The sequence below is a fragment of the Candoia aspera genome, chromosome 10 (assembly GCF_035149785.1).
Source record: "Candoia aspera isolate rCanAsp1 chromosome 10, rCanAsp1.hap2, whole genome shotgun sequence".
NCBI classification, from domain to species: Eukaryota; Metazoa; Chordata; class Lepidosauria; order Squamata; family Boidae; genus Candoia; species Candoia aspera.
This window is the reverse complement of record NC_086162.1, coordinates 1317864-1606221: the sequence shown is the minus strand read 5'-3', so window position 1 is coordinate 1606221 and position 288358 is coordinate 1317864. Positions and strand designations below refer to the sequence as shown.

Below are 288358 nucleotides of genomic sequence, written 5' to 3'. Positions count from 1 at the left end.
TAGAAAAAGAACAAATATTCTTGGTATATTTCGGGGCTTTAATTTGAGGTGAACCACTGCCAACCTTCAATCACAGTTATGCACCTGCATCTTATGGGTTGAGTTCACCTGGAGTTTCTACTCTTAGGATGAGTGCCCTACAAGATGATTTATCAGGGTGAACCGTGGGGAAGGAATGGCTAGTCCAACCTATGGATTGCCACTGGATTTTTTCAGACTCTGCACAGAAAGTCAAATATGCTTTCCAAGATACAGGCCTGGAATGCTGTGTGGATTTGAGAGCAGTAATGAGGCCATACGCAGAGCAGGAGCAATCCAAGAAGAACTTGGAAGCCGTGAGTTCCATCCCAACCCAGGCTGGGAGAGATCTGGTTAGCACTTTTCTGGAAGACTTTCAGAAATGCCCAGGGCTATGTATAGGAGTGAAAAAAAACCAAGAGAAACAGCATGGAAGCAGGTAACAACCAACCACTTTTGTATTCCTGCCAAGTAAATCTACCTAGATGTATGTCCATGACGCTCAGGAGTCCAGCTTGACTCAAAGGTCACTGAAATCCACTTGGCATTTTCAGGCTAATACACCGAAGAATAAATTCCTTCTCTTGTGGGCCTAGAAGATAACCTAATTGGGTGGAGAAGCCTGAATGTCCCCTGCTTGCCAATGTGTGTTTTACATCAGTGATGACCCCCACCTACCCAAGTGGGGCTGTTGCAGTGCTGCTCTTTGCAGCCACTTCAGATCAATTGGCCGAGGAGGGGGGGTTCTGTTAAACATCTGAGGGGTGGAAAGGAAAAATGGTTCCAAACTCCCTCTCCTCCTCCAGGTCCCACTTTCATCTGAATGCACAGCCTGTTCTGTATTGGCTGATGTTAATGTCACCCCTCCTTGTTCTGTCCTCATTTTTAGATTTAAGGATCCCATTGTTTTTTGATAGCTATTCTGCAGAATTATACTGCTAGTTTTAAAAAATGAACCTTTTGCACCTCTCTTTGAGAAAACTTAAGTTTAAAGAATTTAAGATAGGTCTATATTTTATCTACTGACCTGCTGGTCTCTCTGAAAAAAGTGGATCCCTGTGTATTAATACCTGGAAAAATCCTGAAAGCCTAATGCAAAAAATAAACACTAGACATTTATTTCCTGGGAGTGATATTAGTGCCATTCTTATGGTTGTTTAATGGGGAGTCCCCAACATGCCTGCCTTCCCACTGCCTGCCACTAGCAGAAGGTGGCTGCAAAATTAAATAGCAGTCAGGGAATGATCCAATTTTCTACAGAAGAAGAAAGATAACATGGCTGACTCCTAAAGCTCAGAGGTGATTTTGTGGGATTCCTCCTGCTTTTATTTTTTCACAAAGAAAAGGGGAGCTCCGGTTCCACGCTCTTCCTCTTCCCTTTCTGGGCCGTGGATGTGGCTTGGCGAGAGGGCTCCTGAGGCGCTGCACCCTTCCTCATTGAGAGGCCCACTCCGCCAACGGGGCTGCATCAGCTCTCTCGTCTTCCGTGCTGCTGATAAGGATTGGGGGCAGCCACCGGGTTCGGCTTGCTTGCCAGTCCTGCTGTGCACAGAAGATCTCTGCTAATGCTCCCGAGACTCTGCCTGCGGTCTGGATGTGGCAGATTGGAAGCCAGCAAAACTTCCAGCTCCTGGCCTCCTTGGAGAACTAGGGGTCTGCTCTTCCTGGAGCATAGCTAGAGGCAGGCTTCCAGTTCCCATTCCATGTTCCAGAGCTTAGATACAGGAGGGCTATGACCCTCCCGTCCTTCCCAGACACTGGAAGTCCAGGCAAGTGAGGCCAGCAGAAAGGAAGGGGGCAATGATGCTGCGGAAGAGCAGGCTGCTTGGCAAAATTGCAGGCCCCCATGCTGCCTTCTTCCCCCCCATTTGAGCCTTCTCCCCAGCGTCAGCATGGTAGCATTGCCCATAAAGCTGCAACCTTGACACCGATGCGGGAGGAGAATGGAGGAGACGGGGGTGTTTTGGAGTCTGCAGCCAGCAGCAAGCAGAGAAAAGCAGCTGAATAAAAGGTGGTTTTTTTTTCCTTTACAGAGACTGGACAGTCTGGAGGAATAATAAGAGGCACAGCAAAGCAAAGCCATGCACAACATGGGAAGGTGCAAGGGCTTTACATGCTGGCCATTAACAGAGAAGAAAACAGTAGAAGCAATCCCGGAGAGAAAAGTCTGTAAGAGGAAAACATTGCTCTATAGCAGTAATAGTATGTAGTACACAAGTAAGGGTAGTAGCATGTAGCATAGAGAAAATTGTAATTGTATAGTAGGAATGGTAATAGAAATAGAGTGTAGGGTAAGATAATAGCAATAGAAAGCGCTCACACACATATGTTTGTACTTTTGTATCTTGTTTTTTTTTAAATAAAACATCTCCCCAACCCTTATAGGGAGATATAAAAAAAAACTACCTGTCCAGAGCCCAGTGCTTTTGTGGCTCTTTGGGGTCTGGGTCAGTCTAACTGGGTGCAGTTTTAAAAAGAACCTGTGGCAGATGCCGAGCTGGGTTTGGAATATCTGGGGTGCAGAATCCAGGGTGGGGGCGTAGAGCTCCATGTGGTTGGTAAAGCAGCAGCGGCATCGGAAACACCCACCCTTGAGCTTTAAGCAATTTCTCTGGCCAGAGGCCAGTTTTAGGAACGTGTTACCACTTTGCCTGAGGATCGCCAATCTTCCATCTTCCATGCTTAGAGATGGGCACCGTTTGACCTGAAGTGCTTTGCTGACTTGCACTTTATCAGGATGGTCACTGCAGAATTGCATTAGTGGCCAACAACATTAGTCTGTTGCTCAGACTCCCCTTCTCTTCTTCAATACTGGGGGTTACTTTAGATTACTAAGTACTGGGCATTGCTTAGATTCGTTATGCAAAATGCTGTTAATGGCATTCAACGCGCAGTAACCAACCACCATTTCCCGGATGTGTTTTCCCTTGAATCAGGGAAGTGGTCTGCATGCCACGGGCAGGAATCTGTCCATATTGTGAGTCATTTAAACAGCTGCCAGAAGGACATAGATTCGGAGGGCCTGGACTGAGCTGCAGCTGAAGCAGCCTCCATTTGGGAATCAGACCTTACTGCTATGCCAGCTCAGGCATGACTCCTGGACCTCCGGCACAGTGCAACAACCTGCAGTTAGAAGGCTGCCATTGCCATAAGGGTCACTGAATGGGAGGGGCTCCTGCGGGAGCTCTCCAGCAGCTAAGTTCATCCTCCTCCTCCTCCCACTGCTGCCACTGTTGCCACCGTCTAGTCCCTTTTTATGTCCTCTTCCTACCCTCATTTTCCTTTTTCCAGTTTCCTCATTAGAGAATCACTTTTTTTGCTCCCATTCATCTCATCTACATTCTAACAACATAATGAACCAAACCAGAGTCAAGGTAACCATCACGGAGCATGCCAGAACTGGGGCTGCAGCAGAGAACTTGTTCCGACTGAAAATAACTGTACCTTCAGGGTATAAATGATGGGTCAACTACCCTCCCATGGCCAGCTACCTTGTACGAATAACAAAACTTAAAAAAGCATCACCACTCCTGCAGGAAAAGAATTGGCAATGCCAAGCAGCTGAAGATGCCATGGTCCCGGGTGGGGCAAGCAGCGGAAACACTGACCGGAGTGGTGTCCGAGTCACACCTGCTGCCTGAGTGGCCAACAGGGACAGGGGCAGTAATGTCACAAAGTCTTGCTGGAACATTCATGGCACAGTGCCTCACAGGAGACTGGCAGGGCAGAAAAAGGTTGGTGGAGACACTTTCTCAGTTGGGAGCTCTGATATGTACATAGGTTTGACACTGGTTTATACATTTAATATGCTGCATGTTCTTAGTCACAAATTCTCATCAATCAGAGTCTTCCTTGTTTTTAAATTGACCCAGGATTCATCTTGGGAAAAAAGGAGTCCCCCCTCCCTCCCTCAGTCTTTGACTGCCCTAAGAGATGTTCCATCTGCTGCTGATTTTGCTAGCTAGATAAATAACTGTGTAAGTGTTTACTAACGTTTTGGATTCACCTTCATTTCCATATACACTGAATGGTACCACTGACATATTTTCATCATCAGCAGAATGACTCTGTGGTTGATTGGGGAAACACACCTCCTTAAAGCAGAGGAGCACTTAAGCACCAGATGTTTATAGCATCTGAGAAGCCTCTGTTCAACAATGACAACAAAAAGCAATTTCTGGGAAAAACTGAGCTTTGAGGAGAAAAGAAGGAGTAACATGTGGTCCTCAGATGCCCAATCCAAACCTCACGTTGGCCTAAATGTGGGTGTCTCTTCAGCACCTTCCACGCTGAAGGTCAATACCAATCATGCATTTCAATCAGCCTTCCCTTTGCCCTCTCATCAGCCAACAACCAGGGTATTTGTACCGTGTTGCTCAGAGCTGGTACGGTGGACATCAGGCTGGAGGAGCCCTCTGCAGCTGTTTTCCTTTCCAACCAACCTCTTTCTCAGCTGGTTTCCTGATCTTGCTGCTTTAAAATAAAATGTTAATTCTGTGCCTTAATATCCTCCTTTGCTTACTACAACAACAAAAACAATTAATTTATTAAACGTGTATGCTGCCTGCCTCCCAACAACTGTGGGTGGCTCACAACTATCAGAACAAAGGCATTATTTAAAACACCAATAAAAGGGGAAAAAAAGATAAAAGATGGCAAGGGCAACAAACTGAAAGGAATGAAGAAAGGGGTCTCTCTTTCCCTTGCCAGGGCCTGGGCGAAGAGCCAGGTCTGTGCGGCTCTTCTGAACAATGGCAGAGGAGACGCATCTGGACCCTGGGGGGAACCTCGTTCTGCAGGGCAGGCACTGTGAGAGAGAAGGCGCCCTTCTGGGGTCCCAACGGATGGCAGTGTTTAATCGAAGGAACCCAGAGCAGCCAAGCCTGCGGGACTGAATCAGCCAGGCCGATGCTATGGGGAATGGGCAGCTCCTCAAGTAACCAGGCCTTGTGCTGTGTAGGTCATGACCAGCACCTTGAATGGCACCCAGAAGTGAACTGGCAGCCAGTGCAGCTTGCTATCTCGAGTTCTGTTTTGCCAATGTTGCCTTTTAGAAATAATTTCCCTTAGTTAGGAAATGTTATCCAAGCAAGATAATTCACAGTCTTCTTGTCTTTGTGAGTACACTGACACTTCTATTTCATCACACTGGCATCTTTTGGGACCTGTTGGTATACTTCTGCCAACTACAACAACTATTTTTATCATAGCAACCTCCCTGTTTTTCAGAGACCTCAGACCTTCTTGACTTTCTCAACTTCCTTGTTTTAATCACTACTTTTATGGGAAATTCTTTATTCTTAGGCAGTTGGATGGATATCATATCCTCATCAGCACCATCACACACTAATCTACAGCCATGCAGCTGGACGTAGCCTTCCAAGAAAGTGGGCCCAGATCTTTAAACCTTAAAACTAGGTTGGGTTCATTTTAATGGAAAAGACTCTTCGAAGCATTCTAAAAAATGGGGTGGGATGAAAAGTAAAAGGACATTCCAGATTCCACTTCTCAAGTGACACCTTGGACTGATCAGCTGGGATGATTATTCTTTGCACAAGGCCCTTGGGTCCTTCATCAAGCAAGGGAACCCAACTCATCTGGTTCCCTGGTAGTCTGAGGATTAGGGGGAAATGATTTGAAGAAGTTGGATGCAGAGCACAAAGGTGGTTGATCTCCATTGTCCTACCAAGGTGCTTCTGTATTGAAAGGATTTGCTGGTGACGTCACCGTTGCCTGGAGGATGCCCAAGGGGGCTCCTTTCATGTCCCTGTTATTTTCCCACTCAAGTGGTACCTATTCATCTACTTGCATTTGCATGCTTTCGAACTGCTAGGTTAGCAGGAGCTGGGACAAGTTGACGGGAGCTCACTCTCACACGGCTCACGCTCTCGGGTTTCGAACTGCCGAGCTGCCAACCTTAATGGTCCTCTGACTCAGCATCTTGACCACTAAGCCACTGTGGCCCCTATGTCATCATCGAGGGGGGCTTCAGGATGGCTGGAATTAATTGAGATGAACCAGGCTCTGTGCACATGCTCAGCTAGAATCTGCTGGTTTACTTCTCATAGCCTTGAGATCTGGTACCTGTACTTGGTCTAGGAATATCTACATAGACCTCAAACTGTATAGAAATATGAAACAGAATGTAAAGAACAGCTCCTTAACCCTGATGGGTTAAGACAAGCTTGCTAAGCTCTGCATTCTGAGGAAATATCTGCAGGATTGGCCTCTCCCCTTTTGCTGCCAGCAATTAGGAATCGTTAGGCTGCTTATTGTTTCAGTTTTAAAAGGTAAGTTCACTTTAGAATATTGTACAACATTTTAAATAAACAAAATTAATGCAGAAAACACCACTTTATAAAACACACATGAACAAAGAAACTCCAAAATCCACTTTCTGTTGTTTTCTTGTTGTGCCCTTGTGTCATCACTGCTGCATTGGCTGCCAGTAAGCTTCCAGGTACACTTCAAGGTGCTGATTGTTACCTTTAAAGTCCTTCATGGCCCAGGGCCTGGATACCCGAGAGACTGCCTGCCTCCAATAGTTTCTGCCCACCCGGTACGTTCTGGTGGAGTGGGTGTGCCCCAGGTCCCCTCCATTAAATGTGGCCATCTTATGGACCGAGGAAGCGGGCCTTCTCTGTTGTGGCCCCACCCCCTGGACCAGCATCCCCTGGAGATAAAGAAGACACCCTCTTGCTTGGGGTTCCAGAAAGTTCTGAAAACCTGGCTGTGGTCCCAGGCGGGGGTGATATTTGTTATTTGTTTAATGGCCCCAAGTCCAAGATATCTGGATACCTGAGAGGGCGCTTGTCTGCAAGTGTTTCTGTCTGCCTGGTATGTTCCAGCAGAGTGGGTGCACCCCAGGTCCCCTCCATTAAACTTGGCCAACTTATGGACCGAGGAAGGGGGTGCTGGTACCCGCCTGGGTTGATGTGTTGCAGGGGGGCAGCTGTCACATTTGGTTTTAATGGGTGTTTTTAGTCTGGGCTGTCTTGTTTCATTTTATGGGGGGTGGGTATTGTATAATGTTATTAAATATTTTTTAAAAGATGATAAAAACTAATACAAACGAATATAAAGTGAGAAAAACAAAAGAAGAAGAAAGAAATCAAAGAGAAAGCTAAAAGTGTATGCCAAAGATTAGGCACTGCCCACAGTGGAGGAATGGTTGGTGAAGATGATGGAACTTGCTGAGATGGCCCAATTGACTTCTTTGACCAGAAAAAAGTATCTACATTTATTGCTGACGGGAAACCCCTTATGGACCCCTTATGTAAATCAGAGGAAAAAAATGAACTTGTGATTAATGGTTTTGATGATTAGACAGAATAAATTATAGGAAGAAGAGAGTTATGTTGTAACCATAGAGTAAGAGGTAAATTTATGATTATACTTGTTTGCAACTGCTGTGAAGATCAGAAGATACTTCTTTTATCTTTTTTTCCATTTTTTTTTACTTTTTTCCCCTTTGTTTCATTTTATGTTTTTAAATGTTTTAATTAGTGTTAGATTTTGCAAGCCACCCAGTGTCATGTTCCCCGTTGCAAGGCATAAGTGCATCACAACGGGGAACATGCACATCAGGAAAGAGGAAGGGATAACCATTATCCTTTAAACACACACATCATCCCTTAAGCACCCAAACCCATAAATAAATCATCAGGACAATAGAAGCGCACCTCGGACAGGATCTGGAAACCATTAACAGATCGGGGGAACCACCCATTAACCCGGGGGACGCACCGGCACCGGACGAAGGCAAGGAGACAAAGGGGAACGTCGGAGATTGCCCGAATCACCCATCGTCGGACCCATACCAACGCTAATCACCCATTCGGACCTGGCTTGGGGGACAATAGGGGGTGGAGGAGAACAAGGTCCACCACCGGGGTATAAATGGGAGACCCTGATACCGCACCCGCATTCCCATCTTTTTCTCCGTATGCATTCTGCTTCAATAAACCCAGAAATCCTTAAACCCCTTAAGTGAGTCCATGACTTATTCGGAGCAAGGCTACCCTGACATAAAGATGGGAATCGAAAAAAAATTTTTCCACTAGCACCAGTCCAGATCCAATCTGTGAGGGAACCAAGCTAGTGATGGAAGACTTCATCTCACGGCGAGGCGGCTACCCGGCGACCCGCAACAGAACTCCCATCCCCACGAACGGAAGGTGCCTGAGGCCCCGACGGCGCGAGGCCCAGGTGAGCTTGGGATCGAGTTCGGAGGGGGAAGCAACAACAAACGCCACCCGTGAGTTCCATGGCACGTGGGCCACCATCAACGAGATGGGGGGATCCTCACCCGGATCGCCCGGAACCCTGGAGGAACCGCGGGACGTCCCATCATCCACGGCGTCAGGAACCGAAGGAGAGCGGAGGGGCGACCGCACCAAGAAGGGCTCACGAACAGCGGCAAGGCTGAGCGCGGTCGAGGAAAAGTTGGAGGCAATGCAGCAGCTGCTCCAGAGGTTAGCAGAGGCGTACGAATCCCACAGCCGGGGCGTGGAAGGACCAGGCACCAAATGCTCGACACCCCTTACCCCCCCCCCTCGGAGACGCACCAGCTGGAGAGACGGAGGAGAGGTCCAGAGGACGACACAGCGCCAGGCAGAGTCCGCTTCCAGGAACCCGCCAGATGGGCTGCACCCCACCCTCCCACCCCGATGGCGAGATGACTGGAACGAAGCGGGAGCCGGCAAGAGATGGCACCAACACCACCCGACGCATGATGGAGGGAATCCCCACGTCAAGACCACGGAGCCCCGACTGCCCGAAGTACACCTAGACGCCCAGATGTGGCTTGGAGCCCTCCAAAAGCGGCGATCAAGGACTTCAGCGTTAAGTTTGATGGGGACCCCACAAAACTCTCCTTTTTCCTCACCAATGCGAGGAACTATATGGAGGAATGGGGCCCCTACTTCCGAACAGAGAAAGGCAAGGTAAATGCCTTAGCAATCAAATTAAAAGGACGGGCCACGGACTGGTATGTCCAGTTATGCCAAGCAGGCGCCCCGGAACTCGAGGACTGCAATGAATTCCTCTGGGCAGTGGAACTGCACTTCAGGGACCCCCTGGAAAGGGAGAGGGCAAAAAGAGCCCTGAAAACCCTCAAACAAGGACAGTGCTCCATGGCAGATTATGCCATGGAGTTCCAAGCCCTGGCTGGTAAGGTCGAAGTATGGTTCCAGTCCACCCTCATTGAGCGGTTCAAGGAGGGTCTCAACCTGAATGTGCTCAGGTGGGCACTGTGCAGAAATAACCCCGACACTCTGGTGGAGTGGATCCGGCTGGCAGGAGAGGCAGAGGATGCCCAGGACACTTTCCTCCAAGCAAAAAGGGAAGCGTAGCATGCAGAGGCGGCAAGAGGACCCCGCACAGCTGCAGGACCGGTGAAGTCGAGACCCCAACCTTGGAAGGAGGAAAGAGACCGACGGTTCGCCAAGGGTCAGTGCCTCAGGTGCGGGAAGGAGGATCACAAGGTGGTGGCTTGCCTGAAAGCGAAGGCGAGGTACAGCTCAGGGAAGGCACCAACCAAGCCAACCCCAGCACCCAGGAAAATGCCAGTCGTGATGGGTGAAATCGTGGCAAAGGACTTCCCCTACTGCACCGAAGATGAGGAAAGCGACAATGATGAACCGGTGGAAAACGCCAGCCACCTGCCCTAAGGAGTGCCAGAGGACAGGTGGAAGAAAACAAGAGTTGCGACGACTTCGGGGTGAGTGAAAATTGTCCCACCCTATATGTGAAAGTCACCCTAACCCACGGTGGAAAGATGGAAAAAGTTTGGGCACTAATTGACTCTGGCTGCTCGAAGTGCCTTATGCACCTGGACCTGGCAGCCGTGCTAAACCTCCGCTGCTATCCACTTCAGAACCATATTGTTTTTACACAGTTGGATGGATCAGCAGCGGGGGGGGGGGCGGTCACCCAATACACGGACAAAGTTGCGCTGCGGCTCGGCAGCCACAAGGAAAGACTGCCCTTCATCATGGCACCAGTGGGCCAACCCCTAATCATCCTAGGGATCCCGTGGCTAGTGCAACACAACCCACAAATAAACTGGACAACCAGGGAAATCACGTTTTCGGATGGGCGCTATCAAGCACCCACAGGGGATCGGGTTCCCTGCGCTGCAATGGGGAGGGCGGCGACTACCTCGATGCATCTGGAGGCAGCGAACCTGGAGGGTCTGCCAGCCAGATATGCAGTTTGCCGATGTGTTTGGCGAAAAGGAGGCTGACAAACTCCCACCCCATAGAAAAACAGACTGCACCATAGAACTGGTCCCTGGCACACCCCTACCAAAGCCCAAAATCTATGCGATGACCCAGAAGGATCTGGCAGCATTAAGGGAGTTCGTCGATAAAAATTTAGCGCGGGGTTTTATTGAGCCCGCAAACTCACCAGTCAGAGCCCCCGTCCTCTTTCGGGGAAAAAAGGACGGGTCACTGAGGCTCTGTACCGACTACCGCAGTTTGAACGCTGCGTCCATCTCAAATAAATACCCCCTACCCATAATAAAGGACATTCTTGCCCACCTGGCAAAGGGCAAGATATTCTCAAAACTGGACCTGAGGGAAGCCTACTTCCGAATACGAATACGGGAGGGGGACGAATGGAAGATGGCTTTCAACTGCCCGCTGGGGTCTTTTCAATATAAAGTTTTACCATTTGGGTTGGCGGGGGCACCAGGAGTGTTTATGCAGTTAATTAATGAGGTCTTGCATGACCACTTATTTAAGGGGGTGCTTGTCTATCTCGACGATGTTTTAATATATTCAGAGACCGAAAAAGAGCACGAATGCTTAGTAAAGCAAGTGCTCAGGAAACTCCACAAGGCAGAGCTATACGCCAAGCTCTCCAAGTGTGAGTTTCACAAGGACCAAATTGACTACCTGGGCTATAGAATCTCGGCAAGGGGGATCGAGATGGACCCAAGTAAGGTCCAAGCCATACTGGCATGGGAGCGCCCACACACGAGGAGGCAACTCCAAAGTTTCCTCGGTTTCACGAATTTCTACAGGGGTTTTATCCAGGGGCTGGCAGAAATTGTGCTGCCTCTAACTGACCTACTCCGGACAAAGGGCCTGGGAGACACACGTAAATCAAGGAACCCGGGGGCACTCCTGAACTGGACAGCTGATTGTCAAAGGGCTTTCGAACGCCTCAAAAGCCTCTTTACAGCACAGCCAGTACTGCAACACCCCGACCCCACCAGACCCTTCGTCATGCAAGTCGACGCATCCGACTTCTCCATCGGAGCACTCCTGCTTCAGCGGGATTTTGACAATCAGCTGAAGCCCTGCGCGTACCTTTCCCGCAAGTTCTCCGAAATGGAACAGAGATGGCACGTGTGGGAAAAGGAGGCGTTCGCAGTCAAGGCAGCCCTAGAGACATGGAGGCACCTTCTGGAAGGGGCCTCCTGCCCCTTCGAGGTCTGGACAGACCACAAAAACCTAGAGGCTCTCAGCACTCCAAAATGCCTCAGCCCAAAGCAAGTACGCTGGGCGCAATTCTTCAGCTGGTTTAACTTTAAATTAAAGTTCATACCAGGGAGGAAGAACTTCTTAGCAGATGCCCTTTCCCAATGGCCTCAGGATGCCAGCCAGGCATCGGACATTGTGGGTACTGTGTGGACCGACACACAGCTGGGCTGCCCTGCTGTCACGCGCAGCCAAACAAGAACCCAACGCACCCCAGCACAAACACCCACGAACGGAGGGAGACGCAGGTCAATTTCACCGAACTGGCAACAACGGCTCATTCAAGCCCTCAAGACAGTTACATGGTTGCAAACCAACAAACACCATGTATCTGTTACGAACGGTCTAGCCTGGAGACAGAAGAACCTGTACGTGCCAGAGACATTGCGAGCGGAAGTTTTAAACCGCTCCCATGATGACAAGATGGCCGGGCACTTTGGGTTCATCAAAACATTACATTTAATCAGGCGACAATTCTGGTGGCCTACTCTCAGAAAGGACGTTAAAGAATATGTCGCTGCTTGCCCCACATGTGCCATGTGAAAACGAAAGGTGGGGAAGCCCCAAGGACTGCTGCAGCAAGTAGCAAGCCCCTCCCGTCCCTGGGAGGAAATTTCCATGGACTTCATTGTAGACCTACCACCCAGCCAAAGAAAAATGGTCACCTGGGTGGTAAAAGACTATTTTTCCAAGCAGGCACACTTCATACCCTGCGCGTCCATTCCCTCCATGCAACAGCTGTCACGCCTATTCCTTACCCACATCTATAAACTCCACGGCACCCCCTCCCGTTTGGTGACTGATAGGGGCACACAATTTACATCTAGGTTCTGGAAAGAATTTTTAAAACTTATTGGGACCAAGCAGGCACTGTCCACGGCCTGGCACCCCCACACAGATGGCTCTATGGAGATTCTTAACGCCACCCTGGAGCAATTCCTCTGATCCTTCATTAACTATCAACAGGACAATTGGGTGGACCTGCTACCTTTTGCAGAGGTAGCCTACAACAACGCAGTGCACCAGAGCACAGGTCACACCCCATTCAAAGTGGTTTATGGCAGAGACTTCGTGCCAATCCCAGAACTGCCCAACCAGACACCCCGCCCTGTTCCCCAGACGACTGGGCGGCACAACTGGCCACGGTTTGGCCCATCATCCAGCTGGCTCTCGCAGACGTGCAAGCTACATACAAAAAGTTTGCAGACAATCACAGGGCGGCACAACCGAACTACAAAGTGGGAGATAGGGTCTACCTCTTCACTAAGTTCATCAAGTCCCTACAGCCCTCAAAGAAATTGGCACCCAAATTTGGAATGGACCATTCCAAATCATAGAAATTATCAACCCAGTGACCTTCAAGCTAGACCTACCCCACAATTTGCGGCGCATATACCCAGTATTCCACTGTGCCCTACTGAAACCGGCCACCCCTTCAAAATGGCACAATGAAACCCCGCTGCCTCCACCCATCATGATAGATGGGCAACAACATTTTGAAATTAAGGAGGTACTAGACTCCAGGAAACTAAGGGGCACCCTACAGTACCTCGTCAAATGGTGACATTTTCCACACCCAGAGTGGGTCCAAGCGCAAAATGTTTCAGCAAAACATTTCCACGAAGCATACCCGAACAAACCGGCACCTTAGAATTCTCTTAGGGGGGCAGCATGTCATGTTCCCCATTGCAAGGCATAAGTGCATCACAACGGGGAACATGCACATCAGGAAAGAGGAAGGGATAACCATTATCCTTTAAACACACACATCATCCCTTAAGCACCCAAACCCATAAATAAATCATCAGGACAATAGAAGCGCACCTCGGACAGGATCTGGAAACCATTAACAGATTGGGGGAACTCCCACCCATTACCCCAGGGGACGCACTGGCACCAGACAAAGGCAAGGAGACAAGGGGGAACGTCAGAGATTGCCCGAATCACCCATCGTCGGACCCATACCAATGCTAATCACCCATTCGGACCTGGCTTGGGGGACAATAGGGGGTGGAGGAGAACAAGGTCCACCACCGGGGTATAAACGGGAGACCCTGATACCACACCTGCATTCCCGTCTTTTTCTCCATATGCATTCTGCTTCAATAAACCCGGAAATCCTTAAACCCCTTAAGTGAGTCCGTGACTTATTCGGAACAAGGCTACCCTGACACCCAGAGTCTGGCTATATTAAATCTAAATTATAATAATAATTCCATTCAATCATGTCCGATTCTCGGTGGCTGCCTGGACAAGTCCCTGCAGTTTTCTTGGCAGGTTTCTCCGAAGTGGTTTGCCATTGCCTGCTTCCCAGGGCTGAGAGGGAGGGACTGGCCCAAGGTCACCCACCTGGCTTCGTACCCAAGTCAGGACTAGAACTCACAGTCTCCTGGTTTCTAGCCTGGTGACTTCACCACGACACCAAACTTGTTCTCCGTTGTGTAAATAATAATAACAATAACAACAGCAACCCAAGTCAGTAATCTATTCATTTTTAGGGGAAGTGGGTCTTTTTAAAAAAACATGAAATTGTCTTATTTGCTTGGTGACATAACTTGGGTGGGGGGACCAATCGAGGGAGGAGCCTGAGTTGCAAAGATCACTGAGCTGCAGAAGGACCTCTGTCCATGTGGGGATTTGGGAAAATGGCATGTCTGAAGGAGAAGTTGCGCAGCTGCTGATGAGGGAAAAGTCTCCGCTTTTTTCCTTCTCTCCCAAGGCAGCAACTGCATTTTAGGGAAGGAGCGCCTTGGAAGACCAGTGCCCAAATCCCGCCCCTTCACACAATGCACCAGGCCGGGCCAGCGTGGGGCAGCATCATGTGGCTCAGCAGGCCACGGGGGCTTGGCCATAAGGTAAGTTTGTTGGCCATAACGTAAGTTCAGCCCCCGCTATCCCAGTTGTTTGAGACCCTGGACTTTTGACTGGCTCCCAAATGATGCATTTTCAAGAAATGGCCACTCTCTTTCTGAATCAGCAGTGCTCCTTCGGGAAGATGAGTTCAGAGTGTTTTGCACCAAATCTGAAGTGAAAATGAATGCTACATGAGGACGAATCCTCCCTCCCCTCCAGCTACTGCTCATGTTGAGACCTCTTTTTCACCTGCAGCAACCTGCAGCACACTCCAGGACTGGCTTTTGGAGTTGGGATCACTTGTGTCAAGCTGAAGAGAAGTTTTGATGACATTTAGGTAGGTCAAATGGAAGGAGAGGAAGATTTTTACCTAGCGCTTTGAACAGGCAAGGAGGGAGGGATGTGACTCTTGATGCAAAAGCTTATGTCTACTGAAAGCTGTAGAGAAGTTGGGGAACCCTCACTTCACCTCACCTCACCGCACACTTAGAGGCTCATCAGCAATCATACTACATGAATTGTGGAACAACCGAAATGAAAGCTACCCTTTGATTGCTTGTAGCTGAATGCATGAACTGCCTCCACAGGACAGTCTTGCACTTGAAATGGCACAGAGAACTCCTTTCCACTTCCTAAATGCCAGTGGATAGTCCTCTCGTGCAGCGAAGGTATTCTTTATTCCTTTGCAAACAAGAGGCCATCTTCAAGGTGACCTTTAGAGAGGAGAAGGCTGTGATGCTAGTGGTTCTTGTCACAGCCCTTGGCTTTCCACTCTTTCTTCAGAAACAGGAAACCATGTTCATTGCAGTGAGGAATTCTCTAGGTTCAGCCTCTCCCAGGGACCCTCCGGATTGGAGAATCTCAGAATAAGGGTAAATTGTGAAGGGACCTCACTTCTGGTGGATGATCCCAGTAAGTTATTTCCTGTTTTATAGTATCTTTAGAACAATCTCCAGGAAGCAAGGCTCACAAATAATACTCCAGGGCTGAGGTTCAGACCTGAAGTTGTATTGATTCTTACAAAAATTAAACTCTACTGGAACTTTTAAAGGTTTTTTTGTGAGTGGGGTGGGGGTTTAAAGGTTTATTTGGGGATTTTGGATCCTTACTTCATCACTTCATAGTCTATATGTAATTATGCTAATGACAGAATTAACCTGTTTGTATGCTTAGGGCGACAACCGACAGGCAGCTCTGGCGTGCGCTGATCCATGAAGTCGCAAAGAGTCAGAAGTGACTGAACAAATAAACAACAACAAAATGCTTAGGGAAATCAAGTCATGCTTGGTGTTAGATTCTTTATATTCAGATAATTTCTGTTAGGGAGGAGTTAAGTAGAAATTAGATTATTAATTAATTTATTATTATAAATAGGATTGTTATACTCGGCGTACATGCATATTTCATGTGGTTGTACAGGTCTCTGCAGTTTTCTTGGCAAGATTTTCGGAAGCGGTTTACCCTGGCCTCCTCCTCCTCCTCCTTCCCAGGGCCAAGAGAGCATGGCTGGCGCAAGGTCCCTAAGGCGGAACTAGAACTCGTGGCCTTGCAGTTTCTAGCCTGATGCCTTAACCACTGCACCAGACTGGCTCTCCTGGCACAGGTCCTGGTTCCCTGCAAATAACATGCCCCCTTGAAAGAAGAGGGATTTGGCCCCTTTCAGCACTTCAGAAAAACTAGAATTTTGTTCCTTCATCAGTTTTTAAATCTCCTCTGATTACAAAGAAAATGTTTGCAAGCGTACCTGACTCTGCTTCTATTCCTCTAATATTTCTTCTCATCTAAGCTCCCACTGGTGAATTTTCCTTCATTGGTGGCATTTTTTCTGGCACATAAAGAAGTTCTGTTAATATGTTTTCTACTACAGATTAAGGTTACTATGGTAACTAATCATTTTGGCCAGGTGAAGAGGTTGAATTTAATTGTCCCCTTTTCACATGTTAATGGTTGCATTGCCTAAGGGAGGAACTTGCCTGAACTTGTTTTAGTTTCAGTTTCCCTTCTGTGTAGGCTTGCAGAGAGTATGCAGCTGAGAGAAATCTCTCCTCTCAGCAAACAGCCTTTAAATATGTTTGTTTTCTGTAAATAAAATTATTTTTATAGAAATGCCTGGTGTGTGACTTTTCTGATCTCTCCTGGGCCAAATGCTTTCTAGCACTCTGCCAACAAGTTCAGCCCTTTCTCTTGCAGACATTGTGCCCTCTTTTAAGCATTTTTTAAATTAAAAGATGCAAATTGTTTGGAGGTTTCTTTTGTAGAAATGTTTTATTTAAAATTTAAACAATGTTACCGCATACAGCAAAACTGTGCACTTGATATATCACAGTGTCTTAAAAAGGAAAATAATCATTATTGTTTGTTTGTTTGTTTTAAAACTTTAAATGCTTCTTTCTGGAAATTCTATTTACATCTGCCTAGAATGATCTGTAAGTAACACAGTTACTATGAAACCAAAATTCTTACAAAATGTTTACAAAAAACTAAATTTATAGAAATTTCTGCATGTCCACAAAGGAATTTTCCCCTGAATGTCACAGAGACCAGTTCTGTGGCTGCTGTTAAGAAATCAGTCAAGAGCGAGATGGTGAAAGGGCAGTTCATTTGCCATGATCTTCCATTCCCCAAATCACCACAAATAGACTCTCTTTGTGCAGGGATATTTTTCAAGAGCTAAGTAAGTCCTACTAAGGATAACGAATGAGTTTTCATGATTGTGAGTTTGGAGCATGTGCACATTTGGAACTGGACTTGCACAGCAACCTTTGTGGTAGACTGACAGCTCATTGTCCAAAGCCAGACAGGGTCTCAAGAAGCCATTTGGTCTGTCCTCTAGCCAAGATGCTTAAGCTGACAGAGCGGGCTGTATATCTGTTGTGGTGGGTCAGCATTTGCTGGCTGCCAGAAAAGCAGGAGGGCCATCTTGGACTTTCAGGGCACTGCCCTGGCCAGGGTTTCAGCTGTGGAAAAGCACAACTTCTCCGGTGGGGGAACACCAACCTCACCAGCTCCATGGCCTCTCTATGCACATTCAGGGTGCCAAAACTTTGAGTATGATCAGAAGACTGTTCAGACAACCCCCTGCATTTTTCTGTACTTAGTTCTTCTGAGAAGGCTGAAAAAACTTAACTGGTTGTTGATTCAGACTTGCCGGTTTGCCCCCAGCAGGACAGCTGATCTCCCTTAGTGGGCAGGAGACCACCTCTGATGGCCATGGAGGGCTCCAGCCTTTCCTCCACAGTCCAGCCTTTGGAAGCCTCCTCTTCATTGTTACATGCAAACTGAAAAGACTTGCATAAACAGACCTGTTTGGAAAGACAAATGATAGCAGGAAGAAAAAAAACCAGCTTGCTGCAGTGTTTAAAACCGGAAAGAAAAGGAGTCCATTTCACATAAATTTCAGAGACCAGATCAAATGAGTTCTAGATTAATGTGATATGGCCAAAGAAACACAAAACTAAGAGAGAAATTCCTGATATTTGATAGGATTCTGGGATAACTAAAAACAGCCTGTTTCTGATGTACTAAACAATTACTGTTTCTCAGAGTCAGTGAAACAAATTGGTAATTAAAAATGAGTAAATGAGATGAATATGCAAAACTGGCTTTACTTGTCACAACATTCAATGCTGTACAAAAAGGACTCTGTGGGCAGGTTGGATGGAGCTAAGAAGGTCCCTCATCTCCTCTTCCCCGCAGGATGGAGCAGCCCCAATTCCATTCTCTTTTTCAAGATCGCAAGAGGCAGCGGGAGGAGGGCGCCATTTGAAATGGGCTCAAAGGTTTAATCTTCTCCAGGCCAAATACCTTCTCTTTCAGGATGTAATTTAACACCCTGGGAAATATCCCCAAACCCTTCAGGTTACCCTTTTCCTACCCCCACCATCGCTGCTGATATGAGTAACCTGAGATGGGGAGAGGCCTGCCTCAGGTGGAGAGGCTGAGAATGGGGGTGCCAAGAATGGGCTCTGATCACAAAGCAGCTGCTTGGGGCCGAAATGAGATGGAGGGGGTGGATACTGAAGTCCTTCCCTGGGCTGCAGTTGGGCTTAAACTCTCCTCCGGCCTGTTGTTTCCCTGGCAGGGTGAGAATTGCAGAGAAGCCGGGCCCGGCTCAGTCCGCCACCACGGCCATGGGACACGACACGCATTTCTTTCTGGCTGCAGCCTTGCATGCCAGGTCTTTGCCGGAGGGGCAGGGAGAGGGTGAAGAACTCCCCGTACCACTTGGCAAGCTGCTGGACATCCACAGGGAGCGAACCCCACCCTCCCTGGCACTGACAGTCTGACCTAGTCAGGTAAGGAAACGGCTGCAAGGCAAGCCACCAAGCTCAGAGAGCACCTGGGACTCCTCAGAACTCCTGACATGTCCCCAGGCCAAGCTCTGGGCCCCATGGCCCTTGACCAGCAGAGCCCTTTCCCCATTCTGCTTCTGCTGTTAGTGGGCCAGCCGAACCTGCTGTGCGCCCAGGCCTCTTGGGTGACCTCTGTGAAGCGGCTGGATGGCCGGCAGCAGGAGGGGGCCAAGGGCACAGATCTCAAAAGGCACTTTGGAGGACAGCCTTGAAACACCCTCCCCCTCTTGCCACTCCATCCACTGATGCAAGGATTCGGAGCAATGGAGGGAATCCACGCCTTCCCAGGCACACTCTTCTTTAGCTACATTCAACTTGGAAAGGTACCAGTTCCAGAAACGTGAAGCTTAGGCAGAGATGCTGATGCTGCCATTCCAAATAAAGATGGGTCTCCATCTTCAGCTGGCTCTGGCAGCCGCTACACGATCTGCATTCGATCTACCGTAGCTCCCCAGGCAAGGGAACTGTGCAGAACCTACGCCTGGCGATTCCACAGAGGAGCACAGACAAGAGCGGCCCCACCACCGGCTCCTTCCAAATGGCAGGTGGGGGTGGCGGTCTTTGGTCACTGGGAGAGGAATACTCCGCCTGGAAGAAAAAATGCAGTGTGCCGTCTGCGGGGCCTGGTGGAGACCAAGCCCTTGGAATCAGTTCATTCCCTTTGAACGGCGGGCACAACAGGGAGGACCATTCTGGCAACTTATGTGGGAACAAGTGCCTTGGGCACCATGGCACTTTTGATAAACTGTGCCCAGGGTTGCCAAATTAGTGGCATCCACTCACACGTTTCAGCCACATCCTTTTATCCTTGCCATTGCTGCCAGCACGGGGGAATGTCTGAGTGCACATACGGAATGTCCCTAGAACCTGGCAACTCTCAAATGCCCAAGCTGGCCCTGTGCACACCACCCCCACCCCCAGGTCCACAGTATCATTGCTCATATTTGTAGAGGTTGGCAGCCCTGGAAGGGGCATGTTTCTTTCCTGGGAATTCTGCCCAACTGAGTCTGGCGACTGGTTTGGAGCAGAGCCTGGCAAAGAGAACTCCTCTCCAAGGAGGAAGGACCATCTTGCCTGCCATGCTTGCTTCCCGGGGTGCATCTGTCGCCTTCTCATTCCAGCTCCTGACAGCTGATGGGAACCCCGCGCTTGCGGTCCGAAGAAGCGGAGCCTTCCTCAGCACCTCCTCCTCCACCTGGGCAGCAGGCACCGAAGGGCCCCAGGCAGAGGCAGCACTCGGCCCAGCAGGGAGGTAAACGGATGCCACTCTGCCCCTGCCCGCCAAGGCCATTGCTCTGGCCGCGGCCCCTCCCTGGCCCCCTCCCCCACCCACTGCCTCTGCAGCCGCCTTGGACCCAGTTCGGGTGCTGATCCCTGCGGGGCTCCACCGTCTCCTGACCACAGGCCGTTTCGTTTATTGCCATACTTAAACGGAAGTGTTGGGGTGGGGGCTGCTTTGTCTTTTCCTTCGCTTGATATGTAAACATCGAGACTCTCGGAGGCGTCCAGGTGAGGAGCGGGGTTTGGGTGCTGCGCGGCCAGCAGATCCGGGCTCCCGCTGCAACCGAAGAGTAAGAAGCCCCGGCTGCGGGAGTTGTGGCCGCCTGCTGCGGGTCCTCCTCAAAGGCTGGCTGCTTCTCAGGGGCCTTTTCCCAGTGCCCCAGTCCTCGCCCCTCTCCTGGCTAGGGGAAGGCCGGGGCCAACCCCGTGCTACAGATCCGGTTGTCTTTGCTGGGCAGCCGTCGGTCGTTGAAAGTGTGCATGTTGATGACGGCGTCAGTCTTCACCATGATGGGGGGCTGGGATTTGTGCTTCGTGCGCTGCTGGCAGGTGAGTGACAGCCGGATCTCCTCAGCCATGGCGCTGCAGAAGGACCGCTGGAAGCAGAGAGGCCAGAGAAGAGCGCATTAGAGTCAGGGGCCAGCTCGCTTGGGGCGGGCTGGCCCAGGACCCTGAAAGGCCAACTGCAGGGCATCCCCTGAGGGTGCCCTGGAGCCGGAAGGACCAACTGGGACACAGGCGGTCCTTGCTCTTCTCCACGCACCACTGAGGGGCTGAGTGTGATTCCGGCCCTACATTTCAGGAAGGCTATTGATGGGTTGGAAGAGAGACAGAGGAGGGCAGCTAAGGCCAAGTGGGGACTTGCCCGCTGAGGACAGTCTGGTGAAGATGGAGGGGGGCATGTAGGAGGTGGCCTAGGGAAGATGGTCAGAAACTCTCTTCCATTCCATCCCATAGAAACCAGGGTCAGAAATAAAGGGGTAAGTTGCAGCTACCTAGATTTCATTTAAATATAAAGAAAAAATTCATATTGGTCTCATCTGTGCCACAGTGGAACAGTCTATCTACAGAAACTGTGGTTCCTCCATCTCCTTTTTAAGGGACCGGACAGCCATCTCTGATGGATGGATTGCATGGTTTTCCTGCACACTGCGGAGGGCTTGACTAGATGATGCTTGGGTTCCTTTCAGCTACACAATTCTACGATTCTATGATTTTAAGTCCCTAGTTCTTCTGATTGCTTCTAAAAAAATGAAGTAATAATGTGCATAAGGAAAACTTTCATATGTCTAAAGCCAGTTATTTAGAATATTTGTACTCCACACTTCAAATAATTTCCCAAGTTGTCTTTATATGGCTTGATTATAGCACAGAGTTTAGCCAGTATTATTATCCCTGTAATAAAAGGTGTTTTTTAGGCAAAGAGAGACCTGCTTAAGCTCATGTCAGCATCTAAAAGGGATCTCTCTGATGCTCAGAAATACTCAGCAATATCAGAGAGAATCTGCCCGAGACTCCTGGAAGAAGTCCTTCTGCGACCCAGGACACAAGACATTCTTTGTTACATAAACCCAAACTAATTATTGATGCTTTGCCCCACCCCTAAAGTCTTGTGCTTTGTGGGGGGTGTTTTCCAGTAGGAACCAGTGAACTACATCTGTTGTTTTGTGTCAGAGATGAAGCAGAGATTTTCCCGTCTGGAGCATGTTAGTTCCCAATAGTGTACCTAGTGTTGTCCCCAAGCACTTTCCGCTGGCACGGCGTTTGCTCCCGCCCCAAGCAGGATCACCAGTGCAGCTGGTGGCAGAGAGAGCCATTCCCCTGGGAAAGCATTTCTGAGCCCTTTGCTGGGCCCTCCTCCCGGTTCGCTGCTTTGGGTTCCTGGGTCCCCATCAGTAACCGCAGCAGAGACCTCGTTGGGGCAAAGGGAGCAGGGAAGGGGAGGTTCCGAGCTGGGTGCCTGGGCAGCCATCTCCCTGCTTCTCATGGATCCCTTCTGGGACCAAGAAGGACAACCTTCTCTGCGTCAGTGTCAAAAAAAGGACAAGCACCAAACACACTGATTACTACGGAGTTAACGTGTGCTGGCTCTGAGTTAACAGAGTCGTGATGTTCGAGGGACCTCTTCCCTTGGGATGACCCAACAAGGAGGAGAGAGGGAGAAGGGAGCCGGTACCTGTTCACGCTCGGCTGTCTTGCGCAGCTTGTGGCTGAACTCCACAGCAGCTACCAAGACCGAGAGGACGAGGCCGGCAGCCAGGACGATGAAGAGGCCGCCAATGTTCTGAATGCCGAGCGCGCTGGCCTCCCTGCTCTCCTCTTCGGGGCAGCCATTGCTTCGCCACCACTTCTCCTTCAGGGCGTGCAGCTTTGCCTCTTCCTGAAGCTGGAGGATTGCGATGGTGACCTTGTCTCTGTACGGCGAACCTGAAAGTGGGCAAGGCAGAGCAGGGAGTGTTGCGTGATACCAGCGACAAAGCTAAAAGGAAGCTGACCCAAGTGAAACGAGTGGAAGAATTTTCAGTCAGATCAGCTGAGAAGCAATGCACTTTTGCATGCATTCCCACTGGCTGGATTTTCAGCCAGGCATAGCCGTAAGGTTCAGAAACTTGTTGCACTGATATTGTTCACTGCCTCAAAGGAATCTTTGCACATTCCTGGTGCCAGATAAGCCCAGCTTGAGAGAGGCAGAGGTGGTTCTACAGAGTGCAGGGAGCTACTTTTCTTTTTAGTCCAGGGGATGTTTGATTGCTCCAGTAGACATGTGGGATGATCAGGGCTTAACCCGAGGTGGGCCCAAGGCAAGCTTTGATAGCAGCCTGTTTGGTTGAAGCAAGGGTCTACAGAGCCACAGTCCCTGAAGCTTCTCTCCAGGTATTAAGAGACTGAACATTTTCTGTTACACTGAGCTCTCCCTCCAGAAAACACACCTGGACTGCAGTACCACCCACCCACACATGCTTTTAGCCACTGCCCACTTCCCACCTGCACCCTCTTGCTCCCCTCCAGACCCTGCTGCTCTCACCCATGGGAGTGCCAATCCCATAGCCCTTGGAATCAATTAGTCCCCCAATCTGGGTCAGGTTGCAGTTTCGTTGGGTGATGTACTCAATGGTGGTGGATTCCATCAGCAGGGCATAGTCGGAAGTCAGGGCACGCTGGATCCCTTCTTCATTGTTCTTCACAAGAGCTGAGGACTTGCTGCTCATGAAGGCCCACATTTTTTCAAAAGTGGAGATCTTGGATTTCTGAAAGGGCAGACCCATGGAAGACAAAAGAACAAGGAGGGTCTCTTTCTATGCCAAGGCAAGAGGGATAAGGTAGACTTTACCCAAAAAGCATTGTGGGCTGCCTTCTTTCCAGCTCCTGCATTCACCTCCAGTGTCATGCAGGGAGGAGCTTTGGGCACAAAGTGTGCCAGACAGTAACAAGGCTGTCAAGCAAAAACACCCTTCCTCTTTTGGCAGCATCTTCTACATTACACAGAGGAGCCTTGCATGGGCTGGATCCCACCTGCCTCCTCCCACAGGCACATGGCTGTTCTGGGCCTTCACTGTTTCTGGCTATGGGTGGTGTCCCATGAACATTGTGAATGATAAGAGATTGAGGAGGTGGAATCAAAGAACTCATCAAGACCTTTTTGTGACGACAGTTCAGGGCAGGCAAGTGAATACATAACATGATGGCCTGTTCCTTGGACAGACTGGCAACCTGAACCAAGGGAGAGAAGCCCTGAACAGCAGGTAGCCACCATGACCCTTTCCACATGTGAAAAGCTTGCAAGTGCTGGGGGAGAGGTGCCAGGCCACGTGGTTCCTTTTGTTCTCTTAGAGCCCATATGGATGGCCTTCAGATCTTGGGGGTCCCCCCTGGAACCCGCTGGTCACTTAGCCTCCCATCTCCAGCTCTACTGAATTTTTTCAGGGCCCAGAACATGGAGGGCTTTTGAGAAAGAAATCCCACAGGACACAGGGATGCAGTGCTAAGAACTAGAGGGAATGTGCTACCGTGGGGCTGCCATCAAGAATGTTTGGAGAACTCCTCCTCCTCCTCCTCTCTCCTTAGTGGGGGGGGGGGGAAGGAAGGGAAGATGAATGAGCTCCATTGCACAGGGAGCCCATTCTCTTTTTGCTTGGTTCAGTCACCAACCCAGCGGTCAAGAGGTGTGGCTGAGCCTGTACCTTGGATATGTGGATTTGTGGTTGAGGAGCCGGTTTTTACCCCAGCTGCTGTTTCTTATATGGTTGTTGTAGTCAGTTTTTTTTTAAGTATGCTTTTTAAAAATATATATTGTTAGCTGCCCAGAGTCATGAATTTGAGATGGGCCGCCATATAAAATGAAGGAAGGAAGGGAGGAAGGGAGAAGGAAATAATTTTCTCTCTCTCTCCCAGGTCTAGGGTTTGTGAGAATGTCTGCAAACATTGCTTGGAACTATGGTTCTAATAAGAAGCAAATTCTATCTCATAGGAAACAGTGCTTTAATTCTACCATTTTCAACTTAAGCTCTTATTTACAGTATTTGTTTAATTTGTACCCTACCACAATTACACAGACTCTTGGTATTTGTTTCTAGCCCCTAGGCTCCAAAAGGATTGATTTCCCAGCAAATTTTGACCTACAAAAATAAACTTATACCTTCCATGCCAAAGTAGCCATTTGTGTGTGTATATATATGTGTCTGTGTGTGTGTATTTATATGTACATACATACACACAGACAAATGTTTGTATCCTAAAAGCACTATGTTTTCACTCATTGCCATAAAAAACACCAGGGTCCAAGAGAAGGCATTCTCCAGTTAGCCCAGAACTTTGATTATATGTAAACTCACTCTAACCTTACCTTGCATGGGAGAAGATTATATCTATATCTATATCTATATCTATATCTATATCTATATCTATATCTATATCTCTATGTATTAATTGTGAAATGTCCACTGTAATTGTCAGCAATTAGAAGCCCACATCAATACAGTAGGCAGTTAGCAATACCAGCTTCTGAAGTTAATCAGGTATTTGGCATGTATTGATTGAAGTGCCACACAGCATTTTAAAAATAGCCAAACAAAAGATTTATTGAGACACTCCCTCCTTTGTTACAACATGACTGGGTGCCCTAATCCTCCTCTACCCTCAAGCAAGTGAACAGCAGTTTAAATGAGTTGTTCTGTTCAAATTAAGAGTGTCTTGCAATCGCAGCCATTTAAGCTGCCACATTTGGCATCCATTTTCCTTTGGAAACAACTAAAACCCTACGTGCAGCTTGCCATGAAGACCTGTTGCATAGGCAGGACTTGGCTATTTCTGCACCTGCAATTTTTAGCATTTTACAGCATTCCCAGCCATTGCACTGACAATGGAAAGCCCCTGACACCACGTTGGCCAGAGGACTCTAATATATGGTATTCACAGGGAAATGCCCTCTGGAATCTTTCCTCAAGATCTCAATGCCCCCCCCCCCCGCGCCCCCTGCTGTTGTTCAGAAGAGCCATGACGACCTGGCTCTTTGCCCAGACCTTTATCTTTATTTTTTATGTTTTATTGATTTTATTGTAATTTCTTTGTTTGATTTGGTGAGCTGCCCAGAGTTGTTGAAAGGTAGCATACAAGCTTAATAAATAATAATAATAATAATTATTATTATTATTATTATCTAGTGAACCCAATCACACTTGCTTAGCACAGGGCAGGATGATACATTCTGACTAGAGAACCCCAATGAGCCACCGTGCTCCATGTCAGCTGATGCTTCAGATTCAGTAGCTCTTTCCTGCATCTCCTCATCAGACTTTTGCTTCTCAGCTGACTTCCTGGTTGGGCTTCAAGTCCATCCCAAAGCTCCACCTTTCAGCAAAGTCTATTTTCTCAGAGGCCCAGAGCAGTGCAGGTAGCCTGTTTTGTGTTAGCCAAGGCCTTTCCAGGGAACAACCATCTCTCTGTTTCCTCCTTGGGCTGGATGAGTGGAGCACTTCTCTGAGGGCTAATAAGTATCCTCAGGGCTGGTTATCCTTAGAAAGCATGGCTCTGCAACTTGCTCCCTCTGGTAGAATGGCTCTCTTGCAAACTTCCAGAGACACCCCTGAGTTCCCTCTCTTAACGCTGTCCTTGAACTCCAACACCCACAAAGAAGCTGAAGAGCTGGGCTGTACCCACTCTAGTGAGGTCATGGCACCATCACCCCCCACACTCCCAGTGGCCTTTAGAGGCAAATACATTAACTTGAAAAAAAAAGTTTTGAAAACCTGTTATCAGAAATATTAAGGAAAAGCCACAACAACAACCCTGTGAAGTGAGTTAGTCTGAGAGAGAGGGACTGGCCCAAAGTCACCCAGCCGCTTTCACACCTACGGTGGGACTGGAACTCACCACCTCCTGGCTTCTAGCCTGGGGCCTTCAGCACCAGACAGAACTGGCTGTCCTTGAATAACGGGGTGCACCAAGCACATTCCTGGGACAGGTTGGAAGAACTGGTCCAGAGCACCTCCTTTCTATCCTTCTGAATTTTTAAAATTCAAAGTAACTCTTGCTTATACATTCAGATGGGAACAAAGTTCAGCAAAAAGGTCAATCCCATTTACAATTCTGAACAGTCACCAAACACCTGGGCAAAATTTTCTCTCATTTGCTTATCCATAGAGGGAAGACAATTTTGTAGCTTCTAGGAATCCATTATTTTCCTCAAATTAAATGTCTATGTTTGTTCACAAAATATTTAGTTTGAGAACAAAAACTGGATGACCAACTCCAAGTATTTGCTTGGAAAACAGATCTGATATTGCCCTCTGGGCATCTCTAGAAAGAATTAGGTTAATGGTGGCACTGCTCAATTCCAGGCACAACAGCCGCGTCCTCGGAGCCCGGGGAGATGGGTCAGGAGATTGGACTCAAATCCTTGCTGAGCCTTGAGGCTTCCCTTTCCATACCTCACGGTGCTCTTTTGAGGCAAAATGATGAAATAAACATGCCAAACCCATTTCTCCAGGAAGGTGCCTTTAAAAAGTCTGCCTTTCCTAGCTTGCCTTCTGGAGAGAGAGCAGGCCCTTGTTTGCCTTTGCATTTCAAAGTCACCAGGCTCCCCCTCCCATGGAGCACCATCTTCCAATTTAATTGGCAAAGACATTTTGAAACTAGGGATAATCCCTTGCAAGGCACACAGCTCCCCACCCCACCCCTTCCCCAAAGCTCCCAGTTTCCTTTTCACATTTACAACTCAACGCTGCTTTTAAACCTCTCCACTGACTTCTGCCTCTTAAGCAGCAGGGCACTTTGGAAAAGTGCAGCATCTTCCCTTCACAGGCTCACCTGCTCCTGCCCAAATGGTGAAAATGAAGGCAAAGGGCAGCCTGACTGGCATGAGGCCCAGGCAACCAGGGCTCTGCAGGGGGTGCTTCCTTGGAAGGGAGTGTCCAGGCCACAGCCCCGGAAAAGACAACGTGTAATGGTATGTGGGAATGACCTTGGGAGATGGGGGAAGAGACCCTGACTAGGGCATGGTTGGATAAGAGACTGCATAGCCCACAGCTGGGCAGTGGGCAGGGCAAGAGGCTCAGAAGGGACCATCCCTAGTTTTAGGGCTGTAAAGGAGATGGGGAGGGAGAGAAGTACTTTCAGACTTGCACGATTCTCTTAATGTAGCTTTACAATAATGCAGAATTAGCTCATCTGGTTGTGTTTCCTGTCTGGTCTACCTGGGAGGGCTGACACAAAGGCCATCCCTGTCTAGAAAGGCAGCTTGCCTTTCAGCTGAATTGGACACCAATCCAGGGATTCAAGGAGAGTTCATGGGACTCCCCAGGCCCTCCAGCTGCAGGAAACATTACCGGGCACTCTTGCCCTTTAGCGCAGCTCAGGGCCAGGTGCAGAGACTGCCTCCTCGCCGCACCTGCAGAATTTTAGGCTTGAGTAGCCATTGTGTCCTGGCAGCATCTAAGTGATTCCAGGGGGGAACAATCCAAGGGTGGTTGGCTAGCATGGCACCCCACAATGTCCTGAGTAGGGGATTCTCCACGCTGGGGGGCCCTGCACCAGGAACCCACTTTTCAGCAAGGGGCTAACTGGGCTGTAATCAACCTTGCTTAAATTACTTGACTGAGACTCCTGCAGGTCTGTTTGCAGCTGCTCTGGGTTTAAGCACCTGTTCTGCTGCTCCCACATTTCATTTCACCCGGCCCTCGTGAGGCCATCGCAACCCGCACGGCCCAGCCACATGCCCATTAGAGAGCAACCTTAAAAACACAGGAAAGCAGAGAAATCACTGTACAAAATGTTCCTCGCCAGTCAATCATGGCCAGGAAAACTAGACACCATCAAGATAGGCAGGCCCCATTGCTACTTTATGCTCGTTTCACTCTCGGGGAGTCATTATTGGAGATCGTAGATTCAGAGCTTGGAAATGATCCTGGGCTGTGCCAGGGTCTTTTTGGCATTCACAGCTATCAGTTCCCTTGATACCAATTTCCAGCACACCTGGCCCTTCCTTGGGACCTACAGGCAAAGAGGCAGTTGTTTTATCCCAGGCCCAAATGTGCTTTACAGACAAGGACCTGCAGCAGAAGATTTGATTTAGCGACTGAAATCCCACCCTGATGCCCCCTCAGGTGGCAGCCTCCAACCCCCGCTTTTCAGCTAAGAGCAAGCATGCCCAGACCTGGTGCAGTGCTCAGCCACAGGCACTTCTTCCCAAGCTCCCTTGCAGCCCTCACCAGTTGCCAGGCTTCCCTGCCAGCTTCCCAGGGCAAACTGCTCTCAGGGAGCGCTGACGGTGCCCTTGGAAAGCTGAGGGAGGCTTCACAGAGAGGAAGTGACCCCCCTGACACAGGCTCCGCCCCTCCCTTTCTGACTGGCAACTGAGGGAAGGGCCGAGAGGTGAGAGAGGGAGCAGCCACCCCATCCAGAGGTCTGCATGGGCACAGAGGTGCTCTGTGCACTTGGCGGTGATGACTGAGGATGCCTCACACCTGCCCAGAGGCAGGGGAAGCAGTTCGAATCTCACCTTGAAGAAGGTCATGGTGGCTCCATCCTTTACCGCTCCGTATTCTATTTTGGTCTGCTTGGCTAGATCGTCGGCTGAGTCAATGGGGGACTCCATCCTCTCCACTGTCAAGAAGGCCGCTAAGTTGGCCGTGTAGGAAGAGATGATGATGAGGGTGAAGAACCACCAGATGCCCCCAATGATCCGAGTGGACAGAGCTTTGGGCATCAGCTCAGAACCTGGAGAAAAGGAGGGAGAAGGAGAGGGAAGCAGTCACGGGCTGGACAGCCCCCCCCAGCCCACCACTCAGTTCTGAGCCGCCCCCCAATTACACCGTGTTAAGCAGAAACATGGACCAGAATTATGTCCATGAAAATAGCCGTTTTCTCTTGTGCTGCTGGCAGAAATCCCTACCCCACTGCTGCTGACCTTGGGCCCAGCCAGTAATTTATGGGGAGCTTCAAATCAGAGTAATTAACTAAGCAGCTTTTATGTGATTTGAATAGCAAGCCATTTGTGAACTTTTATGTCTCTTTTGTTCAGCCATTTAAAATAAAAAGGCACTCTTTTTATGTGGATTGTTTTTCAAAAGGGCTCACTCTGAGGACATTCTTCAAATATACAGGCTTTAAAAAAAAAAAATTCAAACCCATGGGAAAGAAATTACCAGGGCTGTAAATAGCAGCCAAGGGTAAGAAAATTTAAATTTAAAATTTAAAAAAAAAATGTGTTACAGGACTACTGTGACTTTCTGCAAAGAGAGAAGGACATCCAGGGATGGTTTTGCGTTTTCTTCTCCTGATGCCAGTTGGAACCAGGTTTAAAAGAGGGACCAGTGGAGGAAAACCTGTCCCCAAGAAGACTGAAAATTGGAAGATTAAAAAGTATATGGCCTCCAAAACAATGAAACCAAGCTACTATTCAATGCCAAAAAGTGATAGTAGTTGTGTGGGGAGGAATGGCCAGATAGGAAGTCTGCAGATTTTGGGGACCCTGCTCCTTGATGTTAAGTGGTCTGTGTCATCCAAGGAGCCTCCTTTCTGTGCTGGCCGGCTAGATCCCAGCGAACCCTCTGAGGGCACAGGGCCGGGCACTTCCCAAAGCCTAAAATTCATAGAATCCTAGACACAGGAAGAGCTCTTGAGCCCATTGAGTCCAACCCGCTGCTTGGTGTAGGAATCTAACTGAAAGCATCCCGGATAGAACAGAACAGCCCAGCGAACAGGAGCCTAACACCACTCTGAGTCAACAGCTCCCCTGTCCAGCTATCCTTAACGTTAGGGAGTTTTTCTAAGATCAGAAAATGTGATAGAAGGGGAACTAATCATATACATGGAACTGATACAAATACAACTAATCATATTAATATAATTTTAGGTGAGGAAGGAAGCAAGGAAGCAAGGAAGGAAGGAAGCAAGGAAGCAAGGAAGCAAGGAAGGAAGGTAGGTCATTTGGAGATTAACTGTCTTTCTGTTTTCCGAATTGGACGAGCGCAACCATTTTCTTTGCTCCTGAAAGCTAGGCATGTTCTGACCCTAAGGGCACCCAGATGAATTATAGCATCCAGTCTCCTGCTTTCATTGTTGTCTTAGAAAGACCTTGTAAGCAGATCCCGGCAAACTGGCCACCACCTCCATTTCCAGACTGACTTCTATTCCAGTCTCAGGGCTGTGACATCTGGCTTAACTTCTATTCTCTTCTGGAAAGGGCCCTTGAGGCCATCAAGTCCAACCCCCTGCCTGGCCATTGGGTAACCTCTTGCCTGATGCAGAGTTCTCGGGAACTCAAATGCTTGCATTCTTTCTGTGCCATTTTTCAAGGATCAGGATGGTTTTATATTTCCTTTCTCAGTGACCCTCGGAATAGATCTCTGACTATGTAGGTACAGCATGGCAAGTTAGAGAATTGGATTAATATTCAGAAAGAAAGAAAGGAACGAAATACCAAAAATATTTCTGAAGGGGCAGCTTCCTATGGAGCCCAAAACAGGTTCTGGTCAGTGGAGTTCATGGGACTAGGGCAAGAAGGTCAACAAGAACACGGTCAAAGCCCCACTCTCCTGGCATATGTGTCAATGTCACATGTGTGCACAAAGGGGTGGGGCTTCTCCTATGCTGCCTCAACTGCCACCTTGACTTTTTTACTCTCCTGCCATGGACATGGCTGACTCTGGTTCAAGGCCTCCATGTGTTTCTTGGGTCTTCATTCTTCTTTTGTGAACTAAAATGTACCCAGAGCAAATGCCGAGGAATCCCTGCTAGGCCTTTAAGAAAGTGAACACGGGAGAAATTTATTGCCTGCAGGAATTCTTTTCACCTCTGAACATTTGTGGGTTCTGCTGGTTGAGCTGATGCCCTTCTGAGCTGAGGGAGCCCCCGGGTCCCACTCCTCCCTGGCAGGAAGGCTGGTGAACAGCCCAGAAGCAGGTCCTGGGTGGAGCAGAGCTCCAAGGGAGGAGGGAAGCTCTGTTCCCAGGACCCACTGGGCTGGGTAGATCTGTTGGAGGAGAAAGAGATCTTGTCTCTGCTGCAAAGACCCTCCCCAGTGGAGAAGAGAGAGAAGCCGGTCTTGACAAGCTCTTTGGCGACTGCGCAGAGACACACCTTCCCCCCTTTCAAAAGATGACAGCAACCTCTGGCGCTCTGCCACTGCTCATAACAATGAAGGGGAGAAGACATGATATTACATCTCTTGCTCCAAAGGCCTTTTTTCCCTAACAACAACATTTGTCTTGCACCTGTCAATGAAGAGACACACAGCGTGTGTGTCTAGACACACAACAAACAACAGTGTGTTTGATCAGGGAGGAGAAAGAGGACCCACCTTGCTGCATCAGTGCTCCCATTCCAAACCAGAAACTGTTGAGAAGGGTGAAATTGTTCTCGACAATGTCTGACCCAGGGTTGCAGGGATGAGCATCATACCATTCATAAGGGCTGAACCTGCATGTGGAAACAAGGGAGGCATCACTCCTGCAGAGAACAGACAGGGTGGGCCAGAGACAGATGCAATGGACCCACAAGGGCCAGGAGGTTGGGTACCACTCGGGCAACCTGAAAAGCAGCCCGAGTCAGGTTGGCCTCCCAGCTCAGTTCGAGCCAAGGCAGGATTCAGAAGTCAGCCTTCCCCCAGCTATCACTGGGGGAGCAACCTGTGGTGGTAACCTATGGGTGTTTTGATGAAACATACACAGCCACAATAAGCCCTTTAGGCAATGAGGTGCAGATAGGTTGTGAAAGTAGCCTTTATAGTCTGAGTTGCCTGTACCATTCTTACTTTTTTTTTACAAACTTGCACATTCTGAGGAGAGACACCCCAACCAACTCAGCTAAGTAAGAGGAAGGGGTTTAGTGTATACATGTTTTGATTTGTATAAAAATAAAATGCTTTATCTGAACTTTTTATGTCTTGCATGGCTTTCATGAGCAATGTATAAGTATGTATATATTGCAGAAATGCCCACAAGTACCCAAAATGTTGGATTGCAGACTGCCTTAAGCTGAGTTTCATTCCAACTGATCACAGACACATCCAGGTGATTCTCTTGGCAACAATCCATACGAAAGAGCATGCGATGGGGATTGTTTTAGCAGTGAAAAACAGGATAGAAATTCTACAGACAAACAAGCCGGGAGAGAAGGAAGGTCCGCTTCTCAAGCAGGAGAGCAGGCCAAGCCAGAGGAGAGAGAATGAGGCCGGAGACCCGGTCCAGAGCAGAATGACATGGAGCCGAGGCTGGGGAAAGCTGCAATCTGCACCATGACGCCAATTTGCTCAGCTTGCCTTCTCGCTGGCATCCCCTCCTCTGGTTGGGGGGATTGAGCAACCGCTTGTGGCCCAGGATGCCTCCTCTGTTAAGCAGAGCCACCTCTGCAGCCCGGAAGGGCAGTGGGCTCTTCCTGCATTGGGAGGAGCCCCGGAGAGGGAGGTCAGCTGCGAAAGAGCCACCGGTTGTGGCAAACCTTTCCCTTTTGACTGTTGTATAAATGGATTTGCTGAAAGAGGTGCTGGCAAAGGGTGGAAAGAGGCTTTTGAGGGGACCTCAAACTGCAGGAAATCCTTTCCAGCCAGTCAACTGGAAATTCTAAAATAAAATTTAAATCATTTTACATCTGTAAAAAAAATAGATAAAAAGCCAAGAAACAACTCAGTGGAAGAATGAAATAGGCGAATTCATATATGTCATGAATACAATGATGGGGACACCTCAAGTACCCAAACATTCATTGGAAAACCAACTCAGCCAAGACTGCAACCCCCCCCCCCCAAAAAAAAAATCCTCAGTGGTTTGGCTGGTCCTTTCATTCTCCAGCAGGCTGAAGAAGAGACAGGAAGACTATCAGTTTTAGAATTGGTTCCAGGCAAGAGGCAAGAGCTAGTTGAAGAGGCAAAGGCCTCTGTTCCTGTCCAAACACTACAAAGGACAAACTTCACTTCATATTTCATTCCTAGATTCATAGGAACATAGTCACCCATGAAAACTAGATATCAGGATGTCCAACTGCAAAAGCTTAGAGGAATACTGGGTGGGATCCCATGGACAGAAATTCTCAGGCCCAAGGGGTCCAAGGGAGGGTGAATCTTCTCCAGAATAAGATACTGGAAGTGCAAATGGTTTTTCTTTTCTTTTTTCTTTATTTTTGCTATGTCAGTAGTAAGAGGAAGGAGGGGCAACCTTTTTACCATGTATCAGTTTAAGTCTCCAGGACCAAACAAATTACTTCTAGGAGCTTTGAAGGAGGTTGCAGATGTCACTACCTATTAGAGTACTTTTCTGAGGATTAGAGGAGGGCAAATATTTATCCTATCTTCAAAGAAAGGGGAAAGGAGGACCCAGAAAAGAGGACCCAGATTGGTAAACCTGACATGGTTACCAGGTAAAATTCTGGCTCATTGAGCAGTCAGTTTATAAGTATTTAGAAAGGAATTAATGGTTTGGCAGAAGCCAGGATGGGTTTATCATGCCAATCCATCCTGATTTCCTTTTCGGATAGAGTGACCACAGAAATGAGATGGGCAGAGTGTACCTTGATTTCACCAAAGCATTTGGTGATGCCTTCTGTGAAATTCTAGTAGAGAAGCTTCAGGAAGATCTTGACAAGCTGGCACGTTGGGCAAACCCTGACAAGATGAATTTCACAAGGCAAATTCAAAGCCCTACAAGGCACGAATACTGAATGGGTGGGAGGAGCCATATTGGGCAGCAGGACATACAGAAAAGGATCTAGGTGAATCATAAGCTGAACATGAGTCAACAATGTCAACCCTCACCAAAAAAAGAGAGCAAATGCCATCCACAGCTACATCAATGAAAGTACATAGTCAAGTTCAAGTATTTTCCTATCTATTCTGCATTGATCAACTACATCTAGAATACTGTGTCCAACGCTTGCCATCACATTTTAGGAAGGATATTGTCAAACTGGAGTGTGTCCAGAGAACAACTAAAAGGAGCCTGAGAGGAAAAACAGGAATGGTTGCAGCTGTTTGGTGTGTATATGAAGACCTTTCTTGTAGAAGGTGGGACAGAATGGTTCAGAGGTGTTCCAGAAGCCTTGACAAGAAATAGTAGGTTTAAGTTGCAAGGAATAGACTTTGGTTGATCATCAGAAAAAAAAAATGCCTAACAGTAAAAGCTGTTCAACAATGAAACCACCTGCCCCAGAAGGTGACGGACTCCTTTGCTGAAGGTGTTATAGAGAAGCCTGTCCGTGGTGCTGTAGCAGTGGATTCTAGCACCGGGCAGGTGGTGTCTCAAGGCCCTTCCAGCCCTTCCATTCTATAGCTCTGATTCTATCGTACAAGGGATGGAAGCCCACACAGCTTTCTTGAACTCTTGGGAGGAATGATGATAATCAACATTTATATTATGCCAACTTCCGGCTTCCCAGTGTTTCCTCTCCTGCGAAAGAGACATCTGCTCTTTTATTTTATTCCCTGTGTACCATTGAATTCCTTTCAAAGTTCTTCTAGTGGTGTTTCTGAGCATGTTTTATTATTGTGAGATGAGTGGTCTTGCTTGTGTTCCTTAAGGTTAAACATGCCATAACTATGCATATTCATGCTTCCTGATCTAGGGAAGCACCACAGGAAAAGTGATGATTTCCAAGGAAAACAAAGGAATCTGAGGAGGCCACAGACTGCTGGAGCTGCAGTTAAAGAACATTCACACATTTGGATACACGTTCCTTGCCAAGCTCATCACTAAACAAGTGCAGGAACCCCAAACACAACGCAGGCAAATTTCTCTAAATGTTCCCCTCTTGAATAAGGGTAAAGATGTCACCCCCCCACCATCACCCCCGTACTGGTAAAAGGTAAAATCTCTTTCAAGTCAGGCTTAATTTCTGGATAGTCCATGTAGCTTTCCTGGCAGCAACAGGGAAATGGTTGCTTTTGCTTTCTTTTTAAATCTCCCAGTCTAGTCCTAGGATACCCTGAAGATCCCCAGAACGAACCTCCCACCTCTGCAGGTCTCCCAGCCAAGTATGGGGAAGCAGGACAACTCAGCTTGGCTTCCAAAAGTCACACTAGTAATTCCTCCATGATTCTATATCTTTCTTGTTTGATGAGTCCTGATGGTGCTATTTTGTCCTCATCCAATATAGTATTTTGCTGTGTGTGACAAAAGTCAAATGATTTTCTCCTTCCCTGAGCTTGTCCTTCCAATAATCTTGCCAGGCCTTTCAAGTAATAACACTGGGAATGCTTGGTATGGAAGCATGGCATAGCCATGAAATCAGCAGCTGCAGCAGCAAAGTGGGCTTGCTTTTAAACTTCAGGACTTTTAAAAGTCATGGATCCATTGCTGGGTCAGAGATAAAGACAAACACACATGGCAGATTCCCAGCAGGTGAGTCACATAGGTTTCCTGTGCTTCCCTCCCATGTATTCCCAATGCCAACTTCACTGTCTCTGGTTACAGCTGTGAAATGGTAAAATTGTCTGAGTCTAGAGGGACATATCTACTAAAAGCTCACCACCCCCTCCCATGAACTGTGTTTTTGAAAGAAGACCTTGACTGAGAGGGAGGATGGCCCAGATCTTGCACTTCTTCAATGTATCTCCTTTCATTGTGGGCAAGAAGTATCTCTAAAGCTTTCATCACCTCACACACTTTGCAGTAACCACTCAGCCAATCCAGATGTGCCAGAGCAAACAAGGAGCCAGTCTGTTCCCTGCAGAGCTAATTTTGACAAGCACATTATACAAAATTAGGGTATTAGGCACTAAGCTCAGGTAATCACCTCCAAATGCTGTAATGACCCCAGGGAGCCAGCACAGCATCATCACCCTCCCAGCACTGAGGCTGATGGAGATAATCATCCTGCAATTCCATCCTGAGTCTCTGCTCTTTTCTCCAATCTCCAGCTGGACAGGCTGTTGCTAAACTGACAGGGAGGCAGTCCCCAGCAGGTTTCCCACCTTTCAGTTCCCATTAACCCTCCTGAGGAAGCAGGAGGGGTGGAAGCAATTTCCCCAACTGCTGTCAGCAAGAGAGAGATAATCATACTGAGTATGTTGCACTTCTTTCTTTTCAACAGAAACAGCAGATGCAACCAAGTTGCCCCATCACTAGTTCTGTACGGGCCTGCAAGCACAAAAGTCTGTTTGGATGACCTGCAACCTACAACGGTGTCCATGGCTGCCTCCTGATGCCTCCAGAAGTGTGGAATCTCCTTTCAATGAAAGGGAAGCTTTGTTGGAGGGAATGAGGGCCTCAACCTGGGAGGGAGCTGCTTCTTCTCCCACCTCTATGGGTCAGCATGGCTACCTCCTTGCTTATCAGGGCCATTTCGTTATCTCAAAGGCCTTGTTCTCCCAATCTATGAACTTTCTGACATGAGATTCAGGGCCATTCAGAAAAGTAACATCAAGATCAACCTTGAGACACCTTTGGGATCAAGGGAGAACCAACCAAAGGAATCTAGGATGCAAATCCCTAAAGATACAGGGAGCCTGGCAAAGCTCAAAGGCTTTAAAAACCCAAACTGATTTATTGTTCTTGAGCAAGATGGAGAATACTACCTTCCTTTTCAGGCTTGGAGCCAAGGTTGGGGACTCCAAAAACTAATTGGTTTCCAAGACTGAACTCTAATTACAGTTAGAAATTATTTGTGAAGTCAAACCAAATCAGCCTCTTTGCATTTCAAACCACAAGCAGTTTTACATTAGGGCAGGGCTTCTTCATCAAAACTGGGGGGAGGGGTTGCATGTTTTTGCATGTATGTGCTGGGTAGATTCACGAAACCAGTTTTCTGAGACAGTCCATTTTTTCTTTTTAATTGTGTTTTTCAGTCCTGGTGATGATGGCAAAGATGCTCTGTGACATGCTGTTTTTCATTTCCTAGCAGCTCCTCATGTAATCAGTGCCGAGGCCACACCTTCTGGACTGTCAGCATTGCAATGAGCCTGATCAGAGTGAGGGTGGTGCTACTTGTTGGGAAAGAAGAGAGGAAGGCAGCTGCCAGCCACTGAGTCTTGGGATGCTTTTCAAGCCATGCCTCTTCCCAACAGCTGATATGCCAGCCCACATGTGAAAAGGGTGGAGAATTTATTGGAGTCATTTTGTCTCAGCCCTAGATTAAACAAATATTTCATCACAGAGAGCCAATATGCAGTTTGCATCCAAGTGTGGTCAGAGTGGATGCAAGGGAGAAGGGATCCTGCACCTCCACTATTAGTTGTGTTGAAGGAGTAAGTGCAGAACCTACATCAGTAGAATGCCACTCTTCTGAAAGATGCAACAACCCCACCCCCTTTTGTACTGGGTCTTCCCATAAATGGTTAAGTGTAGGACAAGGAGGTAGGCAAAATTATTCCAATGACAGTCTCTGAGCAAAGCCATCAGTTGCTTAATTGATGAAAGTGATCAAATCCCATAGGCCAAATCCCTATGTTGTCCTCCAGAACATGAACAGTGCCTGAAGAACCAGGTGTTTGCTTACTTAAAGGTTAGGGGGGAGTTTATGAAATGATGAGACGGTTTTGTGGAACTATAGTATGGAATTATTGGCTGGAGAATAGGAGCTAGTGGTGATCCCCTTCTCCTCTCCTCTCCTCACCCTGTAAAATATGACTGAAAATGTCTTCTGGTTAGTGAGAGAAAGGGAGGGGGTCTGCTATGGTAGTGGAGCTGATCCAGGAAGAGGGGTTGAGGGTAAGCTCTCAGCAAGGGCCCAGAGCCAGGTCCCCAAGGCTTGTTTTTGGCAAGTTCCTTACCTGGCAATCACAAAAAGCACACAGCTAACTCCCAGGTAAGCAAGGAGGATGTACATCCAAATGTCAGGAGACAGCGGGTTCAGGAAGGAGAAGACGCTGGGGCTGGTTCCATTGGCCTTTCGGTACAGAATGCTGATTCCCAGAGTCATGAAGGGCTTGGAGAAGTCTATCACTTTCTCCCGGACATGGGTGATGGTGAGGGGAGCAACTGCCAGATCAGCTTTCTGCAGAGCAAATCAGCAAAAGGTACAGGGAGAGAAAGCAGTGGTTAGAAGCAAGCATGGAAGAAAGTGGTGGAGCAAAGGAATATGATCTGGGTTGATCTTAGAGCTGCATCTCCTTTATGTAAAGTTGAGCTCAGCTCCTGATGACTTCACATCCATGAAGTTTTTCTGGCAACAGTACAGCTTTGCCCTTCCTTCTTCAGGGATGTTTTTAAACTTCAGTCTAGCCTATAGCATTGGGATTCTCTGGAAACCTCTTGTCCAAGGACTAACAAGGCTGTGCTTACTTTATCAGCCCATACTAGGCCAGCCAGGCAGTGCCACCTGCTGAGGCACCTCTCCTTTAGGACCACTTAAAAGATCTGCTTTGGTGAACAGTTTCTTAAGGGAACAACAGTCTTTCTTAAAACAGCCACAAAGGAGTTGGGAAGAGACTGCTGTTTGGGGGGGGGGGGTAAAATATTAAATAATATTTGGAACTTTTCTTTATGTTCCTAAGAAGCAAGTGTGCAGATTATCCAATTTAGACTTTATCTGAATCCAGTTTTTTTTAATGGCTGCTGCTTTTCTTTAATGAGAAGGTCCACTTTTTACCTTTATCCACAGCTGCACCATCATTTGTCATTTTAGAAACAGTAGCACTGTTATTCTTGGGTGTGCATGCTTTACTTGCTCCAGCAGCATGGCTAAGCCTGCAGGGTTAAAGTCTGACAGTTCCAACCCTTACCCTCACCAACAACCTCTGGGTCTAAACACCTGGTTCCTGCTGCCACTATCTATCTTCTGGGAGGGCACCTCAACTGATATCCTATCCCTCATTCCAGAGAGAGAGAGAGAGAGAGAGCACTACCCACAGATTTGCCATAAAACAAGCATAAGAATAAAATAAATTCAATAGCACCATCTCCTGCTTTTGTAATTCTGAAACCTGAAATCAGCCCTTGCCTCCTTTAGCAAACAGATCAATCTGATAAGGTATAAATAAAATAAAACTTTATTTTAAAAAAGAAAAAAGTTACAAATCCCTTTTTAACTAAGTAGTCAGATGCAAAACATTCAATAGCAGAGAATATAAAAATATAGATCTGCTAAAAGGATAGAATTTTAAAAGAACCTCCAAAACAAAAATACTTGTTGGTGGAAAATATACACTTCTTGCGTTGCTCCTACTTATAGGCAACTCTAAACAGGTTCCAGACTGCATAAAATACAGTGATTGAGCTTATATAGAGATAATACCAGAGACAGTAAAGCTAAAATAGCAACCTATATTCTAAGTAAAAGATAATCTTATGCATATTTCTAGCTTACTTACTAGAGATAAATAGACCACTGTAGCATGTTTCTTGCTTCGTTCCTTTGGATTTTCTACATTCTAGTACTTACAGCCTTAAACCCGAAGCTCAGAAGAGCTTCTAACCATTTACTTAGTCTCAGTATCCAAATTCTGAAAGCTTTTCAAAAAGATTTTTTTTGGGAGAAAGGGAAAGGTTTGGTGAAAATTTGTTTGTTGCAAATATGCCCAAAGCCACGTGATTCTGCTTGAGGTAGAGAAAATGTATATTCCCTATTTGGTAAACCTCTGACTGTCTGGATTTCTGTGAAAGCAATGGCATTGGATGATAAATTCAAATAGCACAAGAATAAACAATCACAGTAGGCTAGAAATTCAAATCAATCCAATCCAATCCAATAACTTTATTCCAGCCATAAGGCCAGAAACAACAATATAAAACCTAAAAAGTAAGTAAATATAGATATACACATATATCAATTGCCAAATATAGATGTATATATATGCATATACAGATATGTATAGATATAAGATACATAACAAGAAATAAAAATGAAATATAATATAAAATAATACAATAATATAATATAATATAAAAATACAGGGATAAAAGTACAATAATAATAGAATGAAATAACATAAAATACCAGTAAGTAAATAAGTCAGAATCGTGAATTGCAAGTAGAACGAATAGCACATATGGAGGCACAAAACTGGGCAAACTGGGAGGATATCCGTGGGCTCTTATCAGAGGACTGACAAATAAAAGTTCTGCCCCCCCCCGAAATGTCTTCAGGAGGGGGTGGATGAGAGTCATCCCAGAGTCCCTGTAAAGGGAGCAACAGAGAAGCCTGTGGCTCAAAGTTTTGGAATTATCAGTTCCAAAGTTTTGGAATTATCAACTCAGCATTGTTTCATAAGCATAAAAAGGAGTTTTCTCTAGTAAATGCATCTCTATTGTGCTTGTGGGATGTCACATGGGTCACCTGATTTCCACTTTCTTCTTCTTCTTGGGTTTGGGGATTAACAATCTACATTACCTTTGGCATGTTAATGTTTTCTACTACAGATTAAAGTTACTATGGTAACTAATCATTTTGGCCAGGTGCAGAGGTTGAATTCAACTGTCCCCTTTTTGAATGTTAATTTTTGCACCTGGGGGGAAAGAAGACTTGCTTGGACTTGTTTTAGTTTCTGTTTCCTTTCTGTGTAGGCATGTGGCTGCTCTAAGAGCCTGCAAGAATGCAGAAGCCTTTTAAATATGTTTTTGCTTTCTGTAAATAAATTATTTTTATATAAATGCCTGGTGTGTGACTTTTCTGATCTCTCCTGGGCCAAAGGCTTTCCCAGCAATCTGCCACACCTGCAAGCAGGAGGTGCTGCAGAATGCAGCTCTCATCCTTTCATCTTGCTTGCACGCAGACATTTCTATTTCCCTAGAAAGTGTCTACAAAGAACCAGTGAAGAATAAGTGCTTTCTACTATGAAGCTACTTGTATCCAGATCTACTGAATAAATGTAAGCTACCTTTTTTTTCTCTCCATCTAACTACTGTGTGAAGACTGAATTCTTTTCTGAACGAAATTAAGCTTAATGTGCAAGTTTCTTTTTGATTCATGCTTCTACTTTGCAAGATTGTTGTTAGCTGCTTGGAGTTCTTTTTGTTAACTTTTAAAGACTCCATCACAAAGACTCTGTTGAGCTGTCCCCACATAGCAGAGGTGCTGGGGCACTGGAGTATTTTTATAGTGTCCAAAAAGGACTAGGGAGGGCAATGCATCTAGCCTGGCTAAGATAAAGGCCCTATGAAATTTTGGTATTGTAATAGATGATAAATAGGAGGCTGGTAGAAACCCTTTTGAAAGAATCTCCTGAATAGGACTAAAGAGTAGGCTTAGATTAGACTGGGGTCTGTGTCCCACATTTGTTGCTTGAGAGCACATCTGGCATTTTCAAAGCCTAAGGAGCGCAGACTCACCATTGAAAAGCCCAATAAGTGGATTTTATCAGTAGCTTTCTTAAGCCATGTTGATTTAAAATGGTCCTTAAGGACCAAGGGGACCAGAACTATAGGTAAGAAGGTTAATCAAAAGTTGATGAGTCAAAACCAAACTCTAGCCTCCACGGAAACTAAACCCATCCCTAAATGTAAAATGGCATCTTAATACATTTTGGGATGGCAATAATGGCTGTAATAAACTACACAACCTCAAGAATATTGAAATTGGCAAGAATGCAAACTTGAGTAGTGTAGAGAAGCTGAGGGACAGCCTTGGCCAAGAACACCTTAGAGGTTGCAGGGACATGCTGAGCTCCCTCTGAATGAAAAAAATCTCAGAATAGCTGTAGAGTTATGCTGAGCAACACTAGTCAGATAGGAAAGATGTGCATTCCAAGATAAAGAGGTGTGGAACAGTGCTCCGAGGTATGTATAGGTACCCACCTGCTCAGTTGGAGTCCCATTAATTTGCCATTTATGGATTGTATGGTAGTGTTGGGTTGATGCAGATAGTGAAGAGTACGGGGGCTGTACACAGCCATGCCTCACCCCTCTGCATATTGGAACAGCTTCAGAGAGATGGCCCCAGGAGGAACATTTAACTCTCAGAGAGGTGTTGGGGGGGAGAGTGTGGATAAGTAAGAACAACCTTCTGTTGGATTTCTGGGTGGGGCAGTGGCGAGCGATGATGTCTCTGGAGGAGTGGAGGCCCCAGTGCAGCTAAGACCTACAGACCGGCGGTGAGCCTGGCCCGACCTACAGACCAGTGGCCTCTCTGGACAAGGAGAGGAGAGATCACCCACTTATGCTGCAGACAGCTGCTCCTCGTGAGGAGACCACAGGACTGCAGCTGTGGGTCTGAGCACCAGTTGGTGAGGAAAGTCATCAAGCTCTGAACTGCAGAGGAGCCTTTACGGACATTGGGTTTATCCAACCTCACTTCTAAACACTTTTGGATTTATAATTATTTTAAAGTTAAAGGAACTTTTCCAAGCAACAAGTTTGAAAATCTACCTGGTGAGTAAAACTTCATCCCAGCATAGAGGAAAAGCTAACCAACAGCTTAAAGAATGTAAAGAATATAAAATAAATGGCAAAAAACTAAGTAAGAACTTAATTCAAGAAAGTTTTAAACAAAGTAAGGGACCAGGAGGATTTGGAATATTAGGACTTTTGGGAAAATAAATTGTTTAGTCTGTAGGAAAGAGATGATTGGTTGAAATTTGAAAATAAAGAAATTAAGAAATTTGGGACTTTCTGATTGTAGAAATCAGACGCTAGAGGAGACTAATGTTCCAGGCAGGAAAAAGAGAAGGGGGAAAAAAGAGAGAGAGAGATGGAGAGAAATCTGCCTTTTATTTTGGAACCAAAAGAGGAGCAGTGAAATTTATAAAATGAGAGCTAAAGATATGACACTTGAGACATTTCGAAGGATTTTTGAAGAACTGAGAGAGAAGCATATAGTTAGACTGACAGCAATAATTACTGCACCAGCTAATGTATTTTTTAGACGATTCTAAAGAAGAAACAAAAGATGGGAAACAGAACAACATGGAAGAATTTATAGACCAACAGGATGAAGAGGTGAAACAAATTCCAGCTGATGTAGAAACATTGGAAAGTAAATAAATTGTGGAAATCTTGCTAGGGTTGAGTTACAGCTGGTTTCTCCCCATCCAGGTGCTTATAGCCTCCAGGCACTGAGACAGCACCTGAAGAGCATCACTTGCTCCTCGTGGGGTAAAGATGTGCAATTGGGTGTCATCAGCATCCTGACAATACCAAACCACATGCCACCAAATGACATCTCCCAGGAGAGGAGAGAAACCCGAGCCCTGAGGCGCCCCACAATAATGGCCTAGGGCTGAGCCTCTCCTCCCCCTCTGGCACACACTGGTACTGGCCCTGGAAAAGGAGGGGAACCACTGCAAAACAGGGCAACCCCCCCCGCCCCAACCCCCAGAGCTGGTCAGGCAAGGTGCTCTGGTCAATGGCATTGAAAGCCACTGAGAGGTCCAGAAAGCCAGGATGGACACTCCACCCCCGTCCTGAGCCCTCCAAAGGTCATCCGCAAGTGCGACCAATGCTGTCTCGGTACTACAGCCTGGCCTGAACCGAAACGGTCCAGATCATCCGCTTCATCCAGGGCCCTCCGCAGCTGGGAGCCCACAGCCTTCCCTAAACAGGGGAAGTGGGAGAGTGGACAGAAGTTATCCAAACTGTAGGGTCCAAGGGTGTGGGGGCAGACCGCTGCCTCTTTCAAGGCTGGTGGAACCACCCCTCCCACGAAAAAGCATTTACCATTGCTGGGATCCAACATCTGCCACCTCCCAGTAGGCCTTAACCACCAGGAGGGATGTGGGTCCAGACTGCAGGTAGCACAGCTCACAGCAGTAAGGACCCTGACCACTTCCTCAGGATTGACTGGCTCAAACTTCTTCCAGATAACCAAGCTGAGACGTGCCTCAGCCACTTCCACTGGATCTGCCCAATCAGAGTCCAACTCTGAATGAAGTCAAGCAACTTCATCTGATGGATGCCTACCATAGTCCTCACAGCAACCCTGCAAGGGCTCACCTGGCCACCGTTACCCATGAGGGCCCTGGTCACCTGAGAGAGAACCTCTCATCTGGCTATATCCAGGGCAGCACCTCTAAAGGCCACTAGAGACTCTCAAATGAGGACAGCCACACAACCACCCCGCCCCAGAGTTGCAGCTGGCGCCACACTTGAAACCTGGGAGGGCACATTTCTGAGAGAGGAACACCCCCTCTGTGCCCAACCAGGTCTTGGTAATGCAGGCCAAGTCAGCCCTCTCATCCACAGTCAGATTGTGGGTGAGGTGAGCTTTATTACAGGCCAACCTGGCATTGAGCAGCAGCAGCAGCAACTGGACTCCAGGGCCTCCAAGGCTCTGGAGCCAGGCTGTGGGGCTGAGCACAGGGGATTCCGTGTGTTCCAGAGAGGAGGCTCCATGACTGGTAAGGGACATTTCCTGGGTCCTGCAAGATGGATGGATGGATGGATGAGAGATGAGAGACAGGATCTTTCAATTTCAATTTTAATATGGCATTTTTAAATTGATGGGACCTGAAACATGTTCCTCCTGCCAGATCTTGTTCTTCAACATTGGAAAGAGAAATGTTTGGCCTCGGTTACTCAGTAGACAGAAGAACTGATGTTACTTACATCTCATGAACAAGTTGCTTACAGATATAATTATATATGGATAATTATAATGAAATAGGACCATCCTTCACTGAAACTTGTGTATAGTGTGTGTGTGTGTGTGTGTACACACAAGATGCCCTTATATATTTTTCCTTTTCCTTTTCCTTTTCTTTTTTCTTTTTTTTTCTCTTGTTTCTCTGTTTAATAATGTTCTGTTTGACAATAAAAAGGTTAGAAAAATGAGCTGAAAATAACAGAAATTCAGTAGAGACAAAAACAAATTTATACATTTAAGAAACAGAAATCAAATGCAGAGATATAGACTAGGGGTCACCTGACCTGGCAGTAGTCCTAAGGAAAAAGATGTTTGAAGAAGATGTGGCTACAAATTGAACGTCACTAGCAGTGCGATGTGGCAGCAAGGAAGGCAGAGTCCAGTCTCAGGCAAAGAATAATTTCAGAATCAAGGAGAGCCATCATTTCACTCTGTTCTGCATTGCTCAGATCCCCAACTGGAGTCCCGTCAGTTTTGGCATTACATACACTTTAAGGAAAATTCAGAAAAACTGCAACTGGGTCAGGAAAGGGCAGAGTGGATGGTCAAAGGGATGAGAAACTAAGTTAAATGAATTAAAATTCCAGATTCTCTTCTCAAAACTAAGCAAGAGTGAAGGCGGATTACTTAGCGCTTTTCACACATCCCAAAGAATGACACATAGATGAACACCTATTCTCTGTGTCCTAAAGTGCAGGACACAGAATAATGGGTTTAAGTTCCAGGTATGCAGATTCCAACTACAGCAGCTTGTGAGTAGATCCAAGCAACCCACATATTAAAGCATAGATGAGATCTGCTCCTGCATCATCCCGGCTATTTCCGAATAGCAATGTTATATCATGGTTGTGGGAGGTCTGGAATGTTTTTGTTGTGATGCTTATATACTCAAGATGGATATGGCGATTGCCTTTTTTGTTCTCTGTTTTGCATGTTTATTTTAATTGCTGTTTCTTTTCTATCATTTTAAGGGGCTGAGGTCTCCTAAGTATATGGAACTGTTACTTAAATTTTTACAAATGGGAACTGAATTTGCTTTCTTATTGCAGACTCCTCTTTTTTCTGCTTGGATAGTAGAGGTGCATGTAAGCTGTACTTCCAAATGTGTAAAAAGTATCATATGAAGAAAGTTGATTGGTAATCCTCATTGCTAAGTTATAATACTTTAGCATTTCTGAATTTATATGGTCAGAAATCAGTTCATTGTCTCCTGTCCCGTTTTCTGGATTCCTCTTATTTCCTCTCTGCCTTGAACTGAATAGGCAAAGGTGAACTTCAGCTTTCCAGGATGGCTATTGGCCACCTTCCTGGAAACCTTCCCCCAAATAACCTGGTCCCGGGCCATGTAATAACCAGCACTTTGAATTGCATCCAGAAGGAAACTAGTGAACTGCACAGCACCCATCACTGTGCATGCTGCCAGTTGTAACTTCCAGGTGGTCTTCAAGGGCAGCTCCATGTAGAGTGTATTGCAATAGCCCAAACAGGAAGTGAACAAGGCATGAGAGATTGTGAGCAAGGCCTCCCAGTCCAGGAAATGGTGCAATTGGCACACAAGACAAATCTATGCAAAGTGCCCCCCACTCCAGCCACAGCTGCCCCCTGCTCCTTGAGCAGGAGCTGTGAATCTAGGAGGACCCCCAAACTGCACACCAGCTTGGAACAGGGGAGTGCTACCCTGTCCAGAGTCAAAGATAAATCACCGGACCCTGGGGGGGGGCAAAACCCCAAAGCCACTCCGTCTTGCCAGGATTGAGTCAAAGTCTGTTCCTCCCCATCCAGACCCTCACAACCTGCAGGCACTCAGTCAGCACTGCAACAGCATGACCTGCCTGGCTACGGGCAGAGATGTATAACTGGGTATCATCAGTGTACTGATGATATCACACTCCATGCCATGGAGAGGGAAGAGGGAATGGCCTTGAGGGATAGGAGGAAGAACTGCTACCAAGGCAACAGTCAGATAAAAGGGTCCTGTGTCCAGGGCAAGAACTTGCGTAACCTTCTCAGACAAGACCATCCCTTGTTCACACAAAGATAAAGGGTGGGTGGGGGGTGTTCTCAGGTCACAGTTCTACCCCAGGCTAGCCGCTTTTTCTCCTGTTCCGCAAAGTCATTCCTTCTACCCATTACAGAAGATGGCCAAAACACCACCTGGTCTAGCATCTTGCTTCTCAGCTATCTCTGGGAAGCCCACAACCCAAGTTTCTCCCACTGGCATACTTCGTAACCAATATTTAAGGCAGATTGTCCCCAAACCTGGGAGCTCAGGATAAAGCTGCTAGGAGACTACCTTGGCTCCATGAGCTTAGCTAACCATCTCATGACATCATTCAAGATGGTCTGGATCACAAGTAACAGTTATAATGTGATTGGTTTGCCTTTGTCAAACAATGACATGTGAACTAACCATTACAGCTTAGGAACATACATAGACTAGACAATTAAGCTGCTTCCACAGATGGTTGTTTCTTCCCCAAACACCCTGCTCTAGTTGTCTGTCTGGAATCTCCATCACAGAACTTCATTAGATGATGCCCTTTGGGTTCTAGTATACTGAAAGAAAAATTTCCTATAACCTTTTCCCACAACAGATACAACTATAAATACCTCTAACAGTTTTTACAAATGCTATCCTAAAAAGCACCTTAAGGATAGTGGCAGATATTCCAAATCCCATTAACCACCCAGAGTCCCCCTTTTTAAAAATCTCCCCTTTTTATGGGAGATGGGCAGTGATATAAATTTGAACAATGAATGAATGAATGAATGAATGAATGAATGAATCTGAGCATACCTGTCCATGTGGTTTCAAGGAGAATGAAACCGTTTCGCGTGCGTTACTACACTGTAACCACTACAGGGATATCAGGTCTGCTTATCTTCTGCCCCCGGTATGTGGATTTCCAGGAAGGCCAGACAATTTCTATGTGAACCACCTTCTCGAAGATTCGAAACCCTCTATCACGTGGGCAGCAGCCAACTTCTGTGTTGCCGCGATGAGAACAAGGCATAACCGGTCACAGAAATAACCGCTTCAATTTATCACTTTAGGTTAATATATGCTAGCTATCTTGTTTTAGATGATAAGTATTTTTACTTCATATATTGTACTATTATAGATTTACACTTGCATGGGTAATTAACACAACATTATAGTAGCGTATGTTACTTTTATTTGTCATTTTATCTCTGTTATGCTAGTATTTTATCTCATCTATATGATTTTACTTTGGTGTTGTATATATTTTCAAATTCTGCCGGTCTTTTGCTGGCCTGAAAAAGCAGTATTTCATTATTTCTTACGGGTAGTATCCTGGCACTGTGATTATTTTGTTGCCCTAGCAACTAGAAGCTGAAATCAAACTTCCATTAAATTAGACTGTATCTTATCACATTTCAGTTAGCTCTATTAACCACTTTGAATGCACTTTAAGTAGAAAAGAGAGAAAACAAACAAAAGTTACAGGCTTATTTCATTTTATGTATAATAATCACCCAAGTGTGAATGCAGAGTAATTACAGGAAGATACACATTAATATTAAGAAAATTTTCTTAAAACAACAAAGAACCAAGACTCAATATGGTGGGGAGCTCCTCTTTGCCAGATGGGTTTAAATAGAGGCTGGCCAGCCAGGGGCATTGATGTGGGTCTCTGCACAAGAGCACAGGCTTGAAGCCTCTGATACTCCAATCCCACTTGGCAGTAGGCGATGGCCCACAGGATTGTCCTGGCGGTGCCCAGTGAATGCCCATCCAGGAACTTTCAAACTTCAGAGTGATCATCCATAAAGCAGCTGAAAAGGGAGAGGTGCTTTTTAATGGAGAACATGGGGCTTATTGTGGAAAGAACACACCAGAACCCATGTCAGTAAGGTCTTCCTTGGCTCCATAATTGTTGCGTTTGTACAACAGACATTTAACAAATTAAGCATCAAAACCCACAGTTGACAATATTCCCCAAGGGCAGGACCAAGCTATACAGATTTACTTTAGTTAATTCATAAACTAATAGTCTGTGTCACTGGAAAACAAGATAAATAACACACATTTCATTGATTTTACTGAAGAAGACAGGGTGTGATGAAAGGAATAAGCAGCTGTTAGTTCCAGCAAGTTGAAGTTGGTGGTTGGCAAAAGGCGGGCTAATTCCATCAGAATTTCCTTCCAGGGGAAGCACACAGTGAGCGATTCAGCCTTAAAAATAATGCAGGTATCACTGAAATGGTGCCACCACCTGAATTATAGCACCTCCCAAACTGATATGGTAGTGATTTTAAGGTATGATGATACACACAATCACGTCATGTTTCTCTAAGTCTTCTCTTTTTAAAAATTCCAGTCCTATAGACCTGACAGAGAGCCAGTTTCATGTAATGGTTAAGGTACCAGGCTAGAAACCAAGAGACCGTGAATTCTAGTCCTGCCTTATGCATGAAGCCAGCTGGGTGATCCTGGGTCAGTCCCTCTCTCAGCGGTGGAAAGGAGAAGGCAAGGGCAAACCACTTCCAAAATCTTGCAGGGACTTGTCCAGGCAGTCACCAGGAGTCAAGACTGACTTGAAGGCACCAAAAATGAATGAATGAATGAATGAATGAATGAATGAATGAATGAATGACCTATTAGCCCTATGCTCTCTTCAAAGATTTGAATGGAAGGAATACAAATAGCAGGGTAAAACAATGGCTGAGCCTTCCTCCTCAAATGTGCTGAAAAGAAGGATTAATGAGCAAGGATCAAATCCTGCACAACATTTTTCAGTTACCTCACTGAATTTCATTTAGGCTTGAGAGACCTCATAATCCATTGTAGGTATAAACCTGGCAGCATGCAAGAAACTTGGTGAAGTGGAGCAGAATTTCTGTTCTCTTGCCTAGAGGGGTTTCATTTTCAGACACACTTTTAGGCTTTCAGTAACACAAAGGGCTCAGGATTCCGAGGAGAGAAGAATCACAGGTGAAGCATAGAAGTTAGCCTGCAGCTTTGTTATCATCATGGAGAATTTCCCATTCCCAAAGCCCTCCAATATTTGTGTACAAAAGTGTTCTGGTACTAACCACAGCATTAGAGGGGGAAAATAGATGGGGTTAAAGACTGTGAAATTTTACCAGTAAGGACCCTAAGATTCTAATATGAGGCTTCTTTAATGCACATTCCTTCTTGCTAGGAAGGTTGCAAGACAAGGAAGAATAGCAGGGATAAGTAATGATGGTGGTAATCATTCCAATGGTTAGAGATGCATTGATTTACACACTTCATGAGCTTGAGGTGCATTAAAAGTCATATGTTCAAGGGCCTTAAAAGAAGGTTAGCCAAATCCATGCACTGAGTGATTGAGCACTCTGATTGAAAAGAAACCTGCATATTCTTGGTACACCAGTACCAGAAACTGAGGGACACCCGGGAAGAGGTCTGCTGCCCTGGTGCTCTTCTAATGAACTTCTCACATATCATTCCCATGGTTCTGCTTGACTAGTTAAAAGGGAAAGATAACAGCATCCCATATTTATTTAAATAAACTTATGTCCACATCTATGACTCAGATAATAGATAAAGTATGAGGGAGATGGGCGGTGATAAAAATATGATTGATTGATTGATAAATAAATAAATAGAACCTCCCCTATCATTTAAGGTCAGCCCCACCAATGAAAGTGCTTTAGAAGTTCGAGTAACTCCCCTCCTTATTTGAACAGGGCGTACATAGTCTGGTACATGTATGGCCAAAGCTTGGCAGAGCTTTATTTTTCTCTGACCCGGAAACATAATTTTTATCCCTCACTCTAGATCCAGTGCCTTGCCCTCCAGCCCAACTTTCTGCTAGGAGATGGGCAAATGGCTATGCAGTTATTATCCTCAAGCAGAGGCCGATCTTTGTTCCACAGCACAGTATCTGAAATGTGGCTGCTGCAAAAGGGTGGGTGGCTACTCGCACTTCCCTCACCCTGATGCTATTTAAAAAGTCTGCACCTTGTTCAAAGGCCACCCAAGTCATCTGATAGATGTCCGTGATAGTTGGGAAGCTGGTGCTCAGAGGATGCTTCCATCCAATTCCCAGGGTCAATGTTGCAGCCAATCTTGGTCTGGGTGTAGGATCAGGCTTTGACTCAGAATTTTTAGTAGTTTTAGGAGATGCCAGAGGGGCTCCCTGCTCATCCCTAGAGAGGAACACCAAAGCCTCATGGGCCAGGATCACTTCTGTCTTGATCATCTTGCATGTCACTTGAACAGTGTTGATGTCAACAGAAAGGCATTTGTGGCTGAAAGGACTGAAATTTACATTATGCTATAATTTAAAAGAGAACTTTTATAAAATGATGTACTGTTGACTCCAGAAAAAGTATCTAGAATGTATAAAGGGACTTCAAATTTAGGTTGAAAATGTGGAAAACATGAAGGGTCATGCCTGGTAGACTTACAAAAAAGTCCAGAAAATTTTGGTTTCAAATATACACAGTGAGTATTAATTTTAAAGATTAATATTCAATTGAAACCAGAAATTTCCTTGTTAGGACTAATGGATAGACAATTAGAAAAGAGGTGTGGAAGATTGTTTTTATATGCTAACTGCTGCGAGATTATTCTATGCACAAAAATGGAAAGACTCTGAAATATCCACAACAGAGGAATGACTGGTAAAGATGATGGAACTAGCAGAGATGGCAAAATTGACTTGTCTGATTAGAGAATGGACAACTACATTTATTAGTGACTGGAAACCCCTGATGGGCTTTTTGCTGAAAAAAGAAAAAATGTACTTGTGATTTATGGGTTTGATGACAGAAAGGGTGGTCTCTGGAAAGAAGGAAATTATGTGGTAACCTTAGAGAGAGAGGGCAAAATATAAATGTAACTGCTGTTAAGATGTTTGGAAGCCACTTCTTTATAACTTTTCCTTTCCTTTTCTCTATTTCTTTTTTTGCACTTTTTTCACTTACTTATTACTTTTCTTGACTTTCCTTACTTTTTTTCCTTCAAAATTTGTATTGTTCTTATTCTTTTAAATATTTTTGATGTAGATGGAGATGTATAAAGGCATTTCTAACCAGGGTGCCACCAGAGTATCTGTTCCTTCTGCTCAGTGTCAGGTTGGAATCTTTGCAAAGTAATGTAATTCAAAGTTTCCACCCTGCCATGAAAAGAAAGAAAAAAAAGAGGGGGTTGGTGTAGATGGAAGCTACACCATGGTAAAAAGAAAATGGCCAGCATTCTTTCAAAAGCTGTTAAAGATAAGAAGATGGAACTGCCAAGGTTGGTGCTTGCTAGAGACACTTCTCCAGATGCATGAGGGGGGAGACAGGGTGGAATTAGAAGACAGAAAAAAAAAGCTGTGGGGGGCGGAAGCCTTAAGCTGCCACTTTGCGTGCCAAAAGTTAATTGTGACTTTGCATTTGCTTCTAGATGCTGCCTTTCATTTAATAAACTGAAATATATCCTACATGGCTTGTAGTTAGGTTTTATTTAGGAAAGTTCAGAACTAGGAACATTACACTCAGTCTCTTGAAATCAGGAGAAGAAACCCCTCACTTGTCTTTGTCACAAACAAGTTGATCAAGGGAGGTCTCCATCTCTCTGAGATCTCCTGGAAAATCTCTGAAAGTTGGACCATCTTGTTGAGGTAATGCTGGTGATTCAGCCAGTTGGCTGTGGCATTCAGTGATTCCCTCCTGTAGTCTTTTGATAGGGAGGCTAAGGGTCCTCAACATATGCAGGTTGATGTCTTTTCCTCCTGTCCTCTTTTAAAATATCTCGCCTTAAAAACTATGGCCCCTCATAGCTACTTTTTACTACACCTCAGAATAAAGCCGCCAGGGTTGCTGTCTGCAAAGAAAATAACACAGGATACCTTTCGGCCAGTCATTGGTTCTTTGGGGCTCGAAAAACACAGTGGGCAGCAACCCCTCCTACTGAAGACAGCCTTTGTCCTTTCTTTCTCCCTTGAAATTTGGCACATCCCACAAGTTCTTTGCTTTCTTCCTACTTCCCATGATTTTTTACCCCATTGATCCTCCTGTTTACTCTTTGGCTTTCTGGGCTCTCTTCATTCCAGGAGCAAAAGGTCCATGTGTAGATTGGGGAGCAAAGAGGAACCAGAGTGAGGAAGACAATGGATTTTCCCAGCCCTGTTTCTGAATGGGAACAATCCACTTTTCAAATGGACATTTGTGATCCTTTCCAATATGCACTCAGGTGCATGAAGGAAGTTTCTCAATTTTTATCTGAAATAAAAATAATTTCTGAGAACAGATCTCCTTCATGTGATACAGAATGTACATATAACAATTTTTCTTCATTTTCCATGGAAAATACCACTGTGAGGATATGTTCTCCACAAAAGAGAGGTGGGTCATCTCACAGCTGAGGCATGGAAGCTGTGTGCATGAGCCCTAAATGTCCCTTGTCTTGGTCTTTAATCCCTTCAAATAATGTCCTAGAAGTTGGTTTCTTTTTCTTTTTTCTTTGTCCCTTCTCACAAAATCCTTCAAATCTTTAACAGATCTCTTTGGTAAATCCAGCATAGGAAAGTTATCCATGATAGTTTAGTCATAATAACAAAGGACAGTTAGAGAAGACACACAAGACAATCAACAACACTTTTAAAGAAATACAATTGACAAGAAAGAAGAAAACAACAAGCTACTCTTCCTGGATATCCTCATCAGCAGAAGAAACACTGGCAGATTTAAAAAGACTACAAAAACAACCCACACTAAGTGTTTCACTACCAAAGTAACAAGTTGACTGTCCACAAAAGGAACTGTGTGAGAATATTTCATCTGAATAGAACAAAAATACACTGCAGTTACCCAGAACTATAAAAAGGCTACCTATATCACATCTTTCAATGTAATCTCATTAAAAAGTACCTAGCTACTCAACCTATTGCAACACAAATATGACAGCCTATGAAAAGGATAATGCTTCCATATATCAAAAATCTGAGACAATGGACATACTACTACAACCTCTTGGTATCACTGTAGCACACAAACCAACAAAATCTCTCCAGAACATCTTAAGCAAACTCAAAGATCCAGTAACCAAATAGGAAAAAAAAAATGGAGTTATTTACAACATATAGTGTAAGGATTTTAACAGCAACTATATAGGACAGACAGGTAGAAGAAAAAACATATCATAAGACTTCCAGTGAGGACTTGGTGAGTTAGACATCCCTGAAGGAGCAGGGATGGCATTACGGTGGAGATAGGTGGCCAGAGGGTCGATTCTGGCCGGTGAAATCTCTCTGGAGAGAGTTCATGAGATTGCCCACATATACTCTAAACAGCTGCTCCTCATGAGTAGACTGCAGGAACCAAGGTTTTTGAGGTTGGCTGGTGAGCTGAGCGCCTGGGAATCAAGGGATTCCAACTAAGCTCATGGTCATAACGTAGCCTATATGGACATAAAGCTCAGCCGAGCCTCATTTCTTAATCACTTTTGGAATTACCTTTTTATTGCTTTTTAAATATTAAGAACCTTCAGAATGGCAAGTTCTATGGCATTCAGTGGTGGGTTTCCTTCAATCCTTAGTGAAAGAAGTTTTAAGTATGAATTTAAGGACAGAAAAATTCTTTTTGGGGGGAATAAACAGCAAACAGATGATTAGAATGTTGTTTTGGGAAAGTTATAAATGGACTAAGGGTCCAGATGGATTTAAAATAAGATTTTGAAATTAATTATAGGAACCTATGGGAAATGGCTTTTTTAATTCAGAAAAAAAAACATGATAAGATGGGACTTCGAAAGTTGGACACTAGAGGAAACTAGAAGGAGCTAAAGATTACAGTTAAAGGAGAAGAGCACTTAAGTTTGACTTGCTAACACAGAATGGTGCAAAATACTTTTAACACTAGATGTACTGAAGGATATTTGTGGACTCAGAAGTTAATTTTCAGAATATCTGCCATTATAGATAGATTGTGTGTAAATGCTGTTATGGAAGAGGAACAGGTTCTACCAGACAAGACTGAAATTGATTTGAATGTGGATTAAAAAATGACAGAATACAAGAATGATCTAGGAAAAGATGATATATTGGATATTCATTTGTATAACTGGTTGATGTCTCAATAATTAAAAGGGATATACAAATAACAAACCAGAAGAGTGACTTGGATAACTTTCCTATACTGGATTTACCAAAGAGATCTGTTAAAGATTTGAAGGATTTTGTGAGAAGGGACAAAGAAAAAAGAAAAAGAAACCAACTTCTAGGACATTATTTGAAGGGATTAAAGACCAAGATTGTTAAAAATAAAGGGAAGGAATATAAAGTTGGTTTATTTGATCAAGGTTAAAATAGGTATGTTGCTATCTCTGGTAATCCTTGATGGACATTTGCTGACATTTGGACTGAATGATGAGGCTTTAAAGTTTTGTTAATAGATAAGAGATAAGAAATGCAAAGAAGAGATAATTTGTTGTATTTTAAAAGAAGGTGATAAGTTTCTAAAATTGTTTATACTTGTGATGAAGGGGGAAGTTGTTTCTTTATATATCTCTTTTATTTTTCTTTACTATATTATTTTTTCTTTCTTTTCTATTTTTCTTTTTATTCTTTTCTTTTCTGCACTCTATTTTTTTCTTTTTACTCTTTTTTTAGTTTGTAATTAGCTTTTATCTTTTTCACTGTAACATTTAATAAAAATTATTATTAAAAAAAGAGAAGAAAAAGACATCATAAATACCAACTGGCGGTCAGAAGACATTATGAAAATTCCTTAATCTCCCAATAGATAGACAAATTCAGTCTCAATTTCAACTGGGAAATTGTTGACATTTTAGGGTAAGCCAAACCCCAAAATGGAAGTGAATTCCTGGAAACTTGGCATTCAGACAAATCAGCTACATGGGGATAAAACCTATCTCCATGCCATTTCAAAGATATAACGAAGGGTCAAGGAAGGAAGGAAGCAGCCCTGATTCAACACCCAGATAGGCAGGAAAGAGCATCAGAGATACAATCGAGGAAGAAGCAGTACCCTCATCAAGGAACCATCAAGGAAGGAGCCACACCCACACCAAGACTGGCAGGGAAGCCCCTCTATATAAACAGCCAGCAGACTCCTCTGTCCCCTGCACTGATGATGTTACCTCAACTGGTAACGAAATATCTGCAGGAAAACGGCCAAACTCAGAGGACACCAAGAACCCAACAGGGACTGGAATGTCAAGTTAATGCTGTTCCCAGCTTTCTCCCTTGAGGTTGCTTTGATAAGCTGTCTGTACAAGTACTGTTGGTGTAGATGTGGACTCCCTGGGGTGCCTGTGAGAGCTGCTATCACTCTAGGTGCTGAGGCCAACAGGGTGCTCTTAACTGGGACAGCTGCCTTCCATAAGCAAATCCGAGGAACCTCCAGTATGTGGGTCTGTTGGGAATGAATGAGTAAGCTCCAATAGGTTCACTGAAGCTAGGAAGCTGTTTGGTATAAAGGCTTCTGCTGTGGACCTTAAGGCTTCCATCCTGAAGTTTCGGCACCTGATTAACTTGTTCAGTGGTCTGAGGTTCAGGAAGCTCTGTAAATTCAATTTTTCTTCAGCCGCATAAACAGACTAGAAAGCAAACTAGAGAAACCTTATTGGGGAGGAACTTGCTTATCATGCCAATGTCTGTTTGATGTCACTTCCTTCATCCTGTTCTGCTTTTTCTTGTTCTGAAGGTAGGAGATGGTAAGAACTCATTACTTGGTTTACTTAGGACTCTAGTGCATAACCCACTGGAGACGCTCTAGCCTTTTTCTATCTCTTCCTATTTTTGCTATCTGCACAACCTTCAAAGAAGCTTGACTTTGGCCCCTTTCCAGTGATTAAACCAACCAACCAGTGGCCCTCCCTTTGCAATTCCCAGCATCAGTGAACCTTTGTCCTGTATTCCATCAGACTTTGCTTATGGGAGAGGCACCCACTGCATCCTGCATACAAGGACAGCTCCGCCTCCCCACATACTGGTAGAGGGGGAAGAGTATGAAGTCAAGACTGTACTGGATACTCAATGCAAAGGGAACATCTAGAGCACCTGACCCAGCAGAAAGGCTCCCCAGAGTTAGAGACATCATGGGGGGCAGCAACCGATGAGCATGCTCCTCCGTTGGCACACTGGTTTCATGACTAGTGTCCAGAAAACCCCATCCACAGCAACTACCTCCATTGCAAGAGATCAAGGCAACCCAAAATGAGCAAGAGTCTGTCTTCCTTGGGTTGGGGCCACAGAGCTAACCACAGCATAAGTAGCGGGCAGGGAAAATGTCTCTGCTCCACCCACATCAGAGACGCAGAGCTAGATGGGGTGGGGGAGGGAGGCAGGGCTTCCAGAATGGGAGGATAAAAAACAGGCCGCATGGCAGGAAGGGGTGGGGGTGGGGAGGAGAAATCACCCCTCAGGATACAGCTGCATCACAGGACTTCTCAAGAGATCTTGGAGAGCTGCTGGCATAGGAGGGGAGGGGAACAGCCCCTGGGTTCCCCTGGCATTGACTCAGATTTCTCTGGGAGGCAGGACTGAGGCTGATGGGGCTGGTGGTGATGTGGTGGGCAGAAGGAATAACCCTGAGGGAGAGCCACAAAAGACAAAGGCCAGATAAAAGAAATCTGAGTCTGGGGCAGATCTGTATTCCAACTAAGCATCTCAGACAAGACCCTAGTTCTCATGAAGGTGAAGAGAGGGAGGGGGGAAGCACATTCAGACCTGCAAGATTTTGTTACTATAACCTTATAATAAAAGTAGTATTAGCATTTATAACTTTGATTTCCTAGTCTATTCTACCTTGGAGGGCTGACAGATACTTGGGAGGTGTCCAGGTGTCCAGCCCCACAGATTATCAGATGCAAGACCCCGTTTGTTATGTTGGACTCTAGGGATTAGTTAGGATTTTTGCTGCTATACCAGCCTCCCTGTTGCATAGCCACCGACCTGCCTGAGCTCTTTGACTCTATGGCCAGGTGGTGCTGGAGTTCCCCAGAGTTATGGCCCTGGGGGACTTTAACTTGCCTTAGTTGTAGGGTCACACGTAGCTCAGGAGTTCATGGCCACCATGACAGCCGTGAGCCTGTCCCAGGTCATTCACAGCCTGAAGCATAATAGCAGTGATACACCTGATCTGGTTTTTCTGTTGGAGCAGTGGCAAAGTGTTTTGGATTTGGGGGAGATATTGGTTTCTCACCTATAATGGACAGACCACTCCCTGGTAAGCCTGCAGTTCTCCATTGCAGCAAGGCTGGCCCTATTAGACTGGTCCACCCCAGGTGACTAATGGACTCAACTGGGGTTCAAAGAGAGCTTGGGATTGTTCTGGAGGGTCTGCTGCATGGTCCAACTGAAGCCCTGGTGGCTGTATGGGATGAGGGGGTGGCTCAGGATCACACCTGAGTGGCCTCTCCTCACCCATGGATCTGGGAACCCCCTGATTTACAGAGGAGCCTAGGGAGATGAAGCGGGTGAAGAGATGCCTAGAGCACTGTTGGTAGACATTAAGGAGCAAACCTGACCAAACACAGGCTAGAGCTGCTGTTAGAGTCCACCTCGTGGTGGTAAGGGTGGTGAAACATAATTATTTCTCTGCCATTATTGGGTCTGCAGATAGCCATCTGGCAGCCTTGTTTCGGGTGACCTGGGCAGTCCTAGGAGGGAATAGCCCTGAGTTTCACCTACAAGGTCACTTTGAGGAATATGCTAGGCATCTGATGGATAAAATCTCTTGGATATATTGGACTTCAGCCTTGAAGCAGCACCAGTGGAGGCTATGGAGGCTGGGCCTTGCATGGTTATCTGGGAAGAGTTTGATCCTGTTGATTCTGAGGAAGTAGACAGGGTTCTCATAGCTGTCAGTTCAGCCAGCTCTGTGTTAGACCCATGCCCTCCTGGCTGGTTAAAGCCACCCAGAACGGGATGTGTGATTGGGTTCTGCCAGTGGTTAATTCCTCATAATTCCATTGGCTCTTAAGGAGGCAGTGGTGTGCCCCCTCCTCAAAGGGCTATTGCTCAACCCAACTAGTCTGGACAATTTTTGTCCAGTTTCCAGTCCTCCATTTTTAAGGAAGGTTGTAGAAAAAGTGGTTGTGCTGTACCTTCAGAGGACCCTGGAAGAAACAGATTATCTGGATCCTTTTCAGTCAGGATATGGGGCTGACATGGCATTGATCGTGCTCTTGGATGACCACTGGCAGGAATGGGATGAGGGTGGTCCATCCATCCTCGCTCTTCTTGACCTCTCAGTGGCTTTCAATGCCATCAATCATGCTATTCTTCCAAGGTTGCTCTGGGGTCTGGGGATGGATGACACTGTATTGCAGTGATTCTCCTCCTTCCTCCAGGGCTGGTTCCAGTTGGTGTTGGTGGGAGGAGAGGACCAGCCCATGGCCTTTACTTTGTGGGGTGCCACAAGGCTTAGTTCTCTTTCCCCTCCTGTTTAACATCTACAAGAAGCCACTGGGTGAGGTCATCCAATGGTTGGGGGTGAGATATCACCAGTATGCTGATGATATTGAGCTTTATATCTCCACTCCAGACCAATGAGGGATGCCTTGGACATCCTGTCCCAGTGCCTGGAGGCTGTTGGGGCCTGCATGGGGAGGCCAACCCAAGCAAGACCAAGTATCTTTGGGTGTTTGGGCCTTCTGCTGAGGATCTTCCATCTTTGGTTGTGGATGGGGTGGCACTGCCTCAGACAGATCCAGTGCATAATCTGGGGGTCTTTCTGGACCAAAAGAGCAGGTGGCAGCCCTGTCTAGAAGGGCCTTTGCACACCTTTGGGTTCTGCACCAGTTGCGCCCATTCCGGGACCAGGAGGCCTTGCTCATGCTTACTCATGCCCTCTTTTCTGGATTACTACAATGCACTCTACATGGGGCTGCCCTTGAAGAGCATTCGGAAGCTTCAACTGGTGCAGAATGCAGTGGCACGGGCAGTTAATGGTGCCGGTTATTCAGTGCATGTGATGCCACTGCTCCATGAGCTGCATTGGTTACCAGTTTGTTTCTGGGTGCAATTCAAGGTGCTGGTTGTCACCTTTAAAGCCCTACATGGCTTGGGGCTGGGTTATTTGAGGGTCAGCCTCTCCCTGGTTACATCTACCTATTGCATCAGATCTGGCAAGATGGTCCGGGTCCCATTGGTTAAGGAATGTCAGTTGGCAGTGTTTTGTTCAGTTTTAAGGCTTAAGTTTAGGAAACCATATTTTTCCTTTGGGCTAAAGCCATTTCCTTTGATGTGCAAAAACTAGCCTTTTTGGAGACAGTGATGAGAGCAATCAAACAATAGGACTGTATTCTGAAGTCTTGAAAGAAACAAACCCGGGTGGGAAAAGAGGAGATGCAACGTATTTTAATTTTATCTAAGGATATCTGTCTTTTCTCATGTCTAACAAAAACAAGCAAAGCCTTTATTGCACATGAATGATCTGTTGCTTTTTGATATACCTATCATATCAAAATCATTTGTTTCTGTACCTTATATAAAGACTTGACCCCCCCCTTAATAAACGCCTGTTTGCTCTGCCTGAAGTACTTGTGGCTCGTATTGTTGGGGAGCAAAAAAGCCACTTGCCAAAGGTATTGGTGTTTCTCAAATTCAGGGAGTAGGTTCTTTCCAGCTCCATGCCAACTCAGGTGCCCAAGTTTGGGGGCAACAGCGGGGCCCAGAAAGAGAGCCTTTTCTGCTGCAGCCCCTGCCCTCTGGAATATCCTCCCTCTGGAGATCAGGCTGGCCAGTCAGGCTGGCCTTTCATGAGGTCCTGAAGACCCGGCTCTGTGCCTGGGCCTGCAGCCCCAGGTGTGCGAAGGAAACCCTCTCCTGGCTCTTTGGAAGATCGTGGATTTTCTCCACTGCTGTGTATTTCAATTTTTGTAGATATACAGTTTGCTTTTGTTTATTATCCCTGTTTGGTGCCCAGAGTTGTTGTTGAGAAGGGCGGCTATATCAATTGATTAAACAAACAAATCAACCAACCAACCAGCCAACCCTCCAGCTGCTAGTGTGAACACTTGGAGTGCCCACAAGTTAACAGAGTGTGGCTTAACAGGGTTTAACATCGGCTACCAGTTTTCTCCTCCGGGCACAAACCCCACAAGGCTCGGGCTTCTGATGCTGTCTTCTGTTTGCTCACAGCCTGGCACCTCTGCTGGCACCTGCTTCTCTTTTCCTCATTTCTCTCTCAGTTTTCTCTGTTTTGATTCCTCAGCCCCACTGGTGGAAAATCCTCAGTTCTGTCAGGAGGCAGAGCCAAGGCTGAAAGGGAGGCATTTCCTGCCTGGGACAGAAAGCAAGCTAAAGCCCCACCGTCTGCCTCGACGGAGTAGCACGAAGCCTTCCTGCGGATTCTCTTTCTCACCCAGAATACTGGGGCCTCGCTCTCTGCCCCCACGGCCACCCTGGGTCCAGGGTCCTCCGCTCCACACTCCTGAAAGTTCTGACGGCACTCAGATGTCCCGTGTGGCTACGGCAGTGGGAGGGTGGCCAAAGCCCTCGCGGGGAAGGAGAAATCCACTCCTCCGCGGGTGAGTGAGCCCCTCTCCTCGCTCTGGCACTCACGGCCCACTTGAAACCACATTCGGAGGTAATTATGCCATGAATTACATTGTGCTCTTCTGCAGGTTCAGTCTGAGGAGAGCTCTGCCCCAGATCTGCATGAAAAATACTTAACGGGGCGAGAGATTACTGAGTCCTTGGATGCATTTCTGCATGCAATTATCAGAGCAACGAGGAAGGTGTAGAACCTCGGCAGCTCAGGTTCATTATGGAAAGGCTGAAATACACTGTAAACGGTGGAGGCCCTATTAATGCAGAGATGGCTAGAAAAAGGACCTGCCTCCCACAGGTAATCAAGGTTAACAAGGTCTATTTGCTCTGAGGGGACTGTACATGGCCTACTGATTTTTTTCTAAAAATGGCTGGCAGAAACTGACAAAAGGAAGTCCCATCGCAGCGAAGGTGGCCGGATTCTGAGCTGTTGAGGATTCTGGGCTCACATTGACCTTTCCCTGATTACGCGGGGTACAACTCTGAGCAAAGTAATTTACAGCTTCAATTAAAAGGGAGCCCACTTAGCATTGTGGAGGGGGAGGATGGGTAATTAATGCTCAAAGGTTGTTTGGGGGGACTTGACTTTAAAAAAAGATGCTTTCAATAACTGTAAGTGGTGATTACTTCCTAAAAATGGGCTTAAAAGTGGGTTACCTTACATCACCCTCTCAAACCTTTTCTCCTGTTGGAAAATGGCTTCTCAGCTATTGCTTGTACAGGATAAAGGCGCAAGCTGCTCTTCCAAGGAAGGGAGGGGGAGGCAGTGGGTGGAAAGTCGAGTTCCTTCCATGGGGAGGTATTCCTGTGGGGCAGCAGCAGCTGAAGTCTCTGCACCATATGTAGAGCAGTAGAGCGTAGAGTATAACCTAGGACTAGCAGAGATTTGGGTTCCAATCTAACCCCCCAGTCCCACTGGGGGTGGCCATAAAACATACTGACCTTCCAGTGTTTACAAACATGGGAGATGCAGCACCAGAAGTGCCCTTCAGCTACTTGAATTTCATGTCATTATTTCAACATCAATATCACCAAGATTCATTCCATGCCTTCAGGACAGGACCTTCAGAACCCTGGATGCTTCAAATCCTATGGGAGGGTGACTCTGCCCAGCCCTTTTTGGGCTCATTCGCCACCTGTTTGCGTCTCCCACCAGGAGCAGACATCCCAGGAGGCAGAGGCAGACATTTTTCTGGAAGGGCTATATGGGGACAGCTGAGACCCCAGCAATGGAAGCAGAGCTGTTTGTTTGTTTATTTATTATTCAAATTTTGTTACCACCCATCTCCCCCAAAAGAGGGACTCTTGGCAGTTTACAAAAAAATTAATTCAATAACAATAAATGTTAAAATCCCATAAAAATAAAAACAAGTCACAAATATAAATATAATATAAATAAATATAAAATCCAAGTGGCTCTAAGTTTCCAATCCGGTGGGAGGGGCTCTAAGGCGTAAGCCACCCCCAAGAATGGCTACCCACCTTCCTGCCCCGAGTGAGACAGTAGAACCAAGTCTTCAGGGCCTTCCTGAAGGTTGGAAGTGAAGGGGCCTGCCTCACCTCTGGGGGCAAGATGTTCCAAAGGGCAGGGACCACTGCAGAGAAGGCCCGCTTCCTGGCCCCGCCAACTGGAGTTCTTTAGCTGATGGGGTCTGTAACATGCCCTCTCTGCATGATTGGGTGGGGTGGGTCGATGTTATGGGGATGAGACAGTCCCCTAGGTAACCTGGCCCCATGCCATGTAGGGCTATAAAGGTGATAACCAACACCTTGAATTGGACCCCGAAGCAAACTGGTGCCCAGTGCAGCTCACGCAGCAAAGGTGTTATATGTGCCGACCTAGGGGCACCAAAAATGGCCCACGCGGCTGCATTCTGGACCAGCTGAAGCTTCTGGATACTCTTCAAGGGTAGCTCCATGTAGAGTGCATTACAGTAGTCTATATGGGAGATAACCAGGGCATGAGTGACTGTTTGAAGGGCCTCTTGTTCCAGGAAGGTGCATAACTGGCGCACAACACAAAGTTATGCAAAGGCCTTCCTAGCCACAACTGCCACCTTCGAGCAGGAGTCGTGAGTCCAGGAGGACCCCCAAGTTATGCACCGGATCTGTCTGGGGCAGTGCCACCACATCCAAAACTAAAGATGACAAATTCCTGGAAGCTGAGGGACCATTAATCCACAGCCACTCTGTCTTACCAGGGTTCAGCTGAAGCCTGTTGTTCCCCATCCAGAACCCCACAGTCCCCAGGTGCTGGGGAAGGGCAATCACCACATCACTTACCTCATCCAGGATGGAGATGTATAATTAGGTATCATTAGCATACTAATGATACCTCATCCCGTGGTGTTGGATGATCTCACCCAGTGGTTTCATGTAGATGTTAAATAAGAGAGGAGAGAGGACCGAACCCTGTGGCACCCCACAATGGAGGGGTTGAGGGTCAGACCTCTCACTCCCTATCAACATCGATTGGGACCGGCCCCGGAGGAAGGAGGTGAGCCAGCGCAAAACCACACCACCCACCCCCACCTCCCACCCCCACCTCCCTGAGCCACCCCAAAAGGATACCATGGTTGATGGTTTCGAAAGCCACTGAGAGGTCAAGGAGAGCCAAGATGGATGCACTGCCTCCATCCTGCTCCCGCCAGAGATCATCCATAAGTGCGACCAATGCAATTTCTGTCCCATATCCTGGCCTGAAACCCGACTGAAAGGGGTCCAGATAATCCATTTCATCCAGGACCCTCTGGAGTTGCAACGCCACAGCCTTCTCAACCACCTTCCCCAAAAAGAGGAGGTGGGAGACTGGACAAAAATTGCCCGGCATAGTTGGGTCCAACAATGGCTTCTTGAGGAAGGGGTGCACCAGCTCCTCCTTAAAAGCAGCCAGGAACTCCCCCTCTCTTAAGGATGTATTTACCATCTCTTGGATCCAGCCACATGTCACCTCCCGAGCTGCCTTCACCAGCCAGGAGGGGCATGGATCTAAATGACAGGTGGTGGCATTCACAATCCGGAGGATCCTGTCCACTTCCTCAGGTCCAACAGGATCAAACTGCTCCCAGATAACAGGGCAAGAACATTGCTATTGGTTAGAGATGGGGTTGTGGTTACAAGAGCATCACAATGATGACCTGAACAGACTGTGGAGAAACAAGGAAAGGAATCAGAAAAAGAAGGAAAAAGGGGAAAAGACAGTCTGATCTCACTCCGGATCTAGTTTTCTTGTCGGAGCAGTGGCAATGTGATCTGAGGGGAGAACTACATCTCTCCCCTTTGTCATGGTCAGATCATGCCCTGGTGGCCTTGAGATTCTCTTGTGCTGCCCACCTCCACAGGGAGGCAGGACCCATTTGATTGGTCTGCCCCCAGTGACTGATGGACCCAGTGAGGTTTCAGAGGGAGCTGGGGTTATACCCGAGGATCTGCTGCACAGTCCAGCGGAGAGGCCCTGGCTGCTGCCTGGAATAGGGAAGTGGCTGGGGCCTTGGAGAGGATAGCGCCTGTGCGGCCTCTCTTGTCCATTCGAACCCAGCACTCCCCGTGGTTTACGGAGGAGCTGAGGGTTTTGAAGAGGGTTAAGTGCCACTGGAGGAAGACAAAGACCAAATCCAACCGAACACAAGCTAGAGCCGCTATTAAGGCCTACCTTGTGGTGCTAAGGGTGGCAAAATGTCAATATTTCTCTGCTCTTATTGCATCCGCCGAATGCCACCCGGCAGCCCTATTTAAGATTACCCAATCCCTGCTGGGGAGAGGGGATTCAGAACTCCATCTCCAGGACCATGCTGAGGAATTTGCTGGACATCTGCAGGATAAAATTGCTCAGATCCATTCCAACTTGGACTCCAAGGATGAGGCAGAGTCTGGGGAGATACCCAGGGAATGTACTTACCATGTTATCTGGGAACAGTTTGACCCTATTGAACCTGAGGAAGTGGACAGGATCCTTCAGTCTATAAATGCCACCACTTGCCAATTAGATCCATGTCCCTCTTGGCTGGTGAAAGCAGCTCGGGAGGTGATGTGTGGCTGGGTCCAGGCAATGGTGAATTCATCCTTGAGAGAGGGGGCGTTCCCAGCAGCCTTTAAGGAAGCGCTAGTGCACCTCCTCATCAAGAAACCATCCCTGAACCCTATCATTCTGGACAATTTTTGCCCAGTCTCCCACCTCCCCTTTCTAGGGAAGTTGGTAGAGAAAGTGGTGGCATTGCAACTCCAGAGGATCCTGGATGAAACAGATTATCTGGACCCCTTTCAGTCAGGTTTCAGACCCGGTTATGGGATGGAAACGGCATTGGTTGCACTTATGGACGATCTCTGGCAGGAGCAGGATGGAGGCAGTGCATCCATCCTTGCTCTCCTTGACCTCTCAGGGGCTTTCAATACCATCAACCATGGTATCCTTCTGGACCAACTCAGGGAGTTGGGGGCGAGCGGGGTGGTTTTGCGCTGGTTCGCCTTCCTCCAAGATTGGTCTCAGTCGGTGTTAATAGGGAGCGAGAGATCCACCCCACAGCCCCTACTTTGTGGGGTGCCACAGGGTTCAGTTCTCTCTCCACTCCTTTTTAATATTTACATGAAACCACTGGGTGAGATCATCTGTCACCATGGGATGAGGTATCAATATGCAGATAATACTCAATTATATATCTCCATCCCAGGTGAAGTAAGTGATGCCATGACCACCCTCTCTGAGTGTCTAGGGGCTGTGGGGGTCTGGATGGGGAACAACAGGCTTCAGCTGAACCCTGGTAAGACAGAGTGGCTGTGGATTAATGGTCCCTCAGCTTCCAGGAATTTGTCATCTTTAGTTCTGGATGTGGTGGCACTGCCCCAGACAGAACTTGGGGGTCCTCCTGGACTCACGACTCCTGCTCAAAGGTGGCAGTTGTGGCTAGGAAGGCCTTTGCATAACTTTGTGTTGTGCGCCAGTTATGCACCTTCCTGGAACGAGAGGCCCTTCAAACAGTCACTCATGCCCTGGTTATCTCCCATATAGACTACTGTAACGCACTCTACATGGGGCTACCCTTGAAGAGTATCAGGAAGCTACAGCTGGTCCAGAATACAGCTGCGGGGGTAATTTTTTGTTCCCCAAGGGCGGCACATATAACACCTTTACTGCGCGAGCTGCACTGGGTGCCAGTTTGCTTCCAGGTCCAATTCAGGGTGTTGGTTATGACCTTTATAGCCCTACATGGCATGGGGCCAGGCTACCTGAGGGACCATCTCGTCCCTATTGCATCAACCTGTCCCACCCGAGCATGCAGAGAAGACATGATATGGATCCCGTCTGCTAAAGAGTTCCATCTGGTTGGGTCATGGAAGCGTGCCTTCTCTGCAATAGCGCCTGCCCTTTGGAACATTCTCCCCCCGGAATTGAGGCAGGTCCCCTCACTCCTGGACTTCCGTAAAAAAATTAAAAACCTGGCTTTGTCAACATGCCTGGGGTGGGAAACAGAATAGTTCCTCTTGGGGATGGTTAGCTCCATAGAATTGCCCTGTTTTGCTTGGGGGTTCCTGAAGCACTTCCTCAAGCCCAGAGATGCCCCCGAAGTGGCCCCAAGCAAGGTGACAGGGCTACTTTGCTTTGCTCTTTGGCCCAGGGGAGGGGGGAGGGGGGGCTTCACTGCTTCTCAGGGCAGCTTCAGAGAGGCACTTCACTTCACAGAGCATTGGTCCAGCAAAGGCCCCTGGCCTGAGCATGTGGATTGTTTGACTCAGATTTAGTGCATTGTGTGAAAGCAGACAGCATGGACAGTAAATCACTGGTTATGGCTTAACTTGCTCTTGCAGTATGCTCTTGGCCTAGTGCACTGTGCAATCCCTGCCATAGTGTATGAATGAGATGGCAGCAAAATCTCTGCCTTATCAGGCTGGAAAACTGCTATCAATAAGTGCTTCTTCTTTTCCATATTGTCCCCAAATTTCCACAGCCAGGGTTTGCTGGAAAGAAAGATTGTGTAAAGGAGAATTTTTCCCAATCCTGGTTTATATCTGCTGATCGTTGTTACAACTCTTATCTGTTTATGCTTAGATTTAGTGGTTCATTGTCTGCACTGAGCATGGTTTCTCATGGAAAAGCATGGCATTTTAAACAAGTATTTTAACAAGCGTATGCAGAAAGAGAAAAGGGTGAACACTTTGGGAGGGGAGTTCCACTGATGGAAAAGGCTTCTCACTTACATGGTCAATAAGTTCTCTTATCATGCCGTTCCACTGCCCCTTCTCATCTTGGGCGCCATACTTCCCATCCTCCACCAGTCGAATCTCGTAGGAGAAGCCAAGGATCCGGGAGACTTCTGCCAGGAGGTCAATACAGTAGCCTTCAAAGCGCTGGTTCCCAGACAGCACAGTGTCTGACTTGGCAAACATGACAAAGGGTTCTTCCTACATGGCCAGAAAGGAAAGATAACACAGCCACATCCAGAATACAGACACTGAATTCAACCCCCCCCCAACCTGAGCCAGGGAGTCCTTCCTACCAGTCGTATGGCTGGCTAGAATGGCTGCAACAACATTTTCTGGCATCAACTTCCTAGCCAGCTTGAACATTAAGCACCACCATATTCCATCATTAGCATATGTTTAATCGGCTGTGTTTTGCAAATCTGGCTGGTCAGATTCAAGGCAAAGTTAAGCACTCTGAAATGCCACTAAAAGCACACTGGCCTCTTACATTGGATTCTGGCCCTCGTACTCAGCTGAGAACACATGGCAGAAAACTGGGTGGCTAGCGGAGGCCTCTTTTTGTACCAGTCAAGGACTTCCACACACATGCAGACTTCTGCATTGAAGGAGCTTTGAACTATTCTTTTGCCACATTACAGAAAGTCCATGCTCAGGCTCAAAAAGCAACCCATGCTTTGCACTACCCATTAGTTTTAGGAAGTCAGTTTTCAGAACATGCAAAAGTCCTGCAAAAGTTAGTGACCCCTTCTGTCTCCAGAGTAACATAGCTGATCTGCATGGACAGTATCAGAAGCACAGATGAGGAACCTGCACACATGGCACAAAAACAGGTCCCATGTGCCATAAAATTGGCAGAATGGTCAAGCTTGCAGCTCATGTGCTTACATTAGCTTTTCAGTCTGGGGGCATCAGGAGCCACTTGAAAGCCCCCTCGACCTCAGGAGGCTCCAGAGCCATCTGCATTAGCAGCCAACAAAAGAGCCACTGCTCTGGGCAGAAGCTCTGCTTCCCTCAGCGCCATTCCTGGAGGTCTCCAACACAGAGTAATTCCTGAACTCTGCAAGGCACACATTCACAGTCTGTTCCACAGTTTATTACTGGAAATGGCCAGGCATTCAACTTGCAAGCTTTCAAGGCTTGCTAATAAATTTATCAGCAAAGGTGCCCTCAAGTTCAAGATCTTCACAACTCAGGGGTTCTGCTAGGCTTACGCCTTGTGAAAAAGGAGGCTTTTCCAGCAGAAACTGTCAGTGAGAGACTTGAGTAACAGGGCCAAGGAAACCAGGGAAATTGGGGTGAGGGGCTTTTCTCCCCTTGCAGCCTGACCATGACCTTTTTTACCACTTGGCCAATTTGTTTTCCTTCTGACCAGCAAAGGTCCAGGAAGATGCTTCACTCAATGTGTGCTGCAGAAAATATGAGTTTACACAGAGGTTTCTACAAGGGGTAGCATCAAGACCCAATATTTTAAAAGTACGGTGGGAATCCACTGTATGATTATGATTATATGGGTAATCTATAATTTGATTCACAGTCAAAGACTGGTGAAAACTTAGTAATTCAAGTCCTAACCAAGAACCTGAAATTATTAAGGTAGCATCTGAGTATGTAAGCAGCTCCAAGCAGGGTATTTTTTTGTAAAATTACAGTGTTCAGGTCCAATACATTTAAAATGTCCAAATATCGAGGGAGTCCTTTATTTATTTATTATTCAAATTTCTATTACCGCCCATCTCCCTGCAAAGTCCTTTAGGTGTTGCTCCAAGGGCTCCAATCACAATTTGGCATAACAGCGGATTTCTTTCTCCATAAGTGTTCAACTTCAATCTGCCAGTCCCAGTATTTCGTAATTTTTTCGGGTTGCTTTTCTCAATCCTAGCATCACCCTCTACAGCAACATCAATGAACAGACTCTCTCCTTTTCAATGACTGTTATGTCAGGCATGTGATGAACAAGGTGCCTGTCTGTTTGGATGTCCAAGTCCCCTGAGATCTTAGCCCACTCATTTTCCAAAACCTTCTTGACTTGATGGTCCCAGCAGTTCTTGCTACATTCAAATCCAAACCTCTGGCAAAGTTTCCAATGAATAATTTTGGCAACTCAGTCATGATGCTGCTTGGAGTCAGTTTGTAAAATTTTGCTGCAGCCACTGATCAGATAGTCAAGTGTTCCATCCTTTTCACTACAAAGGCGACTGTTGTTACATGATGAATTTTTGCTTTCATGCAATTAGTTGGCAAAGCTTGTTCTTGAGCCTCTAAAATAAAGCCTTCAGTTTCTTTCTTTAACACTCCTGATCTTAACCAGTGCCATGTAGGTTTTTTATTGGCTTTTCCTTCTATATCCTTCAACCTGAGGGACCGTCTCATCCCCATAACATCGACCCGTCCCACCCGGTCAGGCAGGGAGGGCATGCCATGGACCCCATCAGTAAAGGAATTTCATCTAGCGGGGTCCAGGAGGTGAACCTTCTCTGCAGTGGCACCCACCCTTTGGAACATCTTGCCCCCGGAGTTGAGACTGGTCTCCTTGCTCTCGGACTTCCGGAAGAAACTGAAGACCTGGTTCTGCCGCCTTGCTTGGGAGGAGGAGAGCGATAGCTCCACCTGGGGGTGGCTGGCACCATAGCATCTCTTAGTGATTGTGTTCCATCTCCACTTGGATTTTACATTTGTTTTTATGTATATTTTAATGCTAATTTTAGGTGGTTATGTTTTTAGTGTTATTTGATTGTAAACCGCCCAGAGTCCCCCATTGGAGGAGATGGGCGGTGATATAAATTTAATAAATAATAATAAATAATAATAATAAGTATTGGCCATGCATTGGCTTGTTCTTCCAATTAACAAATCAGTTTTCGATAGTTTTTTTCCTATACTCAGCTTTCACCTTCGCTGCTTTCAAAAGCTTTCCTGGAGTGCCTTCCTTCAATAAGGGTTCTTTGCTTTTCTTAATATAGTCATTCAAGCCATGCTTTTCTTCCTCCACAGTTTGTTTCACCTGTAGGAGTCCTCTGCCCCCTTCAGCTCTTGCCAAATACAGCCGATCAATATCGCTTTTTGGGTATAAAGCATGGTATATTGTCATTTGTTTTCTTGTTTTCCGATCCAAGTTATCAAGTTCCATCTGGGTCCAGTCAACTGTTATAATTATTGTATACACAACAGCGTGAAATCACAGCTGCCAGTTCTTTAGCTGGTGCTGGCCTTCGTTTGCATCAAGTTCTTCCCAAGAACCTTGGAGGTTGTAATGTAATGTATCTGTGCGGATTCAGGCAGTGTGGCTTCTTGTAATTGACAGATGGAAATTTTCTCAATGCGCAAATTTTCTAAGTGCTGCCCAAAGTTTTTTGATATGGCACCCAGTGCACCGATATCCGCTGGGACCACCACTGCTGGTTTATGCCATAATCTTTCAACTTTCAACTGCTGGTTTTCAGATCTTGACACTTTGTGACCTTCTCCAATTCTTTGTCTGCTATTCTACTATCCCCTGGTATTGCCACATCAATTATCCACACTTTCTTCTTTTCAGCCACAGTTAAATTTGGTGTGTTATGTGCCAAGACTTGATCAGTTTGTATTCGGAAATCCTGCAATATTTTAACTTGCTCATTTTTTACTACTTCTTCGACTACTGTATATGTTCCCACCAATTTTTCATTACTGGCACATGATCATTTTTATAGGTGTTCCAGTGAATCATTTTGGCAACTGTGTTCTGTTGTTGTTTACAATCAGTTTGTGTGATCTTCTTTCACGAGCTGAATATATGATTTACTGTTTGTTCTGCTTCTTGGCACAATCTGCACTTTGAATCATTTGATGATTTTTTCAATTCTGGCCTTGATTGCGTTAGTTTGAGTAGCTTGCTCTTGAGTGGCCAAAATCAAGCCATTGCCAGATTTTATTTTTATCCATTTTACCCTTGATCTTTTGCAGAAATTGACCATGTAAGGCTTTTCCTTGCCAGCATTCTGTTCATGTTTTTATTACATTATTTCGATATTCACGTTTTGTTTCCTAAACATTCAGTAAGTTCCAATTTTTAACTTGCATCAGTGCTTGTTCTTGACTGTCTTTTACATAATCAGCCGATGCATCTTCTTCTTCAACAGTTTGTTTGACTTGAAGTAAACCTCTGCCTCCAATTTTGCGGGGCAGGTACAATCTATCAATATCACCACGGGGATGTAATGCATAGTGAATAGCCATGAGTTGCCTTGCTTTTCGGTCCCAACTGTCCAGTTCAGCTCGTGTCCAGTTAATAATCCCAGCAGTGCATCGTGTAACGGTTATGGCCCAGGCATTGACGGCTTTGATGGTGTTTCCGCCATTCAATTTTGCCTTTACTGATTTTCTCACTCTTTGGGTGTATTCTTTACTGATCACATTTTTAACTTGTCCATGCTTGATATTATCCAGCTGTAAAATGCCCCGATCCTTGTATGCAGGCTCCTGATGATTTGTCCATTTGGCATTTCAATTCCATTACTGTTCGTGATTTTACCCCAATTTTTTGCTACTCTAACACATTTCTCTAGGCCAAATTCCATTGCTATATCTGTGCTAAAAATTCTTACAGTATTTGTCAATGACTGGATTTCGATTTCTGATTTTCCATAAAGCTTTGGATCATCCATATAAAACAAATGTGAGATTTTATTAGCATTTTTTGCTGTTTGGTAGTCAAGATTTGTTTTTTTCAAAATCACTGAAAGTGGGATCATAGCAATGACAAATAATAAGAGTGATAATGAGTCACCCTGGAAGATGCCTCTCCTAATATTGGCAGGCCCATATTTTTCATTTCCAACCACCAATTCGCTCTTCCACTGCTTCATTATTTTTTTGATAAAGATTCTAATGTTTCTGCTGACACCAGTTGTTTCCAAACATTTGATGATTCAACTATGTGGAAATGAATCAAATACCTTTTTATAGTCAATCCAGACCATGTGTAAATTGGGTTTTTGGATTTTGCAATTCTCCAAAACTATTTTACCAATCAGAAGTTGATCTTTTGTACCTCTGCTTTTCCTTTTATTTCCTTTCTGTTCTACTGGATGTTATTTCCTTCCAAATAATCTTGGGTGTCGTCCACTATTACGCTGGTGAGTAATTTAAACATTGTAGGCAAGCATGTTACTGGCCTATGCTTTCCTGGTGTTGTCCCTTTCACCGGGTCTTTTTGAATCAGTTAAGTTTTGCCAGTTATTAACCAGTCACTGATGTCTCCTTTACGCAATACTTCATTAAGCTGTCTAGCTATAATTGGATGTAAGCTAGTCAGATATTTGAGCCCAAAGCCAGGTAATTGATCATTTCCAGGAGACATCTAGTTTTTAATCCTTTTCATTTGATTTTTAACCATTCCTCCTGTTATTATTAGTTCTTCCATTTGATTTTTTCTAAATTCATCTTCAAATTCTTTTATCCATCCAGCATTTTTATTATAATCTTTTTGAGTTTCTCATAGATCTTTCCAAAACTGTATTGTTTCATTTTTGTTTGGTTTTCCATTTTTAGAATTTCTACTGCCATTTATACTTTGGTAGAATCACCTGTTTCTGATTGGAATAGCCGATTTTGCTTAAATTGGATGATTTGTGCCTCATAGTGTTAAATTTTCCCAGCTATAGATGTTATTTGTTGCTTCATGATTTCCAAAGCTTCTTCAATTTTTCTGGTGCTGAGCCAATATTTTTTTATTATGCTTGTCTTGATCCTTATGTTCTTTAATTTTTGTTCTTTCATGTTCTTTAAATTACTTGCATCTGATCTTAATTTCTTTATCTTGGGATTGGACATGATTTTGCTTTTGGTTTTCTAATTTCAACACCCAGTTCTTCTGTAGCCACCACACTGTACTGCAGGCAAGCTGATTGGCCTGTTCAATAGATGTTATTTTAATCGTTGCAAGTGCCCCATTCATGTCTTTCATTATAGGTGCCAGGCCTTTGGGGGACGCTTCTTTCAGTGCTGGCAGTCTTTGTCTTTCTGCTGGTAATTCTGCATACATCTCTTTTAATTCTTCTTGTCGGAGAGCCAGTTCATAGGTTGTTTCAATGCTGACCTGTACTGTACTGTTGTTATTACTTCTTCTAAGTTATCATTTCTGTAGTTCATTTCTATGTAATAATAATAATAATAATAATAATATAGAACCAGTTATTTATTTATTTATTTATTTATTTGTCATATTTTTATCACTGCCCATCTCCCCCACACAGTTCACTGGGCGGTTCACAGTAAAAACAATTTAAAATTCAATAAAATTATAAATAATACCATAAAATACAATAAAATCCAATTAAGGGCAGATCAAATTCAGCCCATAAAGGGGTAAGGCTGGTCCCTGCAGGTCTAGGGAACTAACCAGCCCCAAGAATGGCTCTTCCTCTCCCCACTCCAAGCATGGTGACAAAACCAGGTCTTCAGCTGTTTTCTGAAGTCCAGAAGAGAGGGGGCTAACCGCACTTCCGGGGGAAAGATATTCCGAAGGGCGGGAGCTGCTGCAGAGAAGGCCCGCCTCCTGGACCAGATGGAATTCTCTTGCAGACGGGGTCCGTAGCATGCCCTCTCTGCACGACAGGGTGGGACGGGTTGATGTAACGGGGATGAGACAGTCCCTTAGGTAACCTGGACCCATGCCATATAGGGCTTTAAAGTTTGGTATAGTGATGAAGGTGCTGGCCTAGAAACCAGGAGGTGGTGAGTTCTAGGCCTCCCTTAAGTATGAAAGCCGGCTGGGTGACTTTGGGTTAGTCCCTCTCTCTCAGCCCAACCCACCTCACAAGGTTGCTGTTTTGGGGAAAAGAGGAGGCAGGAGTACTAACTATGCTATGCTTGAGATGACAGACAGACAGACAGATGATGGATGGATGGAGATATTTAAAAAGGGAGATAAAAATATCATCATCATCATCATCAAGGCAGGGCAGGGCAGGGCAGGGCAAAACATGTAGTAGGCCCTCCTACCCCAGGAAAGGCTTCATTTATTCAGAACTGTCCCCTATTCCTCCCTTCAGCTTTTTCCTTTTTCCTGATGTTAACAGACACCTCCCAAATGCCTTTCCACTCACTATCTCTAGCAAGAATAAAATGCAGGGATGCACATTTTAATTTCTGATAAAATTGAGTCTGTGTTTTAAAAAAAAATACAAGAAGCTGAATCTTCCACAATATACTTGCAAATTTTCAGCTTCGGAGGAGCAGTAGCTATAGACACAGTAAATGATCTAGGACAGTCTGCATCTAATAACGCCTGAGTGAATCCTGACTTCAGCATCTCCTCCAACGAAGGCTTGCGTGATTGTGAGACTGCCTTTGTCCTGGTCTGGTTTATCCACTTTAAAGGACAGGGCAAATGGGAGAGGCTTGCCTTGTGGACAAAATAAGAGGCTGAATGGGAATCTGAGAATGTTTTATTCTTCAAAAGAAAAAAAAAAGAACCTGGAGAGAAGTTCTAGGAAACTCAAAAACGTGCTCACTATTTTCTAAGCTAGAATTGGCCTTAATAAAAGTGTTAACTAGCAATTATTGTGATTAAGGCTTGTAACTGTTTATTAAGTACGGCTGTATCAGAGGGACATTTGTGACTGGATTTTGAGACCGTGATGGCAACAGAGAAAGGGAAGCTGATGGCCACAACCAGTCTCTGCTGCTACTAGAAATGAGAGGCAGAAATGCTTTGTGAGCCACTGGTTGACAATTAAGAGATATTCCAAATGTCAAGTCACAGGTGCACCTAAGCCCAGCCCCGTCCTTTCCTCATTCCAAAGAGGCTTCCCTTTCCCAGACACTCTCATGCTCCCAAAATAGTGGGCACTTCTGAAGGAGATTTTCTTCTTGCAACTGCTCCACATCATAGAAGGTGGAATCAATGTCATCTCCTGTTGGGAAACCTTCTGTGATATCCTGCAATTTCTTCCATCTTTTTTCTTACGTGAAAAAAGGTTGCTAAGGAAGGCATTGCTCCAAATCCTTTGAGCAGGGTCCACGTATAAAACTTCCCCTCCCCTCCTCCTGTACTGGGAGCCAAAGTGATAGGCTTATCATGAACAGAACCAGTGTCCCTAAATTAAATGAAGACTCAGGAGACTCCCAAGGGAAAGCTAAGCAGGCAACAGGTCAATAGGGCATGCACATAAAAAGCAGCTGGACCTTCTATGGCATCATTGCCACCGCCATCTTCCCTTTTGGGGCCATGCCCTGCGGACCCCCTGGCCACACAGGCTTGCTTTTCCAAACTCAGGAGAATCACAATGGTACAAGGACCCTCTCTGAGGCAGTCAAACTCAGGTGCACAACAGGAAAGCACCAAAGAGCAACTTCCAGCCGACCCAACCATCAAAGCCGCAGCTCCCTTTCTGCTCTCCCACAAAGGACTGGGACTCTACTACGGGATGTAAGTGAAGACACTGAGAGGGATCCAGATCTGGAGCTGTGAGGCTACCACTTTCTCAGCCATGTTGCCCTTGAATGCATATTTGGGACAGGCATATAATTACAGAAATCTTCTCAGAAAAGCATTGCAGGCCTATTCCAGGCAATGCAGGGGGGGGGGGGCATAGATAAGAGCCCTTTTTACTGCCCCCGCTGCCACTGAGCAGGACTCCTGGCGGGCCTCAAAAAGGGCCCTACTCCATTCTCCGCCCCGCCCCCCCACTCCACTGCACTTAGCCACCTGAGAAAGAATGTTGATTTTGTTGGAAGTTTTGGCAAATCCAGCATGCCTCATTTTGCATGTGAATTAGCATGTAAATTAAGTTGCCCAAAATGCAACTCAGAGGAAGCTGTTTGTTGCCACTCCCACTTCCCCTTGCTTTCTCTTTCCTCCTTCTCCACCCAGGGGGTGGCAGCGTGGATGCTGCTCTCTTCATCAGGGCCATGTGCTTGGGCCTTGATGAGGGATTCTGCCCCTTTCTTCCACACACCTCTTGGCAGCTGTAGGGCTGAGAGTTTAGGGCAAACTATGTAATTAGTAAGAAAAGAAGAACAAAGGAACTTCATCTTTTTCCACCAAGATGGATGTTACAGAAGCAACAATGAATAAAGTCAGTAAGCTTTTTTTTACTTCTTAACCCAATGTGTCTAAGCGTGTGATTCTTTATGCTTGGGAGGGCTGAATGTGTAAGAGCCATAACCTGTGTTTCTCTGGCATGCTCACTGAAGCTATCTAAGATAATTTTCTTTTTCTGTGCCAGCATCTAAGCTGTGTTAAGCTCTGCTCCATTTCAGTGGTTCTAGCAGGCTGCTGAATTGGCTTCAGATTTAGCTCTGCTAGAGGGAAGGGAGTGCACAGGAGAAAAAGTATTACCTGCCCAGCCCATTAAACTCTTCAGGCACATTCAGGAAACCATCCTGATCCACCCAAATGCTCGGATCAAACCATTTTAACTTGTCTTCTAACCTGCAGAGGTTCAGAGTAGCTGCCAGTCAGAAAGTGACCAGAGAATGGCCTGCCATGGCAGCTGAGTTACTTCTCGGATCACCAGCTCCAGCCAAAACGAGACTCAAACCCTGTGTGTGCCCGGGGGGCGCGGGGCAGTCAGCTACCCACTGAGACGGGTTCATAGTCATCGGGGTGGACAAGAAATCCTGAGCTACTCCTGACTGGGCGACCTCAATAGGGAGACTGAAGTCCCTGGACAAAAATCCATAGCAGGCCAGTGCCAGTTAACTCAGTAAGAGAAATTCTTGTGCAACTGGGCAGAATAGAGGTTGGCAGAATCCCTCCATTGCCCTGGCTAGCCAGAACAGCTCAAGTTCTAAGTCCTTTTTTGAAGAATGTAACTGTCTCATATCTGAAATAAGCAAAGAAGAAACAGTACAGGAAGACAGAAGGATTACATTGAAGTCCCCAATAACCTACCAGGACTGTGGTGACCACCAAAGATCTATTGGTCAGAGAATCTGTCACATTGGGTCCCTGCCTTCGGGAGATTTCAGTGATGTTCAGTCCGTCAGATGGGCTCCAGACTCCAACCTGAGATGGGAACAAAGGCCAAACAAGTAGTCTGATGTAATGATCTGACAGAGGGGAAGTAGAATATGGATTCCTTTTTTATCAAGATGAGGAGAAAGACTGGAGACATTTGTTCCAGTGAAGAGATTCGACTGGTCCTCCCCGGGTGAAATGCACACACACAATTCCATTCACTAACTACAAAATAGAAAGGCTAAGAAGTGCCCAAGCTGAGGACTTATCACCCTCACAATAATTATTTTTATGATTCTCCTTGCTCTGACAAATGATAATGTGTATCAAACCATTATATTATGTTTTTCTTGCCTTTGTTTAGATATTTTCCACCAATGCTGGTGGCTGCAGTTGGAAAACCAAACGCTACAGCTGTGGTCTGGGGCAAATCATGGCAATTTGGAACATGTGTTGACTCACCTGAGGCAGAGCAGATGGCTCTAATCAGACACACACACACAGTTTCAAGCTTCCCTCTAGTCAGCTCTGGTGGTGCCACAGGTGCCTGGGTTCTTCTGTAACTGGAGGTGTATTTTGTTTTGCAAGGGTGGCAATTGACCCAAAGAACCAGGACAGTGGTGGCTTTTGTTCTCTTCCACTACATGCAGTGAAACTCTTTACATGTGTTTGGAACAGGTATATGCAACACGATCTGGCTTTCATTGGGGGCCGAGATGGCCCCTGCATCTCCCTCCCAGAGCTGGTTTCCTCCGGCTCTTCTGCCAGCTGCCTCACGGCCTCCCCCATTTCTGGGCTCATCGAGGAGGGCGAAAAGACGGGATCAGGTGAGATCTGCGGCTGCTGTGCTCAGCGAGGCGAGGCTCCCGTCTCCATCTGCTCAGCCCAGCCCCTGCGCCCCTTCATTGGGGAAGAAGTCCCTGGGCATCCTTGCCCAGCCCTCCCCAGAGCCCAGGGCCTCGCCAGCAACAGCCCTCCTTCCTGCCTGGGTCTCGGGTGAAGCCGTCAGCTCTCTGGGCTTCCCTTCCCTTCCTCCAACCGGAACCAGCAACTGCTCCGCTCACTCGCATGACTTCGCTTTCCAACTTTTCTCTCCAGCCCCTTGCTTGGCTGTTGTTTCTCTCCTCTCTTCCTCCCTCCCAGTTTGGGTCAGGCCAGCAACACATTCCCCAGCGACTGAGGAGGTGGGTGCCCCCAGGGTGCTCATCCAGCACAACTTTATAGCAGGCTGAGCCAAGGGGGCTGCTCTCTCAACATCCCCCACCCCCAGCCCTGGCCAGCGGCCTGGGCAGCTCCTCAGGCCTCATGGCCGTGCAGCTGCCCTTCAGGGCCAGGCCTGAGCCCTCCTCCCCTTTACTCACTCCATTTGCTGACCCACACCACCACCACTGCTGCCATGCCAGGCCACTAACACCCCTACGCTGCAAGTGGATGCAGATGGTGGCACTGCAGCAGCCACACCAAGAAAAGGCATTTTATGAAAACACCAGAGGGGGAGGCTTGCTGGTGTATGGCTCCAGGAAAGGAAGGGAGGGAGGGAGAGAGATGCGGCAGAGGAGAGCAGAGCAGCGGGGCCACTTCGTTCCATTCTTCAGCCAGAGGGGGCTGTGTGTGTCATGAGCCGCCTTAGCTAGACTGCTTTGCGTGAACATCCATTGAAGTGATACACAGACATACCCATTTGTTCAGCACAGAGAGGCTGAGGACACTTTAGATCCACAGGTGTCTTCTGCAAACCATCATGTTGAAAAAATAATGGAACATGGGTTGCAACATCACAACAACCCCCTGCCTTTGGTATTCATATCAACTTTGCATCAAATGCAAATATAGAAGTCATGAGGTTGTGACACACATTTCATCTTTGCTGCCCATCCACCCCTACCCACCCCCACCATGGACACGTAGGCTGGGACTGGGTCAGAAGAGGGAGCTCCTGGGCCGAATCATCTGGGGTCAGGCTGGCGATTTCAGAAAGCTCAGTCCAGCCTTGAAACAATTTGGTCTCTGAAAGGGCAGTTCTGATAAGGGTGGATCTGCAGAAAATGTGGAATATGTGCATAATGACTTTAAGTGATCTTTCCAAAACGTTTAGGAGATACATCACAGATGTCCATAATGGAAAGGTTTATTCTACATTTTCTGAGATGGATGAAAGGATCCCATCTCAGTCAAACCACACAATGTTCAAAGTGTTCTTATTTTTTCTTCTTTGAAACCATATTTTATAAAACTGTACTACCCACCTGTTTATACAGTATTTATTATTTATTTATTTTATTTAATTTGTATAGCCACTCATCTCAGACTAGTGGCTCTGGGCAGTCATGACCCATAAAAAAGAGATGAACAGCAACACACTGTAAGAGTTTAGTGAAAAACCTGGTTGTTTATCTGAGAACTCCTCCTTCCCTCCCCCTCCCCCTCCCCTCCTACCTGGCAATAATCAGCGTGTTTGAAGATTGTGGGTCTGATGGGAACCAAATACCCAGAGCCCCACTCCCCTCTGTGAAGATGACTTCCCCAAGGCCAGCCAGTCTCTGCAGGAGCCTGAAGGGTGATTGGGTCCATGGTTGTTTTGCAAATCCCCTAACACGATGCCTCTAACTGTGGTAGCTCAAGACCACAGATATGGCATTACCAATCTGCAGATTTGCAGAAGGCAAGGAAGTGCACAAGCATCAACAGGGATTTGCTTCCACTTTGGGCCGCCCTTAATTCACATCACACACTGGCAAGGGGATGTCCCAACTCTGCCGAGATTTGACACAGCCGCTGCTACTGAGCCTCTCTTGAGCTGGGAAAGAGCTTTAAATACATGCTCAGGAGGGACAGCGAGCAAGCGAGGGAGTGCCTGCATGGGGCAAGAACCATCTGGAAACAAGGGAAATTAATGAACACCTTTTGCTTCTCAACGCCAGAAGTCTTTTACAAGGCATGTCAGCCTTACCTTACTGCCTCCAGAAACTGACTGCAGTGAAGGACAGTGCAGAAAGGTGACCCCATGATCTCCAGGAGCTCTTGCAAAAAGTCAGCACGTGTGGAAAAAACATCACAAGGGAGGATTTTTTCCTCCGCACTGCAATTCATAGAGGCCCCTTCACACAGTTGCCTACAAGATCCCTGATGGGCACAAGGGTAGTCAACAACTGCAGGCTGGTGTGGCCAAACCAAAACCTCCACACCCCAGAATAACCTAGGCTGGATTACCAGATGGGGGGAGTGAAACAACCAGGGGAGAAAGGCTTTCTCCTTTACATCCACTAGGAAGCATGCACGGATTGGTCTAGATGGATTTCCATCCAATCTAGCGAAGCCATCCACTCTGCGCAGCTGCCTCCGGTTGCAAGGCCCAAGCTGCTTTCAGGAGGCATCAAAGGCCAGTCAGCACTAGGGAGCTAGAGAAGCTGAAAAAATGGGACTTGTCCCAAAGGTTTAAGGAAAGGGGAAGAGCCTGAGCCAAGCTGAGCCCAACCCCTGCTAGGGCAAGGAACCCCTGCAAAAGAGAGCCCAAGGCTGTGGGAGGGGGCCTTTGTTCCTCTGTGGGATCCAGAACTGCCTCCTGTCTTTGAGGCTCCCCGAGCAGGAGGCGCTGGCAGCCCATGAGACCTGTTCTGAGATGTGCAAAGGGCAGAAAAGGTAGAGAAGCCCACTGACCTTTTCTAGCCCATCTTCCTTGAGGCTGATGATGTCTAAGTCAAAGTCAGTTCTCAAGCCGCTGGTTCTGTTGAAGGCAATCCGTCCTGTTAAGCCCTCCCATTGGGCCTGAAAGGACAAAGAGGGGAAGGGATGGTGGGCCAGAAGTGGTGACGAACAAGTGGGATAAAGGAACTGTATACCAGGGGCATAAATCACAGTTTGCTTTAAGAAGTGGGCTGCATCTTTTAATGAATCCCCATTACTCTGTTGCAAAAGGGCAGGCTTTGCTGAATATAATCCGTTGCTGCTGCCCATTCTGCAAAGCTGGAGAAATCCATAAATCCCACTGCCCCTTAGGGAAAAAAAGAAAAGAAAAAGAAATGATCTATGCTCACACCCTTCACGGTGGAGGGGGATGACCTGTTGCTGAGCTCTGAGCCCTGAAGGGGAAAAACCTGTTGGCGCCTTAGGCCAGGCAGCCCAGAGGGAAAGCAGGGAGCCCCTTCTTAGCCACCCCAGGCCTCACTCTCTAGATGCTCCAACATTCGTTCTGGAGACAGACAGATGATCAGTTAAGGACAGGGAATGTCATGGCCTGAGTATGCTCTTCTCCCCTTCTCCCCTGCCCCTCCCTCCATAATGGTATCTTCCAGATCATCCTGGCTGCCCACTCAGCAGACTCCCTTCTTCACCCTGCAGCTGTGTCCCCTTCTGTGCTGCCCTGCACCTGCAATTCCACTGTAGCAGCTGGCTTTCTTCAGGCAGGGGGCGAGGGTGGGGTGGGGTGGAGGGCAGCAGAGTGCTCCAGATCAGGCTTTGTACTGGCTGTGACACTGGAAGTTTAGTGCAACCGGTCCTAGCTCGCTCAGCATAAAAGCTGTTCTGAACCTTTGTTTGGTACCTGCTACTCCAGCCATGAAAAACCAAGCTGGTCACATGCGTCAGCATGTTCCCGGCGCTTGTGTGTGAAAAGGCCTGACGTGAACTTTGTGAAACCTCATGAGAAATCTCTGCTGCAGGGACAGGTTCATCTCCAGTGGCCCAAAGCCAACCTCTCATTTGTGGCCCGAAAGGGGCGCACAGCTCAGGTTGTGAGACACTTGGTCACTGTCACCATAGCAGATGTGGGCCTGAGCCCCACACGGGTTACCCCTCACCTCCTTGGTCACCCACAGTGTCCCTCGCCCCTCCTGTTCACTCAAGGGGATGTTCCAGCCTTCCAATTCAGAAGAACCGGCTTAGTTTTCCTTTCTTTGGCCTCCCAGATCTGGGCTGAAACTCTGGGCCACCACCAGATGGTGGCAAGCAGTGTTCTGCTTCTCCTTTCTGCCTTCTAGTGGTGGCTTTCTATTTTTACAGCCAGGTTCTGACATGATGGTTCCCTCTCCCCTCATCTCCAAGGCCAGGCCAGCAGCAGTTGGCAGAGAAGCTTTTGGGGCCTCAAGGGCTCTGCCTGCTGTTGACTTGCTGGGTGCACAGGAGAGGAGGGGGAGACACAGCAAAGGCAGCAGGTCTTCCCTCGCCAACTCACTCATTCCCCTCCTCCAACCATCTGTGCCATTCTTCTGGTCTGGGTTGGGCTACCATATTTGGGCTGAAAACATGGGGCCACCTTGTGTGTAGCCAGGGTGGCAAAGACAAACAGGAAACTAGCATTTTGCTGCCATCTCATGGTCATCTGGATCATGTTTAGTAGCCGTCAGGTTAGTAGAAAGCAAGGTGGGAGCCGGGCAGCCCGGCAGTTTCTCTGCACCCTGGATCCCAAGGGGACCACCTCTCCTGCCTTCACTTGACTGCAATATTGCCCCGTGACTTTATTCAGTGGAAAGGATATACCCATCCTTATTCTCATTTTTTTAGATAATGTGCCTAAAATAAACCATTTACTCTTCTCAGTACTCTTTTGTTTATAATTGCGCACTAGAATAGTGTTCTTTAGGTTTCTTCTCTCACTACCAGGCTAATCAGAAATTTTCCAAACTTGAGTGGCTAAGATAGTATACATCGGACGGTCATGGAACCCTATGTAAATCATAATTTAGGCCAGGGCTCAGCCACCCCAGGTCTGTGGGGTACATGCACTCTCTGGTACCTCATCTGTGGCCTCTCGGCACCCCAGTACATGCCGCCAAAATTCAGCAGCCAAAGAACTACATTTGGGCAAGGGTGTGTGTGTATGTGTGTCAAAATGAAGGATGAGTCTGCAAGATATTTGCCTCCCTTTCCTGTATGAACTCCTAAACCTTTTTCAGCCTTCTTCTTTCATGGGAGCTGGTGCTTCTGGGAGAGAAAGTCATAGAATCAGATTGTTGGAAGGGACCTCAGAGGTCATCGAGTCTAACTTGCTGCTCGGTGCAGGACCTGCTAAAGCCTTTTGAACCTCCTCTTTTGGAAGACCTTCAGGACAGAGGACATATCACTTCCACTGGTTGTCAGCTCACACCATCAGGAAATTCCTGCTAATATAATTCTAACCTAAAGCTCCTTTCCTGCCCTCTGGGAAGGAACATTGCAAACACCGGTTCTGGTCCTGCCATCGGGGGAGAGAAAGAACCAGTCCACTCCTCATTCCTTCAGCTATTGTATCTCCCTCCAGTCTTCTTTTCTGCAGAGTAGAGATGCCCAGTTTCCTCCTTATGGGATTTGTTTTCCAGACAACTCACCATCTTGGTAGCCCTCCTCTGAACTTGTTGCCGTTTGTCCAATGGCACCTGACCAAGTGGAGTAAAGGGAGACCACCATTTTCCCATCCTTAACCCTAAAGAGCATGAGCATTGACCTCACATCTGCCCCCTAAGGATGGCATCAGAAGTTTTGGAGGGTTTGAGAAACAGACTTCCAGCAGCAGAAAGACTGTCCCGACCATTTAAGTGCTGCCTCCACTGGTAGGGATCCATAGGGTTTCCATCGGAATTAAAGCATCCCTAGCTGGTGCCTCTTTAGCACTGGCTGGAATTTGTCCAATTATAGCAAGTCACTGCCTCATTAGGCAACCAGTCTTACCCACCACCATGCTACCACCTTGCTCAGGGCAGAGGAAGTAATTAGCGGATCAGCTGACTCTCTGGATGCAAACCAAGAGGGAAGACTTAGGAAGTGAAGTGGAAGTAGCAGAACATTAAGGAAAGTGGCTGGACAATTCCAGACTCTTTCATCTGGAGGAAAGCTACAGCCAACTATAGTTAAATGTTTATCATACTTCATAGCTTTTTAGAAGTATGTAGTAGCAAGCTCAGGGTAACAATAAGTAGCATTCCATAGTGGGAGATGCCACTGTGATTGCCCAAAAAGTTTAGTTAACACCTGAAAATCAAGAGGTACATATAGACTGGCCATGACCCTGCTGGCCTTCCGCAAGACTCTGAAATGGTTTTGTGCCCAAGCCTGGGGCCCTGGGTGCATGGCGGGGCCCATCTCTTCTCTGTGTTAATGACTGTTTCATGATGCTCAGCTGTTGTGTTTTTATTTTTTTATACTGTATTTATTTTATCTATTTTATCTATTTCTACAGTAAGCTGCCTAGAGTCACGTATGAGATGGGTGGTTCTATAAATCAATTAAATGAACGAATGAATGAATGAGGAGAAAAGAAGGACAAGGTCACCAAGAAAGGCAGAACTAACTAGGAAAGCTGAAGATGAGCAGTTGATGAAATTGGTGAAGAATTGGTGAAATTGGTTAAGAATAATTGTGTTCAAAATAAAAGGAGAAAAGAAAGGAACAGATCCTAACAGATAATAAAGGAAGGGCAGAAGTACGCTACTCTTGTATTGGTTCAGCCTTCTCTGGGAAAAGGGCATGGGTTGCACTGGGCAGCAGTAAGGATTCCAGCTGGAGCTTGATAGAAACCTATCACAGGTAGTCCTCATTTAGCAACTGCCTCATTTAGTGAACTTTTGCAGTTACAACTTATGAAAAAGTAACTTTATGTCCAATCCCTGCATTTTAAACTAACTGAACAGCACCAAACAGACTCTAATTTGGTCAGGCATAAATAAAGGCAGAAAGGGTGGAGGAGACAAGGCTACGGGCCTGTGCAGCTACCTCGGTCCTGCCGAAGGGAGAACTGGGGGTGGCTGGCTCCTGGGCAGCCATCACAGTTTGTTACCAGACAGAGGGCAAGTGATTGAGGAAGACCAATGCAGGGAAAGTGGCAAATAACCACAAAAGCCCAGTTTGATACCCCTCATTATTTCCAGGATTATTGATCCTTTATTTCCTGCAATGAGGAAAAGCAGGCTGCTGCATTGCCTTTTCCCAGCTGTGCAAACGTCCCCCCTTCCCTCCTGGACGACCTCTGGAGTTCTGCTCTATCAGGCTGGAAGGCTGGCCTGGTGGCGGGAGGGCTCGAGGGAGTGGGCCCTCCGGAACAGGCGCTACTGAGGGATGGAAGCTGGCAAAGAAGAGCTGCAGAGGAAGCTGGCCAGTGACCAAAAGAGGGGCCGCACAACACAGCGGGCCTATGCAGTTCGGGTCGCTCACCCTGCTCTGTGGCACAGCGCGATGGCTTTTACACAGTTTGAAGCTGTGGCGAAGGGCTGGGAATGACCACCATTCCAGAACCTGGAATGGCCACACAAGGAGACTGTTTAAACCAGGTAGTCAGCCTTGTGTGATCAAGGGGGAGCACTGGACCCCTCTACACCCTCAGCGGGGAAAGGGTCTGCCCTCCATCCTGCTCCCCAGGATCCCATTGATTCCACCACGTGACCGAACTCGGTCTTCCTATAATTTCCAAGAGCATTATTTGGTGCCCTGAACTCTGGCATGAGAGAAAATACTTGAGTCCTTCCTAATGCGGCACTCCTCGGGTATATTACTTTAAATCAGGAGAAGCCTGGACAATTAACAGATTTTATCAAAGGGATAAGCTTCCATGAGCTGCAGCTACAACAAATAAAAGTGTATGCCTTTTAATAAAATCTGTCATATGAAAGGGTACTACCAGGCTCCTCCTGACTTTTGGCTACCATGGCCTTTCCCCCTACAGTACATTTTGTTGTTTATTCGTTCAGTCGCTTCCGACTCTTCATGACTTCATGGACCAGCCCACGCCAGAGCTTCCTGTCGGTTGTCAACACCTCCAGCTCCCACAGGGACGAGTCCATCACCTCTAGAATATCATCCATCCACCTTGCCCTTGGTCGGCCCCTCTTCCTTTTGCCCTCCACTCTCCCTAGCATCGGCATCTTCTCCAGGGTGTCCTTTCTTCTCATGTGGCCAAAGTATTTCAGTTTTGCCTTTAATATCATTCTCTCAAGTGAGCAGTCTGGCTTTATTTCCTGGAGGATGGACTGGTTTGATATTCTTGCAGTCCAAGGCACTCTCAGAATTTTCCTCCAACACCACAGTTCCAAAGCATCTATCTTCCTTCTCTCAGCCTTCCTTATGGTCCAGCTCTCACAGCCATATGTTACTACGGGGAACACCATTGCTTTAACTATGCGGACCTTTGTTGTCAGTGTGATGTCTCTAAAAAGGTAAAGGTTTCCCTTGACGTAAAGTCCAGTCGAGTCCGACTCTAGGGGGCGGTGCTCATCTCCATTTCTAAGCCTTGGAGCCGGCGTTGTCCATAGGACACTTCCGGGTCATGTGGCCAGCATGACTCACGGAACGCCGTTACCTTCCCGCCGAAGCGGTACCAATTAATCTACTCACATTTGCATGTTTTCAAACTGCTTGGTGTGCAGGAGCTGGGATTAACAACGGGAGCTCACCCCGCCGCGCGGTTTCGAACCGCCGACCTTCCGATCGACAGCTCAGCGGTTTAACCCGCAGCGCCACCGCGTCCCCTTGTGATGTCTCTGCTCTTAACTATTTTATTGAGATTGGTCATTGCTCTTCTCCCAAGGATTAAGCGTCTTCTGATTTCCTGACTGCAGTCAGCATCTGCAGTAATCTTCACACCTAGAAATACAAAGTATTTCACTGCTTCTACATTTTCTCCCTCTAGTTGCCAGTTATCAATCAAGCTGGTTGCCATAATCTTGGTTTTTTTGAGGTTTAGCTGCAAGCCAGCTTTTGCACTTTCTTCTTTCACCTTCATCATAAGGCTCCTCAGTTCCTCTTCGCTTTCAGCCATCAAAGTGGTATCATCTGCATATCTGAGATTGTTAATATTTCTTCCAGCGATTTTAACCCCAACCTTGGATTCCTCAAGCCCAGCATGTCACATGATGTGTTCTGCGTACAAGTTGAATAGGTAGGGTGAGAGTATACAGCCCTGCCGTACTCCTTTCCCCATCTTAAACCAGTCTGTTGTTCCGTGGTCTGTTCTTACTGTTGCTACTTGGTCGTTATACAGATTCTTCAGGAGGCAGACAAGATGACTTGGTATCCCCATACCACTAAGAACTTGCCACAATTTGTTATGGTCCACACAGTCAAAGGCTTTAGAATAGTCAATAAAACAGAAATAGATGTTTTTCTGAAACTCCCTGGCTTTTTCCATTATCCAGTGGATATTGGCAATTTGGTTCCTAGTTCCTCTGCCTTTTCTAAACCCAGCTTGTACATCTGGCAATTCTCACTCCATGAATTGCTGAAGTCTACCTTGCAGGATCTTGAGCATTACCTTACTGGCATGTGAAATGAGTGCCACTGTTCGATAGTTTGAACATTCTTTAGTGTTTCCCTTTTTTGGTATGGGGATATAAGTTGATTTTTTCCAATCTGATGGCCATTCTTGTGTTTTCCAAATTTGCCGGCATATAGCATGCATTACCTTGACAGCATCATCTGGCAAGATTTCGAACAGTTCAGCTGGGATGCCGTCATTTCCTACTGCCTTGTTATTAGCAATGCTTCTTAAGGCCCCTTCAACCTCACTCTTCAGGATGTCTGGCTCTAGCTCACTGACCACACCGTCAAAGCTATCCCCGATATTGTTATCCTTCCTATACAGGTCTTCTGTATATTCTTGCCACCTCTTCTTGATCTCTTCTTCTTCTGTTAGGTCCTTGCCATCTTTGTTTTTGATATACCCATTTTTGCCTGGAATTTACCTCCGATGTTTCTAATTTTCTGGAAGAGGTCTCTTGTCCTTCCTATTCTATTGTCTTCTTCCACTTCCACGCATTGCTTGTTTAAAAATAATTCCTTTTCTCTTCTGGCTAACCTCTGGAATTTTGCATTGAATTGGGCAGATCTCCCCCTATCACTGTTGCCTTTTGCTTTCCTTCTTTCTTGGGCTACTTCTAGTGTCTCAGCAGACAGCCATTTTGCCTTCTTGGTTTTCTCTTTCTTTGGGATGTATTATGTTGCTGCCTCCTGAACAATGTTGCAATCCTCTGTCCATAGTTCTTCCGGGACCCTATCTACTAAGTCCAGTCCCTTAAATCTATTCTTCACCTCCACTGCATATTCCTTAGGAATATTAGTGAGCTCATATCTAGCTGATCTGTGGGTCTTCCCTAATCTCTTTAGTCTGATCCTAAATTGTGCAATAAGAAGTTCGTGATCTGAACTACAGTCAGCTCCAGGTCTTGTTTTTACCGACTGTATAGTTGTCCGCCACCTTTGGCTGCAAAGGATGTAGTCAATCTGATTTCGGTGTTGTCCATCTGGTGAAGTCCACGTATAAAGCCATCTCTTAGGTTGTTGGAAGAGAGTGTTTGTTATGCAGAGTGAGTTGTCTTGGCAAAATCCTATCAGCCTATGTTCTGCTTCGTTTTGTTCTCCCAGGCCATGCTTACCTGTAATTCCAGGTGTCATTTGACTGCCCACCTTAGCATTCCAGTCTCCTGTGATGAAAATAACATCTCTTTTAGGTGTGTTGTCCAGTAGGTGCTGCAGATCCTCATAGATGCTCTACTTCAGCTTCTTCAGCATCTGTGGTTGGGGCGTATATTTGGATCACTGTGATGTTAGATGGCTTGCCCTGAATTTGAATTGAGATCATTCTATCATTTTTTGGATTGTATCCAAGCACTGCTTTAGCCACTTTACTATTAATTATGAAGGCTACTCCATTTCTTCTGTGGTCCTCTTGTCCACAGTAGTAGATCTGGTGGTCATGTGATGTGAAGTGGCCCATTCCAGTCCATTTCAGTTCACTGATGCCCAAAATGTCTATCTTTAATCTTGACATCTCACCAATAACCACATCCAATTTGCCCTGGCTCACAGATCTTACATTCTGGGTTCCAATGGTGTGTTGATCCTTAGAACATCGGATTCACTGTTCACCACCAGCACTGTCGGCCGCTAGCCCTCCTTTCAGCTTCGAGCTAGCCGTGTCATCACATCTGGGGCTAGTTGAACCCATCCTCTGTTCCTCCCCAGTAGCATTTTGACCATCTTCTGACCTGGGGGTCTCATCTTCCAATGGTATACCGACATATCTCTGGTTGTACTGATCCATTTAGTTTTCACGGCAAGAATACTGGGGTGGGTTGCCATTACCTTCCCCAGGGATCGCATTTAGTCTGACCTCTCTGTCATGACCTTCCCGTCTTGGGTGGCCCTTCATGGTTTAGCTCATGGCATCATTGAGGTGCTCAAGCTCCAGCACCACGACAAGGTAACGATCCTTTGCTGAAGCTACAGTACATACTTCTTATTATTATATTCTCCTCTCTTCTCCTCAGACTAAGCATGTCCAGTTCCCCAGGTTTTTAAGGAGAGTTAGGACTAGGTTCTAGTTGCCCGCTGACTTGCCTTGCCCTTTCATTTTATCTGCCAGATCAATTAAAATACGATGGCCAGAGCTGTGCCTAGACCTCGATGGCGTCTGAAGCATGAGTGTAGATTAACTTGCAGACCTTGCCTGGACTTCAGCTTGATTTACAGGGCTTAGCCTGCCCCATTTAGTTCAGCTCAATGGCTCCTTCTTGTCAAAAGCTTCTCTAAGCCATGGTCAGGTTAAAAAATCCGTTCTGCTCAGGGCCTCTCCCAAAATGGCAGCTGCTGTTGCTGCTTTATGGTCTCTGCTTCCAGCAGCAGATTTTGAAAATTTGCAACTAGCTGAAACATGAGGAAGCAGGAGACCTTGGGATAAAACTGAACCTGGTGGGAAGAGGCTGTCTCGGAGGAACACAGCATAGTTTAAGAGCAGCCAAAGTAGCTGTTGTATCCAAATAGAACTGAGTTTCCAGGGAACAAAGTGAAAAAAGCATTCAGGCCTCATTTCCTTTCTGACTTTTAGTCCAATTTCTGTTCTTTCTCATTGCTAAGTAGATTGTAAGCTGCACCTTGATCAGCCTCTCTCTGAATGTTGCTAATGTTGCTTTCTATTCCATGGTGGAGGCCACAGAGAAGACTCTAATTATCCCTTGCCTCCCATTATTTGGTTCCTTTCAAAACTCCCCCTCCCCCCTGCCCCATGCATGTGCCCACGCACTGGCAGATGACGATTAGATTAGCCCAGGTCAGATTAGCTTTCTTCAAAAGACCATTCAGAAAAGAGACTTAGGAGGTCATTCACTGACTAGTCATCAGAACTGACTGCAGCCAGATCATTCTAAAGGCTTCCCTCTTTCCCATAACCAGATGCCAAGGAAGTCAGTAGGTGTGACCCACATACACCTCCTGCTCCTTGCCAAGTGGTTGTGAGTGGTCTCCTTCCTCTGACCCTGAAGATAACAGATACAACCTTCATTACAAGTAACTGCACAGCAATCTTGCTCCAGGATATGGCTGAATTATTTTTAAAGCTTTCCAAGTGGCTGGACTTCTCTGTGCCCTGAGGTAGCAGCTCCACAGCTTGTGGGCCAAAGTCTTTCCTTCCTTCCTTCTTTCTGATAAGAACCATTTAACTCCACTGGCTGACCAATGATGCAAGCATATTCTCTCTCTCCACATCGTGCATAATCTTACATACCTGTATCACATCATTCTGATTGCCATTGCAACCAGCAGCCACTTAAAGCCTGATCTTCCATGCATTTCATCACCGTTCAAGCCTGAGAAACCACAAGAAAGCCTCAAGAGAGCCCTGGGCTACAGTGATTTGGCAGTAAAGTCATCTGGAGTCTCTACGAAATGGACATGTGTCAAGCAGGGCAATTCCAGAAAAAGAGAATTCACAGGAAAGGAATCCGCCCAAGCCGCCCATTCAAATGAAGCTGTGTCTTAATCCAAGGACAAATGTTTGAACAGACTTTCCCTGTCTTCTGCCTTTATGTGCAGGCCTGCAGGAAGCACTTCAATTTTTCATGCACACAATTGTGAGGTCATTGCATGACCTCCTCGACAACCTAAACAGTACTTGAGCATATCTGCTGCTCTCATGGCAATTACTTCTACTTGAGCCAGCAGGGGCCCTTTGAAGTTATGCATCTGGAGACAGGGTGACAAGTGAACTAGTGGGCTTCCTGTACAGTCAAAATGATTCAGTCTTGCTTGCTTGAGAAATATCAGGAAAAATATCTGGTTGGCTAGCAAAACCAGGCCAGAGAGCACCTCCACCAGAGCGTTCTTTCCATCTAAAAAAATGCCCTGAAGGTACAAAGCATCACAAGCTATGAGTCAATGCCTGGGTCTCTGACAGCCTAGCCCTGGTCCCTCTCTTTGTCACCTGCCTCCTGAGCAATATCTATCAGAATCTCAGGCTCTTCTTACCTCTTTGATAAAATTCATGAAGCGTCCACCAAATCGCCAGGCTTTGTGTCGATGGCACTGGAGGGAGTTGACTGTCATCTGCGGGGCCCGCTGGTAACACACAGAGACTATGTGGACGGCATCATACAGCAGGGCAGCGTCTGTCTAAAATGAAGGGGGGCAGTAATTGCTTTGATCGCATGGAGCCACTCCAAGACCCAAACAACTCCCCTCCCCCACTATTCCCTTGCTTCAGTAGGGCTGCTGAGCCCTCTGTAATGAGCTGCTGCTTCTGCCCTAAAAACCTGGCAAGTTTGCCCATCATTGGATGACTTGCCTTTGCACCCAGGCTGCCAGGAAACCATGAATCCAGGATAATATTAGGGGAAAGGCTCCCTTTAGCTGCAGCTTCTTTGCTTCGGAGTTCTTCCTCCTGGGTTTATTGCCCACTGGAAAAAGGGGGCATCAATTTATTTTACCCATTCAGATGCAATGTGTAGTTCAGCATGAAGATGCAAGCTGTCAAACAGTCTCCTGTTCCAGCAAAAGCAGAGGGTGCTAAACTATTTGGGAGCAGCCTGGTACAGGCCCAAGTGAGCTGCAAACCTTTCCTGATTTTGCACCAGCAGAAAAAGACCAAGGAGTTCAAAGTGACTGTCATACCATCATCACCCCTGCAATCAATCCAGGTTCAGGTCTGGGGGCCGTCTGCAACCTCTCCATAGACCATTTATCAATTATGGCAGATACGTGGGGATTCTCCACATTCAAGATGCGGAAGCCAGTCAGGTTTACTCCAGAGTAGCGATATTGCTCAAGATCTAGTGCATACAAATCCTGTTGGAAAAGAGAGAAAACCCTCAGCTCAGTGCTCTGCCTGCTCTCCTTTTGGCATAATTTAACGGGAAAAGGGGGAGAAACTGTTGCAAAGTAAGGGACGAATGAAAGATTGCAGAGAAATGTCACCCATCTTTCTGAAATTCAGCTTCTTTGGGAATTCACAGATGCTTTGCCTGAGCAAACAACCTTAAAATTTAGGGGAGGGGGGATTCAGCATTGGTTCCAGTTGGGAAGCATTTCTCAGCCAAGAGTCAGTTAATTATGATGATTAATTGAGCATAAAGAGGAAAGATAAAATATCTGAAAGAAAAATCAATGAATGGGAAAATTTACGAAGCCTTGCTGCTATTAATGCTTCCAAGAATCAAAAACTGTATGAAATGCCAAAGCATATAAAAAAGTAGGTCTCCTCTTGTGTGCCCTGAGACACAGAAGTGAACTTCTACACCCTCTGAAATCATCCTCACTCTGTTGGGCACTTTATGTGTGAGTACCTCTCTATGTGCCTCTGTCCCTGTGTGCAGATCTGCTTCCTCCTCGGCCTGCCAAATCCAAGGGGCACGGGCAGACTGACCAGTGATAACTGGATAGCAGAAGAGCTAAATGAACTGCAGATTCTCTTCTGACCATTTCTAGCCTTAAGCCTGGAGTAACTGGCTAAAACTGACCTGGGTTCCTTACACTTCTGTTCCCCTATCAAGCCCATACCTTGTAAGAGCACTGGAGGTCGGGTTGCTCCCCAACCTGTTTCAAAGAATATTCCCACGTGGCTTCTATGCACACAGATTCTGGTGCTGCCACAGAGCCTTGAGAACCAACTCCCCTCACTCATGGCTCTGATTTCCGGAGCCCCCGTGGCTCCCAATCTTCCCCAAAGGAATAGGCAACCCCACCACCAATTTCTCCACTGATCTGGATTAGGACGGAAAGCTGTGGCACCACTTTGTGCTCACTTGCGCACACTCCCTCTCCCTCTCTCCCTCTCTCTCACACACACATTTCTCCATGCACAACCCTCCACAAAGAGTAAAAAAATCTTGGTACTTTTTCTCCTGACCATCTCAGTTTTACAAATATGCTTAGTCCTAAACCGAGTATCTTGAGTTCTTCCTGTACATTTTCAAATGTACATTTTATCTTCAGCTAAACAGGCCAGCATGTATTTAACCAATAAGAAAATTTTTCAAAAACTCATCTTCCATAAAAAGAATAGTACTGTAGTAACCATGAGCTGTGACTGCTAAAAAACTGGAATATGGTGGGTGAATTTTCCAATCCCAGTCAAGGAGGACCTAAAATACCCTCCTTGACTTCTACAACCATCTCCGCCAATGGCAAAGGAACAAGTGTGTCCTTGATGCAATTGATCAAGGAAGAAAGAAGAGGGAAGCATTCTGTCAGAGCAATTCTGGCAGGTGTCCCAGTCCTGCACATTTGGCGCTCAGCACAAGGGATATGTGCAAGACCTGCCTCAGTGTGCTTGTTCAAGTTATCTCCTGGTGCTGCAGTCCTGCAGCAGAATATTCACTCCCAACCTGAAATTCAGACTTCACAAGCCTACTCTAAGGGCCTTTACTCATTTGCACCTACCCATGACACAAACATGCCCTGGCAACTTCTTTTTCTGCCATGTCCCCATGAAGTTGCCTTCATCATATTCCCAGCTCATGAGTGAAACCACATGACGCCGCCTTGAACTATGCTAGTATTAAAGGAGCGTCCCTTATTCTGAGACCACTGAAGAGCAGCATCAAATCGACGGGGATTGGGAGAGGTGAGTGGCAGTGATGGGGAACAGAGATGGATCAAGTTGCAAGCCATTACCATTTCCTGCCAATTCAAGGATGGCTCTAGAGCATTACTATTTGCTGTAAAGAAATGCCCTAAAAAGGGGGAGGACAGGTGAGCAAGGAACAAATGACAGTTGCTCTGCCTGATGAAGAGGGGAAAGAGCTGGACCCAAGGGGAGGAAAGAAGATGCTCTTCCAAGTGGTTTTCTTTGGCTTGGGAACTATAGTGGCTCTGTTTACACAACCCAGTCTGATGAACCTGTTACTGAATTAACTCATTTTTCTGGATCTGCACAGTACATTCTAGCATGAGCTGGCTCAACCTGAACACCACATTAAACCACAAAATAACTAGTCAAATTAAAATTAATCAAACTTAGCATGTTGTGCAAATGTAGCTACTATGTTTAGAACTGGCCTGGTTAAATAAGTTGTATGAATAGAGCAAGAGCGTGGGCATCTGGTGATAGAGGAATATGGACAGAGAAAGCCCAGAAACTCACAGATGCTTGGATGACCAGACTGAATCACTCCACAAAGAACCAGGGGAGGAGAATGCAGTTACCTCCTTCCTGCCAATTGTAAGACAGACGCACCTAAGAAAAAAGCTGATGTTCCAAATTACTGATCAAATATAGCAGTTTGGTCCATCGGGTCACTGTATTGCTCACTAACTATCAGTGTCTCAAGTCCTTGTCTGGCTCAAGTTGTTGAAGTTTGCATCTGCTCACTAAGTCTTTTGCAGAACAGGCATCCAAAACAAGCTGTGAAACAACAGGAGCTGGTTATTGGGTTACTTGTAAACAACTGTGCTGCATAAACCCACAAGCTATTGTTGTAGTACCTACATGTGCTCCATGTTCCATATTATATAGGTGCTATTCCTATGACTTTTGCATGGAACCAGATCCCACTGCACTCTCATCACACCTGACAGCACAGCCTATGACAGTCTCTACACCAATGGCCAATTCCCTCCAGGCAGGGGCCTCCAACCCATGAACACCTCCCATGGGACCCTTCAGGCCCCTCTGCTCCTTTGAGGAATGACTCTTGAAGTATTAGCAATAATTGAAGACCATGTTTCAGTTTGGAAAAGAGCCTGTTGCAAAGGAAAGGATCTCCTCCCAGCAGCTTGTTCTTTCCAAGAAAGCCTGGGGTCCTGCTTTGAAAGAAAGAATTTTCCTTAAGTCCCTCAAGAGTTGGTTGTATCATTGGGCTTCAGGGTCTCAAGGGAATGGTGAGTTACTGAGGTGGCTCCATTGTCTGTAAGATCTGATATTCCCTCCTTGCCTTTTTAATCATACATTATTGTTTTTAATTGTGGTGTTTTTTTTAAATTGCTATTTTTTAGTTTTTATTGTAAGCCACCCAGAGTCATGAGTTGGGCGGCTGTATAAATATGACAAATGAATAAACAAACAAACAAAAATAAAATCAACCCCCCGATTACGATCAGTAATTAAAGTAATTAATAATTACAAGCTACCATTTTCTGAGAGGGCAAGCCCCCCCAGCATGTGACGGCCACGAGGGGATTTGGGGGGTTTAAGATTCACTGTCCCCCTCATTATTTGCATCTTCCTGTTTTATAATTTTTAAAATCTTTTTATTACATTCTTTATTTACATGCAATAATATTCCCACCACTTTTCTCACTTTATGTGATACGATTTAAAACCTTAACACCATTAAATACATTGGTTGATTGAAATGCATGTTCCAAAAGTTCATGTCCTATTTTATGGCCTCATTTATCCTGCCCATCCTTTCTTTCTCTGCCTACCAAAACCTGCTGCTCTCTTCAGTTGTGACTTCAATTCTAGCAGCTCTGAATAAACCCAGGACCACTAATGCAGCCTCCTGGGAATTCCCCAAGGCCTGCATTGGCTTTCTTCTGGAACCCGGAATAACACCGCCGGGCGGGATTCCAGGTGCAAGATGGCAGAGTGGTCATCCAAATCAGGCAACAGTCGTTCCCGCATTAATTTGCCATGCTAGTCATTTGAAATGCAAAATATCAAGATGGCTAGTAAATGGGACAAATGGGGCATCCTTTAAAAAGCTGCATTATTTCAACATAAATTAAGAAACATGGGTTATATCACCACCAATAAGACAGAGGTTCTCAAATTTTGTGGTGCCATGAACCACTACATTTTCAAACAGGACTGCCTTTTCTCATCACCTTGGCATTGCAAAGTCAGGAATCTGCTCTAAAATACAATTTAAATTATATTAAATTGAAACCCTCAAGAAATATGGTGGCTTTGGAATGTAAGACTATTGGAAAAGGTACTCCATATAAGGACCTTCCTTTGAGCTTGAAGACATGTTTTTACAATAAAAGGTTAGAAAATTTGGCCTTTTATTCAGAGAGCAGTAAGGCAAGACAGGAGAGGTATCTTGATATTCCTCTTAACTGTGGGTGGTTAAAGTGTGAGTGCTTGGGGAGATTTCCCCCCCCTAATTTAACTTCCTCTCTTTTTAGTATTGCTGATATGGGGCACGGTTAGATAATATTGCTTCAGTAAGGTTGTTGATTTTTGGTTTTAACTCCTGTACTATATTCTCATTTATTAATTGTATCACAGATTTTTAATGTTTTTCTCCACCATGGAGAGTTGCATGATTGTGATAAAATAAAATAAAAACAATTTTAAGGGCTGTCCTAAGTAAGATACATCAGCTACCATCCAAAATCCACTTCTGCTTAGACCTGGGAGGCTGAAATACAATTCGGTGCCCCAAATCCTATTGAAACAAATAACCATACATGCACACAAAGATCTGGGAGAAACTTTCATTCTTAAATCATAATCAGGCACATCAGGTTTTATTAAAACAGAATCCATAGAAGTTAAGTGCTTCATTAGGTGCTGCATCCCCAGCATTTTCAGTACAATTAGAGCTCAGATATAACCTCGCATTCCTTCTCCCCTGCTCTGTCTGGACAAGCTGGCTCTCTGCAAGCTGCAGAAAGATCCCAGCAAGGCTCTGGCCTTGCCTGAGCACAGGAGCCCGATCACTGCTGGGAGCTTTCTGGGCTTTCTTTCCTGCTCTGTCTGGATCAGTCAGCTGTTCCAGGTGAAGCAGGAAAGATGTGAGGCTTTGGCTTAGCTAAACTGTCTGCGACAAGACTGACCTGGCAAGATCATTCCAAAGATAATGGCTCACTTGATTTGATCCACAGATGTCACCTGCTCCAGTACAGGCATCCAGGGGGTAATTGATGGAACATGCATCATAACATGGAGATGCAAACTCTGCTTCTTTCACATCTGCCTGTGACAGCACAACGCCACAGCTACCAAAGGGCAGAGCTTCCATTGTGACAGCATGACAGACCATCTGGCATATGGGCATCACTATGCGCAGGAATGGACTCGAGAGAAAGGGAGGGAGGGAGGCTCTTGTGCTGCTTTGGGGTCAGTAAAATCAGCAAGAATCAGTCCATCTCTGACTGGCTGAATCCATCTTGCCCAGAGTCTGCCCACATATTTCTCAACTGGCAAAGCTAAGGGATGTCCCACCCAATGTCCCCTTGGTCTTCTCTGGGGATGTGAAATGCTGCAGGGTACAAGCAAGGCTGCAGATGATACTGCCTTCGCAGAGAAAGGGACATTGATTTGCATTTTACTGCAATCTTACACACTTTTTAAACCAATACATCAACCAAAAGTCAATTATAGTTCAATATTTATCTATCTATCTATCTATCTATCTATCTATCTATCTATCTATCTATCTATATCTAATTTATCCCCGCCCATCTCCTCCCATTGGAGGCCTCTGGGCGGTTATATTCACATCTTTTCTGCACGTTATGGTTCAATTCTCCAATGAAAGGAAGTATGCAAAAGTGCATAAATTGGGGCAAAGTGTGCATAAAATGCAAACTGAATTAAGATACCTATGAAAAGGTACAAGTGAACAAAAATTTAGAAAATGCACTGTGTCCTGGAAAGGGGTAAGCGAAAAAGGAGGTATTAGGAAAACAGTACATGGCCATTACCAAGTTAGGAGTCAGCTAGCATACTCTCTCTCGGGTGGAAAGAAAACTGAAGATGGGAAATCTTTTCAGGAGGAATGAAGCAATGGCAACACAGATGCTCCCCATGCCACCCCCACCCCCATTCCCTCTGCTCTTTTTTGGAAATGCAGACCTATGAGGTGAATCTGTTCAAACAGAGTGCCAGTGTGTGGGGGGAGGAAGGCCCTGCAGGAAAGAATCCCTAGTCGGGAGTGAAGCCACTGCATCTTGTCTGCTCCCTGCAGAGGTAGGCTTGGAAAGCATTTCTGGAAGGGGAGTTCCAATCCCACTTTCCTGTTCATTTAGGATTGGTGATGAACCAACTGCATTTATTAAGATAATCCTGGACTCAGCTCTGCCCTGGAGCCAAAGAAACAGAAATGTAACTTATTGCAAGGGACACGCTATTGTTCCCCATGACATCAGAAGGCTTGTGGAAGCCGCTTTTCTGGCCACAAATTTTATTAAAAGGCATAAACTTTCATGAGCTCCCACTCTGTCAGTTGTATGAAGTGGCTTCACTGACCTGGGGTTTAAACCGAGCGAGGGGGAGAAACAGGTTGGCGATGAGGTGATTCTGAGGAAGGGAGCACCACCTCATGAAAGTGTCATGTTCACTGTTCCAATGTTGCTGGTACATCGTAATGTTTTGCATGTCATTTCGCGGATATGTGTTTCATCTGGGAAGGGAGGAGTATTCCATCTCGGGGAGTTGTTATCTGTTGGCTGTTGGTTTGGAATATGTTTGGATTATCTCATGTGTTCAAGGTTACTTTCCCAGGATCAGTAGAAAACAGTTAACAGCACCTGGGGGGGGGGGGGAGTTTGCTACGACTGGGTGAGGGGAGGGATTACGTTTTGAGCCGAGGGCTTTTAGTTTGTATTTGGCGCACTTTTATTCATTCTCAGCTTTCTCTGTATTTGCATACTATTCTCACAATAAATCAGATATCATTAAGTACCTGCTTGTGAGTCTGACTCTGTTAGCATAGGCAATCATTACATAAAGCTGAGAATCTAAAAACTTCTTCCGTTAGCCCCTTTCCAGATTTATTTTGTGAGGGGAAGTGCTAGCGATGAGCAAACCAAATCCACAAACCATGGAAAGCGAGGAGTAGAGCGAGGGGGAACCCGATTCTATGGTGGTAAGAACAGAAAAAGTTCCCCCTAGAGAGACTTCAGAAGTTCGGGAGGGGTCGAGCTTCAGCCTAGGGGATGAGGAGGCTGGAGCCAAGAGAGCCCCTGAACCGACCGGCGAGTCACCAGGCAAGTTGATCACCTGGGATGAGACAAAGGGACCCCTACCCGGGACGTCAAGAACGTCTTGGAAGCAGCGGTACCCGTCCCCAACCATGGTGAGGCAAGAGAAACAGGAGGGATCCCAAACCCCTGATCATATAAAACTGCTGGAGGCTAAAGTGGAGTCCTTAGAATTTATGTTCCGAAAAATGTCCATGGACTGGGGTCCGCGAGAGAGGAGGAGAGAGGAGTCCAGTCATAGGTACTCGACTCCTTCTTTGCCCCCACCTTCCCCAGAGGAAAGGAGTAGGACCCGACACCGAGAGGAAGTAAGAGCACCGAGGGTTAGAATTTCAAGGTCCCCTCCTCGAGAGCGGAGATCCCTGGGGGCTAGGAGGAAGCCCGATCGTCCAGCTGTGACGAAGGGGCCGCCCAGAGCGGGGATAAAGGACTTTACCATTAAGTTTGATGGAGATCCAACCAAGCTGTCGTTCTTCCTTACCTATGCAAGAAGTTATATGGACGACTGGGAACAGTGCTTCCGTTCAGAAAGGGCCAAGATTAATGCCATTGCCACTAAGCTCAAGGGGCAGGCGGCCAATTGGTACGTGCAGTTGTGTCAATCGGAGGCCCCTGAGTTAGAGGAGTTTGAGGAATTCCTGTGGGCATTAAAATTACACTTTGAAGACCCGTTAGCTAAGGAAAGAGCAAAACGGGCATTGAAGGAACTGTGCCAGGGGCCACGATCGGTGGCAGACTATACTCTGGAATTTAAGGCTTTGGCTGGGAAAGTTGAGGATTAGTCCCAATCCACCTTAATAGAACTTTTTAAGGATGGTCTGAATATGGAGGTCCTAAAGTGGTTACTTGGGCGAGATGATCTGGACTCCTTATATGAGTGGATACAGCTGGCAGGGAAGGCTGAGCATGCCCAAGAAACTTTTGCTCACCGAAGGGTGATGAAATATGCTAAGCTCAGCAAGGGTTCCCGCACCGCTGCACCCACTGGAAGGTCTGGGCAATGTGTGTCATGAGTAAGGATGGCGAGCAGGGGGCTCCCATCCAGACTGTTAAGCACATGCGTAGCACTGAGGAATTAGGTAACCATTCAAAGAGACACAGATTGGGACCACCTTAACCTTTGGGGTTTATATGGCTGGGTTTTTCCCACGCTTCTTCAGTTTGTTAGGATTCCTGTTATGTACAAGCAATAAAACATTAGAGACCAGTTCCTTGTCTCAGCGTGTTCCCTGGCAGTTAGGACAATGTGCGTGGGAAGAGGAGAGAGAGCGCCGCTACGCGAAGGGACAATGCCTCCGATGTGGGAAGGAAGGTCACCGAGCAGCGGCATGCCCAAAAGGAAAGACCGAGGAACGTCCAGGAAAGTCGTCGGGGAAATCTCCCTCTTTACCCAGGAAGATGAAGGCGGCTTTGGCTGAGACCGAGGCAGAGGAAGTCCCTTATTTCGGGGACGAGGGGGAGCCTGATCTGGTCCAGCTGGCGGGAAACGCCAGCCCCTGCTTTAAAGGGTGCCACTGGGCAGGTGGTAGAGGAAGGGCGCAACCACATTTTGGTGAGTGGCAACTATCCCACACTGACAGTGAAAGTGAAGCTAGGCTCCCGCACAAGAACTGTTGAAGTGTGGGCTTTGATCAATTCAGGGTGTTCGCGTTGCTTGATGCACCCTGACGTGGTGGCTGCTTTGGAGTTACCCAGTTTTCCACTAAAACGTCCCATGATTTTTACCCAGCTGGATGGTTCTACGGCAGCGGGGAAGCCAGTGACCCATTCCATGGGCATGGTGGCCTTACAAATGGGCAGCCACCGTGAGGGGCTGCTGTTTGTAGTGGCACCTGTGGGGGGTCCTTTAGTCATTCTGGGGATTCCTTGGTTGGTCCAGCAAAACCCATATATAAATTGGGTGCACAGGACTTTGACTTTTGGGGATGGTTTCTATCAAGCCCCTGGGGAGGACGATGTTCCGCAGGCTGCAGTGGGGAGGGCAGCGGCAGCAACCCCGCATTTCGCTGCCACCCCACTGGAGGGCTTGCCGGAGCAATACCAAAGTTTTGCAGATGTGTTTGGTGAGAAGGAGGCGGACCAACTCCCACCTCATTGAAAAACTGACTGCCTTAGAGTTAGTCCCAGATGCACAACTACCCAAGCCAAAAATCTATGCCATGACACAAAAGGAACTGGCGGCGCTGCGGGAGTTTGTGGACAAAAACTTGGCCAGGGGTTTTATTGAACCAGCCAATTTGCCAGTGGGCACCCCCGTTTTATTTCGAGCGAAGAAGGATGAGACATTGAGACTTTGTACAGATTACCACAGATTAAATGCAGTTTCGATATTAAACAAATATCCTTTGCCAATAATAAAAGACATGTTAGCACATCTGGCCAAAGGGAAGATCTTCTCTAAACTGGATTTGAGGGAAGCCTATTTCTGTATCCGTATACGGGAGGGGGATGAGTGGAAGACTGCTTTCAATTGTCCTCTGGGCTCTTTCCAGTACAAGGTTTTGCCATTTGGATTGGCGGGGGCACATGGGGTGTTTATGCAATTGATCAATGAAGTGTTACATGAGCATTTGTTCAAAGGGGTACTGGTTTATTTGGATGATGTTTTGATTTATACTGAAACGGTGGAGGAACATGAGCGCTTGGTGAAGCAAGTACTTAGCAAACTGAGAAAGACTGAGCTTTATGCTAAACTGTCTAAGTGTGAATTTCATAAGACTCAGCTTGACTATTTGGGGTACAGGATTTCAGACAAAGGTATTGAAATGGACCCTGCAAAGATTCAAGCTATTCTGGAGTGGGAGCGCCCGCATACTCGCAGGCAGCTCCAGAGTTTTCTTGGCTTTTCCAACTATTATTGCCAGTTCATTCAGGGGTTCGCAGAAATTGCATTACCTCTCACTGATTTGTTACATATGAAGGGGCTGGGGGACACACAAAAGGTGAAGAACCCGGGAGCATTGCTCAATTGGACACCTGAATGCCAACTGGCTTTCGACAAACTCAAAAGCCTGTTCACTGCTGAACCTATTCTGCAACACCCTGATCCCACTAGACCCTTTGTGGTTCAAGTGGATGCTTCCGATTTCTCAATTGGAGCACTCTTGCTGCAGGCGGATGCTGCAGGCTGCCTGAAACCCTGTGCGTATTTGTCCTGCAATTTTTCTGAGATGGAGAGGCGATGGCATGTTTGGGAAAAAAAGGCTTTTGCAGTCAAGGCTGCTTTGGACACATGGCGCCACCTCTTAGAGGGGGGCAAATGCCCTTTTGAAGTTTGGACTGACCATAAGAATTTGGAAGCGCTCAGTACACCCTGTAAACTCAGTCCTAAGCAGATCCGCTGGGCTCAATTTTTCAGTCGCTTTGATTTCAAATTGAGGTTCATTCCGGGCAAGAAAAACTTCCTGGCTGATGTGCTTTCCCGCCTGCCCCAGGATTCAGTCCAGGTGCCTGACGTTGTGGGTACACTGTGGACGGAACCCCAGTTGGGATTGCAAGCTGTCACTCGCAGTCAGACTTGGGCGCAGCTGCCCTCAGCTTCAGTTTCACTGGCTGGGAGACGGCCGGCGGTTCCTTCGCAATTGCAACAAAAGTTTCTCTCCAAACTGAAATCTGACACTTGGTTGCAAGTGAATAGAGACAATGTTACCTTTGACAGAGGATTCGCTTGGAAGCAAAACCACCTCTATGTCCCTGACAGTTTGCGAAGGGAGGTTTTGAATAGATCTCACGATGATAAGGTTGCTGGTCATTTTGGCTTTGTGAAGACCTTACACCTGGTATGCCGCCAATTTTGGTGGCCTACATTGAGACGTAATGTCAAAGAATATGTTGTTTCGTGTCCTATCTGTGCCATGTCTAAACGGAAGGTGGGCAAACCACAAGGCTTGCTGCAGCCTGTGGCCAGTCCCTCCCGCCCTTGGGAGGAGATCTCCATGGATTTTATTGTTGAACTGCCTCCTAGTCAGAGAAAGACTGTGATTTGGGTGGTGAAGGACTACTTTTCCAAACAAGCCCATTTCATTCCCTGTGCCTCCATTCCGTCTGCTCAGCAATTAGCCCAGCTATTCCTAGTCCATATCTACAGGATTCAAGGGAGCCCCTCCCGCTTGGTCACAGACTGCGGAACACAGTTTACTTCTCAGTTTTGGCGAGCATTTTTGAAACTTGTGGGCACTAAGCAAGCATTGTCCACTGCATCACATCCGGAGACTGACAGATCTACAGAGGCTCTTAATTCTACTCTTGAACAATTTTTGCAGGCATTTGTCAACTATCAGCAAGACAATTGGGTTGATCTGCCTTTTGCTGAAGTGGCTTACAACAACGCCGTCCATCAGAGCACAGGGCACACCCCTTTCCGTACTGTGTTTGGCAGGGATTTTGTTCCCATTCCTGATTTACCTCAACCCACAACACCGCCCTGTTCTGCTTCTGATTGGGCTGCACACCTGGGTGATTCCTGGCCAGTTATTCAACAAGCATTGGCAGATGCCCAGTCTGCCTACAAACTGCATGCTGATAAGAGATGAGCCCTTCAACCTGCTTTCAAAGTTGGTGATAAGGTCTACCTTTCCACCAAGTTCATTAAGTCTCCTCAGCCCTCGAAAAAATTGGCTCCTAAATTTGTTGGTCCTTTTCCCATTGTGGGAGTTGTGAACCCTGTCACGTTTAAATTGGATTTGCCTCACAATCTTAGACGTTTACATCCTGTTTTTCATTGCAGCTTGCTCAAGCCTGTCAACCACTCCGATCGGTGGCATCTGCAACCTACACCTCCTGTGCCAATTATGATTGATGGACAGCAACATTTTGAGGTGAAGGAGGTCCTTGATTCTCGCAGGCTTCATGGCACCTTGCAGTACCTCATTCGGTGGAAGCATTTCCCCCACCCTGAGTGGGTGGCTACACGCGATGTTCAGTCTCCTGTTTTAGTTAGACGCTTTCATCTCGCTTATCCTATGAAACCTGCTCCTTAGTTTTTTTGGGGGGGGGGCGGTATGTCATGTTCACTGTTCCAATGTTGCTGGTACATCGTAACATTTCGCATGTCATTTCACGGATACGTGTTTCATCTGGGAAGGGCGGAGGATTCCATCTCGGGGTGTTGTTATCTGTTGGCTGCTGGGTTGGAATGTGTTTGGGTTATCTCATGTGTTCAAGGTTACTTTCCCAGGATGGCAGTTCAAACGGTTACCAGCACCTGGGGGGGGGGGGAGTTTGCAACGGCAGGGCGAGGGGAGGGATTACGTTTGAAGCGAGGGTTTTTAGTTTGTATTTGGCGTGCTTTTATTCATTCTCAGCTTTCTCTTTATTTGCATACTATTCTTACAATAAATCAGATATCATTAAGTACCTGCTTGTGAGTCTGACTCTGTTAGGATAGGCAGTCATTACAGAAAGCTTGTGCCATTTAGGGCCAGTAGCATTTTCTTGCCACTGTAAACTGACACAGCTGTCCACCTACACTGTCCCTATAACATGGGTAGATTCAACTTTTGGTAAATACCAACTTCCCCACATCCTTCTCTTTCTAAATAAAATAACATTTCACATTGTTCAGTTAGTCTGTTTCGCTTCTTGATTTCACACCTGCTCCAAACAATTCATTTGAAGCATCTGGATATCCTTTGTCACCTCAGTTGGTGCTGGTTGTTCTAAGCTTTAATGCTGATAATGCTTCAGGCTGCTCTGCGACTTCATTTGTGGACGGAACTGGAAGAAGATGTTGTTGATTACACTGGAGAATCTATTCTGATCCTATTTTGACGTAATTTGACCTGTTGTGGTTTGAAGTCTCCCTTATTCTGAATCTTTTGCTTGCTCTGCCTGATGATAAGAGTGGAGAAAGGGACCCAACTAAGTCACAATGGCAAGAATTACACATGTTCTTTCAGTCTTTTACTCAATACCACAAGTTCTGATGTAGTTTCCATGGATCTACAACAGGAAGACATGATTGTCACTATGTTTCTCTCAACAAAGCTTGCCTGAAGACCTTCCACGGTGCAAAGGCCATCTGATAGTTCTTAAGGAAAAGGTCAGACTCTTCCTCAACATCTCTAGCCTTTCTCCGGACAAACTGCAAATCAGCTTCTGCAAGTCCATTTGATGAACAGTGTTCAGGATTTGATGTCACAGGTGGCAAAAGTTTTAAACTTAACACCTGCAAATTAAGGCTCATTACCTGTTATCTCAACTCCCAGAATGCCCTTTAAAGATTATTAACAATTATAATTACAACAGTAAAAATTAATACAAATGAAAAAAAGAAGAATAAAAAGAAAGAGTAGAAGGTACAGAAAAGGAAGGAAAAAAAGGAAAAATAGAAAGAGAAGTAGAAAAGAAAGAAAAATAAGAATGTAGTAAAGAAAAAGAAAAGAAATATATAAAGAAGTGACTTCCCACGTTCATCACAAGCATAAATAATTTTAGTAACTTATCACATCCTTTAAAGATACAACAAATGATCTCTTCTTCCACATCCCATCTCTTATTAAACAAATCCATAAACCATTGTCATTTCAGTCCTGATGTCAGCAAAAGCCCATTAAGGGTTACCAGAGATAACAACATATCTATTTTAGCCTTGATCAAATAAACCAACTTTATATTCCTTCCTTTTACTTTTAACAATCTTAATTTTTAGTCCCTTCAAATAATGTCCTAGAACTTGATTTCTTTTCATTTTTTCTTTGTCCCTTTTCACAAAATTCTTCAAAGCTTTAACAAACCTCTTTTGTAAATCCAATATAGGAAAATTATTCAGGGCATTCTCTTGGTTTGTTGTTTGTATATCCCTTTTAATTATTAAGACATCAGCTGGTTTCTTTTGTATGTCCAGTGCAGCATCTTTTCCCATATCATTCTTGTAGCCTGTCATTTGTAAAACCACTTTCAACTCAGTCTCTGTCTTGTCAGGTAAAACTTGTTCCTCTCCCATAACATCTTTTAGACATAATGTCTCCATAGAGGCAAATGCCTCTGTTGACACTATTAAAATTAACAGCTTCTGGAGGAAGAAAGGGCAGACTGAAGATGGCTCCAAAAAGTTCAGCCCCAAGTGCTTGAGACAGCTGCTCCTTGTGAGGAGACTGCAAGATAGCAGTTTCCAGTGGGTTTAGAGCTCTAGGAGATAAGGGGGTAGCCATCTTGCTCAAACCACAGTCGGCACTTCTAAAAGGACACTAAGTTCACATACTTCCTTTTCTAATCATTTTTGGAAATTGCTTATTAACTGCTTTTCAGCTCTTAGGAACCTTTGGATTAACAAGTTTCATAGCACCAGGTGAGTTTTCTTCAATCCGTAGTGAAAGAAAGTTTTAACTACAAGTTTAAGAACTTTAAAAATATATATTTTTTTGAATAAACAGCAGAAGGGTGATAAAAACTTTGATTTTAGAAAGTTATAAATGGACTAAGGGTCCAGATCTCGATAAAATAGTTAAGAGCAGAGACCTCACACTGATGACAAAGGCCCGCATAGTTAAAGCAATGGTGTTCCCCGTAGTAACATATGGCTGCGAGAGCTGGACCATAAGGAAGGCTGAGAGAAGGAAGATAGATGCTTTTGAACTGTGGTGTTGGAGGAAAATTCTGAGAGTGCCTTGGACTGCAAGAAGATCAAACCAGTCCATCCTCCAAGAAATAAAGCCAGACTGCTCACTTGAGGGAACGATATTAAAGGCAAAACTGAAATACTTTGGCCACATAATGAGAAGACAGGACAGCCTGGAGAAGATGTTGATGCTAGGGAGAGTGGAAGGCAAAAGGAAGAGGGGCCGACCAAGGGCAAGATGGATGGATGATATTCTAGAGGTGACGGACTCATCCCTGGGGGAGCTGGGGGTGTTGACGACCGACAGGAGGCTCTGGCGTGGGCTGGTCCATGAAGTCACGAAGAGTCAGAGGTGACTAAATGAATAAACAACAAGGGTCCAGATAAATTTGAAATAAGATTGTGGAATTAATTATAAAAAATCCTTCCCAAGGGAAAATGGTTTTGTTTTGATTTTTTTTTTAAATAAGATTTTAAAAATTGGACACTAGAGGGAACTAAAGATTATAATTAAAGGAGACGAACACACAAACTTGACTTACAGTTATAGAATGAAGCAAAATATTAGAACATTGGACATACTGAAGGGTATTTTTGAACAATGTACTCTAGCAATCAGTTTTGATGTGTTTAATAGTTGTTTGCACTAACAAGTCCTCTAGTTGAGCTTCTTTGAATAATAACCAATTATCCTAACACAGCATTTATCATGTTGTGTGAACAAGTCAATGCCTACCTTTTCCTATGGGGCCAAAGGAAACTCCTCTTCTCTGAAGGGTCCCACTGGTAGCTGGGATTATATATCTGATAAACCTCATACCTTGCCATTCACACTTAAATCTTAGAGTCCACGGTAAGTTTGTCTCTGCCACGTCACTTGGACTTCTCAATCCCTATGTTAACTACATGTAGGCAAGCTAAATTGGTAGGCTGTACTGAGTGAAGTATGATCTTGTGGTGAGCTTGAGTAACATGCCCTTCCATTCTGAAAGCTCAGACAAGAGAGACTGAAACATCTACCATCCTGCGCATGCCCTCGAATTACCTGCCTTAAGAACTTCATTTGCTTTAATGGCCTCTGTGATTTGTTGCCATATGTGATTGCTCATTAGATGGTTCTGCCCTATGCCATTTGCATGAATTTCAGGATCACAGTTCACCCCGGTATTCTGGGTATAAATTAGTTCTTTCTGCAGTACAGGATGATGATCAGGGATTTGTGATTGGTTCCACTATCAGCTTTCTTCCATGTAGAGAGAAATGAAAATGTTTGAATCCAAGTAGCAATCCAAATGTCACTTTTTCAATCTGACCACAGATTCATGAAGTGAGGGTCAACACGTGAAAGCATGACCCATCATGTTCCTGGAATAAAATAGCAGTCTTCATATCTTCTTAATCATGCAGAGGTTTTTATTCTCTTTCCTGTGATAGTTCTATATTGACACAATTGATTCTTTGTAACTTTTCAGATATTCCTAGGTCCAGGATAACTCTTCACAAATTTGGTTTTACTAATGCTTTGGTAGCTGGGAGTCGGGCAGTATATAAATTTAGTATCATCATCATCATCATCATCATCATCATCTAGAGTGCCTTTCCATTTCAAAGTGAGTTCACAGCCATCCAGTGGAGCTACTGAGCCTTCACTATATGACTTTGGCGCATGGTTACTGGGTACAGGTCTGGTTTAGGCTTCAGTCTTTTGCATTCACTGTCAGCTATTAAGCTAACTTGCATTGCATACCAGTATCAATCTTATGAGAAATGGGGTTTCATTAATGGGTATTGCTTCACCCCAGCCTTCTTTCTGAGGAGTCCCAGTCCATGTCAATTCTGCCTATGAAGAAATCATCTGCTTCATCTTCATGTTCCTTTTGCAATTGTGTGTATATTTCATGAATTCTTTTTGTAGTTTTGCACATTTTTGCCATGTAATTATATTTACATGCCTAGCCAAATGTTGGATATTGTTTATAGCTATGCATTGGCTGCATTGTGTGCATACACTTTGCCCTGTTTCTACACTTTTTTGCTTGTTGCTGGTTCAAAGCTGTAGGATGGCTAGAGTTTGCTGGCTTCCCTTTTCCATACTTTTTATCACAAGTGATAGTCAATACCAGAGTATTATCATTGCGGTATCCCCTCCTATCTTTCATTTGTGAGCGAACAACTTCTTGTGTTTGCATTAATTAATAGTACTTTCTAGGGACAAGTTCATTTCTCTAAGTGTTCTTATACTCTCTTGATCAAAGATTCAGTCAATATACCAAAGCAACAAGGCTTACATTTTAGATGCAGATCTTTTCAGATTCTTCAGTCCCTTTGTAGATGTAATCTGAAGACAAAGCTTTCATACATTTTTTTCATCACACACCATAGGCCTCAAATTTCTGCCATATGGCTTTAAAAGTATTTCTTCATTCACCCATGAATCTCTAGGCTTATACACATCAAGGACATGTGCTCCAGGTACTGTCAGGAAGAGTGCTCTGAAGAGTGGTTATCCTCTTCTTCATGGCAGCCAATCAGTTCCAGATACAATAGAAATATTTGTTGAAAGTGTCATCATTGGCCTTCCACATTGCCAGTAAGCACCAGTTGTGGTAGTAGGATTGGAGGACCATATTTATTTATTTATTTATTTATTTAGAGGCTGTCAGCAAAGATGGCACTAACCTGTATTGCATGCTCAGCAATGCTCCAATTGGCCTTCTAGTCTTGTGTTTACTTGCTTTTATTTGATTGTGCAGAAATAGTCACATTTTCTTCTTTTCATCAGCTAAGGGAAATGTGTATGCCAAACCTGGTCTCTAGCATGCCTTCCTTGTTGCACAGGAATCCAGGTCCACTTCTGACACTAAGTATTGTTAATACAGGTGGAGGTGAACTGTACCTAAGATCACTGCAGACTCAGCTGTGACCATGGAGAAAGACAGTGCTATACATATTGCAAGGAACTTACAGTTATTCGCCTTATTGTGGGTAGGTTCAACTTTTGGTAAAGATCAATTTCCTGATACTACCTTGTTCTGGAAAGCATGCATGCTTCTAATTCCCCCAGCCAAGACCAACTCAACCACCAATCTTTGTCTACCTGTAATTACTTTTATTCTTATTTGTTGCTCATTTTTGCTGTGCTCTTTGCCTTGCTTGCTAAAGCAGGCCAGCAAGTTAATGGGCAGGCACTCACTATCAGGGGATACCTATCAGGATCTTCCAACAGTGGGGAACTACCACTGACCTAATTAATGTGTGGCAATCAGGACAGCAAATGTTATACCCACATCTGTAATTTGCCAACAGAAGGCCTGGCAACTAGCTTTTGAATATGTCCATCGAGTCCCCAAAGAACAAAGGCCACGTTGTGGTGGGTCCTTTAGCAACCAATCAGATAGGAACCCCACTGGCACCTTTGCAGAAGCCTCCCTCGCAGACATAGCAGACTCAAGACAGTCACACCCTTTTTTGGATCGGGAGCCCTTTCAGACAGTCACTCATGCCCCGGTCAGTTCACAACTTGACTACTGCAACACACTCTCCGTGGGGTTGCCCTTGAAGTCCACCTGGAAGCTTCAACTGGGCCAGAACGCAGCAGTGCAGACAGTGATGGGCATGCTTCATGAGCTGTGCTGGTTGCCAGTTTGCTTCTGGGCGCAATTCAAGGTGCTGGCTATGACCTATTACAGCCAACATGGCACCAGGCCTGGTTGCTTGAGGGACTGCCTGTGTCTTGTGCTTTTAGTCTCGCCAGTTCTATCCCACAGGGTTGGCATGCTCTGGGTCCCTTCAGTTAAGCAGTGTCGTCTAACAAAACCCCAGAAGTGGCCTCTGCCCTCTGGAATGAGGTCCCCCCACCATACCTGGGTGGCTCCCACCCTGATGGTGTTCTGGAAAGCCTTAAAGACCCGATCCTTCTCCTAGACTTTGGGCAGATGAAATATTTGTTGTTGTTTTTTCTCACTGAATTCTCCATCATGCTTATTGTTACATGCTCTGTTTTTATTGCATATTTGTTGTTTTGTTTCTATGCTGTGAGCTGCCCAGAGTCAATTGGAGTCAGGCAGCACCAAAGTCTAAATAAACAAATAAAAAGAGATGGGGGCCCTCTGACCCTTCCCCAGTTTCAGCCCTTCTGTTTTGTAGAAATCTTTCCTCTCTTGAGCCAGATGGATCCCTGCTGTGTTCAGAGTCCCCAAAGGACCTTTTACTAGGACATGAGGCTCATCCCATTAGTGACTGGAGAAGCAACAGATTAAAATATTTATTACTAAATTAATAACCTTTAATATCACCATCTTGGATTTTATATTTTACATTTATATTTATATTAAAGAAATACTGTTTTTATTGTATTTTAATCTGTATTTATTTTTAGTTTTATTGTAAACCGCCCAGAGTCACTCTTTGAGTGAGATGGGCAGTGACAGAATTCAAAGAATGAATGAATGAATGAATGAATGAATGAATGAATAAATAAATAAATAAAATTACATTTATATGTTCGCCCATCTCAGGTACATGACTCTGGGTGGCTAACAATAATAAAAACAATAAACAAAATTATAAATAACATAAATAGCAGCCGAGAAACCAACCTACAGCAACACTAACAATCATCCCAGAAAGGGGTTCACTCACACCATCATGGCCCCAGGCTCAACAGCAAAACTTGGTTTTCAGTGCCTTGCAAAAAGCCAGCAGGGTTGGGCCAAGTCCAATCTCTGGGGGAGGAGGTTCCAGAGAGCTGGCATCATGGCCAAAAAGGCTCTTTCTGGGTCCTGCCAGACGGTTCTCCTTCGTGGATGGGACCCGGAGCGTGCCTCTCCTGCTGGATCTATTGGGTCAGGTAGATACCGCTGGGGAGAGAAGGTCCCATAAGTAACCCAGCCCCAAGCCACGAAGGGCTTTCCAGGTGACTCCCAGCACCTTGAATGGCACCTGGAAGCACACAGAAAGCCAAGGCAGCTCACGGAGCAGAGGTGTCACACATGCCAGATGGCCAGCACCCATAACTGCCCTTGCTGCTGCATTTTGCACCAGCTGAAGCTTCTGAATATTCTTCAAGGGCAGCCCCATGTAGAGTGCATTGCAGCAATCCATTTGGGAGATGAGCAAGGCATGAGTTTCTGTGAGCAGGGCCTCTATCTTGTCTACAATACAGCTTCTGTTTCAGTGAAACGGCACTTGTTGCAATTGTTTATCTGGCCATTTATTTTCATTATTTTTGGCCACACAGAAGAGCCTTCTTCCTTATCTCTGGGCTTTACTTCAGAAACGTGGTCCCAGCTCTCAGCCAGGCCTGATGAACAAGGAGTTATCGGAGAGTTGCAGAGGCTGCTCTGGAAAGATAACAATGGCAGCAGCCGCCAAAATATCATTTCATTGGCAGGGCTGGGCGTGGGAGGAAGGATGCAATTTTAAAAACTAAATGTGCTTTAATATCATGTACAAGTTTTGCTCTGGAGACAAAGTCAGGCCCCAGCATGGCCCAACTGAAGCTACAGAGGCTGGAAGCGGCATGGCTGGATGGCAAGAAAAATCAAGGGAGGCTCTCTCTCTCTCTCTCTCTATCACACACACACACACTCCAGGTCCACTTCCCGGATGGCAAGAAGAGGTGCATTTCCTCAACCGACAGGCCCCTCTGCTGCCTCTGTGACGAACCGCTCTGCATCCCTTCCTGAGCCATTCTCCTTCTTCCCCCAGAACAGAGGAGCCTCCTTCACAGGGTTCTTGTGCAGCAAAGCTCAACAAATGAGAGAGCAACATCAGCTCTTGTTCCGCTACAACAGACATTGCACCAAAGTCTTCTCCGTGGATATTGGGGTCAGACAGGAAAATTCATTCCAGATTTCCTTTTTCCTTATACCATATATACTCACAGATAAGCTGAGAATTGTAGGTTCCAAAATACACCCCCAAAATTAGGTTTGGCTTATCCGCGGATAGGCTTATCTGTGAGTATATACAGTGATTAAGAGTTTACTCTGTTGGCCAGATTAGAACTGAACCCAAGATCCATTTCAGCAATTTTGTTCTTAGAATGCACATACACATTCCCATAAATATGCACAGGTAGTGTCATGTTGCAAGATAGCTGCTTTCTTAAAGATTGTGCAGATGCTGATTTCTTTGTCACTCAAGAACATCTGTGTCTGTCCCTTTCTGACCCTAATTAGGCTGACCACCTGTCTCAGAGGCTGAGGTGTTCAGGCTCCATTTGTGGAGGGCAAGGCTGGTATATGAGTCAAGATACGTTACCAGTGTGGTGAAGATGAAGTGGTAGTATTCTGTCATCATCCCCATCGCCATGGCCTGAGAAAGAGCAGAGAGAAGAAGGTTAAAAGACAACTTGTGAAAATGGGGCGGAAAGAAGAGCCAGCCAAGGCCTGATGGAAAAGGGGCTTTGTGGCATGGTCTAATGGTATGTGGGAATGACCTTGGGAGGCTGGGCGAACAGATGCGGCCTAGAGAATGGTCAGATAAGAGACAACATAGCCCCGGCTGGAGAGCGGGCAGGGCAAGAGGCTCAGGAAGGACCTTCCCTAAGTTCTCAGGATGTAAAGGAGGTGGTGGGAGAATTGGACTTTCAGACTTCCAAGGTTAATGTCAGCCTTCTCAGGTAGACCAGACAGGAATCATGAGCAGATGAGCGAATTCTACTTCATTGTAAGGCTTCATTAAAAGAACCTTGCAAGTCTGAAAGAACCCATAGGAGACCCAGTGGGCAGGAGGGGACTCCCACTCTCAAAAGCAGAATTGTCTGGAAAACAGGGGCTGGGGGGTGGGGTCCGCCTCATCCTTTTTCCACTTTTAGGTCTAAGAGAACTACAAACTGGACCAAACTGGACCAAAATACCAAGTTTTATAGAAAGCACAATAAAATGGGGTGGCTGGAGCCAGATTTGATTTGCCATGTACTATACGGCTAATTAAGGAATAACTGTGTATCCCTTCTTCATTAGAGGGATGACTGTTAACATTACAAGGAAACTCTAATTAGAAGTATTTCCTGGGTCAAAGAAATTGTAGAGGGAATCAATATGTAGCCGAGAATGGGGATGGAAGAGAACACGAGGGAGCTGGAAGGAGCCCCCAAGTCCAGCCAACTCCCGCTCAGGGCAGGAATCCCCTTTAAGCATCCTTGCCTGAGGTCTAGAGACTGGTTTCCCCTTCCACTTCCACATGTCCAATGAAAGGGAGCCCACCTCTCTGGGCAGGCAGTGCCACCGTCAAACTGCTCTTACTGTTAAGAAGCTCCTCTGCAATTCAGCTGGCATCCACCATCCCATCCCTCAGATGCAGCACTCCATATCCGGCAGTCTGGAGTGAGAGGCTGGAGCAGGCTTTAACCTTCTTCTGTTTGACTTCCTTTCCAGCCTTTGAAGAGTGCTATGATGTCCCATCCCCCCATCTGGACACTTTTTCTCAAGGCCAAGCAGTCCCAGCGCCTTCAATTTCTCTTCATAGGGCTTAGTTTCTACTCTCCTAATCATCCTCATTGCCTTTCTCTGTCTCTGTTCTCTAAAACCTTCTTTAACCATGGTGCCCAAATCCTAGATACACATTCTGACAAAGACAGAATAAAGTGGAATGATTATTTCCTCTAATTTGAAAATTATGCTTCTGTTGATGAAATCTAAAATTACATTTGCCTTTTTTGCAGCACCATCACACTGCTGGCTCGTACTCAGTTTGCAATCAACTACTATTTTATAATCTTTTTCACAAGTACCATTACTCTTCACTAGGGGAGCAAAGGAGTATAATTAGACCATGAAAATAGATCAAGTTAAGCCCTTTAATTACCTAAGTGTAATCTTCCATGCATCTTTTTTTTTTATGTTTTTGCTACCATCCACTAACCCAGCTTTCATTCTGCAATGTTTTCCATGCATCTGGGAGTCAAGATGTCCCCTAGATTACTTCTCCCACATGGCTCAGGGAAGCAACTCTGGCCATTCTTTCTTTTTTTAATACGAGGGGAAAGCAGTACATTCCTGCTAAGCTGAAACTTTATAAGGTTAAGGTAATGACACATTTACATTTTGGTATACAACTGTGTCCCTGTACCAATTTTGCCCCAGTGGAGAGAGTGCAATCTAGATTCCTAGGATCAATTCTGTGGGTTCCTTACTGTGTGTGAGGAACGTGGGTTCAGATATCCCAATATTAAGAAATCTCTCTGGAACCAGTCAGGTCTCAGTAAAGTATTTCCTTTGTTGAAAAATGCAGTTCCATCTCCATCTCCATCTCCATCTCCATCTAAAGACTCAAGTGAATGAGATTCCCCAGTCCCCTCCTTTTACTAGCCCCAGTTTCCAGCCTCTGTTTGAAATTGAATATTTACAACAGCTATTGGTTTTACAATGTGATTCCCAGCAACATTCTTCAGTGTCCATTTGTTGATAAGGAGGTAGCCACAACACTCTAGCATTGGTTTGCTGGGTCACTCCGTGATGTCTCTGCTTTTCACACAGCAGTCAACTCTCCCCCTCCCTCCTTTACAACTCTTGACAGAAGAGAAGGCCCAGAAGGGGTTTTATGGCTTCTGGAGCCAAACCTCTCACACTGTGCCTCTAATGTTGCCATAAAATTGGAATTGGATGTCATATGTTGACAACTAGGTGTCATACTGGTGAGACTGAGCCTGAAGTACCACATATGGTTCTGGACATCCCAGTTCCAGAAGGACATTGACAGGATTGAAAGTATTCAGAGGAGGGGAACAAAGATTATTCAGGGACTTGAGGACATGCTTTATGAGGACAGGCTGAAGGACAGGCTGAAGAAAAGAAGACTTAAAGGAGACATGATAGCCAAGCTCAGGTACGTAAAGGGAAGCTGCAAGGGCCAGTCACTCTCTCTCAGCCCAACTCACCTCACAGGGTTGTTGTTGTGGGGAAGTTAGGAGGAGGAAGGAGTATTAAGTATGTTTGCCACCTTGAGTTATTTATAAAAATAATAAAGGTGGGATAAAAAATAACTAACCAACTAACCAACTAAATAAATAAATAAATAAAAATGGTCAAGAACTATTTCTGTAATGTAAAAACCAGGACCAGAAATTACAGATATATATTATAGCTGCCTAGAGTTTGTTTAAATATAAGAAAGAACTGTTTACTTATGAAGATTGAGGGTTCTCCATCTCTGGAAGGTCTATGAAGAGGAGAGGTTATCCAGCTACCTCTCATAGATGGTTTAATTGGCTTTCCTGAACATTGAGGAACATTGAACTGGATGACCCATGTGGTCCCTTCCAACTCTACAATTCTATAAGTTTCCTGATTCCTTTAAACACAGTTTTACACCCTCTGTTGAAAACACCTTCTCTAAAGCCTGACATTTGTTCTAGTTATGACCCTGTCTCAGTCTCTCAGCTGAGGACTTCTTCTCCTGGTTACGACCTTTGTGATCCCTTTCAGTTGGGATTTCCAGCTTGTCATTCCACTGAGGCAGCATCTTCTGAGGGCTGAACGACAGTGTTCTAGTGGCCAAAGCTTGTCACCTCCACTGGTGCTCTTCGATTGATCGGCTGCATCTGACACTCTTGATCTTCAAATGCTTTTGTTCCACTCGCAGTCTCTGGATGTTGCTGGCACAACTGTCTTGCCTTGGTCTGTTTCCTTTAACAACTCAATTTCATGGAGCCCCCAAGGTTCAGTCCTGGGCAGGCTCTCGTTACACCCTTCCTTTAGGTGACGTGATCCCTACCCTCAGTTTCCCAAGTCACGTCTATGCTATTGGTGCAACGGGATTCCACAGGGGCAGAAATCTCATGATGTGTCATCTCAGATGCAACTGGGACCAAGCAGGGGTCTAGTCTTTCCCTCGGACTGCTCTGCCTCTGCCCCCCCCCCCATTCTTCAGTCAGTGTCCAGGGCCACAAGACTGCTGCAGGGTTGGCCGCCAAGAAGTTGGGCATGCAGGTGGATGCGAGATGTCCCCGCAGCTCCTAAGCGGGTCTGCCATCTTCATCCACATAACTTTCTATGTCAGTGGTTCTTAAACTGGGGGGGGGAGGGAGTAATTTGGGCATATCCTGGGGGCAGTGGAGCAATTTATAATTGCTTATTTGTGAGTTGAGGAATTCATTTGGGACTTCCACTGCCAAGATGCTTGCGTAAAATAAAAGTCTGTTGGGGGGGGGGTAATTACATTATTTCATTGAGACCAGAAAAAGAGGTAATTGGGTCAGACAGTTTAAGAACTGCTGTTCTGTGTATTTGCCAGTTCTCAGCCTCCGATGCAGCAAAGCTTCATTCATGCTTGGTTGTTTTGCATCTACATGGCGGCGGCAGCTCAGGGGCAGGCTTCTCTTCTCCTCTTGCCCCATTGACCTGGGTTCAAAATACTGCACCCTGGGTCATTTTGAATATTCCCTTTTTTCTCATGCCATCACAGAGCCCTGCTCCGAGGGCCAGCTGCCAGTCCAAAATCTCAATTTTGGCCTTTGAGGCACTGCAGCACCAACCTCCTCCTCACCGTTCTTCATGGCTGAGTGGGAATGTGGCCTCCAAATCTCTTCTTTCAGCCTTTTGGTGCTGCTGGCTGTTCCTGCTTCTCTGACAGCAAGTTCAAGCTTGAGAATCTTTCAGGACTTAGACCCAGTGTTGGAACTGGCTTCAATTTCTCTTGAAAGGACAGATGACTTTTCAGGCATAAGTTGGACTTAATTTTTTTTGTTTCTGATGAATAGAAGCTGGGGGGACTGCTAATAAAAGACAGACTCGAGGTTCAAAAGAATCTTGATACTTGAATATTGGGCCCTGTCCAACAACATGCAGTCTCAGTTTGCAGCCTCCATTTACAATTGCAAAAAATACAAGATTCTGCAGTTGGAGAGGAAAAAAACAGGGTAAGTGGTAGTTGGTGAAAGGTGATAACTTGGTGATGCTACTTGAGAAGGATCTTGGTGTCCTAGTAGACCACAGATGTGTTGCAGCTGCCAAAAGAGTCAATGCAATCTTAGGCTGCATCACAGAGGTATAAGCCATGGTGTGCTGGAGCCAGCTCGTACTGGCTTGCAAGAGCTGATGGTTAAATTTTCTGGAATTTTGCGAGCTGGTTGAGAGCAAATGTTGAAGGGTTTAGAGACTCAATCCTATAACGAACAGTTAAGAGAACTGGGTATGCTCAGCCTAAAGAAAAGAAAAGGCATCATAGTCGTCTCCCAATACTTGAAGGGATGTCATAGGGAAGAGGGTGAGAATTTATTCTCTGTAGTGGCTGAAGCTAAGACAAGGGCCAGAAGGTAGAAGCTTTACAGAGTGAGATTCAAACTGAAAATAAGGAGGAATTTCCTGACTGTGAGAGCTATTAAGCAGCGGAACAGCCTTGTCTCCTACAGTCACAAGGGTTCCATCACTGAAAGGCTTTCAAGCAAAGGTTGGACAGCCATTTGTCCGGGATGATCAGAGGATTCCTGCCCTGGACAGAAGAGGTTGAACTAGAAGACCTCCAAGGACCCTTCCAACCCTGGGAGGCTCTGATTTTATGAATGGGGGGCTCCTCTGGCTGGGACTTATAGCTTCTGAAGTGGCCATGGGGCTCAGGTTTTACAATGGACACTGCTTAATTTTGATTAATTTCCCAACTTTTAATTAGTTATATATTGCTAACAGGTTTATAGGATCTAGTTTACCTATTCTTTTCATTGTAAAGGGGTCACCTGCTTGGTATTCCACTATTCCTTTAGAGTAATTATGCCCAAGGGGGTCATTTGAGCATATCATGGGGATAATGGAGCAATTTGTAATTGCTTGTTTGTAAGATGAGGATCCAGTTTGGACTGCTGCTGTTGATATGCTTGTGTAAAACAACAGAGTCTGGGATCTTTTTTGTGAGCGTAATGACCTTATTCGAGACTGGGAAAAGGGGTAATTGGGTTGAGCAGTTTAAGAACCACTGCCTTAGAGTTAGAGCTGCCTAGCTGCCTATTTTTATATAGTCTAAATTATTATATCTAATTTATTTATTATATACATTATTATTTATTTAATAAGAATTTATTTAAATTATTTATTATATAAATTATATAAATATATTATTATATCTTATTATTTATTTATTTATTTATTTATTTATTTTCTATCCCGCCTTTATTATTTTTATAAATAACTCAAGGCGGGAAACATACCTATTACTCCTTCCTCCTCCTCTTTTCCCCACAACAACAACCCGGTGAGGTGAGTTGGGCTGAGAGGGAGTGACTAGCCCAAGGTCACCCAGCCGGCTTTCATGCCTAATTTAACAAATATTTCTTTATTTCTGTTCTGCACTTAGTTTTTAAGTGAAATATAAATAATAGTTATGATGCATTCATCCCAATGAATGCATTCATCCCATTCATCACAATCTAATCCACAGGGTGTCTCCTAGCCAAGGACTAAAGCCATGGAGGTATCACCATAAAATCTATGCTGTTTCAAGTAGGGTTAGGTAAAAGTAAAGGTTTTCCCTGACATTAAGTCCAGTTTTGTCCGACTCTAGGGGGCGGTGCTCATCTCCGTTTCAAAGCCTTGGAGCCGGCGTTATCCATAGGACACTTCCGGGTCATGTGGCCGGCATGACTAAATGGAATGCCGTTACCTGCCCGCCGAAGCGGTACCTATTAATCTACTCACATTTGCATGTTTTTGAACTGCTAGGTTGGCAGGAGCTGGGACTAGCAACAGGACTTCACCCCGTCACACAGATTTGAACCACCGACCTTCCGATTGGCAAGCTCAGCAGCTCAGCGGTTTAACCTGCAGTGCCACCGCCTTTTGCAAAATTGGTGGTGTCAAGTCTGGTAGGTTTAAACTTTCTAAGCATGATGTATAGAATCATGTGTGGAGAAAGTGGAAAAGAAAAGACTTCTTATAGTGTCAGCCCAGCAAGGTAGACCAGACTAAGGACCTAACGCTCTGTAGGTCAGGACTACTTTTATTGCAACAGCTTCATTAACAGAATCTTGCAAGTCTGAGTGTGCTTCCCCTCTTAACCCTAACCCTTCATCTCCCTGTGAACTAGGGAAAGGTCTGACTGAGATGTTTACTCATGTAATTTTCTTGGCCCAGGCTCAAGCCCCACTTATCTGACCATTGTCTTGGTAGCAGCTCTTCCTCCTGTCCTTCAAGGCCATTTCACCTGCCCTCTACACACAGTACTAGAATCTAGGCTCAGGGTTGAGCCTGATGGGCAGGAGATTCAGGCTAGGAACAGGAAGTTCTTCTCCATGCAAAAAGTGAAAGCAAGAAACCAGCAACAATGCAAATGGATTCTCCACTGCCCTTCCAATTGTTGAAAGACTTGTTCTTTGACATCAGAAAGATTAAATTACCGTCCCAGTTACTTAATGGATTGTAGACCTGATGTTAACCACAACTAATAAACAAGTTGCTTTCAGATGTAAGCTATGTATGGATGATCAAACTGGTAATGAAATATGGTCATCCTTTATTAATTTTTTTGTGTAAAATTCTATAAATATGTATGAGATGCATATGTGTGTGCATGTGTACACACACACACACACACACTTTTCCTTTCCTTTTGTTGTTTTATTTTATTAAATAAATAAAGGGAAACAGTAATTCTTCATGCAGAACTTAAGAACCTCATGGAACTCACTTTCACTATGACATGGAGGGGGAATAGGTAGCTTGGATAGGTTTAAAGGAATGCAAGCCCATTTCATGCATCATGCTGTTCACAACAAGGCAGGTACTTCTTCTGCCTTTGTGCCCCATTCTCTGGGGTGTTCTATGTGCCCTCCAGGCAAATTCAAAGAGGGCTGCCTCTGAACATCAGCTGATGGGGCACAAAGGCAGAGGAAGCACCTGCCATTGTTGTGAGCTGCCCAATGCTTGGAATCCACCAAGTTCATCTTTGGTTCCCTTGCTGTTCTCAGATCTTGCTCCCAATTTCTCATGTCTCATATCTCATGTCCACCTTAAATTGAAGCTTGCATGGTTAGTAACTTAAAGATCTTACTACAATCACTAACTGGAGCTTCATCACTGAGCAGAGGTTTGAAAACAGGTCCCTCAAGTCCAATTCTCTAAGCGCTATAGAACTGCAACGCCTTATAACACACACACACACAAACACACACACACACCTGCTTGAGGATATGCACAGCCATTGTGTGGGTGCAGTCAAAGATGATCCGGAACTCCCGCCCCCGCTTCATCTCCTTGAGCAGAGGCCGAGAATCTTCTGTGTCGAGGGGCAACTGGCGGATCTTCAAACGGATGTTGTATCTGGATGGAGCCATTATCAACTCCTGAAGCCGGATAAGGCCTTGGGGTAGACAAGGACAAACACAAAACAGGAGGCATGAGTTGTGTTGGAATTCTGACCCACACCACCGCTTCCCAAGCAAAGACACCCAGAAAAGACAAGCGAGTGAGGGGTCTTGAGAGGACAGAGTCCCTTCAGTGGGAGAATTCCTGGTGTGCCATAGACTCCCCAAGGTTGGTGCTAGCACTCTGAATCTTACAGGGCAAAACCTTCCTGGGAATTATCATAAAAAGTCATCTTCCCTATGTCAAATGGATTTGAAAGTTCTGACAAATGCTCATTAGGGGAAATTTATTCCATTGTACAAAAGCACAATCTGCTGTTGCAATTACGCTATTGTGTTAGCCCAAAACAGTTCAGAAAAAAACCCAGCCCAGCCCAAGGCTCTGACAAAGCTCACTGAATCTGTGTGGGTTAGCAGGCTTTGCAATGACAAAGGGTAGCAGCAACAGTAAGTTTAACCTAAGAAAATAAAAGCTGAGCTTGTGAGTGTGATTAAATAGCCTATCATGCCAGATGCAGTCATTTGGAATCTTCTCCAGTGCTGTTGGCTAAGGTATCTCCTTGAGGCAGCAATCGCCTGTCCTCTCTCCTCTGGACCCTCACCTGCTGGAGACCTAAAAGAGGAAGGCCCAGCCTGGCAGTTAAGCCGGCTTGGTAGGACTGGAGAGCTTCATCTGGTGGAGGTCATCCGACTGCTCTGCCTTTCCTCTGAGAAAGACAAATGGCAGGGGGAAGGTACAGCCTTTTCGGATTACAGCCAAGGAGAAACATTACGACCAAGGCCCATTAAAAAAATTAAGAAGTTCCATTTGCCACAGATTTGAAGAGGCCACCTCTGATTTTATTCTTTCTTATGCCAGTAGCACTCATTTTAGAACAATTTGTACCCACTCTGAAGTGACTTAGAGATATTATTTAGTAACATATAATACTATTTTTAATGTATTTATACATAGCTTTATTTCCCACTAGAACCTCAAAAAATGGCGCATTTTAAACAATTTCTTAAAATCTCTACAGAATCATGATTTAAGACAAGCAGTTCTGAACTGCCCCCCTCCCCCCATTCAGTAGAGATGATGCCAAGGGGCTTCTGCCAGGAGGGAATCCTACTGCTCCTACTGAAAAGGCCCTGCTCTGTGAATCCATCACCTGACAGGGCCTGTGATGTGGATGCAAAATTAAAGGTTGCCCCAAGGGAGAGGAGAATTTTTTCAGGGTTCCTGATCCTGTTGAATGATACCAGGAACCAAGGCAACTCATTGTCTTCAGGCTCAAGAGCAGAGATATTCACTCTCTAAACACACACACACACACCCCACCCTGCCAAGCAATGGTCTGAGTTGGAGCCCAAGGGCAGCCCCACAGCAATGGAAACAACACCATCATGGATGTCCCTCCCATGGGATAGGAAGAAGCACAGGGAAGCTGGCTGAAAGAGCCTTTGGCTACAGGACCAAGCAAGTCCATTCTCCTGTCTGTGGGCAACTGTAACATTTGTTCACCCCCATGGTAGCTGCCATCCAGATTTTTTTTTAATTTGTATCCCGCCTTCATTATTTTTATAATAAATATAATTATTTGTAATTATAAAGTTTATAAATATAATTTCCCCTGAGGCTTCTCTCATGCAATGGGGACTTTTTTTGAAAATGGACATATCCCCTGACCCAGCTTACCTGTGCTGTCATCATACACCACAGTCGCTGACCTCCACTTCAGGTGCTGTACAAGGTCCAAGATGGCATGGCTGAGAGAGGCATAATCCGGGTAAAGATTGACATAGAAGGTGTCCTTGTTGTCCAAAGGGTGATGCTTCCACCGCAGCTGTATGTGAGGAACTTCCAGTGCATTGCAAATGGACTGGACTGCATTGGTACATGAGCCCTGAGAAGGCCCAAATATTGCTACAACACCCAGTGCAAGCTGGTCACAGGCTGGAAAGAAAAGGGATCAAGACTGTCAGTCAGACTTACTCTGGAGGGTATCAGGTACAGTTAGAGGGTACTTACAGAAGCTGCAGCACAGCTGACTAACGAGCCCTCCTTAACCAGGCTGAAGAGCCTCCTATGTGCTATTCCACCTCACCAGCAAGTAATTGTAAAGTTCACTTAACTCTTTAGTACTAAGCATGGTGCATTTTTCTGTGCTTCTTTGTGTACACATCAGCTTCTCATTATTGCTTCAAGTTTTCATTTTCCTTCATGGTTTGCATACCACTATTGTGTTTTCACCCAATACCAGTACTGGTCACAGCTTTTCAGTGGTGGGTGTATTGTGCAGCTAGGGCCAATCGCATGATGTACAGGTGCTTAAACAACAGATTGAGCCATCCCTTGATTCTGCTGTTTGTGAAACTGGTGCATCACCATAGCAAACGGCCAGATAGTGGAACCCCAAGGGCAGGGGACAAAAGCAGTCAGCAGGATGCATTTTGGAGCAACTGCTGAGGTTGGCTTGGCTCTTCTCTCTTAATGGCTCCTGGTAAGACCAAAAGGCCCAGCAAAAAAACAAAAACAAAAAACGGTAGGTGTCTCTCATCCCAAACTGCCTGCTTGGCTCTTCTATCTGCCTATCTAATTTCATGGAGGGTTCATCACATGGAAAGTTGGTGATGATATTAGCCTGTATCAAATTAAGCCTTTACATCATTTATTTTTAATGTCATGATGCTTTTATCAGTATAAGACTATTGGGGAAAGAAGTACTCAAAGTCTGTATTACGCCAAGCATTTCACAAATATGACAAAGACAACACAGACACTGGATCTGGCTTTGGGTTCAATTGCTATCAAAATATATGGAATTTCCACTCCATGCTATTAAAGGCAGATAAGAAGACTTGTGTATCTTCAGAGTTATAGCACAGGACTCTATTTGTTATCCCCTCATCTTTCCAGAGATGTGGCACACCGAGTACACACATCCTTTGGCAAAATGACATGTGATACTGAAATGTTTCCAGAATACCATGAGGCTGGAAGAAAAAGATTTCCAAAGGAAGATGATTTGAAGACATCTACAGTAAGAGGACTCTTGGGGCCTTCAGTAGTGGGCTGCAGGTTTAACTAGACCTAGAAGGCAAAATAGGCCTGTGCAGAGTGCACACAATCTGTGTTAATGCTTCATTCTGAGCCATTAAAGCAACCTGATCTGCTTTGCCAATCAAAGAGACACCAAAAAAAACCAACATCATCGTGCATCAAGCAAGGCCAATCTGCTTCAATCCCACTTTGAGTCCAATGGCTTTTGTTTATGCACTGAATGTACAGAAAGCCACTGAAGGGCCAGAGAAGGGGCTGAAGTGAGGCGATAAAGCCATTCCAATCCATCTGTAAGAGTGCCACATCATGCATCTGTTTTCATGAGTGATTTTGATCAACATCTTTAAATCAAATCACTCCACTGAAACTTAATGCATCTCTAATGCAAATGTTAACCTACATGTAGAAGAGAAGCTCTGGCACCTGGATCTTCATACACGTAGAAGCGGAGCTAGGCCCTTTCTTCCCTGCATATATCATCATTTTTATTATTTATTTAAACAATTTATCTGGCTGCCCATCTCAACAATGACCTGAGTGGTATACAAAAAGTTAAAAACCAAACTACAGTCAAACAATGATTCATACAGCCACAGTTCAGGATGAAGAGAAACACTCCCAATTCCTCAAAGCAACAATAAATTGGTCATCCAATAAACTAGCAGAGCCTGTCAATGTCTTGACCCAAATGCCTGTCAGAACAGTCAGCTTTTAAATGCCTTATAAAAGAGGGTAAGAGAGTGGGAGCCATCCAAATCTCATGGAGAATGCTATTCCATAGGTGCTGCATCAAAGAAGGTGTCAGGCTCTCTTTGCACACCTGCCATGAAACAATTGCTACACAAATCAGCCAAGGCAAGAGCAAACACATGTCAGCTTTTGCACTTTGCAGACAGAGAAGATTGTTAATCACATTCCTTCACAAGCCATTGGAGCCAAGGACAGGCTGTTAAGACACCTGGACTCTAATTAAGTCTAAGGAACTGGGAGGGGGGAGATCAGGAGTGAGAACGGGCTTGTTTGGGAGATGGGGACTATGTCAGAGAGAATGATTTAATTTGAATGCTTTGGCACCAAAACATTATTCAGAGTTTTGCAACTGTCCTGTGTAATCAGATTTTAATAAATGAATTCTTTAAGCTTCCTAATGGACTGTCTGGAGAATTTCTCAAGTTAAGATCCTGGTACTGGGGCCATCACAGAAGGCATGGCTCCTGGGTTGAATATTACTTGATAGAAAGGACCCTAAGCATGTCTTCCCTACTAAATCTGGTGGAGACAGGCAGTCCCACAAATAGCCTGGCCTATGCCATGGAGGGCTTTATGGGCGATAACTAGCACCTGGAATTGCTCCCCAAAGCCCACTGGGAGTTAGTGCAGCTCACCGAGCAGCAGTGTTACATGAGTGTATCATGAAATGCCAAAGGGTACCCACCCTGCTGCATTCTGGGCCAGCTGTAACTTCCAAATGCTGCTCAAGGGCAGCCCCATGTAGACTCATTATAATAATCCAAACATCTCAGGTGACTAAGGTATGAGTCAATATGAGTAAGGCCTACCAGTCCAGAAACAGGTGCAACTGGCATACAGGATGAACCTGTGCAAAGTTCCTCCTAGCCATAGTTGTCACCTGATGTCATGAGCACTGATGGTGAGCAGGAGGGGGGCCCTATCCAGGGGGGAAAACACATGCATAGTAGCAAGGATTTGAGCAGTCATTCAAAGAGACACAGAACAGACCTGCCTTGACTTTTGGGGTTTATCTGTATGGGTTTTCCCATGTTTCTTCAGTTTGTTAGGATTTTCTGTCTAATGTAGCAGCAATAAAACACTAGAGATTTATTCCTCGTCTCAGCATGGTTCCTGCTTGTTAGGACACCTGCTCTTTGAACAGTAGTTGTAAGTCCAGGAAGTCCTCCAAATTGCACACCAACTTTGACTGGAAGAATGCTGCCCAACTCAGAATGAGATGAAGAATCTACAGGTCTTGGGGGTGCCTCAAGATCCACAACCATTTGGTTTTGCCGGAGTTGAAACAAAGCCTATTCTCCCTCACCCAACCTCTGGCTAGCCTCCAGACACTGGGAAGGAACCTGGATGGCATCACTAGGTCAGCCCAGGGCAGAATTGTATTAGCATACTGATGATACTTTACCCTGTGCCAACAGATGCTCTCACCCAGAGGCTTCATGTAGACATTAAATAGGAGCAGGGAGAAGAAAGAGCCCTGAGGCATCTCACAAAGCTTGGTCTTGGTCTTGACACCTCCCCCCAACACAAACTAGGACTGGGCCCAGAAAAAGGAGAAGAACCACTGCAACCTCTGCCTCCCACTCCCAATCCACTAAGCCAGTCCAGAAGGAGATCACAATTAATGATACTGAAGCATTTTAGAGACGAGAAATAACAGGCAAACACAACTGGTTAACATACTGTACTATGAGATATGTATTAGAATTCTGTCAAGCGGAATAAAACAAAATCAAGACAGCAACTGAAGGCAGAGCCACATAGTTGGCAGTTGTTTCTGCCCATCCAATTCTATCTAGCAGGTTGGGTATGCTGCAGGTCCTGTCAGCCAAGGAATGTCGGTTGGTGGGAACTAGAAGGCATGCCTTCTCAGCCGTAGCACCTGCCCTCTGGAATATTCTCCCTACAGAGATCAGGATGTCCCCAACCTTGTTGGCCTTTTGCAAGGCCATGAAGACCTGGTTACGTGCCTGGGTTTGGGGCCCCGAACATGTGAATGGTCCTGTTTCTTGGTTATATTAACATCTATGCATTGCTTACTTGGTGGCCATGTATATTTATTCTGTAATTTAATTATTTTAATTGAAATAGTTTTTATTGTTGTAAGCCGCTCTGAGTCACTTGCTGAGAAAGGCAGCTATAGAAATTGAATAAATAAATAAATAAATGGTCTTCCTATTTATGGTTATCAAAAAGATTCAAAGTCGACAAAATAATTTATGGCATTGAATATTCTAAGACAGAATATTTGAAACGGAATTGTGTTCAAATGCTGAACATGTGATTGCTAAAATGTATAATTTTTTATTGAAATTTGAAACAGAAGAAGAACAAGTGAAAGAATGCATGATAAAGTGGGCTAAAAATGTTGGCTATAATATACAGATGGAACAATGGGAAAATATGTGGTTGAAAGGATTGAAATTTACACTATGTATAAGCTTAAAGAGAACTTTTATAAAATGATGTACCGTTGGTATATGACACCAGAAAAAATATCTAGAATGTATAAAGGTACTTCAAATCTGTGTTGGCAATGTGAACAACAAAAAGGGTTATTTTATCATGCTTGGTGGATGTGCAAAAAAGCTAGAAGATTTCGGGTTCAAATGCATACACTGATTCAGAGGATTTTAAAAATTAATATATAACTGAAACCAGAACTTTTCCGCCTGGGACTGATGGATAAACAGTTAGAAAAAAATCATGGAACTTTGTTTTGATATAGGATAACTGCAGCAAGATTATTGTACACAGAAAGATGGAAAGATGGAAAGAATTGGCAATACCTACAATGTAGGAATGATTGGCGAAGATGACAGATCTTGCTGAGATGGCCAGATTGAGAAAAGACAATATCTATATTTATTGCTGACTGGAAACCCCTTATGGATTTTTTGCATAAAACAGAAAAAAAATGAACTGAAGATGATTAGATAGATTATAAAAAGAAGAGAGTCATCTTTAGAGAAAGAGGTAAATTTACAATTGTACTTATAACTGCTGTAAAAAAGATTGGAAGTCACTTCTCTGTATCTTTTTTCTTTCTTTTCTATTTTTCTTCTACCTTTTTTCTTTTTCTTTTTGTACTTTAGCTTTCTCTTTTATTTCTTCTTTCTTCTTTTTTCTTCTTGTTCTATTTCAGTTTTTATTAATTTTTACTCTTCTTTTAAAAACTTTCAATAAAAGTTATATTTAAAAAAATTAATGATATTGAGGGGCACTCAGAGGTCAAGAAGGGCTAGGATGGATGCACTTCCCCCTTACCAAGCCCACCAGAGGTCATCAGCAAGCAGTATCAATGCTATGACCAGGTCTGAATCCAGAATGAAAGGGTCCCTTCTTCTGAAGTTGTAAGCCAACCATCTTCTCAACAACCTTCCCCCAAAAGGGAAGGCTGGAGACTGGATGACAATTGTCCAGATGTTTTGGGTCCAGTGATGGCTTCTTGAGGAGGGGGTGGACAATTGCCACTTTTGAGGTAAGCATAACCACTCCCTCCTGCATAGACGCATTGTGTCATGAGCACCGTTGAGCTGAATGCATCAGCACAACGGCACACATGACAATACCACGGAAACAAGAGTAAGGGATTAAAAGATAAGCAAAGCGACGCACAACAACAGACACAGACCCCGAGGAGAAGGGAACGACCCCGGCCAGAAAAACCAGTCAAGAGAACACAAAGGGGGAAGAAAGAGCGACAAAGACAGGGCGGATCACGAGGCACACCTGAAGCTGTCAGCAGGAATGCAAAGGATATCGCCCAGCTGACAGCAATCACCGGCCGGAGGAAGAGAATGATTATGAGCAAAGCCCGGGGCACCAGCAGGGGCCCCGTGACCCCTCACCTACCGGCAACGAAGCATACAGGACTTGGGGGGATGACACAACCCAAGGTGGGGGGGCGGCGCTGACCAGCGCGGGCTATTTAAACCCTGCAATGGCGCGCTCTCTTCACTCTCAGTTTTTTCTAGCTATGCACTATGCTGAAATAAACCAGAACCTGATCTTCCCTGAATTAGTGTCTGTGTTTTACTCAGTAGTAGGCAGTGCATGACATAAAGCTGAGAGTCATAAACTCAGCCTTGCCAAGCCCCACCGGACAACAACGAGCCGCGGGAGGAACAGACGGCGAGAAGAACACGAGCGGAGAGCGATGGAGCCGACACGTCGCAGCCAGGACGGGCGAGCCGCACGGCGAGAGGCAGAGGAGAACCAGCAGAGGCCAGAGGCAACACGGACCCCAGGAGCCACGGACACCCTCCCGGCCCATCCCGAGCCTCAGCCCCACCCCCGGAGGGAGGCAGAGGCGACCCGACCACAGGAGGGAGCAACATAGCTCCCGAGACCCGCGGAGACCTCCCCGCCCCACATCGCACCCCAGCCACAGACGTGGAGCTTCAGCCCAACTGCAACAAATGCGGTGGAGGATGGAGAGACGAACCAGCCGATTCGCTCCCAAGTCGAGGGAGCTGACCAGCGGACGGAAACGCCTGAACCCCACCGGTGGCCCAACTATGTGGAGACGCCGACCGGTCCAATCACAGCTGCGGCGCGGACCTTGGACCAAGAAATGCAAGCCAGACTCACGGCCATGGAGGCCCAACTAAGGGACCTCGGGACCATGCTGCAGTCGCTGATGTCCTCCATGCCTCAAAGGAACATACCTGTGCAGGTACATACCCCTATTCAAACCCTGAGCGGGTCTTGGCACCCCCATAGGCCAAATGCTAACCGGCAAGCTTCCCCGGCGGAAGAAGCCATGGGACGGGACGCGAGGAGAGGGGATCCACCGAACACCAGGGCCCCAAAGGACTTCCCCATTTTCTTCGACGGGAACCCCGCGAAGCTGTCGTTTTTCGTCACGAATGCCAGAGAGTTCATGGGGCGGCACGGACACTCCTTTGACTCCGAAGTGGACAAAATCGCAGCCGTGGCAATCAAGTTGCAAGACAGGGCGGCGGACTGGTACGTCCAAATGTACGAGTCCAATTCTCCTGCCCTCTCTGACTTCCACGCCTTCATCACTGAGATGAAGCACTATTTTGAGGACCCGCTAGCCAAGGAGAGGGTTAAAAGCGTGCTTCAAGCCCTCAAACAGGGCGCACGAACTGTCGCGGACTACGCCCTCGAATTTAAAGCCCTCGCAGGGAAGATTAACGACTGGTCCGAGACTACCCTGCTAGAGATGTTCAAAAGGGGCCTCAGCCGCGAGGTACTCCAATGGGCACTCTACTGGGACGACCCGGAGACACTGCAAGGCTGGATCTACCTAGTGGGGAGAGCAGAACATGCTCATCGCACTTTCTTAATGACGACGGCAGAGGACAAAACAAACACCAGCCCAAAGGTACCCATGCCACACTTGGGGCTGGCCGGTCCCACGTACCAAAAGAAGAAGTTTGCTCGCGGACCCTGCGCGAAGTGCGGGAAAATGGGGCACAAAGCGGCAGACTGCTTCTCCAACCGAACACTAACTAGCGCTCCCAAACCTGCACCAAAAACGACGTTCAAACCAACTAACCCACCACCGCCCCCCCCCACCGCCAGATGACCGGAGCCACAGCGACACTGGACGAAGACTTGGACGCTTACTTGGCGGGGGAGGATGCCGAAGTCCCACACTGGCTGGCGGGAAACGCTCCCCGCCTGCCTTAAAACGCGCCGCGAGGCAGGCGATGGGACAGGGGCACGAAACACATAGACAGAGCAACGAAAGCTCCGTAATAATGGGGTCAATCAGGCTTTCCTTCGGCAACAGAGCCACCACGGCCACGGCGCTAGTGGACTTGGGGTGCTCCAAGAACCTGATCCACCCCGACATAGTTGCCAAGCTCGACCTGCCTTGCCTCCCCCTCCCCACACCGCTGGCTTTCCACCAACTGGACGGCTCAACAGCGGGAGGGAAACCAGCCACGACACAGACCGAGCCTGTCACCCTGCAAATGGGCACCCACACCGAGCGAACATCTTTTGTGGTAACCCACATAGGATGGCCCATCATAGTCCTAGGAATACCGTGGCTCACGACCAACAACCCGCGCATTAACTGGAAGACCCGCACCTTCCAATTCAACAACGGCGCGTACCGGGCGCCAGTTCCGGCGGGCAGGATAAACCCCACAGTGGGACGGGCAGAGGCTGCAGCCCAGGACAACACAGCAACCCCAGAAGACCTACCTGAACAATATGCTGATTTCTCAGAGGTCTTCGGGGAAGAGGAGGTGGACCAACTACCCCCCCACCGCAAGATGGACTGTAGAATTGAGCTGCTTCCCGATGTCCCCTTACCCAGGCCGAAGATTTACTCAATGACTCCAAAGGAGATGACAACCCTCCAGGAGTTCATCGATAAAAACCTGGCTAGGGGTTTCATAGAGCCGGCATGCTCACTGGTCGGAGCGCCCGTCTTATTCCGAGAGAAAAAAGATGGCACCTTACAGCTCTGCACCGACTACTGGGGCCTCAATGTGGCATCCCTATCCAATAAATACCCCCTACTCCTCGTGAAAGACATGCTCGCCCACCTGTCCACGGGAAGAGTATTCTCCAAACTGGACCTTCATGAGGCTTATTACAGGATCCGAATCAGGGAGGGGGATGAATGGAAAACAGCATTCAACTGCCCCCTAGGCGCCTTTCAGTACAAGGTGCTGCCATTCGGACTAGCGGGGGCCCCGGGAGTGTTCATGCAGCTCATCAATGAGGTACTGCATGAACACCTGTTCAAAGGGGTACTAGTTTACATAGATGACGTCCTCATCTACACCCAGATGCACGAAGAACACGTAACCCTAGTCAGGCAAGTCCTCGAGAAGCTAAGAAGGGCGAAACTCTATGCCAAACCATCTAAGTGCGAATTCCATAAAGCACGCCTAGACTACCTGGGGTACCGAATCTCCGGCGAAGGCATAGAAATGGACCCCACAAAAGTCGAGGCGGTGGTGAATTGGGAATGCCCACGTAACAGGCGCCAACTTCAAAGCTTCCTCGGCTTCGCGAACTTCTACAGGTCATTCGCACGGAGGTTCGTGGAGATAGCCCTCCCCCTAACAGACCTCCTCAAAACTAAAGGAGTTGGGGACACACGGCGAGCCACAAACCCAGGGACAGTACTAAATTGGACTCCCGCGTGTCAGACAGTGTTCAACAGACTGAAAGCGCTGTTCACCACGGAGCCAATCCTCGCACATCCGGACCCAGAACAGCCGTTCGTGGTCCAAGCCGATGCCTCAGACTTCTCCCTGGGGGCCATACTGCTCCAAAAGGACCCTACAGGAATCCTGAAGCCATGCGCCTACCTGTCAAGGAAATTCTTGGAGATGGAAAGGCGCTGGCATGTATGGGAGAACGAAGCGTTCGCGGTAAAATCGGCGCTAGAAACATGGAGGCACCTACTGGAAGGAGCCACCCAACCATTCGAGGTCTGGACAGACCACCGGAACCTCGAGGCCCTCCTGACGCCCAGACACCTCAGCCCGAAACAGGTCAGATGGGCCCAATTCTTCAGCTGCTTTAACTTTCAACTGAAGTTCATACCGGGCAAAAAGAACTTCCTGGCTGACGCCCTCTCCCGACTGCCCCAAGACGAAGAGCCCATTCCAGATATGATTGGGATGGTCCTATAAGCCTCCCAGCTGGGGATGGCTGTGACCACCCGAAGCAGCGCTCAGAAACAGCTCAACCCCATGTCTCAACTGACGGCAAGCCAACCAACGACCAGACGGCGCCACCCGCGACTGCCAGGAGGAATACGCGTGGACCTCACCGCCGCCCTCAAAACCGACCCCTGGCTACTAGCAAACCCCGACAAGGTGACAATGGAACAGGACTTAGCATGGGGTGAAGGCAGAATATATGTCCCAGACTCGCAGCGCCAGGTGATCCTGCGCAGATCACACGACAGCAAACAAGCGGGACACTTCGGGTTTCTAAAGACCCTGTACCTAACACGACGACAATTCTGGTGGCCCGCATTGAGACGGGACGTGAAGGCCTACGTAGCGTCCTGCCCAATATGCGCTATGGCCAAACGGGCACTGGGTAAGCCCCCGGGACTCCTACAAATGGTGGCGGAGCCCTCCCGACCATGGGAGGAAATCTCCATGGATTTTATAGTAGATCTACCACCCAGCCAGAAGAAAACAACCATTTGGGTGGTGAAAGACTACTTTTCTAAACAAGCACACTTCATCCCCTGCTCATCAGTCCCGTCCGCCCAGCAGCTGGCTAAACTTTTCCTTGTACACGTGTACAGGTTACACGGATGTCCTGTACGTGTGGTGACCGACAGGGGCACACAATTCACCTCGAAATTCTGGCGGGCTTTCCTAAAACTGATTGGGACCCAACAAGCCCTATCTACAGCCTGGCATCCCCAGACGGATGGAGCCACAGAGATCCTCAATGCCACCCTAGAACAATTCATACGCTCATATACCAATTACCACCAAGACGACTGGGTCGACCTGCTTCCATTTGCAGAAGTCGCATACAATAACGCCGTTCACACGAGTACAGGGAAAACCCCATTCGAAGTAGTCTCCGGGCGCGAGTTCATACCCATACCGGAGATACCGCAACCCCCGGGACCCCAAGTGGGTGCTAGTGACTGGGGACGGAAGATAGCGGAATCATGGCCAATAATCATGGCAGCACTGAAGGAAGCACAGTCTGCCTACAAAGAACAGGCCGACAAGCACCGGCGCCAGCAACCGACATTCCAGGCAGGGGATATGGTCTACCTATCCACCAAATTCATGAAATCACCTCAACCCTCGAAGAAACTGGGGCCTAAGTATATCGGGCCGCTTCGAGTAACACAGATAGTGAACCCGGTGGCAGTACGCCTGGACCTGCCACACAATCTAAGAAGACTCCACCCGGTATTCCACAGCAGCCTCCTGAAACCAGCAACCACCTCCCGATGGCACCCAAGCATGCCTCTGCCCTCCCCAGTGATGATCGACGGCCAACAACATTTCAAAGTCAAAGAAATACTCGATTCCCGCCATCAACGGGGCACACTATACTATTTAGTGAAATGGAAACACTTCCCCCACCCAGAATGGGTGGCGACTCAACACGTCAAGGCACTGGACCTGACCCGAGCATTCCACACGACGTACCCCGACAAACCAAAGGGGCACCCAGCTGAACCGGCCCCTAGATCACACTTCCCCCCTTGGGCCTCCCCCCCCACCCACATCACCCCCAGGGGAAGGGACCCCCCAAGCCTGCGACTTGAGTAGACCTCCTCCCCCCTGGGACTCACCCTCCCCCCACCCTCTCCGGGCCCACTGGGGAGGGAAGATTGGTCATAGGTGCATCGCCAGGGGGCAAATGGCCAGGATGCACACATGACAACACGACGAACATCAAACTAAACAATCAACAAAACAAAAAGATAAGGATCCTACCTGGAGCTGAAACAGCACCCGACCAGCCACGCCTCCTCTCACGACGAACTGAGCAAGAACAAGCAGGGTGTGGTCGAGGCATGCGCACTCGGAACACACCCAAAAGATGGAAACGAGGTAGAGGGCGGAGCAAGGGGAGGGGTAAAAGCACTCCGGCGGGAAATACAAAAAAAAAAAACTTTGACAGCTCTCCCGGACAAAACCGGAATGCCGGGGGGGGGCTACCATTCGAAAGGGGGGCAGTATGTCATGAGCACCGTTGAGCTGAATGCATCAGCACAACGGCACACATGACAATACCACGGAAACAAGAGTAAGGGATTAAAAGATAAGCAAAGCGACACACAACAACAGACACAGACCCCGAGGAGAAGGGAACGACCCCGGCCGGAAAAACCAGTCAAGAGAACACAAAGGGGGAAGAAAGAGCAACAAAGACAGGGTGGATCACGAGGCACACCTGAAGCTGTCAGCAGGAACGCAAAGGATATTGCCCAGCTGACAGCAATCACCGGCCGGAGGAAGAGAACGATTATGAGTGAAGCCCGGGGCACCAGCAGGGGCCCCGCGACCCCTCACCTACCGGCAACGAAGCATACAGGACTTGGGGGGATGACACAACCCAAGGCGGGCTATTTAAACCCCTCACTGGGCGCTCCCTTCACTCTCAGCTTTTTCTAGCTATGCACTATGCTGAAATAAACCAGAACCTGATCTTCCCTGAATTAGTATCTGTGTTTTACTCAGTAGTAGGCAGTGCATGACACATTGACCATTTCGTGGACCCAAATGCGTATCACTTCGCAGGAGGCCTTAGTTGGCTAGAAGAATATGGATCTAAAACACAAGTGGCCAAAGTCACAGCTCCAAGGGTCCTATTCTCTTTCTCAGGGCTAAAAGGTTCAACTGTTGTCCCACTATAGACATGAAAGGGCAGAATGTGACCTCAAAATCCTTGCATGGGTGGAACTTGTAGGTGCCATGAAGCCCAAATGTATCCAAACAAAGTACTGCAACAGGAATAAATATTTTCAGCTGCCACATGACTGAGGCTGTATAAATATTCAGATGGACATGTGAGAAGTTGATTTTAAGATAATGGAACATATGCATGGAGAGCATGCTAAACCTCCTTTTCATGACAAGAGTACAGAGAGACTGTTTAGTGAGGTCCACCTTGCAATGGCATTAGCCTGGTTTAAGTGAGCAGTCCTCAAGTACCTGCCCTTCAACCTAAATTCTCCAGTCTGTAGAACAGGAGCAACAGCAGATGTGAAATGACAGAACAGCTACTTTTCACACTATGCGCTTATGTAAAGATATGTCACTCTGTGTGTGTGTGAGAGAGAGAGAGATCCCATGTGTGTTCCTGTGGGGAGGTAATGACTGCCTGGTCTGGTTCATTGCTCCTAAGGTGGCTCATCTAGGAGAGACAAACAGCTCCAGAAGCCCTGGCAACATTCTGAGGGGGAGGGTGGCAGTGCAGCCTGGCTGGGCTGCCTGAAGCAAGAAATAGCCATAACCTGAGGAAGAGGAAATGGAGGGCACCTACATTAGAAAAAGGTTGGGGGGGGGGGATGAGAGAGAGCAGCAGCTGCAGCCTCCACCCCCCACTAAAGAGCCTGTGCTTAGTCTCTCAGCTGCAGCTGCTGGAGGAGACCACAGGAGAGGAAGGGCAGAATGAAGAAGATGGCCCTGGCCAGCACAGCAGCAGGGATTCTATGTGGGGCCCTACCACTTCCTCTCCTTTGGGGTGACAACGATGCCAGAACTATCTGGGCAGCTGAGCACTGGCACTGTGATGGAGCAGGCCACACACCAACTTCATCCAGATCAAGTTCTTAGAAAAAAAGGAACAACCAGTTCACATAAACTGGTCTGGCCTGACTAGATACCTTGAGGTTGGTGGCTACTGATCCATCCATTCTGCAGTTACTCATTTCTACTTCCCATGCTATGTGGAAAATATGCTCCTAATATCCTGTTCAAATATGCCATGCAAGACGCCCTATCTCTGATCTTTTAAGGTGTTTGCAACAGACCATCTGCTCAGATGCTTCACTCTGCGTGTGTGTGAATATACATGTGCTCACGCATAATGCACATACAGAGAGTGGGTTGCATTTCTTGTGCAAGGGAAGCTGTCTTCATAATCTTATTCACAAGCCTTGGGTAGAGGAACATTAATTAAACACTAAAACAGAGAGGAGGGTTTTTTTAAAAAAAGAAAAGATCAGTAAACCTTATTTACTTGTCACATTTCATTAGCATCACCTCTAAATGGAATGATATAAAAGTTTAAAATTCTACAAAAAGAATCAGATTAATTTAGGTCAAGATAGTGGAAAAAGTGATGTACTGTTGATCCATCTTCACAAGACGTTCCAGGTACTGGATCCAAAAAAGGGGATTTCAGCTTCTGCCCATTATTCACTTGACTTCTCAGTGCACAGTTGGCTCTTTGTGGAGGGCAGATTCAGCATTAATGCAAAATCAATGCAAGAAAAGTAACAGTCTGATGGCAGGGCAGAGGGACAACTGGCTGTTCAGCTGCTGAAGTGCTTAAAAGACCCATAGGCACCCCATAGCCTTCTGCCCAAGTCTTCTGGCCTTGTCCCTAGTGTTTTTCAGATCCAAGCTTTCACCACCCATTGTCTCCTTTGGCCCCTGCCAAATTTGGCACCCATCTTGCTTAGCTACTCTGACTCAGAGCTGGTCTTCTAGCAACCCTTACTCTCTTCCTTCCACCTTGCCCCCCAGTCTCTAGATCTCATCCTACTTCAAGACTGTGGTTTGGGCCTCTAAGCAGGAGCAATCTTCATCCCAGTCAGAGCATAACATATTCTTCCTGAAAATGCAGTTCCTTGAATAGTTGAGGCATTCTGAAATAGCAACCACCATATCTGCAAGACAATCTAAATGCCCGGCTCCTTTGGGGTATGCAGAGACTCAGCTGAAAGTCATTATCTTATTCTCATTAAGCTATGTGTATAGAAAATGAATAAGGGACGCGGTGGCGCTGCGGGTTAAACCGCTGAGCTGCCGATCGGAAGGTCGGCGGTTCGAAACCGCGCGGCGGGGTGAGCTCCCGTTGCTCGTCCCAGCTCCTGCACACCAAGCAGTTCGAAAACATGCAAATGTGAGTAGATTAATTGGTACCGCTTCGGCGGGAAGGTAACGGCGTTCCGTGAGTCATGCCGGCCACATGACCACGGACGGGTCCTTAGGGACAACGCCGGCTCCAAGGCTTAGAAACGGAGATGAGCACCGCCCCCTAGAGTCGGACACGACTGGACTTTATGTCAAGGGAAACCTTTACCTTTACCTATAGAAAATGAATACATCAATACTGGCTCTTTTGATCTTCTTAAAATGAAAGTCAAAACAACATATTGGAAGGTTTCTAACTGGCTGGAGGTGGCAACCAGAGTGAGGACTTCAAAAAACAGAAAGAAAAACATGGCAACAGGGAGGCTGTCGGAGTCACAGAGAACAGATCAGGGCTATAGATGAAACAAGTACTACAGCTCTGTACTGAACGGAGCTATCTCAGCTTCCGTCTCCTACAGAGAATTATGATCCCCAAGGTGACACTTCGTCAGTTGTCAACAAAGTGTCGCCTCGGGGATCATAATCCTCTGTAGGAGACGGAAGCTGAGATAGCTCCGTTCAGTACAGGCAGCTCTGGCGTGGGCTGATCCATGAAGTCACTAAGAGTCGGAAGCGACTAAATGAGTAAACAACAACAAAAGGTGACACTTAGGTGAGTTCCATTTTATCTCCTCATGTGAGTTCTCTCACAGAAGACCAACTAAAAGCAAAAACAGAGACTTTATGGTTTTATGTGTCACCATATACATCAAGGAGGCAGCTATGGGCCAAAATTCTATGGATTTCAGAGCCAAGAAGACCTCTAAAGAAAAGCCAAGGAGTTTGCCAGACCAAACCTGAACTTTGCCCTTCACCAGACCACTGATATAAAATCCTTCATCAGACAAAACACAAAAGGCGTGGAGGAAGAAACATAATCCTCCATACTCACCTTTCTTAGTGGCTTCAAAGCTATCATGGAAGTGTATCCTCTGGATATCATAGGTTAAGGTTGTGTTGGGTAACAAAGTTCTGTTCCTGTTGATGATGTTAGCGGAGAATCGGAATGCTTGCTCCTCAGCATTCATTACCTGGGCATTTGGGCCATCCGCATATTCAAATATTCCTCCTGCAAGACAATAACAGACAGTTATGGCCAGCCCTGTAACTCCAGTCAGGTCACTGCTGAGATTGCAGTTCCAGAAGAAAGGAAAGTGTGAAGAAGATACATGAAACCTCAAACGGTGTGGTAAATATGTATCAGACAGATACAAACAATCACGGCTGCTTGTCCTGGGCATGCACCTACTGCATAGGTAGTTTCCTTTCATCTATCCTGTGTTTACTTTAGTATCACAGAAGGTACAACTGTCTGCTTTGCTTTTCATTCTTGGAGTGTAATGCCCTATTTTGGATTACCAGCTCCTTTGCTATAAGAACCAATCAACTAATCAGAATTTAATAGACCTCCTTTAAAGTCAACTGCTGTACTGGAATTGTGGGCCTCAATTCAACCTCTGGATTTTCTGGAGTGCTATAAGAGACATTTCAGTGATGTCCCTAGAAAAAGAGTGGCTGAAATTTGGGGTTTATGTGTGTCTAGTTCATTTTGTTTGAGAAATTGAGGAAACTGACTGTACAAAATGTGAATGAACTTCAGGTCTCCTTCTGGTTTTAGGTCCTTCCAGCAACCACACCAAGCATCTCTCACCCTTGCAGTTCATCCCCTGCTGGTTTCCACTCCTCCTTTTTAGAATAGTAAATATAGAGCAGACCCTTCCATTCAGTCTTTAATACGGAGTTTCATAAGCCTTCAGATTCTGAAGCTCTCCTCAGAACAAGCAAAGCAACCTTCTTTCTCGAGGCACAACATCAGCCCTGCTGAGGAGTCCAACTTACAGCCCTTTGCTTCCCACAGCAATCTTATGCCACTGAGAAGCCCATGAGCTGGCTGGAAAACAAAGTCTTAGGCTGCCCCAGAAGCTGCATTTTGCTGCCATGGCTGATCAAACTCACTCTGCCACCATTGTTGGAGAGGAAGACCGAGATCTGTCCAAATGCTTCGTACTAGAATGTGACTGCCTCACCATCTTTTTCTAAGCTCAAGAGGCCAAACATTTTGGCCTTTTAAGAAAGGTGCACCAGTTCCCTAATCCAATCCAAGGTGCTGTTTTTGACCTTTAAAGCCCCTCCTGGCATGGGGCTGGGTTACTTGAGGGATGTTTCTCCATGATTACATCTGCCCATCCCACCAGATCCAGCAGAAGAGGCCTGCTGTGGGTCCCGTCTGTCAGGGAACTACACTTGGCGGGTTGCAGGAGGTGGCATTCTCTGCCGTGGTGCCTGTCTTGTGAAACATTCTCCCCCCCGAAGGGAGGTCAGCTCCATCCCTCCTTATTTTCTGGAAGTCCCTCAAGACCTGGCTGGGTTATCAAGCAGTGAGATCTTGAGGTGGCTCCCTTGCTAATCTAGTGTGCCTTACACTTTTTAAACTTTTTAATAATGACTTTTTTTACATGTTTATTTTTTTATATCTTTGTTGTACTGTACATCACTTCTTGTGAGATGGGCGGCCATATAATTCTGACAAATAAATAAATAATCAATCACTGGGGCTGTCCTACCAGCACATTTTCCCAGTATGGTATTCCCAGCCAGGCCAATATTGGTATATTTTGATAGAATTGCTTTCCCAATAGTAGCAATTCCATAATTTACCTTTTCTACAACTGGCACACCCTTTGGCATTTTCCTTCAGCACTTAGCTACCCCCTTGTCCCCCCTCACTACTCATAGCAAGTACTTGGTCAGATTCGGCTGGAGTATTTAGGTAATTAGCAAAGTCTTGCCTTATTTAAAATATGAACATTTTTTAATCATTTCGTTATCTATTCACTCATTTTAAAAAGACTTTTTGGAACTCGGGTTTTCATAATCCAGTACAATATGATATCTATTTTACAGTTTCTGCTGATTCAGGTCTTGCAGGATAAATTAAAATACAATAGTAATATCTCTTCTGTAAAGCTTGTAACCTTTCTGTCTGTTAGGGAGCTTGGGAGTGATCCTGGACCTGGATCTCTCCCTGCTCCCTCTGGGAGAGTCTGTGGCTTTTTATCAGCTTCAGCCCATAAGCCAGATGGGTCAGTTCTAGACAATCATGAATTAAAACCAGTGGCACATTCACTGCTAACCTCCAGGTTGCCTTCAGCACTATCTAGCTTCTGTATCACTCCAAAGCTTCAGCTGATACCAAATACTACATCCGGGTAGCCTCCTGCAGAGATCATATTACAGAACTTCCAGGGATGTTAGAAGAAGGCACCTGTTACTGCTGAAACCCCTGTTGGCTTGGGTTTGGGGCCCCTGAAGGAACATGTCCTTCAGGAAAATCCCTACTGCCCACCACAACTGTCCAAGGAGGCTCAGCTCCAGTGGCAGCCACCAGTCTTCCTCTCTCAGGGCTGCAGGAGTCCCCAGGATGATGCCAGCGATGCCATCCACACTGTTTTGAGGGCAATGTCAGCACAATTTTTTCTACAGGTTGACCATGTTTAATTGCTATTTTGACATTTTTAATCCTTCACCAAATTGTGGATTTAATTCTGTTTTAATGTAAGATTTTACAGTATGTGTGTTTTAAATTTTCACAGAAATATTTTGGACTTTTAATTTATGTTTTATAAGATATTTTAAAACACAGTTCAGAAAAAAAAAGAAGAAAACTAAAAGAAAGAAAATGAAAATATGCCCCATTTAATATTTGAAGAAGATCAGTATTTCTTTTAGATTAAGTCCTTCACAGTCCTAGATTAAGTAACCCAGTAAAATATTTCTCCCATCAGGGGAGATGGGCGGTAATATAAATTTAATAAATAAATAAAATTTAATAATAAATAAAATTTCAGTGTTTTGCCTTTTCCATCATAATTACAGCATGTAAAAAACTAATACGGTATCCTGTATTAGTTTAAGTCTATTTACAATCTTAACATTATTAACATTAATAAACATTAAAATCAAGTCAATATTCAATACTTAACAGTAGCTAGTATAATATAAATTATAAGTTAGAAGAAAAATTAACAAAAATTCTGTCTTATTTAATAATTGTTAATATTTAACAGAAAATTTAACAAACACAGCTGGCCTGTGGGTTTCACCTGGGCAACACTTGAAGATGAAGCAGCTGGAATGTTTCAAACAGGTACTTCCAATACATTCTCTTGTCTTTTGAAGCACCTCTTCCAAAGGATTTGCAATGCCCTTTCTGCACCTATTTTAATCAATAATTTTCTAAAAGACCAAGCAGCGTCTTGGCTGATATCCTGCTTCCAATAAATTTCAATATTTCAATTATAAGACATTGTTCTTGGCCTTTCTGTATTTACTGACACATTTGTACTCTGATTGTTTTATTTTCAGCACATAACCCTCCTTGATTCTATGCCTGGACCACACAACAAGCTTTTGTCTCCTTCAAGGGTCCTGGAGTGATTAACTCGCACTCCAAGTTCCTCTAGCTAACCCCTCCTCATGCTGGATAATTCCCAAGCACCCAGGGATGTTAGACAGATCTGTTACCACTCTTGCTCTTTCCAACAAGTTTTGCCTGCCTTGTTTCTTGTCATGGGTCAATGTGGGCTGGGTGGTGGGCCAAGAATTTGCCTCCTCTGCTGTGTTTAGTTAGTGGTTTACTGAACCAGACTGCTTTGTTGCTGCCTTTTAAAAGGGTGCTAAGCCTTCTGCTCTCATTTTCCCACTTCAGCATAGCAGAAAACTGAGCCACAGTTTAATTCAGGGGTTCTTGATTTTTAAAGGTTTTTTTAACAGTTCATTTATTTAGACTTGGACTGTAAAAGTTGGTGGTAAAAGAGAAGCAAAAACAAACCTTCCTAAGCACCTCTTCCCTCCTGAGTGCATTTCAAGGAAGGGCACTTCAAGGTGAGCATGTGATGCAGAAACGAGAACAGGCCTTAACGTTAGATGGCATCCCCAGTTGGTGCCACCATTTCTGTGCTTCGGTGGGGCTGCTCTCCTGAGCCTTCCCTTGTGTCCAGTACTGTGAAGGTTGTCTACCTGCTATGACTTCCCAGTCTCCTCTGAAAGCAGAAAATGCCCTGATTCCATTTGTGCTTTAGAGTGTAAATAATCTTCTTCTTTTGGTTAAAAGATTTAACCCACTGCTCTGGACATCAATTTTCAAAAGAAAAATCTGTCACACTACCATATTTTTATCTCAGCATTTTCAATAGATATCCTAGACGGAGCCAGTTGCACCTTTTCTGATAAACAACTTTTATTAAAATGCATAAGCTTCTGTGAGCTGCAACCACCTCATCAGATGCATGGAATGGCTAAAGTGCTCTGGGAGGTTAGGTGGGGGAAGGGAGGGGAGGGGACTGGAGGGAAGACAGGTTGCTTATGCAAATGCTGGTTACACGTGAGACAGATTACAAGTACTGCATCAGTGAACAATTATAATGGGTTAATAACACCTTGTGTTTGTTGTGACCTTCTGAGACTGCCTGAAACCTTTTGATGTATGTGAGCCAGCAGTCTCTTGCTCAATATTTATTTATTTATTTATTTATGCCTTCAAGTCAGTGCCTGGACAAGTCCCTGCAGTTTTCTTGGCAGCATTTTTTGAAGTGGTTTGCCACTGCCTCCTTCTTCCTAAGGCTGAGAGGGAGCAACTGGCCTAAAGTCACCCAGCTGACTTTGTGCCTAAGGTAGGATTAGAACTTGCAGTCTCCCGGTTTCTAGCCTGGTGCCTTAACCACTACACCAAACTGGGTCCTGACATCCAACTTGTGTCCATGTCAGGCCCAGCCCAAGAACAACAAAGAATCAGTCCATTCAAACTTCAGTTCTTTATTTGCTCACACCGTGTAGACAGAATCTTGCCAGACTAAAGCTACTCTACCTAACCTAAGGGGAAATAACGTGGGAGACTCTAGGGCAGGGCAACCCTGAGCCTCTTTGTTTTCCCACCATTGCTTCCTGGGCTGTGCTTCCTCTTATTGCTACCACCTCCTTGGAATGTGCTCCCTGAGAACCAGCAGCACCACTGAAATCCACCATAGTCCATTCTGTTTTGCACAAAGTCTGGCCCATTTGCCTTACATAGAGATATCCTGTTCATCCCAGCAAGCCTTTCATGGATGCTACTGACATTTCCACCACTGCTACACTTCTGGATCACAGTGGTTTTTAAAAGGGAGATCAAGGCCTACATTTATTTATTTATTTGTTTGTTTGTTTGTTTGTTTTATTTCTCAAATTTCTAACACTGCCCATATCCCCCCAAAAAGGGGGACTCAGGGCAGTTTACAATAAAATCCACAATTAAAACCATAAAAATATAATTACAATATAAACAGCCAATAAATACTAATAAATAAATACAAAATCCAAGGAGTGAGGATCTCATTCATTGGGGAGGGATCTACAGTACCAGCCACCCCCAGGAAGAACTATTGCTCTTCCCACCCCAGGCGAGGGGCAGAACCAGGTCTTCAAGTTCTTCCAGAAGGCTGGGAGTGAAGGGGCCTGCCTCACCTCCATGGGCAGAATGTTCCAGAGGGTGGGCGCCACTGCAGAGACTGGAGGGGTCCATAGCATGCCCTCTCTGCATAATCAGGTGGGACAGGTTGATGATATGGGGATGAGACGGTCCCTCAAGTAACCTGGCCCCATGCCATGTTGGGCTTTAAAGGTCATAACCAACACCTTGAATTGGACCCGGAAGCAAACTGGCAGTTTGCGCAGCAATGGTGTCACATGTGTCGATCTTGGGGCACCAATAACTGCCCATGCAGCCACATTCTGGACCACCAAAATGGGGAGGTGGGAGACAGGATGGAAATTGTCCAACACAGTAGGGTCCAGGGATGGTTTCTTGAGGAGCGGGTGTACCAGCACCTCCTTGAAGGCAGATGGAAACACCCCATCTCTCAAGGATGCATTAACCATCGCCTGGACCCAACCTCGTGTCACCTCCTGGGCTGCCTTCACCAGCCAGGAAAGACATGGGTCTAGATGACATGTGGTGGCATTTACAGTCCAGAGGATCCTGTCCACTTCCTTGGGTCTAACAGGATCAAACTGTTCCCAGATAACTGGGTAAGTACATTCCCTTGGCATCTCCCCAGACTGTGCCTCACACTTAGAGTCCAACTTAGAATGGATCTGAGTGATTTTTATCTTGCAGATGCTCAGAAAACTCCTCTGCATGGCCCTGTAGGCAGCTCACCAAGCCTGCCTTGCCCAAAAGAGGTTGAGTAATCTTAAACAGGGCCTTCGGGCAACATTCTGCAGATGCAATAGGAGTGGAGAAATATTGATGTTTCACTGCTCTTACTGCCACATGCAATACACTGACGTCCTCCCCCTGACTTAGGGTAACTAGAAATGCAAAACTTCACAATAACTAGCTCTGTGGGACCACAGCAGGAGTGCCATGTCTCTGTTTGTGTTATGGAGGTTGCCTGCAACCTCCATAACAGTTTGTGTCATGAATAGCCCCTGGCCAGGTGGAGAATGATTGTTGAACAACCCATAAACAGCAACAACCAGCAGACATGCAGACGGAGAGGAGCCAATGGCAATTCAGCACCTTGGACCAATGGCCCACCAGAGACTGAAATCAGACAGGAGAGGTGCAAGACAAGAGGTGCCACCAGACGAAAGGAACTTTTGGGAGGAGGGGGAAACAAATGTATTTATCCTGACAATTAGAAACTGTGATCATTCAGATCTTCAGTTTACTTGGGATCACTGCTCAATAAAATCCTTCTATCTATTCCTAATCAGCGGACTGGTCTAAGACTGGGAAAGGAGTATGGCAGGGTTGTATACTCTCACCCTACCTATTCAACTTGTACACAGAATACATCATGCAATGTATTGGGCTTGAGGAATCCAAGGCTGGAGTTAAAATTGCTGGAAGAAACATTAACAATCTCAGATATACAGATGATACCACTTTGATGCCTGAAAGCAAAGAGGAACTGAGGAGCCTTATGATGAAGGTGAATGAAGAAAGTACAAAAGCTGGCTTGCAGCTAAACCTCAAAAAAACCAAGATTATGGCAACGAGCTTGACTGATAACTGGAAATAGAGGGAGAAAATGTAGAGGCAGTGAAAGACTTTGTATTTCTAGGTGCGAAATTACTGCAGATGCTGACTGCAGTCAGGAAATCAGAAGACGTTTAATCCTTGGGAGAAGAGCAATGACAAATCTCGATAAAATAGTTAAGAGCAGAGACATTGCACTGACAATAAAGGTCCACATAGTTAAAGCAATGGTGTTCCCCGTAGTAACATATGACCATAAGGAAGGCTGAGCGAAGGAAGGTAGATGCTTTTGAACTGTGGTGCTGGAGGAAAATTCTGAGAGTGCCTTGGACTGCAAGAAGATCAAACCAGTCCATACTCCAGGAAATAAAGCCAGACTGCTCATTTGAGGGAATGATATTAAAGGCAAAACTGAAATACTCTGGCCACATAATGAGAAGACAGGACACTCTGGAGAGGATGCTGATGCTGGGGAAAGTGGAAGGCAAAAGGAAGAGGAGCTGACCAAGGGCAAGACGGATAGATGATATTCTAGAGGTGATGGACTCATCCTTGGAGGAGCTGGGGGTGGTGATGACCAACAGGAAGCTCTGGCGTGGGCTGATCCATGAAGTTATGAAGAGTTGGAAGTGACTAAACAAATAAACAATAATAATTCCTAACCAGTCTAGGTCAGAAGTGCTGATTATTGGCAAGATATCAGAGCCATTACAGTTTGTGAACCAAGGAAGATTTTGTTTCTATTGTACTAACGATCACTGATACTATTAATATCATATCACCAAGCATCAGAGGTTTGGCTCCAGAAGCCATAAAACCCTTTCTGGTCCTTCTCCTCTGTCATGGATTGTAAAGGAGGGAGGGGGAGAGTTGATTGCTGTGTGAAAAGCAGAGACATCACGGAGTGACCCAGCAAGCTGACGCTAGAGTGTTGTGGCTAACTACTTATCAACAAACGGACACTGAAGAATGTTGCTGGGACTCATGTTGTAAAAACAATAGCAGTTGTAAATATTCAATTTCAAACAGAGGCCGGAAACTGGGGCTAGTAAAAGGAGGGGACTGGGGAATCTCATTCACTTGAGTCTTGAGATGGAGATGGAGATGGAGATGGAACTGTATCTTTCAATAAATGAAATACTTTACTGAGACCTGATTGGTTCCAGAGAGATTTCTTAATATTGGGATATCTGAACCCATGATCCTCACAGAAAGACTCAAGTGAATTATGGCAACTTTACCCACTGATCAACTGATCTATGAGGAAAGTTCCAATGGAGCGGTGGCTACACTGGGGGGCTCACCCCCCCTTGAGGAGCGTACACCCACTCAACATCTGCAACCTGAAGTAACAATATTGGAGTCAGAGTGTAATGGTTGCCTATTCTAAAACACCATCAGGCTCATGAGGAGGAATTCAAAGATATCTGATTTATGAAAGAATAGTATTCAGGATCACAGAGAAAGCTGAGAATGATGAAAGTGCACCAAATTCAAACTAAAAACCCTCGGTGCAAATGAAATCCCTCCCCCCACAGAATCTTCTCAAGTCCACAATCCCAGGTGCTCCTAACGGTTTCTGTCATGCGCTGCCTACCGCTGAGTAAAACACAGACGCTGATTCAGAGAAGAGCAGGTTCAGGTTTATTCAAACGTAGAGCTAGTCGCGAAAAAAGCTGAGAGTGAAGGGAGCGCGCCGGTGCGGGGTTTAAATACCCCGCGCCAGTCAGCGCCCCCTCACCTTGGGTTGCGTCATCCCCCCTTTGTCCTGCATGCTTCCGTGCCAGTAGGTGAAGGGTTGCAGGGCCCCTGCTGGTGCCCCGGGCTTCGCCCATAATCGGTTTCTTTCTCCGGCTGGTGATTGCTGTCAGCTGGGCGATCTCCGTTGCACTTTGCTGACAGCTTCAGGTGTGCCTCGTGATCCGCCTAGTCTTTGTCTTTCCTTCTTCCTCTTTTGTGTCCTGATGGCTGAATCATCCGGCCAGGGTCTGTGTCTGTTGTTGTGCGTGCTATGCTTATCTTGTGTCCCTTCCTCTGCTTCCTCATTATTGTCATGTGTGCCGTTGTGCTGATGTCTTCAGCTCAACGGCACTCATGACAGTTTCTGATGGTCTGCGGGAAAAGTCCTTGAGCAGCGAAAATAACCCAAACACATTCCATTGTCCTGATTTCACATACAGAGCTTGGTACAAGGTCTCACAGCAGCTCCCTCCCAAACAGAAACGTGCGTCAGCGCCATGGCATGTGAAACGTTATGATGTATAAAGTACATTGAATCAGTGAACATGACACAGAGGAGTGTACAGATTATGCCTCTGAAGATGGCGAAGAGGAGTGACAGACCTCCTGTGGAATCCCCAGGAAGACACCAGGGGCTCTCTTATTGACTTCACGAATATGGAGCCTACTATTTGATGGAGCCCTCAGAGGTGGGGGGGGGGGGCTAGAGCCAGCACAGTTTCCTATTGCTGCAGCAGTCCCCGGCAGACCAGCAGAAAGGGAGTGGGAACCACCAGGCGATGCCTGCAGACTCTGACACCGATGGTCAGCGGGAGTTGGGGAGGCGCGGAACCAGTCATCAACCACTGGGTAAACCTGCAGCTGAGGGGGGCAAGAGGCCAATCAAGAAACAGAATGGATGAACTGGACCACACTATTTCCATGCTAACTGAACGAGTGTCTGGCATAGAGGAGATGCTGCAGCAGGTGTCAAAATCGCTAGAGCTACTTCTACTGCAATTGACCCCAAGGCCAGTATCCAGGCAGCCCTCCCCAGTGGCCAAGAGAGACCAGGGAGAGAAGAGAGAATGAAGACAAGGATGGGAACAGCACTTGGTGTCGCAGGGGGAAGTACGAACTGCGGCTGGCAGTTTTAGCCCAAGAGGTGGGAGCTTCCTGGGAGTTCCATGTAAAGTTTGATGGAGACCCCCAATGATTAGCATTCTTCCTAACCAATGCTGAGGCATTTATGGAGGAGTATGAGGACACTTTTGCCACGGAGCAGGCAAAAGTGAGATTTGTGGGGCAACGACTGAAGGGTGCAGCAGCTGACTGGTACATTCAACTGCACAGTGCAGAAGCCCTGGAATTGGATGCCATGGATGAATGTATGTTTGTGCTGAGGAAGTGATCTGAGGACCCCCTTGTGAAACTCTGGGCAAAAGCCGACTTGCAGCACATCAGATCAAAGTCAATATTGGAATATGCCATGGTGTTCAAAGCACTAGCTGGGAAGCTATTGGACTGGCAGAAAGTGCTGGAGGTAGACTATTTCAAAGCAGGGCTGCAACTGGAGATCCTACATTGGGCCTTGGGGTGCAGAGAACCACAGTCTTTGAGAGCATGAATCTGCCTGGCCGAGAAAGTAGAAGACACCCAATGTCAACTCAAATGCCATTCACACATGCAGCCAGAAGGGAGAAACCCCCCATGAGCTATCCTGCCATGCCAAAGCCCAGCCAGAAATGGGAAGCAGAAAAGGAGCAGAGAGCAAAGAAAGGACTGTGCTTCAAGTGCGGAAAAGAGGGGCATCGCATAGGAGAGTGCCCATGCCTAACAGCAACTCACAAGCCAAAGGCCAAGCCTGACCACCCAAAGCCACCAGCACTTAAGGGCCAAGCACGGCTGCGTCTCATGGAGGCCAGTTTTGAAAATCACTTCAGACTCTGAGAATTCTGGTGAAGAGAATCAGCCACTGGCAGGAAATGAAGGGAGCCTGTCCTAAGTTGCACCCCAGGCCAGGCTTGGATCAATGGGTGTGAAGACTTGTTAGTAAGTGGATACTGCCCCCTCATTGCTGTAGAATTGAGAATTCAATCTATAACAGGGGAGGGGCAGCAGATTCAGTAGGCATGCTAGACTGTGGATACACCCACAGCTTAATGCACCCCACCCTTGTAACAGGATTGAGACAAAAGGTCGGGAAGCTCAAGGATCCCATTTTTTTAACCCACCTGGATGGGTCGGATATGCATGGGGGCCTTGTTGAGTTTTACACTGAACCAGTGGAGATGCAAATAGGGCTGCACAAAGAGACTTTATGATTCCTGGTAGCACCCATAGCAAGTCAGTCAGTAATGCTGGGATTAGCTTGGCTACGGGATCGCAACCCCAAGGTGGATTGGAAGTCAGGAGAAATGGTGTTTGCAGATGTCAGAGGCTTGGCCCCAGAAGCCATAAAACCCCTTCTGGTCCTTCTCCTCTGTCATGGGTTGTAAAGGAGGGAGGGGGAGGTTTGATTGCTGTGTAAAACAGAGACATCACAGAGAACTCAGCAAGCTGACACTGATGTTGTGGCTAAATCCTTATCAGCAAATGGACAGTGAAGAATGCTGCTGGGAATCATGTTGTAAAACCAATAGCAGTTGTAAATATTCAATTTCAAGTGAGGGTGGGAAAACGTGGCTTAGAAAAGGAGGGAACTGGGGGGATCTCATTCACTTGAGTCTTTAGATGTAGATGTAGATGGAACTGTATCTTTCAAGAAAAGAAATAATTTACTGAGACCTGGCTGGTTCCAGAGAGATGTCTTACTATTGGGATATCTGAACCTACGATCCTCACAGAAAGTCTCAAGTCTACCATGGCAACTTTACCCACTGATCAACTGATTGATGAGGAAAGTTCCAACAGACTGGTAGCTTCACTGGAGGGCTCACCCTCCCTCCAGGGGCATGCACCCGCACAACCTTTGCAACCTGAAGTAACAAACTTGGAGTCAGAGGGCTATGTGGCTTACACCTCTAAAGAGGGCAAAGAGAAATGACAGAGCCTTGCATGGGATCCCCAGGAAGAACACGGGGATTTGCTCATCAACTTTGCAGATAAGGAGCCTGCTGTTTGACGGAACCCTGAGGCAGGGGCTCCCCACCAGGGGCCAGTGCATTTTCCTATCACCCCAATATTCCCCAGAAAACCAGTGGAGAGGGAATGGGGACCACCAGGTGATGCATGCAGACACTGACACCAATGGTCAGCAGGAGCTGGGGAAGGCATGGAGCCAGTCATCAGATGGTGAGTAAACCTGCAGCCGAGAGGAGTGAGGGGCCAATCGTGAGACAGAATAGATCAATTGGGCTGCACCATTTCCACACTGACTGAATGGGTGACCGGATTACAAGCAATGCTGTAGCGGGTGTTGAAATCACTGGAGCTACTTCTACTGCAACTGACCCCCAGACCAACATCCCAGCAGCCCTCCCCAGTGACTAGAAGAGACCAGGAAGAGGGGAGAGGATGGAGGCAAGGACATGAACAACACTTTGTGTTGTGGGGTGAAGCACGAACGGTAGCCAGCAATTTCAGTCCAAGAAGCCACCCAGAAGTGGGAGCTCCCAGGGAGTTCCATGTAAAGTATGATGGAGACCCCCAACAGTGTGGAGGAGTATGAGGACACTTTTGTCATGGAGCAGGCAAAAGTGCAATTTGTAGGGCAATAATTGAAAGGTGCGGCAGCCATCTGGTACATTCAACTGCACAATACAGAGGCCCTAGAACTGGATGCCCTAGACAAATTTATGTTTGTGCTGAGGAAGTGATTCAAGGACCCCCTTGCAGAGCTCCAGGTGAAAGCGGGCTTGCAGCACATTAAACAGGGATCGAAATCCATGTTGGAATATGCCATGGAGTTCAAAGCACTAGCTGGGAAGCTATTGGACTGGCCCAAATCACTGAAGGTAGATGACTACAAAGCAGAGCTGCAACCAGAGATCCTGCATTGGGCCTTGGAGCACAGAGATCCACAGTCTTTGAAAGCATGGATCTGCCTGGCTGGGGAAGTAGAAGACACCCAACATCAACTCAAGCGCCATTCACGCATGCAGCCAGAGGGGAGAAATCTGACAGCACCTGCAAGCTCTCTGGCTGCACTGAAGAAGCCCAGCCAAAACTGGGAAATGGAAAAGGAACGAAGAGCAAAGAAAGGACTGTGCTTCAAGTGTGCAAAAGAGAGACACTGCATTGGAGAATGCCCCTGACTAACAGCATCCCCCAAGCTGAAAGCCAAGCCCAAATCCACCAGCATGTAAGAGCCAAGGCATGGCTGCATCTCTCATGGAGTTCAGTTTCGAAAATCACTTCACTGACTCCAAAAATTCAGGCAAGGAGAATCAGCCACCAGCAGGAAATGAAGGAAGCCTGTCCTAAGTTGTGTCCAAGGCCAGGCTTGAATCAATGGGTGCAAAGACCCATTAGTAAGTGCACAATGCTCCGTCATTGCATAGAATTTAGAATTCAATCTCTAACAGGGGGAGGGGCAGCAGATTTAGTAGGCATGGTGGACTGTGGATGTACCCGCAGTTTAATGCACCCCACCATTGTAACAGGACTGAGACTGAAGGTGGGGAAACTCAAAGATCCCATAGTTTTCACCCACCTGGATGGATCTGACATGCATGGGGGTCCTGTTGAGTTCTACACTGAACTGGTGAAAATGCAAATAGGGTCACACAAAGAGACTTTGCGATTCCTGGTAGCATTCATAGAAAGCCTGTCAGTTGTTTTGGGTTTAGCTTGGCTGTGGGATTGCAACCCCAAGTTGGACTGGAAGTAAGGAGAGATGATCTTTACTGATGGGACCTACCTGGGCCTGAGGCTGATTAAACAACCTGAGAGAGGCAGGCTAATGGGACAGCTAGTGGAGACCTTGGGTGGGGCAACCGATGAGGTGGGAGCAAGCATTCCATCATAATACAAATACTTAAAAGTGGTGTTTAACAAAACTGAATGTGACCAACTGCCCCCCTTAGAAGCTCCAATTATGCCATAGAGCTAATACCGGGAGCCAAAGTACTGAAAACGAGACTATACCCCATGACCCAGACTGAAACGGAGGCATTGCAAGAGTTCATAGATAAGAATTTGGTGTGCAGTTTCATCCAAACCACATCATCATCAATGGCAGCCCTGGTACTTTTCCAGAAGAAGGACGGGTCTTTGAGACTGTATACAGACTATCAGGGTCTCAATGCTGTGTGTACTTCCAACAAAAATTCTGTACCCCTGATGAAGGACTTACTAGCTCACCTCTCAAGAGGAAAAGTATTTACAAAACTGGATCTAAGGGAAGCCTACTTTTGCATCAGAATTCGAAAGGGAGATGAGTGGAAAACTGCTTTTAACTGCCAGTTGGAGTTCTTTGAATACCTTTTAATGCTGTTCAGCCTGCAGGGAGCACCAGGTATGTTCACGCAGTTAATCAATGAGGTGCTTCATGAATTCCTATACCATGGAGTGTTAATGTATTTGGATGATATCTCGATCTACAATTCCACAATGGTGGAGCCTGTGGCCTTGGTGAGCAAGGTTTTGAAGAGGAGACAAGGAGAGAGCTACAAAGCTTTCTAGGGTTTCCTAATTTCTACCACCAGTTTATACTTAATTTTGAGCAAGTGGCATTACTGATCTGCTAAAAACCAAAAGCAAGGTTGACCACAAAGCAGCAAAATGGCTGGAGGCAGGGCTGAATTGGACTTCTGATTGCCAAGAGGTGTTCAAGTGCCTAAAAGAACTATTTACTTCAGAGCCAGTACTGAAAGACACTGATCCCCAAAAACCTTTTGTGGTCCAAGCCAATGCCACAGATGTGGCAATTAGCACCATTTTGTTACAGAAAGACGTTGAGACCTTGCACATATCTATCACAGAAGTTTTCAGAGACTGAGAGGCAGTGGCATGTGTGGGAAAAAGAATCATTTGCAGTAAAATGGAAATTAGCCACATGGTGCCACCTATTAGAGGGAACCCCCATCCATTTGAAGTGTGGACCAACCACAAAAACTTAGTGGCACTGAACTCCCCAAGAAAGCTGAATCCAAAACAAATCAGATGGGCTAATTTCTTTAGGAGGTTCAACTTTATGCTTTCCCAGGGGGAAAGAACTTTCTAGCTGATGCATTGTTCTGCCTACCACAACATACTAGCCAACAGGAGGAGATCGTTGACACAATCATCCTCTCTAAGCAAATCTGCATGGGCGTAACAATGCACAGCCAAACACATCTCACTAACCCGTTAGAGGCTGATCAGGGTCTACTAACACAGATGTGAGAAGACTTAAAAACAGATGAGTGGCTGGCTGAGAAGAAAATGCTTTTAAAAGAGCAACAAGGGTTGTGGTGGAAGAGGGAGAGACTTTATGTACCTGATGCCCTTAGAAAGAAAACATTAGAGCTCTGTCATGATGCAAAAGCTGCTGGGCACTTTGGGTTTATGAAAACATTGCACCTAATACTCAGATGATTTTGGTGGCCCACACTGCAAAAGGACATTGAGGTATATGTTATTAGTTGCCCCATTTGTGCCACAGCAAAATGCATGGGGTGAAAACCAAAAGGACTGCTCCAAAAGGTGGCAACCCCTAGTCGGCCTTGGAGACAGATAGCTGTCCCAACAAGCAGGAACCACACTGAGATGAGGAATAAGTCTCTAGTGTTTTATTACTGCTACATTAGACAGAAAATCCTAACAAACTGAAGAAGCGTGAGAAAACCCATACAGATAAACCCCAAAAGTCAAGGCGGGTCTGTTCTGTGTCTCTTTGAATGACTGCTCAAATTCTCACTACTACGCATGCATTTTCCCCCCTGGATAGGGGCCCCCTCCTGCTCACCATCAGTGCTCATGACATCACCCTCCCCTCCAGATTTATATTCCATTTCAGCTCCCTCCTCTCCAGAGTTCCCTCCTCCCTCCAAAATCTCATGAGAGTCCATCTCTCCCTCCAAGCTCCCATGGGAACTGGGCAATGATGGAAATTCTTCAAAGGAAAACTGTCATGAGTAAGGATGGCAAGCAGGGGGCTCCCATCCAGACTGTCAAGCGCATGCGTAGCACTGAGGAATTGTTCAGCCATTCAAAGAGACACAGATCGGGACCGCCTTAACCCTTGGGGGTTATATGTCTGGGTTTTTCCCACACTTCTTCAGTTTGTTAGGATTCCTGTTAAGTACTAGTAATAAATATTAGAGACCAGTTCCTTGTCTCAGTGTGTTTCCTGGTTGTTAGGACAAAAACTCCTCCAAGGACGAATCACTGCTGCTCTCCAGTTCTGATAATGCTTCTAGCCCAGGTGGCTGCTTCTGGAAAATAGCTAGTTAATTAGAAGATTCTTCCCCCCTCCCCCTTGGGAAATGCCAGCTGGAGGTGGAGGGCTGCGGCTCCCCCTCCTCCTCTCGCTCTGGCCTCAGAGCCTCTGGTGGGGGTGGAGATTGCCAACTTATGAACTCCTACGCTTGGGATTCCTCTGCTTGCTCAGCCAAGTGAGGAATCTCTGGTAGAGTGCGAGGCTTGGGTTTGTGAGGGAAAAGCTGATGGAATCGCTGAACCAGCGCTGGTGCATGCACATCTCTGGCATTTTCCCACACGCGCTCTTCCTCAGGGTACCCTTTCCAGTGTATTAAATATTGGATGCCCCTTCCCCTCCTCCTAGAGTCCAGAATTTCCTTGACTTCATACTCCTCCTCCCCCTCCACAATTAGTGGAGGGGGGGCATTTGCAATCGTAAGGCACTTGGGGGAGGGTCTTTAGCTAGCAAGGCTCTGTGAAACACAGGTTGGACTTTCATGGATGCTGGCAGCTGTAAATGATAAGCCACTGGATTTATCTGCTGCACCACAGTGAAAGGGCCCACACACTTAGAGTCCAACTTCTTGGAGGGCCTGGTAGAAGTCAAAAACTTGGTAGAGAGCCACACTTTGTCTCCTACTGCAATCGCTGGCCCCTCTTGTCTGTGAGCATCTGCAGCTCTCTTGTAAGCACTCTTTGCCCTGTTCAGCTGCTCCTTTAACAACTCCTGTGTGGCTTGTTGCTCTTTAAGAAAATCAGCCGCTGCTGGAACAGTTCCCTGCTGGGAGGAGGGCCTCTGTCACTCACCAAGTGATTTATCATGCCTCTATATCTAAAAACATGGTCTATAGACAACTGCACTGTGGCTTGCGCAGATGGGAGGCCTTTGCAAGGAATAAAATGCACCATTTTAGTGAAAAGGTCCACCACCACTAGTATGGAAGTCAGCCCCTGGACTGGGGGTAAATCAGTGATGAAATCCATGGAAACCATATCTCAAGGACCACTGGGGGTGGGTAGGGGTTGCAAGAGTCCTGCAGGCTTCCCTGGGAGACGCTTGGCTTCTCTACAGGTATGACAAGAAGCTACATAACCCTTTATGTCTTCAGCCATCTTAGGCCACCAGTAGTCTCTCAGAGCTCTATGGAGAGTTTTGAAAACACCTTCGTGCCCTGCCGTTTGATGGTCATGGCAAAACCTCAGTACTTCTTCCCTCAATGAGGGGGGAATGTATAATCACCCACTATGCCAGAGGATTCCTGCTTCCACATTAAATGGGGATGCTGTGTCTTGTAGACCCCTCTGGAGGTCATCCATCCTGGCCCTGGCATACGGGTCCTGTTGCTGCTGAGCTCTGACTCTTGTAAATAGGTCCTCTGTTTGTCTGCCTGCTGCTAAAATCTCTGTTTGGTTCCCCCTCATAGACTGATCAAAGTTGTGAGGTTGTAATATAGTAGCCTGGACCTCCTGGTGAGTAGCGGGGGTTGCCTGAATGGATCAAGACAGGGCATCTGCCAAAGAGTTCTGCGCCCCAGGAACATAAGAAATAACAAAATTGAAACAGGAGAAAAACTGGCTCCATCTGATTTGGTGTGGGGTGAGCGATCTGGTGTTTTGTAGAACCTCTAAATTCTTGTGATCAGTGCAAACCTTCACAGGAAAGGTCACACCCTCTAGCCAATGCCTCCACTCTTGAAATGCTGCTTTAATTGCCAGCAACTCCTTGTTAAAAACATCATAGTTTCTCTCTGCCGGCAAGAGCGTGCGAGAGAAAAAGGCACAAGGAAGCAATGTCTTCCCTACTTTGTCAGTATATTGCAATAAAACAGCAGCAATAGCAAAATCTGAAGCATCTGAATGCATTATGAATTGCTTCATGGTACCAGGATGCTTTAAAAGTGGCTGGGATGCAAAGAGTTGCTTAAATTCTTGGAAGGCTGCTTGCTCCCTCTCCCCCAAAGGAATTTGGATCCTTTCTTCAAAAGCTGTGTGAGAGGCTTGGCCCTGTCACTAAATTTATGTATAAATTTTCTATAGAAATTGGCAAATCCTAGGAATTTTTGTACGTCTTTCACATTGTGGGGGGGTTGCCAAGAGAGAATTGCCTGGACCTTTGAAGGATCCATGGATATGCCTTCTGTTGATATTCTATAGCCCAGGAAATGTAATTCCGTTAAATCGAAGGTACATTTCTCTAGCTTGGCGAACAGCTTGTTCTCTCTCAGTCTTTGTAAGACATTACGCATATGGGTTACATGAGTTGTAGCATCCTCAGAGAATATTAATAAGTCATCTAGATAAATGACCAGATACTTATCTAGTAAATCAGAGAAAATTTGATTCATAAATCAGGAAAATATGGTGGCAGCATTCGCCAACCCAAAAGGGACCACAAGGTACTCAAATTTTCCATACCTGCTATTGAAGGCAGTCAGATATTCATGCCCCTCTTTCATCCGGATCAGATTGTGCACATTCCTGAGGTCCAATCTAGTAAAAATGTGTGCTTTCTGTAAGCGATCCAGCAGGTCAGCTATTAAGGGAAGTGGGTAATTTTCTTTAACCGTGACTTAATTGAGGGAGCTGAAATCATGAACAGCTCTCAAGGGTGCCTCCTGAGCTGCTGGTGCCAACGGGTCAGGCTTCTTTGGTACGAAGATGTAGGAGCAGATGCTGGGGAAGTAGAAGGTTGGATGAAACCCTTTTGGAGATTAGAATCCAAGTAATCTTTCAAGGTGGCTAGTTCCTTGGGGGACATGGGATATTGTTTCCTTGCTGGAATCTTGGTTCCTGGTATCAACTCAATAGTGCAATCACAGTTCCTATGGGGGTGGGGTAGTGCTGTGGCCTCCACAATGGGTTGTGGAGCTTCAGCCAAGGTGTGCCCAGGATTATAGGTACATTAAGTGATGCAGTAACATAAAGTTGGATGCACTCAGTGTGGTCTCCCATTGTTAGTTGCAAAGGTTCTGTGAAACTTCGAATCAGTCCTGCCTTGAAGGGCTGGCTGTCAATGGTCTCAACTTCTATGGGACGTGGCAATTCCATGGTCGGGATGTTCAGGTCTTGTACTGTCTGTACATCAATAAAATTGGTGGAAGCTCCAGAATCCATGAGAGCTTCTAACTTGACATGGTGCTCTGGGGTTATGTGCATTATGACTGGTAAGTAGAAAAAGGATTGCCTGGAATCCTCAGAATGAGCCCTTCTTAATTGATTGATGGTCTCCCTGCTGAGCTCTGTGGAGGGAGACCGACGGAGTTTCCCTGGTTGGAAGTAGAGGCGGAGGTGGCTTGGTTCTTCTGCTTGCCCTGGGGCTCTTACGGAATTTGCTTGGCTTCTCGCTGGGCAAGCTCTCACCATATATGCCCTGGGGCTCCGCAGTAGAAACAGAGGGCTCTCTCTCTCCTTCTCTGTCTCTCAGCCTCAGAAGTAAGCCTCCTGCTCACCCCGATCTGCATCAGCTCCTCTGGTCCTGAGTAGAGAGATGCTGCAGAGAGAGCTGGAAATCCTGGAAGTGCTCTGAGGCCCCTGTTTCTCCCTGGCTGCATCTGTCTGAGCTTTTCTAGCCTGGCATCTATGACCACAGACAGCTGATATAAACCTTCTAAAGTAGCTGGTTTTCCCTGGTGCACCAATTCATTTTTTATTTCCTCATCCAGCCCGTTTGAATTGGTCTTTCAAAGCACTCTCTTTCCAGTCCAGATCTCCTGCTAACAGCTTGAAATCAGCAATGTAAATTCCCACCCTCTTGTTGCCTTGCTTGAGCTTCCGAATTTCCCGGCTGGCAGTGACCTCTCTGATCGGGTCATCAAAGTGTGCTCAGAACCCTGCCAGAAAATTCTGGTAGTCGTTGAGAATTGGGTCGTTGTTCTCCACCATGGGAATAGCCCATTTGGCTGCTGGGCCCTTTAGCAGACTTAAAATAAAAGTGACTCTGGTTCAGTCTGTTGGGAACTCTGCCGGTCTGCTGTCGAAAAACACTGTGCACTGTGTAAGAAAGGTTCTCAACTGTCCTGCTTCTCCTCCAAACTTCTCTGGTAAACTGCCCTGGGGTCTCAAGACTACTGGCAGAGCTGCTGCTGCTGGCACCGGTTGTGGTAACTGCTGGAGCTGGTTGTTGTAACTGCTGTAGCATGGCTGCTTGTAATGTGTTGATCTGGAGATCTACTTGTTGCTGGTGTTGTTGCAAGGCTGCTGCCAGTTGTTGTATGGCTTGCCAAATTTCCTGGTTTTCTGAAGACATTCCCCCCCCCCGCAATTTTTTTTCTTTTCTTTCCTCCCTCTTCCAATGTGAGTAGGAGTTTGTTAGGATTGATGTCCTAATAAGCAGGAACCATGCTGAGATGAGGAATAAGTCTCTAGTGTTTTATTACTGCTACATTAGACAGAAAATCCTAACAAACTGAAGAAGCGTGAGAAAACCCATACAGATAAACCCCAAAAATCAAGGTGGATCTGTTCTGTGTCTCTATGAATGACTGCTCAAATTCTCGCTACTACGCATGCATTTTCTCCCCTGGATAGGGACCACCTCCTGCTCACCATCAGTGCTCATGACAATAGCAATGGACTCCATTGTAGAACTCCTTTGAGAGCAAAAAGAAAACAGTCATTTGGGTAGTGACTGATCTATTCTCAAAGCAGACCCATTTCATCTCTTGCAACATGCTGCCCTCAGCCCCCCAGCTAGCCTGACTCTTCATTCAACATGTGTATCATTTACACAGATTTCCTGAACGTGTGATGTCAGACCGTAGCACACAATTCACCTCCAAATTCTGGCGCACCTTTCTAAAGCTCATTAGGGCAGGGCAAGCACTAAGCTCCTCCCACCATCCTCAGACAGATGGGGCGATGGAATGACATAACCAGATTCTAGAATAATACCTAAGATGCTATGTAAATTACCAACAAGATGATTGGGTTGACTTATTGCCATTTGCAGAGATAGCCCACAACAACACAGTGAATCAGAGCACAGGATTTACCCCTTTTTGAGCTGCCACAGGCCAAGAGTTCATAGCCATACCAGAGCTTCCATCAGAACCACCCATGTTGCTGTCCATGGAAGGCTGGATCAAACAACTACCTGACAGCTGGAGCACCATTTAGAAATCTTTACAGGAAGCCAGAGAGGATTACAAAAAATATGCTGATCATAAACAAGACCCAGAGTGGGAAATGAATATGGGTGACAAAGTATATGTATCCACAAAATATATGAAGTCAACCAAGGCATCCCAAAAGCTAGGACCCAAGTATATAGGACCTTTTCCAATCATGAAAGTCATCAATCCTGTGATGGTATGACTGGAACTGCCAAAGAATTTAAAACAAATCCACCCAGTGTTTCACTGCAGCCTCTTAAAACCTTTCAAAAATTCCAACCAATGGCATCCCGAACTGAAACCACACGCCCCAATAATGATAGAGGGGAGGCAACACTTTGAAGTACATTCCATACTTGTTTCCAGAATTCACAGGGGTCAGCTACAATACCTGATTAGATGGAAACATTTTCCTCCTGCTCAATCAGAGTGGGTGAATAGCAAAGATGTGAGAGCTAAGAAACTCACAAGAGACTTTCATAACATGTATCCTGATAAACCAAACTAATGAAGTAGTGATGGTAACATTTTACATGTTTATGTCTGCATCATATAACTCATCTTTCTTTTCTTTTCTAGAAGCACTCTTTCAATGTCAAGAGGAGAGAGATTTATTTTCAGGAGGGTGGTATGTCAGAGGTTTGGCTCCAGAAGCCATAAAACCCCTTCTGGGCCTTCTCCTCTGTCATGGATTATAAAGGAGGGAGGGGGAGAGTTGATTGCTGTGTGAAAAGCAGAGACATCACGGAGTGACCCAGCAAACCAATGCTAGAGTGTTGTGGCTACCTCCTTATCAACAAATGGACACTGAAGAATGTTGCTGGGAATCATGTTGTAAAACCAATAGCAGTTGTAAATATTCAATTTCAAATGAAGGCAAGAACCTGGGGCTAGTAAAAGGAGGGGACTGGGGAATCTCATTCACTTGAGTCTTTAGATGTAGATGTAGATGGAACTGTATCTTTCAGTAAAGGGAATACTTTACTGAGATCTGACTGGTGCCAGAGAGATTCCGTATTATTGAGATATCTGAACCCATGATCCTCACACCAAGTTAACCTGAAATCCAACTTTAAATATGCTTATAAATAGAGCAAGTAGGCTGCAACTAGAGCCATCCTTGAAGCTTTTTGTTCAGAGGTTATATCAATCTCTGCCAAAGCCTCTATTTGCTAAAATACATGAAGAGACTAAGAAGAAATGTGTTTTCAACTGATAACTGGCCATGGATATTATAAGGCAAGGCAGGAATGAATGATTCTTAAGCCAGAGAACTATCATATAAATGTGGAACCAGAGCCTGCAATGTGCAAAGCTGGGACAAGAACAGCTAAGACTCCATTGACTCAAATAGCAGCAAAAAAGCACCTAGGATTGAAACTCTGGGAGTGATATCAAGAGAGGCTAGAATTTCCTGTTCTGCTGGAGACAGAGCTCATGGTTCTTCCTTGACTGCAATAAAGGAACTTATTTAGCTGCATCAAGACTATGAAGCTTCTGCTATCACTAAATTTTGGCTTGAGTCTCTGGAGAGCCTATTGCCATGCCCAGAGAAGTCTGCCCAATACCAGTTGTAAAAGAGTAAAATCCAAACTGTAGCAATAAATGGGGTTATAACTTGAAAAAAGGAGGATGGTAAGATGGTAGAAGTAAATCACCTTTTTTTTTTATCGTATGGCATAGCAGTTCGGTGTTCATGCTGCTTTTTCTTGCTGGGAAATCGTTTTGAGGTCCAGCAGTCAGATGTGTAGACTATTTAGCCGTGATAAGTCATGTTGCACAGGGTGCACCACAAGGAGGCTAGTCTACATTAGGCTGAGAGAAAGTGACTGGCCCAAGGTCACCCAGCCAGCTTTCATGCCTGAGGTAGGACTAGAACGCACAGACTCCTGGTTTCTAGCCCAGAATCTTAGCCACTAGACCAAACTGGCTCTTAGTGAATCAACTGAACCTGATACATGGCAACTCCAAAGATCAGTGGAAATGAGGCTCCAACCTAGATTAATTTTTGTCATTAGTAATACTAAGGATTAATTAGTCTTAGATCCCATGCCAAATCCTCAACAGTAGCTTGTTGTTTCCAAGCTCACCCTAATAGTTACATCTTTTCAACACTGGTTCAGATTCTTAAAACCAACTAGTGGGGTTTCACAGCTCACCCTTATACAGCAGTGACACATATAAAACTTAAGAAAACTAAAAGATTTCTCAAAGCCCTGCAAAGTAATGCCAGGAGGGCATATATCTTATGCACAGCAAGGTATATCCCTAGTCTTACACCTAACTCAGGATTACTATTTATTATTTATTTGTATTTGTTACAAGTACTTCTATGCTGCTTCAGTTGAGCAATTCAAAGTGGCATAAAATCATAATAAGTAGTACCATACACATCTGAGATAGTTAATTATCACACCCTTAATCCTCAAAGGTCTGCTTAAATTACATTTTTAACAACTTTCTCAACATTAATAGTGAGGATGCAGTTCTTATCTCTAATGGTTTCACAGGAGGGGAGCTCTGGCAGAGCACGCTAATCTCCAAATCCCTGCCTAAACACTGCAAGGAGGGCGGGGGCTCTTAACAACTGCTCTCTGTTGGCACACCTTGGGCAGTCAGAATCTTCTAGAACCAAGCAGCTTGACAGCTAGGTTCTAAGTAATGTAGGACTTCATTAGTTATTACCATCACCTTGAATTGCACTGAGGATCGAACTGACAACCGATGAAGCTCTTACAGTAGATGTGTTACATGGGAGTAATAAAACACTCTTGTTAGTATCTGGGCTGCCATATTCTGTACCAGCTATATTTTCTGGGATCTTCAAGGGCAGTCTCATGTAGAGGGGACTTAAGATAGTACGACTGCAAGGTGACAATGGCATGAGTAACTATCCCAAATGCCTCCTATTCCATGAAAGTCATAACTCACACACCAAAGTTATAAAAAGGCCTTTTTGTTTACAATCTTCACCTGCTGATTCAGCAGGAGCTGTGAGTCCAGAAAGATCCCCAGATTACAAAACAGTTCCTTTGTGGGGAATCCAACCATTGTAAACCGCCCAGAGTCCCTTTTGGGAGATGGGCGGTGATAAATTTGATTAATAAATAAATAAATAAAAGTATTCAGAGCTAAAACTGGAACTATTTTGGAATCAGTTGGCAGTCTGCACTCTGTTTTGTTTGGCCTGAGCTTCATCCTTTTCTCCTCATCCAAACCTTATAGTCTCCAGACCCTGGGTCAAGATTTTCACTGTATCTCCCATTTGCTCTGGGATGGAGATATATAATTGGAAATCATCAGTGTACTGATGATAGCATACAAACCATCAGATGATTCCTCCCAGCAGCTTCATGTAGATGTTAAAAAGATGAGAGAATTGAGCCCTGGGGCATCACACAGTGAAATATCCAAAGGTTTGATGGCTTCATCTCTCCTCCCTCACACACACCAACTGGAATCACCCCATCAGGAAGGAGTGGAACCACTATGAAGTGCTGCCTCCAATCGACAACCTTCACAGATGGTCCAGAAGCATACCACCATCAACGATATTGAAGGTCACTGAGAAATTCAGCAAGACTAATATGATGGTGCTCCACCTATTTAAGTCCATAACAGGTCATCCATGAGAGCAACCAATAGTTTCCATCTCATGCCTGGATCTGAATTCTGCAACAGATAATCTAGTTCTTCCAGAGCCTCTTTATAACTGCCACCCTACCTTTTTCTCAATAACCTTCCCCCAAAGGGATATTAAGAGACTGGCTGATAGTTATGGATCTGAAGTTAGCACCTTGAGAATGGGATGCAACAGGGCTCTCTTCAGGATGTCCAACAGCTCCCCCTTCTGTAATTATGTCAAAATATACAATACCAATCCTTTTGCAGAAAATATCCCTGCAGGAGAAGAGTGAGCTTGCAGTTGTGCTGGTTAAAGAACATTGTATGGTGTCACCAGAATTGTTTGAGAGCACAAACATGACCCATAACAAAAAGAAAGATTGGAGCATGACTAAAAAGTTGAACAATAATCCAAGGAAAATGGAACAGCATCACAATGTAACAGCCAACCCAACAATAAACCAATTGCTCCTAAATGGCAAACCTCCAAACAAATTACAGGAAAAGAAATTTAACGGCAGGGACATCAAGAGAATGAGCATTTTAAATACACTTTGTAGTGGTAGAGCTAGAAAATGCCATTAAGCTTATAAAATCTGGCAAAGCTTCAAAGCTCCTGGCCTCAGTGACATTCAGACTGAATCAATGAAGCACTTTGGAATGGTTCCTGGAAATCTTCAGCCAATTTGCAAAGACAGGCAAACTACCTTCTCTAGGAAGAGTTCTTAGCTGCAACCTTGCTGGGTTTCAGCTCTGACAGGTGCCAGCCACCTGCCTCCTGGGCCACCCATGGAGGCTGGCATTCAAGGCGCCCTTGTGCAGAATCCCCCACCACCACCACCATTTTTAGATTATTCAAACTATTGTATCTCCTTTTCTTTTTCTGGATGGTCTTTCACTATATTTTATTTATTTATTTATTCCCTGTCCATCACACTCACATAGCTGTGCTGTGCAGCTTTTGATATTTTTTTCTAATTTGCAACTGGCACACACACACCCCTCAAGTGGTGCCCTTGCGTGGTGCACAATTGTGCACCAGGTTGCAGCAGCCCTGCCCAGTATGTAATTCTTTCACCCAAAGAAACTCAAACCAGAGCAAGCTGGATTTCAATCAGGAAAGCCATATGTGGGCAAAATACTGAACTTTATCCAATGTAGTTTTAATCAATGCCAAATCACAGGCACAGTCTTTGCTGACCTTCAGACAACATACAACACAATTAACTGTTGTATACTGCTATGGAAGGCTATCATTTGGCCCAGGATTTTGAACGAATACGAATGATTACTCATTGAATCATTGCTGAGCTTGGAGGCAAGCTGATGATGAATTCAGCAGAACAGTTTATCCCCAGGAACTGGGCTGGCATCCCTCTTCTTTTTTATAAACTAATCCATCCAAACACAAGAAGTTTCATCGGTGGTGATGCTCAAACCACAGGAATTTATCCAGATTAAAAGGGCACAAACAGCAGCATTAGAAAAGCTGCTTCTATCATGCTGCCAATCAAATGAGCCCAAATGCATGTAAGTCTCAGGTCTGCATCACCCATTGCTTAGTCAAGATACAAACCAGAAATCAAATATTAATTGCTATGGGCCATGGCTGAAACTTGCCAAACCCGTCAACTTGTTCCAGCTCCTGCTAACCTAGCAGTTCAAAAGCATGCAAATGCAAGTACATAAATAGGCACCACTTCAGTGGGAAGATAACAGGGACATGAAAGGAGCCCCCTCGGGCGTCCCTCGGGCAACGGTGATGTAACCAGCAAATTCTTTCAGCACATGGAAAAAAAAAAGGTTTTTTTAAAAAATGGCTGAAACACTAAAAACCCAGTACACCTTCAGCTGACCCTGCATCATTGCCAAGCTCCTGTAGCTGCTTACCACCAAGGAACCTTGACTTGCATAGAGTCTTATGGAAGGGGAAAAAGGGAGATTGGCTGCAAAAATCTTGGCAACTGGATAGGTTTACTTAAGAATCTCATTTATTTATTTATTTATTTATTTATTTTTCACATTTCTATCTCTAAGTTTGTTAGAATGGGGGTCCTTTGATTCTCTTGCTAGCTAACTGCTGCTGAAGTGGGAAGGTGGCTTCCTATTTTTCTCATAAAAGGGGAATGTGATAAGGGGCATGGAGTCCCTTGTGGTGAGGGTCACCTTTGTGACTCTGGTCCTCAACATGGACGTCTGGAAGGAGAGATGGGCCCAGACAGCTTCACCCAACTTCCCCAACCAAGTTGGCCATTCCATCCCGGATCAGGTCATCCAGGTGGTGGGTCTTATTACCACTGAGCTGGCATTTCACATGAGCAGAGACACTACAAGGGTTACACAAGGCCTCCTTGCCTCTCCTGGATTGGAAACCTGGCCGGACGGAAGGAGAGGCCAAAACTGCCTGACCCTCAGTCTCCGGAAGCAGCCAGCCCCAGTTTCAGTAGGGTACCTCCCCTGCCTCTGCAGCTGTGCATTGGCCGTCCTTCTCCCTGAAGACACATCTCCTGCTACCAGCCAACCAGCTCAATAAAACGAAGAGAAGCCCCATCCCAAAACAACCCAAATAATTCCAGTCAAAAATATCCTAACTTAAACTATTTTAAAATGACCCCCTTAAGCACTTCCTAAAATTAACATCTGAACAACTTCACCCCCACTTTTTAAAACAAAACAAAACAGCATGCAAACGAAATAGCCATGACAGTTTTCCTCCTCCTCCTTTTTCCTTGGACTATAAACTGTTTTTCCTGCCCTGGGTTTCCCCATACAAGGCCTTCCGACTGAAGCAACATTATTCAGGATCTTGCAACTCATTGCTGCCTTGTTTCCGATAAGTAGGAAGCATTTCCCCCCCTCTCTCAGAGCAGTGAAGAGGGACCAAAACGGGCTCTTGCTGATTAACAAGCAACTCAAAATAATTAATAGATGAATGAAAAACACGAATGCAGCCAGGAACAGATGGATCCCCCAATTCATTAGCAGAAAGCAGACCTTCTCTGTCAGTGTCAGGAGACCTTGTTGGCTTTTGTATTTTAACATTTGCAATTCTCTAGGCACTTAATTAGTTTATATTGATTTGTATTTCTCACTTTCTTTTTCCAAATGGGCTCAAGGAGCAAAACATAAGATCTACCTCCTTCTGTTTCAGAACAATCCTGAAAAGTAGCTTAGGCTGAGAGAGCATGAGTGATCCAAACTCATTCAGTTTGCTCAGTTGTGAGTAGGGATTCAACACAGCATCTTTCTACAGTTATTCCCAACACACCAGATGTGCAAAGGTATCTCCTTTTGACTTCTGGGTGAGCATGTTTCACACAGAGAGAGAGAGAGAGAGGGAGAGAGAGAGAGAGAGAGAGGCAGGGAGGGAATATGTATGCACATATATTCAGTTTTCTTTTGGGGTGTATGTGGAGAAGCCTTTAATTGGCCCGGTTGATTCATAAATGAAGCCTAAATCTGCTTCAGATTCTCAGCTTTCATCTAATACTTTGCAGCCGTATAAGCCAGAAATGTGTTTGTGGAGGCTCTCCAGAATGGATGCCATTGCCAGATCCTGCTGCTCCAGAGTTGGTATGGAAACAGACAATGGATTCTGCTGATTAATCTGCTCTAATCCCACCATTTTATCCCAGGTTCTCCCTTTCAGTCTTGTTGCCATAATTTTAGCAAGGCCTCCTAATAGAGATACAAATAGGTCCCAACACAAAGCAACATGTTGACTATAAGCAAAACCGTCCCCACGTTCAGGCAACTATTATTTTTTCCAGATCATACATTTGTGGGACCCAACTGGAATGGAAAGGAAGGAGTGGAAAGACCAATGAACCCATTTCCACAGCTTCATAGAATATTAGAATCATCAGACAAGTGTTTTTTCCTTTCATTTTATTCCCACAATAATTATATGTCATGCACCAGGCTGAAAGAGAGACTGTGCTTTCAACCACAGCCTCCTCATCAGCCTCTGGCCCTAGCACTGCCCTGCCCCACCTGGCTTCCAAGAGACAGATGTACATGTGGCTTGGCCCCATCAATAGGCTTGTCATGTTTTTAGGACAAGAAGCCATGGGTGGAAGCTTGTCAGAGGGAGATCCAACCTGGAAACAAGGAGGAGTTTCCTGACAGTGGAACTGCTGGCCTCTGAGGGTGGTGGGTGCTCCATCGCTGGAGGTTTTCAAGAAAAGATTGGACAACCATTTGTCCAAGATGGTATGAGGATTCCTGCCTTGGGCTTGGGCAGGGGGTTGGACTAGAAGACCTCCAAGGTCCCTTCCAGCCATATGATTCTATGATTCCATGTTCTCAGGGTATTAAACTGGGTCACCATTGGTGAGCTTGCAGAGGCAAACCCAGGGAGGAAGTGTGGGCTTGAGCCCATATTGCTGTCACAGGCAAAGGAAGAGCACATTTGCTTCCCATTAGCCCAATGGCTCATACAGGCAAAGGGGGAAATAGTTATGACAGTTCCCTTTGGCAGTTCTGTATTTTCCAGAGCATTTTTTGGAAACCAGGCAAGATGCCACAACTGGAATCCAAAACTGTGAAATCCCAAACCATGAAGGTTTTGTTCAGGGTTCTGGAACTGGTGTGGTGGTTGGTGTGGAGCATGATGATGTGGGGATCCCCTGTCTTGAGCACTGAAGGGTATGGGTTGGAGCATGGTGGGACTTGGGGTAGGTCAAAATATCCTGGTGATGATGGGCATGAGGAGGCATGGTGCCTTTTTTTGAGAAGGGGTGGTGTCAGTGCCCCTTAGAGACATTGGTCAACCCTCCCCTCAAGAAGCCATTGCTGTACCAAACCATTCTGGACAATTTTCATCCAGTATCCAATCTTCCCTTTTTAGGGAAAATTGTTGAGAAGGTGGTTGCACAACAGTTTGTTTGGTCTTCTTGATTTCTCAGTGGCTTTTGATACCATTGACTATGGTATCCTTCTGGACCGGCTGTGGGGGTTGGGAGTGGGTGGCACTGTATTGTGCTGATTCTCTTCCTTCCTCCGGGGTCAGTTCCAGTCAGTGTTGACTGGGGGCAAGAGGTCCCACCCTCACCCCTAACTTATGGGGTGCTGCAGGGTTTGGTACTCTCTCCTCTCCTGCAATATCTACATGAAGCTGCTGGGTGAGGTTAACCATCGCTATGGGGAGAGGTACCATCAGTATGCTGATGATGCCCAGCTATATATCTCCACCCCTGGTGACGTAAGTGATGCTGTCAACATCCTCTCTTGGTATCTGGAGGCTGTAGGAGTTTAGATGGGGAACAACAGGCTTCAGATGAACCCTGGCAAGACTGAGTGGCTTTGGGTTTGCAGCCCTTCTGGTTCCAGGAATTCTGGGAATGATCTTTAGGTTCTGGGAATTCTGGGAGCCATCTTTGGTTCTGGATGGGGTTGCACTGCCCCAGACAGACCTGATGTGCAATCTGGGGGTCCTTCTGGACTCTTGATTTCTGCTTGAAGAGCAGGTGGCAGTTGTGGCTGGGAGGGCCTTTGCACAGCTTTGAGTTATGCACCAGTTGCAACCATTCCTGGGTCTGAAGGCTCTGCACTCAGTCACTCATGTGCTGATCACCTCCCATATGGATTACTGTAATACACTGTAATGCTCTTTATATGGGGCTGCCCTTGAAGAGTATTCAAGTTGGTGCAAAATATAGCAGTGTGGGCAGTTACTTGTGCACCTAGATCTGTGCACATTACACCTCCACAAGCTGCACTGGCTACCAATTTGCCTTATAATTTCCCTTTTGCAACCTTGTTAATGATGACCCTAACAGGCCATCTTTCTATGATCCAGCTGACCAAGTTCAGACATTCATCAGACATCTTGTAGCAAAGGAGGTTTCTGGATCTTCTTGGATTGCCACACGGGAACAACTGCAATATGCAGACTGCAGTTTTTAAATTATTGGCAAATCCACCTTATCCAGGAAAAGATGCCATTAGCACTGTGGTCAAAATAGGCACAAACTAGCATTTATGGTTGCTTAAGTGACATCCCTATGGAATACATCTGTTGCCCATAGAAGGAGAATTCCTGATCTATGAGATCCTATCCAAGCACACATAGCTGAAGGCTGGTTGAACTCCCTTTCAGAATCACAGACTGTAAGAATTGGAAGGAATCTTGGCAATCTAGTTACAGAAATCCACTATTATAGCATCTTTCACACATTGTAAGAGGTTTGGCCCCAGAAGTCATAAAACTCCTTTCTGAGCCTTTTCCTCTGACATGGGTTGTAAAGGAGGGAGCGGGGTGACTTGATTGATGTGAGAGAGAGCTGGAAACATCACAGAGCCAGCAAGAATTAGAAACTTCACAGACTCAGCCAGTTGACACCAGAATGCTGTGGCTAAAGTGTTATCTGCCAATGGGCAGTGAAGAATGTGGCTGAAGCCCATGTTGTAAAACCGAAGACAGTGGTAAATACTGAATTTCAAACGAAGGCAGGGACTTGGGTCTGATAAAAGAAGAGGACAAGGGGAAATACAATTACTTGAGTCTTTAGATGCAGAGGGTGATGGCACTGTATCTTTCAATAAACAAAATACTTTACGGAGACCTAACTGGTTCCAGAGAGATTTCTTACTATTGGGATATCTTAACCCATGTTCTTCACACACATATTCATCCAGCCTCTGTTCAAACACTTTTAAAGTGAGTCTACCACCTCTCACAGCAGTCTCTTCCTTTGCAGGAACAGCTCTTTCCTTTAGGAATTTTGTCTGCTTTCCAACAATGTTTTGTTAAAGTCAGTGTATCCTGTGGCCACCAAATACCTGTGGTCAGGTAAACTGATCACTCTATCAAAAAAAGCAAGTTGGTTATACATGATTTATACTTGATAAAGCCATGTCGGGTTTTGCCAAGCACTGAATTTTTTTCCTAAATACTCACAAACTGACTGCTTAATAATTTGTTTGAGCTTTGTCTGATGTCAGCATCAAAGATGATTGCTCTTTAGTTACCCAAGTCATCTTTTTTCCCCTTTTTGAAGACAGGAGCAACATTTGCCTTCTCTGGTTCTCTAGCTCAACACCAGTCCTCCATGATTTCACAAAACTCACAGGCACTTTGAGATGACATCCACAAGCTCCTTCATTACTCTTAATGTCTAAATCTTAGAGCCTTAGAGCCAAAAAACTTTATTACTCTTGGATATAAGCGGTCTGGTTTTAGAGATTCAAATTCATTCACAGTAGCCTGGTGCTCCCTAACCATTTTTTTACATACTTTGGGTTGCCACAACTCTTTCATTGTGACAATTGTTTGGCTCAGGTCCATTTGGACATGATTCTCCTCTGGGGAGAAAATCAAAGCAAAGTAGGAGTTGATAACTCTGCCCTGACCCCATTACTTGTTGCCAACCTGCCATCTTCTCCAAGTAGCAGGCCCACCCTTCTTTTTCTTCCTTTTAGCTTCTCTCGCAAGACAATGTTCCTCTGGCAATTTAGCATTTTTGGTTATTTCTGTAGATATTAGCTACATCTATTGATATTTTTATACATGTCCCTTCAAACTCTTAGCTCTGTTGAAAGTTCTCAGTGCACCCACAGTTTCTTAAGCTTCCCCCCATTTTTCTCCTCATTGAATGGTGTGCAACTTTAATTCCAATACCTTATTTCTGAGAAGTTCCCAGTCCTCCTGTGCTCCCTCTGAGGACTTTTTTGTCTATGGGGATCCCACCTAGTAGTTCATTCAGCCTGTTGAAATATTCTATTCAAAAGTAGTATGTGTGTATTACTGTATTACCATTTCTCTTTCTGTAGTATCTTGAATCCCAAGATTACATGGGATTCATCCCAAGGTTTCCACTGCTTTTACCTCTTCAACCAACTTTTCCCTATTGGTTAGGATCAAATTTACAGCTAATCTCTTTGTCTTTTCTTCACCTCCTGGAAAATAAAATAGTCAGCATGACCACTAAGGAATTTAGGGGACCTTGGTAAAGTATCCATTTATTACTATGTCTCTCCTCCCTGAAGATCGATGCTTTTGAACTGTGGTGTTGGAGGAAAATTCTGAGAGTGCCTTGGACTGCAAGAAGATCCAACCAGTCCATCCTCCAGGAAATAAAGCCAGACTGCTCACTTGAGGGAATGATATTAAAGGCAAAACTGAAATACTTTGGCCACATAATGAGAAGACAGGACACCCTGGAGAAGATGCTGATGCTAGGGAGAGTGGAAGGCAAAAGGAAGAGGGGTCGACCAAGGGCAAGATGGATGGATGATATTCTAGAGGTGACGGACTCGTCCCTGGGGGAGCTGGGGGTGTTGACGACCGACAGGAAGCTCTGGCGTGGGCTGGTCCATGAAGTCACGAAGAGTCAGAAGCGACTAAACGAATAAACAACAACTCCTCCCTGAAAGTTCTGTTATCTGATCCAGGAGAGCCTTAGCTAGATCTTCTGCTTGGCTTGGTGGTCTACAGTGCATCTATACAATAATATCTTTGTTTCCCCTCTTTCATATTCTTATCCAGGTATTCTTGACTGTGCTCTTATGCTTTAATGCTGATTTCTGGTTTCAATACAGGTATATCCTTCATCCCGATATAATGCTACACCTCTTCTGCCTTTGAATGTTACATATTTCTTTATTTAGCATATTTGTATGCTGCTGCAATCAAAAATGACTCTCAGTAGCTCATATAGAAAAATGCAATATAAAACAATCCCCATACGAAAGCTGCCAGGGACTCCTACCATGAGTCTTTCATCTCCTGGGTTGTCCCAGGCAGCCCCCCAATCTGATGTTCAGTGGGCTGTCAGAAACTAGCTTCTGCTGGGAGGAAAATGGAAGCCTAAGAAATTGAAATGTCTTTGTTATGGTCTTTGACCAACATTACTAGTAAGAGAAAGAAAACAGATGGCTACGGCAAGCCCATTACCAAAAAATCATCATAAAACAATAGAACAATACATCTAAGTCAAAGTCTTGTGCGTTTGTATGGCTCAGTAAAGGTAGCTGGCAGCCCAGGATATGAATGAAGGGTTAACATCCCTTAAAAAATAATGAACATAAAGTGCATCTATATGACTTTCAAATTTGGAAACAATTGGAAAAAAATTGGAGAGAGCAAAGCCCACAATAGGATATCATATAAGGCGCACTGTAAGAAATGGTAGCAAGACCCTAATTCTCCCTAAAGCCACAAGGACCAAGTCCCTGAGGATGCGGGAATCAAAGGGAAGCCTAATTCTTTTTGTAAAAGGCATGTGGTCTGACATGTCAGGTTGTGAGAAGTACCAGGAAGGCAAATGTGGCCCTCAGGGCCCAGAACATTGTCTTTTGCCTGCCATGAGACTAAACAAGTGTTGAATGTTTATGGTGATTTATAGATACAGTAGCCTTGAAGAAGGACAATTTTATTTTTATTTATTTATTTCTCAAATTTATACTACCACCCATCTCCCCCCAAGGAGGGACTCTGAGTGGTTAACATGCATTAGGATAAAAGAATAAAGAAGATTGGTTTGTTTACCTGTAACTGTAGTTCTTCAAGTGGTTATCTGTGTGCCTACAGTTACAGATAAGTAGCTAGTTCTTCTTCATCATAATGGTTGTGATTCACACAGGCAGTTGAGGAGCAAGCTCCTTGCCTGGAGGAGTGTCCAGTCATCATAAAGTGACAGAAGACAGGGGATCCTTCCAAAGGCTGCACCTCTCTGGGACTGAAGGTCAAGTCTGCTGTGCTAGGTGGAGGATTGAGCCCATGTGACTGCACCGTATAACTGCAGTGGGGAATGCCCCAGAAGAAGGCAGCAACAGCTGCTGCTGCTGCTGTTTTGGAGACTGCACAATTCAGAAGGGGGCTGAGATCTTTGTTCGGCTCATAGCAAAGCTCAAGGGTTGTCACTGTTGACTGGGTGGGAGGGGGAGATGGTGACATCTGGGAAAGAAGCCACACCGGGCTGGAACTCAGACATTGCATCTGTCTCAATGGAGCACCCTGAAACAGAGAAGACTCCGGAGGTTGACAGAGACACTTATAAAAGCTTTCTTAATCCCAGGCATGATTAGGTGACAGAATTCAAGAAAACACAGAGGGGGAAGCCAATAATGATCTGCCTCACCATATCTGTTCTGTGAAAGTCTTAGTGCTGAGAGAATCAATGAACTGCTCTAGAAGAGTGAGATAACATAGAATTGTCTGAAATTGAGATAACACTTTTCAGAAACAGAATGGGCATGACACCAATTGATTTTATGAGCTGCCCAGAATTGTTTTTGAGTCAGGCGGTGCCCAAATCCAATAAACAAACAAACAAATATGGTGACCTCAGGACAGCCAAAAGGAAAAAATACTGATTTCAACTATCCTGACAGGTAAGAGGGGGGTCCAGAGCAGTAGATTTTATGGAGGATCTGTCCTGAACCTCCCTTTCTGGGACCAGCTCCCATGTCTGAAGATGAGCTGATGAGAATTGGACAGTACAAATTGGAAAGTTGATCAATGGCAGAACCAGTAGTGGAGGAAGTCATCATGGAGAGAACTCAAGATTGCTAGAATCAGGGAGGCAACAAGTCCTTTATCTCTAATTTTCTTTCTGCTCCAGGTCATTGGGTGGGCAACCCCTTCAAGGCTTTGAACCCTTAATGGCTGATTTCTTCATTGTTGATCATGACACAGACAAGAATCCTTTACAACCAGTTGAAAACCTGATCCCTTGATTGAAGAGATGGGGAAGCCACCAAAGTTTTTGGGACACAATGGATGCAGTAGAAAATGAAATAACTTCATAATCCCGTGGCACATGCCACCCTTAAGGCTTGCTCCCAGAAAATGACTCAAGAACAACTGAAATCCATCTGTTTAAAAATCCTTAAGCACCCCTGCATGAGCTTCACTGGGACAAACAAAAAACAAAAAACAAAAGCCAGATTATGCCCATCCAGGGAAGGATATTGATCACAAAATGATGCCATTTGTGAAGTGGGGCTCGTAGGCAGTGATTCACCAGTTACTTTCTACAGTCTGGATTATTGTTGTTTATTTGTTTAGTCACTTCTGACTCTTCGTGACTTCATGGACCAGCCCATGCCAGAGCTTCCTGTTGGTTGTCAACACCCCCAGCTCCCTCAGGGATGAGTCCGTCACCTCTAGAATATCATCCATCCACCTTGCCCTTGGTCGGCCCCTCTTCCTTTTGCCTTCCACTCTCCCTAGCATCAGCATCTTCTCCAGGGTGTCCTCATTATGTGGCCAAAGTATTTCAGTTTTGCCTTTAATATCATTCCCTCAAGTGAGCAGTCTGGCTTTATTTCCTGGAGGATGGACTGGTTTGATCTTCTGGCAGTCCAAGGCACTCTCAGAATTTTCCTCCAACACCACAGTTCCAAAGCATCTATCTTCCTCCTCTCAGCCTGCCTTGTGGTCCAGCTCTCGCAGCCATATGTTACTACGGGGAACACCATTACTTTAACTATGCGGACCTTTGTTGTCAGTGTGATGTCTCTGCTCTTGACTATTTTATTGAGATTTGTCATTGCTCTTCTCCCAAGGATTAAGCGTCTTCTGATTTCCTGACTGCAGTCAGCATCTGCAGTAATCTTTGCACCTAGAAATACAGTCTTTCACTGCCTCTACGTTTTCTCCCTCTATTTGCCAGTTATCAATCAAGCTGGTTGCCATAATCTTGGTTTTTTTTAGGTTTAGCTGCAAGCCAGCTTTTGCACTTTCTTCTTTCACCTTCATCATAAGGCTCCTCAGTTCCTCTTCACTTTCAGCCATCAAAGTGGTATCATCTGCATATCTGAGATTGTTAATGGTTCTTCCAGCAATTTTAACTCCAGCCTTGGATTCCTCAAGCCCAGCTTGTCGCATGATGTGTTCTGTGTACAAGTTGAATAGGTAGGGTGAGAGGATACAGCCCTGCCGTACTCCTTTCCCAATCTTAAACCAGTCCGTTGTTCCGTGGTCTGTTCTTACTGTTGCTACTTGGTCATTATACAGATTCGTCAGGAGGCAGACAAGATGACTTCGTATCCCCATACTACTAAGAACTTGCCACAATTTGTTATGGTCCACACAGTCAAAGGCTTTAGAATAGTCAATAAAGCAGAAATAGATTTTTTTTCTGAAACTCCCTGGCTTTTTCCATTATCCAGCGGATATTGGCAATTTGGTCCCTAGTTCCTCTGCCTTTTCTAAACCCAGCTTGTACATCTGGCAATTCTCGCTCCATGAATTGCTGAAGTCTACCTTGCAGGATCTTGAGCATTACCTTACTGGCATATGAAATCAGTGCCACTGTTCGATAGTTTGAGCATTCTTTAGTGTTTCCCTTTTTTGGTATGGGGATATAAGTTGATTTTTTCCAATCTGATGGCCATTCTTGTGTTTTCCAAATTTGCTGGCATATAGCATGCATTACCTTGATAGCATCATCTTGCAAGATTTTGAACAGTTCAGCTGGGATGCCATCGTCTCCTGCTGCCTTGTTATTAGTGATGCTTCTTAAGGCCCATTCAACCTCACTCTTCAGGATGTCTGGCTTGGTTTGATCTTCTTGCAGTCATGGACTGGTTTGATCTTCTTGCAGTCCAAGGCACTCTCAGAATTTTCCTCCAACACCACAGTTCCAAAGCATCTATCTTCCTTCTCTCAGCCTTCCTTATGGTCCAGCTCTCACAGCCATATGTTACTATGGGGAACACCATTGCTTTAACTATGCGGACCTTTGTTGTCAGTGTGATGTCTCTGCTCTGAACTATTTTATCGAGATTTGTCATTGCTCTTCTCCCAAGGATTAAGCGTCTTCTGATTTCCTGACTGCAGTCAGCATCTGCAGTAATCTTCGCACCTAGGAATACAAAGTCTTTCACTGCTTCTACATTTTCTCCCTCTAGTTGCCAGTTATCAATCAAGCTGGTTGCCATAATCTTGGTTTTTTTGAGCTTTAGCTGCAAGCCAGCTTTTGCACTTTCTTCTTTCACCTTCATCATAAGGCTCCTCAGTTCCTCTTCGCTTTCAGCCATCAAAGTGGTATCATCTGCATATCTGAGATTGTTAATGTTTCCTCCAGTGATTTTAACTCCAGTCTTGGATTCCTCAAGCCCAGCATGTCGCATGATGTGTTCTGCATACTAGTTGAATAGGTAGGGTGAGAGTATACAGGCCTGCCGTACTCCTTTCCCAGTCTTAAACCAGTCCGTTGTTCCGTGGTCTGTTCTTACTGTTGCTACTTGGTTGTTATACAGATTCTTCAGGAGGCAGACAAGATGATTTCGTCTCCTGCTGCCTTGTTTTTAGCAATGCTTCTTAAGGCCCATTCAACCTCACTCTTCAGGATGTCTGGCTCTAGCTCACTGACCACACCATCAAAGCTATCCCCAATATTGTTATCCTTCCTATACAGGTCTTCTGTATATTCTTGCCACCTTTTCTTGATCTCTTCTTCTTCTGTTAGGTCATTGTCATCTTTGTTTTTGATCATGCCCATTTTTACCTGGAATTTACTTCCGATGTTTCTAATTTTCTGGAAGAGGTCTCTTGTCCTTCCTATTCTATTGTCTTCTTCCACTTCCGTGCATTGCTTGTTTCAAAATAATTCCTTATCTCTTCTGGCTAACCTCTGGAATTTTGCATTGAATTGGGCAGATCTCCCCCTATCACTGTTGCCTTTTGCTTTCCTTCTTTCTTGGGCTACTTCTAGTGTCTCAGCAGACAGCCATTTTGCCTTCTTGGTTTTCTCTTTCTTTGGGATGTATTTTGTTGCTGCCTCCTGAACAATGTTGCAATCTTCTGTCCATAGTTCTTCCAGGACCCTATCTACTAAGCCCAGTCCCTTAAATCGATTCTTCACCTCCACTGCATATTCCTTAGGAATATTAGTGAGCTCATATCTAGCCGATCTGTGGGTCTTCCCTAATCTCTTTAGTCTGATCCTAAATTGTGCAAGAAGAAGTTCGTAATCTGAACTACAGTCAGCTCCAGGTCTTGTTTTTACCGACTGTACAGATGTCCGCCACCTTTGGCTGCAAAGGATGTAGTCAATCTGATTTTGGTGTTGTCCATCTGGTGAAGTCCACGTATAAAGCCATCTCTTAGGTTGTTGGAAGAGAGTGTTTGTTATGCAGAGTGAGTTGTCTTGGCAAAATTCTATCAGCCTATGTCCTGCTTCGTTTTGTTCTCCCAGGCCATGCTTACCTGTAATTCCAGGTGTCATTTGACTGCCCACCTTAGCATTCCAGTCTCCCGTGATGAAAATAACATCTCTTTTAGGCATGTAGGTGCTGCAGATCCTCATAGATGCTCTACTTCAGCTTCTTCAGCATCTGTGGTTGGGGCGTATATTTGGATCAATGTGATGTTAGATGGCTTGCCCTGAATTCGAATTGAGGTCATTCTATCGTTTTTTGGATCGTATCCAAGCACTGCTTTAGCCATTTTACTATTAATTATAAAGGCTACTCCATTTCTTCTGTGGTCCTCTTGTCCACAGTAGTAGATTTGGTGGTCATTTGATGTGAAGTGGCCCATTCCAGTCCATTTCAGTTCACTGACGCCCAGAATGTCTATCTTTAATCTTGACATCTCACCAATAACCACATCCACTTTGCCCTGGCTCATAGATCTTACATTCCAGGTTCCATTGGTGTGTTGATCCTTAGACCATCGGATTCGCCGTTTGTCATGAGTGCCGTTGAGCTGAAGACATCAGCACAACGGCACACATGACAATAATAATGAGGAAGCAGAGGAAGGGACTCAAGATAAGCATAGCACGCACAACAACAGACACAGACCCTGGCCGGATGATTCAGCCATCAGGACACAAAAGAGAAAGAAGGAAAGACAAAGACTAGGCGGATCACGAGGCACACCCAAGCTGTTAGCAAAAGCGCAACGGAGATCGCCCAGCTGACAGCAATCACCGGCTGAATGAGGAAACCGATGATGGGCGATCCCGGGGCACCAGCTGGGGCCCCGCAACCCTTCACCTACCGGCACGACAGTATGCAGGACAAAGGGGGGATGACGTAACCCAGGGTGAGGGGGCACCAGTGCACTCCCCTCACTCTCAGCTTTTTTTGCAACTGGCACTACGTATGAATAAACCAGAACCTGCTCTCCTCTGAATCAGCGTCTGTGTTTTACTCAGCGGTAGGCAGTGCATGACATAAAGCTGAGAGTCACAAACTCAGCCTCGCCGAGCCCCACCGGACAACAATGAGCCGCGGGAGGAATAGACGGCGAGAAGACCAAGAGTGATGAGGCCGACGCGTCGCGGCCAAGGCGGGCGAACCGCACGGCAAGAAGCGGAGGAGGACCGATCGAGGCCGGAGGCACCGCGGACCCCAGGAGCCACGGACACCCTCCCGGCCCACCCCGAGCCTCAGCTCCAACCCCAGAGGGAGACGGAGGCGGAGGCGACCCAGCCACGGGAGGGAGCAACATACCTCCCGAGACCAGCGGAGACCCCCCCGCCCCACATCGCACCCCAGCCACGGATGTGGAGCGTCAGCCCAACTGCGGCAAGCACGGTGGAGGACGGAGAGGCAACCCAGCCGACGCACTCCCAAATGGAGGAAGCTGACCAGTGAACGGGAATGCCTGAACCCCACCGGCGGCTCAACCCTGCGGACACACCGATAGACCCGACCCCAGCTGCGGCGCGGATTTCAGACGGGGAAACACAAGCCAGACCCGCGGCCATGGAGGCCCAGCTAAAGGACCTCAGGACCATGCTACAATCGCTGATGTCCCCTGCGCCACCTAACGACGTTCCCGTGCAGGTCCACACCCCGAGCGGGTCGTTGCACTCCCATGGGCCAAATGCAAATCAATAAGTGGCCCAGGCGGACGAGGCCATGGGTCGGGAAGCGAGAGGAGGGGACTCACAGAACGCCCGGGCCCCAAAGGACTTCCCCATTTTCTTCGACGGGAACCCCGCGAAACTGTCGTTCTTCATCACGAACGCCAGGGAGTTCATGGGGCGGCACGGACACTCCTTTAACTCTGAAGCGGACAAGATCGCAGCCGTGGCGATCAAACTACAAGACCGGGCGGCGGACTGGTACATCCAAATGTACGAGTCCAACTCCCCCGCCCTCTCTGACTTCCATGCCTTCATCACTGAGATGAAGCGCTACTTTGAGGACCCGCTAGCCAAAGAGAGGGCTAAAAGCGCACTCCAAAGCCTCAAACAGGGCGCACGCACTGTCCCGGACTACGCCCTCGAATTTAAAGCCCTCGCAGGGAAGATCAACGACTGGTCCAAGACCACCCTGCTAGAAATGTTCAAAAGGGGGCTCAACCGCGAAGTACTTCAATGGGCTCTCTACCGGGACGACCCGGAGACTCTGCAAGGCTGGATCCACCTCGCGGGGAGAGCAGAACACGCGCACCGCACCTTCCTAATGGCAACGACGGAAGACAAAACCAACACCTGCCCAAAGGTACCCGCGCCACACGTGGGGACAGCCGGTCCCACATATCAAAGGAAGAAATTTACTCGCGGGCCCTGCGGGAGGTGTGGAAAAATGGGGCACAAAAAGGCAGATTGCTTCTCCAACTGAACCCCAGCCAGCGCTCCCAAACCCGCACCGAAACCTAGCCTCAAACGAACTAACCCGCCACCGCCCCCCCACCGCCGAATGACCGGAGCCACAGCGACACCGGACAAAGGCTGGGACGCTTACTGGGGGGGAGAGGATGCCGTAGACCCAGACCAGCCGGCGGGAAATGCTCCCCGCCTGCCTTAAAATGCGCCGCGAGGCAGGTGGTGGGACAGACGCGCGAATCACTTCGACAGAGCGGCGAAAGCTCCGTAATAATGGTGGCAATCAAGCTCTCTGTGGGCAACGGAGCCACCACGGCCGCGGCACTAGTGGACTCGGGGTGCTCGAAAAACCTGATCCACCCCGACATAGTCGCCAAACTCGACCTACGCTGCCTCCCTCTCCCCACGCCGCTGGCATTTCACCAGCTGGATGGCTCAACAGCGGGAGGGAAACCAGCCACGATGCAGACCGAGCCGGTCACCCTACAAATGGGTACCCACACCGAACGAACATTGTTCGTGGTAACCCACATAGGACGGCCCATCGTAGTCTTGGGAATACCATGGCTCGCGACAAACAACCCGCGCATCGACTGGAAGACCCGCACCTTCCGGTTCGACGACGGCGAGTACCGGGCGCCAGTTCCGGCAGGCAGGACCAACCCCACTGTGGGACGAGCAAAGGCGGCAACACAGGACAACAGAGCTACCCCAGAAGACCTACCGGAGCAATACGCTGACTTCTCAGAGGTCTTCAGAGAGGCGGAAGCTGATCAACTACCCCCCCCACCGCAAGACGGACTGTAGGATTGACCTGCTGCCCGATGTCCCCTTACCTAGGCCGAAGATTTACTCGATGACCCCGAAGGAGATGGCAACCCTCCGGGAGTTCATCGACAAAAACCTAAAGAGGGGATTCATAGAGCCGGCATGCTCACCGGTCGGAGCGCCCGTCTTATTCCGAGAGAAAAAAGACGGCACCCTACGGCTCCGCACCGACTACCGGGGCCTCAACGCAGCTTCCCTATCCAATAAATACCCCTTACCCCTCGTGAAAGACATGCTCGCCCACCTGTCCACGGGCAGAGTATTCTGCAAGCTGGACCTTCGCGAGGCGTACTACCGAATCCGAATCAGGGAGGGGGACGAATGGAAAACTGCGTTCAACTGCCCCCTAGGCGCCTTTCAGTACAAAGTGCTGCCATTCGGACTAGCAGGGGCCCCGGGGGTGTTCATGCAGCTCATCAATGAGGTTCTGCATGAACACCTGTTCAAAGGGGTCCTGGTCTACATAGACAACGTCCTTATCTACTCCAAAACGCACGAGGAACACGTGACCCTAGTCAGACAAGGCCTCGACAAGCTAAAAAGGGCGAAACTCTATGCCAAACCCTCAAAGTGCGAATTCCATAAAGCACGCCTAGACTACCTGGGGTACCGAATCTCCGGAGAAGGCATAGAGATGGACCCCGCAAAAGTCGAGGCGGTGGCGAATTGGGAACGCCCCCGTAACAGGCGCCAACTCCAGAGCTTCCTCGGCTTCGCAAATTTTTACAGGTCATTTGCACGGGGGTTCGCGGAGATAGCCCTCCCCCTAAGAGACCTCCTCAAAACTAAAGGGGTGGGGGACACACGACGCGCCAAGAACCCGGGCACAGTACTAAATTGGACTCCCGTGTGCCAAACCGCATTCAACAGGCTGAAAGCGCTGTTCACCACGGAGCCAATCCTTGCGCACCCGGACCCAGAACGGCCGTTCGTGGTCCAAGCCGACGCCTCAGACTTCTCCCTGGGGGCCATCCTACTCCAAAAGGACCCCACAGGAGTCCTGAAACCATGCGCCTACCTGTCGAGGAAATTCTCTGAGACAGAAAGGCGTTGGCACGTCTGGGAGAAGGAAGCCTTCGCGGTAAAATCGGCGTTTGAAACATGGAGGCACCTACTGGAAGGAGCCACCCAACCATTCGAGGTCTGGACAGACCACCGGAACCTCGAGGCCCTCCGAACGCCCCGACGCCTCAGCCCAAAACAGGTCAGATGGGCCCAATTCTTCAGCCGCTTCAACTTTCAGCTGAAGTTCATGCCGGGCAAAAAGAACTTCCTGGCTGACGCCCTCTCCCGACTGCCCCAAGACGAGGAGCCCACCCCAGACATGATCGGGACGGTCCTATCGACTTCCCAGCTGGGGATGGCTGTGACCACCCGGAGCGGCGCTCGGAGGCAGCCCAAACCCACGGCGCAACCGACGGTGGGGCAACCAGTGACCAGATGGCGTCAACCGCAACTGCCAGGGGGGATACGCACGGACCTCACCGCTGCCCTCAAAACCGACCCTTGGCTCCTAGCAAACCCCGACAAGGTGACGATGGCACAGGACCTGGCATGGGGGGAAGGCAGAATATATGTCCCGGACTCACAACGCCAGGCGATCTTGCACAGATCCCACGACACCAAGCAAGCGGGACACTTCGGGTTCCTAAAGACCCTGCACCTAACACGACGTCAATTCTGGTGGCCCGCGCTAAGATGGTACGTGAAAGCCTATGTAGCGTCCTGCCCGACATGCGCCAGGGCCAAACGGGCACCAGGTAAACCCCCGGGACTGTTACAAAAGGTGGCAGAGCCCTCCCGCCCATGGGAGGAAATCTCCATGGATTTCATAGTAGATCTCCCACCCAGCCAGAAGAAAACGGCCATTTGGGTGGTGAAAGACTACTTTTCGAAACAGGCCCACTTCATCCCCTGCTCATCGGTCCCGTCCGCCCAACAACTAGCCAAACTCTTCCTTATACACGTGTACAGGTTACACGGATGTCCCGCACGTGTGGTGACCGACAGGGGCACACAATTCACTTCGAAATTCTGGCGGGCCTTCCTAAAGCTGACGGGGACCCAACAAGCCCTATCCACGGCCTGGCACCCCCAGACGGATGGAGCCACAGAGGTCCTCAATGCCACCCTAGAACAATTCATACACTCATACACCAACTACCACCAAGACGACTGGGTCGAACTGCTCCCGTTTGCAGAAGTCGCATATAATAACGCCGTCCACACGAGCACGGGGAAAACCCCGTTCGAAGTAGTCTCGGGGCGCGACTTCGTACCCATACCGGAGCTACCGCAACCCCCGGGACCCCAAGTGGACGCTAGTGACTGGGGACGGAAGATTGCGGAATCGTGGCCAATAATCACGGCAGCGCTGAAGGAAGCACAGGCGGCCTACAAAGAGCAGGCCGACAAGCACCGGCGCCAGCAACCGACGTTCCAGGCAGGGGATATGGTCTACCTATCCACCAAATTCATGAAGTCACCTCAACCCTCGAAAAAACTAGGGCCTAAGTATATCGGGCTGCTTCAAGTAACACAGATAGTGAACCCGGTGGCAATACGCCTGGACCTGCTGCACAATCTACGGAGACTCCACCCGGTATTTCACACCAGCCTCCTGAAACCTGCAACCACCTCTCGATGGCACCCGAGCACGCCACTGCCCTCCCCAGTGATGATCGACGGCCAACAACATTTTGAAGTAAGAGACATACTCGACTCTCGCCGTCAACGGGGAACATTACACTACTTAGTAAGGTGGAAACACTTCCCCCACCCAGAATGGGTGGCGGCGCAACACGTCAAGGTGCCAGACCTGACCCGGGCATTCCACCGGACGTACCCCGACAAGCCAAAGGGGTGACAAGCCGAACCGGCCCCTGAACACCCTTTTCCCCGTGCCCCCCCCCACCCGCCACGCCCCCAGGGGAAAGGGCCCCCCAAGCCAGCGACTTAGGTAGACCTCCCCCCCCGGGACTCACCCTCCCCCCGCCCCGGGCCCACGAGGGATTGACAATTGGTCACCAGTGCATGCCTGCGGGCAACGCCCAGGATGCACACATAACAATGACGACGCACTTGCAAAAAGATAAGGGTCCTACCTGGAGCTGAAAAGCACCCGACCAGCCACGCCTCTTTCCTCGACGAACTGAGCCAAACAAGCAGGGAGTGGCCGGGGCATGCGCACGCCCAGGGTGTGGTCGGGGCATGCGCACTGGGAACACACCCTAGATGGACACGAGGTAGAAGACGGAACAAAGGGAGGGGCGAAAACAGTCCGGCGGGAAATTTAAAAAAAAAACAAAAACCATTTTTGACAGCTCTCCTGGTGAAAAACCGGAAGGCCGGGGGGGGGCACTATTCGGACAGGGGGCAGTATGTCATGAGTGCCGTTGAGCTGAAGACATCAGCACAACGGCACACATGACAATAATGAGGAAGCAGAGGAAGGGACTCAAGATAAGCATAGCACGCACAACTACAGACACAGACCCTGGCCGGATGATTCAGCCATCAGGACACAAAAGAGAAAGAAGGAAAGACAAAGACTAGGCAGATCACGAGGCACACCCAAGCTGTTAGCAAAAGCGCAACGGAGATCGCCCAGCTGACAGCAATCACCGGCTGAAGGAGGAAACTGATGATGGGTGATCCCGGGGCACCAGCTGGGGCCCCGCAACCCTTCACCTACCGGCACGACAGTATGCAGGACAAAGGGGGGATGACGTAACCCAGGGTGAGGGGGCACCAGTGCACTCCCCTCACTCTCAGCTTTTTTCGCAACTGGCACTACGTATGAATAAACCAGAACCTGCTCTCCTCTGAATCAGCGTCTGTGTTTTACTCAGCGGTAGGCAGTGCATGACACCGTTCACCACCAGCACCGTTGGCCACTAGCTGTCCTTTTGGCTTTAAGCTAGCTGTGTCATCACATCTGGGGCTAGTTGAACTCATCCTCTGTTCCTCCCCAGTAGCATTTTGACCATCTTCCGACCTGGGGGTTTCATCTTCTGATGGTATACCGACATATCTCTGGTTGTACTGATCCATTTAGTTTTCATGGCAAGAATACTGGGGTGGGTTGCCATTACCTTCCCCAGGGATCTCATTTAGTCTGACCTCTCTGTCATGACCTTCCCGTCTTGGGTGGCCCTTCATGGTTTAGCTCATGGCATCATTGAGGCACTCAAGCTCCAGCAGCATGACAAGGTAATGATCCTTTGCTGAAGACAGTCTGGATGCCTTAGTTAAATGCTGATGTTTATCAAGGGATTTTCTTCTCAAATGCTGTCCATGAGGTGATAGGAAGAAAAAATAAACTGATCAGAACTTGACACAATCATGCAACAATCCTGGCATGATTAACCAAAAAAACCTTTAGAAGAAAAGAGCTGATGTGGTTCCAGTCTTTAAAAAGCGGGGGGGGGGGGAGTGGATCCAGGAAACTACAGACCAATCAGCTTGACTCCAGTACCTGTGAAAATCCTGGAAAAGGTAATCAAGCAGTGGGTTTGTGATCACCTAGAACTGAACAAGGCAATTACTTGAAGCCAGCATGGGTTTGTTAAGAACAGGTCATGCCAAAAAAATTGTATTGCCTTCTTTGATCAAGTGACGAAATTAGTGGACCAAGGAAATGCTGTGGATATAGTATACTTAGATTTCAGTGAGGCATTTGATAAAGTAGACCACAGCCTACTTCTTGGTAAGGTAGAACAATGTGGAGTAGACAGTACCACTACCAGATGGATTCGCCGTTGGCTGACCAACTGCACTCAGCGTGTGGTCCTTAATGGAACTACATCTACGTGGAGGAGGGAAGTATGCAGTGGGGTACGTCAAGGTTCTGTCTTGTGCCCAGTGCTCTTCATAAATGACCTAGATGAGGGGATTGAAGGGGTGTTCATCAGATTTGCGGATGACACAATGCTGGGGGGAATTGCTAACATTTTGGAAGATAGAGTCAAGATTCAGAAGGATCTTGAGAAACTTGAGCATTGGGCCCTATCCAACAAGATGAAGTTCAGTGGTGAGAAATGTAAGGTCCTACCCTTAGGCAGGAAAACCCAGATGCACAGGTACGAGATAGGCAGTACCTGGCTCAACAGTAGTGCCTATGAGAGGGATCTAGGTGGACCACCACTTAAGGATGAGCCAGCAGTGTGCTGCAGCTGCCAAAAAAGCCAACAGAGTCCCAGGCTGCATCAACAGAGGGACAGTATCAAGATCACAGGAAGTGGTGGTACTGCTTTATACTGCACTGGTGAGGCCACAAGTGGAATACCGTGTCCAGTTCTGATCGCCACAATGCAAAAAAGATGCTGAGGCCCTAGAACGAGTGCAGAGAAGAGCAACAAAGATGATACAGGGTCTGGAGGCTAAATCCTATGAAGAATGGCTGAAAGAACTAGGTATGTTTAGCTTAACGAAGAGAAGACAAGGTGGGGGGGACATCATGGCAGTCTTCCCATACTTGAAGGGCTGCGACAGGGAAGAGGGCATCAATTTATTCTCCATGGCACCTGAGGGCAGGACAAGAAGCAATGGGTGGAGGCTCGTCAGAGGGAAATCCAACCTGGAAACAAGGAGGAATTTCTTGACAGTGTGAACTATAGGAACTATAGGAGAGCCAGTTTGGTCTAATGGTTAAGGTTCAGGGCCAGAAACCAGGAGTCTGTGAGTTCTAGTCCCACTTTAGGCATGAAAGCCAGCTGGGTGACTTTGGGCTGGTTACTCTCTCTCAGCCCAACTCGGTGCAATGTAGACTAGCCTCCTCATGGTGCACCCTGGGCAATGTGACTTGTCATGGCTAAATAGTCCACACATCTGGCTGCTGGACCCCACAAGGATTTCCCAGCAAGAAAAAGCAGCATGAACACCAAACTGCTATGCCATAGAATAATAATAATAAAAAAGGAAGTATAGGAAAATAGGAGGAAGGAATATTAGGTATGTCCCCCCCCCCTTGAGTTATTTGTAAAATGTAATAAAGGCAGGATAAAAAATAAATTAAAAATAAATTAAAATTAAGCAGTAGAACAGCTTGCCTCCTGGAGTGGTGGGTGCTCCACTGCTGGAAGTTTTCAAGAAAAGATTGGACAGCCCTTTGCCCGAGATGGTATGAGGACTCTTGCCATAGGCTTAGGCAGGGGGCTGGACTAGAAGACCTCCAAGGTCCCTTACAACCCTATGACTCTATGATAAGACTTGATACTTTGCCTGCCACTACTATATTCTTGTGCTGGAACATGGAGTGCTTGACTCAAAGTCATGGAGAGACTAGGTCACCCAGCTGCAAAACCTGGAACTTCATCACCCTCTTTGCTCTGAGACAGCTGTATTCACCCAGCAACTCACACCTCTGTGCAAGTCCCTTGCAAGTCATTAAAGAGCCTAATCACTATCTTGGAGCTGTTGATTAATGCATAATCTTAATCATGATTACACAGTGTAATTGGTGTTAATTTGGAGAGCCAGTTAATTATGAAAATAATTGTTACAGCTTTTCAGTTTTAATAAAATGGTGCCTGAGCTATAAATTAAAGAAGGATATGGCTAGGTGTTACTAGTTTTCTGGAAAACTGAACTAATCTGAATAGGGAGATTTGTGTAGAAAATACTTCATTTACATTAAAAAGATTTCTGTTTGCCATAGGACATTTCTCTGATCATTTTTCTAATCATCCACCCATCCTTGCTCAGGAAAATCTCCTGAAAGACTTCAATTAAACTTGGAAATTGCCGAACACCCTTAATATTGTATCTGTAGTTGGCATCCACTCATACTAATGGTCTTAAGAAATGGAAAATTTTCCACAGAAAAGTAAAGAAATTGGAGCACTTTCCCCAAAATATTTTGCCCTATTTCATTAAATCTGGAACATTTCTGGAAATCTACCTGCACTTTTCTTGGTGGTACAGTTGTACCACAGTATGTTGTAACATAAGCTTCCCACCAGGCCCTAATGGTGAGAAGGGCCACACTGCTATTTTCTCTTATCACAGTTTTCTTCCTCTTTTTCACCTTTCCTTTGTTTCAACAAACAATTCAGTTTTGGTTCTTCACCCAACAGCGGTCAATGAATTGTGTGAATAATAATGGTACAGTCTAATTTGCCCTGTACATATGTTGTCCTATATATACATTGTTCAAACTGTCCAAGTTCATAATTTTCAGCCATGGAATCAAAACCATCCTGCACAGTAGAAAACAGAAAAAGAAAGAGATAGAGAAATTGGAGCTACCCCAAATTTGCTGCCAGAATCCACTGGAGTGGTCTAGAAAACACATACATTTTTTATACACACACACACATGTACAGGTCTCAAACACTAGATTTCCAGCAATAATGTAGAAGACTTAATGGAAGTATCAAACTCAGCAGTTACATCTCTCTTCTTTTCTGAAAACCTCTTAATCGACTGAATTTCTGACTTCCAGACCTAAAGTACTCATCAATGTTTTCTTAACAAAACAGAGTGAAGTTATCATAGAATTATAGAGTGTATCAAGTGGAGTGAATCAAAATTCAGTCCTGGGCCTTCTACTTTTCAGTATTTTTATTAATGAGCAATATGAAGAGTTTAAAAAATGCTGGTAAAATTTTCAGATGGCACAAGATTGGGTGGGTTACCAACTAGGTGGGTGTTGGCCCTAAGTCTTAGGGTACTGGCCATTCAGTTGGATGAGTGACACTGTGCCTTCATAGTTAAGAAATGTTCTCCAATTGTATAGATGCATGTATTAGAGAACACATAGATGGTACAACAGTGGATGACAAAAACACACACTCCCAAATCATACAGCTACAATGAAACACTACCACTATTTCCTCCTCCATCTCCTGCTAGTATTAGGATAGAGAAATATGAGACTTTCCCTCAATCTCAGAAGACTACTTTCCATATCATCAGTGGAGGAGAGTAATCTAGCAAGTGGTCCCTGCAACTGAATTAGTCAGTCGGAAGAGACAGGAGCCAGCTCAACTCAACTCAATGCCAGCTGCAACAGAGATGTAACCTATCAGAGATACGGCTCTGGAGACAGAAGCTACATTGTCTGCACGGTTGGATAACAAAGCCGGAACATGGTTCTCCTCACCAAATAAGTGCACTTCGTGAGAGGCATCAGGGACAGCCTGACACATTCTAGTGATGAAGCCCTAACTTGGCAACTGGCATCAAGGGAGAATTTCTGCTCATTAGCAAACTGAAAACAAGCAAATTTAATTGATGAATACTTAAGACTAGCTGCGCCACCTTCCCGTTTTCCACAAAGGGACTGCACCCTTCCCAATCTTCTGTCTTCCTCCTCCACGGGGCTATTGTATCTTGAAAGAAATGTTGCACTGTCAAAATATGTAAAGGACTGGACTGGAAGAATCTCCACTCAAGAAATACTAACTATAAACTTTCCTTATATTTTAAATATCAACAGGCAGGCAGGTAAAGGACTTACAATCTTTGCTGGAATTCAAAAGCGGGCTAATTGCTCCCTGGGGTACCTCAATCAGCAAATGAAAGAAAGACCTAATTAGAATCAGCTCCCTTTAGACTAGGAAGATATTTAACTTGTTGGAAAATTTTATCCTCATAAGCCAATCTTCTCTATTCTGGTGTTATTCCCTGAACCAGTGAATGGCTGTATTTTCCCCTCACAAAAAGGTTTGACACCAACCACCCTGTACATATGAACAAACCCCTGATGCACCATAAGTCATCTGAAAGAAGCCATAAGCTTGGCACTCACAAGTGGCAGCAGATGGTCATTAATGCTGACCATCAACAATACTTGAACATCTGGAAAAATATTCCTACTGGCCACATTGTGAGCAGATGGGGCTCCAAAGAGTCGTTCAAGAACCAAAATGCACATGTTGGATGGAGGGGGGGGAAGGCAAACAGGGATGCTTTTGTGGAGAAGGAGAGGGCAATTCTCCTTCTGTCCTTCAAGAATCACATCTGACCAGGAGTTGCCTGAACAATGGGTGAAGTGGATGCCTGGTGAATGTAACTGGGGCTTGATGAATCAAGTAAGAACCTGTGGTACTTGATACCAAGCCTAAGCTCTGAAGAGGCATTGCAGAGGCTCCCATTCTTGTGTGGGACAAGCCAAGGATGTGGATTAAGCACCATCAAGGCAAGAAATGGCAACAGAAAGGCAAAAACAAAAAAACCAAAAAAACCAATGAAGGCATAAGAGAGGTTAGCATGTGTATAGTCCCATGTGGACACAGCAGGTAGGGACAATTACATGTCTGAACACTGTCACCATGTACTTCTTGTTTAGTGCAAGCTAGCATATTAAGGAGAAGGACTTTAGTCAAAACCTTTCCCCATCAAAAATAAACAAAAAACAAACACTAATTTAGCTAATGAGAAAACATTCCACCAAGCTTTTATAGTATGTTTGGGTTTTGTATACTGTATTTTGTATATTGCTGCCCAGAGTCTATGGATTGGGATGAGTTACAAAAACTGCAAGCTAGATAGAGGATAAATAGATGATGATAGATAGATAGATAGATAGATAGATAGATAGATAGATAGATGATAGAGATAGAACGTTTGTTTTTTATGACAAAGCATTTAAACATGCAATTCCCATGCACTGCTGGAAACCATATCAGACCCAAAGTAAAATGCACCAACAGCTGTGAAATGTGAAGTGATATGACCCCTGAAGTGGCCCCTCTTGGCTCCCAGGCAGCTTCCCAAGAAGGGGCTTGCAGACCCCGCATGGCTTGAAGGGCAGCCATTGCTGCATTCCCGGAACCTCAGTGCTGACCTCTTTGGTCTCTTCCTGCCAGCTTAATAGGCATAGCCTCAGCCCAAGTGCCTTTTATGTAAATGACTCATTACTGTTTAATTTATGGTGGCAAACCAGGAGAGGAAAAAGAAGAAAAGACCCTCAAGGGCTTGAATTAACACAAAAATATGGGGGGGTGGGAATCAAATATAACAGGCAGCTGTTAAAAGGAGACTGTGGGGGGGGGGGCGTTAACTGCATTACAGACACCACAACCAGCGCCCAGTTTTTGCACTTCGGCAAAGAGACTCTTTGATAACACCGACTCGCTTCCTGCTGCTGTGGGGGTCCCAATACATCCAGCTAATCTTTGGGCCATCAGCTTCCATTCTTCAAAACTATCTCAGACAGCAACTATGATTTTATCTCTTGCCCAAGAAGCAAGTGAAGGAAGATGAAACTCTCCCTGTGGTTGCTGGACCATGCCCCGCAGGAACAGAATAATGGTGGGCATCATCAGACCCCCTGCCTTCAAAAGTGTGCTATTCTGCAGTGCCAATAGGACTGGCCATGGGAGTCACTCTCAGAAAGGGAAACAGCCTCTAGAATAATGACAGTAACAAAGCACAATTCTTCAAACAGTTCTCCCTCTCAGCCTGGCTGACTTCTTCATTTCCCAAAAGTGCATCGCCCTAAGCTATTCTGAGACTGAGAAGGGGGGTGGCATCCACAGAGAAACCCTAAACTATGCATGGCCCAAGCTGCTGTCCCAACTCTTCGATGAAGCTCAGCAGGCCCAGATATGACGTCCAGCTTTGTACGTACAATTCAGGTTTGGGGGAGCTCTGCCACAGGCACGACAACTTCTTTCTAAAGCTGCCATTTACCTGGGAATGGTCTGCTGAGGGCTGAGGTAAGACTGTGGCTTTCCATGTTCAAGCCCCAGCTGAAAGGAATATTTTCTCCGACTGTCTCTAGCTTTGCTGATGACTTCCAGTCAACTTGGGAAAGGACAGGAAAATACTGTTCTCACTAGAGCTTCTGTAATCTACGGGAAGAGCAGTAAGCTCTTCGTACAAGGCCTCAGCTGCAAGCTGATTCCCTGAGGAGCATTTCAGACTGTCGAATATGGAGACCAAACCCCTGCTGCACTCAGCCGGCCTGTTATTTGAAGACCCGGCTCTGCCCAAGTATTGAGTAGGGTTCTTTAGGGCCTGTACTTGTCCTTTATTGACTCAGCTAGAGGGCAAATTCATAACAAACTCTAGAATAAACCTGCTTGGCCCTACGAAGCAGCAGCAGTTGGAAACCTTTGGAGATGCTCTTTCTGCACCATGGGGACCTTCACCTGGAACCTACTTCTGTGTCTACCTGGGCACTCAGAAGCTCATTGCATTCCTCTTCTTTTAACAAACAAATATCCTTATTAAGTGCCAACATTTTCTGTTTTAATTGTAGAATCCATCCAGGTATTCTGAAGGAATCTGTTTCTGTTGTAAAACTCTTGGAATCAGGGTAAAAAAAAGCCCATGTTGCATATACTGTGGGATCAGCATAAAGCACGGTTGCCATGTTTTTCTCTTCAAAGGAAGGGAATTGCATCCTTCAGATTTACATTCATAAAGATGTTTCTACCCTAGAGAACCTCCAAGGAAAAATTCTGAGATCGGCCTTCAGAGCACCATCTTGCGAGCCCAAGGAGCTCTTCGGCCACGGGCTAGTCCCATCTCCCTGAAGGCAAGAGCCAGGCCAAGCAAACGCAGCTATTGGCTGAAACTTGTTTTTACCTTGGAGAGCGTCTGGCTCCCCTTATACTTGCTGACAATTTCTGATCAAGGACACTGGAGGGGGAACACTTGGCATCTTTCCTTCCATCCTGATGGGGATGGGCCCACAAAAGGCCTGAGAAGTTGTTAACGAATGCATCTGGGACATGAAGCTACAAGATGTTATTCGCCAGATACATAGAAGATATCCTCCAACGAATTGTTTTGGCCAGGAAACTACTTAAATGTTATGGAGGTCCCAAAACCATGCAAACCATCCATCCTTGCCTGTTTCAATGCCCTATTACCACTGTAGCGCATGGAAGATACAGAAAGATACCTTATGTTCAGCATTATGTTCGTATCCAGAGAGTCGTGAAGAATCAATTGACCATGTTTTATTATACAGTTTGCTATAGAAGGACGTTTGTCACAGATGCATTACAGCCCTATTATGTCATTTTCCAGGTAGATCAGACACTGCTGTTGGCAGACGTAAAGCCAAATGTGGTGCCAGTGCCATGACCACAAGAGATGAGGTGGCTGCCCCAGCAGATAAGGTTAGGAAGCCCCGGGTTTTTACAGATGGGCCACCTTTGAACTGTTTTCTGGGCATCCATATAGTCGTTAGTATGTATATGTACATCTGTGTTAGGACCAAATTAGAAGTATTATTGTTTACCTGTGGTAAATCAGGTGTTGTGTTTTTTGATACATCTGTTGCATTTTAAACATGTCTCACCTATGTAAAGATGTAAAAAGGTTGGCCTTGAACCCTAATCCAGAGCTACGTTATGCTATGCTACACTGAGAGTCACCAAGGCTGAAACCATTTATATCTGTGTGTGTGTGTGTGTGCGCGCGCGTGTATACACGCACACACACACACACACGTATACAAACACATACATATATATGATTTTCAGTTGCTATTTTGGTGGGGATAGTCATTATTTTTCAAGAACATTTTAATTTTATTTCTTTCCAATCTTTCTCCTATTCATTGACAGCAACACTGTATAAATCTTTTACATATACAGTGGTAATTCTGAAATACCGGATGCTTATTTTCTCAAAAAGTTGAAAATAAATAACAAAGTAGCATAATAACCTATCTAGGGAGTCACTATAAATATTTCTCAAATAATGCTTCTAAGTGTTTGAAACAATTTGAAATAAATAAAGGAAGGAATTTCAAACAGGATTTTCCTCCCACAAATATTGTGCACCAATACAGCCTGTGCTGGTGTGCGTACTCCTCCTAGCCTGTTGGTGTGCCGGAATCCACTTCTCTGGAATTCTGTTGTTTCCGATGCAGGGCAAGTCTTGAAAATGTAGTACAACGTGGGAAGCGGAGCGCTCCCCCACAGGAAGAAACAGCTGGAGGATTGTCAGAGTGGTCCAGCCCCCTGCCATACCGATGGCCCACGCTCTTCAGCAAATGCAGAGGGATGTTGTTGCAAACTGGGCATTTTCTCAAAATCCTGTTTTACACGTGGAAGTCTGCAGTTCCTCTAAGCTTTAATGGCTGAGATTAGAGGACAGAGAGCCCAGATAACTCTGGACTTAAATTTGTGCTATCATTACAGATGAAGCAATTATAATATTATGCATTGTAAAATGCAAAACACGAAGTGGCTGTTCACCTGTACCTGAAAATGGCTGAGGAAAAAAGTGTCATTCCGGCGAATCTTTGTCCCTGACAATCCAGTAACTACAAGGGGCAGCTTCCTCTGTATCTCGCTTTGTCTATCCCTCTGCCTGGTCTTTGTTTAAGACACCGCCAACTGCAGGTCAGTTTCTCCCGCCTCTGTGCCCAGGCACACGCGGGCAGAGCTGGTAGGGTGCAGTTGGCTAGGCCTCCCCTATCTTCATCATCTGCGGCATCTCCTTAATCACTCTCCTTTCTGCTACAGTTCTAAAATTTGTTTCACTAATAATTGCTCAGGTTAGGATTCCATTCTCAGGAATGTGCTCTCTCTCTCTCTCTCTCTCTCTCTCTCACACACACACACACACACACAAGCTTTCCCCAGCAAAAAGCAAAAGGCACCAATAATAGGAAAATTCACCTGACTGACCCCAAACTAAATCCAGAGAAGAGAAAGAAGAGACAAGGAAATGTATCCAATAATCAATGCAAAGAACCTGGGAACAACAATCAGGAAAGACAAGAGAAAGAAAATCAGAGAAAATAAGGGAAACCTCTAGGCAAAAATCAACACAAGAAAAGACAAAGAAGGCAAAGATGCACTGGAGAAATAAAGTATAAAGAGGAGATGGTGCAAATTCCTGGAAAAACTATACCCAAAAGACCTCCTAAGCACTGATATGTGACAGACTGAAAGACCAGGCAAAGCCAGCACTTCAGCAGCAGTTCAGAAGAGTGGCTGACAGCAGCAACTGACTTGAAGGTGGCTAAATGGTGGCTAAAGGCTTTGTTATAGCTCTGGCAAGAAAGGAGAAAAGAGCTGTTCATAAGACGTTTGGGGAACTAGATACACATACATACAGACACATAGATGTTAATATAGGTGTACTATATAGTGTAGGTTCAGTGATAGTGTTAAATGATAAGTTTGTTAAGGTTTTTTTAATAAGAAAAGCCTCCCCTGGAAATATGGGGACAATGACAATACTATCTTTGTTGGTGGTCTGTATAATTTCCAAAAGAAGCCTCCCACAGGTAGTATCACTGAAGTAGAGCCAGACCTTTTGAAAAGTGAATTTAATGAGCCCTAGAAAACGTTGCTAATAACAAAGCTGCAGGAGTTAATGAATACCAGCAGAACCATTTAAAATCTTGCAAGATGATGCAGCTAAGTGCTGTTTGCAATTTGTAGGCAGGTATAGAATATACAAAAGTGGCTAGAGGACTGGAAATGAACAATCCTTATAGGCAGCAATAAAGAATACTCAAACTACTGAATAATTGCTCTTCTCTCACATGCTAGTAAGATAATGCTCAAGAGTTCGCAACTCAAACCTCAATAATGCATGGAATGAGAACTACAAAAGGTACAAACCTGTTTTAGGAGAGGCAACCAAGATTTCTTAAGGAGTCTCTTTCTGAAGGGGAAAGAGAAAAGTGCAAAATCCAGTCTGATGCTCTATCATCCATCCATCCATCCATCCATCCGATTTCGGCACTGCCCATCTCACTCAAAGAGTGACTCTGCTTGGTATTAAAATAAAAGTTAAGATGTCAATAGGCAAAACCAATTCAATGTCATGAGCAAAGAGGTAATGGAAGTAGTAACAGACCTCCTGACCTCACAAATCTACAGGGGTAGTGAATATGAATGAGAATCATGAAATAAAGACATGCTTACTTCTTTGAAGAAAGATTATGACAAATCAAAACAAAATATTAAAGTGTAGAAACATTACACTTCCAACAATTGCTACATGCTGTCAAGGCCCTGGCCTTTCAATTTTAACTTACATCTGTGAAAGTCTGAACAGCAGAAAGGCTGAATAAAGGAATGGTGGTGCCTCTGAATTGTAGTACATGGGAATGTTCTTCAGGAAACCTTAGACAACACAAAGAATGAATCATTTAGTAACAGATGAAGTACAACCAGGTAGCTCACTGGAAGCCACATATTTTGGCCACATAATGAGGAAGCAAGAGTCTTCCAGATGCCTGGAAAAATCAACTGAAGACAAGATGGCTAGATACTATCACTGATGACACAAGCAGAAACATGAACGTACAAGGAGTCAAAGAATCAGCTGCTGACAGACAGTCCTGGTTGAAATTATGTCCCCTGGGTCATGAAGAAATGGAAGCAATGACAGTAACAATGACAAATTATTTTTCACAATTCTGAAATGGTTGTCTTAGCATAGCTTTAAACTAATTAAATTCTTTTATAAGCTATTATCACACTGCTTACTCATACTGTGTCTGCGGTCAGCTACATTATTGGATCTTCTTCCGTATTGGTTCCTCAGCATCCTTCTTGTATTGTGCCAACCACAACTGAACACAGGTGTGGTCTGACTACTGCAGCATAAAGTTGAACTATTACTTGTAGTGATCTTGACATAATACTTTTGTTGATGCAGCCCAGGACTGCATCATATTGGCTCTTTTGGCAACTGCAGCACACTGCTGGCTCATGCTTAATATGTGGCCTACCAGGACATCCAGATCCTTCGTACACATACTACTGCTGAGCCAGGTACCACCTGTCTTATACTATACTTCTGATGTTTTTCCTACCTGAGTACATCTCTCACCATTGAATTACACTGAATTTACCTTTCAACTTATGTTGTCCACCTAATGTAGTCTACATACAACAATTTGCAAGCAAAATACCACAGCAGACTTGAATGCTCTGTTTAAACCAAGAGAAATGATTAACAATCATGCTTCTCTTTAGATATGGATCAAAATTTTATCTTTTTAGCATACCAACCAAAGTTCAGAGTTAGACCCCTATCTGACCATTAATAAACCTTTCAATTTTTAACAGGCTGATCAAAAGGCTTGAATTCAAATTCCAGTTCAGAAATCTAATCCTAAATAGGTTATTTTCTTGTTCCTTCAAATTACAAATAATCACCAATGGAGCTCATGTAGGAGAAGTTTGATTCAGTTCACCTGCATCTGACAGCCATCCCAGATCCTGTGAATTGGGATTGTGACCTGGAAAAGAACCCTCTGTTTCTGTGCTGTTTTCTGAATAAAAGACCTTCAGGAAAAATGAAGAGGTTGACAATAGATATATTATGGAGATGGCAAATTAAGAGGAATTTAATCATCAGGCAGAAGGGAGCATAGACCACTGACTCTCAGTGCCTTCCAAAAACCCAGCCCCACTGGCATCCACATTCCAAGCAAAATCTTTGAGATTCACAACTATTCATTGGTGATGCTGGGAGCTACAGCTCTGCAGCCAATCAGGACACAAAAGGTTCAAGCTGACATGTTAAGGAGCAGGTGCTGCTCCAGGCATTCTGGCTGGGCTACTACAGCATCACAGCCAGGAAGTGCTCCTGATCTCATCCAGCTAACCGGGAGAGTCCAAAGATTTCAAACAGCCGCCCAGTGATTCTGCTGGAGAGGAGCAGAGACAGTGTCTGCTCTGAAACTGGCACATTCCAGCCTAGACCAACTACTGTGGATATCAGGACATGCTGCTGAGGAGCAAGGGACAGATTAGTGAAGGAATTCCCTGCCATCCCCCTCTTCATCTGCAGGAGGATGAGAGGAGAGGAGAGGAGAGGAGAGAAGAGAAGAGAAGAGAAATGTTATATTTTTTGCAGCAACCTGTGATCCATCCTCCCAGCAGACAACTACAATTTTTGTTCCCTTTGGCGTTAAACGTTCTGTTTTCATTATATTAGATATTTCCTGTCAGTTAGGGTGACAGTATTCTCCTGTGCATAAGCCATTTAACAGAAGAGCAGTCAAGGAGCAAAGGAACTACATTATTAATGTTTCAAGTTAAATTAACTGATTAAAAACACACACACACCCTAAGTAAAATGTACATATCAGCACTTTATGCAGATTAAATGAGAAATTAATGGAATATGGTAGGTGATTTTGTAACAAACAGGAAATGGAAGGTAATGCAATTTTCATGGTAGAGAGAGATAAGAAAGAGATGGAGATGCAAACCAAAGGAGCGCCAAAAGAATGTTCAACACATTTCAGGGAGACAATCTACCGTGATCTGCGGTATTCAGATCTCTGCATCAGCCTCAGAGCTGCAGCAATCCATGGGCAAAGCACAGACCTTGTGAACAGAAGCACCCCTGTGATGGGACCCTGAAAAAGCAGCCATTCCTCGCAGACCAGGCTTGCTCTCTTGCTCTCAGGAAACCCCCCACTGCTGCTTCCTCTGTCCAACCTCCACTGCCCCACTTCCTTGAAATTAGCTGGACCAACAGACCCCAGCCAGAAGCTAGCTTTGGCCAGTTGTCAAGAGCTGCAAATGCAGCTGCTTGGAGGGACAAACCACGGCTGCAACTGGGGTTCAGGGAAGAACACTGAGAGCAGCAGACCTCAAAGCGAATAAATTATAGGAGGAAACAGCATGACCAGCTCAGTTACAGAGTACTTGTTTAGCTCTCCAAGGAGGAAGTGACTGGTGGGCAGAAACGAAAAGACGCTTCAACACGTGCAAGGACTCAGCTGTTATTACAATGAACTTCACAGTACCTTGCGCATGAGCACAGATACATTTTGGTCTAAACATCAACCAATAAACGTGGCAATATTGGGGGCCTGGAATCACACTGCTCTCCATTGTGAAAAACCTTTCCAGCCCCTCCCACATCTGGAATGAAAACCGCATATTCTGTGGCAGAGTGCTGGAAAGCATTTGGCCCAAGAGATCAGAAAAATCACACACCAGGCATTTCTATAAAAATAAATGTATTTACGGAAAGCTTCTTATTTAAACATATTTACAGGCTTGTGCATTCACATGCGCTCAGAGAGGACTGGGAGGAAGGCTGTGTAGAAAGGAAAATGAAACTAGTAACAAGCCCAGGTAAACTGCCCTCCAGGAAAATCAGGAGCTTTACCTTATATGGTCATGCCTTTTCACACCCAAAACTAAGGATAATTAAGTTTGACCTGTTCACCCTGCCAGAGTGATTTGTTACTATAGTAACCTTAATGGCTTGATCCTTGCAAAACAATCAAGGAAATGCCAACACTCCCCTTTGTTTTGCTAAGGAGTAAGACACAAACCAATTTTCTTTTTTTTTGTCAACTCTCTTGTGTCTTGGTACAGCAAGAGTTTGCTTTCTAGAATGCCAGCCTAAGCTTGACCCAGCAAATTGACTTAAAATCCCAGAAGTGGATTTCCTGTCACTGAGATCTGCATTTTCCTTTTTCAAAACCAAAATTCTGCAGTTTTTCATCTAATTTTTGGTTCCAGGATCTAGAAGCCTGTTTTAATCCATAGATTGATTTCTGCAGTTCACAAACCAGATTCTCCCCTTTTTCATAGCCAGGGGGTTGCTGCATGTATAATTGTGGTCTAAATCACCACAGAGAAATGCAGTTTGAATGTCATAGTTGTGAACTGACATTCTTTTGAGTGCAGCAATTTTTAACAGTAATCTAATTGATTCACCTTTAGTAACTGGTGCAAAAGTCTTGTCAAAGTCTAAATCTTTCCTTTGAGTGAACCCTTCTGCAGCTAACCTTGCTTTATATTTTTGGATTTTGCCATCAGCATCCCTTTTCAGTTTGAAAACCCACCTACAACCTAGACAGCATTCACTGGAAGGTAGATTTACCAGTTTCCATGTTTTATTTTCTTTCAAGGATGCTAATTCCTGTTGCATGGCAGAATGCCAATTTTGTGCAATCTCAGGTGGTAAAGCATTCACTTGTTCTAAGGACTCAGGTTCTGTGAATATGTGAAAAGCCTTTACTGTTTCAGCCTGAAAACATGATGGAGGAACACCTTTAATAATCCCCTGAGACCTGTGAAGTAATACAGGGCTTAAATTTTGACTCCTATCACTTTCCTGAGACGCATCTGTCTCATCAGACAGATCTTCAGTTTGCTTTTCTGGCTTAATGTCCTCATAAGGCAAAATATCACTATCAGCAAGTCCTTGCTGTTCTCTTGTGGTTAAATCAACTGGAGAGCTAGAATTTAAATTGTGCCCATGTCACAAAACTTAAATTTCTCAAATGCCTCATCTTTGTGTTTTAGGATGTAGATAAAAGTGTATCTTGAGAAATCATCAATGATGGTCATTGCATACCTTGCTTGTCCAAGACTTGGAGCAAAAGGACCAATAATGTCAGAGTGTACAATTTCCAAAGGTCTAGTTGTAACTCTGTCACTGTGCTTACTCACAGGAGCTTTTTGTGTTTTGCACTCTTTGCAAACTACACAGTCTAAATATTGGTCACATGGTTTTATCTTTAGGTCAGCACACAGCTGTGGCATTTGTGCTATATACCTGAAATTAGCATGGCCAAATCTCCTGTGCATCAGGTGTACACATTGGTCATGATATGGCTTGTTGCCAACTGCAGCTTTGCAGCTTGGCTTCCTTGCATTTTGCACAATGTACAAGGAGTCTTTTAAAATACCAGTAGCACACAATTTCCATTTTTACGTATCTCACAACCATTTTTCTTAAATGTTATGAAGGCAGATTAAATGTTATGACATACCCTGTTGCAGCCAATTGTGCCACAGATAAAAGTTTTGACTGTAAATTTGGCACATACAACACACCTTTCACAGTTTCTCCCAAGCAGGATAAATACAAGTCACCTTGTCCCATAATTTTGGTCACAGACCCATCAGCCAAAGGTACAATTTGTCTGTCAGTTTTAGACAGTGACACAAAAGAGCTTTTACAATTACATAAATGACAATTGGCCCCAGAATCTAACACCCATACATCAGAATTACCCTTCTCAGCAACCTGTGCAATTTGGCTTGTCTGAAGAGCCTTCTTCTGTGTTGCCATTGTGTTCTTCTGCTCTGTCTTCCTACTCTTGGGTCTCATGGCACAGTCTTTTTGCAAATGTCCAGCTGTATCACTGGCTGGCTAGTGCTGTTGCCTCAGCTTCATTTTCTTTCTTTTCCCTTGTTTTCTGGTGCTGCAGCTTTCCAGAAGAGATGGGGGGGGGATCTTTCCTCTCTCTTCTCCCATTCAGTGAGTAAGCGCTGTGTAACATACGATGGGGTAAGGTCTGCTTCAGGCATAGCCTCCAGGGTACAAATCAGAGTGTCCCACATTTCGTTCAATAAGGACAGGAGGATATAGGATTTTGTGAGAGGTGTAAATTCCATTCCTCTCTCCTGCAACTCAACAAACAGCTGCTGAATATAATGCAGGTGCTCAGGAAGGCTATCTCCTTCTGCTAGGTAGGCTTTGTACAGCTTTTTTGTCAGGGTAACTTTACTCCCTGCTGTTGCCTTTACATATAAGTCTCTCAAAGCATCCCAAAGTTGTTTTGCAGACTGCATGCCTCGCACGTGCAGTAGCTGATTGTCCTCAACTCCCAGGATAATGGTGGCTCTAGCCCACTCATCCTGTCTAAGCCATTCAGCACTGGGATTTTGGGGGGATTGCTCACCAAGTGGCAGCCAAAGATTCTCTCTGCGAAGATACATTTCCATCTTTAGGGCCCAATTCAAATAGTTGGTCTCTGATAGGTGCTCAAGAGGCATCACTGAGGGCTGAAAGGTAGCCATGGCTTCTTCTTTCTTTTGCAAGTCACCTCAGCTGGCTTCTTTGTCCTGTAGACCAGCAGTTGCTGGAAAATCTCCAGGTGGCTCCTAAGAAAATCTTCACAGGTCTTTGCTACCTGCCTTTAAATTGTGCATGAGGTGTGGAGCTGATCTCTCTGCTCTCTCCAGGGGTTTACTGGGCTGCTTACTGGGCCCATAACCTGTGGCAGAGTGCTGGAAAGTGTTTGGCCAAAGAGATCAGAAAACTCACACACCAGGCATTTCTATAAAAATAAATGTATTTACAGAAAGCTTCTTATTTAAACATATTTACAGGCTTGTGCATTCACATGCGCTCAGAGAGGACTGGGAGGAAGGCTGTGTAGAAAGGAAAATGAAACTAGTAACAAGCCCAGGAAAACTGCCTTCCAGGCAAATCAGGAGCTTTACCTTATATGGTCATGCCTTTTCACACCCAAAACTAAGGATACTTAATTTTGACCTGTTCACCCTGCCAGAGTGGTTTGTTACCATAATAATGGCTTGGTCCTTGCAAAACCATCAAGGAAATGCCAACATATTCAATATGGTACATATGGCAATTTACTCTTTGACAGGTTCCTAGTGAACATTAATGCCATTTCAGACCTGCTCTGATACAAAAGGGGCTCTAGTGTCACTCATGGGTGGTGTTTGCTTAATTGGAAGTTGTTGTTTGACAATACTTTCCATAATCCACTTTGACTCTCCAAAAATGTGCCAAAGAGCAACCCCTTGTGGCAGACCATGAAGAATTCCAGATCCACAGAACAAATCAACGCTAACAGGAGATCAAAGAATTTCAGCATAGGAGAATGGAGTTAAGTTAGCAATACAATTCTTGAGGATGTTTACATTGCTAATTAGAATAAACCCAAATGAAAATGACTTCTTCTCCAGTTTTACTGGGAGCCTTTATTAATCTAAGAAAAAAAATAATCATGAGAATAACATGAGATCAGGGTAAACACTAACAAAATATCCAACTACTTTCTAATTTTGAAAAGAAGTATTTCAGCATAGAGCAATATTTGTAGGAAGACTTTGTTGGCCCTCACTGGAGGACCCCATCATGCAAAAACATGCCACTCCCTCCGAGCTGGCCTGTTATACAGCCGACAGTCTGAATCAGCCCCAGGGAGAAAACAGCCTTGGGAGAAGTCTCAAGGCTGGACAGAGGTTGACCCCCTGGCAGGCCGTCCCTTAGTCAAGAGCAACCTGATCCCGGGCACCATCTCCTTCACTCTCAGTTTTAGGAAAGGCACAAGCCGATAAAGGTGAGGGCCTTTGCAGCTTGAAGAGATAACAGCAATGGAAATGTAGGCTCCTTGCCCCACACAAACAGCACTGGAATGCCCCTCCATAGCTGGTGGAATAACAGGGCCACACACTGGAAATGGCTGCACTGCCAGAAATGAGCCACAGGACGGGACGGGGCGGGGGGGGGGGAGCAGGAGGCAGAGGAAAAGGCAGGGCTGCAACACTCTGGGAATACCTGTTTAAAAAGAACAAATCCACATTCGTACAATGTTTGTTTTGCAATTCTGGCCACAAAATCGTCAATGGAGAAGTAATTCACAGCTCAGCCCATGGCATTTGGACAACTGTGGGACTGACTCTTCTGGCCAGATAGGAACTCTTCCAATGGTTTGTTTAGTGCTGGAGTGGCAACTTTTGATAGTATGTGTGCAAACTATAGCCAGGCAGAGTTTCAGTGGATGATGTATTCAAAGAAGATGTAATGAATCATCACCTCTGAGCAGTTCCACAAAGTGGCACAGCGCTTTTATTTCCCAGACTGTTGCTTCAGCTTGTGGCAGCTGGGTAGAAGCCCCAGGCCTTGAGGCCAAGTGAGTGATCTACAGCAGCCCTCTTTGCTACTTCATGAAGCCAAGTGTGCTGCTTCTGATACTACCCACTGCGCATCCAGATAATTGCATCACTGTCCATGTGCAAAGGGAAGGGTCAAAGCAGAACAGCTCAGGCCTAAATAGCACTGAGGCAGGGGAAGCATTCCTTGGGGCCCACAGGCACTGGTGGGCTGCAAGGGTCCCCTTCAGCACTCTTTGTCCCAGGCCTTCAACCAACCTAGCTGCCACCATTTATGATCCAGATGACCATGAGTTGGCAGCAAAGAAAGTTTTCTGTATTTCTTTGCTGCCATGTCTAGCGATTGTCTGGATTTTTGTAGTCTTGGTTGGTTCTGGAGCACAGAGAGCTCAGCTTACCCTCCTGATCATTTCTGCTTCAAATAGGGCTAGTGCAAATCCTAGAACAGGTTTCATGCTATTTTAAGGAAAGAAAATCCTCAGTCTTTTCAAAAACTTGAAGAACAATCAAAAATCCCTGAGCTGGAGCCTCTGGATTGTTCCAGTCCTATCAGTTCTAAACAGGGATGAAACAAGTCAAACAATTTCAGTTCAGTCTGAATTATAAAAGGAGCTTTGACAGCTGTTTTGCTGCTCCCCTCAGCAGGAATAATCAGGCAGGAACCATGAATCCAGCATGTGGGACAGCCAGTGTTTTAGTTGCTCTGTGGTGACAATTATTTTCATGGTTTTTGCCCAAAATACATGAACAGAACATTATTTATTTATATCCTTAGTTGCGCCACCCATTGCTAGCACTATTAACCCACAGCAGTTTGAAGAGGTGGTACAGAAAACCGCCTGACCTGTGGTCAAGCACAGCAAGTTGATCCTGCAACAGTTTAGAGCACCTTCTTCTGTTTTCTGCAAGAGGAGCCAACCTCCAGTGGAAATCTGGGAGAGATGAATCCGCAGCGCTGGTCCTGGACGTTTTCCTGCCCGATGCAGAATCCCAACAGTCTTTGTCAAGCTACTCAGACCCTTGCTCCAATGTCCCAGGAGCAAGTCCTATCTTTATTTTATTCACCCCCCGAGAGTGGCAGGTCTGAACCCAAGAATACCTCAAGAGCAAAAAGCATGGGATGTGCAGCTAGCTTTCACCTTACAAGCATATTATAAGCTTTAATACAAAATGGAAAGCACAAAATTATTAAAATTATCAGCTTTGTGAAAGGGCTAATTCCAGGAAGTTCTGACATAAATATCATCTCAGGGTTCTAATAGGCAGTCCCATTTACGTAAGCCTCCCACATCCGCCGGCAAGATCAAAATGGGTCCTCCTGCTGGCTTAGCAGAATCCAAAGGCGACTCCACAGTCCTCTCCAAGAGGGGCCCAGAGGCAGAGCCTGCCACCCTCTGGAGCAAAACTCTGCCGCCTGAAAAATCTCCCTGTTCCAGCTCTACCCTGGCTGTGGGGAAGAGCTCAGCAGCAGCAGCAGGAGTGGCCCTTCCTTCTCTCCTTCTCCTCCAAACTCACCTTGGGCCAAGCCTGTGGGGCCAGGTTGTTGGTACACCTGAGACAGGGTTGTTAATATGTTTTCTACTACAGATTAAGCTTACTATGGTGACTAATCATTTTGGCCAGGTGAAGAGGTTGAATTTAATGGTCTACTTTTCGAATGTTAATTTTTTGCACCTGGGGAGAAGAACTTGCCTGGACTTTAGTTTCAGTTTCCCTTCTGTGTAGGCATGTAGAGAGTTAAGCAGCTCTCACTGAGAGCCTGTAAGAATGCAAGAGCCTTTAAATATGTTTGTTTTCTGTAAATAAAATTATTTTTATAGAAATGCCTGGTGTGTGACTTTTCTGATCTCTCCTGGGCCAAAGGCTTTCCTAGCAATCTACTAAAAAGGGTGACATGGGCACTATGCCCAGAGAAGGATGGGGAAGATGAAGCTGCTCGATGGGCACCTAGTCAGGGTAACCCAAGAAAACACTGGTTTAGACATCCTATATCCAGGCCTTTATCTTAAAAAATCACAGGGAGTGCATTCTCCAAGGGTGGACCATTATGGACAGGATACAGGGATTCCCAGCTGGAGAACAGTTAATAATAATAATAATAATAATAATAATAATAATAATATTATTATTATTATTATTATTATTATTATTATTTGCTGAGTGCAGTCAGGAAATCAGAAGACGCTTAATCCTTGGGAGAAGAGCAATGACAAATCTCGATAAAATAGTTAAGAGCAGAGACATCACACTGACAACAAAGGCCCGCATAGTTAAAGCAATGGTGTTCCCCGTAGTAACATATGGCTGTGACAGCTGGACCATAAGGAAGGCTGAGAGAAGGAAGATGGATGCTTTTCAACTGTGGTGTTGGAGGAAGATTCTGAGAGTGCCTTGGACTGCAAGAAGATCCAACCAGTCCATCCTCCAGGAAATAAAGCCAGACTGCTCACTTGAGGGAATGATATTAAAGGCAAAACTGAAGTACTTTGGCCACATAATGAGAAGACAGGACACCCTGGAGAAGATGCTGATGCTAGGGAGAGTGGAGGGCAAAAGGAAGAGGGGCCGACCAAGGGCAAGGTGGATGGATGATATTCTAGAGGTGACGGACTCGACCTTGGTGGAGCTGGGGGTGGCGACAACCGACAGGAAGCTCTGGCGTGGGCTGGTCCATGAAGTCATGAAGAGTTGGAAGCGACTGAATGAATAAACAACAAAATAATAATAATTTCTTGTAGCACTTGTATCATTTCACTCTCCTGTTTATTGGCACTTCTGTTGGTATTTGATACACGTGTTTAAATTCTGTTGCTGTAAGTCACCAAGAATCTATTCAATAAATTCAACAAACAGCAAACAAGGGAACAGAACAGAGTATTTAAGGGAAGGCACATCTTGCTGCCCAACTCTAAACTTCCAGTTTGGTTGCTGGTTCTGCATTTCCCCAGAATGCTCCTATTTTCATACAGCACGTACTTAATCTCACTTATGTGGCAATTTTCAAATAATTCTTATCTGAAAGTGGGGAGGTCACCTTCATCCTCTTGGCAGGGGTGTGTGTGTGTCATTATTGGTAATTTGACTCCCCCAAGATACAGCGGAGAATGTGTCTTACAAACGAGGTTGCTTCTGAGTTTTTCTTCCTTCCTTCGTCTGCAGAAGGACTTGATGCTACAGGAACTCTCTCATCCCTAGTCAGCTGATGTAACCCAGAGAATAAACAGGAGGTCACGTGGCTGGCTGTTGGTCTTACAATTATCTGTCCCCAAACACACACCAATATGTTTCCATTGAATTGCAATGAAATGAAATGAAATATTGTTTATTTTGTCCAGCAAAAGACCAGCAAACTTTGAGAATACACAACAGAACACAAAAGTAAAACCAAATGAGTGAGATAAAATACTAGCATAACAAGTCTCTGCAATAATAATGTAACATATGCTATTATAATGGTGTGTAAGTGTGCAAGTGTAAATCTAAAATATTACAATCTATGAAGTGAAAATGCATATCACCTTAAACAAGATGGCTAACATGTATTAAACCTGAAGTGATGCATTAAACGGAAGCGGTTATTTCTGTGACCGGTTATGCCTTGTTCTCATCGCGGCAACACAGAAGTTGGCTGCTGCCCACGTGATAGAGGGTTTCAAATCTTCTAGAAGGTGGTTCACATAGAAATTGTCTGGCCTTCCTAGAAATCCACATACCAGGGGCAGAAGATAAGCAGACCTGATATCCCTGTAGAGGTTACAGTGCAGTAACGCACGCGAAATGGTTTCGATCACCTCGTTGCCACACGGACGCGGGCAGGTACACTCGGTTAATGGGGTTTTGGAGCATCTGTCTTGCAGCAGTGCGGATGGTCAGATGCTATGCCTGGCTTTGAAAAATGCTATCCACAGCTTGGGGAAAGTTAGTTTTTGTAGGTATCTTACTGGTTCCCAAGTGCCCTTATTTATCCAATTTCTGCCGTGTTGGGACAGCCTATTAACTTCAGCCTGAAACTCCATATCCCTTATTCTTTGGGTGAGCAATTGTTTGGCTTAGTCACACCCTAAGGAAGTTAGGAATGGTACAGAAAACCACATAACGCCAACCTCTGCTCTACGGCCTGTTTCAATATGTTTTCATTTATGTTTTTTATTTAGAATGTTCCTCTGCCACCTACTCCCTTAACAGCTCAGGGCATCCCACAAAAATACAATTAAAATGGAAATACAATCTAAAATAGATCCTAAAATTGTAGCAGAACATATCATAAAACCACTATTAAAACTATTTTAAAAAATCTAAGTGAACACAATTGAAGCCATTGAAAAGGCCTGAGTGAACAAGGATGATCTGAGCCCCTTCTCAGCTGGCTAAAGGAGGGCCTTGCTTCAACTTGTTGTCATCCGAGAGTCTCTTGTGGCCTTCAGGGGCCCTGCCCCACAAGTTGCCAAGTGTGAGACCCTGTTCTTCAAGTTGGGTTCCCGAGAACAGCTGGGAGTATTGCTACTGTACCAGCCCCCCTGATACAGTAGCTGCTGGAGGACGTCTCGGGTTTGGCGGGGGAGCTCCCCAAACTTATGGTTCTGGGGGACTTCAATCTGCCTTCCCTGGGGCATGCCTCGGAGGCAGCTCGGGAGCTCATGGCTACCATGGCAGCCATGGGCCTGTCCCAGATCATTCGGGACCCGACTCGAGACAGTGGTCTCACTCCAGACTTGGTCTTCTTGTTGGAGCAGTGGCAACGTGATCTGAGGGGAGAGCTGCATCTATCCCCATTGTCATGGTCAGATCACACCCTGGTGGCCCTGAGATTCTCTTATGCCACTCCCCTCTGCAGGGAGGCAGGACCCATTTGATTGGTCTGCCCCCGGCGACTGATGGACCCAATGAGGTTTCAGAGGGAGCTGGGGGAGATGTCCAGGGATCTGCTGCATGGTCCAGCGGAGGCCCTGGCTGCTGCCTGGAATAGGGAACTGGCCGGGGCCTTGGACAGGATCGCCCCTGTGCGGCCTCTCTTGCCTCATCCAATCTGACACTCCCCGTGGTTCACAGAGGAACTGAGAGTTTTGAAGAGGCTTAAGAGACGCCTAGAGTGCCGCTGGAGGAAGACAAAGACCGAATCCGACCAAACTCAAGCTAGGGCCACTATTAAAGCGAAACGGCAGTATTTCTCCGGTCTTATTGCATCCGCAGATTGCCGTCCAATGGTTGTGTTTAAGATCACACGTACCCTTTTGGGGAAGGTGGGCCCAGTGACCCACCTACAGGGCCGTGCAGAAGAGTTTTCTGAGCATCTGCAGGATAAAATCACTCGGATCTGGTCTAAGTTGGACTCCATGCGTGAAGCAGGGTCTGTGGAGATACCGAGGGAACGTTTTAGCCTTGTTATCTGGGAGCAGTTTGATCTGGTTGGACCCGAGGAAGTGGACAGGATCCTCTGGATTGTGAATGCCACCACCTGTTATTTAGATCCATGCCCCTCCTGGCTGGTGAAGGCAGCTCGGGAGGTGACGTGTGGTTGGGTCCAAGCGATGGTAAATACATCCTTGAGGGAGGGGGGGTTCCCAGTCACCTTTAAGGAGGCACTGGTGTGCCCCCTCCTCAAGAAGCCATCTGTGCTGGACAATTTTCATCCAGTCTCCCACCTCCCCTTTTTAGGGAAGATGGTTGAGAAGGTGGTGGCATTACAAGTCCAGAGGGTCCTGGAGGAAATGGATTATCTGGACCCCTTTCAGACAGGTTTCAGGCCAGGATATGGGACAGAAACTGCATGGTCACACTTATGGATGACCTCTGGTGGGAGCGGGATGGAGGCAGTGCATCCATCTTGGCTCTCCTTGACCTCTCAGCGGCTTTCGATACCATCGACCATGGTATCCTTTTGGGACAGCTCAGGGAGTTGGGGGTGGGCAGCGTAGTTCTGTGCTGGTTCACCTCCTTCCTCCAGGGCCAGTCCCAGTCGGTGGTGATAGGAGAGGAGAGATCCGACCCTCGACTCATCCATTGTGGGGTGCCGCAGGGTTCGGTTCTCTCTCCTCTCTTGTTTAACATCTACATGAAACCACTGGGTGAGATCATCCATCACCACGGGTTGAGGTATCATCAGTATGCTGATGATACCCAATTATACATCTCTATCCCGGGTGAGGTAAGTGATGCAGTGACTGCCCTTTCTCAGTGCCTGGGGGCTGTGGGGGTCTGGATGGGGAACAACAGGCTTCAACTGAACCCTGGTAAGACGGAGTGGCTGTGGGTTGATGGGGCTTCATCTTCTGGGATATCATCATCTTTAGTTCTGGATGGGGTGGCACTGCCCCAGACAGACTCAGTGCGTAATCTGGGGGTTCTCCTGGACTCGCGACTCCTGCTTGAAGAGTAGGTGGCAGTCATGTCCAGGAGGGCCTTTGCACAACTTCGGGTTGTGCGCCAGTTACGCCTGTTCCTGGATCGTGAAGCCCTCCGAACAGTCACTCATACCTTGGTTATCTCCCATATAGACTACTGCAATGCGCTCTACATGGGGCTACCCCTGAAGAGTATCCAGAAGCTGGTCCAAAATGCAGCCATGCAGGTTATTTTTGGTGCACCTAGGTGGGCACATATAACATCGTTGCTGCGCGAGCTGCACCGGGTGCCAGTTTGCTTCTGCGTCCAATTCAAGGTGTTCGTTATTATCTTTAAAGCCCTACATGGCACGGGGCCAGGTTACCTGAGGGACCGTGCCATCCCCATTACATCGGCCCGCCCCACCCAATCATCCAGAAAGGGCATGTTACGGACCCCGTCCATAAGAGAATTTCATCTGGTGGGGTCCAGGAAGTGGACCTTCTCTGCGGTGGCCCCCGCTCTCTGGAATATCTTGCCCCCAGAGGTGAGGCAGGCCCCTTCTCTCCTGACCTTCCGGAAGGCCCTGAAGACCTGGTTTTGCCGTCTCGCCTGGGGCGGGAAAGTGAATAACCATTCTTGGGGGTGGCTTGCACCCTAGTGTCCCTCCCACCAGCCTGGATTTTACATTTCTCTTGGATTTTATTTATTTATTGGGTTTTATTATAATTGTATGTGATTTTAATGTTTATGTTTTATGTGGAATTTTATTGTAAATCGCCCAGAGTCCCTCTTTTGGGGGAGATGGGCGGTGGCTAAATATGAGTAATAAATAAAATAAATAAACTCCAGTGATGTGGAGAAAGTGGGAGAAACTGGCGTAGTCAAATATATCCATGATTGGACCACAAAAGGTGCCCGCTTGATGATCCAAACATTAGGATGGCTGTATTTTATTATTTTTTCAGTATTGGTCGGCAACCGTAGTAAAAGATGTTTAGTTCTGAAAAAGCCTCTAAACCCTAAAATCAGTCAGAATGTTATATTCATATAAAATATTTTATGATTAAATGCATACATAAGTGGTGCAAGAGAGCAATTCCTAGGTGTTTCTGGGAGAAATGCTGCATGCCATCCTCAGCGCCACCACTGCCAAGCTCTCTGGATGCAAACGGCTCTTTAAGCATTTTGTTTTTACTGCATGAATCCACGGATCTTTGCTGACCTGACCTGAGCCATGGAGGAGACCTGACCAGCTCTGCTGGTAGAGGAGTAAAACTAATGCTTGAACCAAGACCTTCACACTGCCAAGGCCCCTGAATTCAAGTAAGCCTCCTTAATATCTTGCTAGGCCTTTGCAGGTGCTGGCTCACAAGTTATCTTAAATCAGCACTTGTATTTCGAGATGGGAGCTAGGAAGTGACTAAGCACAAACACTGAGTTATGCCAACCTCCATTTTATTATTCCGCTTATCCCACTATGAGCAGAAAACTAACCCATGTTATCAAAAATAAGATGATTGGCATTTGACATCATTACTGGTCAGCATTTATTGCATAACTGTACAAAGGCTGTTTGCCCCTTCCTTCACTGTCCAAATACACTTGACGCAAGCAGATCGTGTGGCCTCCACTCGGCACTGGGGGCATGGGGAGCTTTCCCCTTCGTTGGAGCCCGGAGGCAAGCAGCCCCTTCCACCTCCACCCGCTTCGGGCTACTATGGCAGGAGGCTCTGCTCAGCTTCTCTCCAAGTCGAGGAGCTTTTGAGCCTACTATATTTGCCCAGGCTTTCCAGCCTGGAAGAGCTTCCGCACAAGCCGAGTGAGCTCCGAGTGGGTCCTTTCAACGCTGCCCAGCCTGGAAGGTTTGCAGCCAAGAGGGAGGGAGGATGGTCCTCCTTGCCTTCCCTTGCACCTCCACCCCATGGCCTCCATATAGTTCTATAATAAATGCTGGGGAGGACAGCAGCAGACAAGATGTTCCTTTCCTGCCCAATTTCTCTCAGTCGCTTTGGGGAGGGGGCGGGTTGGGCTATCCTATCAGTGCTACGGAGGTCCTCCACGTTGCTGGCCTCTCTTGGGCAGGTTTGCTCCAGAGGCACCCAGCAGGAGTGACTTCCAGCCTCTGTCCCTTATGGAAGAGGCTGCAAGGGGCCTTGCAGCCAGCTGAAGTTCAGCAAGTGATGGCCCCCTGGCTTCAATCTTGGAAAAGTGCCTTCAAAGCTCCTTGGGAGCTTCCCTCAGTCTAGTCATCTGTTTCTTCAGGCCAGCCTGTTTATGCCTTTCCATCCACCCCACTGTGGACTTTTGGGGTGCAGCTGGGAAGCTGACCTGCGCTTGAAATTACAACAGGCTACGCTTTCTGCCCCCCCTTTTTTTGCATTATTGTTCCCATAAAGATAGCTTGCTCCAGATGGCTGCCTGTTGGAATGAAGGTAGAAGCTCTTGGAAAGTGCCCCAACCAGGTGACCAGTCTCCTAGGGCAGTTCCAACAGAGTGGGCAGCAGCAAAGCCTCCCCACAAGCCCACCTCCCCCAGTTATGCACTCACTCAGCTGACCTGAATTGCTTCTAATGAGCCCTTCCATAGAAGACCAAATCCTTTCCAGCTGGTTGCCTTCCTTACATGACAACATAAATTCCATCATCATCAGCTCATGAGCTGCTTCCTTGAAATGAGGAAGGAAGGAAGGGAGGGACTTACTGTATGTTTAATCCCATCCATTCCCTGACACAAACTTTCATGCAGGCAAAGATCAAAGCTCCATAACAAATTTCAACAACTGCCAAAGGTAGTTGAAAGGGCTGTGCCAAAAAGCGATTTAGCTGCTCTGCCCTGCTCCTTCATGAAGGGGGCAAGTGTGGGTAGCAGAAATGTTTAGATGCAGAGGCTTTCCTTTCACATCCATGTGGTTTCCAGAGCTGGAATCTGGCCATGATTCAGGAAAAGCATAAATGAAGTACACATGGGTAGAACAGCAATAACTTTAGGCCAGGACTGGGCAAGCTCGAAAGTCATACAGTACTGGCCCAACCAAGTGCATCACTCAGGGAAAGTGCTTCATTTTTTTATATTTTTCCCACCTTAGGAAGCTCAAGAACGGCAGGACTGCTAAAGGTCTCCAGACCGCGAAATACCATCCAGATTCCTCCTGTCGGAAGCGGCACCTGATAATGCTCTCTCTGTCTTGTGCAGAGAGACACGCACAGCACTTCAACTGCAGGAAAAGGGGTGTTCTGTACACAAAGGAAGGAAAGAAGCTCCCACTGATCCTTCCCATGGATGTGAAGTGTCTCCTGTTCACCAAAACAAACAAAAAAATGCCCAGGGACACCAAACATTGCCTGGCATAACTCCCCAAAGAGGACACAGACATTTTCACAAACTGTCTCTCCTCTGGGCAGAGGGGAGCTCCCCAAGGGCAGATTCCCTGGCCCAGTTCTCTTCAGCTGAACCAAAGCCTTAACCATTCACTACATTTATATTCCTCTTTTCCTCCACTGTTCAAAGCACCGTATTGATTCCCTCCCCTGCCACTGTATCCTCTGGTTAAGCAAGAGATCCTGCTTGACTTGGTCATCCAATGAGCTGCTCTTCCTCGTCTGAGGCTGACCACACTTCTGGAATGGTTCGCAGTTCTCCCAGGTCCTCTTCTATGCAGGCCTTGCCAAGCGGCCTCTCTCTGGGCTGATCCGCACGACTGCGTGCTTGGGACGAGGGCCGGCCACTGACCGCCTCTCGCAGGCAGAAATGCCCCCCTTGCCCTCCCCCTGCAGTGGCCCCGGGAAGGCTGCCTCCACCCACCTCTCCTCCTCCACATCCATGCAGCCCTTCCTTTCACTGGGTCAGCCTCCCCGGCCCCAACTGGTCCCTGTGCACCATGGCAGGACACTGTGCGACACCACCTTCCATGGTCATCTTCTTCCACAATCATTTTCTTTTATGGTGGAATGGTCTCTGACATCTTCACAGATTAAACAATGAAATGGGTTGCCCCCCACCTCTTTAAAATTTTTGATGGAAAACTGGAATGGTAAACATATAGATTAAGAAGCATCGCTAACAACAAGGCAGCAGGAGACGACGGCATCCCAGCTGAACTGTTCAAAATCTTGCAAGATGATGCTGTCAAGGTAATGCATGCTATATGCCAGCAAATTTGGAAAACACAAGAATGGCCATCAGATTGGAAAAAATCAGCTTATATCCCCATACCAAAAAAGGGGAACACTAAAGAATGTTCAAACTATCGAACAGTGGCACTCATTTCACATGCCAGTAAGGTAATGCTCAAGATCCTGCAAGGGAGACTTCAGCAATTCATGGAGCGAGAATTGCCAGATGTACAAGCTGGGTTTAGAAAAGGCAGAGGAACTAGGGACCAAATGCCAATATCCGCTGGATAATGGAAAAAGCCAGGGAGTTTCAGAAAAACATCTATTTCTGTTTTATTGACTATTCTAAAGCCTTTGACTGTGTGGACCATAACAAATTGTGGCAAGTTCTTAGTGGTATGGGGATACCAAGTCATCTTGTCTGCCTCCTGAGGAATCTGTATAACGACCAAGTAGCAACAGTAAGAACAGACCACGGAACAACAGACTGGTTTAAGATTGGGAAAGGAGTACGGCAGGGCTGTATACTCTCACCCTACCTATTCAACTTGTATGCAGAACACATCATGCGACAAGCTGGCCTTGAGGAATCCAAGGCTGGAGTTAAAATTGCTGGAAGAACCATTAACAATCTCAGATATGCAGATGATACCACTTCAATGGCTGAAAGCGAAGAGGAACTGAGGAGCCTTATGATGAAGGTGAAAGAAGAAAGTGCAAAAGCTGGCTTGCAGCTAAACCTCAAAAAAACCAAGATTATGGCAACCAGCTTGATTGATAACTGGCAAATAGAGGGAGAAAACATAGAGGCAGTGAAAGACTTCGTATTTCTAGGTGCGAAGATTACTGAAGATGCTGACTGCAGTCAGGAAATCAGAAGACGCTTAATCCTTGGGAGAAGAGCAATGACAAATCTCGATAAAATAGTTAAGAGCAGAGACATCACACTGACAACAAAGGTCCGCATAGATAAAGCAATAGTGTTCCCCGTAGTAACATATGGCTGCGAGAGCTGGACCATAAGGAAGGCTGAGAGAAGGAAGATAGATCCTTTTGAACTGTGGTGTTGGAGGAAAATTCTGAGAGTGCCTTGGACTGCCAGAAGATCAAACCAGTCCATCCTCCAGGAAAGAAAGCCAGACTGCTCACTTGAGGGAATGATATTAAAGGCAAAACTGAAATACTTTGGCCACATAATGAGAAGACAGGACACCGTGGAGAAGATCCTGATGCTAGGGAGAATGGAAGGCAAAAGGAAGAGGGGCCGACCAAGGGCAAGATGGATATGTCCCTGGGGGAGCTGGGGGTGGTGACGACTGACAGGAAGTTCTGGTGTGGACTGGTCCATGAAGTCACAAAGAGTCAGAAGTGACTGGACAAATAAACAACAACAAATGCCTTGGGCTTTTTTTCTTTTTCCTTTTAAACAGGAGAAATGGCAAGAGATCTGCCACGTTCCCCTTCTAGCCTCAGTGACAAAAAGAAGGGCAGACCTCTCGTGCTTTCCTTTCTTTCTCTGGTCTAGGAAGGGCAAAGAGTCCATCAGTCTGGGGCATGCCGAGCTGCCCACATGGAACTCCCTGGCCCAAGCAGAGGAAGGGGTGAAATGTGGAAAGGGGCCTCTTCGGTCGGCTTCACTCCCAGCCAGCTGAGGCACAGCTGAAGGCCACAGCACAGGAAAGCCCTCCGTGATAATTGTTGGCATCTGCCATGGAATCCCAGGAACCCTGGACGGGGCATGTGCCCAGCTCTTCAACACTTCCCCTTCCTGCAAAACTGCCAGTTTCACATGTTAAGGAACTCACACACACAGACACACACCACTCCAAGTCCTAAGGAAGCTGAAGGCAAAAAGATGTTGGCAGGGTCTTCCTCCATGGGCACCTGCTTGGTCCCAGTGGATGTTGGAAGCAGCCACCCAGCAGGACTCTTCTGGATACCTTTGAACCAATGAAAATCATTCTCCCTCAATAATAGTGGGTCCAAATGCCAATTTGAAATGCTGCAAGTAACCTTGTTTCATAAATAGAAAGGTTCAGTTATTCAAAGTAGGAGAAACCTCGATAATTCTGTCATCAGCTATTCACCCTTGCATGGGCAGATTTGATTCTAGTAACTATATTATAAATTATATGCAGAATGATCTCTTTTCCTCTTCCTCTGTATATTGTGATTAATGTCTAACTTGATGAACTCAAAAATGGGAAGGCGGTTGAGAAGGCGGTGGTGTTGCAACTCCAGAGGACTCTGGATGAAACGGATTATCTGGACCCCTTTCAGTCAGGTTTCAGGCCAGGATATGGGACAGAGACTGCATTGGTCACACTTATGGATGATCTTTGGTGAGAGCGGGATGGAGGGAGTGCATCCATCCTGGCTCTTCTTGACCTCTCAGTGGCTTTCAATACCATCAACCATGGTATCCTTTTGGGGTGGCTCAAGGAGTTGGGGGTGGGGAGTGTGGTTCTGTGCTGGTTCACCTCCTTCCTCCAGGGCCAGTCCCAATTGGTGGTGATAGGCAGTGAGAGATCCGACGCTCAGCCCCTCCATTGTGGGGTGCCCAAGGGTTCAGTTCTCTCTCCTTTCTTATTTAACATCTACATGAAACCACTGGTGAGATCATCTGTCACCACGGGATGAGGTATCATCAGTACGCTGATGATACCTAATTATACATCTCCATCCAGGGTGAGGTAAGTGATGCGGTGACTGCCCTTTCTTGGTGCCTGGGGGCTGTGGGGACCTGGATGGGGGTACTGAACCCTGGTAAGATGGGGTGGCTGTGGGTTAACAGCTCTATTTCCAGGAAATTGTCTTTAGTTCTGGATGAGGTTGCGCTGCCCCAGACAGACCCGGTGCGTAACTTGGGGGTTCTCCTGGACTCATGACTCCTGCTCAAAGAGCAGGAGGCAGTCATGGCCAAGAGGGCCTTTGCTCAACTTTGGGTTGTGCACCAGTTATGCCTGTTCCTGGAGTGAGAGGCCCTCCAAATGGTCACTCGTGCCCTCGTCATCTCCCATATATACTGCAACGCACTCTACATGGGGCTACCCTTGAAGAGGAGCCGGAAGCTTCAGCTGGTCCAGAATGCAGCTGTGTGGGGTATTTTTGATGCCCCTAGATCGGCACATATAACACCTTTACTGCGCAAGCTGCATTGGGTGCCATTTTGCTTCGGCATCCAATTCAAGGTGTTGGTTATCACCTTTAAAGCCCTACATGGCATGGGGCCAGGTTACCTGAGGGACCATCTCATCCCCATAACGTCGGCCCGCCCCACCCGATCATGCAGAGAGGGCACGTTACGGACCCTGTCTGTAAGAGAATTTCATCTGACGGGGTCCAGGAATGGACCTTCTCTGCAGTAGCACCCGCCCTTTGGAACGTCTTGCCCCCAGAGGTGAGACAGGCCCCTTCACTCCTGATCTTCAGGAAGGCCCTGAAGACTTGGTTCTGCCATCTCTCTTGGGGCGGGAAGGTGGGTAGCCAGTTGTGGGGGTGGCTTGCGCTTTAGAGCCCCTCCCACCAGATTAGAATTTTTATAGCCTCTTGGATTTTATATTTATCTATATTATATTTTATATCTGTAATTTGCTTTATTTTTATAGGATTTTAACCATTTATTATTATAGTATTAATTTTATTGTAAACCACCCAGAGTCCCTCTTTTGGGGATGATTTGAATAATTTTATTTAATAATAAAATAATAAAAACTGCCCACCTTTTCATTTTTTTCAGCAGATCTTACTAACAGTATGGTGATTTTCAGAAATCTTTCTGGAATGCCAGATATAGAATCAGGGAACCCAAGTCCCTCCCCAGAAGCAGGCAGCACAAAACAGCAGAAAGAGAGAGATGGCACACCAGCAGCATCCTCCTGGATGGATCAGCTAACATGGCTTTCCCCATAACTAACGCAAACTAACTGTGAGTTTAGAAATTAAGAAAGCCAATTACAAAGTCTCTTAATTGGCACTCTTGTGACAACACCAGTTATGGAAAAAGGAAAGCAGGAGGAAGCTTATAATGGATGCAAATTGAATTAATAACCAATTTAAGTCACCTCAGCAGAATTATTAAGGGGTGAAAGGCAGGCATGCTCTATGGAACACTGGCTGATCTTGGGAGCTCCCAGGGGGCTGGCCTGGCCAGCACAACCCACCAGCAGGCCTCCCCAACATCCAGCAGCTGCAGCTGCAGCTGCAGCAGCACCATCCCCAGGCAACTAACTTGAAGGTGGCCTTCCCATTGTGCTAGGAGCCAGCTGAGCACAGCCATTGGGGTCTCCCTTGTGGACAGGGAAGGCCAGAGGGGAGCCCCTCTTTTGCTGCAGCTCAACAGCCTGGAAGGTCCTGGCCTCCAGAGGGGCAGCAGAGAAAGGGTTCCAGGCTTGCAGGGCTACAGGAAGGGCTGGGGAGCTCCCCCTCTCCTTGGCAAAGTGGCAGGGGAGCTGACAGCTGCTGAGGACTGTCACACTCAGCATCCCAGGAGACTGACTGGCAGAATCTCTGGCACGCTCTCAAGAAAGGCAGGGTCTTTCAGTAAATGCCCGGGTGGGGGGTGGGGGTTGCTTCAACCTCCCAAAGGGGCTGTTTCCGCTACCTCAAATGAGGAGATGTCTTTTGAAAGAAAAAAAAAACAGAACCAGCAGCTGGGTTTGCCCAACACTGTTAAAGATGGCTACTGAATTAACCCATCTTCTGGGTTTGTACAGTGCATTGAAGTAGCCAAATAAGCAGCTGTCATGCAATACCCTAAATCAGAAAAAAATGTTCAGATTAACTAACCCTAGCATCTTGTGCAAATGCAGCCCCTCCCTCTCGAGCAGCCATGCACTTTGTGCGCCAGCCAAGGCATTGGAGGGCTTCATGGGGTACTTGTGCGCAAGGAAGGGTGGGTTGGTGGGCCATTCTCTGTTCCGGCTTCATTAGGCCTCCCAGCTCCTGGGCACAAGCCAGCTCTTGATCAGCATCCCCTGAAAGCAAGCGGGGCTGGGGAGGAATGTATTGGTCTCCATGTGCAGGGAAGGACCCGGCTAAGACACCTCCAGGAGGCAGCTCCTTGGGGATGGCGCAGGGCTGGAAGGTTCCTGTGACCTCCCTCTTTTTTGTTGGCTCTGTTACTGTTCAGAATGACCCTCTTTTCTTGGGAACACTGGCATTATTTGAACTGTAAGTAAAGTGCATGTTTGCTTATATAAAATACATATTCCTTTATATGAAGATGGTGTAATTCTTTAGCAGAGGCAATTGGCTCAAGGAGGGAGGGAGGAGGAAGAGGAGAAGAAATGTAGATAAACAGCAGAGCTGAGACCTGTTAAAAATAGTAATCACAAGACTGTCCCACAATGTTTTTTCCATGCCTTTTGCTGCATAGAATAACTCATGCTATGCCACAGAATGTGGGCAAATTTATTTATTTATTTATGCACTCATCCATCAGATTTTGCCACCACCCATCTCCCCCCAAAGGACTTTATCTACAAACCTGATCTCGGTGTTTCCAATCAGCTTCCAGTGGCGTTAGGTGAGGCAGCATGGATTTGCCGCGCTTACGAGCTCAGGGCTGCGAGGGCAATGCGGTTCTCCTTACAGAGGCTCAGAGGTGACACAATTTATCTCAACAAGGCCCTTTACACCATATCTGCAACCTTGACCAGCACCCGCAGTCACTGGGTAAGACTTCTGCAGTGCACAGCATGTGCTTGGTTTGCTTTTAGAAGGGAGAGAGCTGTCTTGCTTAGCGAAGCAGCTTCAAGGGGATGCTTTGCTTACGTCAAAGCAAAACACCAGATCTGCACTGCACTAAAGTCTGTGGTTGCAAAGGCCTGGAAAGAAACCGCTGCTGAGGAGTGTGCCTGAGCTCTTGCCTCCCAGCCCCTGAGCTCAGGTGGGCCACTCCCTTTCCCCACCCCCCACCCAGAGAAGTTCTATACCTCAACCTACTTCAAGTGGTTAGACGGACTAGCCATTGTGTCCTGCCAGCATCAGAGGACATTGTGGGACAGTCTTGTGATTACTATTTTTAACAGGTCTCAGCTCTGCTGTTTATCTACATTTCTTCTCTTCTCCCTCCCCCCCCTCCCTCCTTGAGCCAATTGCCTCTGCTAAAGAATTACACCATCTTCACATAAAGGAATATGTATTTTATATAAGCAAACATGGACTTTACTTACAGTTCAGATAATTCACAGCAGGACAGCCAACCTAGTAACACTTCCTCTCCTCTCCTCTCCTCTCTCTTTCAAAATTGCCTGATAAGCACAACCTTTGGGGGTGAGCAACATTATTTGCAAATCAATCAATCAATCAATCTACCCACATGTACAGAAAAAGTGAAGAGGAGTGCTGCCAAGTTATTTTGTGTGTGGAACATGGGAGAGAGATTTTGTCACTCCAGGAACTGTGGTAGCTCAGGAGTCCCATTTCTGAGTTCTCCCATAAGAATCATAGATTTGGAAGGAGCTATTGAGGCCAGATATGCAGACCCCAATGGCAGAAAGTGAAGAGGAACTAAACAGCCTCTTGATGAGGGTGAAAGTGGAGAGTGCAAAAGCTGGCTTGAAACTCAACATTAAAAAAACTAAGATCATGGCATCTGGTCCCATCACTTCTTGGCAAACAGAATGGAAGCAGTGACAGATTTTATTTTCTTGGACTCCAAGATCATCGCAGACGGTAACTGCAGCCATGAAATTAAAAGACGCTTGCTCCTTGGGAGGAAAGCTGTGGCAAACCTAGACAGCATATATAAAGCAGAGACATCACCTTGCCGACAAAGGTCCGTATAATCAAAGCTATCGTTTTCCCAGTAGTGATGTGTGGTTGTGCGAGTTGGACCGTAAGGAAGGCTGAGCGCTGAAGAATGGATGCTTTTGAACTGTGGTGCTGCAGAAGACTCTTGAGAGTCCCTCGGACTGCAGGGAGGTCAAATAAGTCAATCCTACAGGAAATCAACCCTGACTGTTCATTGGAAGGACAGATACTGAAGCTGAAGCTCAAATACTTTGGCCACCTAATGCGAAGAAAGGACTCACTGGAAAAGACCCTGATGCTGGGAAAGACTGAAGGCAATAGGAGAAGGGGACAGCAGAGGATGAGATGGTTAGTTATCATCACCAATGCCATGAATGTGAATTTGAGTAAACTCCAGAAGACAGTGGAGGACAGGAAGGCCTGGCGTGCTATGGTCCATGGGGTCACGAAGAGTTGGACATGACTTAACAACATTGTGACCACAGAGTTCAACCCCCAGTTCAGTGCAGGAACCAGAATGACCCAGATAAAGAACTATCCAGCCTCTACTTGAACATCCTGAATGAAGAGGAACCCACCACCTCTCTAGGTCACTGATTCCACTCTCAAGCTGCTATTATTTTATAACGTTCAACCAGAATCTATTTCCTTTTACTTAAATCTATTACTCCAAATCCTGGCTATGGAGAACAGGTGTTGACTTGTGTGACATCCTTTCAGGTGTTTGAAGAGGGTTATCTTATCCCCACCCCACCTTCTGCTCTCCAGGCTTAACATGCTCAGCTCCTTTGGTCTCTCTTCAGTGGACTTAGCTTCTATCACCGGATCCTCCCCATTGTCCTTCTCTGCTCCTCCCCCCCTCCATCACCTGGCAGGAGCATGGACTGGCTCCTGGTGCTCGCACGCTCATGGCTTGTCTCAGCACTTCAAGGCCAGTTTGCAAGGGATGGGAATTGAGAGAGACTGAAAACAGACCTCGTTAGCCACAGATCTTCACAACCTGATGAGAGGCAAGGGCCTTCCAGGAATTTACATTTGGGCAGTTAAGATCCTTAACCAGTTCAGCTTCTTGCGCAAAACCAGCTTCTGGAGCAAAAAGCTTGCTCTCTCCTTCTTTCATGCATACACGCACTCCCAACGCACACATAACCCACTCCCAGCAGCACAATGTTCTACAATGCTGTAATAGATTCCCTTAATTAAAAAGAGGCAGTAACTCATACAAATGGATCTCACAGCCACAATAATTAAAATATATGAGTTGGCCATTTGGAAAAATCAATGTTGCTCTTGCTGGTTCCATGTGTATTGCACCATCTCTGGTGTAAGCTAAACCCAGCTCCAGGGGACTCAGTAGAGAACCAGCATCTGGCTCAGGAGGAAAAACTTGGAGTCCTGCCACCACCTCTTCTGCCAGGGAAAAGGAAGTAGATTATAGCATAAACCAAGAGCATAATGGGGGTGGGGAGAGGGGAGGGGAGCTGAAGTCAAGAGCAGAGTCCCTGTATGGACGGGCTGGAAGGGAGCTTGCATGCTCCTTCCCAAATGAAGCAATTATGCTCTGCTGTGCCTTCCTCTCCCTTACTGAAGCTATAGAATTTGGTGTCAAAAGCAGAAAGGGGAGCTGGTGATGGATCTGAAAAGAAATCAGAAAATAAAGTGCTCTGGAGAGGCAAATGCTGGGAGAGAAAGGCTGTAGGGGAGGCTGGCTAGTGACCTCCTGCACAACACACCTTCCTTCATACCCACAGCTGACTTTCTCTCCCAAATGCTGGGCAGTAAAAGAGAACAGACCTTGAGGCTGGCACTGGACAGTGTTGGCATAAGAGGGAAGACGCCTTCTCTTGCAGGGGACACAGCAATGACCTTCCCTGTGTGCTGGGAATGAGATGAGCCCTACATTGCAATTGGGGAGGGAGACCGAGGGTGACTGAGCATGAAGGTGTCATGGTAAGCTGCAGCTGGGCTTTGGATCACAGCCTCCCCATCCAAGCATAGCACATGGGCCAGGTGTCAAATACTGAACTTAACTAGAGTTAATTCTTCCTTTGGGGCAGAAATGAAATGTTTGCCACTTGGTAAGAAGCCCCCGTTTCCAGCTTTCCTTTCAACGAACTGCCCCGTCTCCCCCTTCCCCCACCCCTGCAGGCCTTGTGCGGGAGATGCTCAGATAACTGTCCACGGGTAAAGCCCTCCACCTTTGTCTACATTGTGGATCAGGGAGAAGAATGCAGCTGGCAAGCAGGCCTTCCCAAGGGCAGCCTGAACTCTGCCAGCCCATGGGGTCACTTCCTGCTCCCCCCAGCAGCCTGACCTTAAAGCCTCACTAGGTTTCCCTCTCTGGAAAGGAGGTGCCCCAGATGGTCCTTTGAGCCCTGGGTTCACTCTATCGCTTTTTGGAGCTTTGATGGGTTTGCTTAATGCCACAGGAAACACATCAGAAGCCTTAATAAATGGGCTTCCAGGTGGAGGAAAATGAGCGGGGACATGTCTCCAAAGAGTGGGGACAATGCTGAGGTAGAGAATTGTGACCCAGTGGCGAGCCTGAGTGGTGAGCCACAGCAGAGCTTCTCCAGACAAGGAGAAGCCAAAGAGATCACCCACATGCACTCTGGAAGGTAGCTCCTCAAGAGGAAACCTGCAGGACCCAGAGGCAGGCACCTTGTGAGTAGAGCACCTGGAGCCAAGGAAGAAAGATCAAGCTCACAGCCTCAAGTGGAGCCTGTAAAGGACACTGGGTCCACCAAACTTCACTTTCTAGAGCACATTTACATTATAACTATTTAAAAGCTATAGAGATCTTTAGAGCAGCAGAGTACCTAGACATCCTGGTGAGTGTTCCTATGACCCAGGGCGTGAATACAGGGAAGCAGACAAGTATAAGGATTTAAAAATAATCTACAGCAAAAAGCTTGCTAAGAGTTTGGACTACAAAAATTAAAAATGGATAGTTGAATTTGGATTTTGCTTATTTTAAAGCATTTTGAATTAATTAAACAGACTTAATAAATAAATAGCACATACCTCCATAGAAAGAAGACTGCTTGGGTTTTCCAAGAGAAATGATTGGTGCATTTTTCTAAACAAAAGGCAAGGGACTGTTGCTAAAGTGCATAGATTGTAGAATGTGTTGAATGGGACTAAAGAGTTAAGAATATAGAGAAAGGAAAAAAGAAAAGAAGAAAGGCTCCCTTTTGGCTGTTGCTTTCCCTTTTTGGACAAATCAAAAGAGAGAGAGAGAGAGAGAGAGAGAGAGATGGCTGTTACCAGGAAAGCAGCAAAAGAAGAGAAGAGAGGATTACTAACACAGCAAATACCAGGAAAAGGGATTATAACAGGGATGTTAAAAATGATGTTTGAGGAATTGGGGAAGAATATTACAAAGTCAGTGACAAATTCCAATAAAAATTATAAAAGAAGCCTTAATAAATGGCATTTTTCTTACAATACACACCACTACATTTCCCTGAACAATACAATTCTGTAGCCAGAGGAGTGATAAGGCAATGCTGTAGAGGTGTCATTCACCCAGGGGTGCATGGGAGCCAGCTTGCAACAGACAATTGGTATGTCTTTTGGGATTTTGTGAGCCAGTTGAGAGCAGAACTGAGCCACGACTCCTAGTGTGTCAATCAGCTGTTTGCCGGCTAGTGGCACAGTGGCGGCAATGGAGCCAGCTGTCCTACATGCACCATTCTTCTCCCTCCCAAGCCGGTTGGCCCTCTTCACTGCCTCTGTTGATCTGGAGCTGGCCTTCTTTTTGCCAGACAAAGTCCACCTCACTCCCACTCCCCAGAGTCCTCATCAAACATGCCACATGTGATTGTGCAGAAGGTGGCAAGGGCCTTTCCCCACAGGCAGGTAACTGTGGCCCCAATACATCCCAGCAGCATTAGTTTTTGCCTGCCCCTCAGCCCGTTCGTGGCCTTTCACAGAGGCAAAGCAACCCCAATGTGAGGAGGCTGTTTGAGAGTGTCAAACAGATAGAGGTAGCCTCGTGTGGCACAGAGCGGTAGGCGGCAGCATTGCAACCGAAACTCTCCCTGCGACCCGAGTTCCATCCCAGCGGAAGCTGGATTCTCTCTCGGGTGGCCGGCTCAGGTCGACTCAGCCTTCCCTCCTTCCGGGGTCGGTGAAATGAGCGCCCGGCTTGCTGGGGAAGGTGACGACTGGGGAAGACAATGGCAAACCACCCCGCTCTATAGTCTGCCAAGAAAACATTGCGAAAGTGGCATCCCCCCAAAGGGTCAGACATGCACAGGGAACCTTTCATCTTTTTCCCCCCTTATTTCTTACCAGCAAGTCAACTGCACTGAGCTCATCCCTCTTGTTGAATTTGCTTACAACAATGTGGCACACTCCTCTATCATTATGTCCCAATAGTTACATTTGTGTGATCTTGGGGAGTTACCAGGAGAAGAGGGGAACGACACAGCTATGTTTGTTTTCACAGCCCCCAACCTGTTTCCCCTGGAAACTCGTGGGTGGGGAAGAGTGAAGGGGAGGGGGATGTAATGGTATGTGGGAAAGACCTTGGGAGATGGGGCGAAGTGATGCTGCCTAGGGAACGGTCAGATAAAAGGGGGAGGAGCCTGCAGCTGCATAGCGGGCACAGAAAAAAACTCAGAAAGGATCCTCCCTAATTTGCCAGGCTGTAAAAAGAGACAGCAGGAGATTTGTTCTTCCAGACTTGCAAGGTTCTATTATTGCAAGATTCTCAGTTCAACTCACCTCACAAGGTTGTTGTGGGGAAAATAGGAGGAGGAAGGAGTATTAGGTATGTTCTGCACCTTGAGTTATTTATAAAAATAATAAAGGCAGGATTTTTTTAAAAAAATGTAGTCTTACAATAAAATAGAATTAGCTTATCTGGTTGTGTTTCCTGTCTGGTCTACCGGGGAAGGCTGACAGTCCCTCGGGCCATCACAGCTCTGCCTCACTGGCCCAGCCAGGAAATGGGGTTTCCTAGGAGGTCCCCACCAGGCCAAGCTGAGGGGCAGTGGGACGAGCACCCACCAGTTGCCCTCGCTAATGGGGAAGAGCAGGGAAGGAGGGAAGCCATGACAGAGGCCGAGGGGGGGGGGGTTGAGCCCCCAATCAGTGCCTGCTCTGTGGGGTGAAAAAATCACCCTGGGATCACCTGCAAGGCCCACCGGCTGGCCCTGCCCCCCTCTCCAGCTGAGGGATGCACCTTGTGGGTAATCTGTGGCTTCCCACGAGGCGTGATGGTGGCTGTGTCAGCGGGTGACAGGGCAGGGGTATCCACATGGGGACAGACATAAGAAACAGGCTGCACTCTCATAGCTGCCATCTTCACTTTTCTTACCACACCCTGTGGACACCCCAGCATGGGGCCTGTGGGAGATTCCCCCATCTCGACCAGTGCCAAGACCAGTGGTTGTGTGGAATCTGGGAGGGGGGAAGAGGAAGCCTGCCCTCAAAGCAAGCTCCTCTCCTATCAGCTGCTCCCCACTGCAGGCAAGCCACAGGGGCTAGGGAGGAATGCCGCCTCACCCCAAAGCAGGCCAGAGAAGCTGGGAAGACCACGCTCCAGGACATCACAAATTCATGCCTGCTGCCTCTCCTCTTCAACATTTCACTGATGAATGGTGAGCTTTGTGCCACAAGTATTGCCTCAAGAGGCAAATGAAGCCTAGTGGGGTCTCAAATGGCCCACGCTCAGTGGTGTGCTGGAGACGGCTCACGAGAGCCAATTGTTAAATTTTCTATAATTCTGCAAGCCAGCTGAGAGCAGAGCCAGGCCACGACAGCTGGCACGCCATTCAGCTGTTCGGCTGCAGCCGGCCATGTCGCCAGGGCCTGGAGGCACTCGAGGGGTTCAGTGGTGTATTTCCCAGCCCCCATCTTCCTAGGGGAGGGAAATATCTGGAACAGCCTCCTTCCCTTAACGCCAGCTTGGAAAAGCCAGTTACCAGCACACCCCTCCTGTGTTCCCGGTGAGCTCTGAAGGCTGAGCAGAGCACGTGGCTCTCACTCCTCTGATATACCAGCCAGGGACGGCAACTTGAGGCTAAGCCCAGGGGCAGTGCCACATCTTTTGCCACTGGCCATGATTCCTAGGAACACTGGCAGTTGCAGTTCAGCAACCTTTGGGGTATCACAGGAACTGCCTACCTCTGTTCTATATTACTGGACAACGGCTCATCTGCAGAGCTGCTCCACCATGCTTTCCTTGGTCCCAGAGCCAGGAGGAAATTATGCCAGCATAAATCGCACTGCCCCACAGCTTGCCCTTAACATGCATTCAGAAGAAGACCATGCTGTGCTGTGGCCCATCCGCATTTGGAGGTTTTCCTTGGCTGAAATTCCAGAGTCACCAAGCACAGGAAAAGCAATCAAAAATCACCAGGTATGCCAAGGTGGTCTTGAAAAGTCTAAGTGCTCCTTCCATTAATTTTATTCCCCTCATGCACCATGGATTGTCCAGATGGGAGGCCATCTTCTTTTTGCAGGGAAAACATGACTTTCATGCCAGAAAGCACTGGACCAGCTTCAGCCTCAGCAATGGGCATTTGACAGAGGCTCCCTTGTCAGGACATGTCCTCAGCAAATGGAAAATGGAGCATCGTCTCACTTTGTAAGCAGGCAATGTGGATCAGCCCAATGACGGCAATAAATGTATTTTGCAAAGATGTCAATTTCTTCTAAAAGGAACCCAGATGGGAGGTGGATGGTTTACTTCAATTGAAGGTAACCAACCAGTAGTTTGCCCAATGCAGTTAAGAAGAGAGGCTCCCTGCCACCTTGTGGGAAATCTTCTACCAAAAGTTCATGGGACACATCTGAGCCATGGAAGTTAGCCCTGGGGCCAAGAACAGCAGTAGAGAGTTTGATTCAGACTTTAATTGGGGTTATACATGTGCTTTTATTTCTTCACCAGTTGTTGTGAAGGAAGTTTAGGGGTTTCAAAGAGGTGACAAGCCCTGGAATCAGCAGTCAGGGTACGATGTATCAGAGGGATCACTCCTCGGCTATTTGAAATATCTGGAAGTTGTCAAGGGGGACTTTCCAATGGGAGTGTATGACCACAAAACTGATGCCCCTGAGTCTCTCTATCAAACAAACAACTGTCAGAAGATGCACATTGACCAAAGAACCCAGTAAAGGAGAACAAGCAGCAGAGACCAACCTCTTAGGACAGGCAAATGACAGCAGGAGACCAGCAGGTGCAGAGAAGAGCCCATGGATCCCTCAGCTTTAAGCAGAGACCAAGGAGAAGGCAGCCCTGCCAAGGAGAAAGGAAGCCCCTTGGCACCCAGCCGGACTGGTGACGGAGGTTGCCAGAGGATGAGTCCTCGTCCCTGGGCCTTCCACGAGGCGAATTTGGAACACAACATTCCATGGGGTTGGAGGGAAATAATCTAGCATCTCTACAACAAACTGAAATGAGCTTCTCTTTTTCCATCCTGATTTGGCTGAGCTGTGCTCTGTCCCCTTTCTGCACTTTGAATACCTAATAGGCCTTTTTTTTCTTACAGAGAAAGCACATACGCTGTTTTTAAGCCTTTGTGACATATATTATTTATTATGGACAGTGAAATGTTATATTTTAGGAGAGATTTCTCCAAATCTTATAAATATGCATGAGTAAGAAGAGAAATAGCCAATGGTGTTGGCAATTTCCCTTTTTCTTTTCATTTAAAAAAGACAGAAATACACTTGGATGCTAATAAGCAGAGACTCTCTTCAGAGTTACTGATGGTTCAACTTCGGCCACCTCCTGCCTGTGTCAGAAGATGCATTAAGCTCCACTTAATGTAGCAAATAACTCTTCACTACTTGGGCAGCAACCTTTACTGTCCACACCAAGGCAGCATGTGTATAAAGAAGCAAGAAGGCAGAGTCAAAGGATGTCCTTTCTTATCACTCAAGAAGAGGGGCTTCCAAAAACAAACAGAAAGGGGCAGGGATTTTGAAAGCCCAATCCCAGCACTTGGGACTTCTGGGTCTCAAAATCTTTCAGGCATAATCTCTGAGAAGGAAAAGGAGGATGGGAAGCCAAGCTGGCTAAAGGCAACTGTCAGGGGCAGGCCAGACACCTCAGTGAACAGAGGGCCCTGACACAGCATCTTCTTGTCATTTGTTTGGGTAACGGAATATTGATCATCCTTTCTGGCTCCTGCCTCCAGTAGGAAGCAACTGCTGCTCCTCGGCTGCTTCTAGGGGAAGGTTGTGTCAGTGGAGTGACCCTGTTGGTGCACCTTCTTGGGATGTTCAAAAGACTTTGGGAGAGGTCCCAAAGCTCTCAAGCAAGCCCAGGACACAGAAGGGGCCTCCTGGTGCATCAGGAACAGATCACAGAACAGAAACAAGCAACTGGAGGGTGAGAACAGCAGACTCCGTTGGGATTTCTCAGCTTTTTGGAAATTTATTTATTGTATTAATGGATTAATTAATTGATTAGTACCATGTTTCATTTATTGTGGTTTGTTACTTTGATGTGTTCCTATTGTAGTGGCATTATTTTTGTTATTTTATTGTAAACTGTTGCGCGTTATGATTCTGCAGCATATATGTCCAATTTTTTAAAAAAACAAACAAACAAATAAATAAATAAATAAAATCAGAAGTTGCTGCACAAGGGGTGTGGAAACTTGTGGGCTTTGCCATCTGCCTTCATCCCAGTCTTAAGATGGAATTTTCAGGAAGCAGGACTTTCCAGTAGCAAAATTGGTACAGAGGCACCATCTGTTCAACAGGCCATCAATCCTTGAGAGCAACGGTTCTCCAACGTTTGGTCTCAAGACTTCTTTACATTCTTAATCATTACTAAGGACTCCAAAGAGGGTCCTTTCCAGGTTATATCTACTGATGTTTTTACCATATTAGAATTTTTTAAAAAAATAAAAAAATTAAATATATATATTTTAAAAATATTTATTAGTTCATTTAAAAATAGCAATAATAAACCCATTTCATATTAATGTAAATAATATTTTTGATTAAAAATAACTATATTTTTCAAAACAAACAAAATAATGAGAAGGGTGGCATTATTTTACCTTTTTGCAAAGCTCTTTAATGTCTGGCTTAATAGAAGACAGCTGGATTCCCTTATCTGCTTCTGTATTTAATCTGTTGCAATAGGTTGCTTTGGTTGGCATATATGAAGAAAATTCAGCCTCACACAGATAGGTTGTTGGGAAAGAGAGGAGTATTTTAACAGCCTTTTCAGGCAATTGTTGGTGTTCTTCTTCGATACTGCACCAACAGTTGACAAGTAGTAGTTTCATAAAGGTTTGATGCAATACGGAATCTGAAACCATAATAATACTTTTCATATTATATTACATTAAAATCCATTGATCTATCTCGCAGTTTGAACAGATCTTTTGCCTGTGCATGATTTTTTAACGTAATAGATTGGTCATTTGGAGGATACTGGTTTACAGATCTTCTAAATGTTGATACGGTCATCATACCATACCAAAAAATCACATTCGTTAATATCACCACCAATCTCATCAGAAAAGTCTTTACTGGGAAACTATCAAGCTCAAGGTAGTAGATGTAAGTTTTCCAAAATTCTCAATTTTTGTGTGAAGGCTCAAGTTTTATCATTGGCAACAAGAAAATGCCTACTCAGTGCCCACATCCAAATAACCATAGTTTGTCTGTCAATTGTTATTTCGAGTAACAAGAGCATTCCGTGAACAAAGCAGCCAGTTCATCAAGTGGAAGTGCTTTCCTTGCACTTCAGTATGAAGCAGAAGTGCTTCCTGTGTACACCTCAGTCATGCTTTTGGTACACTTTTGTATGTGCACTTGGTCACACAGAATATCAAAGGGATGTACACGTGAGACTCAGCAGGTAATAACATTAATAATTTCTACTGCTTCTACTGCTTCAAGTACATTCTTAAGTGAAACTGCCCCCCCCCCTTTTTTTTTTACTGTTGAGCGTATGGTGGTTGTCATACAATGATTACTTGTACAATCGGGTGCCACTGATGTGTTTTGTGCTAAGGCACCAGAAGGTTTGCCCACCATTGCTTTTGCACCATCAGTGAAAAAATCAACACAAGTTGACTTCATTAGTCTCTCCAGCCAACACAATATGATAACTTGCCCTTCAGTGGCTTTTTCACTTCTAGTTTGAAAAGCTGTAACAAACAATTTTTGACTTTTAAAGAGCTCATCACATCTACGTTTAAAATATTCATTTTTCTTTACATTCTGAATGATTGGTCTCAAAATGATGCCACAACAAGTGGTACCATGATACTATTCGAAATTTTTCTGTTGCATAAGACACAATACGGTAAATTATTAACATTTATAAAGCCAAGGGGAAAATAGCTTTTGTCATATTTTCATCTCTTATTTACAGTTTCACCCAGTTTCTTTGGAGTAGATTCCTCTCTTCCATGAGTTAGAACGCTGTCTGATATGTCAGTTTCATCTTTTGCAGCATCTTTACATGTGGACTGAGCAGCTATGGATGGGAAAAGTGAGATTTCTAAGCTCCCTTTTTAAGCCAATGATCCATCCTTAAACATAAGAAAAAAAAACACTTATAGGCTACTGTAATGCAATTAGAAATAGGAGACCCAGAACCAGCAATGTACAATCTTCCCCTGAAATTCTTGCACTGAAGCTGAAATGAATCCATCCAATTTCCATAATGCCTGCCAATTTGTCTTCTGGTCTAAAGGAAGCTTGGAATACTGATTTCAATAAACCCGTATATGGTAAATATGAACATGTATATTATCTGTCTATTTTTTAGCAGATTTCAATATCTATCTATCTATCTATCTATCTATCTATCTATCTATCTATCATCTATCTATCTTCAAAAAAAAATATGCCATGATGAAAATAATGCATAACCAGTCACAGAAATAGCCAGTTCCATTTATTCATCACTTCAGGTTTATTACATGCAAGCTATCTTGTTTTAAGCGATATGTATTTTTACGTTATACACTGTAATATTTTAGATTTACACTTGCACAGGTAATTCGTACACCGTTACAGTTACGTATGTAACATTTTTATTATAGAGACTCCTTGTTATGCTAGTTATTTTATCTCACCCATTTGATTTTACTTTTGTGTTGTATATTTTCAGAGATTGCTGGTCTTTGCCTGAATAAACAGTATTTCATTATACATCTTTCTTCTCTAGGCATCATGGATTTTTGTCACTCAGTTACTTGACAATGTTTGTTAACCACAGTTCAATAAATAAAAGCAAAACAAAAAAGCTTCCATAAACAACCCACTGCAATCATAGCAGCCATTATAAGAATAACAAATAAATCAATAAGCATTAGAAAAAATGTAAGAAAAATACAAATAAATTTTCTTTTCTTTTAGAATAAAATATTAAATTCTAAGATAACAGTTTGGGATAAAATTTAAAAAGTTTTCAAACAAATTTTAAAATACTATTGCAAAAAGACAACAAAGGAAAGCTTCAGGATTTCAAAATAATTATTTCTTGGATGATAATGAGGTTACAGAGATTATAGCAGGTATAACTGAAGCTATCTAGTAAGAGCGAAGTAAAAGGAAGGAGAAGAAATTAAGTCAGTCTCTGGAAACACACATATTTATACCCTCAACCTGCTACCTTAGAAAATCCTAGGAATCCCAAGAACCACAAGCGCACGTCCTGTGAGCCATCAGTGTGATGACTTCACCACACATCATGCAACCTCTGGAAAGCGCCACGGGGCCCTCCTGAGAGAAGGAGAGTGAAAAGGGCAAATGGCCTCCTGGGCTTACAATGGAAATAGTTCTGGCCTCGCAGAGCCCCTCAAGAGTCTCAGGGACCTCCAGGGTCCACCAACCACCCTGTGAGAACCACTGCTCGGCAGGCAGAGAGGAAAGCAGGGCAGTTCTGTGCTGGTCAGCTGATACCTTACAGTGCTCTGTTCCTGCTCGGCAACTTGTGGTTTTTACACAAATTGGCACAACTTTCCATCCAAGTTGCTTAGCATTAGCAGGAAAACTATCACCTTGCATCTTATCTTTACAGTTTTTCTGAGATACACTTTTCAGTTGCTGATGGTTTTGAACAGTTCTATATTTTTATCTTATATTTTTATCTCCTTTGCCACTGAATGTTTTACATGCGTCTACTTAGAGCAACAAAAGGAAATTTCACCTTATCTTTTTCCTTTTTTTAATAAAGTAATTTTAGCTATCACATGTGGATTGATCTATTCCCAAAGGAATGAGGCTGATTTCCCTCCTCACACACTCACACTACAGAGCCAGGAGGTGGCATTAGACAATTCATTTCCTTCTTGACAGCCATATTTTTCTATTACTTGACATTAGGACTGGTGGTCTGTGGGAATGCCACCTCTCTCTCATGCCAAGTTTAAGGGGGTGGAGGCCGGGTAAAAGCATCTGTCTAGAAGAAAAGGGGTGGCAAAAGTCACTCCCAAGCAGCCACACCAAGGCAGGGCCAGGGCTTCGATACCTCCAGAAGACTTCTGGAAAAGGAGGGCTGAGACCTCCAATTTCTCACCCTACAGACTCAGCCATGCCCTCACAGATGGTGACAGACAATGGGGAGAAGGGAGAGTACCACATCCTCTCCTTTGCTTTAAAGTCAACTTGTTTAAGCGCATCTAAGAACAACTGATGGAAGTCAGTAAAGAGAGGGTTAGAGTTAGGGTTACTATGAATTTCCCGGACCACACCAGTCACTTTGAGAATGTTAAAGAAACTTGTGGATGTCATCTTGGAGCATCTCTCTGTGACCTTTGGCCTTCTAGGGAGACTGCCCTCCGCAACAGCGCACAGCGACTCTTAGGGCCGTCTAAGTAAGTGGGTGCCAAGCTGTAGCAGGACACATACAGCACCTTTCTTGAACTCAGAAATCTACTGGAAGCCAGCCGGGGTTTCCACAGGGGGTCACAGAAGTCAAATTTAAACCCCACCATTTTTTAATAGAAACTGCACACCAAAGGGGGGCATGGCACTGATCACACAGACTCCCACCATACCACTACCACCACTGTGAACAGCCCTGGGAGCCAGTACCACTCTGGTAAGAGAATTATCCACATTGTCCTATTCTTCCACATTGAAGCACCTGACTCAAACCTTGCTGTTGCATTCTGGGCCTGTTGCAATGGCCAGGCTTCCTTTGAGAACATCCCCACATACGCTTACATTACAACAACCTCCTTGGGAAGTAACCAAGGCATGGACAACAGTAATCAGGTCAGAACTCTCCAAATAGGTCCACACTCAGTCAATCAAATGCAGCTGAAAGTAAACACCCTGACACACCGCACACATCCGAGCACTGCAAACTACAGACCAACTCCTTCAGACAAAATTTGCCTCTCTAGAGCAGGAAGACCTTTCCATTTGAGTGAGGTCAGCCCCAGCCACCCAGAACCTCCGACTTGTCTAGATGCAGTTTTTACCTGTTACACCTCATCCAGTTAGCAAACTGACCCAGCAAGAACCAACCAAGAGCTTTGCACACTAGATGAGGGAAGAAAGGAAATGCAGACCTGGGAACCATCTGCATAAAGGCAGCACACAGCCCCACCGCATCTGGGACAGAATGGAACCTTGTTGAACCCCACAGTATGAAGGCTGTGAGATAGAGTTGTATTTCCCCAACACCATCCTCCCACTCTTGAAGTAGGACAGTAATCATGACAGAGCCATGTCTCTACCCATTAACTCCTTGAGGTAGTCCATTTGATAGTTGATGGCATCAGAAGCTGCTGAGACATCAAGCAGCATGAGCAGGGATGAATTATCCCTACCATGCTCCCTCGGAAAATCATGTCAGGGCAACCAGTGCTATCTGTATGCCACAACCTGGGCTGAAACAAGATGTTTTTATTATTATTTCTGCCATCACTACTTCACACATCTGCCCACCAGCTTTATCTCTTGCTGTGTCTCAACAAACCAAGGAGACCCATGAGCTCAGTGGACAGGCAGAGGTCACTCAGCAGCCAGTCACTTCAAAGCCAGTTGCAGAGTTTGGGTACATTAACACATTTTCTCAATCAAAAACTCTGGAATTCCACTGGATCCAGATGACACTGTGGTTGGGCCCCCAAATTGGCCCTGCCCCTTCAGGGAAGGAATGGGGCCTACCACTGCAACCATAGCAGTAATTATCCATCCATGATAAAGAAACACCTTGTCTCCCCCACAATTGTAGGTCACTATTATCAGTGCAGCAAACAGGTTCAGGGTGTGTTCTGTCTGATTAGTGAGAGAAGATATAATTTAAGGCAGACCCCTTGAAATCATGGCAGCCACAAAGTTTTGAGCTGCTCTGGATAAACTCTTTGGTTTTAATCCCTATCCTTTATAATTCTATAAAGGATAGAATGGTTTTTAAAAAGGCTAATCTTCAAAATCCTCCTGTTGTCCAAGGTTCATACAAGGCTTGTCCAGGCTTTGTCACATATGCCACCTCACCAATCTTTCTCTTTTATTTCTCCTTCCTTCACCCACACATTATTTTTAAAAGAAAACTCTGCCTTCCCCACCAATTACAAATCTTTCAGGAGAATTCCAAGAAGTTAAAAGAATATTAAAATAAAAGCTGCCCCCCCCAAAAAAGTATCACCAAAGCCCAAAGTATTTTCTTGACACCCTTGGGCCCCTGAATACCCCTGCTTGGCTTTCTTCTGTCTTCTGGAAAGCTTCTTGGCACCACAGTCCCTCCTCAAGGGCTTCCCTAGTCTAATTTATTTATTTATTTATTTATATTTCAAATTTCTATCAGTGCCCATCTCTCCTGAAAAGACTTCCTCAGCTTCTCTGATAAACTGCAGAACTGACAACTTTGTGTTTAGCCCCTTCACCTTCTCTTCCCAGAGGGCAACCAGCTGGCAGTTGTAGCATGTGAGTTTCTCAGCACTGTTAGGGAGTAAGAGAAATATGGAACATCCTTGTAGATCATGAGAATAATTTCTTCCATGTTCCTCTGACGAACAACAAAAGTGGCTCTCCCTTGACCTCCACTGCCAAACCTCTGTTCCTTTGCTCAGTGAGCTTATTCTCTGAGAATAGGCTTCCTTATATGCCTCCCTTAGCTGCCTCGACTAGGTCAGCAGCAAACAATGCTCTAATCACATACAATGAGCATTCAGGGAACAGTCAGCAGCAGTCAGGAAGCAGGAGCAATCAGTCTTTTCCTACTCCTTGGCTTTTTCACTTTCTTCTTCCTTCTTCTTCCTCTTCAATTAAATTCTCCTGCCAAACTCTTGTTGGCTCGTACTGTTCATTCTCTCAGTGAACTTGGTTTCATGCACTTTATTAAATGAAGGTCAAACACATCATGGCTTAGAAAGCCGTGTGAATTGAGTCAATTGTAGCCAATATGTTTAAGCAAACCATGGTTTATTCCAATGGAGCATTCAGGACAGGGATGGCAGCTTATTTTACAACATTAGCTCCCTGGATTCTTTTATAGTTATGGTTATAAAATAGCCCTTTTAACTCTCAAAGTATCACATATATTTCATACATGCCAGTACAGACTGCCTTTCATCTGCCAGATAGATTTACACTTCCAACACTCTTGAAAAAATCCTACTCATGATCCATGACAGTGGCAATTGTTCTGACAGCTCATAGAACTGGATGGATTGACAGCCCCCATTTTTGGGATTACATCCTTCAAGGGAAGTTTTGTAGCAGAGACAAGAGAGGCAGGAGCCCAGATAAGGTAGCTGCATGACAAAGACAGTTAGCGGGCTCCTCATGCTGTCAGGGGTTATAACTCAAATCTGAATGCACCCCAGGGTCCTCAGTCTGCCTTCTAATTCCACACAAAGGTGTGCTACTGTTCCTTGTCCAACTCCATAGCTATCAAACTACCTTCACCTGATCCTTTTCCTGGTAGAGCAACAGCTGCAAAAAAACAAAACAAAACCCAGAAATGGCTCCACAGGAATCCAAGAATGGACCTCGTAGATTCCTCAACCCAACAACTGGATTTGTTCCATGTTCATGGATTAATTTCAACATTTGTACTTAAACAATCACCCTGCCAGGATGGTCCTAAGGCAGCACCTACAGGGCATGACTGCAGCCTGTTAGACTTCAGAACATAAGAACATAAGCAGTGCCCTATTTGTATTAGACCCCTGGCCCATCTAGCTTGGCAGTCTATTCTCACAATGGCCAACCAACAGTCCAAAGAAGCCCATTAGTCTCTCAGCAGATGGCCTTCAGAGGCAGTCCCACTGTCATCAAAGCTAACAGCCATTGATCCCCATGACTTCCATGAATTGGTTTAATCCTTTTTTTGAAGCCGTCCAAGCTGGTACCACATCTCATGGTGTGGGGGGGGGGGAGGGAGGGAGTCATTCATGTAGTCATGTGGCTTTCCATGTTTCTAGTTCCCAAATGGCTGCATGGACTACCATTCTCAAAGAATTGGGCACCAACATTTCATGTACTTATCTGGTAACCTGACAAAATATGATGCTCCCAGGATGCTAAGTGCTTAATACAGTGAAAAGAAATACAAAGATAAAAACTTAAAAACTATTCAATTATAACATCAGGAGACAATGATGAGGCTATAAAATTGTAACATCTAATAGAGGACAAATACAGAGGACAAAGCTATTTGATTTCACAGAAAGCTTTAAACGCAAAGGCTTTGCAATAATTAACAGATATGTCAAATTTTGTTCAGGAATGAGCTTGAGTCACAGCAGAGGAGGAAAAGGCAAGAAGGGAATGATGAGACAGGAGAGAACCAACTCCAAATTGGGCAGATGGTGGTGCTGTCATCAACAGCCATCACAGTGAGAACTGATTGCTTTTTCAGTCCACCAAGATAGAAGCAAATAACTCTCCACAGTGGTGCAGACCCAGAGTAACCAAAATGCCCAAAGAACCACATATCGGATTTACATGTTAGAAAAGAAATGTTAAAAGTTCATTCTTATTATGCAATACTTTTGGAATGCAAAGAATTCCCTTCTTCCCAGTGACTGGATCAGAAGCCACACTTAGAAAAGCTGAATGCATCTCTCTTCATCTGCCCTAAATGAATTTGTTTAGGACTTGACAATTGCAGTCAAGGGAATCAGGATTTATTGAAATATAAAGAAGCCTCCAATAACTTCCAGGAAAGGCACAGGGAGAATGACAGAGCTGTCATCCTGCATTGCTTGTAAACTGTATTTGAACCTTTGCTTAGAGCAGAAATGAAACAGGCTGGCTCCACGTTGGCAAAGGAGTGAGACAAGGCTTTATACCCTCCCCTTATTTATTCAACCTACATGTCGAATATATATTAAAGGAAGCTGGATTGGAAGGACATGAGTGTGGTTTAAAAACTGGAGGAAGAAACACCAATGACTTGCACTATGCTGATGATACTATCCTCAGAGCCGAAAATGTAAAGGAACTGCAAGCCCTAGTACTAAAAGTCAAAGAGCTGCATGGGGTGGGGTGGGGGTGGAGGGGTTGATGGGTTTTTGTATTGTGGATTTTAATTCTGTATGCTGTCCGGAGTTGGGCATGGTTGTTGGGCAGCCATATAAATTTGTTAAATAAATAAATAAAATGTAAAGAAGACCAAATTAATGAAAACAGGTAGAACAACCAGCCTTAGAATTGGCAATGAAGATATCGAAGTGGTGGAGAGCTTCTGCCTTTTAGAATCAACCATCAACAGTAAAGGAACCAGCAGTCAAGAAATATGCCAAAGACTAGCATTAGGTAGAGCAGCCATGAAGGCCTTGGAAGAGATATTCAGGTGCCATGATGTGTCTGTACCTACAAAGATCAGAACTGAGCCCTATGACACTCTACAGAAATGGAAGTTGGGCTCTGAAGAAGCAGGATAGACAGAGTATTGATGCTTTTGAATGTTGGTGTTGGAAAAGACTCCTGAGAATACTGTGGACAGCCAAGAAAACAAACCAACGGATAATCGAACAAATCAACTCTGAGTTCTCACTTGTGGCGCAAATGACCAGGCTCCCATTATCCTACTTGGATTATGCAAAGATCAGCCAAGAGCTAACCATCTGTGGCTGTTGAGCACTCATAATTTCAGCAGGTCAGATAGGCTTACTGGCCCAAAATGTTTAAGGACCTCAACCTCAAACTATGCAGTTCTCTTGTTAGGGAAGAACAGGCTGTCTGAAGCCAAGGAACACAACTAATGAATAACTTTGCTCCTTATTATCCCACTCTATTTGGCTTCTTCTGGTTCTCAATGGAGCCTTTCAAAAGTGATTAACTTCTAACACCAGACTCCCACAGCTGACTTCTCTTTCTGCTAAAATCTGTCAGACATGGATTAAGGGAAAATGCAAGGAAAGGGATGAACATACTTCCAATATGGTGTCCCTAAACCTCATCTGCATTGTACAGGGCACCTACTGTATATCAAAATTGCTAAGGCAGTGACTCCTTAATTACTTCTCCCAGAAGTAACCCAATAGCAGCTTCTTCATGAAGATAAAGGCCGTATATGTGAGGAATGCTTTGTTGCTGTCATGAGTACTGATGGCGAGCAGGAGGGGACCTCTATCCAGGGGGGAAAATGCATGCGTAGTACTGAGGAATTAAGCAGCCATTCAAAGAGACACAGATCAGACCCGCCTTAACTTTTGGGGTTTATCTGTCTGGGTTTTTCCCACGCTTCTTCAGTTTGTTAGGATTCTGTTTAATGTAGCAGTAATAAACACTAGAGACCTACTCCTCGTCTCAGCGTGATTTCTGACTGTTAGGACAGTTGCAACTTCCACATTGTATTAGCATAGGCATGTCCAACCCATGGCCCACAGGCTGCATGCAACCCTGAACAGCTAGTAATGCAACCCAAAAATATTGTAAACTTTTAACATTACTTCGCAATTTTTTTCGTGACTCGAGCGTGCAATGCTTGAGCACGGACTGCGTAGGTAGAAACAACGGAACGCTGTGTAGGGGAGGGGGCAGCGCAGTGCTAATGCCGCTGCTGCCCGCTACACAAGCAAGCTTGTGGCGACTTGGCATTATACATAATATTTCAACCTACCTACATGTGTTCTGTGATGGCAGGCAAACGTAGACGTGTAAGTTTTCTTTGCTTTATTTGCCTACCTAACAATTTACAATGGGCTTGTTGTGTTATTTCTTAAAATATATATTTATTCCTAAATAAAACTATTCCAGCATGGCTTCAACATCATGTCAACAGAAAACAGAACCCCCCAAAAAAAAGAAAAAAAGAAAAATTGCAGATGAAGGAAGAGTATTCAACGAAAAATGGACAGATTAGTAGTTTTTTGTTGAGACAAATACTAAGGCACTATGCTTAATTTGTAGGGAAAATGTGTCAGTTTTCAAAGACTACAATTTGAAAAGGCATTATACAGAAAAACATGCTGCCAAATTCAAACTGTATCAAGGAATTTGTCGTAAAGACAAATTAGCAGAACTGAAAAAAAGTCTGTCATCTCAACATTTTTTTTTTAAAAAGCCACAACTCAAAAGGACTCTATTATGAAAGCTAGTTATTTGGTAGCAAATCTGACTGCAAAAAAATTAAAACCATTTACTGATGGTGAGTTTATTAAGCAATGTATAGAAAGCATGGCAGATATCATTTGTCCTGATAAAAAAAGTGATTTTTCTAAAATCAGTTTGTCTCACCAGACTATAGCCAGGCAAATTGAAGAAATAGGAAAAACTATTGAAAGAGGTTTGAAGAGTAAAGCTGCTAATTTCAAATTTTATGCTTTGGCAATGGATGAAAGTACTGATGCTACAGATATGGCTCAACTTGCCATTTTTATTAGAGGTATTGATAACGAATATAATGTCACTGAAGAAATGGCTTCTTTGGTGCCATTAGAAGACACAACTAAATCTCTTGATTTGTACGAAGCAGTAAAAATGACATTAAAGCGATTTTCTTTAACCATTGTCAACATATCTGGTGTATCTACTGATGGGAACCCAGCAAAGATTGGTAAAAATGAGGGACTTACAAAATTGATAGAAGACGATGCAAGTTCCACTGGCAACTCATGTTTGATGAAGTATGACTGAATTCTACATCAAGGAAATTTATGTGCAAAAGCTTTAAAAGGATAATGTCATGCAAATTGTCATCAAAGCAGTGAATTTCATAAGGGCCAAGGGACTGAATCATCGCCACTTCCAGGAGTTCCTCAAAAGTATGGATGCTGATTATGGGGATATCATTTCCTTTTCTGAAGTATGGTGTCATGTTCTCATTTCAATGTGCTGTTAACATTGTAACGTTTCACATGTCCTCTTCTGTTCCGTGTTCCTTCACCCCGGGGTTTTTCCATTCCTTCACCCTCCGTTGTTTTGAGGGCTTGGAATGTATGTTTGGGTTTGCGCTCCTGCTCAAGGTTACTTTCCCAGGCGCTTCTAGCACCTGGGAGGGGGAGCGTCCTGACGAGGGATGGGGCGGAACTTGCTCACAGGCAAGGCTTTTAAGTTTGTATTTGGCGCGCTTTTGCTCATTCTCAGCTTTCTCTGTATTTGCATACTATTCCTTTAATAAATCAGTTATCTTTAAGCCCGAGCTTGTCAGACTGAGTATTTGGGATTAGGCAACCGTTACATAAAGCTGAGAATCATTTCATCCATTTTCCGCTAGCCCCATCCAATCGTTGGATAAGAGGGAACGCTAGCGATGACAGAACCTCAGCTTCGCGCAAGTGAGGGAAGCGAGGAGGAACGGGAGGCGGCCAGAATCCGGCCAGCGCTAACCTCGAGAGCGCAAAGAGCAGCACGTCGGGAGTTGCGAGATATCCAACTAGACGAGCTGCTGATATCCATGCAGGAGAGTCTCAGGAGTGAACATAGAACTGTTATGGAAAGAGCACCGGGGAGGGGGTCTCCACAATTGTCCTGGGAGCCCGAAGTCCCCTTGTCACCGAGGGTGGTGGTAACCAACCAACCTCCGGAAGAGCCGGTCACTCCAGCCCGTATGAGGGCATTAGAGGATAAAATGGATTTAATAGTGACAATCCTTAAGGATCTACCCAGAGAGGCAGAGCCCACCCCGGAGGATTGGGAGGAAGAGCCGTCACAGTACCCCAGGCACAGTACCCTATCAACCCGGGGGAGAAGCAAGACTCGATCAGCCCGTCAAGGGGGGGAGCGAGAGGCAAGACCTCCTAGGGATCAACCACCCATGGGGGCTCGGCGTACGCTGACATTCGCGGCACCGCCACAGCCAGCTGAGCCGGCAAGAACCTTCCCACCATTTGGAGTGAAATTCGATGGGGATCCCACAACGCTCTCCTTCTTTATCACTAATGCCAAGCATTATATAGAAGATTGGGGTCGGAACTTTCGGTCAGAACATGGCAAGATCAATTTCATTGCCAACAAGCTGAGAGGAAGGGCAGCGGATTGGTATGTGCAACTATGCCAGGCTGAGGCGACTGAGTTAGAGGACTTCGATGACTTTTTGTGGGCACTTAAACAGCATTTCGAAGACCCCTTAGCTCAAGAAACAGCTAAAAATGACCTGCGGAAACTCTACCAAGGGTCCCTCTCAGTTGCCAAATATGCGTTGGAATTTAAAGCTTTGGCAGGAAAAGTGGAAGACTGGTCTGAGCCAACAATAATTGAATTGTTCAAACAGGGGCTAGAACCCGAAATCCTTCGAAGACCCTAGGAAGAGATGACCCCAAAACGCTATATGGGTGGATTCAGTTGGCGGGCAGCGCAGAAAATGCCCTACAAACCTATGCCCATACCAAAGAGCTTAGACAAACGCGTCTTGCTAGAGGAGCGCGCACATCTGGACTTGCCAGCCGCCCCAAACCGAAAACCTGGGAAGAGGAGAGGGAGCGACGGTTCTCCAAGGGTCAGTGCCTCAGATGTGGGAAAGAAGGGCATCGAGCCACGTCGTGCCCGAGACGCCGTCCAGAGGAACGACAGACGAAACCTACGGTAAAGACGCCTGCTCCTGCTCCACCGCGAAAACTGAAAGCAGCCGTCGCGGAACTGGACCCCCCAGAACTACCCTTCGGAGAAGAGGAAGAAGAGTTGCAATTCGAGCAGCCGGCGGGAAAAGCCTACCACCTGCCCTGAAGGGCGCCCTAGGGCAGGTGGAAGAAACCGGGCGTAACCACGATTCGGTGAGTGGAAATTTCCCCACACTGACTGTTAAAGTTAAACTGAGCTCAAAAACCAAAACTGTGGAAGTGTGGGCCATGCTAGATTCGGGCTGCTCCCGTTCCCTTATGCACCCTGATGTCGTAGTGGCTTTGGAACTGCCCACGTTCCCTTTGCCAAGACCTATGATTTTCACCCAATTGGATGGAACTATGGCGGGAGGGAAAGCAGTCAATCATTCCACGGGACTGGTCGCCTTGCAGATGGGCTCCCACCAAGAAAAGCTGCCATTTGTGGTAGCTCCAGTGGGGGGTCCTCTGGTAATTTTGGGGATGCCTTGGTTTGTGCAACAAAACCCTTTTATCAACTGGCTGCATAGGACTGTGACTTTTGCAGATGGATTTTACAAAGTACCCGAAAAGGACCTACTGGAAGACATGGAGGGTGGAGGGGTAGCGTATACTACTGTGCAAACGCTTCAACCTCTTGTGGGACTACCCAATCAGTATCAGGATTTTGCTGAGGTATTTGGGGAAAAGGAAGCGGATCGCTTGCCACCCCACCGAAAAACAGACTGTGCCATTGAGTTTTTACCAAACGTAAAATTGCCTCACCCAAAAATATACCCCATGTCTCCCAAAGAGCTCACTACGCTAAGGGAGTTCATTGACAAAAACCTGGCTAGGGGTTTCATTGAGCCGGCTAATTCCCCGGTAGGAGCCCCTGTCCTATTCAGGCCAAAAAAGGATGGGTCATTAAGGCTTTGTACCGATTTCCGCGGGCTCAATGCGGTCTCAATATTAAATAAATATCCTTTGCCCCTGATCAAAGATATGTTATCACATCTGGCCAGAGGCAAAATTTTCTCAAAACTGGATTTGAGAGAAGCTTATTTTCGTATTCGCATAAGGGAAGGGGATGAGTGGAAAACAGCATTTAACTGTCCTCTTGGGGCTTTCCAATACAAAGTCTTACCATTTGGTTTATCCGGAGCACCTGGGGTCTTTATGCAACTAATCAATGAGGTCTTGCATGACCACCTATTTAAAGGGGTACTGGTATATTTGGATGATGTATTGATTTATACTGAAACCATGTCAGAACATATCCACTTGGTGCGTCAGGTACTGACTAAATTGAAAAAAGCAGAGTTGTACGCAAAACTGTCAAAATGTGCATTTCATCAGTCACAAATTGACTACCTAGGCTATCGAATTTCAGCTCAGGGCATTGAAATGGACCCTGCAAAAGTAGAGGCTATTGTGGCATGGGAACCTCCCCATACCAGGAGACAATTACAAAGTTTTCTTGGATTCTCTAATTTCTATCGGGCATTCGCCCAAAATTTTGCTGAAATCGCCCTCCCCCTTACTGAACTGTTAAAAACTAAAGGACAGGGGGATACGCGCCGTTCAAAGAACCCAGGCGCGCTCCTTAAATGGACTCCTGCCTGTCAGCAAGCGTTCGAAGCGCTCAAACAAATCTTTACCACAGAACCAATTTTACAGCATCCAAACCCCTCTAAACCCTTCGTTGTACAAGTCGATGCTTCTGATTTCTCCATAGGAGCAATTTTGTTACAAGCTGACCACTCTAACGCCTTAAAACCCTGTGCCTACCTCTCTCGCAAATTCACTGAAACGGAGAGAAGATGGCATGTTTGGGAAAAAGAAGCTTTTGCTGTAAAAACGGCTTTAGAAACATGGTGACACCTATTGGAAGGTACTTCAAGCCCTTTTGAAGTCTGGACCGACCATAAAAACCTGGAAGCTCTAAGCACCAGTCGAAAACTCAGTCCCAAACAGCTGCGCTGGGCTGAGTTTTTCAGCCGCTTCGACTTCACCCTTAAATTTATACCAGGCAAGAAAAACTTTTTAGCTGATGCACTCTCCCGCAGACCCCAAGATGCTGGCCCAGGGCCAACGGTCCAAGGCACCGTCTGGACCGACAAACAATTAAGTTTGGCAGCAGTGACTCGCAGCCAGACCCGAGCGCAATCAACGCAACCTCCAGCCGCTCTGCCTTCCAGCCGCTCGCCGCACTTGTCAATTCCCTCCGATTTGCAACAACAGTTGCTTTCCCACCTTAAAACAGATACTTGGTTGCAAACCAATAGACACATTTTAACTTTCACCGACGATCTTGCCTGGCGCAACGATCGCCTTTATGTACCCGATGCTATGCGTAAAACCATACTCCAGCGCTGCCACGATGACAAGCTGGCTGGACATTTTGGCTACGTAAAAACTTTGCACCTTGTTCGCCGGCAATTCTGGTGGCCAACTTTACTCAAAGACCTGAAGGCATATGTGACTGCGTGCCCTGTATGTGCTGCGATTAAACGCAAACCAGGCAAACCCCAAGGTCTCCTTCAACCCGTTGCCACCCCATCTGTCCCTTGGCAGGACATTTCCATGGACTTTATCGTTGATCTACCCCCTAGTCAACGCAAAACTGTCATTTGGGTGGTCAAAGACTTTTTCTCCAAACAAGCCCACTTTATTCCATGCGCGTCTATCCCCACCGCGCAACAGCTGGCACGCCTCTTCCTCACCCACGTGTACCGCCTCCACGGTATCCCCGCCCGTTTGGTGAGTGACAGAGGCACACAATTTACGTCACAATTCTGGCGGGCATTTTTAAAACTTTTGGGTACAAAACAGTCACTTTCCACCGCCTGGCATCCGGAAACGGACGGATCTACAGAGGCGGTTAATTCCACATTGGAACAGTACCTCAGGGCTTTTGTTAACTACCAACAAGACAATTGGGTCGACTTACTCCCATTTGCTGAGGTCGCTTACAACAATGCCGTTCATCAAACCACTGGTCAAGTTCCTTTTAAAACGGTTTTTGGACGTGAGTTTGTTCCTATTCCTGAACTTCCTCATCCTCAACCGCTACCAGCCTCCCTTACTGACTGGGCGGACTCTCTAAAAGACTCCTGGTCTAATATTCAACTGGCTCTCCTCTATGCCCAAGCTACCTATAAACGCCATGCCGATGCAAAGCGTTCCCCAGAACCATCCTTTGCTGTCGGGGATAACGTCTACTTATCCACTAAGTTTATCAAGTCCCCACAGCCCTCTAAGAAACTTGGCCCTAAATTTGTCGGACCTTTTCCAATTATTGCTCAACTCAACCCTGTTACGTTTAAACTTGATTTACCTCACAACCTTAAACGTTTACATCCTGTTTTCCATTGTAGTTTACTCAAAACCTGCCTGTCGTCGGATCGCTGGCATCCACAACCCATTCCACCACCTCCACTCATGATCGACAACCAGCAACACTTCGAGGTGACATCCATCCTCGACTCCCGACGCCAGCGCTCCACTTTACAATACCTCGTCCGCTGGAAACATTTCCCTCATCCTGAATGGGTTGCTGCTCCGGACGTGCTTTCCCCTCGTCTCGTAGCCCAATTCCACTCTGCCTACCCTGACAAGCCTGCTCCATAGTTTTTTTTTTAGAGGGGCAATATGTCATGTTCTCATTTCAATGTGCTGTTAACATTGTAACGTTTCACATGTCCTCTTCTGTTCCGTGTTCCTTCACCCCGGGGTTTTTCCATTCCTTCACCCTCCATTGTTTTGAGGGCTTGGAATGTATGTTTGGGTTTGCGCTCCTGCTCAAGGTTACTTTCCCAGGCGCTTCTAGCACCTGGGAGGGGGAGCGTCCTGACGAGGGATGGGGCGGAACTTGCTCACAGGCAAGGCTTTTAAGTTTGTATTTGGCGCGCTTTTGCTCATTCTCAGCTTTCTCTGTATTTGCATACTATTCCTTTAATAAATCAGTTATCTTTAAGCCCGAGCTTGTCAGACTGAGTATTTGGGATTAGGCAACCGTTACATATGGTGGCTAAGTTGGGGTAAAATGCTGAAAAGATGTTATGATTTGCGAAATGAAATTGAGTCGTTTTTGGAATCAAAAAGAAAATTTGTGCCAGAATTTGAAGATGAAAAATGGCTCACAGATTTAGCACTTTTGGTGGATTTGACCACTCATTTAAACGAGTTAAACATGCATCTTCAATGTGAAAACCAACTTATCACTGCAATTGTCCTAACTACCAGGAAACACACTGAGACAATGAACTGGTCTCTAATATTTATTACTAGTACTTAACAGGAATCCTAACAAACTGAAGAAGCGTGGGAAAACCCAGCCATATAACCCCCAAGGGTTAAGGCGGTCCCGATCTGTGTCTCTTTGAATGGCTGAACAATTCCTCAGTGCTACGCATGCGCTTAACAGTCTGGGTGGGAGCCCCCTGCTCGCCATCCTTACTCATGACAGCAATGTTTCAAACCGTAATAGTGTTTGAAATGAAACTTAAAAGTATGACAAGCTCAAGTTATGGGAAATAATTTTATACATTTTAATACATTGGCTAAACACAGTCCTGTAAACAGTGAGAAATATGCAGCCTTGCTTTTTGGTTTGATACAGGAATTTGAGAACAGGTTTCAAGATTTCCGGAAAAATCATCAATATTTTGGTATATTTTCGACTCCATTTTCAGCCGATATAACTACATTACCTCCGAATTTTCACATGGAATGCATAGAGTTGCAATCAGACATTCAACTCAAAAATTTGATCATGTCTCTCTACTGGACTTTTACAAGACCCAGAGAAAAATATCCCTCGCTTCACAATCGCACCTTATTCATGACATCACTTTTTGGCAACATGTACATTTGTGAGCAACTATTTTCAAGGATGAAGCACACAAAGAGTAAAATTAGAATTAAAATTTCTGACGAGCACCTTGAGAACTCACTGAGAATTGCAACCACTTTCATCAAACCAGACATCGATGCATTAGTTTTAGAAAAACAAGGTCAAATATCGCACTAGTTTTATGTTGTCCTCTTTTTTTTAAATGTTATAATAAAAATATTTTTTAAAAAATGAAGTTTTATTACTTATATACATTAACTATATTATATATTTTATGTGTGGCCCAAGACAATTCCTCTTCACTCACTGTGGCCCAGGGAAGCCAAGAGGTTGGACATCCATGTATTAGCAGAAAATAAGGAATAACCTTTGGAACACCCTTCCCCTGGAAGTGAGGTTGGCCCCCTCCCTCCTAGACTTCTGAAAACGGCTGAAGACCTGGTTTTGCCACCATGCCTGGAGTGGGGACAGGAGGAGCCACTCTTGGGGCTGGTTGGTTCCCTAGTCCTGCCGAGGCCGGTCTTGTCCCCCTTTGGGTGGTATTAGATCTGCCATCACTTAGATCTCATTGCATTTTATATCTATTTATTGATATTGGTATTTATGGATGAACGATATTATGATTTTATTGAATTTTAAACTGTTTTATTGTGAACCGCCCAGAGTCCCCCGTATGAGGGAGATGGGCGGTGATAAAAATATGATAGATAGATAGATAGATAGATAGATAGATAGATAGATAGATAGATAGATAGATAGATAGATAAAATAACCTCCTGATTCAAGCAAACCCTGTCTTGTCTACTCTCCAGTTTCTAGGCATGATCAAAGCCACCTCCACACAGCCTCTTAGCCCTGGCATGCTGCTACCTATTTCCAGAGGACATAACCTCATGCCAAACCCTGTGCTTCAGTGCCAGCCCATAGCTGAGGTTATACAGGTAGTCCTCAACTTAAGACCAGTCGTTCAGCGATAAGTCCCTGACAATATGGCGATTGCAGCACCCCCACGGTCACGTGATCAAAATTCAGGCACTTGGCAGCCCGCCTGCACTTATGACCACAGGGACACTTCAACTCCCCCCACCTATCTATCTTCCCATGTCTGCCCTATTGGGTGCCCTGCACTCCGCCACATACCCCTGCTGCCCCCCACTGGTTATGTGCACTTGCCAATGTGTAGATGTTTTCAGTGTGGACTGTCCACTTTATGGAGATGCCATGAAATCCCATTTAGTCCTAAGAATGTCTCTGAGAAGCCCACAAGCGTCATCTATCCACACTGTATAAACAGTCAGTTCATCTTTCTGTACCTCTGTGGTCTCCTGAGATCATTTTTTCCTCCTCCTTCTCCCCAACAAGTCTTCGCTTAGATTCCAACATAACTCTATCCTTTCCAAAGCCCACAAGTTTTATGTTTCATCAGTCCATAGCAATCCATTCAACTGATTAAATGGCAGGGGCAATTATTTATACCCCTGCCTGGAAAGAACCACATCACTGCCCTCATAGTGCCAGCCCACACCCAACAGTCAAGAAGAGAAAAGGCAGGAGCTAGTCCTCCTAACTGCCCACCAGGGCTTAGAGTGGCAAGATGAACCCTCCAGCATCTGTCTCCCGCCACTTCAAGCATCTCAGTAGAAGCACCCCAAGGAAAGGCAGTTGAGGGGGGCAGCAGGTTTCCTGCAGAGCAGCTGGCAGTTCCTTTAGCCACTTTATTAGAAGGCGGCTGACACACAGAACCAACTCCCTTGGTGTTCTGTTGCCTTCTGCTGCCTCACACACGATGTAGCAGTGACATGGATGGCTCTTGTATGCCACCAATTACAAATTGTGACCCATTTTGGTTACAAATGTAGCTTACTTACAAGCCTTGGGTAGTGTTTTTGTGGTTTAATGTGTTTAAGCACAAAAATATTACCCAAGTTTTTAAAGTGTGTTGTGTGAGCTGAGGCCACTTGTTCAGTGTACTGTATAAACCCAGAAAATGGTTAATTCAGGAAATAGCCCAAGTGTACAATATGAACACAGCCAAGGTATCTCCTGGTTTCCTGCATTAAATACATTTGTTCTCTTCTGTGCTGGAGGACCACTCTCATCCAGATCACACATAAATTGGCCTGTTCCTAAGAATGCACATACTCAACAGAACACACACAGGCAGGTCATCGACATCTCTTTGGAAATATATTTGGCAGGTAGACAATCCCTGTGGCTTTCAGGAGATGGACAAGCTCAGCTTCTACTAAACTTATGAGATCTTCCTCCCCAAACCAGGTTTTTTTGTACTACTAATTCCTCTAGACCTTCTGAACCTGCTCTGTTCAATAGAGGGAGAGACATGACTGCAATGCCTTCTGAACCAGAAGCCGGCAGTGGTTTTCACCTTGGCTATCAATTTCTTTATGAGCTGGCTTCTCATCCCTTGGCTCACTCCTACCTCCTCCAGGTCGCAATTTATTAGGGCTTGCCAACCCTCACCTCAATCCTCTCCACAACTGTTGGCTGCCTTCTGCTCTTCTGGTCACTTCCACTGCTGGAGCTGCTTCTGTCCCTTCCTTTCGCCTCCTCCTTTTTCTGCTTCCCGTCTGCCCCACCCTCCCTTGGCTACCTGAGCTGCATTTGCTCTCTTGACCCAACCCTTCTGCCCGTTTTCACTACTAGGGGTCATTGAGCCCCTTCTGATTGCTGCCACCCACTCCCAGGCCTACTTAACATTCTCCATTGGTGGACTGGAGGGGTTCACCCAACAGACCCTTCTCCACTTGTCTCTTGCCATAGTTTTAAGAGGTAAATAAGGCAATACCCAGAATGGAGGATAACTGTTAAGCGCTATTAGCTACAGCAGCTCTGAATTAGCCTGCAGGATCTCCCCAGCAATACCAGTTGCTGGGAAAGAAGAGTGCAAGGGCCAGCTGCATTGTTGGCTGTCAGTTCTAAGAAGAATTCAATGTTTCTCTTTGGAGAAACGTAACAGAATAGATGCATCACAGGGTCTGAATCTGTTCTATCCTTGAATGTCTTTTCTAAAGACTGACCAATCCATTGCAGCATCTCCAAACCCAACCGAGAGTGATGTTGAGTCTAGTGCAGTCCTCCCCATTTGAGGGCAAGAGGATCCTTTCCCTTCTTCCCCACCCCTCAGCCATCTAGCTGTTCATTCAAACAGGCAACATGGGCAAAGACCAACTGTGAAAGCCAAGGAACTGGATTCTCAAGCTCCTCATGAAAAAAAATCACAGCAAAGGGAAGAGATCTCCCACTGAGTCCTCCACTGACAATCTGGAAAAAGAAGCATTTCTTTGAATGAACTTTCAGGTGCACATACTAAAAGAAGGCAGCATCCAGTCTGAGGGCGGGTTTGGAAGGCAAAGAGAACTGACTTGAAACCATGTTAACTGTCTCATTAAAATTCCTTGACCTAATAACTGCAAGCTAATTCATTCTCCTAATTTCTTTCCACAGCAGCATATTATCCTTATGAACATGGTGGCTTTCTGTAGTTCTCTCAGCCAGTCTCACATTCCCATGAGAGCATTCACAATCAGACAGAAGTATCGGTGGGAACTATTAAATGCTAAGGAGTTAAACTAATTCCCTCCTTTTCCATTTCTCCTGGCTCCCTCTCACTTCTCTGCGGTGGACACACATGCTGGCAATTACTGAATTATGAAGCATCTTCCGAACCCGCGTGATTTTTGTGGCTTTGCACTTACGTCGTTTTACTTCTCGCCACAAAGATGCCTCTATCTGGAGAGTCAGAACTGTCTTCCCAGGCATCTCCAGTTAACTTTCCACATTCAAATTCTTGCAGATTCTTCTTTCTTGGACTGGAGCTGGAGTCCAATTCTCCCCCCACAATACATTTCCTCAGATAACATCCTACCCATTTTTGCCTATTCACCACCTCCCCCACCCCCATGTACAGAACTGATTTTCTGCATTTTAAGGTTCCACCTTCCAAAGGAATTTGCCTAAATGAACTTCCTGTGGGACTGAAAGATTTTATCAGGTACCTCTTCAAGAGAAGCATTGTCCGCAGAGTCTACAAAATGTCATTTTAGAAAGTTCTTGCAAAAATGGAAGTGTCACCCAGTCTAGGTCATCCCAGAAAATGTGCAACCATATGGGCTTTTTAGGTGTGAACAGATTTTCCAGTCTAATTTTATAATTCTTAGAAAAAGAATTTTTAAGAATACTGTGTTTTGGGGGGCCAACCTTCCCATATTTTTGGAAGGTTTTCACAGTTCATTTTTAGAAATTGTATATACTATTCATACTCAGGATTCACGTTTTTTTCCCTGTAGACTCACTGAGTATGTGAATGAAAGTGTGCCTAACTCCATCAATTTTTTAAAGCAAACTGAGATTATGTAAATCAAATCTAATTTCCCTTGGCTTCCTAGAAAATTCCATAAACAACAAGGCAGCATAATGAGTGCTAGGTCAGGGTGAGAGTCTGCACCCTGCTCTAGAGACAACAGTGCCCGGGTGGGCATCCAGGAGTGGTAAACTGGAAAGACGAACAATCCTTTGGTATCACTGACTCACTGGAGGAGGAAATGTGTGGCAGAAAATACACCTGTGAATTTCTCCTTCTGTTTAATTATGAGATCATGTGCACTGCGGCATTAATACCTCTCAGCTAAACTAGTTGAGAAGGTCAGGCAGAAAGGGCAGTGAAAAGCCAAGCATCCCTCTGCATTTCAGCAGACTAGTTGCAAGCTGAAAAGCCCAAGTCTGCTGCAGTTTCCACTGCAATGACTTAAATGCTCTCCAGGCAAGAGTTCTTCCTCTGGGGCCCTGGGAATCTCCCTTGCCCCCCCCCCCTGCAGAGAACTCTTCAATTATCCGGCAGGTGAGAAACAGAACAGGTAAAAGGGCAAGCTAGAAAGAGGAAAAACCAGCCTCTTCCTCCTCCGCCAGGCCTTGTGGGGAAGCCATTGATGGGGGTACTTCTTGCTCCCCCCCCCACACTTCTCAGAGAAACCCACAGGCACTCACTGAGCATGGCTAGCTCATTTCCTCAGATCACAGAATGTAACCCTCAAGCAGGTGGGGTCTGCAAAACTTGCTAAGCTGTAAAAAGCCTAGCCAAGGGTAACAGGAGCCATGCAACTACTAGGACTGTGAACACAGCTGCAGGCACCTCTTTCTAAGGAACGCACAAACGCATACCATCCTAGTGACAGGTGACACTGCCACTTATTCATATTTAATTATTTTAATTATTTTATCTGCAATATAACAAGGTTCCCAGAGCAGCTTGCAAACAAAACTAACGCAGGTGTAAATAAAATACGCACCACACTTACTTTTAAGTGCTAGCTGCACCCTTACTAGCAGCTTACTTCCTGAATGGCTCCATATCACATTTGCCACATACGTCAAAAAGACTGTTTGGTGTCACCCAGCAATTCTGTTCAGCCGGCTGCCTTTTTCCCCCATCACCACCACCCCCATATTGCTTCCATTTTGCACAAGCAGGACAGGGTAAAAGCCGCCCCCCCAGGTGGAAGCAGTGGCTGGGGCTCCTGGGTGCCGAGTGCCCTTTCCGCCTCTCCTGATGAAAGTGGGAGGCGGTCCCTGGGGCCAGTCTCCAGAAGAGGTATGGATCCCTGGAGGTCAATGACAGCTTTCCCTCAGAGGAAGGAGGGCAGAGCCAGAAGAGCAGGTGCCCCACGTCCTTCAGAACAGGAGCAGCAAGGACAACCTTGCCCTTGGGAACGCGGCTGCACTTTCAAAGCAGGGCTTCTGTGCAAGAAAAAGGGACACAGATTTGGGGGTGGGGGGGGCTTTTCTAGTATTTGCTTGGACTCTTGTTCCCTTATTTGTCATTTAAAATATGCAGCAGCAAACCGGGAGAAAATGCTGAAGGTCTTTTCTGCCTAAGCCCACCCACTGCACAATACGCATTTGTATCTGCTGGTCAAATGTATTGTTAAATATGTCCACCAGATTCAGAGAAGACAAAGCACTCTAAGCATGTCTTTGCTTCCAAAACTTTTAAACTAAGCGGCCTGTTAGGTAGGCAAAAAGAAGCGAGAAGATGGGTTCATATAGAATGCAGTGATATCATAACACTGATTAAGGTATTTCAACATCATGCCAACCTTCTGTACCCCATGGCCACCCACCCACTGGTCCACCGATAGGCACACTTGCCTTCATATCTCATGGAGGCCTGGAGAGCAAACTGTGGTGTGCTGTTGATCCTAATGAAGACCCTGCCCACTGCTGGGATGGTCCATCTGGGGCACAGTTAGAACTTGCCAGACTGCATGAATTGCTGGACTGGAAGCTTAAGTTACTGGTGCTTAACTGCAGATTGTTTTGCATGCTGCAGATTTATCTCTAGGAAAGGACCACAGCTCAGTAGCTTTGCATGTAGTTGGGCTGGAAAATATTCTTCCCTGAAATCTGGAGATGCCACCAGGCAGTGTAGATAATTGGATTCAGCACATGGCAACTTCCTAGGTCCCTAATCTGGCACTACTTTCTGACACTTACTGATTTTCCAGTGCTTTGCAAATATTAGCCTTGCAATGGACAATAGATACAGAAAAGGATCTTGTATGAGCACAGAAGTGAACATCTTTATGTAAATATAAAGATGTGTGAACCTGAACACAGACATTGGGCTAATCTGGAAATGTATAATTGCTTTAGCAACCATTCAATAAACCCTGGAAGTTGTACTATAACAGATGTTGATATGTATTTCTACAGTAGTCATATTCTCAGTGTATTCACCAGACTACAATTCCCAGGATTCTTTAGGGAAAATGCTGACTGTTTAACACATAAGCTCCAGTAACGCAGCAAACCCTCCCTCCGAGCATCCTGCCTCTCACCCTTGCATTTGGGGTGACACTGGTAGTAGGAAGAATATTCGCCAAAGCAAGCATGGTATCCAACCTTGGAGCAAGATCTAAGTTGTGACTCAATGTAATGTGAACTTCAATTAGTTTAGTAAGGAACGAATATGCCAAAGAAAATATATTGAGTTTTCATCTTTGGAGGCAGCTGAGAAGAATCTTTCAGATATATCTATTATCTGCATCTCCTCCAAAAATCCAAAGCACAGCCCAGCCCTTCTTCCATTACTCCCCCCCCCAAACATATGCATACAACTCTAACTGTAGATTGCCATCCAGCAGCCAATCTTTGCAACCTGGAGCTCCACACCTTTTTGGAGTCAGTGGCCTTTTAGATCCAAAATGTAAGACTGGAGTGAGCATTAAGAATAAAATAAATGACTGTACAACAGAAAAAAGAAAAAAATGAGAAAAACAGAGGATGGGAAATAAAATATCAGTAAACAAACAGTATTCACAATTGTCATAACATTTAAAATTCATTATTTCATTGATTAAATAATTGAATACATTAAACTAAACTCGTTATCTTGAGAAATAATTGTAAGTCACTACAAAACTCTAAACATTAATATTTATGTTGGGATCATCACTATTTGTTATTATCTAAAATAAATGAACATGATCTTAGGGAGGGAGGGAGGGAAGGAACCCAAATAATATTAAGTCCCAGATACCTTCCCATTGTACTCAGCTGGTGATTACGTCAAATTTATAATTAGTGGATAAACAGAAAAAAAGAGTCCGTGGGCTGGGCAGTCTAGCGGAGCAGTGCCAGAGCAAGCAGGTGCAGGGCGGGGCACGTGTTTTCCAGGCAGGCCCATGACCGAGGTGCGCCTGGACCCCGGGGGGCCTGGGACAGAGGAGGGTCCCGGCCCCTGGGCAGAGGCTGCAGCCAGGCCTTCTTGCCACCACCCTCCCCGGGCCTGGCTGAGCAACAGAGCGGGGGGGCGCTCCCCATTAGAGCACACCACCACAGGCATTATGTCTTTGTTAGGCTAAAGTCAAGATTGTTGCACAATTCAAACAGCACTTCCAGAAAAATTAAATATGTTCACTGACACAGCAAAATGTTTTCACCCTCCGCGTAACCTTCATGGTTTCTGTACAAAATCTATCAGTCTGTAAACTATTCCTCTGTGAATGGTTACCAATTATTATGCTAATGCTTTGCAATACATTGCTGCTATTCTTTTTAAACGCCAAGTACATCCACCAATACCTCCTCACCCACATTATAGCCCTATCAACAAACAGCACGATATTTGCAACCCGAGTTTCAGCTGCAAAGGCAGGACAAGGTGTCTGTGTATCTATTATCTCTGTTATTACCACCAAGAAAGCATCCTGTATGAAGAGAGAAGTTCTCAAAACCAGCAATAAGTTTGATGTCCTTGATTTTTTTTTTTTAATCCAGATCTTGTGTGATTCAAGGCCTCAAGAGAAAGTGTGACAAGTTATGGCTCAGGCCAGTTCTTACAGCTTAGTACAAAGAGCTTCACAATCAATCCCAAGGCTTCATGATGCACACCCAAACCTACGCCCAATGGTAGGTTTGGTGCGCAGATGTGCCCTGCGTACCATGGCTACCTCAGCTTCTGCTTCCAGAGGCCACCTTTCCTCCAGGCACACAGGACCTCCTTTCCTACACACACCAGATGGGCAGAGAAGGCAGGACTTGCACAGGGTCCCCCGGGGGCTTCCATGCTTGAACCCGGCTCTTCCTGGCGTTGCTCGCTCCCCCCCCCCATGCCCATCTTGCCTCGGGCTGGGGTTGGAGGGGCAGTCATAAGCAATGATTAATTTGGGGTGGAAGTGATGGGGGGGAGGCTGCATCAGAAACATTAAACAGGAATTCACAGGTTTACAAACATAAACCAGTTGCTACGGCTTTTGCCCCCCACCTCCCCACCTGTTCAAGAAATCACCTTTGGGTGGCCTGGTTTCACAAGTCCCTCCAACACCAGTCCAGCCCCGTCAGTCAGTGATTCCCAGCTCCCCTCTGCACCACACACAGGAGGGGCTTTGTTTGAAGCTGAAATGCCTCCCTCCCTCCCTGGCTCTGCTGCTTCATGGCTACTGTCTGCAGCTGGCCAGAGCTAGGGAGACGCAGAAGCAGGGAGGGTCCGATCCACACTGCAGCCAGCCCCGGCCTCCCCCACATTCCACCCCCTGCCAAATTGGGCCTTGGCTGACTCGGATGCAAACGGGTTACCCCGCGAGGCAACAGTTTCTGGAGGGTGGGGAAGGATGACCTCACCCTCTAGGATCCCCCCTCCCCTCTAAAGCAGGTTCCTCTACTCCCCTTCTGGAGTCCCTTTCTCTGCGATACCTTGGGGAGGCCCCGGTCCATTGGGGCAGACGGCACGCTTGTTAGCGGCAGGTGCAAGTGGCGGAGGTGAGGCGCCTGCCCGGCCAGCTGCATGTTACATTCGTTTCAGAGCTGCCCTCGCCCTGCGTGTTCTAGTTGTGCCATGGCCATAGCTCGATGGCTGGTAAGAAACCCAGCAGATTTTTTTATCATCATCATCATCATCATCATTATTATTATTATTATTATTATTAATTTTTTCCTTCCCTGAGCTTCCCGCTTTTCTTCTGCATAAAAACTGAACTGAACCCAAGGCCCAGAGCTGCACCGTTTCATCATTTTCCCCATCTGGACTGGGTACTTTGCAAGCTCTTGGCAAGGGGCCTCCACCCAGACAGGCTCTCTTACCGAGCCTCAGGAAGGCCACTGAGGCCAAGCCAGCAGTACCCAGCAGGCAGAAGCCATTACTTGAGCTGGGCGGCTGCCTCCCTGCCCGCCCACCCTCTGGAGGACAGGGAGGGGGCCTTGGTGGCAGCGGCGGCAGCATCCCCACCGTCTGGGCTTTGCCAGAGACGCCTGGAAGGGCCAGCTTGCTGCTCACAGGCACCAGAACCCCTCCCAGGGCAGGGCCCCTTTGGAGCAGGGGGTGTCTCAGATTGCACTGTGATGCAAGGAGAAGGAGGGGGATCCCCTGGTCCCTGGGAACCTTCGGTGGGTCCATAAAGCAAACAAGGGAAGTCGTGAAACTGCATTTCTGCATTGACGTGTTCCCCAAGGACCCACTTTCCACCACTAAAAATAATAAGCTCCCAGATCAAAACTTTTAAATCTGGAAGGTAAGCAGGACCATCTAAAAAAATAAGTGTGGTTCCTGCCAATTTGGAAATTCTTAAGAAATGCAGAAATATAGAAGTACGAATTTAACATTTAAAAAAAGGTTTGTAAAATGTATGAGGAGTCTCAGCAGCACCTCCAGACCTGAAGATAACCTTCTGGGTTCACCCTGAAGGTCAAGGGGCTCCTTTTCTGCTGCTCCATTTGGGCTGCCCCATCGCTGGGGCACAAAACCTTCCGTGGCTGCTCTGGGCAGCTGCCCCTCAGGGGTCACGAATGGCTAAGAAAGCAGGGCTCTGACAGGCAGTGGGTACCTGTCATGCACTGCCTCCCGCAGAGTAAAACACTGACGCTGATTCATATGAGAGCAGGTTCAGGTTTATTTCTTACGTAGTAACAGTTGCGAAAAAAGCTGAGAGTGAGGAGAGCGCGCCGGTGCGGGGTTTAAATATCCCGCGCCGGTCAGCGCCCCCTCACCCTGGGTCACGTCATCCCCCCTTTGTCCTGCATGCTGTCTTGCCGGTAGGTGAAGGGTTGCGAGGCCCCAGCGGGTGCCCCGGGATCGCCCATCATCGGTTTCCTCATTCAGCCGGTGATTGCTGTCAGCTGGGCGATCTCCGTTGCGCTTGTGCTAACAGCTTGGGTGTGCCTCGCGATCCTCCTATCCTTTGTCTTTTCTTCTCTCTCTTTTGTGTTTTGATGGCTGCATGCTCCGGCTAGGGTCTGTGGTTTTTGTTGTGCGTGCTATGCTTATCTTGAGCCCCTTCCTCTGATTCCTCGTTATTGTCATGTGTGCCGTTGTGCTGATGTCTTCAGCTCAACGGCACTCATGACAGTACCCCTCTATTGAGAGTAACTGGTTGGGGAGCGGCTCAGAGAGAGGCGGTGAAGAAGGGCAGCTCAGAAGCAAAGGAAAGGCCAAGCAGCGGGAAGGGAGCCAAGGGGTCTGCCCTGATGGAGTTTTTAAAGGTTAACCAAAGAACTTCAAACAGCTAATAACAATCTTGCAAAGTAGAAGCATGAACCAAAACTTGCACATTAAGCTTAATTACATTCAGAAAATAATTCAGTCTTCACACAGTAGTTAGATGAAGAGAGAAAAAAAAGTAGCTTACATCTATTCAGTAGATCTGGATACAAGTAGATTCATAGTAGGAAGCACCTATTCTTCACTGGTTTTTGTAGATATTCTTATGAAAATAGAAATGCATCCTATGGCTTTCTTGCCTGTTGGTAGTTTTGTCAAAGTCCATGTTTTGTTCTGGTGTAGAGCCACTAGCTCTTCTTGTGCTGCCTTCTTACACTTGCTTGCTTCATCTGGTGGCATTTGTTGGACTTCGTTCCACGATGCAGATTCCTTTGGTAACAATGACCTTGCAAGGTAGGTGAGTCTCTTGGCTGGAACTCCTTCGTTGGGTCATGATGAGCATCTTGGAGCAGGTTCAGGAGTGGTACTTGGCCATTCAACCCCTTCTGCATCCTTGGCCTTGTCATCTGACACTGGTGGAGTTTCTGCCTGGGCTTCTATCTCCCTCAGGGTCGATGTGGTGGTTGTGTCTTCGAATGTTGGGCTAAACATCTCAAGCTGGTAACTGCCATTGTTGGTTTTTGTGCAGTCATCACCAGCATGACTATGGTAGCTTCTAGTTCATCAAAGTACAACACTCTGCAAATGCTTACTTTTCCTGTCTTTGGGTTCAGGATTCTGTATCCCTTGCTTCCTGGAGCATACCCGATCACGATGCCTTCTTCAGCTCTGGGGTTTAGTTTGCATCTCTTCTCCTTTGGTATGTGTACATAAGCCTTGGATCCAAATACTTCCAGATGCTTTACACTTGGTTTGCATTCATGCCCTAGCTCAAAAGGTGTTACCTTGTTGGCTTTGGTTGGCAGTCTATTCTGTAAGTATGTAGCTGTTAAAACAGCATCTGCTCAGTATTTGTCAGGCAGACCTGCTTCTAAAAGCATACATCTTACCATGTCCATTAGTGAGCAACTTTTCCTTTCTGCAACTCCATTTTGTTCAGGTGTGTATGGAGTGGTTAGTCTGTGTTCTTATACCTAGTTGCGTTAGGTATGTTTGCATGGTTTGTGAAATAAACTCACCTCCATGGTTGCTTTGGAGGGCTTAAGGGGTTTTGTTGAACTTGTTGGTCACCGTGGCTACATCCGCTTTCAGCATGTCTGCTGTTTGGGATTTCTCCTTCATTAGGTAGCTCACATAGTATCTGGAAAAATCATCTACAGAACATAAAACAAATTTATTGCCACCCACTGATGCTGGAAGAGGTCCACACAAATCAGTGTGGATAAGTTTGAGTGGCTTGGTTGCCCGCCTTTCCCTTTGTTTGGGTATGGCTGGACTTGTTGCCTTTCCTTTGATGCATATCACACATTTTGACTGGCATTTATCATGGTTGCTTATTTCAAAATCTCTTACCATGCGTCCAGTTTTCATTCTTAAAATTGTGTTAAAATCACAGTGTGCAAAACATCTGTGCCAGGTGGTGGCACTGTTGTCCTCCTTTTGCTGCTGATAGGCGAGGCTGACATGTGGTGGCGGTTGTTCACAGTGTACCTGCTAGGTGCCATCCTTTTGAAAGCCTGTAACATAAATCTTTTCTCCACTGGTGACTTTACATTCTCCATTAGCATTAAAAATCACATCAAAACCTTTGTTATTCAATGTTGAGACACTTAGTAAATTGGTTTCTAAGTCTGGCACATAGAAAATATCATCTGCTATAAGATCTTTGTGTTCAGTTTCATTGATGCATTGCAATGGCACACTTCCTTTTCCTTGAATCAAAATTGAATTGCCATCTGCTAATGTTATGCTTCCTTCTGTGGTTTCATTTAGGTCACAAAAGTCACTTTTATGCCCACACAGATGCCTGCTGGCCCCTGAATTGATTACCCATCATCTAGGACATTTCTTGGTATCAGCTTTATAAACAGTGTGTAAAGCTTTTTACCTTTACAATTTTTTTCCTTGGATTTCTCCTTGGAAAAATCTTTATTGTCCTTATTTCTGCAGAACCTTGCAATATGTCCTGGGTTTTTACATGAATTACAGATAATGACCCTTTTTTCTGTCCCTGTGTTTTTCTGGTGTTTCACTGATTGCTCTGGATCATGTTTACCCTTCGTTGCTAGGTAACCAATATCTCTGCCAGGCTCGCCATTGTTTTGCAAATTCTTTTGCCTTCAGCATTCTGATCTGATTGTTCCCAGAACCTGAGAGATTTTTCCCTTCTAAATTCAGACCAGCAACAATTGGGAAAAATCTGTTTGGTAATGTACTCAGCACGAAAGACATCTTAAGTTTCTCATCCATGAGATTCTGGACTGTGCTTAACTGATCAAAGATTGCCTATAGTCTGATCAGGTGGTCATTTCCATTTCCATTGTCTTCCAAATTGCATGCATGCTATTCTCGTAACAAAGAGATCACTTTCTGATCATCAGCTTCTGAGTATAGGGTGCATGAATTCTCAATCAATTCCTTCACAGTAGCAATATTATTAATCTCTGCTAATCTGTGATCTTGGAGGGATCTGGCAATAAGAATTTTAGCTCTCTTATTCTTTTTCTTCCACTGTCTTTTGGCTTCCTCCCTATCCTCTGGTTTAGGTTCAGGTAAATCCAGAACATCCAATCTTCAAAATCTAGCTTCATCCTCAGTCTGAATAGCCATGCTGAGTAATTATCTTCAGTCAATTTTGGTATGGGGGAACTCCCTCCTCTCTCTCCATTGTTCAAAGAGAAGAAAAAAAATTCTGAACTTTGCCTTTTAAATGTGCAAGCAGCTTCCTTTTGGCTGTGAGACTAAAAAAAGCCCTTTCAAAAAATCAGTTCTTGGTCAGTATCCTGGACTCTGCTGGGCTGCACTGGTTTTGTCCTGGGCCCATAACCCTTGATGGAGTTTTTAAAAGTTAATAAAAGAACTCCAAGCATCTAACAACAATCTTGCAAAGTAGAAGTGTGAACCACAACTTGCACATTAAGCTTAATTACATTCAGAAAAGAATTCAGTCTTCACAAAGTAGTTAGATGAAGGAAAAAGATAGCTTACATTTATTCATTAGATCTGGATACAAGTAGATTCATAGTAGAAAGCACTTACTCACTGGTTCTTTGTAGACACATTTCTATTGGAAATAGAAATGTCTGTGTGCAAGCGAGATGGAAGGATGAGAGCTACATTCTGCAGCACTTCCTGCTTGCCGGTGTGCCAAAGAGGTAATGGAGATTGTTAATCCCCAAACCCAAGAAGAAGAAAGAAGTGGAAATCAGGTGACCCATGTGACATCCCATAAGCACAATAGAGATGCATTTACTAGGAAGACCCCCTTATGCTTATGAGACCCCTGCCTGATGCCTTGTGGCCTTGCTCAAGTTGCTCCCCTCTTTCTGAGCTGTGTCAGGATGGTTCAGGAGGAAGTGGGGAAAGGGACTCATATTCCCATCCCTCTCCCAGAGCCATTGGCCCAATGAATGGAAGAAAAGTATTCCCCACATACGAACTCTCTCTAGCAAGAAGGGCTGTGTTCACACAATTTGTTTATCAGTTACTAAATCAATTGATTTTCTTGGTTCATGCCATGTATCAAACCATGATGGGATTTTGTTCATACGGCCTGCTTAAAAAAACACACTCCCTAACCAAGATAAGAACCTTTGGGAAGGCACCCCTTCCACTTCCTCCTAGAAGCACAGAAGGACACTGTCTGCTTCCCTTCGGCTCTTCACCCAAGGGCCTCATCGGTCCTGGGGCCCCTTCCCGGGCTGGCTGGAGCCCTGAATGGATCCCCCCACAGGAAGGAGCATGGGCAGCATCTTGCCTCCACCTCAGAAGAAAGCCCTGGGCCAGAGGGCAAGAGAGCCATAATGCCACATGCGAATCCAGCCAGCTGGCTCCTGGACTTTGGCTCAGTTTTGGAAGCCCATAGCCATCAGAACCAGGGGCGCAGTTCGGAGAGATGGGCAGCTCTTTGGCCAGAGGATTTCACATTTAAATGACCCCAAGAGGTCACAAAGAACTGCAGATTCGTGCAAATATAGATTTGGAGAAGCCCCTGGGGGCTATTTTGAATGGAAAAGCAGCCAGTGAGGAAAGTGTTCCACTCAAAGAAATGCCTCCAAGGGACAGTCTTTTATTTTAAAAAATCTTGTTAGGCTTGGCTTTGTCCTTTTGTGTGCAATGTGTCCTTTGTCCCTAAGCCTACTTGCAGCTGTGAGAAGAAAAGCGGGGAAAAGTACTGATTGGCTTGCTAGAAATGTTGAGCAACTCTGCAAGGCTGCTCAAGAAGAGCCAGTTCTCCAAGGAACAATGCCAGACCTGCAGCCACCATCTCTGGACTGTCCTCTTCCCAATGCATGCTCACCAGCATCACTCTCCTCTCAGCCCTCCTCTTTCTCTTGTGCCTAAACTAATGCCCTTTTGCACCACACTTGCATGCAGCTGTTACCAAGCCTGACCTGATGAAGACACTTACCATTCAGAATGGCAGCCCAACCAATAAAGGCAGCATATTGTACAGTGGATGGAGGAGTGGACATGAAGCCAACTCATACACTCACACGAAACTTATCACCCACTCCCAAAAGGAAAATGATTTAACCATAATGCCTCAGAAGTGTTTCAACAGAAGGCTGCATTCAGACCAGCAGAGTCTGAGATTATCTCTGTTCTATACAGTTCAGATGTCACTTCTGAATTTTCAAAGGAACCCCAAAACTTTATTGATATGCTGGCCAAAATGTCAAACTGAACAAAACAGTTGTTATTAGCTGTGGAGCCAAAATATGTCATTGACAACTTCAAGAAAAATGGAATAAAATAACAAAATTTAAAGGTTGGAAGTCCTTCTGGAGAACCTCTAGTCCAACCCCCCACCCAGTGCAGGAAGCTATTGCTATAGCTTTCCAGATAAATGGCCATCCAGCCTGTTTAAACACCTTCAGTGAAGGAGAGTCCACCACCTGCCAAGAAAGGAGGCATCCCATTGCTGAATAGCTCATATCACTTGGAAATTCCTTCTGATGTCCAGTCAAAATCTACTTCCTTGAAATTTAGTTTCCCTGTTTTTGTCCTTGTCCTCTGGAACAACACTGAACAATTCTCCCCCATCAACCTACATGACAGTCTTTCGTATACTTGAAGACAGCTAGCATGTCTCCTCACAATCTTCTCTTCTCCATGCTAATGCCTCTAGTCATTCCTCCTAAGTTTTTCTTCCTGATCCTTTATCATCTTGGTTGCTCTCCTCTACATACACTCAGTTGCCCATCCTAAAATGTGATAGTCAAAATTGGATACTCTGTTCTGACTGATGCAAAATAGAGAGGAACAATGACTATTCTTGCTGTTGACATTACACTTCTGGGGATGGAGCCTAGAACAGCATCTGCTTTTTTTTTTTATCTACATCACACCATTGGCTCATGTTCAGCTTGTGATCATCAAGATCCTTTTCACATATACTCCTACCCCGTATGGTTCACACACATCCCACATCCTATACTCATGCCATTAATTTTCAACCAGAATACAGAACTTTGCAAATTTATCTTGCTGGATTTTGACCAGTGTTCCAGCTCGTCAGTGAATACCATCATGTAAGGTGTTGTCATCTGCAAATTTGATAATTGCATCTTCCAACCCCTTATCCAAGTTATTTATAAGTATGTTGAATGGAGTCTTGCAGCATGCCATTGAACACTTCCTTGCAGCTTGATGCAAAGCCACTAACATACACTCATTGTGCAACATGGTTCCACTATCCACTGGTAGCATAGTCCAGCTCACATTCTGCTTTCTACCTTACTAAGATCTCATGGAAAACTTTGCTGAATGCTTTGCTGAAATCCAGGTAGAGTGTCCATTGCATTCCCAAGGTTAACTAAACTGATCACACAATCAAAAAATGTAGGGTTGGCATGACTTGTACTCATTATCCCATTTATCAAGGAAATTTTATCAACCCATTTTCTGAATGGTCATAAAATCAATGGTTTAACAATCTGCTCTAGAGTTCTAACTGGAATCAGTATCAAGATGACCACTCAATATTTATCTGGCTCTTCTTTTCTCCCTTTTCTGAAGTTAGGAACAATATTTGTACATCCTCCATAGATCACAGAAAGGGACTCTGAGATGACATCTGCAAGGTCTTCCAAAACCTCTGGATGTAAAAGGTCTGATCCTGGAGACTTAAGTTCATTCAGTGTAACCAACTACTTCCTGACTATCTCTTTACTGATTTTAGGATGCCGCTCCCTCCTTGTGTAAATTGTTCTGTCCTGATCCACCTGAACTTCCTTCCCGTTTGGGGAGAAGATGGAAGCAAAATGGGAGTGCAGGACCTTTGCCCTCTCCCTGCTAAGAGCTTGCTTTTCCCCCCAAGGAAGCAGCAGTGACCTTCTTCAGAGTCCAAGGAGAACAAAGCCCTAATAAGCACCCCTGTCCATGGCGTGTGCAAGGGCAGCAGACACCCACACAGCAGCCACTCGGTTCCTGAGCCAAGCCAGGTGCAACCAGATTCCACTGAAAAATGTGACGACGAAGCTCCAACAGCCCACAAGAGCAGCTGGAGACCACAATGCTTTTCATTTTGCTGTTTCTCAGCATTCTTCATCACCCGTACAAACAGCATTGGTTTCAACTAACAGGTCTCCATTTGCATATCTCCTGTGCCATGAGCCAACTGTCCCTTCAGCTGGTCCTTAAAGCAAAAGGATAAACTGATCTTGCAGAGTGAGAAACTCTGGAATGGTCTGGAGCTCGGTTGCCCATTGGCTGGGAGTCAGGGACCTTCTCATGAGAATAGGACATCCCTCCCCTCCCCAGGGTGATCATGGGAATTGCTTCAGGGTTGAGGGAGTGGGAGGCAGATCAGGTCAGACCCTAAGCCTGAAAGGAGCCAGCAGACTGAGCTGGTGCAATCACTTGTTCTGCTGCCCCCCTTGGGCTGGATTCCTCAGGACTGGATTAAACCGCATGTGTGTGTTGCTGCTCCATGAGTCTGAGAAGAAAAATTGGCTGGGGATTACATTAACAGAGTTTGAGCAGAACTATATTCTCCCAGATGCTTTGTCTGGCTGCACCACACACCAAGCGTTGGGGTGCAATATGGAGGAGGAGAGGCATGGCCTCAGGGCTGTGCTAGAGGCCAGGCCAGGCCAGTCAGGAAGGAGGGCTTGACCAATGCAGGCCAACCCTGTCCAGGGAACAGGCCCAGCAGGGATCCAGATGAGGGGACGGGGAAGTGGTCTCAACTGGGACTGCTGGGGAGTTACCATGAAGCAGCTCCCTAAACTGATGTGGACAGGAAGGCAGAGTTGCTGGGCTATGCAGTTCCACCTCATAAGCACCACGGCTCAATATTCTCTCCACACAGGGGAACTGGCATGTGGCGTTGGCACCCCCTATGCCAAGTGCTTTGCACAATGCTAACGTTCAGGTAGACCTGGGATGGGCACCCATGTCCAGGATGTGGCCCTTTTTGTCATCCCCCAAATGACGAATCCCTCCAGGATTGCCAAGTAACGTGTTCTGACTTTTGATGTTACTTTATTTTGTACATGCTGCCTGTGACCCTTAGAAACAAGAAAAAAGTACAAAAATAGTGCAACATGGTGGAATGAAGCACAAGGAACCTAAGCCTTCTGGACTCCTGTAGTATTCAGACACACTCTGCAGCCCCAGCCTGACTCCACTTAGAAGGATGACTAACAAGAGGCTGAAGCCGGTCCTAGAAAAGGCTGATGGTCGTAGAGATACGGTATGAAGGTGGGTGCCACACTGCTGGCAGACCTGGCCAAGTCCTGCCCATACATCTCATCTCTGACTACTGGAAGACCCTGCTTAAATTAACTTCTTTCCAAATTCTCCTGTTTAATCTCCACTCCTGTAGTTTTGAAGTCTGCCTTGAGTTTGCATTCAGCTTTTTCAGAAACTGGAGTGGCATCTGCTGCACTCTGTTGTTATATTTTTCTCTGAAGACCCTGTTCCTGAGATCCTGAATAGACATATAGCCAACTTGTGGACTTGCCCCGCTTTCCCATGTCTGAATTATGTACTGCCAAGCTCATAGGCAGATTACTCACTCCTGCTGTCAAAGTCACAAAAAGGGTGCCCACCCACAACTTGGAGGCTGTCCTGTTGGGAGCACTCAGGAGTTCACAATGTCCACGGCTGCCATCCAGATAATACCAAGTTCCACCTGAGTAAGTGGACGTATCTGGATCTGTACATTTCTTCTCCTTTATTAGTTTCACTGTATGAGGATGAGATGTTAATGAACTAGCTTTGGAGGGATAACATCTTACAGGCAGCCTGCTGCTTGCAAAATTCATAAAGGATAACTCAATATCACAAGGGAGAAACAAACATGGAATATTTCTTTTAGTGTGGTTTGTAAAAGGATAATCTACAGTTCGTTTACAAAGGATTTCTCTTGTCTTCCCCTAAATAAGACAGGCCTCTATAAAAAGTATTTAATGTACTGAGAGTCCAACATTCCCTGACTGATAATAGCTGTAAACAGGCCTCTATAAAGCATCATTTCGTGACAGCGTCAAGTGATCATTCATGTTATCTGCCACGAATACAAGGAGAGCGTGGAGGGAAGAGACTCTTTTGTCTTCCAACCATTCCATCCATCATCCTTCTGAGATCCCTGTGCAGGGTCAGAGAGAGGCCCTTCCTAACATTTTACACAACTAATTCCTATAATTTATGAGGCAGCAGAAATGACAGTTTCAAGTCCACAAGACTCATTTGTTGACTTTACCCATCCATCAAGAAATTACATCTCATGCACTGACCAAGACAGAGACTCCCCACCTACATATACTGGAGAGTATTGGAATGCCAAAAAGCCTGTAGTACCACAGAACTCCCAAACATTTTTAACATATAATTCAAAAATTGCTAAAGGAAGTTGTTGTACTTTCTTTACCTGTACAATAAGATTTGTCAGGTGTTACCCTTAACAAGCTTTCTTCCAACCTTGCTCTCAGTCTGTCCCATTCCAAGATAGATGCATTTGCCACTGTGACTCGCTGGCCCTTCAGCCGCTTGGCCTGCCCAGTTTAATGCTGCCTGAGCATCCTTAACAGCAGAAAAGCTCTGGCATTTAATAAGACGCAAGGCTCACCTAGTCCCATATGTTGTTTGCACAGCGACCAGCCAGATTCTTCAGGGAAACTTACAGTCAGGACATGAATACACACACAGTTCAGCTGAATATTCTGAGCTCACACAAAATACTGAAGTATAAACTAACCCCATAGGCTGGTGGTTAGCATACAAGTGCTGCCAGGATCTCCTTAAAGGACTCTCCTTCCCAGCACAAACATTGGATGTTGCACAGCAAACAATAAAGACATTCTGTAATGTTTCTAAGTCAAAAGCTCATTCCTAATATGCTGCATAGCACTGAAAACCACAGCCATGGCCTTTTCTTTTTCTTTTTTGCACTTGCACCCAGTGTTTCAATTCTTCTCCAGCTATAGAAATTCCAGGGCATACAGTACAAAATCAATTCCTTAGGAGAAAGAAGGCTAGAGAGTAATTCCATGATTTGAAAGGTAATGAACAGATACAAAGCTCTAATTACTGTGGGAAATCCACAAGGACCATCCCTCTGACTTCCATCAAGTTTAGCTAAAGCCTTGCAAGAATAATAGCTGAGGTGGCATCATAAATGTGAAAAGGCAAACTTCTCTGCTCCTCTTACCTCATAATTCAAGCCCTGAACAATTATGTATTTATTGACACCATTTGCTAGGTATCTGGAGGATAAAATCACTCTTGCTTGTTTGGAATTAGAAGGTGGTTGAGCAAGTCTCAAAGATAACAGAGGCTGGGACTTATCTGGGAGAAGTTTGAGCCTGTTGGTCCTAAGGAAGTCAACACGGTTCTCTGCAACATCAGCTCTGCCAATGAAGGTTTAGATCCCTGCTGTTCTGCTGGGATGAAGGGGTGGTGTCATCTGTCTCACAGGAGATAGTGATGGGCCCTGTCTTCAAGAGGCCATGCTCAACCCAGCTGTTTTATATAACTCTCAACCAATCCCTAACCTCAGTTCTCAACTTTTGTTGAAAAGGTGGTAAGCCTGAAGTTGCAGAAAGCTCTCAATGAAGCAGACCCTTTTCTAGTCAGGTTTCACACCAATATGAAACTGAGACCACTGACTGCTCTTAAGAATGACCTATGGTGGGACCAAATTAGAAGGAATGTTGGTGCTGTTGGTGCTGTTAGATGAAGGTCTAAAAGAATGATGTGTGTTGGTGGGTTTGAAAAATACACTGAGACAGAGGCTTGTACACCCTAAAGATCGGACACTGAAACATAAGAGGAGCAATGTAGTATATGCAATCCAGTGCAGTGAGGATTGTTCTGAGCTCTACATTGGAGAAACCAAACAGCCTTTACACAAGAGGATGGCCCAGCACAGGAGGAGCAACACCACAGGACCAGAATCAGCAGTTTACCTTCATCTAAAACAAAAAGGACACTCACTTGAGGACAATAACGTTCACATTTTGGACACAGAAGATAGGTGGTTTGAGAGAGGAGATAAGGAATCCATTCATGCCAAAGTGGAAAATCCTTCCCTCAATAGAGGCGGAGGCCTCAGACACAACTTGTCCCCCATTTTTCATGCTGTTCTTTCATCAGTCCCCAGGAAGATTAAGACCGCTTCATAAGTTCACCAGGAAGGCCACTCTTAACGATCCACTTGGGGATGAACAAAGGAACTAGGAGGAAGACATCCCAAAGACAATCCACACCTTCATGGCACAATTAACAGCCATTCAGGTGTAGGGACAATGCAGCCACCCTGGAAGACATATATGGGGTCCCCTCACCAACCTTTGCCCAGACTGAAGAAGCTGCTTGGACAAGCAGCGAAATGTTTCTACCAAAATTTATTTATTTATTTATTGCTCAAATTTAGCCACTGCCCATCTCCCCCAAAAGAGGGACTCTGGGCGGTTTACAGTAAAATCCAGCACAAAATATAAACATTAAAATCACATAAAACAGTTACAATAATATACAGTAAATAAATAAAATGCAAGAAAGGTATAAAATCCAGGCTGGTGGGAGGGACTCTAGGGTGCGAGCGACCCCCAAGAATGGTTATTCACTTTCCTGCCCCAGGTGAGATGGCAGAACCAGGTCTTCAGGGCCTTCTGGAAGGTCAGGAGTGAGGGGGCCTGCCTCATCTCCGGGGGCAAGAGACAAAGAGAGAGTGGGGGCCACTACAGAGAAGGCCCGTTTCCTGGACCCTGCCAGATGAAATTCTCTTATGGACAGGGTCCGCAACATGCCTTCTCTGGATGATTGGGTGGGGCGGGCCGATGTAATGGGGCTGAAACGGTCCCTCAGGTAACCTGGCCCCATGCCATGTAGGGCTTTAAAGGTAATAACCAACAACTTGAATTGGACCCGGAAGCAAACTGGCACCCAGTGCAGCTCGCACAGCAACGGTGTTATATGTGCCAACCTAGGGGCACCAAAAATGGCCCACGCGGCTGCATTCTGGACCAGCTGAAGCTTTCGGATACTTTTCAAGGGTAGCCCCATGTAGAGCGCATTGCAGTAGTCTATATGGGAGATAACCAGGGCGTGAGTGACTGTTCAGAGGGCTTCTCGATCCAGGAACAGGCGTAACTAGCGCACAACCCAAAGTTGTGCAAAGGCCCTCCTGGCCATGACTACCACCTGCTCTTTGAGCAGGAGTCATGAGTCCAGGAGAACCCCCAGATTACGCACTGAGTCTGTCTGGGGCAGTGCCACCCCATCCAGAACTAAGGATGACAATTTCCTGGAAGATAAAGCACCATCAATCCACAGCCACTCCGTCTTACCAGGGTTCAGTTGAAGCCTGTTGTTCCCCATCCAGACCCCCACAGCCCCCAGGGGAGTCACTGCATCACTTACCTCACCCGGGATAGAGATGTATAATTGGGTATCATCAGCATACTGATGATACCTCAACCCGTGGTGATGGATGATCTCACCCAGTGGTTTCATGTAGATGTTAAAGAAGAGAGGAGAGAGAACCGAACCCTGCGGCACCCCACAATGGATGAGTCGAGGGTCGGATCTCTCCTCTCCTATCACCACTGACTGGGACTGGCCCTGGAGGAAGGAGGTGAACCAGCACAGAACTACGCTGCCCACCCCCAACTCCCTGAGCTGTCCCAAAAGGATACCATGGTCGATGGTATCGAAAGCCGCTGAGAGGTCAAGGAGAGCCAAGATGGATGCACTGCCTCCATCCCGCTCCTGCCAGAGATCATCCATAAGTGTGACCAATGCAGTTTCTGTCCCATATCCTAGCCTGAAACCTGGCTGAAAGGGGTCCAGATAATCCATTTCCTCCAGGACCCTCTGGAGTTGTAACGCCACCACCTTCTCAACCACCTTCCCTAAAAAGGGGAGGTGGGAGACTGGATGAAAATTGTCCAGCACAGTTGGGTCCAGAGATGGCTTCTTGAGGAGGGGGCGCACCAGTGCCTCCTTAAAGGTGACCGGGAACACCCCCTCCCTCAAGGATGTATTTACCATTGTCATGTTCATCGTTCCAATGTTCTGAATACATCGTAAGGTTTTGCATGTCACTTTCCTGATCCGTGTTTGCCGGGTGGAGATTTCCAGCCGTGCCAGGCTGTAATCTCCTTGCTGTAACTGTGGAATGTATGCTTGGGTTATGGAATGTGTTCAAGGTTACTTTCTCAGGCCGATGTGGGCAACGGTTGCTAGCACCTGGGAGGGGGTGGTTGCTAAGTGCGAGCGAGGGTGGAACCGGGTTTGAAGCGAGGGTTTTTAGTTTGTATTTGGCGCGCTTTTGCTCATTTTCAGCTTTCTTTGTATCTGCATACTATTATTTCAATAAACCAGTTATCCTTAAGCCCCTGCTTGTGAGACTGAGTTTGTCAGAATAGGCAACCATTACATAAAGCTGAGAATCTCAAAACCCTTATTCCGCTAGCCCCTATCCAGATTCATCTGTGAAGGGGAGCGCTAGCGAGGAACGAACCGTGATTGCAGGAGATGGAGAGCGAGGCATCGAGCGAAGGGGAACTGAACTCCACAGTGGTTGGAGCGGAGAAGGTACCTTGCAGCGATGCTCAGCGGGTCCGGGCAGAACCCAACCCCAACTCGAAGGAGAAGGAAGGACGTCAAAAAGTACCCGAAACAACCAGTACTTCGGCTGGTGACTACCTTACTTGGGAGGAGGAATCGGACCCTGGGGCGGCTCAAGCCTCCTGGAAGCGGCGGTACCCACTGTCACCCAAGGTGGTCAGGAAGGAAGCACCCGAGGGGTCCCCCACCCCTGATCGTATAAAAGTGTTGGAGGCAAAATTAGACTCGGTCGAATTCATGCTGAAGAAGATGGGGGTCACCTGAAAAAGGAAGGGAAGGGTCCCGCCGTAGGCATTCCCCCTCACAGTCACCACTACCATCCCCCAGAGGGAGAAGCAGGGTCCAGCATCGAGGAGAGGAGAGGGGCCCGAGGGTGACAATTTCGAGGTCCCCTCCGGCGGAGAGGCGCTCGCTAGGGGCCGTACAAAGGGCTGAGCAACCAGAAACTGCAAGACCCCCACCCTTCACAGTAAAGTTTGATGGGGACCCTGCCAAATTGTCCTTCTTCATAACTAATGCTAACAGTTATATGGAGGATTGGGAACAGGGGTTCAGGTCAGAGCGGGGGAAAATAAACACCATTGCTACCAAGCTGAAGGGGAGGGTGGCCGATTGGTATGTACAGCTGTGCCAATCGGATGCTCCGGAGTTGGAAGACTTTGAGGAGTTCCTGTGGGCGTTAAGGCAACATTTTGAAGACCCGTTAGCTCAGGAAAGAGCGAAGCGGGCATTAAAGGGACTGTACCAAGGGTCACGATCCGTGGCAGATTATGTGCTGGAATTTAAAGCACTGGCGGGGAAAGTGGAGGATTGGTCCCAATCCACGCTGGTGGAGATGTTCAAGGATGGACTGGAAACTGAGGTTCTGAAGTGGTCTCTGGGGCGTGAGGACCCAAGAACCCTATATGATTGGATTCAGATGGCGAGCAGCGCTGAGCATGCCCTAGAGACGTTTGCCCACCGAAAATCAACGAGATATGGGAGATTCAGTAAAGGGTCCCGCACCTCGGCTCCTCCAGGGAAATCCAGCCAGCGGACCTGGGAGGAAGAGAAGGAGTGATGCTATGCGAGAGGGCAATGTCTGCGGTGTGGAAAGGAGGGGCACCGAGCAGCGGCGTGCCCGAAGGGAAAGACCGAAGACTGGCCGGGAAAGTAATCTGGAAAATCTCCTTCCCTACCAAGGAAGATGAAGGCGGCGCTGGCGGAGGTCGAACCTGAGGAAGTCCCTTTCTTTGGGGATGAGGAGATTTTCCAGATTACTTTCTATAAGGCTGACAGGGGCAGAGCACAATCAGGCCTGCCAAAATTCTGTTATGATAGCCAATTTCAGTAAAGGTAGTTTTAGCCTTCCTGTGGAGTTGATTTCCTGGGTTGATCTACCTAATGGGTCTGATACTGGGTGTCTCAGTAGATCACAAACCGACTAAGCCAACAGGGTGATGCAGCTGCAAAAAAGGCAAATGCAGTCCTAGGCTGCATAAACAGAAATATAGTATCAAGATCAAGGGAAATTGTTGTTTCTTTATATTCTGCACTGGCCAGACTGCATCCAGTCCTGGGTACCATATGTTGACAAACGAGCGTGTCTAAAATGACAGGACGCTTGGAAGGAAAAGTCTAGGAGAAAGAGTTGGCAGAGTCGGCTACATTTACTGTGGTGAAGAGAAGACTGCTCAGAGACATGATAGCTGTCTTTCAGCACCTGAAGGGCTGTCATGCAGAAGGTGGGGCAGAACCATTCAGAACTGTTCCAGAAGCCCGGACAAGAAAGGGATTTAAACTGCAAGGAAATAATTTTTGGTTGGATATTGGAAAAATCTCCTTAACAGTAAGAGCCGTTCGCCGATGGAGCAAACTCTACTCCTTTACTGGAAGTATTTGTCCAAAGGCTAAGCGGAAGTTTGGGCTACAGGAACTCCAAGGTTCTTTCCAACATTTATGCTGTATGACTCTGTCATCCTTCTGCACGAGGGACCCTGACACAGCTGCTTTCTGCCAGCAAGAATTCCTTCTGCAATCTTTCCAGGTAAATTTCCTTCTCCTCCCCACATTTAACTTGCACAGCATAAATGAATCAAATACTTGTGAGGGATGTTTAGTGAGGATAAACCACTGACCCAGCTGAGCGAGATGGGACATCATCTCCACGTGCAGGCGGGTCACCAGGCGTGATGCTCCCATCCGCCACTAGGGGTCAGGCTGGAAGAGACAGGATGCTGTGGCTAGTCAGGAGCAGGCCCAGGATCTTCGGCAGGGGATGATGCTGCCGAGGAGGCAGGTGGTGCTGCATGCTGCAAGGTGGCTCCAGCCCCTTGGAGATGGAAACCTGCAACCAGCGGCTCTCCATTATGAGCTTTTCTCAAAAGAAAGCAACACGCGGGAAGACAGGAAGGCTCTGGGACGCATGGGGAGGGCCAACTCCGACACCCCAAGACCTTCTGAGCACTTCTTACAGTTCTCTCAACTGCACGGAACTTCTGCCGCAGCAGGAAAAGTGGAGCTCCAAAGCAGAGGGTTACTGCAAGAGCATGATGCAGCCACAAAACTAAGCCAGAAGGTTAAATAATTTACCATAAATATCTAAGAGCTCTTAAATTATGCTCTGCGTTAAGCTTCCAAGACTCCAGCGGTCTCTGCATTCAGCCTGCCACAGATGGCAGCGGAGCCAGACAAGAGAGGACTTGACAAGGCTCCAGGGCTGTAATTACTCGGGGCACAGCTGCAGCTTTTTCTGACGCCTCTTCGGTTAGGCAAAGACACATCAAGTGATGTGCGCACTTTTGGAGGAGGAGGGTTTTTCACCAGTTGGAGAAGGCATTTCGAACGGAAAGCAAGGGGTAGGAGAACTCTGGCAGCTCCTAAACCTGGGCAGCATGACCTGCAGGCCCAAATGAACTGCGAACTTCCAGGGCTAATTAAAAATAAACCCGCCCTGGCTGTGTCCAGCGAGGTGCTCTTGTTTCCAGAATGCCGCTGCTGTTCTAACTGTCAAAAGCTCGCAGCAGTGCAACAAGGCCTCTGCCCAAACAGCTTTGGTGAAGGGTTTGATGGCAAAGCATCCACAGCATCACCCCCACCCCAGCAGGAGGGGTGGGCCCAAAGGATGCCACCTTGACCTATAAACTCATCTTGCCTTTACTTCTCCCAACACAAATTCCGATGTTTCTACTACCACCCCCTTGCTGAGTCTTCTTGTTGTAATAGCAACATTCCTTTTGGTATTATAATTTCATCACCCACCTTGTTATCTTTTGCATAAAGGAAAAAAAGTTGTGATTTGCAAGGAGCCTTGTCGAGTTAGCTAAAGCAACTTAATGCCTCCCTGCAGAGCAAGGGCTCCAGTGGTGTCTGCTGTGGGCTGCTGGTTGCTTTGTGGGCTCTCCCCAGAATCCTTCTGGTCATGCCGAATCACAGCAATCATCTCTGAAAATGGGTAAGACTAATTTCTGGGCAAATTGTCCCTCTCTGTTCTCTATTCTCCAGGAAATCCACTCTTCTCTTCTGAAAGTAGCAAAGGGGGCAGCACTGAGGAGCTGGAACCAGCTTCCACACGTTTCACTCCAAGAATGAAGAGCATTTCTTTGCCACGGGTGAGAGGACGCCCCCTCGGACATCCGCCTTTCTGCTCTGACCTTTTGCTTAGACAGGCCATTAGGCGTTAGGGAAAAGGTTACAACCAGAACTGTTTTTAGGTTTTTTTATTCTGCCTTTATTACCTTTATAACTAACTCAAGGTGGGGAACATGCCTAGTACTCCTCCCTCCTCCTATTTTCCCCACAACAACCACCCTGTGAGGTGGGCTGGGCTGAGAGAGAGGGACCAGCCCAAAGTCACCCAGCTGCTTTCCTGCCCAAGGCAGGACTAGAACTTGCCGCCTCCTGGTTTCTAGCCTGGGGCCTTCACCACCAGACCAAACTGGCTCTTTTCTTAATTAAGTGAATCAAATAAGGATTCAATTGGAATGTAATAGATGTAATAACGTGTTCTAAAACAGGGGATTATTAAGCACACATTTAAAGCAAATATTTTATGGTTTTGTATCTTGTATATAAAAGCTTTGCAATCATAACAAACAGCTTTAGAAGGAAGAATCAGAGGCACTTGTGTAACCTGAAAGTGTGCAAGTTTTCACAGAAGAAACCCCTAGTCCAACCCCTGCAGGCCTCATGAGAAAAGTGAAGTGGCGAGTCTCACTGTTCTCTGGAAGGGCAGATGTGATGAATCTGCATTTATGTATGTGTCGCTGCTAAGAACTGGAGACCTTCTTCGAGGGGCAGAAATTTGTACAGAAGGGCAGAAATCAGTGGCAAAGGCCAAGTTGGCTGCTTTTTTAGTTACCACTGAAAACAGGACAAAAAGGTCCTAATTTCCATCCCATTCCATTACTCACGCCTGACCCATTCCCAGAAGAGGGCTGGGAACTCTGGGAGTGATAATTCAGCCACATCCAAGGAGTCACTGGTTCCTCTCTTTTTGGATTCCTCTCACTGGCACTATCCCTTCTTGGTCTGTCTCTTTAGTGCTTACTGACGGTGCAGTTGCTGCTCCTGAGATCCTCACTTTCCCCCAGTTTTTATAATTTTTCCAAGCTAGTCAACAGAGAAGTCTAGATTTCAGAGTTTCACTCTGGGAATTGTCCAGAATAGGCTGTTTTTCTGAATCAGGATCCAACCCAAAACTTATGCGTCTTTCCCTACATGACATACGAAACTCTAATCCCTCCTGAACAGCTTCAGAGACAAAGGAACATGTTGAATTATATCAACACACTTTACGTGGGGCTGTCCTTGGAGAGCATTTGGAAGCTTCAGCTGGTTTAGAATGCAGCGACGTATGTAGTTTTGGGCACACTGCAGTACACCCATGTAACACCACTGCTCCGTGAGCTGCATTGGCTCCCTGTGGACACGTGGGTACAACTCAAGGGGCTATTTGTCACCCTAAAAGTCCTACATGGCATCAGATTAGGTTGCTTGCGGGAATGTCTCTCCCCCTGAGTGGGCACGCTCATGCTTCAGGTACCATCGATAAAACAATGTCATCTGGCGGGTCCCCAAAAACACGCCTTCTCTGTTATGGCACTTTTATTTTTATTTTTTATTTTATTTATCAAATTTGTCACTGCCCATCTCCTCTCACTAGAGGGACTCTGGGTGGTTTACAACAACTTGCCTTCTGGAACAGCCTCAGCCCCTACTTTATTGGCCTTTCACAAGGCTGTGAAGACCTGGCTCTTCCGCCAGGCACCAGGATCAGGACATTAGTACGGGAGCCCTGGCATGGGTGTGTGTGTGACTAGGGGTTTTGTGTTTTTGTTGAGCCTGAATTCAGTTTTGTTTGTTAGTTTGTTTAAATGAAATTCTGTTTTTATTTTGTTCATCATCCAGTTTCTTGGATAGATAGGCGGCCATATAAATAGGATAAATAAATAAAATGTCTTCCGGATTAGTGCTTTGAAAGTGTGTATGATGGTCAGTCAAAGAGTTCATACAACCTGTTCTCGTCTCTCTTGACTGGCAGCCTCATTGGGGGGATTGGAGCACTTAGGGAGCACCCTGTTTTCTGATCACAGACTGTCATGCTCCCCAATCACACGTTCCCAGAACATCTGATTGGACTCGCATGCATGAATGGACTTAACACGTGTTCAGACTTGCGGGTCAGTAGAGTTGGGAGGGGGAACATGCCAGGAGTGTGAAAACAACTTGTTTGGACTCTCTCTGGTATCCAAGGTCAAGCTACTGAGCGATTGGGAGACATCTGTGTGGAGTTAAGCTGACTGGCACGAAGAGAAGGGCTGCATGCCTGAGAGAGGGAGGGGGCTTGTACTCATTGGGTCGTTTAACTTGGAGAAAATGCAGGAACTTTCATTTGCAACTTTTTCACTGTTCTATGTATTACTTTCCATTAAAGAGATTTCTACTAAAATCATATATGACTCAAACTTAATGGTAAATTGAGTAACACAGTCATTAAAGTTGTAAATCCCAGTTTGACTCTACCTGGAGACATTCGTACCCAGAAGAGAGTCCAAAATCTGACAGGATGTCAAAATCAGCATTAGGAGATTCACCCCAACCGTTTGGGGAAGAAGGAGCAATGACTCAACGGAGAGAACCAGAGGTGGCATCTGAGTCGATAGTTGATTCTGATGGAGATTCAGAAACAGAAGGAGCTGTGGGGATCTCCATCCCTCCACAAAGCTGCACTGTGGAGGTGGACACGGAACTCATTACTCTAGATGACACTCGGGAGTCCAAGGTGGCAGCTTCTTAGTCCCAACCAAGTGACCATCCAGATCTTAAGGGAGTGGAATGGACACCAGCCGGTGACCAATGGCGAAGCATCCAGAGTTGGGACGATGGGGCAGAGGGCAAGTCATGCCAGCTATCCGTCACTTGACAGATGTGCAACCAAAGAGAGTGAGATCCCACTCTAAGGACTCTGGAACTGAAAAGGGGGTTACCCCTGACCGAATGCAGTTTTTAGAAGCTCGGATAGTTTCTATGGAGACAATCCTTCAAAACATCTCATTATCATTGGAGCAGGTGTTAAGCCAGCAGGAATTGGAATCCAACGCCTCATCCAAGAGATCAACTCCTGAACCCATTCCAGGTTCGAGATAACCATCGCTGACACCAGAGAGCAAGAAAAGCAACCAATCTTCTGTAACCTGGAGTGAGCCACTGACAGGTCGCATGAGTTTCCCCCCCTCCAAAAGGAGGACCCCGGCAGTTGTATGTTAAGTTTAATGGGGACCCACAGAAATTGTCATTTTTCATGACTAATGTGGGGGCTTATATGGAAGAATTTGGGGCCATGTTCCCCACAGAATATACAAAAGTGAACTTAGTGGGGTTGAGGCTGAAAGGGCCAGCAGCCGACTGGCTGGTGCAGTTGCACGATGCAGGTGCCCCTGAACTTCACAATTTGGATGATTTTATGAGAGCCCTAAGAGAGCGGTTTGAAGACGTGCTGGTGAAACTTCAGGCCGAAATGGCTCTCCAGCAACTTAGACGAGGGTCCAAAACCATATCAGAATATGCCATGGAATTTAAAGCTTTGGCTGGGAAGGTAACCAATTGGTCGGAATCCACCAAAGTGGACTACTTCAAGGGCGGTCTGCAGCCAGAACTGTTACACTGGGCCCTGGGGCATGGGGACCCTTGCACCATAAGGGAATGGATCTGTTTAGCAGGGGAAATAGAGAACACCCAGTTCCAAGTCAAGTGACAAGTACGGGCTCAAGTAATGGGAAAAAACACAGGAGCTCCCACTAGTTTACAACCATCAATGAGAAAGCAGAATTGCCCACGGGATGAGGAAAAAGACCGACGCATCAACAAAGGGCAGTGTTTTAAATGCGGAAAAGATGGACATCGAGCTGCAGACTGTTCTCATTCAGGGGCAAGCACAACCACAGAGGCTGGAAGCAAAGCAGCGAAATATCCACCAGTCAAGTGCAAGGGGCCCGCGGCTACTGCAATTGCCTGCCGAGAGGAGGATTATTTCTTTTCGGCGGACTCCAGAAAGGAAACTGAGGAAGAAGCCCCCGAGACGGCGGGAAACGAATCGTGCCTGCTTTGAGTTGTGCCAACAGGCAGGCAGCAGATGATGGGCATGAAGACCACTGGTAAGTGAGGATTCCCTGACATTGCTGATGGGGATACAGATAAAAAATTTAAGAACTAGCCGCAAGGCTGATTTAATGATCATGCTGGACTCGGGGTGCACAAGGTGTTCAATACACCCTGTTATAGTATCAGGACTGCATGTAAAAGTGAGACAGCTGAAGCAACCCATAATATTCACCCAACTGGATGGATCCGAAGCCCATGGGGGGCCAGAAAAGCATTATTTTTAAAAGGTGAGGCATGAGTCAAGAAGATTAGGAACTCCTGTCTTTACCGCTACTGTTGTTGGACTCTGAGGTACAGACACCATTAGGAAAAGGTAAACCGTCCTTTAAAAGTCAAGCTCATCTGCTGCTGACTTCATGGACATACCCCTGCAATTCGCTTGAAAACAACATAGAAGTGGTTGCTATTGTTTTTTGTCAAGGATGTTGTTTTAATTTTTAATTCCCAGCCTCGCAGGCAATGCTGTGATTCCTTGGAATTTTCACATCTAAGTCCTGACAAGATCCTAGTAAGCTTCTGGACCCAGGCAAGGTCATCCAGGCATGGCCACCTGCTGCAACGTATGCACGGCTACTGTATTCAATCCCAACTGCACAAAAGCTCTTCTGGAATTTATTTATTTATTTGATCTATACTGTACAGTCACCCACTTGCCAAGCTAACAAGTTAGAAACATCAGAAAATAGGCCACCCATAAAAAGCCCACATGTAGCACCAGGAGCAGTAACTCACACAGCACCTGCATGCTAATAGGTAACATCCTGGCACAGTATTCAAAGGGGGAACCGGGCCTTCAGGACCTTTCTAGAGGCCAGCATGGTGGGGGCACCTGCACCTCAGGGAAATGTTGTTCCACAGGGCAGGCTCACCGACAGACAACGCACGCTTCCTGACTCCCACAAGACGGCACTGACCTGGAGTTTGCTGACCCCACCTGATCCTGATGGAGAGGGACCATCCCTCAAACCTCTTGGCTCTGTGCCCTGCAGTGCTCCATAGCTGACCACCAAGTCAAGAGGGGGCTGTGCTTCTCCTTGCGCAGAATGACAGTCCTCCCCAGGCAGAGGCGTCCACGACCCCACCCCATTAGGGATGAGCAACTGTCTCTTAAGAAAAATGGGAGCAGAGCCATGGCTGTGCAATTTCACTTGTATTTCAGCTTCCAGCACAATTAGAGACTCGTTCCTGTTAAAATGAAAGGTGAAAATCTAAGAGGTATGATTTATTATCAGTCTTCTCTACAAAGAAAATCTGTTCTAGCATGAAATTACAGGTAGTCTTGAGTTAATGATGGTGATTAGGACCAGAATTTCCATTGCTAAGCAAGGTGGTCATAAAACACCATGTCATGTGACTGCATCGCTGAATGGCAGCAATCCTGGCACTCCACATTGCCATCATTAAGCGAGGATCACTGGTTGTTAAGCAAGCCCCAGATGGGTCACAAGCAGGCCAGCAGGCAGGTAAGTGGCTGCCACTGGCGCAGGAGGTTGTGTGGGTGGCTGGTGCAGCACAAGCACAGTGGGGCCAGGGGAGGCTGCTGCTGGGCAGGGGAGAGTGCGGCTTACTGGAGTGACTTACAACCTTCCCTGACTTTGCTTGTGGGAAGTCAGCAAGGAAGGTCACAAATAGTGATCACGTGAACAGGGAGCACTGCAACTATTGCAAGTGCAAGCCAGTTGCCAAGCAGCCAGATCGCAATCATGTGACCACAGGGGCACTGTGGGACGGAAATTTCCTACTTTTGTACAACAGTAATGCAATAATAAAACTAATCAGATGCTTTAAAAAATAGTCATGGAAACATGTTCAAGGAATCTCTTTTTACTTTAAATGAGTTTAAACCCAACTGCATCCCAGTGAATGCACACCAGAATCATATAGTCAGCTCTTAGATCTACAAATGCTATTAAGTGCTTCTTTTACACAAGTAGAAGCCAATTAATTCTTGCAGCAATAAAACGTTTTGAGGCCAAACTGCTGGCCCAAACCCTTTACAGTGCACAAGCAGGAATTTATGCAAAGGATGCACTGAAATCAGTGCAAAGAGAATTTTTGAGCTCAATCTTCGCTGCACCCAGTGGAACAGCAAACACCCAGTTAAGGCTACCCTAACCCTAACCCTAAGGAATGCCTGCAATTCCGGTTAAGGCCTGGAGGATGATGGTAAACTACCATCCAATTCTTTCCAGTCAGCCTGAGTGGAAACAGGCCGTAGAGCAGAGGTTGGCGTTATGTGGTTTTCTGTACCATTCCTAACTTCCTTAGGGTGTGACTAAGCCAAACAATTGCTCACCCAAAAAATAAGGGATATGGAGTTTCAGGCTGAAGTTAATAGGCTGTCCCAACATGGCAGAAATTGGATAAATAAGGGCACTTGGGAACCAGTAAGATACCTACAAAAACTAACTTTCCCCAAGCTGTGGATAGCATTTTTCAAAGCCAGGCATAGCATCTGACCATCCGCACTGCTGCAAGACAGATGCTCCAAAACCCCATTAACCGAGTGTACCTGCCCGCGTCCGTGTGGCGACGAGGTGATCGAAACCATTTCGCGTGCGTTACTGCACTGTAACCTCTACAGGGATATCAGGTCTGCTTATCTTCTGCCCCTGGTATGTGGATTTCCAGGAAGGCCAGACAATTTCTATGTGAACCACCTTCTAGAAGATTTGAAACCCTCTATCATGTGGGCAGCAGCCAACTTCTGTGTTGCCGCGATGAGAACAAGGCATAACCGGTCACAGAAATAACCGCTTCCGTTTAATGCATCACTTCAGGTTTAATACGTGTTAGTATTTTATCTCACCTGTTTGGTTTTACTGTTGTGTTGTGTATTCTCAAAAGTTTGCTGGTCTTTTTCTGGACCAAATAAACAGTATTTCATTTCAACCGCATCCGAGGGTGCTGGGATTGTCTAGTCAAATATTTTATGGATTATGGGTGACATGCCAGATGGCTAGAGGAAGCCATGTGTTGCCTCTATCTTTCAAAAGAGGGGAATGAAGGATTCAAGAATCCACAGACCAAACAGTCTGACACTAAGTTATTTATTTCTCAAATTTATACTACTGCCCATCTCCCCCCACAGAGGGACTCTGAGCAGTTTGCAATAATTTAGTCAGTTAAAAATTAAAAACAATAATCATAATAAAACATCATGTAATACAATATAAAAATGAAAAGAAAAAAGAAAAAAACAGATGGCTACAAACAATCGTAAATACAGGGGGAGCACTCTAAGCTGCCAGCCATCCCCAAGAATGACTACCCCCCTCCCCACCCCAGGCACGTCAGCAGAGCCAGGTCTTCAGGGACTTCCGGAAGGTCAAAAGGGATGGGGCTAGCCTGACCTCCAGTGGCAGAATGTTCCAAAGGGCGGGTGCCACTGCAGAGAAGACCCACTTCCTGGACCCCGCCAACTGGAGTTCTTTAGCTGACGGGGTCCGTAATATGCCCTCTCTGCATGATCAGGTGAGATGGGTTGAGGTGATGGGGATGAGACGGTCCCTCAGGTAACCTGGCCCCATGCCATGTAGAGCTTTAAAGGTGATAACTAACACCTTGAATTGGACCCGGAAGCAAACCGGTACCCAATGCAGCTTGCGCAACAAGGGTGTTACATGCACTGATCTTGGGGCACCAAGAATTGCCCATGCGGCCACATTCTGGACCAGCTGTAGCTTCCAGATACTCTTCAAGGGTAGCCCCATGTAAAGCACATTGCAATAGTCTATGTGGGAAATGACCAGGGCATAAGTGACTGTTCGAACCGCCTCCCGATCCAGGAAAGGGCGTAACTGGCACACAACATGAAGTTATGCAAAGGCCCTCCTGGCCACGACTGTCACCTGCTCTTCGAGCAGGAGTCGTGAGTCCAGAAGGACCCCCAAGTTATGCACCAGGCCTGTCTGGGGCAGTACAACCCCATCCAGAACTAAAGATGACAATTTCCTGGATACAGAAGAGCTGTTAACCCATAGCCACTCCAACTTACCACAGCTGAAGCCTGTTGTTCCCCATTCAGGCCCCCACAGCCCCCAGGCACCGTGAGAGGGCAGACACAGCATCACTTACCTCACCCAGGATGGAGATGTATAATTGAGTATCATCAGCGTATTGATGATACCTCACCCCATGGTGATGGATGATCTCACCCAGCGGCTTCATGTAGATGTTGAAAAGGAGCGGAGAGAGTACCGAGCCCTGTGGCACCCCACAACGGAGGGGTTGAGGGTCAGACCTCTCACTCCCTATCAACATCGATTGGGACCGGCCCCGGAGGAAGGAGGTGAGCCAGCGCAGAACCACGTCGCCTGCCCCCAACTCCCTGAGCTGCCCCAAAAGGATACCATGGCCAATGGTATTGAAAGCCACTGAGAGGTCAAGAAGAGCAAGGATGGATGCACTGCCTCCATCCCGCTCCCGCCAGAGATCATCCATAAGTGTGACCAATGCAGTTTCTGTCCCATATCCTGGCCTGAAACCTGACTGATAGGGGTATAGATAATCCGTTTCCTCCAGCATCCTCTGGAGCTGCAACGCCACCACTTTCTCAACCACCTTCCCCACAAGGGGAGGTGGGAGACTGAATGAAAATTATCTAACACAGTAGGGTGCAGGGATGGTTTCTTGAGGAGGGGGTGCACTCCTTAAAGGGGGTGCCTCCTTAAAGGCAGTTGGGAACATTCCCTCTCCCAAGGATGTATTAACCTGGGCCCAACCACATGTCATGTCCCAGGCTGCCTTCACCAGCCAAAGAGGGGCATGGGCCTGGGAAGATTCTAAAAGAGATCTTAATACAATCAAACGTTAAGCACTTTGAAAACAAGGCAGTAATTACCAGAAATCCCCATGGATTTGCCATAAATCTTATAAAGCTAATCTTATTTCATTTTTTAAAATCATGTAACTTCCTTATTAGATTGTGGGAATACTATAGCCATAATATATCTTGATTTCAGTAAAGCATTTGACAAACTACTTCATGACATTCTGATTAGCAAGCTAATTAAACATGGACTGGATAGCCTAACAATTAAGTGGATAATTGCTGGCTTGAAAACAATCCTGAAAGAATGTTCATCAGTGCTTACTTTTCAAACCAGATAGACATCCACAAGTATCCTCAGCACCATATCCTCTATTTTTTCAATATTTTAATACTTTTTCAATATTTTTATTAATGACGGTTATACTACATGAAATATGTGGATGATAACACTAAGAGAGATTTTATGCCTTAAAAGAAATAAAACGCCATACCATTAAAAAAATCAACTGTATGGAGTGAAGGAATGAAATTAGAGACAAATGGAGACTTTTTTTCATTTAGAAAACAATCACTTGCAGAGATATGGGATGGAGATACCTGGTTTGGTAATAGAACTTGTGCAAAAAATCTTGAAATCATAGTTGATTGCAAAATGAATATGAGGTGGAAGTGTGACGCAGCTGCAAAAAAGGCAAATTCAGTGTTAGGCTGCATCAGCAGAAGACTACCTTCCAAATCATTATATTACTTTACCATATTCTTCTTTGGTCAGAATCTATCTCAAGTAACCTGTTCAGTTTTAGGAATCGCACGTTAAGGATTTCCGACATACTAAAACAGGTTCAAAGAAGGGCAACAAGGATGATCATGGAACCAGAAAATAAATCACATGATGAGCAACTGAAGGATCTGGGCATTTTCAGACTTGAAAGGAAAAGATTCAAGGGGAGATACGACAGTTCAAACACATAGAAGGAAGTTCAAAGAAGAGCCCATGGAGGGGGAAGCCATGCTCTCATTCCAGAGTGCTGGGGTGCTGGGCGGGAGTGATGGATCTAAGATACAGGCAGGCAGATTCCAACTGAAGCTTCGACAAACCTTTCCAGGTCCCGAGAATCCGCTACGCCTGGTCTGCAAAGCATTCACTTCATGGCCGCGACAAAATGGGGTCTCTTCCAAGGACGCTGCATGAGGCCTCTATCAGAGAGGCGGTTATCTTTAGTGGTTAAGGAGTCGGACTGGGGTGGGGAGATCCAGGTTAATGTGACAACAGGGGGACTGCACACATGCTCTCAGTGCACCTACCCCATAGGTGGTGGTTGTGGGGATAAATTGGGGGCACCCTCATGCTTGACAGCTTGAGTTCTCCAAGAAAGATAAGGCAAAAAGGCAAAAAACAAATAAGAATCTTGTTAACCTTTAGGTTGCCATGAAGGTAATGGAACAACAACAACTTTCCACCAAGCTGGGGTCATTTCAGAAAGAATCTTCCTTTTCACATAATGGTCCCCAGTTTCCTCTGCTTTATTCAAGGGCCCCATGATATCAGAAAGAGCTGTCCTTCCAGCCCTAGTCTGAACAGGTCCATGCGGGTAAGCTTGTCAATATCCCACGCGAAGGGACGGGAGCAGGCTGCAAGGGTCCTTATCTGCTCAGGTTAACATGGGCAAATCCACAAGAGTCTTTCTCCTGTTGTACACACATGTGTGAGAAAGACAGACAGGAGTCAGCTTTCTGAACTGACTGGCCACCATGCAGGAAAATGGATTTAGAATCCCAATCTTCCTTGGTTAGTTTTTCCATCACTTACAAACAGATGTGTTCCCTCTCCAACCTATTTTACCCAAGCTGCACATAGCTGTAAAAGGCTCTCAAAAACATCGTAACTAACAGTCCTTGTCCCAAAGACCTTTCAGCAGGTAGCATACATTCAGTCTTTGAATCTTGCAACCTGGGCCTTAGGCAGTGGCAACTCCAACCCAGAGATCATGCTTGCTATCCACCTGAAGTGATCCTAGGTCCTGCAACTGGTCCACTGGACCTCAGGAATCATTGCTGCCAGACACTAAAAAACAGGGTCTTCACTTTTTTCTCTACAAACATGCACTGGCCTACAAATGGCTGTGGCACCTATAGATGAACAAGCTGCCACCAGCAATTTTCTACTAAATGCTGTAGCACAGAATCCTAAACCAAAGTAATGGAAGAAAAATGCAAAATAGTCTGTAAATTAGACAGCAAGGAGACTAAATGCTTCTGAGTGCTCCCTTCTCACCAGTACCTTCTCAAATGATGCTCCCTGTGATTTAGCCACCCTCTCGCTCTCTCTCTATTCCATTACAGCAATGATCTACAGATAGTTTTTTAAGCGCATTTCATTACTACTGTGTATTGGTCTGTAACATGCATAGTGGTGCTTCTAATGCTAACAATGTCATAGATAGTTTTGTTTGCATTTAGAAGGGTATAATTGTCAAACAAAGCTTAGAAGAAAATATTTCAAGGCAAGAGGAGGCAGAGCAAAAGAATATGTATGCACAAATCACAAACCTAAGGCTGGACTTGGTGTAAATGTTCACATGCTGCATTTTCTATTATTTAGAAAAGAAAGTACTTGTAACAAAAGCCCCCAAATTCTTTGAAGAGCAAAAATCAATTAATGGGCAACAGTTCCAGTAACACTCCCTACTCCCTCCCCTTTTCGAAGGCCATGATCTTCTCCCCCAGGCAAGAAGGCATGTCTTAAAGAAAATGTTCTCTGATGACAGGGAGTGGGGATGGCAGCCCATTTCAGCTCCTTCGGTGATAGGATGGATTTATTTCTGTTTCTAACATCCAACCATTAACATCAAGAAAAGGAAACTGCGCACTATGCCAAATATACAAGTTTTAAGAGTCACAATATCTTTGTCCTAACAGTCAGGAACCACACTGAGACGAGGAATAGGTCTCTAGTGTTTTATTACTGCTACATTAGACAGAAAATCCTAACAAACTGAAGAAGCGTGGGAAAAACCCAGCCAGATGAACCCCAAAAGTCAAGGTGGGTCTGATCTGTGTCTCTTTGAATGGCTGCTTAACTCCTCCCTACTACACATGTGTTTTCCCCCCTGGACAGGGGCCCCCTCCTGCTCACCCTCAGTGCTCATGACAATCTTAGCTGGTAGCAGCAAAATAACGTTTTATTTATTGTGTGACTTTAAAAGCTAACCAAACATTTATTTATTTATAGATTTTATACGTGGCCAGACTTCCGAAAGACTGGCCATAGCAAATTTGTCTGGCAGTTTTTCCCAAACACCAGGATCCCTCTCCAGAGCCTGCTTAGCAAAAGAATGGTTGAGGAGCAAAGTTCCAAACTTGCCAGCATCAAGAGTCACAACCACAGAGCCAACTCTCTTCAGAAGACCTTGACTTGGTTATTTTGGCTGTTTACAGAAGGAAGGGACACCGTCTTTGTCACACTTTATAGTTGTCTTGTAGGGTTACTGAATTTATACACTTTGCATTCTACTCAAATCCAGGGTCGGTCATGGAGAGTTGGATTTTAACTTCTAACACGGCAGCAGGATACAGTTCAAAGACTAGGTGGATTCTGATCAGATTCAGAATTAAGGCAGTTATTCTGCTCTATCATACCATGCTCACCAAAATCTTTTCTCTTGTATCTGATGTTTAACTTAGCCACAATGACCATATCCTCAAATTTTCTCTCCTTCTTGACCAGAGGAAGAACCTAGCTCAGGACCCAAATTTCAGAAATAGTTCCTCTTACAGCTAAAGAACAGAGTAATTTCACTTTTCTCATAGTCTATGAAAATCAACCCCCCAAAACCCACAATTTAGCAAACAGGCCTACTGCTTTTTAAAAAGAAATAAGAACATATTTTTCATTAAAATAATAGTCCAAACCAATCCCCTATTTGGATTACTGGGTAAAAAGTAACTTAAGCAATGAAACTGAGGAGCAAATGGACTGTAACTGCCTAAGAACTTGTTGCAGAAAGTTTAAGCTGTAGGATTCTTCTCAGGAAACCTTCCATCCAGGAGACAGGCCTGGGAGAATCCAGACCTGCTCTTCTCTTTCAGCTCATTCACCCTGACTGCCTCTGCTTCCCAGAATCCATCAGGGAACAAGCCAGGGTGGAGAGCTCTCAAAACGTGCC

The 288358-nt window shown here is 46.1% G+C and overlaps 2 protein-coding genes across 2 annotated transcripts; both read right to left on the bottom strand.

The window, feature by feature from the left end:
• Positions 1-20291: 20291 nt before the first annotated feature.
• LOC134503458 (glutamate receptor ionotropic, kainate 3-like) lies at positions 20292-44698 on the bottom strand. Its single transcript, XM_063312257.1, has 8 exons — positions 44563-44698; positions 43805-43884; positions 38190-38413; positions 31791-31909; positions 28989-29206; positions 23019-23241; positions 22170-22420; positions 20292-20589 (listed from the first exon to the last, which is right to left on the bottom strand). The coding sequence occupies exons 1-8, from the start codon at positions 44696-44698 to the stop codon at positions 20395-20397; spliced, it is 1446 nt and encodes a 481-aa protein (XP_063168327.1). The 3' UTR covers positions 20292-20394.
• Positions 44699-64562: 19864 nt separating this feature from the next.
• LOC134503457 (glutamate receptor ionotropic, kainate 3-like) lies at positions 64563-259722 on the bottom strand. The gene is made up of 12 exons (XM_063312256.1): positions 259717-259722; positions 257185-257437; positions 138803-138979; positions 123224-123481; positions 121360-121541; positions 113514-113567; positions 92432-92605; positions 91790-91933; positions 81248-81355; positions 77525-77638; positions 67642-67845; positions 64563-64595 (listed from the first exon to the last, which is right to left on the bottom strand). The coding sequence occupies exons 1-12, from the start codon at positions 259720-259722 to the stop codon at positions 64563-64565; spliced, it is 1707 nt and encodes a 568-aa protein (XP_063168326.1).
• Between the last annotated feature and the right edge of the window lie 28636 nt (positions 259723-288358).

What these genes read in the sequence shown, in the direction of transcription:
- LOC134503458 (XM_063312257.1), bottom strand. Translation starts at nt 44,698, where the DNA reads ATGTCCCTTACCAGTCATGGAGCCTCCTCTCTGGAACACACGGAATCC. An exon ending in GTGCTTTTTGTGATTGCCAG is followed by an intron (nt 31,910 to 38,189) that starts GTAAGGAACTTG and finishes TTCCACATGCAG; the next exon opens with GTTCAGCCCTTATGAATGGT. An exon ending in GGGAGCACTGATGCAGCAAG is followed by an intron (nt 29,207 to 31,790) that starts GTGGGTCCTCTT and finishes CCTTTTCTCCAG; the next exon opens with GTTCTGAGCTGATGCCCAAA.
- LOC134503457 (XM_063312256.1), bottom strand. An exon ending in CTTTGAAGCCACTAAGAAAG is followed by an intron (nt 123,482 to 138,802) that starts GTGAGTATGGAG and finishes TTTTCTTTCCAG; the next exon opens with CCTGTGACCAGCTTGCACTG. An exon ending in GGTGTATGATGACAGCACAG is followed by an intron (nt 121,542 to 123,223) that starts GTAAGCTGGGTC and finishes GTCTACCCCAAG; the next exon opens with GCCTTATCCGGCTTCAGGAG.